The sequence below is a fragment of the Motacilla alba genome, chromosome 5 (assembly GCF_015832195.1).
Source record: "Motacilla alba alba isolate MOTALB_02 chromosome 5, Motacilla_alba_V1.0_pri, whole genome shotgun sequence".
Classification (NCBI taxonomy): Eukaryota; Metazoa; Chordata; class Aves; order Passeriformes; family Motacillidae; genus Motacilla; species Motacilla alba.
In genome coordinates, this window is record NC_052020.1 from 61,027,648 (window position 1) to 61,313,366 (window position 285,719).

General features: G+C 48.6%; 2 protein-coding genes across 3 annotated transcripts; one reads left to right on the forward strand and one right to left on the reverse strand.

Moving 5' to 3' along the window:
* The first annotated feature begins 16,502 nt into the window (after positions 1 to 16,502).
* On the forward strand, positions 16,503 to 223,958 carry MDGA2 (MAM domain containing glycosylphosphatidylinositol anchor 2). Of its 2 annotated transcripts, XR_005257063.1 has the most exons (17): positions 16,503 to 16,723; positions 83,773 to 83,912; positions 98,763 to 98,937; positions 110,711 to 110,907; positions 115,031 to 115,163; positions 129,071 to 129,340; positions 143,592 to 143,921; positions 154,731 to 155,024; positions 174,370 to 174,639; positions 188,346 to 188,494; positions 200,782 to 200,959; positions 203,987 to 204,007; positions 209,906 to 210,061; positions 212,109 to 212,250; positions 216,315 to 216,445; positions 221,262 to 221,367; positions 221,850 to 223,958. XR_005257063.1 is itself a non-coding variant. In XM_038137890.1 (16 exons), exons 4-16 carry the CDS (start codon positions 115,133 to 115,135, stop codon positions 221,936 to 221,938), a joined length of 2,184 nt encoding a protein of 727 aa, XP_037993818.1. In that variant the 5' UTR covers positions 83,783 to 83,912; positions 98,768 to 98,937; positions 110,711 to 110,907; positions 115,031 to 115,132; the 3' UTR covers positions 221,939 to 223,958. The 2 variants fall into 2 exon arrangements, 1 of the variants encoding a protein (XP_037993818.1); XM_038137890.1 differs by lacking the exon at positions 16,503 to 16,723 and having other exon boundaries at positions 83,783 to 83,912; positions 98,768 to 98,937; positions 212,109 to 212,267.
* Positions 223,959 to 224,128: 170 nt separating this feature from the next.
* On the reverse strand, positions 224,129 to 229,054 carry LOC119701334. The gene is made up of 2 exons (XM_038137891.1): positions 224,402 to 229,054; positions 224,129 to 224,358 (listed from the first exon to the last, which is right to left on the reverse strand). Exons 1-2 carry the CDS (start codon positions 225,181 to 225,183, stop codon positions 224,157 to 224,159), a joined length of 984 nt encoding a protein of 327 aa, XP_037993819.1. The 5' UTR covers positions 225,184 to 229,054; the 3' UTR covers positions 224,129 to 224,156.
* Between the last annotated feature and the right edge of the window lie 56,665 nt (positions 229,055 to 285,719).

Here is a 285,719-nt window from a genome sequence, read left to right on the forward strand (position 1 = left end):
CCTGCTGGGCCCACCCTGAGCTGCCCTGGCCCAGCCTGAGGCCGTTCCCTCTGCTCCTGTCCCTGTTCCTGGAGCAGAGCCCGACCCCACTCCTAAAAAGGAGGAAGGGGGAATTTTTATATGGACAGCCAGCACCAGGACAAGGGGGAATGTTTTAAACTGCCAGAGGGCAGGGATGGATGGGAGATTGGGAATTGGGAATTCCTGGCTGGGCTGGGATTGCCAGAGCAGCTGTGGCTGCCCCTGGATCCCTGGCAGTGCCCAAGGCCAGGCTGGACACTGGGGCTGGAGCAGCCTGGGACAGTGGGAGGTGTCCCTGACATGGCAGGGGTGACACTGGGAGGGATTTAAGCTTCCTTCCCACCCAATTCCGTGATTCCGTGGGCTGGAGTGACCCTGAGACAGTCTGGAGACGCTTCCATGCAGTCCCTCCCCACCCCAGCAGCTGCAACTCCACCTGGGTTTGATGGGAGCCTGGAAGCTGAGCCACAGCTGGATTTGCTGCTGATGGATATTCCAAACCTGCCTGTGGGGCAGAGCTCAGACCCGGCTGCTGATCCCACAAATAACAGGAATTCCCTTTTGCTGTCCCACATGGATTCATTCTGAGCGAGTTCTCCACCTGACTGACCCACGGCTGTCGGTCTGGGCTGCGGTGAGATTTGCAGCCATAAAATATTAATTTACAAGGCAGGTCTGGGGTGATGAGTGTGGGAGCTCCCTCGCCTTTCCCCTTCAGGGAATCGTTTGACACAGCCCCGTTCCCCTCTCCACTCCGTCTTTATTCCAAAGGGTACCAGCGGAGCAGAAAACCACGCAGGATTTCACAGCAGCTCCGTTTCTGGAAGGTGCCTCTGAGTTCCCTCATCCACGCAGAGAGAAGGTTTTGTAGTAGCAGCAACAATCTGTGCTCACTTCCAGGGGGGATAATCCAGGGAAAAACGTGATCCTGACAGGATTCACAGCTCCCAGAGAGAATTCCAGGCACCCGGGGAGGAAACGGGAGCCACATTTCAACCAAGGTCCTAAATCAGCCCCCCGAATTAATTTAGGAAGGTCCATGGCCTTCATCACCACAATCGCCCGAGTGCTGTCGTTAATGAGTTCATTAAGGTTGATCAGCTCTGTGTGATTTTGGCTGCTGGGGAAACTGAGGCACGAGGCAGAGGGATGGGTTTGGTGTCACACCAAGAGCGAGCCAGAAACGAAGCAAGATCAGGGCCACAACGGCACAAATTTATTTGCTTTCACCTCTGAGGACTGGTGAGCAGCACAATTAAACATCATTAATTAGGATTCTCTGCGCCAGGGTGAGGAATGCACCAAAACCCTCCACGAGCAGCGCAACTCTCAAGAATGCCCAAAAATGCCCCAAAATGTTTCATTTTCCTGTGTTTGGGGGTTTTGGGGGCAACGGGGCTGCAGAGATCTGTGGGAAGGTGGCAAAAGCTTCTCCCATTCCCGATGGAGCCAATTCCAGAGGCTCTGGGTCCAGGCTGAGCCCAGCTGCAGGGTCCTGGCAGAGGCTGGGGAATGAAGGAATGGAGAAAGGGGAGAATCCCATGGGGAATCCCAACCGGGAGCAGGTCCTGGCAGGACCATGGGCAGCGGAGCCCAGCCTGGAGCAGGGTCCTGGCAGGATTCATGGAGAGAGGAGCAGGGTCCTGGCAGGATTCATGGAGAGAGGAGCCCAGCCTGGAGCAGGGTCCTGGCAGGATTCATGGAGAAAGGAGTTCAGCATGGAGCAGGGTCCTGGCAGGACCATGGGCAGAGGAGCCCCCTCTGGAGCAGGGTCCTGGCAGGATTCATGGAGAGAGGAGCAGGGTCCTGGCAGGATTCATGGAGAAAGGAGCCCAGCCTGGAGCAGGGTCCTGGCAGGATTCACTGAGAGAGGAGTCCAGCATGGAGCAGGGTCCTGGCAGGACCATGGACAGAGGAACCCAGCATGGAGCAGGGTCTTGGCAGGATTCACTGAGAGAGGAGTCCAGCATGCAGCAGGGTCTTGGCAGGATTAATGGAGAGAGGAGCCCAGCATGGAGCAGGGTCCTGGCAGGATTCATGGAGAGGAGCAGGGTCCTGGCAGGACCATGGAGAGAGGAGCCCAGGTTTGCTGGAGGATTTGTGACCCTCCAGGGGATCCCGGCTGGTGCAGCCCATTCCTGAAGGACAGTCAGGATTTTACAGGATTTTGCAGCACCTTCACCTGTGGGGGTGGGAGGTTTTAGTCATTTTCCAGGTGTGAAAGTTCCACTATTCTGGAAATTCCCAAGACATGGAGTCCTGACTCCAGCCAAAGGAAATAATTATCAGGGCTGAACAATTTTAATTTTTGGGCCTTTTTATCTCCCAAGCCTCACCCTGCTGGAGCCAGCTCTGATCTCCCATTGCCAGTGCTTTTGGGGTTTTTATTTAAGAGGAAAATGGTTTAGAGGGTGTGAATAAAGTCCTGGCTCCCTGGGAAAATTGTGCAAACAGATGAAGTGGGAAAAGTTCCTAGAAGGAGAAATGTGTGAATTTATCCTGACTGCAAGAAGGGATCTTTATCCTTGGAGATATCCAGAAATAAACTGGCCTGAACTCTGGGTTGCCTCATTTAACTTTGCGCTGCTTTGAGAGGAATTCCATAAATCCCTTCCAGAAGAAACTAAGCTCTGATTCCAAAGAATTTAAAATCTGGTCAAAAACTGGGGATGGCCAAATCCTGATGAAGCTACTTCACGTGAGGTTTGGGCAATGTTAAATAAATCCACCAAGGATTAGTTCATCTTTCCCATGTTCCAGGGCAGATGGAAAAGTCCAAGGCTGGATGAAGTTTGGAGCAGCCTGGGATCGTGGAAGGTGTCCCTGCTCTTGGGATTTAAAGTTCCAACCCAAACAAATTAGGGATTCTCTGGAGCCGAACTCCGTGGGACAAGCACCTTACATCCCAATTTTCTGCTCTGGAGTTCTTTATCTGATTAATTCCCAAAATAAATAGGAGCTTTCCAAGGCGGAGCGTTCCCCTCTACATCCCAGGAAATTCCTGCTCAGCACTCGGGACATTCCAGAGCAGCTGCAAATCAGGGATGAATCCCAGCATCTCCCCCTTTAGGGACAATTCCCTGTGGGGAACAAACTTCAGTGTTCTCCTCAGATGAGATAACTCGGCTCTGCTCCATGTCCCTTATCGAAGAACCTGCTCTCTTATCTGACAGATAAGAAGGTGTTGTCATTTATCCCAGATAAAACCAGGATGGAAATTATCCTTTGCTTCCACAGCCTTAATTACTCTTTCCTTAGGAAAGATTTTGGAGGCTGAGCAGAATATTGAGTTATCCAATCAATCTTGGAGCTTCCCAGGCCCTTCCCAGTATTTTGTTGTTTTTTTTTTTTTTTTTTTTTAAATATATTTTAAACCCACCAAGCTCTTGAGAGTGGTGTTTTTTTTCTCTTGGGGTTTTTTTTTCAGTACCAAAGGAGTGAAAAATGCAGCAAAAATTAAAAATGCAGCTTCTCCTCATGCAGCACTTGGAGATTTTCTTGCTTCTCCTATCGTGCAGTTTTGGCTGCATCCCTTTCAATCTAGAAGGATGGAGAGTTCCCACTCCTGGATTCCTTATGGAAAACGAAGGGAAATCCATCCAAAATTTGGGTTTTCTCAATTATCTCTAATTCTCATCCTATTTAACCCTTTCAATGTGCGCACCCACATCCCTGCTTGGCCACTCTTGTTTTCCTTTTGTCCTTTCTGAGTGTAAAAATTGGGCTTTCCAGACATCCCCTGCTGGGAATTCTCTGCTCATTCCCAGCTTCCTGTGGGGTGTTTTATCCTCTGCTGTAATATTTTAGGAAGGAATTCTTGGCTGGGAAGATGGGGAGGCCTCAGCTTTCCCAGAGAATCTGTGGCTGGTCCCTGGAAGTGTCCAAGGCCAGGTTGGACAGGGCTTGGAGCAACCTGGGAGAGAGTCTAGAGTGAATCCCACATGATGGGAATGGGACGGGTTAAACTCCTCATATCCACAAATTTCTTTCACAGGAACCACCCCAGGTGAAATTCCAAGCTCTTGGGCATCGGTGATCTCTGGGATGCTCAGCCCTCTGTGGGTTTCCTGCAGGAATTCTTGGCCCAGCTGTGGCTCCAGGCTTTACCTTCCTTGGATCTATCCCAAATTCCTGCCACTGTGGATGGGGAGCAGCTCTGCCCCACAAACCACCTCGAGTGGTGCCTCCTTGACCTCACCGACGGCTGCAAAACCTGACAAGAATCCAACATTTCTGAAACGAGAGCAAAGCTGAATAATTAAATCAGGGCAGAAAATTCTGAGCCCTTTGCCTCTGAAGTCTGGCTCAAATCCTGAATTTAACCCTTTCACCCCAGCAACCGGGTGGAAACTCCCAGTTCTGAGTGAAAACGATCCAAACCATCTCTCGTGGAATGAAGAGTTGGCCCATGTGAAATGTGATCTCTAAGATTCCATAATTATCCTCAAATAATTACTGTATGGAAGAGGGTTTTTTCCTTTTTCTACTCCCACTTGTGCATTTCAGGAGGGAAATCCTCTTTGTTTTTCTGCTTTATGAATAATAGAGGAATTAGATAAATAATTGATAGATTGTTAATGAAGTGGCCAAATCTGCATTGCTCTCAAGATGCACAAATTCGGATGGAATGTCAAAAGCATTGCTAGGATAGTTGATATTTTAATTTATTGGGCATTTCCTTGCAGAAGCAGCTCCATGAGATTCCATATCCCTGACTCTCCATCACATCCACACCAATTCCTTCCCCAGTTTCTCCGGGAACACTGGTGGTTGCAAAAATCCAAAATTCCCTTCACACTCCATCACATCCACACCAATTCCTTCCCCAGTTTCTCCGGGAACACTGGTGGTTGCAAAAATCCAAAATTCCCTTCACACTCCGTCACATCCACACCAATTCCTTCCCCAGTTTCTCCGGGAACACTGGTGGTTGCAAAAATCCAAAATTCCCTTCACACTCAATCACATCCACACCAATTCCTTCCTCAGTTTCTCCAGGAACACTGGTGGTTGCAAAAATCCAAAATTCCCTTCACACTCCGTCACATCCTCACCAGTTCCTTCCCCAGTTTCTCTGGGAAGACTGGTGGTTGCAAAAATCCAAAATTCCCTTCATGCTGACCCTAAAAATGCCCATCATGGGCTGCTCCTCCCTGCTCATCCCATTGGAAAAACGGGAAAATGAGGCAAAGGATGCTCCAAACGGAGCTCGTTTTCACCCGAGCTGAACTGAAACAGGTTTCCCTTTCGAGCCCAGCTCGCACAGATGAAAAAGAGGCACTAAAAAGGAGAAGGAAAAGCCTGACTCATCTGGATCAGGAATAGAAAAACATCTTGGCTGAAAAGAGATGAAAAAGGAGCAATTAATGTCTGGAATTCACCTGCGAATCTCGACGCCGCCAGCTATTATTGTTCAAATTATTAGGCAGGTGTGTGAAGTGCCTCATAAACTGGAGAGAAATTAAAAGGCAGATTTTGCAGCAAACTCGGTGCTTATTACACAATTACAACCCCGTGTAAGAGCCAGGGGACGTTCCCGTTGATTCCACCCCCACAACGCCTCCAGACGCACCTGATCCGAAATTCCGCTCCATTTTAGACCCTTGGTGTGGATCGGGAAAAATAATTGGGGTCAGAGTGCAGGGAGGGTCACTGTCCTCGGCTGGCAAGGTGGGGGCTGTGCTCGGTGTTTGTCCCTTTGTTGTGGGACAGACAAGGCATGAGCAGAAGGTCACAGGCAGTGAAGTCACCACGGAACCCCAGGAGAGGCTGAGGGAGCTGGGAAAGGGCTGGAGAATCCCTGAGGGAGCTGGGAAGGGGCTGGAGAATTCCTGAGGGAGCTGGGAAGGGGCTCAGCCTGGAGCAAAGGAGGCTCAGGGGGGCCCTTGTGGCTCTGCACAGCTCCTGTCAGGAGGGCACAGCCGGGGGGGTCGGGCTCTGCTCCAGGGAACAGGGACAGGAGCAGAGGGAACGGCCTCAGGTTGGGCCAGGGCAGCTCAGGGTGGGCCCAGCAGGAATTTCCCCATGGAAAGGGGGCTCAGGCCTTGGCACTGCCCAGGGAGGGTTGGAGTGCCCATCCCTGCAGGTGTCCCCTGGAGGTGGCACTCAGAGCACTGGTCTGGGGACAGGGTGGGCACTGGGCACAGCTGGGACTCTGATCTTGAAGCTCTTTTCCAGCCTCAGTGATTCCGTGATGTTTAGATTGGATATCTGGGAAAATTTCTTCCCCTAAAAGGGTTCCCCAGCCCTGGCACAGGTACAGGTGGTCCCAAACCCTGGGGGAATTTAAATCCCTGTGGATGTGGCACCTGGGGACACGGGGCAGTGGTGGCCTTGGCAGTGCTGGAGAACGGTTGGATGAACTTTGAGATCTTTTCCAACTTTCATGATTCCATGAGTATCTGTTTTCTGGTTTGGAGTGCCCATCCCTGGAGGTGCCCAAGGAATTCCTGGAGGCGGCACTCGGAGCTCTGGGCTGGGGACAGGGTGGGCACTGGGCACAGCTGGGACTCAACAATCCTGGAGGACTTTTCAAACCTTAATGATTCCATGAGGTTTAGACTGGATATTTGGGAAAATTTCTTCAGCCTGGCACAGGTACAAGGTGGAGAGGGATTTAAATCCATGTGGATGTGGCACTTGGGCAGTGGTGGCCTTGGCAGCGCTGGGGACAAGGTTGGATCAGCTTTTCCAATCTTAATGCTGGCAGGGCTTTTCCAACCTCAGTGATTCCATAATTCTGTGGGAACCAATTCCAGGGCCTCACCATGCTCACACCTTACACCACCTAAATTGGGAATATTCCAAATCCTGATCCAGCTGCACAGAGTCCACCCTGCTGGAACCTCAATACCACTTTCTCCAGACACCTCGAAGCTCCCTGTCCACAGCCGGCAATCATCAGTGACACTCACAGTGCAAAAGCCCAGGGAAAATTGAATTCGTTCATCTCCAGCTTCCTGGGAAGTGTGAGACTGATCCCTCAGAGCCTTCTCAAGAGGTTCCATCCACACAATCCAGGAGGAAACTCCCAGCATCCCGCTGGCTCAGCTCAAAACAGGATCAAAATAAAGATATTCCTTTTCATCCATAATCACAGTGGGTTCTTCTGGAAGGGGAACTGGTTCCTGCACGGATTTGGGGTTGGGAAGCAAAGCAGGATCGGGTGGTGCTGGGTCTCCTGGCCCATGGCCACTCCAAAGAAATTCCATTCCTGTGGAAACATCTGCTGATAAAATCCACCCTGTGCTTGGCGTGGAGTGGCTGCAGTGAGGAGCTCCTGGAACAATTTAATTGTTTCCCCCGAGTGATGGAGAATGGAGAGGCTCCAGCGGGGTTTCCTTTTATTCAGGGAAATAAACTCCCTTGGATTGCTTTATTCCAAAGGATTCCCAAGCTCCATTTCCATATTGCAACAGGGGCAGCTTCAGCAGCACGGGTGATGTGGGTTGAGAATCTCATTTACCTTCACAAGAATTCCCTTTTTTCCTGATTTTCCTGCTGATACTCGTTATTTTTAATATAATTTAATTATATTATATATATAATTTAATTTAATATATTTAAGACTATATTAATAATATTTAATAATATATATAATATAATTTAATATAATTTAATATAATTTTAATTTTAAAACAATAAGGCACTTGTTATTTTTGGAATGTCAGCCATGCTGGAGTTATCCTTCTTCACTCCTTGTTTGTCCAACAGCCAATCCTTGGGAAGGAACACATTTTTCACGTGGTTTCTTGATGATTTCTGGGATGGAAAATTCAAATTTCGTTGCCATCGTTGTGGCCACCCAACGGATCGAGCAGCCTCGTTTGTCACTGGTTAATTAAACGTGACCCATTTCTTTCCCATCGTCCCCAGGGATTCACTGTTCCCATGCCAGGGAATGTTGGCACAGCAGGGCACGAGGTCATTTTGATTATTTGGCACCGCAGGGCTGAGTTTTGCAGCCAGAGCTGGGGGAGAACACACAAAACCAGGAGCAGGAACATCCACACCCTGCTGAGGAACAGCAGCCCCGCGGTCAGGAGCCGAATCCTGAACGATTCCATCCTTCCACGGCAGGGTTGGGAACGAGATGGGCTCCAAGGTCCCATCCAAGCCAAACTGGGATTCTGTGGTTCCATAACCCAGCTCCAGGCAGGAGGTGTTGGGGGGTGAAAGGGACTCTGAGGACATCGAGGCCTTCAAGGAGTCATAAAAATGATGGAGAGGGAATTTTCCGTGGGCATGGAGTGACAGGAAAAGATGGAACAGATTAAACTAAAAGAGAGTGGGTTAGATGGGATATTGGGAAGGAATTCCTGGCTGAGAGGGTGGGGAGGGGCTGGGCTGGAATTGCCAGAGCAGCTGGGGCTGCCCCTGGATCCCTGGCAGTGCCCAAGGCCAGGCTGGACACTGGGGCTGGAGCAGCCTGGGACAGTGGGAGGTGTCCCTGCCATGGCAGGGGCTTGATTAAATGATTTTCAAGTTCTCTTCCATCCCAATCATGGAAAGAATTCCATGATTTCAAGATCCCATGGAGCATGAACGTCCCTTGTGGTCACTCCCCACCCCGCCCCACAGGAACTCTTGGATCTGTTGCTGGTTTGCAGCTCTGGATTCAGCAAGAACCACATTTCCATGGGGAAATTCCTGCTGTGCCCACCCTGAGCTGCCCTGGCCCAGCCTGAGGCCGTTCCCTCTGCTCCTGTCCCTGTTCCTGGAGGAGAGCCCGACCCCACTCCTAAAAAGGAGGAGGAGGGAATTTTTATATGGACAGCCAGCACCAGGACAAGGGAGCTGTCAGGGCCAGAAGGTCCCCTCTGCTCCTCTCACGTGGCTCTCACTGCATGGAATTCCAGGCCCCTTCCAACCCCAGCCATTCCATGATTTTCCTGGGCACTCCCAGGGCGTTGGACTCCGAGTCCCCTTTCTCAGCCATTCCTGGAAAACCCGAATCCTGAATTCCTGCATCCACAGCCACTAAACATCCCACAGACCATTCCCTGACATTTCCCTGGGATGTTTTGATCTGGAAAAAAAGGGAAACCCCACAGGGAGAGCCAGCCTAAGGCACAGCCTAACATTAAGCTTGGCCTTAGATGCCTGTAAATCCCACCAGCAGCACAAATTGTTTCATCCATATAAATATTTGGACATCAGGAGGATTCCTCTTGATCCCAAGCAATCCTGGGGCTGAAAGGAGGTTTGATGTAATTTTTAATAATTCTGAGGTTTGAACTGCACCACCGAGGAAAACAGGTGTGGCTAACGGGTCTGCCACACTCGGTTATTTACCCCAAAACTCCAGACCTCTGAGGCTTGGCCCTAAAAATGGTTCCAGTTTCCAGGACAAACTCCAGCTCATCAGGGGAGTGGGAAAAGCACAAGGCAGAGGGTGCTGGAAGCTCTGGGGGAGCTGGGGACAGTTAAAATGGGCCTCTGGTGGTGATTTGAAATTCCAGCATCTGCCCCAAAACGGGAAAACCTCGCTGGGATGGATTGAAATCCAAGGGCTGGGAATAAAGTTAGGGAGAGCCTGTGCTGGCCTAGAGGAGAGGATTTAGTGTTGGGGCTCCTGCTTTGCTCCTCTGCTGGTTAGAAGGGGAAAATTCTGTGAGAAAAGGAAAAGTTACGTATAACGTTTCAGATCATGGAATTTTTGGAATGGTTTGGGGTGGGAGGGATCTTAAAACTCATCTTATTCACCCTCTGGGACACCTCCCACAAGCCCAGGTTGCTCCAAGCCCTCCCAGGACGCTCCCAGGAATGGGGAATTCACAATTTCCCTCTTCCAGTGCTTTCCCCACCTCATTCTGGGATCATTTGTTAATTATCTGTAATCCGTTCCCACTCTAAATGCGCCCCAAATCCATCAGAATTATGAGACCAAGTGAAATTATTGAGTTTGTCCTTAGTTTTTACTGGAAGTTGGAAAAAGGAGGGGATGGAGCGCCACAGAACTCACCCACACCACGGAATTACTCAGGATTTTAATGGCGCTTAATGGTCTCCTTCAGTCAAATCTCAATTATTTGTGGACTTGCTCCCAACAGGGAGAGAGAAAATAATTTGCTTCTGATTGGTGCTGGGTGAAATGGAAAAGCTGTCCAAGAGCTCCTGGCTGCTGGAATGTGGGAAGCGTTAAAACCCCGGAATTTTTGCAATTTGAGTAAGACTAATTCAGATTGATTTGATTTATCTGCCATTAAGTTTAAGCTTGGTTTTATCTACCTGCAATTTGTTCCCTCCCCACCTCTGCACAATCCTCTGGATCGGAGAATTCCAATGGCTCCACATTGCTGAGGGGAGGAGAGCACGGTCAGGGACAAGGCTGCCACTACATCCCATAGGGCTGAGGGTGAAATCCTTGGGATCCAAGGGGTTTTTATCCCTGTCTTAGGCTGGAATTGCAAGATTTAGCTGGGTGTGAGTTCCATCCCCACCTGTCAGAGCTGGGGCAGTTCTCCTCTGTCCATGGGGCAGTTTTCTTTATCTCTGCCACAGCCAATCCTCCCTCCAGGAGATCTCTGCTGTCCATGGCCACTGAGTGTCCCTGCAGGGCTGATCCAATTCCATCAGCCCATGGGAGATGCTCTGCCCAGGGCAGGAGCCAAGCATTCCTACCTGGATCCAATCTGAGCCTGGGAGCAGCACAGCAGCCTCTGCCCCCTGCATTCCCAGAGGAGCAGCTTTCTCCTGCCCTGCGTTCCCAGGGGAGCAGCTTTCTCCTGCCCTGCATTCCCAGAGGAGCAGCTTTCTCCTGCCCTGCATTCCCAGAGGAATTCCAGGCCCATCTCCAGCAGCCCTGGAGCTGCAGAGGAAAACTCCAGCCTTGTGCAGGATCCCTGCTCCAGCAGAAGCACAGCTGGCCCTGCAGGAGGGCTGAGCCACCATGGAATGGCACTGTGCCACCACCCTGACACACAGGGGGTCAGGTCAGGTTCTGACTCTGTCACCAGTTTTTTGTATTACTGCATTTTTATTTTTATATTTTCTTTTATTTTCTTTTCTAATAAAGAACTGTTATTCCACATCTTTTCCTGAGAGCCCCTTAATTTCAAACTTACAATAATTCAGAGGGAGGGGGTTTGCATTTTCCATTTCAGGGAGGCTCCTGCCCTCCTTAGCACACACCTGGCTGTTCAAACCCAGACAACAACCAACCCCGACATTCTGATGGACCAAACCATTCCAGCCGTGATCACCCACTGGACAGCCCTTGGAATGGGAGTGGTAGCAAAAATGAAGCATATAAAAGCAAATCCCAGTGCCTGCTACAAATGTTTTCAGTTTTTTCCTTTTATAAATCAAGAACAACCTGGTGCTTGCAGAAATGGGTCACGTTTAATTAACCAGTGACAAACGAGGCTGCTCGATTCCGTTGGGTGGCCACAAAGATGGCAACGAAATTTGAATTTTCCATCCCGGAAATCATCAAGAAATCCCATTAAAAATTGTGTTCCTTCCCAAAGATTGGCTGTTGGACAAACAAGGAGTGGAGAAGGATAACTCCAGCATGGCTGACCTTCCAAAAATAACGAGTGCCTTGAGCATTTTCAGCAGGAAAATCAGGAAAAAAGGGAATTCTTGTGAAGGTAAATGAGATCCTCAACCCACATCACCCGTGCTGCTGAAGCTGCCCCTGTTGCAATATGGAAATGGAGCTTGGGAATCCTTTGGAATAAAGCAATCCAAGGGAGTTTATTTCCCTGAATAAAAGGAAATCCCACTGGAGCCTCTCCATTCTTCCTTGTGCACGGGGGACGGCAAAAAATTCCAGTATTTTGTGAAAATCAACTTTTATTGTGGTTTTGGAGAGCTCTGTCTGTGACCAAGACACCCAAGGAGCCCCTGGCTGCATCTCTGCAAGGCACGGATGAACCCCAAATCTCCTGATTCCCTCCAAGGCGTTCCCAATCCAGGTCCAGAACTCGGGAATCCTCACCTGCTGCTCTCCCACCTCTTTTCCCCACGGATCCCATCTGAGGTGTGGGGCCCTCTGGACACACTCTGCCAGCCGTGGCTGAGTAACAGGAGAAACCTCACAGGTTTGGGAGCAGGGACAAAAGCAGGGATTTTGGGGTTAAAGAGCTGGATGACCTCGTGAGAATTCCCGGTGAAGTGCAGCCGAGGGGCTTTGCAGGTTCTGAATTTCCCATTCCTTGGGAAACGCTTTCCCACAAGTTCTGGAGATGCTGGAGCCCGATCACCAACCCTAGTGCTGCTCCTGGGGCCAGGTGAATTTCACAATTCCCAGGTAAATGATTCCAGCAGAGAGCAACTCCATATTTAACGCCACAGAAAGTTATTTTAATGCCATAGAAAGTGCTCCATAAATATGGAGCAACTCTATATTTAATGTTACGTGCTGCTCTTCCACCTCTTTTCCCCATGGATCCCATCCGAGGTGTGGGGGCCCCTGGACACACTTTGCCAGCCCTGGCTGAGTAACAGGAGAAACCTCATGGATTTGGGAGCAGGGAAAAAAGCAGGGATTTTGGGATCAAAGAGCTGGATGAGCCTCGTGGGAATTCCCGGTGAAGTGCAGCCGAGGGGCTTTGCAGGTTCTGAATTTCCCATTCTTTGGGAAACGCTTTCCCACAAGTTCTGGAGATGCTGGAGCCCGATCACCAACCCTAGTGCTGCTCCTGGGGCCAGGTGAATTTCACAATTCCCAGGTAAATGATTCCAGCAGGGAGCAACTCCATATTTAACGTCACAGAAAGTGATTTGGGACAGCAGGAAAATCGGCTCTGACTTGGGTTCTTTTAATTCCTCCTTTCTCCTCCCTGTCCAGAGAGATTTCTGGATTTGGGATCACAGCTGAACATCCTCGAGCAAATCTCAGCAGTAGCTGCAATATTTAAACTTTTAAGAACAAATACTTATATAAAAAAAACCACAAACACCTCAGATGGAAATAATTTGGGCTCTTACCCCACGGAGATTTGTGCACCTGCCTAAATTCAGACTGGGAATTGTTTTCCCTAACTCCAAGTGATTTTTTTTTTTTGGTGAGGTTTCCTCCTCTGCAGTGCCAAAGGCTGAACTTCCAAGGAATGCTGCCAGTGGTGTGCTAACAACCTGCTAACAGCATCCCTCCTCAGGGCTGTTCCAGCCTTCAGGATCCAAGAACATCTGGCTGTGCTGGGAAGATCTTGGAATTAACCACGGGAAGGCCGGAGACAGGGAGAGAAAGGCCCAGCCCTTTAAGGTGTTCTTGACGTTCCCCATACGGAGCAGCCAAAAGGGAGTGTGGCACTTTTCCCACCATTTCCATGTGAGGAATTCCAGCTTTTCCTCCCAAACCTGCCCTGGATGGAGCTTTACAGGTGAGGAAAACGCTCACACAGGTCAAAAAAGCTTTGGAGCGTGGCCACATTTGTGCTGTGGGGTGGTTGGATGGAGGAGTGAGAAAGGAAAAAGGGGGGGAAAATCCCTGGGAAGGGACCAGAGCTCTGGGTTGGGATGGGCACGGCCCAGATGTGGCCCAGATGTTGCTTTCAGGGCACAGGTGTGGCAGGGAGAGGGGGGAAAGGGGGAGAAAGGAGGGGCTGAGGGTAGAAAAAAGCCAAAAGGCAGCTGGAGGTTGAAGGTGATGAGCTGCAGGTCATGCTGGGCATGCAGCCTCTGGGGGTATCCCCAGATTCTCCTTGGAATTGAAAACCAGGGAAAAACGAGGATCAGATGGACTCAGAGAAGCCACTCAAGAGTCCCTTCAGACAGGAGACCAAGCAGTGAGGGGGACGGGGCGCAGCCAGAGGCAGGGAGAGTGTCTGGAATGGCACAGGAGTATCCCTTGAGGGGGACACGGGATTTGAGCACAACCACGGGGCCACCTCAGCGTCACCCTCAGCACCCTCTGGCCGCTGCTGGGCGCCAGCCTGAGCTCTGGGGGCAGAGGGAAGGCACGGAGAAGGGCTGCACCCATCCCTTCTCCCCCTCCCCACATCCTCACCAGGCTGGGAGTAGGGAACAGCCCCAGCTGGGATGGAATTTAGCTCCCTGCTGGAATTCCGGTGGTGGATTGGCTGCCCCGAGCCCGTTGGGGGTGGAAGCGCAGCAGAGCAGCGCGCTGGATCATCTCGTGGAAGTGATGGAAAGGCTCAGCCCCTGTCAGGGGAGCTCTGGAAGAGTCCCAGCCTCGTTAGCAGTGTCCTGTGGGGTCACAAAAGCCCTGACAGTGCAATTGTCCCTTCCAGAGCACTGTCACTGTCCTGGCCTGGAGCACGAATCCTCATTGGTGCAGGCAGAGGGAGCTGCATCAATGCCCAAGGTGCCCACGGCTTCGGGGCAATCCTTGGAGAAATCGAGGAAAGAGGACAGAGACAGCCTTTTCCACAAAAATCCTTGGTTTGTTCTGAGCAATTGGAGAGAAGAGACTTTGACCAGCACAAATCCCACGGGATCCCAAAACGGAGGGACATCGGGGCGGTGGGAAGGGGCTGGGAGCCAGTCAGGGATCTCAACTCTTTGAGATTCCTAAAGGGGGAATAACCCGATAAAAACCCAGCAGCCGAGGCGCCTCAGCTGGGTCACAGAGAGCGTCGGGTTTGTCACCTCCCTGTGCCCCTCGGTCACTCCGGGGTGGTGGCAGGCCTCAGGGACACAAGCTGGAGCAAGCACGGGGGTTTTACCCATGGGGGGTGGGGAAGCAGCGGGGTGTGAGCCCGGGGGTGCCCCAGAACCGGGCAGAGAGGGAGCAGGGTGGGACGGGGGGACACCGGGGGACAGCGGGCTCAGAGCCGGGAAGCGCAACCCGGGACGGACCCCGCGGGCCGGGAGCGCAGCGCGGGCTCAGGGCGCCGCTCACCGTCCGCACCGCACCGCGCGGCACCGCGCATCCCGGACAGAGCGGGACCGGGACAGAGCGGGACCGGGACAGAGAGGGACCGCCCGCGCATCCCGGACAGAGCGGGACCGGGACAGAGCGGGACCGGGACAGAGAGGGACCGCCCGCGCATCCCGGACAGAGCGGGACCGGGACAGAGCGGGACCGGGACAGAGAGGGACCGCCCGCGCATCCCGGACAGAGCGGGACCGGGACAGAGCGGGACTGCCCGGGCATCCCGGACAGAGCGGGATCGGGACAGAGCGGGACCGGGACAGAGAGGGACCGCCCGCGCATCCCGGACAGAGCGGGACCGCCCGAGCATCCCGGACAGAGAGGGACCCGGGACAGAGCGGGACCCGGGACAGAGCGGGACCGCCCGCGCATGCCGGGACAGAGAGGGACCCGGGACAGAGCGGGACCCGGGACAGAGAGGGACCGCCCGTGCATCCCGGGACAGAGAGGGACCCGGGACAGAGCGGGACCGCACCGGGCATCCGGGACAGAGCGGGACCCGGGACAGAGCGGGACCGCACCGGGCATCCCGGACAGAGAGGAATCCGGGACAGAGGGGGACCCGGGACAGAGCGGGACCCGGGACAAAGTGGGATCGCGCCGAGCATCCCGAGACAGAACGGGACCCGGGACAGAGCGGGATCGGCCCGCGCATCCTGGGACAGAGCAGGACCGCCCGTGCATCCCGGGACAGAGCGAGGCGCCCTGCGTATCCCGGGACAGAGCGGGATTGGCCCGAGCATCCCGGGACAGAGCAGGACCCGGGACACAGCGGGACCGCACCGCGCATCCCGGGACAGAGCGGAACGCCCACGCAGCCCTGCTCCGCGCGAGCCGCACGGCGCCGCGCATCCCGGCTCACAGCGCTCCGCGTAGCCCGGGAGAGAGCGGGCCAGACCCCCGCGCACCGGCTCCGTGCGGGTCACCGCGCTCCGCGCATCCCGCCTCGGCAGCGCCCGCGGCCATGCGCGCCCGGCGGCGGCGGCGGAGCCGCGGGGCCACGGGGGGCGGCGGCGGCGGCGGAGGAGGAGGAGGAGGAGGCGGAGGAAGGCGCTCGGCAGCAGCAGCAGCAGCAGCCACGCAGCTTTGACGTCGCCGGGCTGCGGCTGCCGGCCCCGCACGTATAGCACAACGTGACGGCCCCGCCGCCGCCACTCGCGCCCGCTCCCCCGCGCCCGCACGGCAGCGCACCGAGCGCACCCAGCGCGGCCGCGGGAGCCCCGCGCCGCCCCCGCCATGGGCCCGGCCGCCGCCCCGCAGCCGCGCTGAGAGGAGGGGGCCGCTCCCGGAGCGCCACAGCCGGAGCCTCCCCGCGGCCCCGCGCCCGCCCCCGCCGCCCCCCGCGCTCCGCTCCGCTCCGCTCCGCGCCCCGCGCACCATGCGGGGGCCGCGGCACCGCGCCGGCCTCTGATGGCCGCGGGGCGCAGGCGGCTGCGGCGGCCCCGCGCGGCGCTCGGCGGCCCCGGGAGGCGGCGGCGGCGGCGGCCGGAGCTCTGAGGGGGCCGCGGCCCGGAGGGGGAGCGGGGGCTGCCGCTGCCGGGGGCTCGCTCTGAGCGGGGCTCGCCCCGCGCCGCCCGCTGCGCAGCGGGAGGAGGAGGAGGCGGAGGAGGAAGGAGGAGGAGGAGGAGGAGGAGGAGGACCGGCGCGGTGCCCGCCGCCTGCCCCCGCCGCCCTGCCTGCGCGGGCGTGCGCGGCTCGGCCGCAGCGGAGCGCGGGGCTCCGGCGGGCGCTGCGCGGCCCCCCCCCCGCCCCGCCGGGCTGGATATGTGGATGCTCACGTGAAGATGGATGTAGCGATCGGGCTGCTGGGGCTGCTGACGGTTCTGCTGGAGGGCAGCTCCGGCCAAGGGGTGTACGGTGAGTCCGGGGCGCCGCGTGACCTTGTCGCGACTGTCGCCGGGGCGGAAGGGCGGGGGGGGGGGGGGGGTTGGGGGTGGGGGTGGGGGCGAGCGGCGTGGCCCCGCTGCGCGCCGCGGGAGCCGGCGGAGGCAGAGCGGAGGCAGCGCCGTTGCCATGAGACGCTGACATTTCACGGCGAAAACCGGGCCGGGGGTGGGGGGGGAGGCGATTCGGGGGGTCGGGGACGGGGCGCGGGGTGGTCCGCAGCTGGTCCCGGGCCGCGCAGGGCGCTGCCTCCACGGGGCTCCTCCGCGCCCGCGGAGCGCCCGCGGCGGCCACCGCACTCGTTACCGGCGGCGCTGCCGCCCGCGGCCGCGGAGCCAGGGGCGGGGGCGAAGGCGCCGCAAACTTCCCGGGGCTCCGCCGGGGGCGCGCAGACCCCGCGGGCGGGCGGCTCCGCTGCCCCGGCCCCGCTGCTTCCCGCCCGTGACTTGCGCATCACCGGCGGCATCGCCCGCTCCGCTCCCCCTCGGCGCCGGGGCCGCGGTCTTGTCGCTTCCCCCTCGACCCCGCGCTCTCGAGGTGGCCCCGGTTCGGCGCTGCCCGGAGCCGAGCGGCGGGGAGAACCGGGCGCTCCGCCGGAGCGCGGGGCTGCGCGGCCGGGATGCTGCCCCGTGCCCCGGTGCCTCGGCCGCGGTGGTGCCTCGGTGCCGGTGATGCTCCGGTTCTGGCGATGCCCTGGCCGCGGTGCGGCCGGTCCCGGTGATGCCCGAGCCGTGGTAATGCTTCGGTGCCAGCGATGCCCCGGTTCCGGCGATGTCCCAGCCCCAGTGATGTCCTGGTTCGGGAGATGCCCCGGCTGTGGTGATGCCCTGTTCGTGGTGATGCCCCGTTCCCGGTGCTGCCCCGTCCCCGGTGATGCCCCGGCTGTGGCGATGCCCTGTTCCCGGTGATGCCCTGTTCCCGGTGATGCCCCGTTCCCGGTGGTGCCCCATTCCCGGTGTTACCCCATTCCCGGTGCTACCCCATTCCCGGTGTTACCCCATTCCCGGTGCTGCCCCGCGCCCGGTGATGCCCCATTCCCGGTGATGCCCCGTTCCCGGTGATGCCCCGGCTGTGGCGATGCACGGTCCCCGGTGATGCCCCATTCCCGGTGCTGCCCCGCTCCCGGTGCTGCCCCGCTCCCGGTGATGCCCCATTCCCGGTGCTGCCCCGCTCCCGGTGCTGCCCCGCTCCCGGTGCTGCCCCATTCCCGGTGCTGCCCCGCTCCCGGTGCTGCCCCGCTCCCGGTGCTGCCCCGCTCCCGGTGCTGCCCGGCCGGGCGGGGGGGGTTATGTAAGCGGCGCGGCGGGGCTCGGCGGCGGTGCGGTGCTGCCGGCAGCTCCGGCACCCGGGGCTGAGGCAGGAGATCCATGAATCTCCCAGCAAATGCTCCGTGTGACATTGCCTCCTCCGAGCCCGTCCGCTCCCACACTTCCATATTCGCTTCCCGCCGGGAAGGGAGCCTCACTCAGAGACTCACCCCCTTTATTTTTTTGTTTTCCCCCTCCTTAATTTTGCAAAATCTGGACGTGACCACGGATGTCGGAGGGGCTCGGCTGGCGGTGGCTGCGCGGCCGGTGCGGATCTGGCAGCGGCTCCCTGCCTCCCCCGGCACACAGGCACATATTGTTGGATGCTCGGGAAGAGCAGCGGCTGCCGCGAATAGGAGAGGGCTTGTTCAGCTCAGGAAGAGCGAGGTGGGGGCTGGAGGGAGGAGATGCCGACTCAGCTCCGGGCTCTGGGCTTTGGAGCAAGACTTCGGTGCTGCTGCTTTCTCCTCCTGGTTTAGGCTGAGAGCTGAGAGCGCTGTGAACTCAGCCGCGCTTTGTGTTCGAGGGCAGCGCCCCGGGAATTTTGGGTGCCTTCATCGGCTGCTGAAGGTTGGCTCCAGAATGTGGATTAAAAAAAAAAAAATTTCCAAGCCCGGGGTGTGCCTGCAGCCCCCGGTGCAGCAGCAGGGCCATTTTGGGAAAGGAGGATGGGAAGGCTGGAGCCTGCAGATTATCCAAAGTGAGCCCCAGCCTGCGAGAGGGAGCCTGCTTGGATCTCGTTGCTTTGGAAAAATCGGTTTGTGGGATTTTAACAAGTTTTTTGGCCTTTTTAAATTTTTTTTTTTAAGATTTCCAGAGCCTGGCAGCTCTGCTTGCGAGCCTGCTGCTGCCGGGGAGGTGTCTTGCCATGTTAACACTTGTTCCTGGTTTCTGCGCTCCTCTGGGAGCGGGCACAGCTCCAGAGCCTCTCCGTGAGGAAGGTGGCGAGGGGAAGGAGCAGCCTGGAATGCGTCCCTGCTCCCTGTTGATATTCCCAGCCCTGCAGGTGGCTCAGACCCATCCCTCAGGCTCCTCCCTGGCTCCTGCCACCTGTCCTTGGCACGGCTCTCCCAGGCTGTTTTCCAGCCCTGGATGCTCCCGTGGCTCCGGAGGTGCGGGAAGGTGCTGGCGCGGAGCCTGGCACGGCACCGCCCGTGCCCACCCAGGGAGCAGCTCCGCCGCCTTTCAGTGCAAAATAAATCCCCGGCTTGCTGATCGCGAGCTCACTTAAACTCCGGATTAACGCGCCGAGCTGTCGGGCTCGGCAGCACCTCCGCAACTTCCCTCTTGTTCTGCTGGAATGCTGCAGCTGGGATGGAAAACTGGGATCCTAAAGGAAACCAGCACGGAACTGGGAGAACTGGGAGAACTGGGAGCAGGGCTGGCCCAGTCCATGTTCTGCTTCCTCAGGGCAGGGGGGAGAGCAGGGCTGCTGAAATCCTTGGGAATTCGTGCAATTCCTCAGCTCTCCCTGATTTCCTGGCCAAAGATCGGGAACAACTCAAGATCTGTGCACGTTTCCTCCCCTTTCAATGATGCATGCCTTGCACTGGGAATAAAGCAGAAAATGTAGGGATTCGGGACGCGATGGCTCTCCTTTCACCCAAATCCCAGTTTCCAGAGGAGAAAAATGGCTCAGCAAAGAGGCCGACGTGGGCACGGAGAGTTTTTAACAGCTCAGAGGCTGCTCAGCAAAAAATGGGAATTTTGAGGGAGCGGAGAAGGGATTTTTGGGTTTGTTCCTGAGCTGCCTCGGCTGGGGGGATCACCAGGGACTTGGGGTCCCATTTTGTGCCCTGTGGAGTGCGGAAGAGCCCAGGGGATTCCTGGACAGGAGCCTGGCAAGCCCGAGCTCTTCCAGCACCTCTGGGGTGGGGGCTGGAAAAATCCTGGGAATGGGGGGGGAACCTCTCTGGAGGGAGGCTCTGCTGGGGTGACAATCCTGGCAGCGCTGGCTCCAGGGGCAAAGCCAACACTCCCTGAGCCAGGGAAGCTGATTCCAGGTGGTGACAGGAATCTGGGAGCAGCTGTGGGATGCCCTGGGTGGGATCCTGCTGATCCCATGACGGGGAGTGCAGCCCTTTCTGAGATCCTGGGATTTATCCACTCCTTGCCGAGATTTTGGGATTTTTTTCCATGATTCCAGCTGGAATTAAGCAGGGCAGGGCCTCGGGATGTTTTCTGTCACACCGGGTGTGACACAGGAAGGGCGTGAGGGTGGCAGTGACCCCTCTGTGCCACCCCTGCTCTGCTCTGTCCCAGCTCCTGCAGGGAACAGGGCTCAGCCTCCCGTCTGCAGCCGTGGGGAGCCTCAGGACGGCTCGGAATTCCTCCTGGAATCACTCCTGGAATGAGTGTTGACCGTTCTCAGGAATGTCAGAGCCCTCCCGAGGCTCTGCAGCAAACCCAGGTGTGCAAAATTTTGGGAGAAGCACCCACAGGCTTGGGAAGAACGAGGCTTCCAGGGAATGGTTCAAAATGCCTGGAATTGAAGTTATGGAAGGTGTTAAATTCCAGGGAAATTGTCCCGGTGGATCCAAGCACCAAATGTCATCCAACCATCCTTTGCCAAGAAAATTGGAATTGGGCATCCCAAAGCCTGGAGCTGCTCCTTTTTCCGGGATCCATCTGGAGTGGGAGGTGCTGGAGCTCCTTGGAGCCTGGGGGAGGTTGGAGTAGGGGCAGACAGTGTCAGGAAAGACCTGGGAATGATCTGGGAAAGATCTGGGAATGATCTAGGAAAGATCTGGGAAAAAAAAAATCTGAGAAAGATCTGGGAACGATCTGGGAAAGATCTGGGAAAGATCTGCCACCCCTGTGGCCGCCTCTCTGTGAGCTGAGGTAATTCCCTGGAGCTCCAATCCTGGAGGGATAAAGGAACGCTGCCTTTGGAGCTGGGAGTGGCCTCCAGCCCTCTGACCTGGCCTTTCCTAACATTTTCACAGATCCAGGGAGTGGATTGGAAGGATGAGGGGAGGGATGGGAAAACAAAAATCACTGGGAAGGAGAGAGTTTGGCTCCTTAGAAGCGCTGGCTCCTTGTTGGGAAACCTCTGGATGAGCAGTCCCAGCTGGAGGATATTTCCGTGGATTGTACTTCCATGGGGGATATTTCCGTGGATTGTACTTCCATTGGGGTATTTCCATGGATTGTACTTCCACGGGGGATATTTCCACAGGGATATTTCCATGGATTGTACTTCCACGGGGGATATTTCCATTGGGATATTTCCGTGGATTGTACTTCCATGGGGATATTTCCATGGATTGTACTTCCATGGGGGATATTTCCATGGATTGTACTTCCACGGGGGATATTTCCATTGGGATATTTCCATGGATTGTACTCCCATGGGGGATATTTCCGTGGATTGTACTTCCATGAGGATATTTCCACAGGGATATTTCCATGGATTGTACTTCCACGGGGGATATTTCCACGGGGATATTTCCGTGGATTGTACTCCCATGGGGGATATTTCCGTGGATTGTACTTCCATGAGGATATTTCCACAGGGATATTTCCATGGGGATATTTCCTTGGATTGTACTTCCATGGGGATATTTCCACAGGGATATTTCCATGGATTGTACTTCCATGGGGGATATTTCCACGGGGATATTTCCGTGGATTGTACTTTCATGGGGGATATTTCCATGGATTGTACTTCCACGGGGGATATTTCCATTGGGATATTTCCATGGATTGTACTTCCATGGGGGATATTTCCATGGATTGTACTTCCATGGGGGATATTTGCACAGGGATATTTCCATGGATTGTACTTCCCTGGGGATATTTCCACAGGGATATTTCCGTGGATTGTACTTCCACGGGGGATATTTCCATGGATTGTACTTCCATGGGGGATATTTCCATGGATTGTACTTCCACGGGGGTATTTCCATGGGGATATTTCCGTGGATTGTACTTCCATGGGGGATATTTCCACGGGGATATTTCCATGTGCTCCCGGCCTCGCTGGGTGAATGCCGGCCTTGTCCGGGGTGCTCTAACCCCGCACAATTCCCGACTTTGTGCCAGGGAAGCGTCCCCGGGAACAGGGCAGGAATTCAGCACTGCCGCAGGGGCAGCTGCGCTCCTCCCGCGCCTGCTCCGGGACTCCTGCGGATCCTTGGGAATTTTAACTCTTCCCTGAGCCCTGGACTAGAATCTCCTCCCCATCCTCATCCTCCTCCTCCTCATGGGGATTTCTGGGATGAGCTCCAGCTCCCAGACAGGATCCATGGATAGCCGAGGGATTGGGATGACTCTGCTCCCGTGGATGGGGTTGTGGCCAGGGTAAGGAATTGGGAATTCCGGAATTCCGGGAGGGGGAGCTCTGTGGGTTCAGGTGTTGGTTGTGGCCCAGGTGGTGATTAGGGCTCAGGGTGCAAATGTTGGGGTTTTGATTGAATTTAAGCTCGGTACATGTGTGGGATTTAAGCTGAGCCTAAACTTTCCCTGTGGCTCGGTGCTCCAAGGATCCTCCTGGAATGCCGGGAGCCTCATCCCAGCTCTGCCTCCCGCGAGCTGTGGGGTCAAAACGTTACCTTTGCTTCCATGGGAGGGGAATTTGGAGGGAATCTGGCAAGGAAAAGTCTTAAACCACCCAAAAATTAAAATTCCTGGGGCTCAGAAGAGCAAAATCCAGTGAAATTCTGAGCAGTGTGAGGAAGAGGAAGGAGATGGAAAGGACTAAAGCGCAGTTCTGTCTTCCACATTCCTCAAAATTATTTGGGATTTTGGCCGGTGAAGGGCTGATTGATCCCTGCCAGTCCATACATGGATTATAAGGGATTATATCGGATTATATTGTCCATATATGGGTTATATCCAGAAGTATTCTTGTTGGGAATGGGGTCTCCTGCCTTAAATCCCCTCCTTCCAGTGGGAAAATCCCTTTGGGATTTGGGAAGCAGTCTCCCTAATCTGGCTGGGCTCAGGGACAGAATTGTTTATTTCCCATGGTTTTATACCTGGGAAGGATTTTTTTTTTTTTTGGAGAAAGGGGATTTTGGGAGCCACATGTTGGATGTTTGGGATGAAACAGAAAGGATTAAAGTTCAGTTCTTATCTTCCACATCCCTTAAAATAATTTGGGATTTCTGCCAGTGAAGGGCTGATTGATCCCTGCCAGTCCATACATGGATTATTATATGGATTATATCCAGGAATAATCTTGTAGGGAATGGGGTCTCCTGCATTAAAACCCCTCCTTCCAGTGGGAAAACCCCTTTGGGATGGGATCATCCCACTCTCCCTAACCTGGATGGGCTCAGTGACAAAATCGTTTATTTCCCATATTTTTTATAGCTGGGAAGGAACTTTTTTTTGGAGAAAGGGGATTTTGGGATCCATCACATGCTGGATATTTGGGATGCTGCTGCTCCAACACCCTTTCCTCGATTCCTGACAAATCCCACCCCATCAGCTCCTTGCTCTTTTCAGAGCCCCTCTTTCCGATTCCAAGCCCTGTCGGGATCCAGAGGAATAATTTCCAGAAATAATCTCTCCCAAAATAGCTGGGAATGGAGGGCACTGGCTCGGCTCTTCCCAGACTGATTTAGAATTTTTGGGCTCTTCTGGGATGAGGAATTTTTCCCAAGATGTGGGACCAGGCTGTCCATGAGATTCCTCCTTCCATGGAATATTGAAGCACCACTTGAAATTCCTCACAGGAATTTTTTGCTGGATCTCAGGGAAAGGTTCTTCCCCCAGAGGGTGCTGGGCTCTGAATACAGGGAATTTCACATTCCCGAGGCTGCCAGAATTCCAGGAATATTTGGAAAATATTCCAGGAATATTTGGAAAATATTTGGAAAATATTCCCAGGGATGTGCAGGGTGGGATTGTTGGGGTGTCCGGGCAGGCTCCGGATGATCCTGGGATAATCAGGTGCTTCCAGAGGGATCCTGCAGGGATCTGCCCCCCATGAGGGTGTGAGGTTTTCCTTGGAATTTCTGGCATCAGGGAGATCCTAAGGAAGGATTTTCCCAAGGATTTTCAGCTGGGAGCCCTTGGGAAGTGGTGGGAGCTGGAATGTGCCTGCAGGGAATTGGGATGGTTTGTATTCCAGTCCAACCTTTTGGGAAGGATGATCCAATCTGAGGAATTGATGAAATTCCCTCATCATGGAATGTTCAGAACACCATTTTATCCAGCCTCTCCTGCCTTTCTATCCCTTTATCCCATAAATATCACCCCTTTTCCAAGAAAATTATTTGCACTTTATGACAATCCTTGATAAAAATGGAGCTGGATGCCTGAAAAATTCCTGGATTTCCCTAGGATTAAAAAAAAAAAAAAAAAGGGATTTTTGGCATCCCAGGTCTGCCATCCACGGCTTTTTGTGCTGGGAATGGGAAAATAGGGATGAGGAGCAGGAGGAAGGAGGGAAAAGGATGGGATGGGGGTTGTTCCTTCCCATATTCCCACTTCCCTCATGGATCCCATCCCAGATATTCCATCAGCAGCCTCCAGCTTCCTCCTGAGCTGAAAACTGGGGGAGTTTGCACCTCTGGAGCATGAATTAGAAATAAAGGGAATATTCCAGGGATCGGGAATTGGGATCTCCACGGGATTGGAGACTGTTTTCCCTGGAAGTGGAAACTCTGCTCCCTGGATATCGGATTCCCGTCCCATTTTCCTGATTTTTAGCATGGTTTTGGTGGAACGTGGAGCAATCCCGAAATCAGGGAAGTGTTGCACTGCAAGGCTCCAATCCACGTGGGAATGCCGCCGCAGGAGGTTTTGGGATAGGTTTTCAGCTGAAATTTGTTCTCCTCAGGCTCAACATAATTCCCTTTTTTTCTGAGCTGTCCCTGCTGCAGGATGGGATGCAGAAAAATGGGAATTATCCCAGTTTGGTGCAGCTGGAGCATCTCGTTACCCAACCAGAGCTGCTCCCACTCCTTTTTTTTCCTAACTCCTCCCACCTGGAGCTAATCCCGACCATTACTTAAAGCTGGGAGCTTGGTTCAATTCCCAAAAAACACCTTGGAATGAGTTGGGTGTTCCTGTTGTTCTGCTTTTCCCGATGTAAGTTTTCAGTTTTGATTAAAATAATTCATTTACTGAGAGGGGAGGGAAAGGTGGGTGGGAGATCCAGGGTTTTGCTGGATGTGAAATCCTAAATAAATCAGGGAGGGAATTTCTTTGCTGTGCTCCGGGTTTTCCTGTGGGATTCGAGTTAAGGTCCTGGAGCAGCTTCTGTGGGGCTGGAGGGGAGCTCTGTTCCTAGGGCTGCCTCTGGGTTGTCCCACAGGGATTGCTGGAATTCCAGGGAGGAAAAGGAAGTTTGAAGGAATTTGGAGTCTCTGGGATGAGGCTGGTTTAGGATTTCTGAGGCTGAACCTAAGGGGAGAGCTGTGGGCCTTGGGATAAATTGTGATTTCCAAGAGTTATCCCAGGTGAGTTTTGGAGAATTCAGTGTTTTCCTAGAAAAAGAAATACAATTCCAAGTAAATTCCAACAGGGATGGGGAGAGGAGTTCCTCATTGTGCTCCATTTTTGGGGTTTTTTTTAGGGTAAAGGTCTTGGAGCAGCTTTTGTAGGGCTGGAGGGGATTCTGCTCCCAGAGTTGCTCTCCCATGTGCTTTTCCAGGGGAAATTTAGTGAATTCCAGGGAATGTGTGAGAAAAAGGAGGTTTTAAGGAATTTGGAGTCTCTGGGATGAGGCTGATTTAGGATTCCTGAGGTTGAACCTAATCGGGAAAATTGTGGGGTTTAGGATAATTTGTGACTTGCAGGAGTTATCCCAGGTGACTTTTGGAAAATCCAGTGTTTTCCTAGAAAAAGAAATTCAATTCCAAGTAAATTTCAACAGGGATAGGGAGAGGAGTTCCTCATTGTGCTCCATATTTTGGGGTTTTTTTTTAGGGTAAAGGTCTTGGAGGGGCTTTTGTAGGGCTGGAGGGGGGCTCTGCTCCCAGAGCTGCTCTCCCATGTGCTTTTCCACGTTATCCCATGTGGATTGAGTGAATTCCAGGGAATGTGGGAGAAAAAGGAGGTTTTAAGGAAGTTGGAGTCTCTGGGATGAGGCTGATTTAGGACTCCTGAGGTTGAACCTAAGGGGAAAATTGTGGGGCTTGGGATAAATTGTGATTTCCAAGAGTTATCCCAGATGATCAGAAAAATCACCTGGAAAAACAGGAATGTGCTGGGAATTCTTCTGCTTTGGGAATTGGGTGTTTTTGTTTTCCTGCCCGAGTTCTGTGTTCTAAAACAGAAGAGAACTTCCAGAACTGAGGAGTTTCGCTTCAAAGCTGTCACAACACCGAGACGTTTTCCAGTCATTCAAAAACCAGGAATTCATGGAATACGTCAGCCTTTGGAATCCATCCCTTTTCTCGCTGGAACAAAAGCTCGGTGGGAGGAGAGGGAAGGATGGAGCCACGTCTTGGGTGGGTGAGGAAGGAGCTGCTCCCCAGTCCGACGGGAGAAATCCCAGCTTTTTCCAGGAATTCCTGGTTGGTTTCAACAGGCTGTGCAGGTGCCACGGGCAGGAAGGGAGTGGGAGGTCTTTGGGATGAGCAGGGCTGGATTTGCTCCTTGTTCCTGATCCCAGCTGGGCTCTATTAAAATGAAATTTGGTGTATTTTGACACCCATTAATTGATTATCAGTTAATTAATGTCACCTGGCTGATGGAGCTGGAATTGTTGGGATTTTCCTGTGCAGGGCCAGGGGTTGGATTTGATCCCTGTGGGATCTTTGACGAGTGGTTCCTGATCCCAGCTGGGCTCTATCAAGCCTAAATTTGTTGTTTTGGAACACAAATTAATTAATTATCAGCTAATTAATATCACCTGGATGTGGGTGCTGATGGAGCTGGAATGTTGGGATTTTTATCAGCTGGGCCAGGAGTTGGATTTGATCCCCATGGGATCTTTGACCAGAGGCTCCTGATTCCAGCTGGGCTCTATTAAAATTAAATCTGTTGTATTGGGACAGCAATTAATTGATCATCAGTTAATTAATGTCACCTGGCTGTGAGTGCTGATGGAGCTGGAATTGTTGGGATTCTCCTGAGCAGGGCCAGGGGTTAGATTTGATCCTTGTGGGATCTTTGACCAGAGGCTCCTAGGCTCCATCAGCCCTTGTACTGGACACCAATTAATTGATTATCAGTTAATTAGTTGCGTCTGGCTGTGGGATGCTGATGGAGCTGGAATTCCTGGGATTTTCCTCTGCAGGTCCAGGAGCTGGATTTGATTCTTGTGGGATCTTTGACAAGTGGTTCCTGATCCCAGCTGGGCTCTATCAAACCTAAATTTGTTGTGTTGGAACACCAATTAATTGATCATCAGCTAATTAATGTCACCTGGCTGTGGGTGCTGATGGAGCTGGAATTTTTGGGATTCTCCTGAGCAGGGCCAGGGGTTGGATTTGATCCTTGTGGGAATCTGTTAGTGATCCCAGCTGGGCTCTATCAAGCCTAAATTTGTTGTTTTGGAACACCAGTTAATTGATCATCAGCTAATTAATGTCACCTGGATGTGGGTGCTGATGGAGCTGGAATGTTGGGATTTTTATCAGCTGGGCCAGGAGTTGGATTTGATCCCATGGGATCTTTGACCAGAGGCTCCTGATCCACCTGGGCTCTATTAAAATTTGTTGTATTGGGACAGCAATTAATTGATTACCAGTTAATTAATGTCACCTAGATATAGGTGCTGATGGAGTTGGAATTGTTGGGATTCTCCTGAGCAGGGCCAGGGGTTAGATTTGATCCCTGTGGGATCTTTGACTGGAGGTTCCTGGGCTCCATCAGCCCTTGTACTGGACACCAATTAATTAATTATCAGCTAATTAATGTCACCTGGCTGATGGAGCTGGAATTCTTGGGATTTTCCTGTGCAGGGCCAGGAGCTGGATTTGATCCTTGTGGGATCTGTTCCTGATCCCAGCTGGGCTCTAGCAAACCTAAATTTGTTGCATTGGGACACCAATTAACTAATCATCAGCTAATTAATGTCACCAGGCTGATGGAGCTGGAATTGTTGGGATTTTCCTCTTCAGGGCCAGGAGCTGGATTTGATCCTTGTGGGATCTTTGACCAGAGGTTCCTGATCCCAGCTGGGCTCTAATTAACAGATAATTAATTGGTGTCCCAATACGACAAATTTAATTTGAATAATGTCACCTGGCTGTGGGTGCTGTTGGAGCTGGAATTTTTGGGATTGCTAGGAGTCAGATTTGATCCTCATGGGTTCTTTGCACCTCGGGATGTTCCATGATTCCATCAATGGTTTGTGCCAGCAGAAAACGGGACTGAAATGATGAATCAGGAAGCTTTTTCCAGATTTTTGGGGTGGGATTTATCCTGGGTTGGTATCCACGGATTCCCGGGCTAGGAATCTTTTCCAAGGGCAGAATCCCACACACCAGCAGATCCCAGCAATCTGTGCTCAGCCAGGCTGAAAAGCCTTGAAAAAATAAAAAATGAGGGAAAAATCCCCTCTGGAATGGTTTGTGTTGGAAAGGACCTTAAATCCCATCCCATTCCCACCCCTGCCACAACCAGGGAAGCTTCTCCCTATCCCAGGCTGCTCCAAGCTCCACGAGCACTAATTGGATCTCGTTAGTTTAATTAAACTCCTCTTGCCTCATAGCAAAGCTTAGCTTTTCCTCAGGCACCAAAACCCCCGGAATTTTTTCCTTCTGGGATCCCAATCCCGAGAAGAAGAACATTTTTTTGCCCATGGCTACTCCGTGCTCCAAAAGAAAAATCCCTCAAAATTCCGGGTTTTTTTTGGGTTTTTTTTAGCAGTGCAGTGTCAATACCCTGGAACCAAACTCCCACCTGGGGAAATCCAGTGGGATTCCTCCTCTGGGTTTCCCCTCCTCCCCTAGGAGCCCTTTCCCACATGTGCTGAGGGCAGGCAGCTCCTGAATATTTTTTAGGGTTTGTGGGAAGTTGTAGGAATGAAGGCATTAAATGAGGGTGTTTAAGGGATAAATGGGATCCTTCCGTTCTTGTGCTTGCTGGGAAAGCTGAGGAGTTCTTCGCTGCTGGGTGGGATTTTCCAGCTGATTTTTTTTTTTTGGGAGAAATTAAATGTTCTGTGCTCTGCCTGAGCTGTTTGGGGATTTGTGGATGGGACAACTGGGACAGGATGGGATAAGCTGGTGAACCCTGGATAACCAATGAATCCTTTCCTCATCCTGACTCTGCCGTTGGAGATTTGGTCAGGAAAAATCAGGAGTGTGGGAGAATCTGTGTCTGGATAAGGCCTGGAGGGACAGGACACAGGGAATGGCTCCCAGTACCAGAGGGCAGGGATGGGTGGGAGATTGGGAATTGGGAATTCCTGGCTGGGCTGGGATTGCCAGAGCAGCTGGGGCTGCCCCTGGATCCCTGGCAGTGCCCAAGGCCAGGCTGGATGGAATTGGAGCTGGGACAGTGGGAGGTGCTCCTGGATTGGAAGGGGGATGAGACTTTCCAGGCTTATTGGATGTCCTCAAAGTCCTGATCCACAGGAATTCCAATGGAATTTGAGTGTTTTCTAAGCCTGGAAAGTCCTCACTGGACTCACACTGGGAGGCTTGAGGATGAATTGGTGATCCCTGAGCTCTGCTGGTGGATTGGGAATGGTTGGGAATTTCCTCTGCTCCAGGTCCTCACGTTGATCTTTTATTATTATGGACAATGATATCCAAGATCCTTTGAGAAAAGCGGGAATGAGGTGGTGTTTTGGACTGGCAGAATGAGGGAAAGTTTGAGAGGACTTTGGGAATTATTTCAGCTGGAACGAGGAGTTGGGAGATGGAGATTTGTGGAGCTGGGAAGGGGAATGATTCCATGGAGAGGGAATTGGGGCAGGACCCAGGGAATGGCTTCCCACAGCCAGAGGGCAGGGAGGGATGGGAGATTGGGAACTGAGAATTCCTGGCTGGGCTGGGATTGCCAGAGCAGATGGGGCTGCCCCTGGATCCCTGGCAGTGCCCAAGGCCGGGCTGGAACAGCCTGGGACAGTGGAAATGCTGGGGCTGGAATGGGATGTTGTGGATTTTCCTGCAGGAAGTTTGGTTGCTGCTCCCAATCTTTGGGAATGGTGGAGGTGTTTTACAAAGGATCCAATTGCTGGAATTGCTCAGATCCTGGTGTTAAAAGGTTTTTTACTTGGGGTTCACTTGTGATCAGCTCCTGGAAGTTTGTGACCAGCTGGGATTTGGGCTCTGCTCCAGGGAACAGGGACAGGAGCAGAGGGAAGGGCCTCAGGCTGGGCCAGGGCAGCTCAGGGTGGGCCCAGCAGGAATTTCCCCATGGAAAGGGGGCTCAGGCATTGGAGCTGCCCAGAGAGGGTTGGAATCCTCATTCCTGGAGGAATTTTTAAAATCCATGTGGATGTGGCTTTTGTCAGTGCTGGGAATGGTTGGACTTGGTCTTGGAGGGCTTTTCCCACCTCAGTGATTCCAAGTGGGAACAAAATCCTGTGTGAAATCACAATCCCCTCAGGACTGATTTCTCTCCATGAAGATTTGGATTTCCCAGCTGCTCCCCGAGAGTGGGAATTGCATTTTCCCTCGCCAGAAAATTCCTTCTTTAATTAACTCCTCCTTGTGAGGTTATTCCACATCCAAACATTCCTAAAATCCCTGACAAACTGCGCAAGCCTGGGATTTTCATGGATCAGCTGGAATCTAGGATTTTTTCTATGCATGGACCTGGATTTTCTGGATGCTCCAGAGGTGGCTGATCTTGGGCGTTCACAGCCAGGGAAACTCAGGATTCCTGGAGCATTAAAACCCTCAAATTGTGGGAAGTGAAGGGTGATTCCTGAATTTAACAGGAAGATGGGATGGGAATGTTTCTGTTAGGAGGGGAATGGGAGAAATGGAGAATTCCAAGGCACAAAGACCTTTGGCAGGGAGTGAAAATTAAAGCTGTTTTCCTTTTTCCCCCCCCTTGGATCCAGCTTTCCTTGGCCTCCAAAGCCTCTAGGGTGGGTTTGTGCATCACCTGGCCCAGTGGGATCTCAGCTCCTGGCACAGATCCCAAGGATTTCTGGCCATGGGAGTAATAACAATCATCCTAATTAGCGTGTCCTGAGGAAGCTGCCATGCTTGGATTGAGTTTAAGGGGAAAAAAAATCCCAACAAAAGGAGAGAGGTTATTAATTACTGCGAGAGGCATGGAAGGACCATTTGGATTTCATGGAAAACTCAGGAGATCTGATCCCAGGAGCTCTTCTTAGTGGGAATTCCATCGGCTCGGAGCTGCCCAGCTCCAGGGGCATTTCCAGGAGGTGCTGGGAAATAATTCCCACTTTTATTGCAAGGCAAAATGCAGAGAAATTGGGAATTCCAAGAAAACACGGCAGGGCTTTTCAGCTCAGTGCCTTTTTAAACGGGGAGGGGAAAATGAGAATTACGGAGAAACGGAGTTGGGAATCCAAGGATGGTGCTGCCCAAACTTTCCTTGGAATTCTGCTCAGTGCATCAAAGAAATCCTCCCAAACTCGAGCAGAGGGAGAGGTGGGAATTCGGGGCAGAGTCTGGGAATCTCTTGGGTCCTGGGTGATTGGTGCTGAGGAGATTTCCTAATTATCTTATGGAAAAATGTAATTTTTTTAGAATCCCAGAATTCTGGAGTGGTTTGGATTGGAAGGGAGCTCGAGGCTCATCCCTGCCCTCCCCAGGGATGCTTCCACCATCCCAGGTTGTTCCAACGCTTCCAACATTTCTTTTCCTAGGGAAAAATCTGGGTTTTTTTTCCATGATGCTGGAATTGGACAGAATGCAAATTCCATTCCAATTTTTGCCTGTGGAAGAACCTTCCTTAAATTTCCCTCCTCTGGGCACCTCTGTGGGGCTTTGGGCGTGACTGGAAAAGTTTGGGGCTTTAGAGAGCCCAAAAAATATCCAAAACTGGGGCAGGGATAGGGAAAACACCCCAGGGACATCCACGTTTAATCCTGGAGGAATTCCAGCGGCTCTAAAAGGATGAAAGAAAAAAAACCAAAACAAAAAACCTGAAACAAAGCTGGCAGAGCTGGTGTGCTGTGGATTTTTTGGGATTTCTTCCCTGATCCCTGCAAGCTGAAATAGGTCTGGGACATGTCAGGAAATAATTCCCTCTGGGATTGGCTTTTGGGGTTTCATTTTAGGCTCAATCTGGAATTTCCTCTCCTTTCCTGGCTCTGAGAGCAGGGTTTTGCTCCCCTCTGAGGGTTTTAGGGATATTTTTTGGGGATTTTGCTCCGTGGGCTGGCCTGGATTTAAATTTGGGTCCCATCCCCGACCAAAGCACCCCCAGGCCCCTCCTCCCTGTGGGAAGCAGCTCTGCCTCAGCAAAAAAGATGGGAAAATTAATCCATGATTATTTTTTAGGAAAAATAATTCCTCTAGGAATCAATCCACGTGACAATTAACAGGGACATTAAACGACCGCTGCCAGAAATTCTGCTTCCCCACCCAGCAGCTCTTCCAAAGCTCCTCCTCTCCCAAAAATCCCAGCACAGCAGGAGCTCGATGCCATTTCCAGCATCCTGCTTTTCACTCCTTCCCATAAATTCCAGTGGGGCAGTTCCTTCTCTGCCAGGATATGGAATAACCGGAGATATCTGGATGATCCTGAGAGGGGGATGATTTTCTTGGGAGTTGGAAGGGACCTTAAATCCCATCCTGATCGGCCAGGGACATCTCCCACTGTCCCAGGCTGCTCCAAGCTCTGTCCAACCTGGCCTTGGGCACTGCCAGGGATCCAGGGGCAGCCACAGCTGCTCTGGCAATCCCAGCCCAGCCAGGAATTCCCAATTCCCAATCTCCCACCCATCCCTGCCCTCTGGCACTGGGAGCCATTCCCTGGCTCCTGTCCCTGCAGGCCTTGTCCCCAGTCCCTCTGCAGCTCTCCTGGAGCCCCTTCAGGCCCTGCCAGGGGCTCTGAGCTCTGCCTGGAGCCTTCTCCTCTCCAGGTGAGCATTCCCAGCTCTTGGAGCAGCTCTGTGGCCTCCTCTGGAGTCCTTCCAGCAGCCTAAAAAAATTCTTTTTTACCCACCAAAAATCCTTATTTATTTTTTATAAATAGTTAAAAAAGTATATATAATGGAGTTTATCCATTAAAAATACATCATTCCCACATCCAAGGGCGGCAGACCAAAATAAACAGGAGAAGATTTATCCAGTTTTTTTTCCCTCTTTTGGATCTGGCCATGAGGGCTGAGTTCAGCTGTGGTTTTATTTTATTTTAAATTTAATTTATCCTGAATAATTTATTCCTGTGGAAACAGCTCTTGGATAAAACCACATCTGAGAAAAGGGCGGAAAAAGCTTGGAGAACTGTAAGGCTTCCCTATCAAAATGTCGTCGTCATCCCAATATTTTCATTTGGGGTTTTGCATATTTAATGAAGTGATTAAAGCAAAGAACAACGAGATAAATATTTTGGGTTGAGTACAAAAAAAAAAAACCACCCCGAATGTTGATATTTCAACAAAATCTGAAGCCCAGCAGTAAAAGCAAAATCACTTTGCTTCATCTTGGCTTAAATCGTTTTATTTCCCCTCTCATTTTGGCGAGTGAACAACAATAAAAAAATAATAAATCAGTGTTTGCCCAGAACTGGGTCAGAAAGAGATTAAATTAAATTATTTCTGGGCCATCCAGTGGCGGCACGAAGGGCTGAAAGTCCTCCTCCTGCGGAACTCCAGGGGTTTAATTCCTTCTACGTGGATTTAGGAGTGAGGGTGTGGGAGAGGAAGGGGAGATTTGTAGGAATTTACAGGGAAACTTCCTCCTGGGAAGGTGGGAGCTGCCCAGGGAGGGTTGGAGAGCCCATCCCTGGAGGCATCCAGGGAATTCCTGGAGGTGGCACTCAGAGCTCTGGGCTGGGGACAAGGTGGGCACTGGGCACAGCTGGGGCTCTGATCCTGGAGGGATTTTCCAAGCTCAGGGATTTTGGGATTAGAAACTCAGGCTGGGTGGGAAGTGTGGCTGTGGGGTGGAAGGACCAACCCCGGAGCTGCTGGGATTCAGCACCTTCAGCTGGAGGAACCTGGTGGTGCTTCCTCTGCATCCAGAATGTCACTCCATAAAACCATGGGATGGCTGGGATTGGGAAGAGACTTGGAAAGGTCATCCAGGGACCAAGCAGGGACAGCTGCCACCATCGCGGGTGGATCCAGGTGCTCTCCAGCCTGGCCTTGGGCACTGCCAGGGATCCAGGGGCAGCCCCAGCTGCTCTGGCAATTCCAGCCCAGCCAGGAATTCCCAGTTCCCAATCTCCCACCCATCCCTGCCCTCTGGCACTGGGAGCCATTCCCTGTGTCCTGTCCCTGCAGGCCTTGTCCCCAGTCCCTCTGCAGCTCTCCTGGAGCCCCTTCAGGCCCTGCCAGGGGCTCTGAGCTCTGCCTGGAGCCTTCTCCTCTCCAGGGGAACATTCCCAGCTCTCCCAGCCTGGCTCCAGCCCTGGAGCAGCTCCGTGGATTGCTCTGGATCTCTCCAGCAGCTCCATGCTGAGGGGGGCAGAATTCCCCCTTTCCCTTTTCCCACGCTGTGGGATCAGCCCAGGAAATGTGGGATTCTGGGCTGAGGCACTTCCAGCACCTCCAATCCTTCTCCTCGTCCCTGAGCCATTTTCCAGCTCCTCCCAATTTTAGGGAACCATCTGCTTTGCACTGGAAGGGGCTGGAAGTGCCAGCCTGGAGGAAAACCTGGATTTTTCCATGCTGGGAGTGAAGGTTTGGCCACATCCCAGCCTTGCCCCCAGCATTGATCTGCTCCAAGCTTTCCCTGTTCTTCCCATATAAGTTGGAATACAAATGGAGCTGTCGGGAAGGGTTGGGAGCTTTTTTTTGGGATGGCAGCTTGCATGTGGAGGGTTTACAAACAGCCCGTGTTCCTGAAGGAAGAACGATCCTCCCTTTCCTGGGCTGTTTAATGGGTTCATTTTGCATCCAATGGCTCTGGCTGACTTGTGACGAGAGGAAAATCCAATCAAATCCCAACTTTTGTGGATGAAGGGTGGCTCTGTGTCTCCTTGGAATGCTGCATTCCCATTTTTTCTTTCTAAAGGAGACCTTGGCACTGCTGGGCTCTTGTACAGCAGAGCCAATCCCAGGCATTTTGGGGATGAGCCCAGGAATGTTTGGAGGATCTCAGATCCTGACTGGAATGCTGAATCCAGCATTAATCCTCATCTTTCCTTATGAATATGCTCTTGTGCTCATGCTGGGAAAAGAGCAGGGATTATGGACCAGGATCATGCTTAAGAAGTGGGAAAAAATTCCCTTTTCTTCTGCCTGTGTCATCCCCCTTTGCAGCCAAGCACTTCCAATCAAATCCCAGCTTTTGTGGATGGAGGATGGATCTGTGTCTCCTTGGAAAGCTGTATTCCCAATTTTTTTCCTAAGAAATGGGCCCTGCTGGGCTCCTGTACAGCAGAACTAATCCCAGGTATTTTGGGGATGAGCCCAGGAATGTTTGGAGGGTCTCAGATCCTGACTGGAATGCTGAATCCAGCCTTAATCCTCATCTTTCCTTGGAATGTGCTCCTGCATCCGTGCTGGGAGAAGAGCAGGTTTTCCATTTTTGAGGTTGCTGGGAATTGGGAATTTGTGCTGGATCAGGAGTGTGTGCTTGTATTCCAAATTATCTTCTGCAGGGATTGTGGATCAGGATAACACTAAAAAATGGGAAAGAATTCCTGTTTTCCATGCCTATCTCATTCCCCTTTGCAACTAGGATTTCCATGCCTGGGGGAAATGGACAGAAAACAATTCCTCCCCTTTCAGTGGAGCTGGGAATGTGGGTCTGAGCTCCAGGGAATGTCTCCTGGGAATATTCAGCTCCACTAAATCCATGAATTCTCCAGGATTTCTGTTCCTGGGATTATTTAATTTCATTTTTCCGATTAAATTTGGGATTTCTCCCCCAGCCATGCGCTCTCCCAAGATCTTTCTTAGGAGCTGTTTGGCATGGATTTGCCCATCCAACCTTTTTTTATCCAAGCAGGAAAACCAGAAGGTGCAAACAGAACCTTCCCCACATTGTTCATTCCCAAATTTCCAGACAGAAAATCCAATCCAAGCCCCGGGATGCTCCAGGAGAGGGAGCTGAGGAAACGAGGTTCAACCCCAAGCGGCCGCCCAGCCTCTTCTCCTCCCTCCAAATCCGGGATGGAATGGCTCTAATCCACAGTTTTAATGGGATTTTCCCCTGGAGACCCCACTACGAGCCCCTTTTCCCTCTCGGATCGCCACCAGCAGGGCCGGGGTGCTGATGTTGCAGGAATGTTTCATTAACCGCTGAAAATTTAATCGCTCCTTAAGTGCCGGCTGCATTCCCGGAGTTCCCTGCAGCCTGGATGATCCGTGAGCTGTTCCCACCAAAATGCACCGGGGTCACTCAGAGCCGTTCGGCCTAAATTCCAGAGTGGCCCATTTGGAGCTGCATTCCCAAAAATTTTTGCTGGAGCTCCAAGTTCCCATTCCCAAATTCCAGAGTGGCCCATTTGGAGCTGCATTCCAAAATTCTGCTGGAGCTCTGACTTCCCATTCCCAAATTCCAGAGTGGCCCATTTGGAGCTGCATTCCCAAAATTCTGCTGGAGCTCTGACTTCCCATTCCCAAATTCCAGAGTGGCCCATTTGATGCTGAATTCCCAAAATTCTGCTGGAGCTCTGAGTTCCCTGGCAGCCAAATTGTTCCTCCCTGGCAGAGGGATGAGTGGCCTGGGAGTTTTAAAAGTGCAGGTTTGGATTGTTGGAATATTCCAGGGAACCAAGTCATGGGGAGATGATTAAGGAATTCTGGGAATTCAAACGGGGGTTGGAGTTTTCAGCCCTGGGTGCTGGTGGGATGAGGGTGTGCTCTGAGTGTGTGAGGCTGCTCCATCTGAAATCCTGATTTTTCTTGGCTAGAGCAGCTGGGAATGGAGCCCAGATTGATTTATTCCAGTGGCAAAAGGAGTTCATGATCCAGGTTCTTATTTTTGTTGTGGATTTAATTTGGTGGAGTGATAATCAATCCCGATTCCAAGGATTTGTGCCCTTGGAGGTGACCTGGTGTGAGTGAGCAAACAATCCTGGGAATGTTGATGAAGTCAGCTTTGATCCTGAGGTGGTGCAGTGTTCCTAACACCTGGATATCATGGAAAAATGGAATAAACTTTAGGATTTGAAGAGGCTCCTCACATGGAGCCAGGCTGGGAGAGCTGGGAATGTTCCCCTGGAGAGGAGAAGGCTCCAGGCAGAGCTCAGAGCCCCTGGCAGGGCCTGGAGGGGCTCCAGGAGAGCTGCAGAGGGACTGGGGACAAGGATGGAGGGACAGGACACAGGGAATGGCTCCCAGTGCCAGAGGGCAGGGATGGATGGGAGATTGGGAACTGGGAATTCCTGGCTGGGCTGTGATTGCCAGAGCAGCTGGGGCTGCCCCTGGATCCCTGGCAGTGCCCAAGGCCAGCTTGGACAGAGCTTGGTGCAGCCTGGGACAGTGGGAGGTGTCCCTGCCATGGAAAAGGGCTGGAATGGGATGAAATTTAAAATCCCTTCCATTCCATGTTTGGGATTATTTCCTTTTTATCCCAATTATAACCCTTTCTTCCCTAAGGCTGTAGTGACATGGGAATGAAATTCCTGCAGGATTTTTTTTTTGGGTGGATTTAAAGCCACTGCAAGTGGCTCCCATGGGATTTGTGCTTCCCAAGGATTGGAGCCTTGGGCCGGGGATGATGGAGAGAGCAGGAATAGGGAACAATCCCAGGGTGGGACATGGATGTCACCTCCTGGTGGAGGAATTTGGGATTTCCCAGAATTCTCTTTCCTGATGCTTTTAATTAAGGATTAAGTACTTGGGAAGGTCCCAAAACACAACCAGTGGCTGTCCCGTCCCTGGGGATCCATTTCCAGCTGACTCCAACAACAAAACCTCATGGAAAAGTCCCCAAGGCTGGATTTTGCCTCTGGAATTTTGTCCCAACCAGTGGGGATATGAGAAAGCTGGGATTGGCTGCAGAAGATGGGAAAACCAGCCTTTATCCAGAAAACGGGAATGGCAGGGATTATTCCAGCACCTTCTGCAGCTGTACAACAAAGGGAATGCTTCCCACAAAAAAAAAAATTGGGATTGAGGAAGGAAAAATGGGGAAGTTGTCCCTGTGTGTGATGCTGGAATCAGGGATTTGTGCTGCTGGGTCTTTTTATTCCAGCTCCACAAATGCTCCCTCCAAACCAGCTGAGTATTCCAGGCCCAGCTATTTTTAGGGCAAAGGTTTTATTTTGGATCCAGTTGATCAAAGGAAATGAGGAAAATTTTCCAAGAAACTCTGGAAAGCGGGAGAGCAGCTCCGCCAGGAATCGGCCTCGAGTGGCACTGGGAGAGGCTCAGACTGGAGATCAGGAATTGTTTATTCCCAGAAAGGCTTGGAAAAGCTTGGAATGGGCTGCCCAGGCAGTAGTGGAGTCGTTATCCATGGAAATATTCCCAAAAAAATGTGGATATGGCGTTAAAGGACATGGTGGCACTCTGATCCTAAAGGCTTTTCCCAGCTTCAATAATTTTAGGATTCCTCTGGAAGCCTGACCACTGTTGATATTCCTAGCAATTCTTGGGAATTCAGACCATTTGAGCACTGCCAAACGGTCCCAAATCCCACAAAACCCACGGAATGTGATTTTTATATCCCTCTGCTCCCAAATTTTTAGTCATGGAATTGTCATTGTCACTGGGGCTTAGAAGAAGGGGAAATCCCAATTAGTGCTGATGGTGATTATTGGGATCATTTTAATTATTCTTAATTCCCTGGATCCTCAGACATTCCAGAGATCATGATTTGGGGAGGGGGGGAATGGATTGGATAAAATACAGGAAAGTGGTTTAATTGCTGGGCTATCTTTTTGTGGGATTGATGGGAAAAAAAAATCCCATTAAAAAAAATCAGTGTCCCATAACTTCACCTTCTCCCTGAGCTGGAGTTACATTTTCATTTCCACCTTGGGTTGGTTTTTCCTGATCCTTGGGAATTCTATCCCACCCATCCCTGCCCTCTGGCACTGGGAGCCATTCCCTGGCTCCTGTCCCTCCATCCTTGTCCCCAGTCCCTCTGCAGCTCTCCTGGAGCCCCTTCAGGCCCTGCCAGGGGCTCTGAGCTCTGCCTGGATTCTCCTTTTCTCCAGGTGGACATTCCCAGCCTGGCTCCATCCCTGGAATCACCAGTGATCCCATTTTCCTAAAAGCTTTAACTAGAAACATTTAATTATTTTTTTTTTTGTGGACACTCCTTGCTTCAACCCCTGATTTCCCACACCAAGGTTTCCAGGCTCTGGTTCTCCTCATTCCCAGATTTTCCCCGTTTAGCTGCTATTTTGGGATGCTCTCCTGGCCTCGTCCCTGCCCTTCTCCAGCAGGGACACCACGTCCTCCTTTCCATTCGGGCTGAGGTTTCATGGAATGGGATCCGAGCTGGGCTGCAGCTCCCTGTGGAGCTCCAAGCCCATCCAGAGGGGGAGGTGGAACACTCCAATCAATTCCTTTGAATTATTTAGGAATCCGTCCTGAAATCCTGAGCTGCTTTGAAAAAAAAAAACCCTGAAAGGAGAAACCTTTTTTATGGATTTTTCCATTCTCCCATTCCCTAATGGGAACATTTTGACTTTGCCACTCGGACACGAGGTTTTCCTTCAGAACTTCCTATTTAGGATCCAAAAATCCAACAGAAAATCCAAGAGATTTGCAACCAAAACCTCATTTTATCCAATCTATTTTTCTTCTTCCCCCTCTGGAAAAATTATTTTCTGCCTGAGGATCTGTATTCCAGCTGATCCCTGCTCCTCCTTACTGGTGGGAATCCTGTCAGGATTCTGGGGATAATCTATTGAATTTTGGGTCTGAAGAAATTCCTGTGGTTCCCAGATTTGTTATCCATGAGAATGGAAAGGCTCCTCCCAATTCCCAGTTTGGAGCCAGAGCAATGGCAGCTGCAACTGTGGGGTTGGGATTATCCCAGTGATGGAAAATTCTCCTGAAGGCTGGAGAGGAGAGCAAATGCTCCCTGTGCTTTTTTTCCTTCCCTCTCAGCTTTTCCAACAGAGAAAAATCCAGAATTTTCCCTATTTTTGGCCTTTTTTTTCTTCACGGAATGAAGGAAAATCAGTTTCATGGATATGGATCCCCAAGGGTGGGAGGAAGGTGAGGATAAGTCATGGATTGAGGTGGGTTCATGTGGGAAAGGGTTGGAAAATCCCTGTTGAGGGTGCTGGTGGCAGTGAATTAACAGCTATGGGTAATGGAGCCAAAATATTGGGGAAAAACAGGGAATTTGGAATGTTTGGGATGAGGCTTGGGAAGCCTTTCCTTCCTGGGAGTGGAGGAGGAGCTCCAGCTCTCCTGGATGAACTCTGGAGCTGGGACAGCATCACCGGGGCAGCTTTTTGAGGGGAAAACCAGGAAAATAAACACTTGGAAAAGAAATATCCTTCTTGAAAGAAACACAGGGAATTATGGAATCCATGTCAGGATTGGTCACAGAATTCCAGAATGGTTTGGGTTGGGTTGGAACCTTTGAGGATCATCTCATTCCATTCCTCTGCCATTGGCAGGGACACTTCCCATTATCCAAGGACGCTCCAAGCCCTGTCCAACCTGACCTTGGACATTCCAGGGGACTCCACATTTTCCGTGGAGAAATTCCTCCCATTTTGGGGCAGGGCTGGGCAAATGAAGCACCAGAACAATTCCCAGAAGGAATAATCCAATCCCACTATCCCCGTTCCTATCTGCCCTGCTACAACTCTGGATAAAAAAATTCCTGCATCAGGAATATTTCTCGTTTAGGGAGCTGCTAATGAGTTTAATTGAGCTCAGCCCAAATTAGGGATTAGAAATTTGCACCTCTGAGCTGGGGAAGGTGAGAGGGCGAAGAGCAGCTCCGGACGAGGGAATTGCTGGAATTGGGGAATTTTTATCCCTCCCTTTCTCAGCCTGGATGTTTGGGAAGCATGGATTGTGGTTAAACTGGGCAAATTCATCCCATAACTCATTTTCCCCATCCCTGCTCCCGGCTGGGGCTGAGAGGATTGTCTGGAATGTTCTTCCAGGGGAGTTTTCCGTGCTGCCTGCCTGAAGATTGGCCTCCCGCTGCTCCCTATGGAAATCCAATTGGGAAAACCATGGGATGCAGCTCCTGCTCCTGGCAGGTGGCTCCTGCCTCGTTTGATGGGGATTTGTTGCCGTGTCCGAGGCCTTGGGATGGGAATTGTGACAAAAATCCTCTCAAAAGTCAGGCTTTGTCCTCCTTGGAAAATCCCAAAGGGCTGGAGGCTGTTCCAGGAGCCTGGGAATGTTCCTGGAGAAGCTCCAAGGGAAAAGTGGGAATGTCCCAGCTCCCTGGGAGTCACCCTGGGATCTGCTGGAGGAATCCCAGTTGGAATGAGCTCCATGGAGGGTTTGGAGGCTCCAAGGCCAGGTTGGACAGGGCTGGAGCAACCTGGGATAGGGAAGGTGTGGATGTGGAATGGGATTAAGGTCCTTCCCACCCAAACCTGTCTGGAATCGTGTGATCCCAGTTAGATGGGTTGATTATAGTTACCAGCCATTTGTTTTCTTGGAATTTCAGATCAAATCTTAGTCCATTCTCTTGGAATTTCATCCTTGGGATCATCCCTCGAGCTCTAAAATCCCATTTTTCTATTTCTGGATTGACTTTTGTCTGTGTGCTGAAGTTTTTTGGGAATACAATGCCAGAAATTGGTTTGTCTTGGATCTGAGATAGGAATTAAGGACACAGCACCTTGTGGCTCCATGCATGGCCTTTATTCCAGGCTGGTTTTCCAGGGATTTGGTCTGGAAGCTCTGGAAGACCGAGAGATTTTGGGCAGTGCCTGGAGGGATCTCTGCTCTCCTCTGGAGAGACTCCCTGTAGGACTCCCTCTTCCTTAGGAGTGTCAGGAATCCTTTAGGTTGGAAAACTCCTTGAAGGGGAGTCCAACCATTCCCAGCACCACCAAGGCCACTCCTGCCCCGTGTCCCCAAGTGCCACATCCAAAGGGATTTAAATCCCTCCAGGAATGGGGGACTCCACCCCTGCCCTGGGCACCCCATTCCGAAATGGATCTCATGGAGGAATTAAAACAGAGCCTGGCTTGGCTTTTGAGGAGAAAACTCCTCAAAGGAGCAGCAGGAATGACAAAATCAGCTGGATTTTCCTGCTGTGTTCTTTTTTACTGGAGAATCCACAGATTTATAAAAAATAAGGAAAGGGAAAAAAAACCCCAAAAAAACCCTGATTTAAATGAGCTGAACGGAACTTCTCTCCCTGGGGAATTACGAGTTTTAGAGCCCAAATGTTCTGTTCCTGTGTCATCTTTTCAAGTACCTTGGGGCCACCACGGAATGTCATCAGCCCTCGAGGGAAAATCAGGAATAGCGTGGATTGGAGCTGGTAGGAACAACAGACAAGTGTCCCCAAGTGCCACATCCACATGGATTTAAACCCCCCTAGGAATGGGGACTCCACCCCTGCTCTGAGCAGCTGTGCCAGGGCTGGACAAAGCTTTCCATGAAGGATTTTTCCCTAAAATCCCATCTGAACTTCTCTCCTCCACTCCCTGTTCCCTGGGAGCAGATCCTGGATGTCCCCTCCTGTCAAGGTCCCTGCTGATCATTTGGGGACATTCCCACAGGGAGCTGCTCATGGCGTGGAAGCCACAGGTGGTTCTTTCCCAGCTGCTCAGCCTGCAGCATTTCCAGAATCCCAGAAAACCCCTGGAATGGTTTTCCCTGTCTCAGGAGAAGCAACTGCAGAGGAAAGGAGGGCTCAGGTGAGGCCTGAGGGCTTTGCTGTGGGAAATGCACGGAATCATGGAATATCCTGAGTGGGAAGAGACCTCCAAGGACCATCCAGTCCAGCTCCCGGGCCTGCTCATCCTGTCCAGGCACATTCCCAGTGCTGGGAATGAGAGATGGTTCAGATCCTGGAATACTTTGGGTTGGAAGGGACCTTAAATCCCATGGAGTCCATCCCATCCCCACATTCCGCTATCCCAGGGTGCTCCAACCTGGCCTTGGCCCCTTCCAGGGATGGAGCAGCCACAGCTTCTCAGGCTGGAACTGCTGGGAAGTTCTCCTGATGTTCCTCAGCTCATCCCTCTGAGTTTGGAACCTCTGGAAATGCAGGGAATTCCTCGGGAAAAGCAGGTGTTTGGTAGAAGTTCTCCATCCCAGGTGCTGGTGAAGCTCCGAGGTCCCTGCTCGTTGTCCCTCGGGGGGTTTTGGGGCGGGACTCACTCTGGGACAACTGGAATTACCTGAGGCCACAAATCCCTGGATGTTTCTGGAATAATTCCTTCGGGAATGTCCCACTTGCAGCTCCAGCTTTTCACAGGCAGCGTGGGCTGGGTGACCCCCGGGCTCATCTGTCACCTCTCTGTCCCCTCCCCTCAGTGCCGGGCACCATCTCCGGCCCGGTTCTGCCTCGTTGAGCTTGGACTATTTGCTCTTAGACCTGGGCTTAAGTGCAAACTCGTTAGGCTGGATGTACCTTTTAGGCCCCCTTTTAGGCCCCCTTTTAGGCCCTGCATCTCAGGGATGTATGAGCAGAAGAGAAATCTGTGGTTCTGCTCCTAAAAATGTGGAAAAAAATTGGAATGTCAACCGAGGCTCAAACCCAATCCAAAACTGAGGCTCCAACTTCCTCCTCCCCAGCCGGAAAAGGGATTAAAAACCATCCCAGATTTCTGCTTTGGGAAAATGGAGATGAGTTCATTATTTTTAGCCTGTGGAGCTTTTCAAGTTAATCTGGGGCTGACACAGTTTCTATTTTCACACAATTCTGATCCGAAGGCGCCGGCGGTGACGCGCTCCAGGAGCTGCCAAGGTCGGGAGTTAATGATGACCTCTAATAACCCAACAGTTCTTATTTTAATTAATTGCTATCAAATTATTAATATCATATATAGGTTATATAGGATTAATATCATATTCATTAATAAAGTGATATTGATTGAATCAATATTGACTTAATAATATGATCTATAGTTTCTATAGAAATGATATAATATGTAATTATAAATAGTAAATTAATATTATTTAATCAACATGAAACTATTAATATAGTTTGTAGGTTCTATAGAATTAAATAATATTCATTAATATTAAAATAATATTATAATAAGTATCAAATTATTAATAAAATTTATAGTTTTTATATTTTTATAATTTATATAGCATTTATAGTATATTTAATAGTAAAATAAAATTAATATTAATTTAATAAACATAAAATTATTAATAGAGCTTATGGCTTCTATACAATTGACATATTGAATTATAAATATAAAAATAATAATAACTTAATCAATAACAAACTATATGTAGTTTATATCTTCTGTAGAATAGGCATTATCTTTAATAATAAATGTGGAAGTAATATTAATTTATTAGCAAATTATTAATATATTTTATAGTTTCTAGATAATTGATATTATATGTAATAATCAATATTAAAGTAAGATTAATCAATAGCAGATAATAAATATTGAAGTAACATTTAATCAGTGTAATAATCACATAATTTATAGGTTCTGTAGAACGGAAATTATATTTAATAATAAATATAAGTAATATTAATTAATTTAATTAATATGAAATTATGGCTGGCTTTAGCCAAACAAATATTAATAAACGTAGATTCAGAGCTCCCTGAGCTCCCCAGTCCCCTCCTAAAAATGGGATTGATTGGAAAAGCACTGGAGGAGATGAGCAGGCATTGGATGGAAAGCCCGGAATGTTGCGTTTCCACTGGAAATTGCTTTTTCTCCTGGAATAATTATCTTAAACCTCTGGATTTATCCCTTTGGACCAGGATGAGTTGGGAAATAAAGGAGTTTCCTGGAAATTGTTTTAGGAATTGGAGACATGGTGCTGGAGGAGGGGATAAAAATGGGCTTAAATGTCTAAAATTTGCTTTAAAAATGGAATTTTCTGTAGTTTTTCGTGAGGCTCTGGCCCAGATTCCCAGAGAAGCTGTGGCTGCTCCACCCCAGGAATGTCCAAGGCCAGGTTGGATGGGGCGTGGAGCGTCCTGGGATAGTGGGAAGTGTGAAAGGAAGTGTGGCATGGGATGGGATTTAAGGTCTCTTCCACCCCAAATCCTTCTGGGATTCATCACTAAGGCTGCGAGGCTGCATTTTAATAGATTGATCAATTTCTGATTAATTTGGGATTGGATGAATCCTGGCCCAGGCTGTGGGATCAGAGCTGGGAGGGTTTTTGGAAATGTTATCCTGAAGAAACCTCATGAAATCCCACCATGATTTATTCCTGTCAGCTCGGATCAGGAATTTCCTGGAACACAGGGGGAAAAACAGGTGACACAGGGAGAAAGGCACGTGGAATTCTGCCAACTCCCAAAGCTCCCAGTTTAATTCCTTCTTCATCAATTCCAGGCCTGAGCTTTGTTCTCTTTTCTCTCTGCTCCTTCTTGTTGCATCCCTTTTGCACCAAAGGATGATTCCAGCAGTGAAATTCCCTTTTCCAGGGAAAGCAGCACAATTCCAGGTGGCTCCAAGCCTCATCCAACCTGGCCTTGCATAATTCCTGGTGTGAGGCAGCCCCAGCTGCTCTGGCAATCCCAGCCCAGCCAGGAATTCCCAATTCCCAGTCTCCCATCCATCCCTGCCCTCTGGTACTGGGAGCCATTCCCTGTGTCCTGTCCCTCCATCCTTGTCCCCAGTCCCTCTGCAGCTCTCCTGGAGCCCCTTCAGGCCCTGCCAGGGGCTCTGAGCTCTGCCTGGAGCCTTCTCTTCTCCAGGGGAACATTCCCAGCTCTCCCAGCCTTGCTCCAGCCCTTGGATTCCTCTGGATTTGCTCCAACACCTCCACACCCTTCCTATATCAGGGACACCCCAGCTGCTCCTTGTAGGATTTACTCCCTGTAATCCATAGAACCATGGAATGATTTGGATTGGAGGGACCTTAAATCCCATCCCGCCCCCTGCCATGGACAAGGATCCTTCACTCTACTCCGAGTTTCTCCAATCCCCACTCTGCGCCCATCCCACGTGTCCCTAATTACTCATTCTAGCTCCTTTTCTCCTTTGCCTCTAATTACTGTTTCCACCAAGGCTTCAAGCGCCTGGACCTAAAGAATAATTACCGAGCGCTCCCTAACGAACCCCCCTGCACTGCAACGTCTGAAAGCTGCAATCAATCCTCTCCCACCTGCAGGAGCATCCAGCCTTTAATTAGCAGCTCGGGAAGACCATTCCAAATCCATTTGTTCCTCCTCTCCCCCTCTCCCTGTCGCTCCCGTTGCTCGTTTTTCATTCGCGGGGTTTTTCCTCGGCCGTGATTGAGCTGAGGGACGTTTGGGGAAGCTGGAAAAGCGGGATGGGGAGTGTGGAACCAGCCAGGCACCAAGGGGGCTCCTCCGCCTTCAGCTGGTGAGAAGGAGAAAATCAAAAATAAATCCCCCAAGCCCTGCTGCTTTCATTCCTTCCTCTATTCCTGAAGGATTTGGTGCTTTCCCTGGGTTTCCTTATTTATAATGATGCCCACCCTGGTCTGGCAAGGAGATTTTCCTCTCCCAGGGCATCACAGATTCCTTCCCCTGCATTCCCTAGGTCGCTCCTGCTTTTTTCCAGCCTGGCTGGTGCATTTTTAGGAAAACTGTTCAATGCAGGTGTGCAGATTCCAGCAGGGGTTGGATTTGTTTGGAGGAAGGTGTCCGAGTCCTTGGATGAGCTTTGTTCATGGAAAGGTGCAATCATCTCTCTCCAGGAAACACTTCCCGAAATATCAATGCCATTGATCTCCTTTCAGCTTTAATTATCCACATTTTCCTTCAGGAGAGAGCACATGGAAGGGTTTTCCTGCTTGTTGTGGACAAGGATTCCGCCCAAATCCTTCCCCACCTTGACAGTCTTGGAAGCATTTCTGGGAAGGGCATGGATTGATAGGATGAGGGGAAATGGCTTCCAACTGACCAAAATTCCGTTTAAGTTGGATATGAGGGAGAAATTCCTGGCTGGGCTGGAATTCCCAGAGCAGCTGTGGCTGCCCCTGGATCCCTGGCAGTGCCCAAGGCCAGGCTGGACACTGGGGCTGGAGCAGCCTGGGACAGTGGGAGGTGTCCCTGCCATGGAAAAGAGGTGGAACGGGATGGGATTTAAGGTCCCTCCCCACCCAAACCAGTCTGGAATTCTGGGATTGGTCTTTGGGCCGAAGCTGGAAAACTGAGTTGAACTCTGGCGACTCGCAGGGCACACGGAGTCACCTTTGTGGGAATCTGCTGGCATCTTTTGTCTTCAGCACAGAAAGGGGGAAATATTTGCAGGAGTTTTTCCGTTTTCCTGTTTGTTTGGGAGAACGTGTGGGGGCCGTTTTAACCAAGTTAGATTTTAATTAAAGATAATTATATTTATTTATTTCCAATAAGAAAATGTGGATAATTCCTGTTTTACTGGAATTCCTGTGGACAAAATCACTGCTGTCAATGGCTTGGTTTTTCCTTATCCAGTGGCATTCCTAGAGAGGGATGAAATCTTTCCCATCCCACTCTGGTTAATGGGATGATCCTTGAGGGGATGGTCCCAACCTTGTGTCCTTGGGTTTCCTGGTGCTCTGATAAAGCAAAATTTATTTCCATGATTATTTTCGCATTTCAGTAGCCTGTGATTGCCAGGTTGTTGTAAATACTCGGGAATGTTTCGTTTTTCAAGGTTTGCCCTTATTCAATTTATTAATTCCTATGTGTGAAACAACTTGACCATGGAAATAATTTGTGTGGATTTTTTTTCTGGATTGTTTTCTTCTTTATTTTTCATGGGAAAAAAAAAAATTGATAGCTTCAATTTAACCTGGAAAACTCTCAAATTGGAGTGGCTTGACTGCTTTCTTGTATTTACATTTATTTTAAGGCATAAAAGATCCTTTTCTGAGGGTGGGGAAAAAAATCCCAGAAGAAAAGCTGGAATCCTGAAGGGGAAAAAAAAAATCCAATATAAAGCAGCCCCTGAAGTAGGTCAGGTTTTAAATCCAGCAATTTGTCTGAGCCTCTGGAAAACAGGAGCTGTCAGATGTCCAGGTCCTCTGTCTGCCTCCAGGATTTCTGTCTGGCTCTGCTAAACCCAAGACAGAAATTCCCATTCCTGGACTGACCTTGGGATGCTCACGTCCTTCACCTCAGTCACCGTGTTCAGCATCCAGATCCGAATTTGCTGAGCAGCTCTGAGTGTTCCCAAATCCAGCAGGACTTCCTGGAGGTCCAGACTTTGGCTCAGGTCACCTGAGCTGGCAGAAACCTGCATCCATGGTTTTTTAGGAGATGTGTTGTTGCTTCCAAAGTCATCCCAGAGGATGGGAAGAAAAATGATTGGTGGGAAAAGCTCATCTCAGGGTGTCCAAATTTGGGATTTCTGGGCAGCCTCACCTCATGGAAGGGGTGGATGCAGCTCTGGAGAGGAAGCAGAGGGGAGATGAAGGGAAGTTTGGGTGAAAAATTATCCCAAAATAAGGAAAAATGTGGAGGAGAGAATTCATAAAGTTAAGGGCACACTGGATTTTTTAGGATCAACATCAAGACCAAGCTGGTCCCGTGGAGTTGTCCCTGCCTTCGGCAGGGCTTAGCCAAGGTGGACTCCAAAGGTCCATTCCAAGCCAGATATCCAGGGATTCTAAGGCAGCTGAGTGGGAATTCCACCCCAAAAACTGAGGGGTGGCCGAGGTTATCCAGCATTTCTGTGGGATGGTGTGTGGATCTGCTATCCCTAAAATGCTGTCGCCGTTATCCGTCGTTCATTGCAGTGATAAAAGAGACAATTAAAGCTTGGCCTAAATTAGGCAGGGTTCGCAGAGGCTTTGCGCTCCAGGGATTTACAGAGCAGCTAAAATTGGGAATCTCCACATTCCAGGTTCTATTTAAGTCAGGAAAGGCAGACAGGATGCCCACAAGGGAAGGACTTGGGGGTGGCTGAGGGGAGTGGAAGGTCCTGTGCTTGTCTGGAGAATCCCAGAATATCCCGAGCTGGAAGGGGCCCACAAGGATCGTGGAATTTGATGGATTCCCAAAAATGCAGCTCTACAAGGGGGTGGCAGGGAAGGCTCCCAGAGCTGCCCAGTAACACCAGCTGGGGTGAGGGGAACAGCCAGCATCGTTCTGTGAGCAGTGGGTTGATCCTGTGAGGTGGTGGGAATCCATCCTGATGGATTTCCTGTCCTCTGGTTGGGATGGGGAAGCTCTGGATTTATGTAAGGACAATCCTTGCACAGCTCTGGGAAAACACTTCTGCCTTTGCTTTGTCCCTCTTTAAATTTGATCCAGCTCTGGGAAAAACTGGAGTGATCTTTCCATCACTGGAGTGATGGAAAATGTTGGTGTTATTCCATGTGAATCCCTTTCTATGCTGGAATTTTCTGAGGCAGAAACCTCCATCTCGGAGCGTCATTTTCCCCCAAAAAATCTGCTTTTATCCTCCTGTTTGATATGAAAATGAAGGAATTCTACCTGCGTGTGGCTGTTGGGACATGTGGGAAGTGAAATCTGAGGGAAGATTGGGCATTCCGAGTCGGGATTGGAGGTGACACGGTCACTTCCCTGTCCTTGGAAAAGTGACAAAGGTGGAGGCTTGCACTGCAAACAGATGGGGGGGAGAAGGAAAAGCATCCGTTTGTTTTTCATGGAAAAGTTGGGGGTTTTGGGGATTTTCTTGCTGTAGAGAGATAGAATGTTGGTATTTGCTGGTGCTTCCAGGGGCAAGGAAAAGGACCCGCTCCAGGAAAAGTTTATTTGCTGTCATCAAAGTTTGGTGTGGGATCAGCCCAGGTTCCTTTTATCATGGATCTGCTGGTGGGATTCCCACTGGCATATTGGGATTGGAGCCGTTCGTTGGGATGGAGAAATGGAGATGGGGGTCAAGGTGGAGTGGCAGCTCCTGATGTGGTGGATCCCAACCTGGATCCCAAATCCAGGCAACCTGGTTCATCAGGAGCCCTGTGGCTTCCCAGTGTTCCGTGATTATTACAGACTGGTGGAAAAGTCATTCCAGTCTTCCCTTTTTTCTCCTTGAGAGTTTTGTTGGAATTTTCCCCTTGTAAATTGGTTGTGAGGAGAAAAAAATCTTGGATTAATCACAGAATCATGGGATGGTTTGGGTTGGAAGGGGCCTTAAAGCCCATCCCATTCCAACCCAACACCTTCGACTATCCCAGGCTGCTGCAAGCCCCATCCAGCCTGGCCTTGGATACTTCCAGGGATCCAGGGGCATCCTCCGTGTGAGACATTTTAAATCTAAATTATTGCTCAGGATTTGTTTTCCCAGGAAAGGGCTGCTGTGGTGATATTTGGATATTTGGATGTAAATACAATCCTGTCTGTGTCACATTCCCTCAATTTGCACTCCTATTTATTTATCAAGGTGTGACCAGGTTGTCATATTCCAAACTTTCTTTGGCATACTCTCATATTCTGCTGGAATGAAGGAAATAGAACAGGGGAAGAGGCTGTGGATGGTTTGTTTGTTTGTTTTTGTTTGTTTGTTTTTGTTTTTTAATTAATGAGAACTGGCTTGTTCTTGGGAGGAAACAATTCCCTAGGTAAACAAGGCTGAATTTCTGGAATCTACCACGCACAGCTCATGGAATCCTGACCTCCCGGAGATCTAGCTGTGCTTCCCAGTTACCTGGAGATCAGAATCCATGAGGTTCAAAATCCATCTTCTGCAATGAGCTTGAATTTCTGCTGTAGGGTGAATTTACTCCTCTTCGTAGCTTTTCCACCACCTCCTCCATCCTTGCCTGGAATTAGTCCCTAAATTAGCCTTGTTCTCCTGAAAATCAGATCTTAAAGCCAGGAGGAGGTGGGATGAGTTTAACTCACAGAATCCAGAATTACTTGGATTGGGAAGAACGTTAAAATCAATCATCTCATTCCAAGCACCATGCCATGGGCAAGGACACCTTTTCCCTGTGGGATGTTTTCCCTAAATTAATTTTCCCCATTGCTTCCTGCCTGCCTTTCCTGTACTTCCAGCACTTTCCAAGCTGCTGCTTCTCTCAGACACCATTCCAAGCTCTCCCAAGGCTCCTGCTTTCTTTGCAGGAGGTGTCACTCAGTCTCCTGGAGCTTTTGGAGGAGCTCTAATAAAGCCTCGAGGGTGGTGGACTCATTTTCCCATCTTGTTTTCCTTCTTGGAGCGGCGTTTAAGGGAATTTTGGGATCACTGTGGTGCCCACAGAGATGAAAATGAGTGGAAAGGTCAACACCAACCTTTTCATTCCCCCTCCTGCCTGGAGAGAGCTGTCTCCCATGGGAAAGGCTGTGGGCACTAATTTGTTGCTTTGGGAAAATGCTGGGAGGCTTGCTGGGAAAAGAAAAGGGAAAATGGGATTACGGAAACGCTGGGAACCTGGGAAAGGAAGGAGAGAAGGAATTTCACTGTGGCAGGGCTTGGCTGGGCATGAAGCTGAGGAGGGCCAAAGGTTTTGTGGATTTTGGAGAGGTTTATATGGAAATGTTGATGTTGGAAAAGCTCCAAGGCCACCAAGTCCCTGCTTGTGCCCACCTTGTCCCAGCCCAGAGCTCTGAGTGCCACCTCCAGGTGACACCTGCAGGGATGGGCACTGCAACCCTCCCTGGGCAGCGCCAAGGCCTGAGCCCCCTTTCCATGGGGAAATTCCTGCTGGGCCCACCCTGAGCTGCCCTGGCCCAGCCTGAGGCCGTTCCCTCTGCTCCTGTCCCTGTTCCCTGGAGCACAGCCCGACCCCCCGGCTGTCCCCTCCTGGCAGGAGCTGTGCAGAGCCACAAGGGCCCCCTGAGCCTCCTTTGCTCCAGGCTGAGCCCCTTCCCAGCTCCCTCAGGAATTCTCCAGCCCCTTCCCAGCTCCCTCAGAAATTCTCCAGCCCCTTCCCAGCTCCGTTCTTATCCCTGGACACGCTCCAGCCCCTCCAGGTCCTTCTTCTCAGGAGGTGCCACAACTGGACCCAGCCCTCAAAGGTCCCTCACCGGTGCCCAGCACAGGGGACAATCAGGACAATCCCAACTCCGGCCCTGCTCCCACACAATTCCTGATCCATCCCATGTGCCTTTGGCCTTCTTGGCCGCCTGGGCTCATAGGTCTTGTGTATCTCCTTTCCCAAAGGATTTTGGAGGAGCTGGGCATGGATGAGGGAGTGTGGAATGCTGTTTGCAGCTCCTGGGATGTCTCTGGAGGACCCGAGGTCACTGTAAAAGCTGGAAACAGAATTTTTTTGCACAGTTTGACTTTGTCTCGTGCGCGGAACACGTGCGACCCTCCCTCCTCCCCGGCTGCGCTTGGCTTGCTCTCCTGAGGAGGGTGAAAATGAGGGAATTGGTTCCCAGAGAAGCCCTGATGGGAGGCAGTGGGAGCAACTCCCATGGATTCCGTGCCTCCAATCATCTGGCTCCTCGTTCTGCTGCTCCCTCATTGAAATTTTAAATAAGCTTTAAACGTTCCAGGGTGAGCTCAGATTGCCAGTAGGATTGCAGGAAATGCCTGGAATGAGCATTCCCGTTTCCTCTGGAGATTCCTGGGTGGGTTTAGACCCATAGCCAGCAGCTGGTCCTGTAAAAGGCTCATGGAAGAGCAGGAACCTTTTTCCACCTCAGCCAGGCTCTGGTGCTCCTCTTTTCCCAGTTTGTTTCCGTGCTGATGTGAACCATTCCCCGGAGAACGTGGAATTCCAGCGCCCTGGGAGCTGTGCTTTATTCCCAATGCAGGTTCTGTGGGATGTCACCACCATCCAAAATCCTAGACCTGAGCTGGGAAAGCTGAACAAGAGCCACACATTTTCATATTTAACCTGCCTGGAAATCCCCAGCTACTGCAGGAACCTCTGGGCGATGATCCCAGCGATGAATTCTCCCCATTCCTCCACTTTTCCAGAATTTCTTAGACCAAGAGCCACTCCCTGCCTCATTTTCTGAGCTGATTTATCGTCGAGGGCGTCAGAAAGTTCCAAATGAGCTCAAATTGTCATTTTCTGGCTTTGAGGCTGCTTTGCTGGTGCTGAGAGGGCTTTAAGGTGGGAAGAGAATAAAGAACAGCCAAAACCCCTCAGCCACGCGTGGCAGGTGTTCAGCAGAAGTGAAAATTGAGTCTGAACTCAGCTGCAGGAGCCACTTCTGTGACAGAAGTGACCTCAGTGAGAGCTGTTTGGGTGACAGACACGAAAAGGTCACCATAAAAATAGAGATTATTGTGTTGTTCTGCTGCTGGGAGAAAAAAAAATCATTCCTGACAAAGTCAAGGAAAATATCAGCTGGAAATGTTGTTTGGTTGGTTTTCTCCGAGGCTTCCCAGAGCTTTGAATGGAAGCAGGAGTTGGGTTGTGTCACACAGGAAGTTCAGCTCGTGGTCGGGAGCCTGGAGGTCGGCACAATGTGGATTTTGGGCTGGGAAGATCATTTTTAGCTGGGGTGACAGGGATGGGGGAGCTTTCCGGGATCTCAGCTCCCAACGGGCTTCCCACCTCAAAGCCCAGGTGGTCCAGAGTTTGTGGAGTTTCATCCTTGGGGATCCTGTGTCCAGCTCTGGGATCAGCAGGACAGGAGGGACCTGGAGCTCCTGGGTCTGGTCCAGAGCAGGGATGTGAGGATGAGGAAGGGCTGGAGCATCTCTGTGCCCAGGAGAGGCTGAGGGAGCTGGGGCTGCTCAGGCTGGAGAGGAGCCCCAGCTGAGAGGGGCCTCAGCCCTGTGTCCCCCTGTCTGTCCCTGTGTGCAGGAGGTCAGAGCAGGCCCAGGCTCTGCTCCAGGCCCAGCAATGACCCCAGACCCACGGGCAGGGATGGATCCCAGGAATTCCCAGGCACAGGAGGCAGAGCTCCTGCCCCGGGCAGTGCCCAGCCCTGAGCAGAGCCCAGAGAGGGGCTGGAGTCTCCTCCTGGGATATTCCAGAGCCACATGGACACACTGCTGTGCCCTGAGCAGGGACTGGCACCAGCGACCCTCTGTGGCCCCTTCCAGCCTGACCATCCTGGGATTCTGTGCCCCTCCAGAGCCATCAGTGTGAAACACAATCCTATAACAGCAGGTCATCACTGGAATGCAGTTCCCAGAACCCTCCTTGGCCACCAGCACCTCGAGCAGACTGATTTGGCTTCCCAGTGAACCCATCAGCATCATCAGATCCCCCAGGAGAATTCACTGCCCACAGCACAGCTCCTTCCCTGCTGACCTGACAGGACATGGGATTCTGGTTATCCCTGGTAACTCAGCATGGTGGGAGCTGGCCTGGGACCAGTGAGGGAATTCCTGCCTGGGAGGGGCTGGGCTGGAATTGCCAGAGCAGCTGGGGCTGCCCCTGGATCCCTGGCAGTGCCCAAGGCCAGGCTGGACACTGGGGCTGGAACAGCCTGGGACAGTGGGATGTGTGGGATGGAATGGGATGGGATTCAGGTCCCACCAACCCAAACCAGTCTCTGATCCTTTAATGGATCCATGATTGCACCCAAACACTTCAGGAGAGACATTGACCGACAGACATCTCCATCTTTATCCCAAGGGATAAAGATAAGGGATAATTCCCTGGGAAGGGAATTCCAAGACCCCACCAAAAGTCTTGGAATGTTCCAGGACTCAAACAAAGCTCTCTGAACAAAGTGCCAGCTGTGCCTATCCTCTCCAAGAATTCCTTTTATCCAAAATATGACTCTTTTTGGAGCAGGACCTTGGTCAAGGTGATCCCCAGAGGTGCCTCCAGCCTCAGCCATTCTCTGGACCGAGGGATTAATCCACTCTTGAAAGTCCCCTGTATTTCCATCCACCTTCTTGGCCTTCTTCCCCCCTAGTCCCCATCCTGCCACCCAAACTGGGGAGCGCTCGGATGAGATTTTGGAACGTGTCCCACGGAGAGGGTCTGTTGGAACTGCTGCCACAACGATCTCAGCAGAAAGGAACAAAGCCCAGAGCTGCGCCAAGGGCGGTGCCAGAGCTGCAGGAACACAAAACACGAGCGGAGGAAAATAAAGGGAGAAATCAAAATCTTGGAGAGTGGCGCAAATTAAATTAGGAGGCGGAAATAAGCAGTTAATAGGGAACGAAAACATGGATTTTGTGTGCCAGAAAGTAACAGAATATTTTAAAAAAGCTGTTGTGTGAATTCCAGCCCCTTGGAAAGTATGAAGCTCTTGGGTTTTGGGCAACCGATGGTTTGATTTGCTGCGTGAAAAAGAGAATTCAAGCTGCGGCTTTCATAATTTATCACAATTTTAAAGACACTGAAAGTGCTTGGAAGGGGTTACAAGGGAAAGGTATGGATGTCCCTGGAAGTGCCCAAGGCCAGGCTGGGTGAGGCTTGGAGCAGCCTGGGACAGTGGGAGGTGTCCCTGCCATGGCAGGGGTGGAATGGGATGGGATTTAAGGTCCCTTCCATCCCAAACCATTCCATGATTTTGTGCAGGATTAATCAGTTAAAGGCTGGTTGTCTGTGCTGGATGGAACAGTCTTGGATCTGGGAGAAGAAATGGAGAACATTGTCCTCAATTTTCCTGTAGCTCCATCTCCTTTTGGTGCTCCTTTCCCTCTCTCTTTCCTCTCCTTTCCTCAGCCAAACAGCCCAAACAGATTTTGGGTTGCAGGGAACTTTTCTCCATGGTAGTTTCTGGTTTGAGGTCAGTTGTGAGCTTGGAATTTTCCTTTTTGGCGAAGCTGGCTCTCCTTTGGAGATACGGAAGTTTGGAAACGATGCTAAGATTTTGCTCAGGGTGCGAGAAATTATTTGGGAATGTTCAGCCTGGAGAAGTGTTGAGGTGACCTCGTTGTGGTCTTCCAGGACCTGAAGGAGCTGTGGGATAGGTGGAGAAAGACTTTGGACAAGGGACGGAGGGACAGAACAAAGGACATGGCTCCAAACTGGCAGAAAGGAGTTTAGATGGGATATTGGGAAGGAATTCCTGGCTGGGAGGGTGGGGACGGACTGGAACGGAATTCCCAGAGCAGCTGAGGCTGCCCCTGGATCCCTGGAAATGTCCAAGGCCAGGCTGGACAGGGTTTGGAGCAGCCTGGGACAATGGGAGGTGTCCCAGAGCATCACCTGTGAGGACCTCGCCACCTTTGCCATCGTGGGCCACTTGGTTGTCCCTAAAAACTTGGGGGTTGTCAACTCCTACCTTGCTTTTGAAGGAAACCTGGGAATGGCTGTTATCCCAGGGTATTTTCCTGGGAGATCCCACACTGGATCCCTTGCCTGTGGTCACCCCTGAGCAGGAGAAGGGGCAGATTTTGGGATCACCAGCCAGGAACAATTTGAGCCCCTCCCTTCTCTCCATAGCCATCAATTTTAAATAAATACCATTAATTACACCATGTATTAGATCACCAAATACCCCCAAAGTAAATCAACTTCCACATGGAAAACTTCCCTGGGAATTGTGTGAAAACCACTTCAGAGCAGGCAGCCCTGCGCCCCAGCAATTTTATCCCTTTCCAAGCAGGAAAATCAGGAATATTTTGGGAATTTGGGCTATAAATAGATGTTATGTAAGGTCAGGATGACGTTCCCGTCTCCATTCACCTTTTGGCTTTGCTCAGCAGCTGCTCTGGTGCATCTGTGGTGCTGCTGGGCTTTGGAGACGTCCCTCGGAATTTAAGTCAGGCCTAAACCTCCTAAAAAAAATTCCTAATGGCCAAACAGTGGAAGGAATGTGGGGAAAAAAAAAATTAACCCGGTTAAAGTAATCCAAAATAATTCCTGAAATGTGGGAGAGCTCCATGGGATCTGGTGGTTCGTGGCAGCTGTCAGCAAATCTCTGTTTTATTCCCTAAATATTTGCTCACTCTGTTCCTTCTTATCCATGAAAAATCCCTGGTTTTGTAGGAAAATCTGGATTTATTTTGGTTTTTAAGGAGCCTTTATGGTCAGGACTGCCTAAAATCAGGCTGCTAATGAGCCACCCTAATGAATCCCTTCCAGCTCCAGATATCCCATGGATTTATGACTTGGATGTGATGGATAAATATCCAGTTCTGGAGCTCTCCAGAGGGAAAGTTGCAGCCTGGGATTGAAAGAAAGCTGGAAAAGCCTTTGGAGATGCAGCTCAGCTTTGATGGCCCTTCCCAATCCATTTTCCATCTTCCTGAGTGGTTCTTCTCAGGATCATGAAGAATTCCATTCCTATTTCATTCTTTTCCTTTTTTTTGGGGGGGTTTTGTGGCCCTCAGGAATCCTTTTGGGTGAAGTGAGGGAATAATCTTATAATTCCTCATGTGGATTTTAGTATTTAAAAGGACTTAAAAAATGGGATTGTTTTTTTCCAGGGACACAGAATGACAGGAAAAGGATTCCCACTGCCAGAGGGTGGGGTTAGATGGGATTTTGGGAAGGAATTCCTGGCTGTGAGGGTGGGGGGGCCCTGGAATAGAATTCCTAGAAAAGAGCCAGGAAAGGATCTGTTTTTCTCTGGAATTCTCCTCCTCTCAGATCAGGGAAAGGACCTGTTTTCCTCTGGAGTTTTTCCTCAGTTTGGAGCCAGGGAAGGACCTGTTTTTCTCTGGAATTCTCAGAGCCAGGAAAAAAACTTTTTTCTTCTGGAATTCTCCTCAGCTCAGAGCCAGGGAAGGACCTGTTTTCCTCTGGAATTCTCAGAGCCAGGGAAGGACCTGTTTTCCTCTGGAATTCTCAGAACCAGGAAAAAACCCATTTTCTTCTGGAATTCTCCTCAGTTCAGAGCCAGGAAAGGACCTGTTTTCCTCTGGAATTCTCAGAGCCAGGGAAGGACCTGTTTTCCTCTGGAATTCTCAGAATCAGGAAAAAACCCATTTTCTTCTGGAATTCTCCTCAGTTCAGAGCCAGGAAAGGACCTGTTTTCCTCTGGAATTCTCCTCAGTTCAGAGCCAGAAAAAGATCTGTTTTCCTCTGGAATTCTCAGAGCTAGGAAAGGACTCATTTTCCTCTGGAATTCTCCTCAGTTCAGAGCCAGGAAAGGACTTGTTTTCCTCTGGAATTCTCCTCATCCAAAGGGAAATAACAACTCCTGAGCTCAGCGCCCTGCAGCCCCTTTGGGATGTCAGGGTTCATAAGTGTCCCTGGAATCCGTACCTGCGGAGCTGAGCTAAAAATAGGGAATGTCGTGTGCTGCCTCTCGGGCTCGGAGACCAGGCTGCAAAACAGGCTGGGAATTTTCCTCCTTGGTGGAAAAAAAACCTCCTGAATTTTTTTTTATCCAGGGCTGAGCAGCTCTGCTTGTGTTTAGGGAAAGCTGGAAAGGAAAATCATGGATATGGAAGTTTTTATGTTTGGAGAAAGGCGGGGTAAAGGAGAGGAAGGGGAATGTGAGGAAATTCAGGAATGTTGGGGGGAGGGTAAGAAAAGAAGCCTTGGGGTGTTATCCATGAGGAGCTGTAGGAATAAACGGGGAGCTGATCATGGAATGGGTTGGGCTGGAAGGGACCTTAAATCCCATCTCATTCCACCTGGAAAACCTTCCGTTATCCCAGGCTGCTCCAGGCCCTGTCCGTGGTCACTTCCAGGGATGGGGCAGCCACTTTTATCCATATTTACATAAATTTTTCATGAATGTATCAGTCTCTGTCCCTCCATGCTCTTTTCCACTTGCTGAATTCCCAGGAAAAAGTGACCCTTGGCATTGTTTCCTGGGTTTTCCTCTCGTTAGGAGTGGATTCATGGAGTTCCCATGGACGGGAATGTTGCTCTGGGGATTATTTTGTGAGATTTCGAGGGAGGAAAGATTCCCTCATCCTTTCTTTTTAGCTGGGAAGTTTTCCAAGAGCCTTTCTTGACGCTGTCCAAGAGAAGAGAAGTATGAAATATATTGAAATAATCTGTAGATTAAGATAAATCCTAATTAGGTACCTAATTAATAGCAGGGGGCAGGGAAACCTTGGAATGTGGTGGCTGCCAAGGCTGGGTCAGGAGCACCACAAAAAAACCCTGGGAATTTGCTCAGGGTGCTCATCATCTCCTATTTATCAGGAAAATCTCTGGAATTCTGGATAACACCAGGTGAGGGATGCTCCAGGGATGTCTCACTCCGTTGGAGTGCTGATGGATTGGGAGAAACCTCTGGTAATTAATTGTTGAGGGATGTGGGGTGTTTAATTAGCACGGAATTACATAATTTATGATTTCAGTGTGCACCTAATCGTGCACATCCTGTTGGTCCAGTGGCTCTGGTGGACTCAGAGGATTTGGGGAATTGAGATATCCCAGATTTGATTGGAAAAGGTGATGAATTCCAGCAGCATTGAATGGTTTTCTCTCTCCTGAGCAGGAATCTGAATCTCAATATTTACCAAGCTGTGAAAAAAAAAACTCTTTTCCCTCTCCAAGGCTTTGGGATCATCCCAAATACCAGCTGCTAATTTTCTACGATTCCAAATCTCCTGGAAATGACCCTTAACAGCTCAAATCTCCCAATGTTTTGTTTCCCACTGACTCCCTCACAAATGCTGATTGGAAAAGATGGGGTTTTTTAGGGTTTACTGGCACAAAATTCCTTTTCTGGCACTGATATTTAATCCAGAGCTTAAATCTTCCCCGGTTCTGGCAGAGTTATTATTTCACCTCAGGTATTCCCAATCCAAAGTACTCCCTCCATTGTCCTGGGCTCCAAATCCTGGGAGGATTTTGTGTAATTATGGGAAAAATGCAGGGATGGGAACAAGAAAAAATGCCTGCACTTCTTTTTGGGAGCTGCTGAGGAGTTTGTTCTTCTCAGGAGGAATTTTTTAATGGATTTGTCAGGGATTGGAAAGGGTGGGTCCCCATCCTGTTGGTGTCCAAGGAATGATTGGATGTGGTTGGATGACCAGGTGGGGATTGGGCGCAGCTTGGACTCCGTGGTCGTGGACGGCTTTTCCAACCTCAGTAATCCTGGAATTCTCTCGTTAAAGGACATGAGGAGGTTCCTTGGTCTGGCTCCAGGATCGTGGAGTTTTCAGGCATGGGAAACCTGGACTTTACAGGGTTTGTGTGGGCTGTGAGTTATGGACAATGCCAAGGGAATTATGGAATTGTTGAGGTTGGGAAAACCCTCTGAGATCATTAAGTCCAGCCATTCCCAGCACCGCCAAGGCCACTCCTGCCCTGTGTCCCCAAGTGCCGCATCCACAGGGATTTAAATCCCTCCAGGAATGGGGGACTCCACCCCTGCCCACTCCAAAATGGATCCTGGACCTCATGGAGGAATTAAAACAGAGCCTGGCTTGGCTTTTAAGGAGAAAACTCCTCAAAGGAGCAGCAGGAATGACAAAATCAGCTGGATTTTCCTGCTGTGTTATTTTTGCTGGAGAATCCACAGATTTATAAAAAATAAGGAAAGGAAAAAAAGCCCAAAAAACCCCTGATTTATATGAGCTGAATGGAACTTCTCTCCCTGGGGAATTACAAGTTTTAGAGCCCAAATGTTCTGTTCCTGTGTTATCTTTTCAAGGGCCTTGGAGCCACCACGGAATGTCATCAGCCCTCGAGGGAAAATCAGGAATAGCGTGGATCGGAGCTGGTAGGAACAACAGACAAGTGATAATCTCATAAATCCTGATAAAGCTGTTTTTCCCCTGGAAACTCCAGGGTGTTTTTGTCTGTAGAGTTCAACCTCAGGAATATTAAAAAGATATTTGATATTAAAGTAATTTAAATAATAACGGGAAGGTGCCCATAGGTATTTTTTTTTTCCTTTGGGATAAATGGTTGCAATATTTTTTTTTTTTTTAGGGATATGAGGAATTTCAGAAAATAGGGATATGCGATTTAAGGTATCATTCCAAGTCATTCCCTGTGGAGCAACTTAAAGTGGTCAATATTTAGGTTTTGTTAGGTCTAAACCGGCTCAGAGCGTTCAGTGGGAACGGGGGTGGCTTTAAAATCCCATTTTCTGATGGTGCAGAACCATTACAATTCCCGAATTTCTTGGCTGTGAGGGATTCTATAAATATCCAGGGATTATTTATCCATAAAAAAACCCTGAGCTCGGATCTGTGCACAAATACAGGAATATTTCTGCGTTTGAACCACTGAGGTTTTTATCCAGTCTCCAAAGAGGGTGGAGAAGGTTTTTCAGTGGGAATGGAGTTGCTTCCAAGCTATCCAAGGTCAAACCTACTGCTCAGAGTGCTGGTGGAAAATAGAGATCAGCTTTTATTCCTCAGAGAGGGATCTGCTCTCCTGGATTTCCGGCCTGGAAGGGAGGTGAACCCTCCTACAGAGCTGCCTCCAGCTCTGGATCCAGCATCCAGGAGCATCTGGAGAGATCCAGAGAAATCCATGGAGCTGCTCTGGAGCCAGGCTGGGAGAGCTGGGAATGTTCCCCTGGAGAGGAGAAGCTCCAGGCAGAGCTCAGAGCCCCTGGCAGGGCCTGAAGGGGCTCCAGGAGAGCTGCAGAGGGACTGGGGACAAGGCCTGCAGGGACAGGAGCCAGGGAATGGCTCCCAGTGCCAGAGGGCAGGGATGGGTGGGAGATTGGGAATTGGGAATTCCTGGCTGGGCTGGGATTGCCAGAGCAGCTGGGGCTGCCCCTGGATCCCTGGCAGTGCCCAAGGCCAGGCTGGACACTGGGACACCCTGGGACAGTGGGAGGTTGTCCTTGTCCATGGCTGGGGGTGGGATGATCCCTAAAGCCCCTTCCAACCCCAACCATTCCAGAATTCCGTGATTCTCAGCCACTGGGTGGAAGTTGTCACACCTGAGTCTCCCTTGCTCATGCTGAGCCCTTTCTCAGCTTGTCTGGATCTTGGGAATTGTGTTGTTGTATTTATTGATATTTTATCCATTATAAGCAATTATTGTTGCTCCCAAATCTATTCTCCAGATGCTCCAGCCAAATCCAATTCCATGTGCACAACTTGTTGCCCTGGGAAGAGTAAATAATTCATTAAAAATTGAGAGTTTAAGTCTTTATCCTGTCCCTGTGTGGTAAAAGGGAGATCGTTTGTCACACCACTGGAATTATTCCTGATTTATGCCGGGAGCGCCCTGCTCAGTAATTCCTACAGATAAATTAATTGTGTGTGATATTCCCAAGCATCCAAACAAACATCTCGGTGATTAATTGGGATTTATGCCTCAGTAAAACAATGGGAAGATTCTGCTGTCTTTGCAGCACCGGGATAAATCACCTCCAGGGTTTCGGGATGTGTTTTGTGTGGATCGTGTGGAAGCAGGATTGAACTCTGGCACAGCAGGGCTGGAATTTGGGATTGGGGTGGAAGCTGCTCTTTTAAAATGGAAGTTTGATATGTGTGTGAGGGGGAAAAGAATCAGGAATGCCAGTTTATAAAAGTCAGGGGATGTTTTCCCTCTCCCCTGCCAACTGAGCGTGATCAGAGATGCTTTTCCATTATCCCCTGACTTTAAAGGGATGTAAATTTTCCTGTGGAATAACAATTACCTTTGGAAGGGCGACAAAACGCCTCGCCACGGCCGTGATGGATAATGGGAGCATTGGAGCAACAAGAGGAGAGGTGATTTAGGGTCACCTGGAGGCACAGTGGGAGAGGCTCCAAGGAGCGCGAGCCAAGCCCCGCCGCCGGTGCCAGGTCGGAGATGAATCCTTCAGGAAAACTGGCAGGTCCTGGCAGGTTGAGTGTCTGGAGAGGGAGCAGCCTGGGAGGCTCCTTGCAGGACTCCAGTGATGGAGAGGTTGGGGAGAAATGGAACCACGGTGGTGGTTCTGGATTGCCGTGGTTTCCGTTGCAGGCGGCTGTCTCGGGTAGTTAATTTTGTTAATTGACTAAATTCCATCCTGGAGGTTGTTATCCTTCTCTCTCGTGCCTGTTCCTATTATTGCCATGATATTTCAGGAGCTTGGATGATGAGTAGATACATTACCGCTTTAATCCTGAGGTAATTTCATGGAATCCTGGAATGGTTTGGGATGGAAGGGACCTTAAATTCCATCCCATTCCAGCCCTTTTCCATGGCAGGGACACCTCCCACTGTCCCAGGGTGTCCCAGTGTCCAGCCTGGCCTTGGGCACTGCCAGGGATCCAGGGGCAGCCCCAGCTGCTCTGGCAATCCCAGCCCAGCAAGGAATTCCCACTTCCCAATCTCTCATCCATCCCTGCCCTCTGGCACTGGGAGCCATTCCCTGGGTCCTACCAGTTGGTTATAACTGGGATAAAGCACAGGGAATTCCTTTTGGGATGCATCTCCTGCATTGATTGGAGGCAGAAATCCTACTCCTGTTTTACTTTTGCTTTGGGAGCTCTACCAACATGGAGCATTTTTGGGAATTATTAATAATATTATGTAACTTTTAAATGTTGTTTGGAAGAGTTTTGCCCTGTGCAAATCGGTGAAAAATAAGTTCCTGATTCTGGAAAAAATATTTTATTTTTAGTCTCGATGTCTCTATTTGATTAAAAAGAAATTTCCTAATTTTTAGAAACATCATATTTGTATAACTTCCTCTGTCAATTTTCTTTTCTGGAAGCATCCCAGCATTTATTTTCATGTTGGGACTGATGGGTTTGTCTGAAGAGAATGAGTTTTCCAAGATTTTTGGTGGTGAGCTTATGATAGAGGATTTTCAGGCATTGTGTAAAAGCATGGATGCCGTGGGGTGAGGAATTAACTTTTGTCCTGGTGAGGTCACACCCCAAGGGCTGGGTCCAGTTCTGGGTCCTCATAACAGGGAGGGGCTGGAGAGTGTCCAGGGAAGGGCACGGAGCTGGGAAAGGGCTGGAGAATTCCTGAGGGAGCTGGGAAGGGGCTGGAGAATTCCTGAGGGAGCTGGGAAGGGGCTCAGCCTGGAGCAAAGGAGGCTCAGGGGGCCCTTGTGGCTCTGCACAGCTCCTGCCAGGAGGGCACAGCCGGAGGGGTCGGGCTCTGCTCCAGGGAACAGGGACAGGAGCAGAGGGAACGGCCTCAGGCTGGGCCAGGGCAGCTCAGGGTGGGCCCAGCAGGAATTTCCCCATGGAAAAGGGGGCTCAGGCCTTGGTGCTGCCCAGGGAGGGTTGCAGTGCCCATCCCTGCAGGTGTCCCCTGGAGGTGGCACTGAGAGCTCTGGGCTGGGAACAAGGTGTGGATCAGGCACAGGTAGATCCTGGAGCTCTTCTCCAACCTAAATGTTCCTGGGATTCTGGGATTCAGTTAACTTTGGAATTCCCAACTCATTCTCCAGTCTGGAGCCTGTTGAAGTTAATGAGATGTTCTGCTTGCTTTTATTTTTCTTTTTTTCCTGATTGCTCATTAATTGTGTGTAAACAGCTTGGGGTCAGCACAAGTTTGTTTATTGGGATTTATTTAAAGATTCATTTTGGTGATTCATTTCTCCTTGAGCATTTGGAGGAGATGATTCCAACCACTCCCATTTGTGCTCCCGCTCCTGGATCCTGACAGAATGGAGCCAGGCGCTCTCTCATTCGCTTATCCAAGAGCTGCTTTTCCATGAGTTCATGGACAGGTTCCCAGGAATGCGTGCCCTGCTGTGCTGAGTGTGGGCAGTGCTCAGCCATGCCCTGTGTGCCAGTAATTGTTGTGTTATGGCTGCTTCGTTAATTAGCCCTCGTTAGGGTTTGTATCCCTAACGAACTGTGTGATATTATTATTGACTCATAATTACCTTCCTCGGAACTTGACTCCATGAGCAGAGCAGCAGAGTGGGAAGCTCCCAGGCTCTGGAATGTGAGTTTGGAAGTTCAAGGCTTCCCTTTTTCCCTGTCTAAATAATTTAAATAGTTATTGATCTGCAGCCCTGCATTTTTTTTTATTTTTTTGACGTCCATCTGCTCTAGTTCAAGGCATCCCTACCCACGGAGCTGTTGGAATGACACGATCCTCAAAGCCCTTTCCAAGCCAAACCATTCTGGGATGGATTGGTGGCTTTTAAGGGAAGTTCTGCCACTGAGTGTAGGCCAAGCTGGTGGAAGCAACAATCACTTGGCAGACGCAGAAAGTTGTTCCCTTGAAAAACTTGCTGAAGTCATTCTCAAAAACATTAACAGGCTGATGTCGTGCAGCTCCAAAAGGGTTTTGTGCCATTTGGCTCCAGCCCACACCAAAGGATCCGGGCAGGAAACCTTCTGGAGTGATCTTCCACCCAAAATGATGGATATCCTAATGCATCCTCTGATAAAATATGGATTTGCTGGCGCTTTTAGCATTCAGCTCTTTGGATCTGTGTTTTTAAGGGGGATAAGTTCAGGAGATTTCAATGTGAGGGTGAGCATTCAGGTGTCTGAGCTGGAAGAGAATTCCAGAATGGTTTGGGCTGGAAGGGACCTTAAATCCCACCCAGTGCCACCCCTGCCATGGGCAGGGACACCTCCCACTGTCCCAGGCTGCTCCAAATCCAATCCAGCCTGGCCTTGGGCACTGCCAGGGATCCAGGGGCAGCTTCTGTGGACAAGAGAAAAATGGGACAGAAGAAGGTTCCGGAACAATTGGGTCAGGAATAGCTCTTCCCGTGTTTAGATGGGAGAGAAACCTTCAATATCCAACATTCCAGTGACTGGGAAATGCTCCTGGGAAGCAGGAAAGTTTGGACCTGGATGAATGTGGAATGGAATTGTTGGAAAGCAGGGTCAGGTGAAGTGCAGGCTCCCCAAGCAGCGGGGCAGGGTGAGGGATGAGAGGATGGAAAACACCCTTGGGTTGGTTATTTGGAAGGAAAAAGAGAGTCTGGATTTCTGCGAGCAGTGATAGACATGGACACACTGGATTTGCCAAGGATTTTCTTCACTAGCTCCTGATATTTGTGATTCTAATCCTGAAGGGCTCTAGGCTTGGGTCTCATGTATTGTACATGGAATTTGGTTTCCGTTGGTTTCCATTGGATTTCCCCTCCTGGAGAGGTTTGAAATCCATGGATGTGGCACTTGGGGACATGGGGCAGTGGTGGCTTTGGCAGTGCTGGAGAATGGTTGGACTCAATGATCGCAGAGCGTTTTCCAACTTAAATGATTCCATTTGGCCTTGATACATCCAGAGGCAGGAAAAGCAGGAGTGGGAGAACATCCCAGGCTGGAGGCTGGCACTGGATTTGCGCATTCCATGGGAACTAAACTGTGCCGTGGAAATCTGGGTCTAGCTCTGGCTGAAATCCTGAGGCACATTCCCAGAAAAGCAGAATCCACCCCCGAACAGGCTGTGGTGCTGGAAAGTGACCCTCAGCCTCTCCCATGGAGGTCTGGATTCTTCTGAGAAGCTTTGATCCCACTGGCAGATTGGAAGGAATCTTTTGCCTCTCAGCTGTCCCAAATCCTTCTCCCTCAGGGGGCATGGGGAGGTGTGGGTGAGCAGAGGCTGCAGCATCCTTTGGGAAGATCCTGTCCTGGATGTGTGGATGGATGCCCATGGAATGTGGGCACCTGCCCCTGCCAGCAGAAGAGGTGTGCAAATCTCCTGTCCTGGGATATCATCCCTGCATCCCCTCATCTGTTCAAGAAGAGAGTTATGGAATCCAGAATGTCCTGAGTGGGAATGGATCCGCAGGGATCATCCCAGCTGCTGTCCCTGCCCAGACCCCAACAACCCCACCCTGGGCATCCCTGGCAGCGCTGTCCAAAGGCTCCTGGAGCTCTGGCAGCCTCGGGGCCGTGCCCATTCCCTGGGCAGCCTGGGCAGTGCCAGCACCCTCTGGAATAGTGGAACCTTTCCCTGAGATCCAACCTGACCCTCCCTGCCTCAGCTTTGTCCTTCGTGGATCTCTTTTTGGAGAGCTTTCCCATCAACATCTCTACTGTAAATGTCAGGCAGCTTTTCCTTCTGAGAAGAAACCCAGGCAAACACGTGTTGGGATCGCATTTCTCCATCACCCAAACTTGTTCAGCCTTGTCTGGAAAATCAATGTTGTCTTCAAACACCCACAACCCAGGGCAAAATGCCTCAGGTGAAAGTCCCTGGAAAGGAAATTCCTTTGGAAGGATGGATGCAGAGGGGAGCAAACCCTGGCTGTCTGCAGGAGCTGCTGTCAGATGTGACAGGAGCAGAGGAGGCTCAGGAGGGCCCTTGTGGCTCTGCACAGCTCCTGCCAGGAGGGCACAGCCGGGGGGGTCGGGCTCTGCTCCAGGGAACAGGGACAGGAGCAGAGGGAACGGCCTCAGGCTGGGCCAGGGCAGCTCAGGGTGGGCCCAGCAGGAATTTCCCCATGGAAAGGGGGCTCAGGCCTTGGCGCTGCCCAGGGAGGGTTGCAGTGCCCGTGCCTGCAGGTGTCCCAGGAATTCCTGGAGGTGGCACTCAGTAGTGTCCATTCTCCCGGCCAGCACAGGGAGGGGTTGGACTGGCCCAGGCTGGACTCATGGACCCTGCAAAGCTCCAGAGCCAACTCCCACAGTCCCTTGGGTGGGGGTTGTTCCACCCTCTGAGCCTCCCAGGAATTTCTGGCACAGGGTGCCCAGAGCAGCTGTGGCTGCCCCTGGATCCCTGGCAGTGCCCAAAGCCAGGCTGGACACTGGGACACCCTGGGACAGTGGGAGGTGTCCCTGCCATGGCAGGGGTGGCTCTGGGTGGGATTTAAGGTCCCTTCTGACCCAAACCATTCCATCACTCTATTTTCAATGCATCCCATTCCCTTATTTTGCATCCGGAACCCATCCCAGCCCATTTGTCCTCAGAGGAATCCTTGGCGTTGCTCCAGAGGGAACAAAACCCGGGATAAGCCCTGCCATGGTGCTGTTTCTGCTCTGGCTGACTTCTCCCACACAGGGAGCAACCCAGCCCATGGAATCTGCAATCCTGGGCTGATTCCAGCCTTAGAGAATCCCAGAATTTGGTTTGGTTGGGAAGAGACCTTAAATCCCATCCAGTGCCGCCCCTCCCATGGACAGGGACAATCTATCCCAGATTGCTCCAAGCCCCAGCGTCCAACCTTGGCCCAGCCTGGTGGTGCAGCTGAAGCTGGGGGGTCCTGGGATGTCCCCAAGTGCCACCACTCTCACAGAGGGGAATTAACGCTGCCTTTGATGTCTGATGTTTTGCCTGCAGTTTAATATGGCTTGATCAAAGCTTTGAGCAAGAGCTTAAACCTTGATTTTTCGCCCACATCCCGCTCGGAGTGGATGGATTCTCCCATGGATGTGTGGAGAGATGTTAAACCTTTTGGATCTTGTTTTTAATATTTAACAGAGACTTCTGAAATCGGCTCTAATTTAAAACTATCAAACACTTTGGGGCCCAGATAATGAGGGGGATATTAGGTAGCAATATTTTATTTTTTTCTGAGCTTGCACGAAGGATTTATGCAATCATTATTTTGATTAAGGACGTTTGAAAGCATCTGTGAGTATTTTTCATTCTTTGTCGCTATCTTTAGCCCTTCCAATTAATTTCCAATTCCAGGAGTCCATGGAATCTGACAGAGTTTGCTGTGCTGAGGGATGTATTAAGGACAGCTTATGATCCATTAATTAGGAATGTGTTTAAAGCCATGATCTCTAATTTTGAAGGCATCTTCTTTCCACCCTTCCCATTTTTATCTGGTTTTCCTCAAGTATTCTTTTCTTTGCTGAGATCAGTAGAAGGATTGGCAGCTCCTTGGATGCTGCTGGACTCCTCCAGTGGAGGATCCTGTCCCAAAGCTCAGCCTTAAACATTTAATCCTCTGCAGCTTCATCTTCCTTACATGAAGTTCTTCCCTTGCCTGGGCCTTGAAGTCGGATCTGTACCAGGAATTTGTTGCTTTGCCTGGGGAAAAATGCAAAAGAAAACCCCATTAAACTCATCAAGCCAAGGCCTTGTGCACATGGAAAAACATTTTGGGATGGATTTAAAGAAGGAAATGGGATTAGGAATACCCTGAGGGCCACCAGAATCTGCTCTACGTGGAAGTGACTCCACAAATTATTTCCTGGTGGTGATACCTGTGTTGATAGGAAAATACAAAGGGATTTCCGTTTTATTTGGTGGAAAAATCGGTGATCAGGATGGAGATCTGGAAAAGGCAGGAATCTAATTCAGGATGGAGATCTGGAAAGGGCTGGAATCTAATTCTGTTGTCCTCTGAGGGGACTTGCTGTATCCCTGTTCCTCAGTGAGAATTCCAGGCAGGCAGATGCCACTTCCTCATTACTCATCTGCTGGAAGTGTTTTCAGTTCCAATTAAAAAATGAAAAACATTTTGAGCTCATTCCCAAAGCTGATTTAAAACAAATCAGCAATCTGACAAATCTGAAGGTTAATCACCATGTTTGAGATTTTTTAAAATTAAGTTCAGAACTTGTGGTTTTTAGAAGAGAACGGAGCTGGGAATGGGCTGGAGCCTCAGGAGAGGCTGAGGGAGCTGGGGAGGGGCTGGAGAATTCCTGAGGGAGCTGGGAAGGGGCTCAGCCTGGAGCAAAGGAGGCTCAGGGGGCCCTTGTGGCTCTGCACAGCTCCTGCCAGGAGGGCACAGCCGGGGGGGTCGGGCTCTGCTCCAGGAACAGGGACAGGAGCAGAGCCCGACCTCAGGCTGGGCCAGGGCAGCTCAGGGTGGGCCCAGCAGGAATTTCCCCATGGAATGGGGGCTCAGGCCTTGGCGCTGCCCAGGGAGGGTTGCAGTGCCCATCCCTGGAAGTGTTAAAAACCTGAGGATGTGGCAGTTGAGAGCATGGATGAGTGGTGACCCCAGTGGTGGTGCTGGACTCTTCTGGTCTTCTCCTGCTTTAATGATTCTGGGATTTTATGATGAAAAAGAAAATTTTTGCAACACTGTTTTTTGGGTTTTTTTCTTCTTTCTGTCATTTTTTTTCCCCTTCCTGTTTTTGAATGGATTGGCTGCCACATGGAAGTTTGGGGTCTGGAATGACCAAATGACAGAAGCTCTGGAGAAGAGCGGAGCTGCTGGGAGGTCCAAAGGCAGCCAGACGTGAAGGAGAATCCTCCTTTGTGCCTTCATCCACTGCCTTGACCCATTGTTAGGAGTTGAGGAATTCCGTAATGGAAAGTGAGGATGTGGCGATCCTTGTTGGAAACTGAGGATTAGAAAATCCCATCCAGCAAATCCATGTATTCTCCATGCCATGGGTGGTGATGATAACAGGGAAAGCTGGAAGGAATACACTCTTTTTTCCCCTTATCTCCCTCTTTATACTCCCAAATCTTGGTCCCGATGTTTTACGAACGTGCCGAGCTGGTGGTTCCAGCAGAGCAGAGATTTTTTCTGGAAAAGCTGATTGTGGATAACATTTCCCTTGCATCCATGAGTGTATCCATGAGGAGCTGGCAGCTCCTCTCCACCATTCCCAGCCCTTGGGAAGCCACTGCTGGTGGACAGGGATCAGGTGTGGGATTGCTGCTGTGCGGAGCCGGGGCGATGAATTTTGGCTGGTAAATGTGAGATCCTTTTCCCACTCCCACAAATTTTGCACGGAAGGAGCGACTCCCTAATGGAAGTTAATGACTAATTGCCCTCTGTTAACAGGATTGGAGCTTTCCTTAGCCTTTGGAAAAGGGCTGGAACATCATATAAACAATAACACCTGACCTGGCAGTGTCTGGGTACCCAGGTGGGAGTTTATTAATTCTCCTCATTAATTTTTATTGATTTGTTGATCGCTCATTGATGCCTGTCCAAATAAATCATGGAATGCTGAGGGGTGACTGTGCTCTGGAGTTGTTCACATCAATATCGAGCTGTTAGTTTGGATTCCCAAGGAATCAGATCCAGAGGGAGGTGATTTCTGCGTCCGCTGGACTCGATCCAATTCCTAATCAACATTGATATTCTCCAGTGATGGAGGAGCCTCAATAATCGCTCAGCCCCACAAATCTCAGGGAATTGTTTCCATTTCCAATGGCTGGACACAAAGGAGCGTCCTAACAGTGATCCAGCAGAAATATTGCCGTGGGAGCTGGTATCCATCAAAGAACTGGGAAAGGGAGAGAGCAGGGATGGACTGAGGGATGTTATGAATTCCCAGTGCCAGGAGAGCTTGGATCGTCTGCAGCAGCTCCCTGGAAACGGGGCTAAACCTCTCCATAATTCCTGGTGGAATTCTTCCAAGCAGCCTGGGGGGGTTGGTCCAATGATCTTGGTTGTGTGGGAAGTTGGCACAGAAATAAATCATGGAAGCAGCAAGGATCACTCAGGATCTCTGTCCCCTCAGCTCCTCTGCTGCTCTTTCCAGGCCCAGCACGGCCTGGGATTTACTAAGATGAAGGGAAACCTCTGGTTCTCTCCCCTGACTCGGCCAAAATTTGGGAATGGGGTGATTTATGCGATGAAAATGTGGAATTTCCCTGAGAAAGCTCTCAAGCATTCCAAGCTTGGTGCTCCAGAATTTCTCCACAGGAGGAAAAGAGCCCCCAGTTCTTTTCCCAATGCCAGGGCCTGAAGGAAATGGGAGTTTTTAAGGCAAATCAGATTTTCCAGTGGTTGGAATATCTTGGAATGACATTTTAAGCACCAGATGTGGCGCTTAAAGCACTTTGTGGTTGCCCTGATGGAGCGCCTTTGGAACTGAAGAGGAGGAGAGGTGGAAGGAAGGGTTAGATGGGATTTTGGGAAGGAATTCCTGGCTGGAAGAGTGGTAAAACTCTGGGATGGAATTCCCAGGGAAGCTGTGGCTGCCCCTGGATCCCTGGAAGTGTCCGAGGCCAGGCTGGAGAGGCTTGGAGCAGCCTGGGACAGTGGGAAGTGTCACTGCAAGTGGAATGGGATGAGCTTTAAGGTCCACTCCCATCCAAACCATTCCAGGAATCCAAAAGATCCGTTCCCGTAAATAAATTTTGATGGAGCCTGGAAAACACAAAATCCATGTAATGAATTCCCAGCTTTAGAAAGGGAACGCGTTCCAGTCATTCAGCTGCTCCTGCTCCTCCCGGTGTTTGACAACAAAGACGTGAGAACGAGGTGTGAGACACTGAAGCACGGGGAACACGGCTTTAATTCAAGAAATCATTTCATTCCCTGAAAAGAGATTTGTTTTCCTTGTTTTCCTCGGGACAGATCTGTGCTAGCTCCCAAGAACTGCAAATTGTTGTTTAAAAAGCTGTTTATTTTCCGCTTAACATTCCAAAGTGGCGTTTCCTTCTTGATTTGCCTTCGTGGAACGTTCAGTATTTTAAATTTCCTCTTTAATATTAAACTGTCCTTTCTTCAGGCAGCAGACTAAGCTGAGATACATTCCATAGTCAGTGGAATTTTTGTTCCGGAGCCGAACCAGGACAGGTTTTTCTGAGGCTGATGTTATCCCTGCTCCTGGAATTTGCACGGGGGGGTTTGTAGCACCTGCAGCGCTTCCTCCTGCTTTGGGACACGCTCCGAAATTTTATTTTTAAGGCTTTTCCTGCACTGCTGAGGGTGAAACATGGGAGGAGAGGCTGAGGGAGCTGGGAAGGGTCTGGGGGATTCCTGAGGGAGCTGGGAAGGGGCTGGAGAATTCCTGAGGGAGCTGGGGAGGGGCTGGAGAATTCCTGAGGGAGCTGGGAAGGGCTCAGCCTGGAGCAAAGGAGGCTCAGGGGGGCCCTTGTGGCTCTGCACAGCTCCTGCCAGGAGGGCACAGCCGGAGGGGTCGGGCTCTGCTCCAGGGAACAGGGACAGGAGCAGAGGGAACGGCCTCAGGCTGGGCCAGGGCAGCTCAGGGTGGGCCCAGCAGGAATTTCCCCATGGAAAGGGGGCTCAGGCCTTGGCACTGCCCAGGGAGGTTTGCAGTGCCCATCCCTGCAGGTGTCCCCTGGAGGTGGCACTCAGAGCTCTGGGCTGGGGACAGGGTGGGCACTGGGCACAGCTGGGACTCTGCTCTTGGAGCTTTTCCAGCCTCAGGGATTCTGTGGTGTTTTGATTGGATATTTGGGAAAATTTCTTCCCTAACTTCATTGTTCAGCCCTGGCACAGGTACAGGATGGAATCCCCATGCCTGGAAGGATTTAAATCCATGGGGATGTGGCACTTGGGGACATGGGGCAGTGGTGGCCTTGGCAGTGCTGGAGACAAAATTGGATGAACTTTTCCAACCTTCATGCTTCCATGATTCCACGAATACCTGTCCTGAACTCATGCTGTGTGCAGAAATGGTTGGATTTAGAGGATAATCCCAGAGAACTTTCCAACCTCCGACTGTCCCTGGCTGCTCCCAGCCCCAGTGTCCAACCTGGCCTTGGACACTTCCAGGGATCCAGGGGCAGCCACAGCTGCTCTGGGAATTCCATCCCAGCCCCTCCCAGGCAGGAATTCTTTCCCAGTATCCCATCTAAATCTCCTCTGGCACATCTTGAGAACGTTTCCTCTCATCCTGATTTTATGTACGTGCTTTTTCATTCAGGATGAGTCCATGTCCTCACTGCTGCCTGTCAGGAACTGCTCTACCAGCACTTCCTGCAGAGGAAAAAAAAATAAATCACTTAAAAATTAAATTAAAATTAAAAAAAATAAATGCGTTAAAAATGCATTTCTAAAAGAAATTTTACCAACCTGTGTAAATCATTTAGAATTCAGGAGTTGTTTTGACGAGGTGATTTTTAACGCGCTTGATTTTCACCCCTCTCTGTCTTTTCCAGTGGGGGGAAATTCCACATTTTTTGTGCGCTCCCAAATAAGTGAGATGTGTTTGCTGCCAGCCTGTGATGGTGCTGAAAAGGGTCTGGCACTGTTGTCAGTTTTGTGATGCCAGGAACAACAAAGTGTTGCTTCAATTAAGGCCTCCCTTGTTGACAATTCCTTATTTTAGCAGATTCCTTGATCCCACTGCCGGCAATCTGTGGGATGCAAACGGCTCCAGGAGCACTTCAGGGAGGGAGTGGAGTGTGGGAAGGGTTCCCTCTGTGCTCATCTCCGTAATTCCCGCTTAATCAGTGGGGAAAAAATGGAAAATGCCCATTTTGTTGGGTGTAAGGGACAGATCAGCCTGGAGCGTTGTGAGTTAACCGAGTGTCATTCTCTGGAAATGCTGGAATAAGGGGCTGGGAAATTCAGAAGCACCAATTTCCCGGTTGTTATTTAAGTACAAAAAGGTGAAAAAAAAATGACAGTTTCAGGCTTTCAAGCAGAAATAAGAATTGCAAGGCAGCGTCTCTCAGTGACTTTATTCTCACTTAAAACCAAAACCCAGCTTAAAAACAGCACAGAAATCCTAAAATTCTTCTGAAACCCTGCCCGGAATTCCCAGACCTAAGGGATATTTTCTCAGTGCTGATGCTCCAGGGAATTCACTTTTTAATTCCAAGGTTATTGGCCATGAGTGTCCCACACATGGTGCTGCTGGAAGTGAGGATACCCACATTATCCCTGGATTTCTTTGGGGTGAAAACCGTGGCACCCAAAATCCATAAATCCACTCGCGGCACCAGGCATGGAGAAGAGCAGCTCCTCTCCCGGAGCTGAAATAGCTGAACTCTGGATGGGAGAAAGAAAGAGCAGGAGTTGAATCAGGAAATAAATCCCTGCAGGAGCACGGAGGGGAATTATCCCTAATTGTCTGTCTGGGCAGGGACACACGGATCTTCGGGAGACCTTTGCTCCCGTGGAAATGGCAGGAATTGGCCTTGCAGGGACGTGTCTGGGGCTCAGCTGAAGGAAAAAGAGGCAGCATTCCCACAGGGCATAAGTGTGGAGCAGGAAAAGGGATTCCCGATGTTTTATTTACTCCCACAACTTCCTAAAATGGGATTTTATCCAGGTGTGGGGGTTGGTGGCTTCTTCCAAGGAACAAGTGGTAGGACAAGAGGAAGCGGCCTCAGGCTGTGCCAGGGGAGGTTTAATTTGGATATTTGTAGGAATTCTTTCATGGAAAGGCTGTCCAGCCCTGGCACAGCTGCCCAGGGCAGGGGTGGACCCCTCATTCCTGGAGGGATTTAAAATCCCTGTGGATGTGGCACCTGGGGCCATGGGGCAGTGGTGGCCTCGGCAGTGCTGGGTTTGATGGGCTCAGAGGGTTTTTCCATCCTGGAGAATTCCAGGACACAGAGACTGGAATGTCAGCCGGGTAACTTTGGGCTGCAGGATAAATTATTAGGGACAAATTAAAGCTGATGAAAGGCGAGTAGGGAGGTGTTGAATTGTTAAAGCAAGCTAGAAACCAAATTCCTGTGTTTTTTAGGAAGTATTTCCTTCTCTGACTTTCCTAAAAACTTGTTTTTCAGAGGATATTCTGTGTTTGTGCTCCTGCAAGGAACTGAGGGCCAGACAGTTGGAGTGGGACACTCGTGGGTTCCCAGGCACAGAGGATTTCAGTATCCCAGTGCTTCCAAAGGAAATGAGCTGGAGAGGGACTGGGGACAAGGCCTGGAGGGACAGGAGCCAGGGAATGGCTCCCAGTGCCAGAGGGCAGGGATGGGTGGGAGATTGGGAATGGGAATTCCTGGCTGGGCTGGGATTGCCAGAGCAGCTGTGGCTGCCCCTGGATCCCTGGCAGTGCCCAAGGCCAGGCTGGACACTGGGACACCCTGGGACAGTGGGAGGTGTCCCTGGCCATGGAAAAGGGGTGGGATGGGATAATCTTCAAGTTTCCCTCCAGAACCATTCCATGATTTTATGTTCTCAGCCCAAAGCTGCGTCTGAGGAGCTCTCCTGGCCTTTTCCTGATCCCTCCCTGAACTCCAGCAGTTTTTACACCTGCCCAGCAGCAGGAACAGTAACCAGCAGTGAGAGGAGTTGTAAAGGGTGGGAAAAAAGCCATAAATCCATCTGTTCCTGGAAAAACAGCATTAGGGCAGCCCAAACTCAATATACCCAGCCCTGCTAAGCTTTGTAGTGTCAAAATTAGGTCAGGCCTAATTTTGTGGCAGCAGTGTTGGGAAGCCGCAGTGGGATTTGATTATCTGGGAGCCTTGGGATGGCAGTGCCATCAATCACGGAGCCTTCCCGAGCTCCACAAACACCAGGATAGGTGGGAATATTGAGCAACACAGAAAAATCAGCCCCGGAGGGATAAAAGGTGACTTTGTCCTGTTTGATGGGAAAGTTTGGTTCGGGATCGGCTCAGAGGAAGGTGGCCAATAAATATTCCCATCAGGTGAAAGCAGGTGGGAAATGTTTAGGAGTGCTATGGAGTGATCCAGGAATGGCACAACTGGTTTGGAATCTGGTCAGCATCACACCTGAAAGTTTCCTCTCTTAGGCAGCTGGAATTCAGCTCAGCTTGGAGCCAAAGTGAAAGATTTCTCCATAAATGGAATATTTGTTTAATTGAAGGTACTTGTGTAGCATTTGAATTTCCCCAAAGAAAAACTCACTTAGAGAAGAAATAATAAAAAAAAACCGGTTTCAATAATCCATTTATTTGTGGACTGGGCCTCACCTCCAGCTGGAAAAATAGCCCCAAGTCCCAAATTAGCTGCAGTAAAACGCTCCAAATTCTGCATTGATGAGGGCAGTGCATTCCCATGGCAATACCTCAGAGATTCCTGGTCATTCCATTTGCAGTTTAGGAGAATTAAGAGCTGGGATAATATGGGGAAAAGTGAATTCTGAGAGTAGCAAGTGCCTGCAATTACTTTAAATCTCCCCTTTCTTCAGAAAATCCCATTATTTCCTCCTTGTTCTGCTGCAGAACTGCACTAAATTCATGGGGGGCTTCACTCCTGCTAATCAGTTTCCAGGGGGAAAGCTCATGGCTGCAGGAGGGGAGCAGGATTTGATTCGTGGCAAATCCATCCTGCATTTTCTAGCAGGTCCATCGTGGATCTCCTATTTCCGAAAAAAAGTCTAATTTTAATTCAGTTTTAAGGAATCCTACACATTCCATGAATCAGGAAGATCTTGGAGCTGCTCAGGTTAAGGGAATCCATTCCAGGATCCGAGTTCTGGTGTTGGTCAGAGTTTAATTCCCTGTTTTCCAGCAAGGACCAAACCTCAGTGTGTGGGAAACTTTTAACCAGGTAAGAGCTGTGCCAAGGGATCCTGGAACTGAATCCTGGAATGTTTTGGGATGGAAGGAACCTTAAAGCCCATCCAGTTCCACCCCTGGAATCTATACCTTCCCTATCCCAGTCTGCTCCAACCAGGCCTTGGACACTTCCAGAGATCCAGGAGCAGCCACAGCTTCTCTGGGAAATCCATTTCACCCTCCCGGACAGGAATTCCTTCCCAATCTCCCACCCACCCCTGCCCTCTGGCACTGGGAGCCATTCCCTGGGTCCTGCCCCAATTCCCTCTCCATAGAATCATTCCCCTTCCCAGCTCCACAAATCTCCATCTCCCAACTCCTCGTTCCAGCTGAAATAAATCCCAAAGTCCTCTCAAACTTTCCCTCATTCTGCCAGTCCAAAACACCACCTCATTCCCACTTTTTTCAAAGGATCCTGATATCATTTTCCATTAAAAAAAGGTCAATATGAGGACCTGGAGCAGAGGAAATTCCCAACCATTCCCAATCCACCAGCACAGCTCAGGGATCACCAATTCACCCTCAAGCCTCCAATATTTTCCCAGTGTGAGTCCAGTGAGGACTTTCCAGGCTGAGGAAATTCCCAAATTCCTTTGGAATTCCTTTGGATCAGGACTTTGGATCACAGCTTCTCTGGGAAATCCATTCCAGGGCCTCCCCACCCTCCCAGCCAGGAATTCCTTCCCAGTATCCCACCTAAACTTGTAACTGGTGGAAAAGAGCAGCCAAGAAAGGGGGCACGGAAAGGAGAATCTTTCCATTTTTCATGGAAAGAGGGAATCTTGTGGGACACACAACTCCTGCAGCAGAACGAGGGGGTTGTGCTCGGATTTGTTTTACCTTTTCTGTGGAGAACCTTTCCTGGCTTCAGGTTGTGCCTTGCCAGGAATGGCGCTGGGAAGGATCCACGCAGCGTTTTCCACGTGCAATCACCAGCCAGATTCTCCTGAAATGTCACAAACAAAATCAATGCTAAGCTGGTATTATTTTAATGGATGAAATCCCTGGAGGCAGCTTTCAGAAGGAGCTGGGATGAATATTCCTGCAGGAAGGAGGGAGGTGACATTTCATAATTATGGGATGTCTCCTGAACCATAAGATTTTTCACTTACTGGGAGAAGAATATTTGTTATTTCCCCTGATTGGTTTGATCTCCTCTCAAAGCAGTGTTTTCCGTGGTGATAACAGCACCCAGGGGGGCGTTTTTCCTTTCCTGCTCCTTCCCAAATTTAATGGATTCAGGAGAGTGGCGCAGCCACTAAAATGAAGGACACTTCAGCTGTGATTTGGAGCTAGATGAATATAACATGAATAAAAATGGAATATTAATGGAATATGGATTTAAAAGGATGTTGGAATAATGTTGCTGCCTGCTCTAATTTGATCCCAAGTTTGATGAGCCGTGCTGAACCCTCGTTTTTACCTTTCTGCTCCGTGGCTCTGCTTCAGCATTCCCGTATTTTGGAGCTTGTGGTGTGGGAGATGATGGAAGTCCTGGTGGTGACTCAGTGCCCAGGAAATGGCAAAACAAAGAGCACATTCCATGTCCTTGGGATGCTGGACTCCTGAGGAGTGTGGAGGGGGATCAGCATTCCTGGGAATTCCAAAAATCAGTGCACCAAGTGTTGGTGCTGCTGTTCTACTCGGGAAAAATAATCATGGTCGGGAATTCATGGATTCTTTCCGGGTTAGAGCGTGACACATGGCCCTGATTCCTAACCAAGGACATTCCTGTCCTTCCTGTCCTTGGGATGCTGGACTCCTGAGGAGTGTGGAGGGGGATTAGCATTCCTGGGAATTCCAAAAATCAGTGCACCAAGTGTTGGTGCTGCTGTTCTACTCGGGAAAAATAATCATGGTCGGGAATTCATGGATTCTTTCCGGGTTAGAGCGTGACACATGGCCCTGATTCCTAACCAAGGACATTCCTGTCCTTCCAGGAGCTTCATGGGAAGATCCACCTGCATCTCTGGGACAAGGGAATCATGGAATCCCAGAAGGGTTTGGATGGATCTTAAACCCAGTTCCAGCCCTGCCATGGGCTGGGACACCTTCCAGTATCCCAGGTTGTTCCAAGGACATTTATTCCATCATTGTGTTGGACTTGGAGTAATTGGGAGCACTTTTGGCTGGAGCAGGGGTGTGTTGGTCTTTGTTAAACCTTCTGGAAAAGTGAGGAGGGAAAGTTCCTTGGGCTTTGGAACTCAGGATGTGGTGGCTGGAAGAGCAGAGCTTGCTGGAGGCTTTGCTGGAATGATGGCTTCAAACTGATGGGATATCGGGAAGGAATTCCTGGCTGGGAGGGTGGGGAGACTCTGGAATAGAATTCCCAGAGAAGCTGTGGCTGCTCCTGGATCTCTGGAAGTGTCCAAGGCCAGTTTTGGGTGGGGCTTGGAGCAGCCAGGGACAGTGGAATGTGCTGGGTTGGAATGAGATGGGATTTAAGGTCCTTCCAACCCAAGCCATTCCGTGTTTCTATGGAGGAAGCATCCATTCCCCGCTCCTCCTCTGCCTCTTCTGCCTCCTTGGCTTGAGCCTCCTTTTCTCCAGGCTGTGGAGAGCCAGGCTCAGAAACTGGAATTCTTGGTGGGTTTGGGTCAATCCCAGGCCTGCAGGTCAGGATTCCACGATGGGCTGTGTCCACAGGGAGCTGTGTGTGGGCTGGACCAGGAATGCCATGGTGGGGGGGGGGGGGGGTCTGAAGGGATGCCAGAGCCCTGCATCCTGGGAATTCCATGCAGAGGAATTGCAGAATGATCGGAGAAGCAGGGTTGGTGTGAGTGCAGCACAGAGACCTGGCAAAGCAGCCTTGGGAAGGGGATCCAGCTGATGCAAAGGGCCTGGGGAGAAGCTTTGAGGCTCTTCCATGGGGAACGGGGCTGGGAGCTCAATGGCATCACACGGATGAACAGAAAGGATGGAATTCCAGGTGTTTAAATCCCACAGAATTCCATTTTATCCTTTGTGCTCTTTAGTTTCTGTGCTTTTATTCGGGTCTGTAAATCAGTTTCCTTCTCCTATCGATCCACTCCCTGGAAATTGTCATAGCTGTGAATTTCACGGTTCAGAAGCGAAATCGTGGAGCCGGGAATGTCCTTTGGAGACTCGTGGAAGCAGAGCTGGGATTTATGCAGGTGTAATAAGAGGAATGTCGTGGTTTCCTTACACTTACGACGTGTAAATCTGAGTAATTCCTGTACTACAGGTTGTACCAACAAGGAAATTAAAGTAAGGTTCTGCCTGAACTTAACTCCTGCTCCAAATCCTGATCCTGCTGACAGGATTTGGAAAGGAAGCAGCAGCATCAGTGCCACTGTTTCCCCTGCTTAATTTTCCTGCTTTAATTAAGTCTTTTCATTTGCATAACGAGTGTGATAATGCATTTAGGAAGATATAGAATAAAAACAATAATGCCAAGTTCATTTTGGAAATGGAAACAAAAAAATTGGAATGCAGGCGGGGGGTGCTGAAGGTTTCATCCGGGGGATTGCCAGGGATTAATAAAAACCATGGAAATCTCTTGTGCTGCTGAGTTTGTGCTGAGTAAACAAAGAGTAACTGTGTGTGGGAGATGCTCAGTGCTGGTTCCAGGGCTGGGGTGGCCTGGGATGGGCTTGGTTGGTTGGATCATGGAGTTGAGAATGCCAAGGTCACATTTGATTTCTTTGAAGGCTGGACTTGATCCTTGTGGATTTTTTCCAGCCCAGAACATCTGATAATCTCATGATCCACATGATTCTCATCCCGTTTTTCTCCCGGCCTTGCAGCCCCCCAGCCCATGGCCAGGCCCAGTGGTCTGGTATGGCTCGGTTGGTTGGATCTTGGAATTGAGAATGCCACGGCTGGGTTTGATTCCCTTAAGAGGTGGACTTGATCCTTGTGGGATTCTTCCAATTTGGAACATCCTGTAATTTGGTGATCCGTGTGGGTCTGATCCCGTGTCTCTGCTGGCCTTGCAGCCCTGCAGCTCATGGCCAGCCTCAGGAGTGGGGTTGTTTGGAGTGGGTTCGGCTGATTGGATCTTTGAGCTGAGAACTCCTTGGTCGGGTTTGATTCCCTTAGGAGTTGGACTTGATCCTTGTGGGATTCTTGCAATTTGGAATATCCCGTAATTTGGTGATCCATGTGGTTCTGATCCCGTTTCTCTGCTGGCCTTGCAGCCCCCCAGCCCATGGCCAGGCCCAGTGGTCTGGGATGGCTCGTTGGATCTTGGAATTGAGAATGCCGAGGTCGCGTTTGATTCCCTTAAGAGCTGGACTTGATCCTTCTGGGATTCTCCCAACTTGGAACACCCCATAATTTGGTGATCCGCGTGGTTCTGACCCCGTTTCTCTGCTGGCCTTGCAGGCCCCTCAGCCCCAGGGGTGGAGTGCTCTGCCATGGGCTGCGATGTTGGTTGGATCTTGGAGCTGAGAATGCCAAGGTCACATTGGATCTCCTTAAGAGCTGGAATTCATCCTTGTGGATTTTTTCCAGCCCAGAACATCCAATAATCTCATGATCCACATGATTCTCATCCCATTTCTCTGCTGGTCTTGCAGCCCCCTAGCCCACGGCCAGGCCCAGTGGTCTGGGATGGCTTGGTTGGTTGGATCTTGGAGTTGAGAATGCCAAGGTCGATTTTGATTCCCTTAAGAGCTGGACTTGATCCCTGTGGGGTTGTTCTAACATCCCGTAATTTGGTGATCTGTGTGGGTCTGATCCCGTGTCTCTGCTGGCCTTGCAGCCCTGCAGCTCATGGCCAGCCTCAGGAGTGGGGTTGTTTGGGGTGGGCTCGGCTGGTTGGATCGTTGAGCTGAGAACTCCTTGGTCGGGTTTGATTCCCTTAGGAGTTGGACTTGATCCTTGTGGGATCCTTCCTATTTGGAATATCCCATAATTTGGTGATCCATGTGGTTCTGATCCCGTGTCTCTGCTGGCCTTGCAGCCCCCCAGCCCATGGCCAGGCCCAGTGGTCTGGGATGGCTCAGTTGGTTGGATCTTGGAATTGAGAATGCCACAGCTGGGTTTGATTCCCTTAAGAGGTGGACTTGATCCTTGTGGGATTCTTCCAGCTTGGAACACCCCGTAGTCTGGTGATCCGTGTGGTTCTGACCCCGTTTCTCTGCTGGCCTTGCAGCCCTGCAGCTCATGGCCAGCCTCAGGAGTGGGGTTGTTTGGAGTGGGTTCGGCGGATTGGATCATTGAACTGAAAACTCCTTGGTCGGGTTTGATTCCCTTAGGAGTTGGACTTGATCCTTGTGGGATTCTTCCAATTTGGAATCTCCTGTAATTTGGTGATCCATGTGGTTCTGATCCCGTGTCTCTGCTGGCCTTGCAGCCCTGCAGTCCATGGCCAGGCCCAGTAGTCTGGGATGGCTCGGTTGGTTGGAGCTTGGAGTTGAGAATGCCGAGGTCGCGTTTGATTCCCTTAAGAGGTGGACTTGATCCTTGTGGGATTCTTCCAGCTTGGAACACCCCGTAATTTGGTGATCCGTGTGGGTCTGATCCCGTGTCTCTGCTGGCCTTGCAGCCCTGCAGCTCATGGCCAGCCTCAGGAGTGGGGTTGTTTGGAGTGGGTTCGGCTGATTGGATCTTTGAGCTGAGAACTCCTTGGTCGGGTTTGATTCCCTTAGGAGTTGGACTTGATCCTTGTGAGATTCTTGCAATTTGGAATATCCCATAATTTGGTGATCCATGTGGTTCTGATCCCGTTTCTCTGCTGGCCTTGCAGCCCCCCAGCCCATGGCCAGGCCCAGTGGTCTGGGATGGCTCGTTGGATCTTGGAATTGAGAATGCCGAGGTCGCGTTTGATTCCCTTAAGAGCTGGACTTGATCCTTCTGGGATTCTCCCAACTTGGAACACCCCATAATTTGGTGATCCGCGTGGTTCTGACCCCGTTTCTCTGCTGGCCTTGCAGGCCCCTCAGCCCCAGGGGTGGAGTGCTCTGCCATGGGCTGCGATGTTGGTTGGATCTTGGAGCTGAGAATGCCAAGGTCACATTGGATCTCCTTAAGAGCTGGAATTCATCCTTGTGGATTTTTTCCAGCCCAGAACATCCAATAATCTCATGATCCACATGATTCTCATCCCATTTCTCTGCTGGTCTTGCAGCCCCCTAGCCCACGGCCAGGCCCAGTGGTCTGGGATGGCTTGGTTGGTTGGATCTTGGAGTTGAGAATGCCAAGGTCGATTTTGATTCCCTTAAGAGCTGGACTTGATCCCTGTGGGGTTGTTCTAACATCCCGTAATTTGGTGATCTGTGTGGGTCTGATCCCGTGTCTCTGCTGGCCTTGCAGCCCTGCAGCTCATGGCCAGCCTCAGGAGTGGGGTTGTTTGGGGTGGGCTCGGCTGGTTGGATCGTTGAGCTGAGAACTCCTTGGTCGGGTTTGATTCCCTTAGGAGTTGGACTTGATCCTTGTGGGATCCTTCCTATTTGGAATATCCCATAATTTGGTGATCCATGTGGTTCTGATCCCGTGTCTCTGCTGGCCTTGCAGCCCCCCAGCCCATGGCCAGGCCCAGTGGTCTGGGATGGCTCAGTTGGTTGGATCTTGGAATTGAGAATGCCACAGCTGGGTTTGATTCCCTTAAGAGGTGGACTTGATCCTTGTGGGATTCTTCCAGCTTGGAACACCCCGTAGTCTGGTGATCCGTGTGGTTCTGACCCCGTTTCTCTGCTGGCCTTGCAGCCCTGCAGCTCATGGCCAGCCTCAGGAGTGGGGTTGTTTGGAGTGGGTTCGGCGGATTGGATCATTGAACTGAAAACTCCTTGGTCGGGTTTGATTCCCTTAGGAGTTGGACTTGATCCTTGTGGGATTCTTCCAATTTGGAATATCCTGTAATTTGGTGATCCATGTGGTTCTGATCCCGTGTCTCTGCTGGCCTTGCAGCCCTGCAGTCCATGGCCAGGCCCAGTAGTCTGGGATGGCTCGGTTGGTTGGAGCTTGGAGTTGAGAATGCCGAGGTCGCGTTTGATTCCCTTAAGAGGTGGACTTGATCCTTGTGGGATTCTTCCAGCTTGGAACACCCTGTAGTCTGGTGATCCGTGTGGTTCTGACCCTGTTTCTCTGCTGGCCTTGCAGCCCCCCCCACGGTGCGGATCGTGCACTCGGGCCTGGCCTGCAACATCGAGGAGGAGCGCTACTCCGAGCGGGTCTACACCATCCGCGAGGGAGAGACCCTGGAGCTCACCTGCCTGGTCACCGGCCACCCCCGCCCACAGGTGAGTCCCTGCCCCCCACACCTGTCCCCTCCACCCTTTGGCCCTCCGTGAGTTGGGTTCACCTTCAGCGTCTTCACGGTGAGCAAGATCCAAGGGGATCCAGGTGGGGGATCCATCCCGGCTGTTGGGTGTTCCAGAGGAACATCAACAGCAGGAATGCTGCTGAGTTGGTTTTTTTTTGGAAAATCTGGTGTTAAAACCTGCAATAATGTGCTTTAAATTCCTGGTGGGTTTGATTTCCATGGAGGTTGGTAAAAGAGGGGGAAAACAATTTAAAGGTGACAATTGTTGGGTGAAATTCCCTAAAGTTGTCCTGTTGTCTGGGATCCTCACACCCCAGTCCTCAGAAATCCAGCTGGAACTCTGGGAGAGGGAACAGCTGGAGCAGGGAACCCAAGAGCTTCGGAAAGTCTCCCTGTTGACCTGGATCAGCAATGTCATGGAACCCCTAGTGCTGCAGCTGTGTAAACCAGAATTACCTGGGAATAAATCTTTTTGGGATTTCCCAATAAATCTTGGGAATAAAGCTTTTTCCAGGCCTAACCTTATTTTATCAAGCTCAAGATTGTTGGCAACTCCTGCTGCACCTCCCTGGTGTGACCCCCTTGGGCCAGGACACCGTGTTAATCAGTTATTTTTAATTAGGATAATCACCAGGGATTTTCTTTCCGAGGTGATAAATTACACCCTTTGCTCTTGGAATTGCAAGGGACAGGCAGGAACTGGGAGCAAGGAATTCTCCAGGAGACCTTCAGTGTGAGCTCCTCCAGGAGGGAGGGGTTTGCTGTTTCTCTGCTGTTCATTCCACGATTGTCCCCAATTTAAGGGGAAGATTTAAAGCTAAAGTAGTGGAAGTTTATTCTGTGCTGGGTTTAGGATGGTGTTTCCAGTATTCCAATTTTTTCCTGATCTTTCCACAGGATGCTCTCAGATTTGGGTTGCAAATTGCATGGAAATTGTTTTCCAGCTGCTGTTTGATCAGATGCTGGGGAATGAGGTTATAAAATATGGAATTGTGCATTCCAAGGATGCTTTCACACTTCCACGTTTACTCAAATTTTCCAATTGTTCTTGGCACGGAAACTCCTTTTGGTTCGAACACTGGAAGAATTAAACAGCCTGGATTGGGAATTTGTAAAATCACAGAATTGTGGAATGGTTTGGGTTGGAAAGGAGATAAAAATGAACCAGTGCCAATTCCTCCTGTGGGCAGGGATATTTTCCACTCCAAGCCTTCAACATTCCCAGGGATTTCTATTCTGTAGGATTTGAGGCTGCCCATGATGGGTCTGGGAGGAGAAATGAATTAATGAGAAAAAATTCTATTTTTTTTCCTTTTCTCTCCTGTCACTCCTCCTTCCTGCTTTACCAAAGCACGCATTTATCCCTTTTTTGTCTTTCCAACATTTGTTCTTTTAACTTTGGGATCAATGGACGTCGTTCTTTGGGATCTGATGACTCAAGGATGTCTCTGATCTGCTCCGAGTCATCCTTGCAGTGATTTCACTCTGGGGGGGCTCCCTTTGAACACAGATCTTCAGATTTATCAAATATTCCCGTTTTTCAGCTCTCTTTGCTGCCTTTCCCACCACGTGCCCCAAAATTTTTCCCTGGGGTGATTTCCAGGCAGGGAAATTCCTGTGTGTAGAGTGGTGGTTGCACTTTCCAATTGCTGGGAATTTTCTGGAATTTCTCCTCTAAGTTTTCATGGAGTCTTCTCAGCATCAATGAGTTTTTTTGGGAGGAATAATGTAAGGATGTGGGAATTATTAGAAAGAAGGAGAATTAAAAATAATTGCTCTGTTAATCCCAAAAATTCACCTCACTCCTAATTAAATATAAGACTCTGAGCACCCCAACATACCCTTGAATGTCTGCTTGTTATCCATGGAGGGATTTTGAGATGTTCCATGTGATTAATATTTGTTATTCCCGATTTCCCGCCTTCTCACACCCAGCTTTGGAACGCACCATTAGTTGCCATAGAAATCATTTTCCTGGCTGGAATTTTTAAAACCCTTTATCCCCGCTCAGGTGAGGTGAATGCAGCCCTTTTTTTTTTCCCATAAATTGCAGATGTCAGGAGAGGCTGGTTTGATTTTTGGATAAAATCCTGCAAAGTTTGGAGCAGGATCACCCTGTGGGGACCTGTCCTTTTTCCAGATTTTATCCAGGATCCAGGGGCTGGGCTGTCCCTGCTCTCCAGCTGCAAAGGGATGTGCCTGGATATCCAAAGGCCACTCATCCCTGGACACAAACGAGGGATTTCCTGGACTGAGTAGCTAAGAGGTGTCACTTTATCCCCACTGGTGACAATTTCCTGCCCAGCCTTGAGGAATGTGCTTTTTCCTGATTTTCCTTGGGAATTCTCACCCGTGCTGGCAGGTCCAGTCCTTGGAAATGAAACCTGTGGCTTTCCAAAGTGAGGAATGACATTTGGATCATGGGGAGCAGAGGAAGAAGCGCCTGATGAGCAGGGCTTGGCTGGGATTTTGTACTCCTGGCTTTCTACTGAAGGATGAACGGGAAATCCCTGACAGGAGGGTGTTTCCAGGCTTTTTTTTTCCCAAGTAACAATGGGAAATGACCTCAAGTTGTGCCAGGAGAGTTTTACATTGGAGATGAAGAAGAATTTAATGGAAAAGGTTGCCCTAGGACAGTGGTGGAGTCGCCATCCCTGAAGGGATTTAAAATCCCTGTGGATGTGGCACCTGGGGACATGGATCAGTGATGCTCTTGGAAGTGCTGGGATTTGATCTTGGATGGTTTTTCCAATCTCAGTGATTCCAGGAGTTCATAAGGACCTTGTTTGTCAATCCAACCTCCTTGGGGTTTGCTTTCCCTGTGATTTTTCCAGTGGTTCCTCCAAGTGCTGTCCCACCTCGGGTGACATTATCCCGGTGGGAATGGCACATTCCAAGCAGCAGAACGTGGGAGCTGATAGGAGACAGTGTCCAAGTCCTCCCCCAGTCCCTCCTGGTGCTGCAGGGTGACCTCTGGCCCTGCCACCATGTCCCTCCCTCTCCCAGGCGCTGCCTCCCCTCTCTTGTCCCCTTGCCATTCCCGAGGCTGGGGAAGGAGCAGCTGCCAGTGCCACACGTCATTCCAACCATCTGGAAGCTGCACACTCCGGGATTTTTTTTCCTGTTTTGAGGTTGCAACACATCTTAACGAGATCCCACCTCCTCCTCACATCCTCCTGCCACCCTTCTTCCAGGCAGTGCCATCGGAGCACATCCCTTTCTCCCGGAAAAATCCAGGAGTGCTCGCGGTGCCGGTGGGGTGTGAAGAACGTGGCGGATCCGTGGCTTTCCCGGGAAGCAAAGCAGGGGAGGATCTGCTTTTAGGAGCTTTGGAATTTCTCCCTGCCTCTGTTTGGTTGTGTTTTCTTCCCACTTGTAGGAGTTGGGTGCTGTGCTGATGCCACTGAGGCAGCAGGAGCTGCTCCCCTTGGAGCTGCCAGGAGATCCCGGGCAGCTTCCCGGGAATGTGAGCCCGGAGCAGAGCCGGGGAAATGCTGCTCCAGAGGGGTGTGGGCCTGGAAAAACACATCCTGCCTGCTGGGAATTGGGGTGGCCGAAGGGGGGGACCCAAGTGACACAGAGCAGGGAACGGTTAGTTTGGAAGGGGCCTTGAAGCTCATATTAATATATAAATATAAATATAAATATAAATATAAATATATAAATATATAAATATATAAATAAATAAATAAATAAATAAATATATATATATATATATATATATATATATATATATATAAAATATGGATTTCATGGAGTCATGGAATGGTTTGGATGGGAAGGAACTTAAAGCCCACCCAGTGCTGCCCCCTGCCATGGACAGGGACACCTCCCACTGTCCCAGGCTGCTCCCAGGCTGGCCTTGGACATTTCCAGGGATCCAGGAGCAGCCACAGCTTCTCTGGGAATTCCATCCCAGCTTCTCACGTCCCTCCCAGCCATGAATTCCTTCCCAATATCCCATCTAAACATATTCCCTGCCAGTTTAAAGCCATTCCCCATTATCCTGTCACTCATAAACTCCTTGGAAAGCACCGAGCTCTCTCCATGAACAGACCCAGGTAACTGTGGCACATTATAAAAACCCTTTAATTATCTCAAATGCATCCCCCTAATTGCTCCCTGTGATTAGTGGAGCCTCCTCCGACACTGCAGAACAGGATCCTGCCTTCTCCTAATTCCTGCCTGGAAAGGAAACATTCCCATTCCCTGGCACTCCATCCATTAGAGCAGAAAAAGCAGCATTCCCAAAAACCCCCAACGAAACCCCCACTTTCTGTTCTCCTTGATCAGCTGCGAGTGAGACATGAAAGGCTCCTCTGAGGCAAAGTGGGCGCCGCGTTTTTGATTTTAATTGATAAGAATCCTTATCAAGTGCTGATGCAGTGAGGGAAGGGGGGATGGGGGGTCCCTCGCACGGGAGCAGCTGTTTTCCCACCCCACTCCGCAGCTCCTTGGAGCAGTAATTGGAGCCTTGTTAGGAAAATTGATGCTGATTCCATCTGACACTCCTCAGTTCACGGGAAGACTTTACAAATGTTCACTGAGCACCTGACAAAACCCAGCCTGACTCATGACTAAATTAGCCTGGATTTTATGCTGGAAAAAAAAAACCCTTTCCTGAATGTTTGACTGGATGAAGCTCCCGTTTAGCAAGGAAAAATGTTTCCATCCTGCTCTGGCATGAAAAGCAATCTGTGGTGAGGCTTCACATGACGTTTGTGCTGCTCGAAGGAGTTTATTTGATGTCTTCTCCCCCGAGCACAGCACCTGAATCCACACCTCTGCAGAGCTCTGCAGGGCTCCGAGCCTGCCCTGCTCTGTCTGCCAGGAGGGAGGAGGAGGAATTGTGCCAAAAATCCAGGGCGGGAATCGCAGCGTCCACAGCACGGAGTAAGGGACTCCTGGAGCTGCACCAGGAATTTGGGAATGAGCCGCTGGTGCCTCTGAGCTGATCCTGAGCTCTGGATAATCTTTAATGTCCCTTCCATCCCAAACCATTCCAATGGTTTGCAAGCTGATGAAAGGAATTAACTCCTCAGTTGTTTTATCCTGAATAATTTGAGCAGTTCCTGCCGCTTTTTCCGTTTCCAGGTGGCCGTTGTCTCTCCACAGGGAATGTGTTTGCAGGTTCCTAAAAAGGGCTTGGAAGTGCTGAGAGAAAGAGGTCAAATCCAGATAAAAAGAGGTTCAATCCAAAGAAGTTAAATCCAGAAAAAAAGCAGCATCAGGGAAGGGAAGTTTGGGTTTCAATCCTATTCCCTCTATTGGGAATATCGAGCCCAGACTTGTTACAGCTTCAGCAATCACTGGGATGAGCCTGGAGGGAATCTCATGGAGCTGGGAATGACATCAGGGCTGGGGAGTGGCACCAGAGCAGTTTCATTTTGACACTTGAGCAGCTTAAACGTGCCAGAAATCCCATACGGAAAATTCCCGCTGCCCACAGAGCAGGACTCTCCGATTATTTTAAGGGAAACAGGAAAAAAATTCCACTTTTCCTGAAATATGGACACTTGTCCTCCGAATATTTTCCATCTGTTTTCTCCCCTCCCAAAGCTCTGCAGTGTTTTGCTTTCCCTTTGTGCTGTCAGTTTTATTCCAGGCTCAGGAAAGGCCGGAGCAGTGGCTCTGGGATAAAGCACCAGGAGCTGGTTTTCCATGGGCAGATGGGAGAACATTCCGGTCTCCCGGTGCAGGGAGGGGGTGGCTCTGGAATAAAGGCTGGAGCTGGGAGGTCTGGCTGGAAAGGCATGGATTTGATGAGTACATGGATAATTTGGTAACCAGGGAAACCAGCAGCTGATGCAGATCAGCCGGTGCCGGTGGCTTTGGAGGGAGATCTCCCGAGGAAACGCTTGGGAGGCTTTTTCTGGAGGATAATCAGGAATTGTCACCATTGCTGTGGAAGGAATGTTGTCCATGAAATCCCACCTGCAGAGCTGCTTCCAGCTCTGGGTTCAGCATCAGGAGGGCCTGGAGCTGCTGGAGAGATCCAGAGGAATCAACACAGCTGCTCCAAGGGCTGGAGCCCCTCTGGAGCCAGGCTGGGAGAGCTGGGGATGTTCCCCTGGAGAGGAGAAGGCTCCAGGCAGAGCTCAGAGCCCCTGGCAGGGCCTGAAGGGGCTCCAGGAGAGCTGAGAGGGACTGGGGACAAGGCCTGGAGGGACAGGAGCCAGGGAATGGCTCCCAGTGCCAGAGGGCAGGGCTGGATGGGAGATTGGGAACTGGGAATTCCTGGCTGGGCTGGGATTGCCAGAGCAGCTGGGGCTGCCCCTGGATCCCTGGCAGTGCCCAAGGCCAGGCTGGACACTGGGACAGCCTGGGACAGTGGGAGGTGTCCCTGCCATGGCAGATATGGAATGGGATGATCCTTAAAATCCCTCCCAACCCAAACCATTCCAGGATTCTGTGATCCCATGAACTCCTAAAGCTCTGGAATGTGTTGCTTTTATATTTTAAGGGAAAAAATTCTGCTCCCAAAATCTTGCCCAGCTGAGGTGTCTGGTGGGGAGAATTGGAAGAAATTGGGATTTTCCTGCTGGAATGGGATTACAACCCCTTGGGATCCTTCTGAGATATTTTAATCTCCATGCTGACATTTCCATGGATAACATTTTCTCCGGGATTGAGCTCTCCTCCTTCCTCTGGCAGCTGGGAATTATTTGGGAAGCTCCAGGTAGATTTTGCTGCCTCTCACCTGAACACTTGGATGCTGCAATGGAGTTTTCAGGCTGGAAAATCTTTATCCAGGAATATTTATATTTCCAACTGAGATTTAATCCCAAATATTGCTTTTTAAGGCTTCCCCTCTACTCCTCCCAAATTTTTGGGCAGCTCAGACACTTGATTTTTAATTTATTTTGGTTTTTTTTAGCTTTTAAAAATGAACATCTAAAAAGCCCAAGAGCCCTGAACTAGAAGAGCTGAACTTGAAATAAATTCAAATATTTAATCGGGGTCAATATTGAAAATCAATATTTAAAAGTAAAGGGACAATACATAAAAATAATTTTTAAAAAATCCCAATTTTTGCTGTCCCAGTTGAATTATTCCATGCCAGGTGTTTATTCTAGTGCGGTCCTGCAGGCCCCCAGCACAGATGATAAAACAAAACAAACTGAACCTAAATATTGAGTTTTCAGACCGATCTGGTTTCCTCAGAGGGGCTAAAAATCCAAGGAGTTTTAAAATCCTTATTTAAGATGTGACAGCATCTCCATAGAACAATTTCTGTAGGGTTTTTCTCTTTTTCTGTATTATTTTTCTTCCTAAATTCCACTGATATTAGAATTAAAAATTAAATACTTCCAGATAATTCCAAATTTCTTTATAGAAAAATCTCACTGCTGTTCTTTGTTTTCTCTGTTCCTGTGTTATTTTTCTTCCCCAAATCAAGTGAATTTTAGAGTTAAAAATCAAATATTTCAAGATAATTCCTAATTTCTTTTTCCAGAAACATCTTGCTGTGATTGGTCCCTCTTTCCTGAATTTTCCTCCTTATTTTTGATAATTCTTAATTCCTTTTTCCAGAAAAATCTTGCTGTATTCGGGGACTCTTTCCTTAATTTTCATATTAAAATATTGGACATGAAAAATTCCAAATATTTCAAAATAATTCCTAATTCCTTTTTCAGAAAAATCTTGCTGCATATGGGGACTCTTTCCTTAATTTTCATATTAAAATATTAGACATAAAAAATTCCAAATATTTCAAAATAATTCCTAATTTCTTTTCCCAGAAAAATCTAGCTGCATATGGGGACTCTTTCCTGAATTTTCACATTTGGATATTAGACATGAAAAATTCCAAATATTTCAAAATAATTCCTAATTCCTTTTTCCAGAAAAATCTTGCTGCATTCGGGGACTCTTTCCTGAATTTTCACATTCGGATCTTAGACGTGAAAAATTCCAAATATTTCAAAATAATCCCTAATTTCTCTTTCCATAAAAACCTTGCTGTACTTTCATGAACTTTCCTTATTTTCGAGTAGTTTTTCTCCTCCTCTTCCAACGGAATAACCTCGATATAATTCTGATCAATAATATCAGATTTTTAAATAATTCCAGTGCCATTCTGGGCTGAATCCTGGATCCTCCTGCGGATTTCGTGATTCGAGGAGATAAAAATAACGAGCGGGATTTTTTCCTTCCCCCCCCTTCCCATATGCCTGTCAATCAAAACGATAAAGATATTTCTGACTCGCAGGCTTTAATGGTGTAATTAGGGCTAATTACATGTTCCAATGATTACACATATGAACGCTAATTACATAATTGCAGACAATTATGCTAATTAGGTAAATACATCGTTAAGGAGAATGCGCTGGCAAAATCCAGGGGATTTGCACCGTGGCCAAAGAAAGTGGAATTCCAACAAAGGAGAAGTCGTCCTGCGAGTTTGGGGAATCCAGGAGACATTCCCAGGTGTGGAATTGGAGTGGTTTGGGTTGGAATGGTGGCGCTGGGAAAGGTCTTCAGCCGTTGTGGAATCGTGGAATGGTGTAGTGGGAGGAGCCTTCAACTTCTACAGAGTCATGGAATGGTTTGGGCTGGAATGATGGTGTTGGGAAAAGCCTTCAGCCGTTGTGGAATCATGGAATGCTGTAGTGGGAGGAGCCTTCAACTTCTACAGAGTCGTGGAACGGTTTGGGTTGGAATGATGGTGCTGGGAAAAGCCTTCAGTTGTTGAGGGATCTTGGAATGGTGTAGTTGGGAAGAGCCTTTGAGTGCTATGGAATCTTGGAATGGTGTTGTTGGGAAGAGCCTTCAACTGCTGTGGGACTGTGGAATGATTTGGATTGGAGCGGTGTGTTGGGAAGAGCCTTTGAGTGCTGTTGGATCATGGAATGTTTCACGTTGGAATGGTGTTGCTGGGAAGAGCCTTCAAGTGCTGTGGAATCATGGAATGGATGGGTTGGGTTCCCAACAACACCATTTCATGAATGGTTTGGGTTGTAGAGGTGTTGTTGGGAGCCTTATGGAATCTTGGAATGTTTTGGGTTGGAATGGTGTTGTTGGGAAGAGCCTTAGAGTGCTGTGGAAAAGAAATCCAGGGAATTTGCACCAGAGCCAAAGAGAGATGAATTATAACAAAAGAGAAAAAAATCCTTCAAATCTGGAAAATCCAGGAGCCATTCCCATGTAGGGAATTGAAATGGTTTGGATTTGAACGGTGTGGTTGGGTAGAGCCTTTGAGTGCTATGGAATCTTGGAATCGTTTGGGTTGGAATGGTGTTGCTGGGAAGAGCCTTGGAGTGCAGTGGAATCATGGAATGGATGGGTTGGGTTCCCAGCAGCACCATTCCATGAATGGATGGGCTGGAATGGTGTTGTTGGGAAGAGCCATCAGCTGTTGTGGAATCTTGGAATGGTTTGGGTTGGGAGAACCTCAAATCCCACCCAGTGCCACCCCTGCCATGGCAGGGACACCTCCCACTGGTGTCCCAGTGTCCAGCCTGGCCTGGGGCACTGCCAGGGATCCAGGGGCAGCCCCAGCTGCTCTGGCAATCCCAGCCCAGCCAGGAATTCCTGATTCCCAATCTCCCACCCATCCCTGCCCTCTGGCACTGGGAGCCATTCCCTGGCTCCTGTCCCTCCTGCCCCTCAGGCAGTTATGGGTTAGTGACTGTCACCTTTTCCCGGTGCTGTTTTTTCCAGTTTTAAACATTCCCTGATTTTTAGCTCCCTTCCCTTCCCTTTGGAAATTCCCGTCGTGGCTTCTCATTGTGCAGATTCCCTTAACCCTCCCTTTCCAAACTCTTAATCCCAGCCCTTAGTCCTGGTTTTATTCCTAGCTGCAAGCTGATCCAGGCTTTTTTTAAATTTTATTTCTTTTTTCTTTACATCTCCTTGCAATTCTCCTGAAATGTGGGAAGCGTTCCCAGATTCCGTTCCTTGGCACTCGTGGGAGTCGTTGGAAGGTGTGCCAGGAGCGCTCCACAAGACATGAATGATGCTATTTGGGATTACTGGAGTTTGCTGAGTTTTTCTTCTCCTGGAATTGGAAATGAGCTGGAATCTCAGCCAGTGGGATGCCAACACCTTTCCAATTCCTTTTCCCAGAACAAAGGAATTGCTGAGATCTTTTTAAGGCATGCCAGGTTTGGGGAAGGAGAGATTTGATCATTTTCCAGCCTTTTTTAACATTGTTTGAGGTGTTTTCCTGCCTGGAGGAGATTTTGCCAGTTTATCCTCAGGAAGAAAGGGAAAATCGGTGCTCCCAGAGCAAAAAGAATGGAAACATTGAGTCAAAATCTTTGGAATTTCCATCCTGGCTGGTTCCACATATCCCTTGTCCTGTCTCCCACACCTGGAGTGTGCAGGCAGGACGTGCTCAGGCTGATATTTTGGAATTGCCTGATGGAAAAGTTGCATTCAATGACTGGGATAAGAAGGTATGGATGGATTAAATTGCCACCAAGGAATAATCTCCTTTTTGGAATGTGTTTAGATCCCAGAATTTTGTGTCATCACATTTTTTAGTACTTTGTGACCATCAGGACCTTGTCATTTGTAAGGTCCTAAAAAGGGATGTTTTTAGGAAAAATCCCAAACAAATAACCCTTGTTCAGCCAGTTACTCTGATTCCTGATTTTCTAAGGAATATTTTATATGGAATATCTGATTTTTTAAGGAATCAGGGAATTTTTGCAGGATCCGTGACTCGTTCTCAGCAGCTGCTGCTCCTGCCTGGCCTTTGCTGTCGATGCCTTTCCTTCCAAGCTGCACTGCCAAATCCCTCTTATCAAGATTCCCACCCTTTTCCCATTTTTCTCTGCTCCCCCTCCCCAGTTCTCTCACTTTTCCAGAAAAATCAAATGTCAGCTCCTTTCCTTGTCACCACAGCTGAACCCAGCTCAGACTCTCACTCACATTTTGGGATCAGCCAGAGCAGTGGGAGGAATTGGGATCCTATGGGAGGAGAATATGGCACAGCTGATTGGGATCACTGGGAGATTTAGGGTTTGGATCTTTGAGGTTTAAGGTTTGGATCACTGGGGATTTAAGACTTGGATCACTGGGAGATTTAGGGTTTGGATCTTTAAGATTTAGTATCTAGATCTTTGGGAGATTTAAGATTTGGATCTTTGAGGTTTAGGGTTTGGATCACTGGGAAATTTAGGGTTTGGATCACTGGGGATTTAAGGCTTGGATTACTGGGAGATTTAGGGTTTGGATCTTTAAGATTTAGCATCTAGATCTTTGGGAGATTTAAGATTTGGATCTTTGAGGTTTAGGGTTTGCATCACTGGGAAATTTAGGGTTTGGATCTTTGAGATTTAGGGTTTGGATCACTGGGAGATTTAGGGTTTGGATCACTGGGGATTTAAGGCTTGGATCACTGGGAGATTGAATGTTTGGATCTTTAAGATTTAGGATCTAGATCTCTGGGAGTTTTAAGATTTGGATCTTTGAGGTTTAGGGTTTGCATCACTGGGAGGTTTAGTGTTTGGATCACTCGGAGATTTAGGGTTTGGATCTCTTTGAGATTTAGGGTTTGGATCTCTGGGAGATTTAGGGTTTGGATCTCTAGGGGATTAGGGTTTGGATCTTTGAGATTTAGGTTTGGATCACTGGGAGATTGAATGTTTGGATCTTTAAGATTTAGGGTCTAGATCTCTGGGAGTTTTAAGATTTGGATCTTTGAGGTTTAGGGTTTGCATCACTGGGAGGTTTAGTGTTTGGATCACTTGGAGATTTAGGGTTTGGATCTCTTTGAGATTTAGGGTTTGGATCTCTGGGAGATTTAGGGTTTGGATCTCTAGGGGATTAGGGTTTGGATCTTTGAGATTTAGGTTTGGATCACTGGGAGACTGAATGTTTGGATCTTTAAGATTTAGGATCTAGATCTCTGGGAGATTTAAAGTTTGGATCTTTGAGGTTTAGGGTTTGCATCACTGGGAGATTTAAGGTTTGATGTGGATGTGACACTTGGGGAGATGGGGCAGTGGTGGTCTTGGCAGTGCCATGTTGGACTTCATGATCTTGGAGGACTTTTCCAACCTTCGTGATTCGATGAAATTATGAGGGACAGGAATCTCCTGGAAACCAATCCGGAGTTTTTGAAGGAGGGCTTGGTTGGTTTTGTTTCACCTTTTTGTTTGTTTGGGGGTTTTGTTTTGGGTTCCTTTATTTATGACACTTCCCAGCCCCAAATCTTCGTGTCAGCCCCAAAATCCCTCCCCTAATGACTGTGACAGGTCATGGAGTCAAGATTTTTACTGCTGAAAGATTAGAGAAGAAACATTTCCTCGTGTGGGGTTCAGCTGAGTCGTTGTCATCTGTGACAGCATTTTGGGAACGCTCTGTGAAGCTGCTTCCCTGTTTTTTACTCCTTCAAGGGGAGTAAAATGAGTGGAGATGGGGAGAAGGAAAAGCAGAAACAACACCTGAAATTGTTGTTTTAGGAGGAAAAAAAGCCTCAATTTGAACTGCCTGGGTTCCACCGTGGCTTTGTCACTCTGAACCACGATTCTGCTCTGAGGAGTGAATTTGAAGTGGAAAAAAAAAACCATTTTAGGCATTTTTCCCTCTCTGTTTAGACTCCAGTGCTTGAATTTAATGACACAAACACATTTTGATGCCTTTTTACTCTTGAGGGAAACAAATCCCTCTGGGAACAGGGAACTGCTGGCTCCTGGTTTCCCAGTCCTGCTTGGGGTGGGAGGGAGCAGCTCCAAAGATCTCCATCCTCCAAAGATCCCATTTCCAAAGTGGGTGAAGGCATCGCCTCTGGGTCGGGGTAACAGCTTGGGGTAAACTTGGATCCCAGAGATTGTCCAGGGAGGCAAATTCCTGGGAAAACTTGGAATGCTCAGTGATTTTGAGGGAAAAATTGGGATTTGCCCCTTTGGGCACTGAGGGTGGTGCATTGGTGGCAGTTGGGTGGAAATCCCGAACCTGGGAATGGTTTAATGGAGCTGACCCTGGTGCTGAGGAGGAGATTTCCAGTCCCTGGGTCCCTCCTGAAACTTCCAGCATTCCCAGAAAAATCCTTTGGAAGTTCTGGCTCTGATTTAATGGAGCAACATGGGTTGAAAATGTTTTGCCTGAACAGCTGGGGCTGAGCAAATGGGAAGTGATTCCTGATCCATTTTGCTACTTCCTTAACTTTGCCTTTTACATTGGGAATTGATCCACGATCGATTTCTGCTCCCCCCTGGGTGTTTTAAATCTGTTGATGGTTATTCCCTGATTTTTCCTGGGATACTACGCCATTGCTGAACTTATCCCTTGCTTTCCTGAGGAAGTTTTTGTTATTTAATGAGTTCTGTGGGTTTTTTTCACTGCTAGACCTTTGCTTGATATTCCACACTTTCCTGAGGTTACACCCCTTGGAGAGGGGCCCTTTCCTTGGATTTTAATCCAAGGGAATTGTAGAAGCTTTAGATGGAGGGAATGGGAAATTCCTACTCTGATTATTTTCTGGTTTATGGAACAAAAATTAATTTTTTTAGTTCACTGGGAATTCAGAGCAGTGCTGGGGCATGGAGCAGCAGAGCTCGCCATGGAGCACTGGTGAGCACTGGGATCACCTCCCCATTCCCAGTTCTTTCCATGGAATCCTGGAATGGGTTGGAAGGGATGTTAAAAACTATCTTATTCCAAGCCACCCCTGCCATGGCAGGGACACCTCCCACTGTCCCAGGGTGTCCCAGTGTCCAGCCTGGCCTTGGGCACTGCCAGGGATCCAGGGGCAGCCACAGCTGCTCTGGCAATTCCATCCCAGCCCCTCCCCACCCTCCCAGCCAGGAATTTCTTCCCAATATCCCACCTAAATCTCCTCTTTTCCAACGTGAAGCCATTCCCTGTGTCCTGTCCCTCCATCCCTTGTCCCCAGTCCCTCTCCAGCTCTCTTGGAGAACTGGGGCTTGGAGCACCCTGGCATGGTGGGAGGTGTCCATGGGTTGGAATTGGATGGGATTTAAGGTCCCTTCCCACCGAGACTATTCCATTATTCTGGATTACAAAAATAAGAAAACCATCAGGAAGAAAAAAAAAGGAAATATTAATTCATTTCTCCTCCCAGACACATCTCAGGTCAGCCTCAAATCCCACAGATTGGAAATCTCTGGGAATGTTCAAGGCTTGGAGCAACCTGGGATAGTGGGAGGTGTCCCTGCCCATGGCAGGGCCCGGAACAGGATCTTTAAACTCCTCCAACCCAAGCCATTCCATGATCCCATGGAATGCAGCTCCTCAGGGACTCCTGGATGAAGTGTTTGATCCTGTGAGCTGTTGAGTTTCTTGGGAATTTCCCTGAGTCATCCAAGGTGAAATCCCGGTGCCACCCACACAAATCCCGTGGTTTGATGATGAGTTTTAGACTGTGCCCATCTTCCAGACCTAAAGTAATCCTGGGTTTTGGTGCCAATTTTTAGACTCTGCCCATTTTCCAGACCTGAAGTAATCCTGGGTTTTGGAGCCGAGTTTTAGACTCTGCCCATTTTCCAGACCTGAAGTAATCCTGGGTTTTGGAGCCGAGTTTTAGATTCTGACCCTTTCAAAGACCTAAAGGTAATCCTGGATTTCACTGTGGAGTTTTAGACTGTACCCATTTTCCAGATCTAAAATAATCTGGGTTTTGGAGCTGAGTTTTAGTCTGTGCCCATTTTCCAGACCTAAAGGTAATCCTGGATTTTGGTACTGAGTTTCAGACTCTGCCCATTTTCCAGATCTAAAATAATCCTGCGTTTTGGAACAGAGTTTTAGATTCTGCCCCTTTTCAAGACCTAAAGTTATCCTGGATTTCAGTGCTGAGTTTTAGACTCTGCCCATTTTCCAGACCTAAAGGTAATCCTGATTTTTGGTGCTTGCTCAGATCAGGTGGACCAAAACAGCAGGAAGTGCCTCAGACAGATTCCAAGATTCCAGTGTCTTCAACGAAACCCTGAGGATTTCCAACATCCAGAGACACCAGGGAGGCCGCTACTACTGCAAGGCTGAGAACGGCCTGGGCTCCCCGGCCATCAAATCCATCCGAGTGGATGTGTACTGTGAGTAAATCCTTGGAATTCTGCCTTTGCTCCTTAAGAAATGCATTAAAATATCTGTTGTTCCCGAGAAACGTTTGGCTCCTTGGGAATCCCGGTTTTAATGGTGGATGCTGCGGGTTCGCGGAGTTTTTACGGTCGGAAGAATGTGAAGGGTTGGGATTGAGGGGGAAAATGTGGATGATTTGGATTGTGGTGAGGGATGTGAAGGACTGGAACTGCAGGGAAAACTGTGAGGGATTGGGACGGCAGGAAAAAAATGTGAAGCATTTGGATTGGAGTGAAAATATGAAGGTTGGGATCACGGTGAAAAATGTGAAGGACTGAGATTGTGGTGAAAAATGTGAAGGATTGGGATTGGAGGGAAAAACAGGAAAGATTGGGATTGTTGTGAGAAATGTGGGGGATTTGGATTTTGGTGAAAAATGTGAAGGTTTGGGATTATGGCAAAAATATGAAGGATTAGGATTGTGGTGAGGGATGAGAAGGACTGGAATTGCAGGGAAAACTGAGGGATTGGTATGGCGGGAAAAAATGTGAAGGATTTGGATTGGAGTGAAAATATGAAGGTTGGGATGGCGGTAAAAATTTGAAAGACTGGAATTATGGTGAAAAATGTGATGGATTTGGATTGGAGGGAAAATATGAAGGTTGGGATTGGAGTGAAAAATGTGAAGGTTTGGGTTTGGAGTGAAAAATACGGATTGGGATTGTGGTGAAGAATGTTAAAGATTGGGATGTAAGTGAAAATATGGATTGGGATTACAATGAAAAATGTGGGGGATTGGGATTGCAGGGAAATGTGAAGGTTTGGGATTTTAGTGAAAAATAGAGAATTGGGATTGGAGAGAAAAATGTGAAGGGTTGGGACTGCAGGGAAAAATAGGAAAGATTGGGTCTGTAGTGAGAAATGTAAAGGAATGGGATTGCAGTGAAAAATGTGGAGGATTTGGATTGGAGTGAAAAATGTGAAGGATTTGAATTTCAGTGAAAAACGTGAAGGGTTGGGATTATGGGAAAAAATGTGAAGGATTAGGATTGTGGTGAAGGATGTGAAGGATTGGGACTGTGGTACAAAATGTGAAGGATTTGGATTGCAGTGAAAAATCTGAAGGATGTAGATTGCAAGGAAAATTCTGAAGGATTGGAATGAAGGAAAAATGTGATGGATGTGGATTGTGGTGAAAAATAAGAAATATTGGGATTTCGGTGAAAAATGTAAAGGATTGGGATAGCAGTGAAAAATAGGAAAGATTGGGATTGCCATGAGAAACACAAAGGACTGGAATTGCAGAAGAAAATGTGAAGGATTTGGATAGCAGGGAAAAGATGTGAAAGATTTGGATTGCGGTGAAGAATGTAAAGGATTGGGATGGTAGGGGAAAATGTGAAAGATTTGAATTATGGCGAAAAATGTGAAGGACGCATTGGAGTGAAAATGTAAAGAATGTGGATTGCAGGGAAAAGTCTGAAGGATGTGGATTGCAAGGAAAAATGTGAAGGATTGGGAATGCAGGGAAATGTGTGAAGGATTCGGATTGCAGGGAAAAATGGGAAGGGTTGGGATTGTGGTGATAAGTAAGAAATATTCAAATTTCAGTGAAAATGTGAAGGATTGGGATTGCAGGAAAAAATAAGAAAGATTGGGATTATGGTGAGGAATACAAAGGTTTGGGATTGCTTTAGGCCCTGGAAGGAGCTCTGGGGTCTCCTTGGAGCCTTCTCCTCTCCTGGGGAACATTCCCAGCTCTCCCAGCAGAGCTGTTCCATCCCTTGGATCATCCTGGGGCCTCCTCTGGACTCTGGACTGTGAAATTTGCTTTGGGTGAACTCCCAGAATCCCAAAATGGTTTGGATCCTTAAATCCCATCCCATTCCAGACCCTTCCATGGGCAGGGACACCTCCCACTGTCCCAGGGTGTCCCAGTGTCCAGCCTGGCCTTGGGCACTGCCAGGGATCCAGGGGCAGCCCCAGCTGCTCTGGCAATTCTCCAGCCCAGCCAGGAATTCCCAATTCCCAATCTCCCAGCCATCCCTGCCCTCTGGCACTGGGAGCCATTCCCTGGCTCCTGTCCCTGCAGGCCTTGTCCCCAGTCCCTCTCCAGTTCTCCTGGAGCCCCTTCAGGCCCTGCCAGGGGCTCTGAGCTCTGCCTGGAGCCTTTTCCATGTGAACAATCCCAATTCTCCCAAGCTTTCCTCACAGGATAAGTGCTTGAACCCTTGCATCATCTCCACCACCCGCCCTGCACTCCCTCGTTTATTATAAATGAAGAAATAATCAACTGTTTCTTATTTTCTCTATTCAAATATGTTTATTCTCCTTTTAGACCATTTAAAATCCAGAGTAAGGCAGGGAGAGAGCAGTGGGGTCTCTCCAGGAGCCCCTCCTCATTATTTACACCCAATTAATTCCGAATTTCCCTTTTAACAGGGATTTATTTAAACCTTTTAAGGAGCCTCTGGAAAAATTTCTCTAAGTAGAGATGGATGTGCTCTAAAACCAGGCTTTCCTAACCCATTTTGTTGTTCATTAATTCCACAAAATTAAGTTTCTGTCATTTAAGAAGTGGAGGAACAAGCATTAATTAGGTTTGGGATTATGAAACCAATAATTACTGACTTAAGATGTTAATACTCCCAATTTGTAACAATTATTCCACGTCGAGCACGTCAGGTGGCCTTTGGCATCAACGCCTGTTTTTCCTGCCTTGGGAAATCCATTTTTCCTGCTTTATTTATGGAAAAGTGATGCAGGTACAGAGGGAACTAATAACCCAAAATTACTGTTAAAAAACCTCAGTCCCTGCAGTGTCAGAGTGGGATTAAATCTTGTTTATTCCGCATTTTTCCGGTGGGTGCTCCTGGTCCCTCTGGATTTTCCAGCACGGTGGGGATCCAGAGTGAACTCTGGAACAGCCCGATGGGAGTGGGATTCAAAATGCTTTCACTGACTCCATGTCTTGATTCGAGTGTACTTGATTTAATGATAATGATCTGGAATTTTTTAATCAACTCTGATTGCATTTTTCCACGGAATTTCATCTTGGAATTGACCCCACCACAGGTTCAGTTTGACCTCTTTTATCTCACAGCTCCCGTCTGCTTTTTAGGGTTGATTTTTTTTTTCCTTTGCTGCCCAATTAAAAATCAATTTAGTGACTTCTTTTTTTTTCTTCCTAAAAACCATCTGATCATGGAGCTTTGAGGAATCCTCTCTCTGCCCAAGTTTTTCTGCTCAGCTGCTTCATTTTCTAAAAAAAAAAAAAAAAAAAAAAAAAAAATCATTCTGGTTCTTCCCCAAACTGAATTGGGTTTCCTTCCATTTCTAGCTATTTTTATTCCTTATATTTATATTCCCTGGAGCCAAAAGAGCTCTTCTGTACTGACTTCCCTCATGCGGTGCTTACAGCCAATAAAAATCTATATATTATAAATACAATTTATTTATTATTAGGTTTTACTTTTATTTTAAATTTACTTTTAAATAAATGTATTTAATTTTAAATAAATTTAAACTTTTTTATTGTTTAAAATTTATTTACTTCTTTATTTTAATGGTTTTTCTATTTTTTTGGAATTATAATTTTTAAATGTTCTTTTTGGAGAAATTTAATGTTTTGTGGTTGTTACATCTTGTCCTGGAAACTCAGATCCTGAGTTAATTTTCTACTGTGGAAGAGTTTCCTGGTGGACTTTTCTTTGCCCTTTAATTAATTCTTTTTCTTTGCCATTAATTAATTAATTTCTGTTGCCTTTTAATTATTTAATGTTGCTTAAAAACACAAGACCGGGTTAAGATCCTGTACTCCGTTCACTGATTCTGAGCGTGGGAGTAAATTAAACCCTTCCTGCGCAGAGATGCCAGAAATTCCCATTATTCCAGGATTTTTCCAGTGTTTCAGGCCATGCCTGGGGCAATTTCAGGCCATTCCCTGGAGCTGGGAACCTCTGCTGGGAATTCATGGACGTGCCTCGTTCTGTGGGAGTTTCTGGCTCCTGGTGATTGGGAGAATCCATTGGTTGGGAGAATCCACTGATCCTTTTCCATCTGTGCATATGCCCAAAGAATCATGGAATGCTTTGAGCTGGAATGAGACTTAAATCCCACCCAGAGCCAGCCCTGCCATGGCAGGGACACCTCCCACTGTCCCAGGGTGTCCCAGTGTCCAGCCTGGCCTGGGGCACTGCCAGGGATCCAGGGGCAGCCCCAGCTGCTCTGGCAATCCCAGCCCAGGCAGGAATTCCCAATTCCCAATCTCCCATCCATCCCTGCCCTCTGGCACTGGGAGCCATTCCCTGGCTCCCGTCCCTCCAGGCCTTGTCCCCAGTCCCTCTGCAGCTCTCCTGGAGCCCCTTTAGGTACCCTCAGCTCTGCCTGGGCTCTTCTCCTCTCCAGGGGAACACTCCCAGCTCTCCCAGCCTGGCTCCAGGGGGGCTCCAGCTGTTGGAGCAGCTCCATGGATTCCTCTGAATCTCTCCAGCAGCTCCAGGTCCTCCTGCTGTTGGATCCTGGAGCAGCTCTGCCGGTGGGGTCTCACCTGAGCGGGGCAGAGGGGCAGAATCCCACGCTGAGGGATCAGCTCAGGGCACAATTCCAGGTCGTGTCCAGCCTCTGATCCCCCAGCATTCCCAATCCTCCCCCTCAGGGCTGCTCCCATCCCTGTGGAAGTCCAGCATTGTCGTGGATGTTGTTTGTTCTGTTAGTGCTAAAAACCTGCCGGCTCCCTGGGGATTCCCGTGCTAATCCAGCCTCAGAAACGATGGGAACTGGCTCTCTTTGGTGTCCTTGGGGCAGGAAAACCCTCCTGGAGTGCTGCCCCCCCTGTGCCATCCCCCTGGTGTCACCAGGACATGCTCATAGTTCCAACCGGGTGTATTTATAACCTCATTAAAAGAAGGGAGAAAACGTTTTCTCCGTAAAATCCCGTCACCGAGAGCTCATTATATTTTTCCTTTTGGAATTCTGTCGCAGCCTGAACCCTCGGGAAAGCATCACAGGCTGGAGCTGTGTGGGGATTGTTGATACTGGAGTCATTTGCTTTGTCCTTTTGTGTTGGAGTGTGTTAACAGCCTCCTGGCAGGGCTCTGATCCTCCCCAAATTCCATTGGAAATCGATGGAAGCTCCTCAGGGGGCTCCCAGGGTCACGCTCTCCGTGGGAACAAGGAGGGAACATTTGCTTCCTTCCAGCAGCTGGAAATGCTGCTTGTTTTCACTGCCGGGGCTGTTCTGCACATGCAGCACTGCAGATGCAGAATAAATCTCATTGAAAGGCTTGGAGAGGGGAAAATAGCTCACATGGAGCTGGGAATAACTCGATTCCCGTCCTTCCAGCTTGGTTGGAGCTGTTGTGTGCCCACACTGGACGCGTGAAGGGGTGGAGAGGGGGAGAGCTCGTTTTCCTTTCTGTGGGATGCAAGAAATGGAGAAATTAATTGGATTTTTGAGGTTTATATCCCACACAAAGCATTTCAAAGCTGCCTTGATGGAGGGGCTGCGACTGCTTCATCCCTGGAAGTGCTCCAGGCCAGCCTGGATGGAGTTTGGAGCACCCTGGCACAGTGGAAAGTGTCCCTGCCCCATGGCAGGGGTGGCACTGGGTGGGCTTTCAGTTCCTTCCTTCTAACCCAAAACCTTCTGGAATTCTGTGAATTATTGAGAATAATTCTTATGAGGCGCATCTGGGGCAGCTGGGAAGGGTCTGGAGCACCAGGAGAGGCTGAGGGAGCTGGGAAGGGGCTGGAGAATTCCTGAGGGAGCTGGGAAGGGGCTGGAGAATTCCTGAGGGAGCTGGGAAGGGGCTCAGCCTGGAGCAAAGGAGGCTCAGGGGGCCCTTGTGGCTCTGCACAGCTCCTGCCAGGAGGGCACAGCTGGGGGGGTCGGGCTCTGCTCCAGGGAACAGGGACAGGAGCAGAGGGAACGGCCTCAGGCTGGGCCAGGGCAGCTCAGGGTGGGCCCAGCAGGAATTTCCCCATGGAAAGGGGGCTCAGGCCTTGGCACTGCCCAGGGAGGGTTGGAGTGCCCATCCCTGCAGGTGTCCCCTGGAGGTGGCACTCAGAGCTCTGGGCTGGGGACAGGGTGGGCACTGGGCACAGCTGGGACTCTGCTCTTGGAGCGTTTTCCTACCTCAGGGATTCCGTGATGTTTAGATTGGATATTTGGGAAAATTTCTTCCCTAAATTTGTTGCCCAGCCCTGGCACAGGTACAGGGTGGAGTCCCCAAGCCTGGAGGGATTTTAAATCCATGTGGATGTGGCACCTGGGGACACGGGGCAGTGGTGGCCCTGGCACTCAGAGCTGTGGGCTGGGGACAAGGTGGGCATCAGGCACAGCTTGGACCCGATGATCCTGAACTCTTTTCCAACATCAATGATTCCATGGTTGAAAGCTTGTGCTGGATCAAGGAAGGAAAATAGTGTGGAAAACACGGGACTTTCACATTTAAGGATAGTTTAGGAGCTGAATAACTCCCAGAGGAAAAATGACATGGAAAAACCAGGACTTTCACATTCAGGGATAACTCAGGAGCTGAGCAGCTCCAGCTCAGCGATGCGTCACCGCTGTCTCCGCTCTGCCCGCCGGGATGAAGCCGTTCCCATCCCTTTCCCAGATGTATTTTATTCTCATCCCGCCTGCTCCCAACATCTGAAGACAAAGGCAGCTAATTAACAAATGAAATCAGCAAACTGCAGGCCCAGCAGCTGGGAGGAGATGATCCAGCAAATCCAGCCTGGGTCCTGCCAAGCTCTTGGTCTTTGTGACTCTCCCGGGGCTCAGGTCGGGGCTGTGGGGATCGTGATCCCTGTTTCCCTCTCCCAGACAGCTCAATGCCTTTGGAATTCCGCACAAGGAGGATTTGAACAGCGTCTGCCACACTTCCGTGCACCTCCACTCCACCATGATGATGCAATTCCCAGGGAGTTTGGATTAGACCCATTTTGATCAGCTTAGGTTGAGTTTTCCATTTGTTCAAGAGCTCAGGGATGTGTGAGGGGAATTCTTCCGATCCAGTGTTTACCATGCCTGGCCCATCTGGGTTTTGGGGAGTGCTTGGTTCAATTCAGAGTTTAAAGACTGAGAAATTGAACCTGATGGTGGCACAAACCTCGGTGGGAAACATCTTTCTGTAATTATTTTCAGGTTGATTAAGAGACTTTAACCATGGAGCAGCACCCATGAATTCAGTTTGATTTAAAGGCTGATTTAATCTGGTGACTCCTCATAATTTCATCAACCCAAAATGAAAATTTTGGGATATTTTTTTCCTTTTCTTGTGAAACAGTGAAGAGATTCATCTTGCTGAGATTCCCAATGGTAAATCTTATTAGGTTTGTTTTTGTGTGGTAATTGAAATTATTGTGTCTGGAATGGTTTGGGATGGAAGGGACTTAAAATCCCATCCCATTCCACCCCTGCCATGGGCAGGGACACCTTCTACTCTCCCAGGCTGCTCCAAATCTCATCCAGCCTGGCCTTGGACACTTCCAGGGATCCAGGGGCTTCTCTGGGCGACCATTCCAAGCCCTTCCCTTCCCTCCCAGCCTTCCAAGCCCTTGGATTCCCGTGCTGCTGGGAAAGAACCACCACCAGCAGCTCCCCAGAGCTTCAAAAAGGGGGGGTTTAAAATCTGTTTAGAAAATTGAATATCAAATAGTCCCGATTCAATCAGAATTGAAGCTGGAATTCTGGAGAACTTCCATGAGCACCAGGAGGTGGCTTTAAACTACCTGGCTAAAAACAGGGAATTTTGGAGTTTCCCTGCAATACCCCTGCAGAATCCTCTGTCCAAGCACCATATTTTTCCTGATTTTTCTCTTTTCCAGCCCTCACATGGCCTGAGCGAAGCACAGCCTTATGTAACCACCCAGTCACACATTCCCAACACTGGGAATGTTCAAGGAAATCTCCCAAAAATTGGGGACATTCTTCACTCTCCTGGTACTGCTTCTGCTTTGGCTTTGCTGCAGCTGTCGGGATCTTTCCAGCACTGCCGTTGGAAAAAAAAATCCATCAGGTTCTGCAGTGGGAATTTTCCATTAATTGACCATTATGAAATGCTTTGGCAGAGCCTTTGCTGCAGTTCCATTCCCAACGTGGATTTCTTGGAGCTTTCCCGATATTCCTATCAAATTCCATCCCTTGCCATAGTTCAGTGCTTGCTTGGAAGGGATTAGTGGAGAGGGACTGGGGACAAGGCCTGGAGGGACAGGACACAGGGAATGGCTCCCAGTGCCAGAGGGCAGGGATGGGTGGGAGATTGGGAATTGGGAATTCCTGGCTGGGCTGGGATTGCCAGAGCAGCTGGGGCTGCCCCTGGATCCCTGGCAGTGCCCAAGGCCAGGCTGGACACTGGGACATCCTGGGACAGTGGGAGGTGTCCCTGCCCATGGATGGGTCTGGAATGGGATGGGATTTAAGATCCCTTCCAGCCCAAACTATTCCCTGTTTCCAAGATCCAGCATGGATCTGTTCCAAGAGAGCAGACTGGACACGCAGTGACATCACAGCTCCTGGAATCATGGAGTGATTTGGAATAATTTATCTGAAATGACCTCTTGTCCAACCCCCTGCTCAAACCAGGGCCACCTTCAAGGTCAGATTCCTCAGGACTCTGTCCAGCCAAGCTTTGGATGTCTCCAAGTATCCCATGGCCCCTCTGGGCACTTGGCTGATTGCACAGGGAATTTGTTTTCCCTAAATCTAGGAGAAATTTCTCTTGGTGCAGCCCAGACCTCATGGTCCTTTCCTCTGCACCTCCAAGAAGAGTTTTTCACCTTCTCTAGAACTTTCTGGTAGCAAGCTGAAGACAGAAATTCCATCTGCTCTTCATCCCGGCTTCTCCTTTGTCCTCGTCTTCTCCAGGAGTCCCTGGTTGGCTTCTGAAGACAGAAATTGGATTTTCCCTTTATCCAAACTATCTCCAGGTTGGCCAAACCCAGCTCCCTCAGGATCTGGATGGCCTCCAGTCACCTTGGTGGCCTTCCCTGCATTGTTCCAGTTTATCCATGTCTGGAGCTGGACAGGGCGCTCAGGAATTTGTGTCACAGGGGTGGGTTGGATGAGAAGGAATTTCTCCCTGGAAACAGCTCTGCTGCTCTTGCAGCCAGGGACAGACGTGGTTTCAGTCCTGGTTTCTGTCCTGGTTCCGGGTTTTAAGGGATTTCCTCTGCCTTGTCTTGAGTAACTCCATGAAAAGGAAGCCGAGCCCAGATTTGGACCTCTCAGGTCTTTTATCCAAGGATTCATCCACGGGTCAGAGATTGGAAGAGCATCCCTGGTCTCGGTGATGGAGCTCGTGGCTCCTTGTTTGCCATCCAGGGATGTGCTTCAATAGGGATAACCTGGGAATCAATGTGGGGAGCGTTCTGTGCTCCATCAAAACTCAGGAGTTTGACCCTAAAAACTGCAGCGAGGGAATTTTCTCCCTTTTATTTCAACCTCATGAGGAGAAGCCAGAACTTCTGAGCACTCTCAACCCTTTTCAAGCGCTGCCGTGATTTCAAATAACCTTTTGAACAAAACTGAAATCTCATTAGGAAATGCCATCCCAATTTGGAGCAGCAGATCCATAATTTTCTTCTGTGATCTTAAATTAAATGTTTTAGAGGTGGGGACGAAGGTAACATTTATTTAAAACCTGTGCCCCATTATTATTGCTGGAATTGTTGGGAATTTTGGAAGAGTTTTTGTTTCCAATTAGTCAAGAGACTCTCCAGCTTCAGTCTCCTTATGCAAATAGAAATGGAGCAGCTCGAGATGAATTTTTAGTCTTTAGACTTGCCCTTTTTTTCTGGAAATTGCTTTTCAACGTGGAATTTTTATGTTTTCTAATCTATTTATTTTATTAACAAAGTTCTTCCTTAAGAATTCCATGGTTTTTCAAGCTTTGGAAGAGGCTACTCAGGGAAGGGGTGGAGTCACCACCACTGCAAAAGCTCAACCAGTTGTGGATGTGGCTCACGAGGCTGTGGTTTAGTGGTGGACGTGATGGTGCTTGATGGTTGGATTTGGTGACCTCGTGGGGCTTTCCCAACCTCAGTAATTCCAGGGCTCTCCACCTTTGCCGATGGATTTGAGGGTGCCTTTGACGGGTTCCTTTTGGTGAAGATTTGAGAACCTCGTTCTCCATTGCACTGAAATTTGACCTCAAATAAACCTGATGAACCAACATTTTGGTAATTATTCACACCAGACTTTGCAAAAATAGGGTTAAATTTGGGGATAAAGGAATAATTAACCCCTACCCAAAGGGGTTTAAGGAATTGTTTAGGAACAGGCAGTACTGAGAATGTTCTTGAATGGCTGCAGCCAAGGCTGAGTTGCACATGGAATGTTGTATTCCTGTGTGCTTGGAGGGTGCACCTGGAATGCTGAGTCCAGGATTCCAGCACAAGAAAAACATGGAATTGTTGGAGAGGAGATCACAGAGATGCTCTGAGGGCTGGAGCAGCTCTGGAGCCAGGCTGGGAGAGCTGGGAATGTTCCCCTGGAGAGAAGAACCCAGGGAGAGCTGAGGGTACCTGAAGGGGCTCCAGGAGAGCTGCAGAGGGACTGGGGACAAGGCCTGCAGGGACAGGAGCCAGGGAATGGCTCCCAGTGCCAGAGGGCAGGGATGGATGAGAGATTGGGAACTGGGAATTCCTGGCTGGGCTGGGATTGCCAGAGCAGCTGGGGCTGCCCCTGGATCCCTGGCAGTGCCCAAGGCCAGGCTGGACACTGGGGCTGGAGCAGCCTGGGACAGTGGAAGTGTCCCTGCCATGGCAGGGCTGGGATGGGTTGGGATTTAAGGTTCTTCCCACTGAAACTGTTGGTTTCCAGGGATGGGAGGACAGGAGAAGGGGGAATAACTTCCCACTGCCATAGAGCCAGGATTGATGGGATATTGGGAAGGAATTCCCAGCTGTGAGAGTGGTCATTTGGAATTTGTGTGTTTTTAACCAGTACTGAGGAAAAAACATCTCTTACTTTCCTTGTTTTTCTTTGTTCCATTTCTTTCCTTCCTCAATAAAATTGTCCCTCCAGACCAAGCTCAGAAAAACCCCAGACCAGGAATCTTTTTTTTTTTTCCTGGTGGGATAAAGCCCAAATTAATTACTTTGGTATCCTCATATTCCAAAGGCTATTGTGTTTTTATTCCTTGCGGAAGCCAATTCCTCGTTGTGGGCATCTCATTTTCTTGGAGCTGCTGCAGTGGGAGTAATTATCCGATATCTGTATTTTAATCAAGAGAAATGTGTTCCAAAGCCCGGGATGAATTTACCTGCTGGAAGTTAAATGCCTGTAACTAAAAGCAGGGAATCTGCATTAAATTGCTGCCTTAAATTGCAGCTTTAAAAGCAAACAGCTGCGTGCACATGATCCATGGACTCCTGGATCCTGCCATTTGGATGCAAATCAGGCTGTCTATTTATTGCCAAAGCTTTATAATTTTGTGGAAAAGAGTTAGAAGAAACAAGGAGTAAAGCTGCGAACCAGACGAAACCGCGGTAATCATCGCACTATAATAGAAATATGATTGACATTTGCATGAGATTGGCTGTGTTGTTCTGCCTAAAAATGTGAGTTTTGAAGGAGATCCAGTTGGGGAGAAGGAAATAAATCCTAAACCTGACTTTTGCTGCAAAATTCCTAAAATCTGGGGCTTTTCAAGCTGTTTTGTCTCTGTTTTACCCTTGACTAGTTATGAGGCGTCGCGGGAAATTCCCGGCGCCGCGCTGTCATTGAGTCGCCTAAAGCCTGCCTTAAACTTGCTTTTCCCTGCCTGGTTTCCCCCCCAGATTTGGATGATCCCATAGTCACGGTCCACCAGAGCATCGGGGAAGCCAAGGAGCAGTTTTATTATGAGAAGACCGTGTTCCTCAGGTGCGTGGCCAACTCCAACCCGCCCGTGCGCTACAGCTGGCGCCGCGGCCAGGAGGTGCTGCTGCAGGGCTCCGACAAGGGAGTGGAGATCTACGAGCCCTTCTTTACCCAGGTGGGCCTAAAAACAGGATTTTTTTTTTCCATCTTGAGGCTTCGTAATGGAATCTGCCCGCTGGGTTTGTGGGGCGGGGATTGGGGATGGCCTCCAGACGATGATGCCCCACCCCAAGCGCTCCTGGGTGTTGTTAATCGATTTGCTGGCATGAAATACATTTAGGTTTTGTGGAAATATGAATTATTAAATGATGGGGGAGTGATATCTACAGGAGGCCTTTTAAAGTGATTTTTTTTGGATCCTGCAAGCCCAAACTTCTGATTCCCATTTCCTCATCGTTCCTGATCAAACTCAGTGATTCTGCACTCAGCCTAAATTGCGGCCTTAAAAATCTTTTCATGCAGGTTAAATTGTAGGAAAAATTTCTTTATGGAAGAGCTACAGCTGCCCATAAGAGGGGTGGAATCTCCATCCCTGGAAGCGTTCAAAAACCAAGTGTGGATGTGGCACTTGAGGACATGGATTCATGGAGAACATGGTGGTGGTTGATGGTTGGAGTTAATGATCTTGGAGGGCTTTTCCAACCTTAAAATTCCATGATTCCTGACTCCATGGGAGCTCCCCGTGTTGGTTTTTATACTCCTTTTTCTCCTGCCTCTTTTATCTTTAAATATAAGGTTTCATTTCACAATTCCCCCACTTAAAAATGAGGTGTCAAAAAAAGGAAATAAAACCTTTTCCAAAGTGTTCCTGCTCCCATTCCCAGCCCCGAAGGAATCCTGGCTCTGTCAGATAAGCTGAGATTAATTTATCATGTACACATTTACACCGAGGCAGGATGAAAAAAGGTGGCAAATCCCATTGTCTGTGGCCAAAAGTGTGGGATGGTGTTTGAAGAAAAAAAACAATAAAAAAGAAAGGAGAAAAAAAATGGGAAAAATTGGTTTGGGAAATCTGAAGGAATAACAAGGAAAGGCAGAGGTGAAAACTGCCTGGTAATTTGGTGTTCAGAGCAGAAAGCAACTGCGACTTTCATAAATAATTTTCAGTTAATGATTTGAGAGCACCTTCATTTGTGGCTTTTTATTGTACTTGACAGCTTTATATTGCTCCAACAGCTCCGCGTTTTCTGGAGAAATGTGGAGCCCGGAACCTTGCAGAGATGGGAATTAAATCACAGAGCCAAGTTATTGGTGTCCTAAATGTAATGAGATTATTTTTAATTTAACATGAGCGGACCCAGTTCGGCAAATCTGGGGCTTTGCTTGGACTCGAGTGTAAACTGGAGTTTTGAAATGTATTAATTAAAAAGGGAAAGTGTTTTTTTTTTTTATATATATTTTATATTTCATTATGGAAATGCTGAGGATTGCCTTCCCTAAAATCTACGGATTCATCCACTAAAATGTGTCGCATGAAATTATATTCTTTTTTTTAGGTTATTGAGATCACCCTTCCTAAAATCTCGGCATGGGTTTAATTAATGAATAAATCAGATTGTCCTGGTGATATTCCAGTCTTATCCATAACCTTTCTCCAGTTATTGGAGGGCAGCTGGAATTAGCATGGCCTGGATCCGTGCAGGCAGGATCTGCTCTGTGTTTATGAGAGGAAAAGATGTAATTAAAGGTTCAAGAGTCATCAACATCTTCTGCTTAATTAGTTCATTTCATGGTAGGGATGCAAACAGGGAGAGCTGATGGCAAGCGGGACAGAGGGGATTTGGCTTCAGAGGATCCAGACTTGGGAATTTTGAGAGGGAATTTTTTTCTTGAGGGTTCTGAAGGTGGATTTTAATCTGGAAGTGAAATGGAATGGAAAGGGAAACGAAATTTCTTGGGGTTTTTACCCCCAAAAAGAGTTTTCATTATGATGCTTTTATTATTCTGGTGAACACAGAATCCTGGAATGCTTTGGCTGGGAAGGGACCATAAAGCTCATCCCATTCCAACCCAGGAATCCCAGGCTGCTCCAGCCCCATCCAGCCTGGCCTGGGGCACTGCCAGGGATCCGGGGCAGCCCCAGCTGCTCTGGGAATCCCAGCCCAGCCAGGAATTCCCAATCTCCCATCCATCCCTACCCTCTGGCAGTGGCAGCCATTCCCTGGCTCCTGTCCCTGCAGGCCTTGTCCCCAGTCCCTCTGCAGCTCTCCTGGAGCCCCTTCAGGCCCTGCCAGGGGCTCTGAGCTCTGCCTGGAGCCTTCTCCTCTCCAGGGCAACATTCCCAGCTCTCCCAGCCTGGCTCCAGAGGGGCTCCAGCCCTTGGAGCAGCTGTGTTGATTCCTCTGGATCTCTCCAGCAGCTCCACATCCTGCTCTGTCCCCAGAGCTAGGGCAGCTCTGCAGGTGGGGTCTCACCTGAGCAGGGCAGAGAGGTAGAATCTCCCCCCTTTCCCTTTTTGCCCATACTCTGGGATGGTCCCAAAATCCCATCAGCAATTAAATCACGGGAGACACTTGGAGAACTGGGCAAATCCAAACAAATCCCTCAAATATGATCAGATTTTTCCAGTCACTCAGGAAACATCAGCCACTTGTTCCAGCACCCAGAGCAAACCTGCCCATCCTCATCCACAAAAAATGTTGGAAAAATGAACTTCCCAAATCCCAAATCTCAATAGAGATTTTTTCCCTGGGAGTTCTTATCCTCCTCGTCACTCATTGGAATTGCTCAGCCTGAGCACGAGATTAAATTTGCTGTATTTACGATAATTATGCAATTAGAGATAATTAGACTAATTATCCCGACCAATGAGGAAAATATATGCATTTTTTATAAATCTCTGAGAGCTGGGGACAGGATCCAGAATTCCATTGGGGGTTCAGCCCAAGTTCAACCTGGAGCTAAGGAGGGAATGCTGGGGTGAAGCTGCTCCGAGCTTCCAGAACTCAGTGCCTTTGGAGCCTGGATCAGGCCATTCCCTATTCCAGAAAAACCTCCTAAAGCAGAACGGTGATCCTGAGGAGCAACCCTTCCAAGGCTTCATTTTAATCCCATCATTTCCATGAGGTTGGTTCTACAAAGAAACAGTCTAGATCCCAGTATTCCCAAAATCTCTCCAAGATTTCAAGGACTGTTTATTTTCTTTCCTGCTCAGCTGTATCTTTTTGATGGATTTATTTTTTCCCAGTTCTGTACATTCATTTTCTCAAATTTTCCTATTTTTCCTAGACATTCCTGGGCAGTTTATCCACGTCTATGTCTTCCTAAGGCTGTGCCTTCCCAGGCCCTTCCCAGAGAAAGCTCCTAAAGCACGAATTTGATCTTTAGGAGCAGCTTTTCCCAGGCTTGGCCTTACAATGGTCTTAATTTTAATCCCATCATATCCATGAGATTGGTTCTACACAGAAACAACTGAAATCCCAATATTCCCAAAGTCTCTCCAAGACTTCAAGGGCTGATTCTTTTCTCCCCTGCTCAGCTGTATTTTTTTATATGGATTTATTTTTTTTGCCAGGTTTGTCCATTCATCTTCTCAAACTTCCATATTTTTCCTAGACATTCCTGAGCAGTTCACCCACTGATATTATTAAAAATAGTTCCATGTCTTCCTAAGGCTGTGCCAGTATTAAAGTTGTTGGATTTATCTGGACACCGGATAATAAACATTTCCAACATTTTTCTTTTGGAACTTCGCAGGGGGAATCTCAGATTTCCCATTTCCCAGTTTTCTGCTGTCCGTGTTTGAAGGAATTTGACATTCCATGTCCCGTTCATCTCCCTGCTCCATCCCTGCTCCCTGGCTAAAAATAGAACCCATCAGCTCCTCATTTTTAAAGGAAAACAGGAGGAATTTTGTACCTGGGGATTTTTTTCTTCATGGAAATTGCACCTTATAATAAATTATCCTGAACAATTTGCGACATGAAGGACTCCATCAAACCAATTTCTCTCTGGCTTTCCAGTGTTGATATTCCCTGTATCATTTGGAAATCCTTTGGGGGAGGATCTCGAAGCCTTTAGGTAGAACCCCTGGAAAAGTTTGCATTTTGTGGAATTTCTTGTGAATTTACTCCTTTCTTTTAGAGTCATCCCAATCCTTCTGGATCAGTCGGGTCGTGTCTTTCTTGTGGATGTAACATCAGGGGTCAATCCCAAGAAACTTGGAGGAGGATGGAAATCCCAGATCTGTATCCATTTTTTCCTCTGTCCCTTCCTGATGTTCTCTCCTCCTTTTCCAGGGAGAAACCAAGATCCTGAAGCTGAAGAATCTGCGACCTCAGGACTACGCCAACTACAGCTGCATCGCCTCGGTGCGGAATGTCTGCAGCATCCCGGATAAAATGGTGTCCTTCCGCCTCTCCAACAAAACTGGTGAGCTCCAGCAGCACCTCCTGCACTCAGCTCCGGAATCTGGGGCTCTTTCAGCGAGTCCGGGAATGGTTTGGGTGGGAAGAGCCTTGAAGTCCATCTCATTCCGGCCACTGCCATGGGCAGGGATGGCTTCCATTATCCCAGGGTGATCCAAGCTCCAAAGTCCAACCTGGCCTTGGGCACTGCCAGGGATCCAGGGGCAGCCCCAGCTGCTCTGGCAATCCCAGCCCAGCCCCTCACCTCCCTCCCAGCCAGGAATTCCTTCCCAATATCCCATCTAAATCTCCCCTCTTCCAGCTTAAAGCCATTCTCCCTTGTCCTGGTCACTCCAGCCAGGAATTCCTTTCCAATATCCTACCCAAATCCCCCCTTTTCCAGCTAAAAGCCATTCCCTGTGTCCCGTCCCTCCATGTCTTGTCCCCAGTCCCTTTCCAGCTCTTCTGGAGTCCCTTTAGGGCCTGGAAGGGCTCTGAGCTCTCCCTGGAGCCTTCCCTTTTCCAGGGGAACATTCCCAGCTCTCCCAGCCTGGCCCCAGAGCAGAGGGGCTCCATGGAGCAGCTCCATGACCTCTGGAATCCCTCCAGTAGTTCCTTGTCTTCTCTGTGCTGTTGAAACTTTGGAATTGTTTATTCCACAAAATATTTCATGGGAAAAACCCAACCTGTCTCCACTCCGGCATTGATCTCGGGGATTGATTTGACCTTTCCTTACATCGACCTGAACATCAATTCCTTCATTGATTCCAACCAAAATGTTTCCTTTCAGATTTAATTGTTCCAAATGGAAATATCCGAGGGGTTGTGTTGAAATCCTTTTGCGGGAAGGTCTCCAAGCGTTTAGGTAGAATTCCTGGAAAAGTTGTTTCTGTTTTGTGGAATTTGTTGTGAATTCATTCTGGTTTTTGGGCTCATCCCTCATGGATCAGTCAGTCGTGTCTCTCCTTCCCGTCGTGGCTGTAACACCAGGGGTCAATCCCAGGAAATGCACCTGGGAATGCTGGGGAGGGATGCAAATCCCAGATTTTACCTCTCCTAAAGTCTCTGTGTCCAGGATAAACACAGGATGTGTCTGAAATGGTTTCCAAACCTCCCACCAAATCCAGACTGGGCTTGGATTTCTGACTAATCAGGAATTTCAGGGGAATATGCTTTGGACAACAATTCCACAGGAAGTGTTGGAACATTTGGAGACTTCAGGTTGGATTAGGATGGGTTAGCCTTAATAATCTGTGTCTGAAATCAGAGAGAAAATGCACACAAAATTAAAATGCTGAGCGTGGCTGGGATCAACAAGGAATTTTATTTGCTCTCCCGTATTTCCCGTCATTCCCATCCTCAGAGCTTTATTCCAAGGAGTTGCCTCCAGCTTTTTTTGGAATTGCTGATTGGACAGCAGACCTGTGGTTTCCCACTGCTGTCCACAACCCCTGAAAGCAGCTCCACCAGGAATTATGGTCTGCTCAGAAGATATCTGGGAAAATGACTTGGAAGGCCTTAATTTACACTCCCATTAATTTTTCCAGGGAAAAAAAAAAAATCCGGAAGTGAGGTTTGTCCCTCATGAGCAGCTCTGGTTTCATGGCAGGAGAAACCTTTCCATGGGAGGTTGGGAGTTGGGAGCAACTCCTGACCCTCACCCACCTTCATCCATGGCAAGAGAGCGTGGGAATTGATCCCACTCCCTTGGGATTGGGATTTTTTTTCCTTGGAATAGCTTTGCTGTTGGAGCCAGCACATTCTCGGTTCGTGTTGAGCCTCATCTTCAAAAAAATTGATGTTCCAGCCCTTGGGGAGCAGCAAACTCTCATTTCCTGAGCCCAGGATGGGTGATCCTGGAGCAATTTTGCCAAAAGAAGGAATTATTCCCACCTTACACGTGCCATGGTTATTTGGGGAGAAAATTGTCTTTTCTGGAGTAATTTCCCAAATATACAAGCCTGGAAAATAACAAGGATTCCCTATTTTCCATGAGGAATTCGATCACAAGCGTCAAGCGTGGGATTAGATGTGAAAAGGGATTAATGCAGGAGCTCATTAAGGACAGGGACTGAGGTGGGGGGAGCCCCAAACCGAAAACTTTGCTCATTTAATAAAACTTCACCACACAGTTCTTCACTTGAACTTCACCTGGTGTAACTCGGGAGAAATTAGAGGAATTGCAAATCCAGAGGAATCCAGGATAAATCCAAAGTAATGAAAATCAGAGCCTGAAGCTGAAGCTGTTTCAGTCCTGTCCTGTCCATCGGTTTAATTGGAAGCGGGAGGGATGGGATGGAGAGCCAGGAATATCTGAGAGGTGCAAAGATGTCCCAGATTTATTGTCACTGCTGTGGTTCTGAGTGTGTTTAATGCAGCTGCAGTTTGTGGCATCAGAATGGGGGGATTTGGCTCTTCTGCGTTTGATGGAATCATGGAATGGTTTGGAGTGGATCTCAAACCCCACCCTGTGCCACCCCTGCCATGGCAGGGACACCTCCCAGTGTCCCAGGGTGTCCCAGTGTCCAGCCTGGCCTTGGGCACTGCCAGGGATCCAGGGGCAGCCCCAGCTGCTCTGGCAATTCCAGCCCAGCCAGGAATTCCCGATTCCCAATTTCCCACCCATCCCTGCCCTCTGGCACTGGCAGCCATTCCCTGGCTCCTGTCCCTCCAGGCCTTGTCCCCAGTCCCTCTCCAGCTCTCCTGGAGCCCCTTCAGGCCCTGCCAGGGGCTCTGAGCTCTGCCTGGAGCCTTCTCCTCTCCAGGGGAGCATTCCCAGCTCTCCCAGCCTGGCTCCAGAGGGGCTCCAGCTGTTGGAGCAGCTCTGTGGCCTTCTCTGGATCACTCCAGGAAATCCACAACATTCTTGTGCTGAGAATTCCAGAGCTGGAATTTCCCAGGTGGAGTCTCCCAAGGACAGGACAGAGGGGGACAATCTCCTCTCTCCAGCTGTTCCATGAGACCCTGGACCCTCGGCCCCCTCCTCCAACGCTGTGACCTCACTTTCCTGACAAAAACATTTCTTTGTTCCAGCACAGACCAGTTTAAAACGCAAAACCAGCCCCAAAACCCAAAGTGGCTGCTGGAAATGGGGCAGCTGAGGTCACCCCAGAGGTGTCACCGTGCACAGGCCAGAGCCCAAGGTGACAATTAAGAACAATAATTTGAAGCAGAAGGTAGAGGGGCTTGTTGAGGCTGATTTTGTGCCTGAAGGCAGCGATTAATCTGCAAATTTCCTATCTCAACAGATAAGAAATTGGAAGGGAAGCAGCCCCATGGCAGGGGTGGGATGGGATGGGGTTTAAGGCCCTGTCCATCCCAAAGTATTCCATGATTTTGGGATTCTCTCCCCATCTCTCTGCCTTCACCTGCACCATGCTTTGCTCAGGTTTCTGTGAGCAGCCACAAATTCCTCCTCGAGCAGAAATCCCTGGATCTGTTGTTCCAAGCCCAGCTCAGCTGAGTGTCACAGAGGAATTACTGACAGCTGGTGGTGTCACCAGTTTTCATGGGAGGCACTAAAAAAAGGGAATTTTAGCCCCAGCTCCTGCTGAATGGCACATGGAACACTCCGAGCTAAGAATAACCTGAATGGAGCTTTTCAAGAGCGTTCATTGTTTCAGAATGCCAGAGAAAAAGCAGGATATTTACCCAGAAAACCACGGGAATTCTGGGCTCCTCAGAATAGCTCCTGTAATATGATTGAGGAAAGGCAAATCAGGCTTTTATCTCGCTCCACAAAGCAGCTTGGGTGGCACTGATTCATTTGGAAATGATATTACTTTGTCTATTAGCAGGCAGTTTAGTGCAGGTGATCATTATTCCATAAATTAAAGCTGAGTTTTGGCAGCTTCCAGGAGAAAATAAACCAGCCCAGGAACTTTTCCCGAGCAGGATGAGCCTTTCAATCCGTGATTTTTCAGCTGCCTGCCACAGCTCATTGAAATCACAGCTGAAGCTGCTGCTCTGTCTGGGGCATGTGGTGGGAGACAAATTAAAAAAGGCTTAATTCACTTTTAATCCCTCGATTAGGCTGAAGCCTGTCATGATAAACTTGCTTTGTTTCCCGTCAGTCAGACAATGCTCTGCAAAGGGAATTATGGAAGGTGGAAAAGATATTTCTCTTCACATTTCCTGGCATTCCTGGGGGGAGGTGACTGGGATCTGCATGAAAGGGGCTGGAAATCCTGAGGGTGCTCCGAGCTGAGCACCGCAGGCGGATGATTTTATGGAATCCCAGAATGGTTTGGGATGGAAGGACCTTAAATCCCATCCAGTGCCACCCTTCCATGGGCAGGGACGCCTCCCACTGTCCCAGGGTGTTCCAAACCCCATCCAACCTGGCCTTGGGCACTTCCAGGGATCCAGGGGCAGCCCCAGCTTTTCCAGGATAATTCTTTAGCAAAAAGGAATAATAGGAAATAAAGCTGGAAAGGATCCCAAGGGATCCCCCAGTCCTGTTCTTTATTAGGTCTAAACCTTGCCCCACCAATCCCGTTGTCCTGGCAGGTTTTGGCTCCCTGCAGGGCTGACAGGGAATCTGCTCCTGGAACGGAATGAGGAATTGTCCTCTTTCCCTTTGCAGTTGGAATATGGGTGTTTTGTTTCAGGAATTCCTGAGGGAGCTGGGAAGGGGCTCAGCCTGGAGCAAAGGAGGCTCAGGGGGCCCTTGTGGCTCTGCACAGCTCCTGCCAGGAGGGCACAGCCGGGGGGGTTGGGTTCCTGTTTTCCACGTAAAAACCTCCAGGATCAGAGGAAATGACCTCAAATGTAACCTGGGGAGGCTCAGGTTGGATACTGGGAAAATTCCTTCATGGAAAGGGTGCCCAGCCCTGGCACAGCTGCCCAGGGAGGTTTGGAGCGCCCATCCCTGGAGGGATTTAAATCCCTGTGGATGTGGCACCTGGGGACAGGGGTCAGTGGTGGCCTTGCAGGGCTGGGAATGGCTGGACTTGATGTCCTAGAGGTGTTTTCCAACCCTAACAATTCCATGAGTGTCTAAAGAACATTCCTTTATTCCCTGGGGGTCACATCACCCCAGCGTCCCCAGGTCCTGCTGATCTCCTTGGAGAAGCTCAGCCCTGTGGGAATGCAGAGCTCTCCACATTCCCAGCCCCACAAACACCGGGTCCAACCAGAGCTGCTTCCCTGCATTCCCAAAAAATTCCCTTTTCATCTCTGCATCCCAGCTCCCTTTTCCCGAGCACGTTGCTGATGTTTGTTCCTGTGTCCTCCAGAAGCCTGAGGGTCCCTCCTTGGCAGCTCCTCGTTAGCCAGCCATCCCTAATCCACTAATTAGGATGTTGCTGCTGCATCAGGGCTGGGCTGAGGTGTCTGGAGCTGTTCAGGCAGAGCTGCACTCGGGGAATTGAGGAACAACTCATCCCTTCTATTTTTGGAAAGTGGGAATTGTGCTCCAGGGGCTCTTAGATCCGCGGCCTCACCTTGCAGGCCTGACTTTGGCGTGGCTGGGATGGATTTAATCCTGCGTGGATTAAATCCAGCAGGGAAGGGACAATTCCATGACGGGTTTAAGCTGCCGAAGGGAGGATCCGCCTCTGGATCAAATCCCCACGGAATGAACCCCTCCAGTGTGGGAGCAGGGAGCTTTTGAGGCCTCTCCCGAGCAGAACCAGCGAGGGAAGTGCCTTGAAAAGCCGAGATCCACCTCCCTTCCTCCCGCTGGAATCCTCAATGCCACTTCTGTGCGTGAACGGCGGCACGAGCCCACCGAGGCACCAAAGTGCTGGAGAGGGAGAGGGAAAGCACCCAGGGAAAAAGGAGCATAAAGATGCGAGTCACCAGAGCTGCGGCCCCACGGCTGGACAAGCGGAGGGATTCTGGAAAAGTTGGAGGATGGGGGGGAAAAGGGAAATTCCATTGAGGAATGGGATAGGGATACCTGGATTGGCGTGTGTGGATATGTGGGAATGTATAAACACTGAGCTCAGCTGAAAAACCTTCATAAATGTGATTTATGGCTATATTTGTTTATGGTTTTTGATTTTAAGGAAAGGTTCTTCCCCCAGAGGGTGCTGGCACTGCCCAGGCTGCCCAGGGAATGGCCCCGAGGCTGCCAGAGCTCCAGGAGCTGCCAGGGATGCCCAGGGTGGGATTGTTGGGGGGCTGGGCAGGGACAGGGGCTGGGCTCTGTGATCCTTGTGGATCTTTCCCACTCAGGGTATTCCAATTTACAATTCTCTGATAATTCCATTCTGTATTTCTATCCTGTAACTCCCCGCTCTGCCCCCTGAACCTCAGAATTTTCCATTTTTGACAGGGTGCCCAGACAAAATGATCTTGCTCTTGCCTCAACTTTAAGTCTCTTTATTTCAGGGACAGGCTCAGGGCAGACTGAAAATCAGGATTTTTTTTTTCCTTTTTAATCCCTGACAGGAGCAGTGACTGCTCAGGGACCCCAGTGGCAGGTTCAGGGGCAGACAAGGGTGGCTCTGGCCTTCAAGGGACACCTGCCCTGGGTGGGGGGAGCCACCCCTTTATCCCAGAACAGATCCAGGTGTTTTACCAGCTGGAAATCTCTCCTGTGTGCCAGGGAAAACCCTAAATCCTACCTGTGACATGAGGGGCTGGAATTAGATCATCTCCGAGGTTTGTTCCACCCCAAACCATTCCATGAGGAACCATTCCATGATGATCCTGAAGCACTTGCAATGCTTAAAGCTGCTCTGGGAGTATTTTACCTCAGTTATTCCATGTATCAAGTAAAAAAAAGGACACAAACCTGAAAGATCTGGGATTTGAGAAGCTTCTCTTTATTTCTTCTTGACCTGGAAGTGCTGGAAATTTAAAGGCAGTGAAAAGGAAATAGGAGAAAAGAGAGAGTAAGTAAAAAAAAAAAAAAAAAGATTATGACATGTAAGATAAATGTGTTTTCTTTGCCTAAACACAAAGTTTTAGAACTAGAACTGTTCTAGAACTCTAAAACTGTTTAGCTGAAGAATTTTCTCATTTTCTCCTCTTTTCACGATGTGTGCAGCTTCCGCTGGGATCTCTCTGTAGCAGCAGAGGATAAACACAGAAAAAATATAAAAGAGATTTTCATCGCTTGTTCAGTTTTAGGATTTTTCTCTTTTATTTTTCCCTGGGTTTATATTTTTTAGGGGTAATTTGAGTTTTTTGACGGCCTGAGGATGAAAAGAAAGGCCCTGCCCTATTGCAGGGTAGGCAATAAAAAGTTGATTTTCCCCCTGTAAAATAACAGTAAAAAAAAAAAAAAGAAAAGATAATGGGGAATGGAGCTGAAGGAGGGGAGATTTAGGTTGGATTTATGGAAGGAATTCCTGGCTGGGAGGGTGGGGAGGGGCTGGGCTGGAATTCCTGGAGAAGCTGTGGCCAAGTTGGACACTGGGGCTTGGAGCAGCCTGGGACAGTGGGAGGTGTCCCTGCCAAGGCAGGGGGTGGAACGAGATGAGTTTTAAGCTCCCTCCCATTCCCATTCTGTGTTTTTCTGATTCTAACTCAGAATCTGGGAATTCCAACTCGCTCTTGTTTGAGCTTTCTGGAGTAAATAGTTCCAGGAATGCTGCTTGCAGCCTGGCAGGCAGCTCAAACCCTTCTTCTCTGAGCCCTGCGTGTCTCGTTAGGAATATTGGCTTTGTGTTCCTGCAAGAAATGCTGGCTGTAAATGAAATGGATGCACACACAGCAATGGATATAAAAATATAATTCAATTATGTTCTATTACTTCGGTTCTGCCTTTCAAATAATGCCCCAAACTGGAGGAAATAATGTCCTTTCATTTCCATTCATCACAGCTGAGAGCCTTGTCAAGGACACGACTTGCTGCCTGTACTTTGATATTGCTATTAAATTATTGGGTTTCTTCTGCATTTCCAGTAATCCCTAAAGCCAATTGTGACATTTCCTCAATTCCATACATCCAGCCTAAATACCTCTATTTGTCTCACTGTAATTATGACACGTTGGCAGTGGATTTTTTCGGGCTGCTCCAAGAATGACAGATGGATTTTCCTCCTCGTGCGATCCCAGCCTCAGCTCCCCATCCCAGGCAGCAGCAGAGATTCCACCCCTTCAAATTCCCTCAACATCTTCATCTCATCCTTGAATAAATCCCAAAATGGTTTGGGTGGGATGGGACCTTCAGGATTATCCCATTCCAGCTCCCTGCAGGGCAGGGACGCCTTCCACTGGGTCAGGTTGCTCCAAACCCCATCCAGCCTGGAACATTCCAAGGATGGAGCAACCACAATTTTCTGGTCCAGAGTGCTTGGCCTTTATTAGCCTGGTCTAATTAAGAGTGTTAAGGATGACTTAATGAGTGTTTGCTTCGTGCTCAGTCTGAGAAAGTCTTGCCCCAGTCATTAATCAAGCCCAGGGTGTGTTTGCTGCTGGTTTAGGATTATCCCATTCCAACTCCCTGCAGGGCAGGGACACCTTCCACTGGGTCAGGTTGCTCCAAACCCCATCCAGCCTGGAACATTCCAAGGATGGAGCAGCCACAGCTTCTCTGGTCCAAGTGCTTGGCAGCCTGGTCTAATTAAGCGTGTTAACGATGACTTAAGAGTGCTTGGTTTGTGCTCAGTCTGAGAAAGCCTTGCCCCAGTCATTAATCAAGCCCAGGGTGTGTGTAGCACCTTGGAAGGACTGGGCTATGTTGGAGCCATTAATTATTAATTTCCTAATCAATCTCCATCGATCTGCCACCGGTGCCTGCCTTGCCTTTAACACGGGGCCACAAAAATGGATGTAATTCCCATTTAATTCCTGGTAGTGCCTGGAGCAGCAGGGCTGGGCTTTGTGACCCGCTGTAATTCCAAGAGCACTTTGTCACCGGTGCCGTTGGCTCCCCAGGCAGCTCTGAAGTCCCAGGATGTGATGCTGAGGTAGATGAAACAGGAAAACCTTATAAATATGATTGCCTGGCAAAAGATTTTGAGAATATGGAAACTATAGGCGAGATTGAAATGAAAGCAAGCTTTGAGGTACCTCAGTTCCTGAACAACAGGAAAACAATGGCATGGCCGGCTGAAGGTAATCCCCTTTAATGAAACAACACCCTCTGCCTGCAGACAGGTCCCAGGGTCAGAGCAGACCCTGCCAGCTTGGCAGAAGGGGCCCAAAGAGCAGTTTTTAGGGTTTAAAATGTAACACAGTGTGGTAATGTAATGATTCCTATAGGCTGTATGTAAATGCTGTAGGATTTGTATCTTGTATTAGATTGGTTAGTGAGCATTAGAATATTCAGCACAGAAGAAGATTTATGGTATTGTAACGGGAACTTCGCTCTCTTTTTACTCGTCCTTGCTCTCTCATCCTCTGTACCTCGCTCTTGCCTTCTCTCTCTTTACCCCTCTCCCTCTTTGGGGCTGCTCCTGCTGCCGGCAGCTCCAGCAGGGCCCCTGCCCCCAGGCCCTTTGCAACAAACCCAAGTTCCAAGACCAGAAGAAGATTTATTGTATTGTAACGGGAACCTCGCCCTCTGATCCTCTTTTTTGCTCTCTCATTCCCTCTTTGCCACTCTCTTTACCCCTCTCTCCCTCTTTGAGGCCTGCTCTGAGCTGAGGCTGGCAGCTCCCAGCAGGGCCCCTGCACCCAGGCCCTTTGCAATGAACCCCAAGTTCCAAGACCAGAAGAAGATTTATTGTATTGTAATGGGAACCTCGCCCTCAGATCCTCTCTTTTACTCTCTCATTCTCTCTTTACCACTCTCTTTACGTCTCTTTATCACTCTCTCTCTTTACCTCTCTCCCTCTTTGGGGCTTCTCCTGCTGCTGGCAGCTCCCAGCAGGGCCCCTGCGCCCAGGCCCTTTGCAACAAACCCCAAGTTCCAAGACCAGAAGATTTATTGTATTTGTAACAGGAACCTTGCCCTCAGATCCTCTCTTTTGCTCTCTCATTCCCTCTTTACCCCTCTCTTTACCCCTCTCTCCCTCTCTCGGGCCTGCTCCGAGCTGTGGCTGGCAGCTCCAGCAGGGCCCCTGCACCCAGGCCCTTTGCAATAAACCCCAAGCTCCGAGACCTGGCTTCAAAAACCTCTCATCTCCGTCCACCCCAACCGTCCCAGCCCCGTGGCTCCTGCAACGCGGCAGCACCGCTCCCGCACGGAAGCCTCTGAATGGGAGCCCCTTTCCCAAGGCTGCAGCTGCGGCGTGAATGGGAGCGGGGCGGATTCCCTCGCATCAGTAGGGCCTTGTTCTGCCAGGGGAGGAGCTCCCAGGGGCTCTGCCGCTCTCTTTGTCCCCTGCCAAGCCGAGCCTGATTCCCGAATGTGGGATTGGCGCTCGGAAACCCCGACTTCCAAAGGGCAGGGGGGACGCGGAGCCCTCAGGACACGGAGGCATTCTAGTGGTGTGCAAATGGGATGTCTGGAAAGAGTGCTCCAGGAAAGTTTTGGGAGTATTTCCCAGAGCTTGCTATTGTTCGATGATGATTTTTATTATTCCTAATGGGGTCCAAGGAAGGTTTGGACCGGGAATGTTGGCTGGCTGAGGCTCTGCTGGGTTGGAGGTTGTGGTTGGGAGAAGCTTTGCTGGCCAAAGCTCCATGGCCCAGTGTTCCCCTCCTCAATCCTGGAAGTAATTTAGGACAGACTTCGGCTTGGGAAGAGGCTTTGAGAGTGATAACAGACCCCATTTAGTCCTGACTCCTTCTGGCAGGGATGGTTTCATTGCATTTGGAATTCTTGGAATTTATGGGATTTCATTCATGAACCTCTATGGTGTTCCCGTGGCTGCCCCTGGATCCCTGGCAGTGCCCAAGGCCAGGTTGGACACTGGGGCTTGGAGCAGCCTGGGACAGTGGGAGATGTCCCTGCCATGCCAGGGGTGGCACTGGATGGGCTTTAAGGTCCTTCCAACCCAAACCATTCCAGGATTCTATGATTCCCTGACTATAACTCCCCATTCTTTTCTCCTTTAGCAGAGAAATATCAATTTAAAGGCTCATTCATGAATACTGGGAATATTGGAAATATTCCCTTCATCAGAGGGGCTTGACCCTATTTGCTGAAAACCTCAACAACCTTCCTGAATTTCTTAATACTTTTCGGATTAAATCCAGCTTGCCGTGTCTGTGGCTGCAGAAATCCAGGGATTTCTGTTTGCTTTTTTGGGATTGGAGCTGAAAGTGAAACTTGCGGTGTAAATAAAGGGAAACTGCCATATCCAAACCCTCATTTCCATGTACTTTCTGTCTGGATTACTGGGATGAAAGGGATGTGTCCCAGCCTTTTTATCCCATCCCACTTTGTTCCTGAAGGATGGCAAGGGCTCCCTTTCATCTGCAGGATTATGGAAGTGGCCCCACCAGCTTGGGTTGACGTCGGTGCTTTTATCTTTTGCTTCAAGTTGTGAAGGATTATCCGTGGTTCCCTTGTTCCCTGTCTCAAGATTTGATGGGAAGTGGGAGCAAAGAGCAGCTCCTTGCTGGAATTGTTCAGGAAAAATGATGAAACCCAGGAGAGAGGAAGGGAGAGGGAAATAGGTGCCAGCTGGGTGTTGGTGATGACCCCACAGGTTCTGGGTGTCACCTGGTTTTGTCACCTTCTTCCAAAACAAAACCTCCTTAAGCAGAAAACATGGCATAATTCCCAGTTTCCCAGCTGGAATTCCAAACCAGGGATCCATCAGCTGATGGAAGAAGAGCTCAGAGTTTGTGAGCAAAGAGACCCTGGCACAGCTGCCAGTGCTGGCTGGTTTGGGATCTGGATTTTTAGCCATGAGCCCAATTCCTTTGGTTTTAAATCACCTGAACCAGGAATTCATGCTGGGGAGGATTTGAGGAGTCCAAAAATGGGAGGAACTGGAGGAGAGAGCTTGGATTGTGAATCCCTGCCCTCCTAAGGGGCTTCCTTCTGCTGACCAAGGACTGGACTGAGGGAGTGGCTGGGGCTGTGTCCAGGAGGGATAGGGTGGACAACAGGGAAAGGTTCCACTGTTCCAGGGGGTGCTGGCACTGCCCAGGCTGTCCAGGGAATGGGCATGGCCCCGAGGCTGCCAGAGCTCCAGGAGCCTTTGGACAGCACTGCCAGGGATGCCCAGGGTGGGATTGTTGGGGGTCTGGGCAGGGCCAGGAGCTGGATCCATAATCCTTGTGAGTCCCCCCCACTCAGGACATTCCATGAATATGATGTTCCCAGTTCTCCCAGTGCCAGGACGGGTACAAAGGAAGCTCTTCCCATTGTTTTTTGTTCCCACTTCCAAATGCAGACAAAGCAAATTCCTCCTGGGTGAAGCCCGAATGAAGCAAACTCTGATTTTACGGCTGATTCTTGTATTTGCCTCTAGTGCTTGGTTTGTATTCCTTTAATATTGAAATAAGATTCCCATCTAAAGCAGAACACCCGGGAATATGTCCCTGTAATAACAAGGATGGGGATGTGATTTTGGAATGTAACATTTTTATTGCCTTTACCCTTTATTACCGCTTTTGCTGGCATTCTTGGCCCAGATTGTCGATCCTTCACCTTCATTCCAGGGGTTTTTTTTGGAGTTGCTGCTTTTCCTGGCCTAGCAATGGATATTTGTACATTGGTTCATCATTTAGGCAGCTTAAAGAATGCCTTGGAGCAAAGCCTGCATCCAGCAAGGGTGGATCTCTCTCCACAGGGGACACAGGATGTCACAGCTCAGAGTGTGATTTTATATTTATATTTATATTTATATTTATATTTATATTTATATTTATATTTATATTTATATTTGTTATCTTTATACCATATATATTAATATTATTTATATGTATATTATAAATATATATATTATTTATATTATTTATATTTTATTTATATCCATATTCTCCAACTAATTGCTGCCCTGTCCCTTGTTATTGAGCAATTGCTCCTCTTCCATTACATGGAAATATTTCATGGAAAAGGAGAGACAAGAAAAGAGAATTAAATTTAATCACGTCTTTCCAAGGTCAGCAGCATCTCCCCATCAGCCTGTGCTGACTGCTCCCACGCCTGGTCATAGGATATTATGGGAATTTTATGGGAATTATGGGAATTAGGTGTGAGCTGAAGGTTGCACATACCAGAGAGGGAAAAACGCCTCTGCCCGGGATGGTTCAGTCTCTCCCTGTGCAATGAGATGATGTCCCAAGGGAGATTCCTCTCTGGATTCCAACTACAGGGATTCATCCCAGTTGGCAGCCAGTTCCCAGGAGTTCACTGGGGAGAAGGTGGATGGAGAGGGATGGGTGAGTGGCAGGATCTGACGTGAGGAGAACAGGCTTCCCATGCCAAACAAGTTCTTAACTAATTCCTTTTTCCAAGGTTTCCAAACCAGTGTGCTGGCACTAGTTCCACACACAGGCATGTCCCATCCCAAATGTGGCTGCAGGGCTGTCCATCCATCCATCCATCCATCCATCCATCCATCCATCCATCCCTACCTGCCTCTGCATGCCCAGGGAATGTGGCTGCCCCTGGATCCCTGGCAGTGCCCAAAGCCAGGTTGGATGGGGCTGGGAGCAGCCTGGGACAGTGGGAGGTGTCCCTGCCATGGCAGGGGTGGCACTGGGTAGGATTTAAGGTCCCTCCCAACCCAAACCATTCCATGATTTTGTGATTCCATGGCTTTAACTATGCCTGCTTTTCTTTATCTCCTTCTCCTTTCCTTACTGCAACAACCAGTCAGAGCTGGAACAAGAAACCAGCGGGTGCCAGGACACAGGGAATGGCTTCCTGCTGCCAGAGGGCAGCGAGAGATGGGATATTGGGAATTAGGAATTCCTGGCTGGGAGGGCGGTGAGGCCCTGGCACAGGGTGCCCAGAGCAGCTGTGGCTGCCCCTGGATCCCTGGCAGTGCCCAAAGCCAGGTTGGATGGGGCTGGGAGCAGCCTGGGACAGTGGGAGGTGTCCCTGCCCATGGCAGGGGTGGGATGCGATGATCTTTAAGATCCCTTCCATCCCAACCATTCCCTGATTCTGTGATCCCTGTTGTTCTGCAGCATCCCCTTCCATCAAGCTCCTCGTGGACGACCCCATCGTGGTGAACCCTGGAGAAGCCATCACCTTGGTGTGTGTGACCACCGGGGGGGAGCCGGCGCCCAGCCTGACGTGGGTGAGGTCTGCGGGGGTCCTGCCCAACAAGACTGTCCTGAACGGGGGCACCCTGACCATCCCCGCCATCACCTCCGAGGATTCCGGCACCTACAGTTGTATCGCCAACAACAACGTCGGCAATCCCGCGAAGAAGTCCACCAACATCATCGTAAGAGGTAAGTTCAGCTGGAAAGCCATGGACTTTTCTCCTGGAAGATTATTCCAGTTCTAATCTAGTGGGACAGCAACATTCAAGGTTCAGTCTTTGGTGTTCAACATTCACTATTCAACGTTCAACATTCCTTGTTCAGCAGTCAGTGTTCAATGTTCAACATTCAATGTTAAACGTTCAACGTTCAATGATCATCGTTCAATGATCAACATTTTGAATGCTGAATGTTGAAAAACATTCAACATTCAAAATTCAATGTTCAGTGTTCAACATTCAATGTTAAGTGTTCAACGTTCAATGTTCAACGTTCAAAATTCAATATTCAATGTTAGACGTTCAACGTTCAGTGTTCAACGTTCGATATTCAACGTTCAACATTCAACATTCAAAATTCAATGTTCAATGTTCATGGTTTAACATTCAGCGTTCAATGTTCAACATTAAATATCTAACGTTCAACACTCAATGTTCAACGTTCAGCATTCAACATTCATTGTTCAACATTCAGTGTTCAAATTCAACATTTGTTGTTCAAGGTTCACTATTCAGCATTCAATGTTCAACATTCAAAATTCCATGTTCAACATTCAAAATTCAATGTTCAATGTTCAACATTCAAAATTCCATGTTCAACATTCAAAATTCCATGTTCAACATTCAAAATTCCGTGTTCAATGCTCAACATTCAAGGTTTAATGTTCAGCATTCAGTGTTCAGTGTTCAACATTAAATATCTAACATTCAACATTCAATGTTCAACAGTGGGGGTTCCCTCTGTTTCCAAGTGGTCCTGGTTGGACTAAATCATGAAGGTCTCTTTCAGCCTTGATGATTCTCTCATTCCGGGATTTCTGGTCATTTCTAATCAGTTGTGGGATGAAGTAGTGGTTTGGTTTCCAAGACTTCCGGAGTTCTTGTGCTGGGATCAAAGCCCTGAGGTGGTTTGGTGCCTTTTTGTGTTGGGGTGATGCAGCAGCTTTTCCATGCAAGGTGCAGAGAAATTGGTTTGTTCAGCCTGGAGGGGACTGAGGGGAGACTTCAGCGTCCCCTTCAACATCCTCCTGAGGAGCAGCTCTGATTGATGGTCCCTGTGACAATGACAGGAGCCAGGGAATGGCTGGAGCTGGGCCAGGGCAGGCTCAGGTTGGATATCAGGGAAAGGCTCTTGCCCAGAGGGTGCTGGCATTGCCCAGGCTGCCCAGGGAATGGGCACGGCCCCAAGGCTGCCAGAGCTCCAGGAGGGTTTGGGCAGCACTCCAGGGATGCCCAGGGTGGGGTTGTTGGGGGTCTGGGCAGGGAAGGATTTGGACTCCATGATCCTTGTGGGATCCTTTCATCTCAGGGTGTTCCATGGTTCTATGAGATGGTCACCAAAGGCCTTGGATGCATCCCAAGCTCCCGGAGTTCTCATTGCCTCCTTCATCTCCTCCTTCCTCCTTATCTGAAGCTGTTCCTGAAATCAAGGCTGGGAATGTCCTCCCTGGTGGGGAGCTTTAGATTGTTCCCTGTGCTTTAATTCCAGGAATTATCAGGAAAAGTGTTTGTCTGAGGTGAAAATAAAAGAGGAGGGCTTGCACAACAACTGCTCCCAGCTGGGGGGAATCTTTCCCTGCTCGTTCATTCCCTTCTGGAAAACCCCTGGGACACAGGCAGTTGGTTTGGATACAGAGCTGGACTGGCGTCATCAGAGAGGATTCACCTCCCTGAACCAAACACTTCATCTGAACCTCATTTTCCACTGTTTAATCTGGGAATGGAGGTGGAACACAAACTCCAAGCTATAGGAATTTGAAAGAATAACCTGGGAGTAATCAGACTCAGGAAAAACTGACGGATAAAGAGCCAATGTGGGAATATTTCACGGAAACCACAACCCCTGCTCACTTCTTATTGCCCAACATCTCCTGCTCTCCAGCAGGATGAGGAATTTGGAGTTAGTTCTGTCCTGGGGGTCAGGGAGGGAGCATTGGATCAGCCTGGATTGGATCAGGAGATGGGCGTGGATGGAGCATTGGATCAGCCTGGTTGGATCAGGAGATGGGCGTGGATGGAGCATTGGATCAGCCTGGTTGGATCAGGAGATGGGCGTGGATGGAGCATTGGATCAGCCTGGTTGGATCAGGAGATGGGCGTGGATGGAGCATTGGATCAGCCTGGTTGGATCAGGAGATGGGCGTGGATGGAGCATTGGATCAGCCTGGATTGGATCAGGAGATGGGCGTGGATGGAGCATTGGATCAGCCTGGTTGGATCAGGAGATGGGCGTGGATGGAGCATTGGATCAGCCTGGTTGGATCAGGAGATGGGCGTGGATGGAGCATTGGATCAGCCTGGTTGGATCAGGAGATGGGCGTGGATGGAGCATTGGATCAGCCTGGTTGGATCAGGAGATGGGCGTGGATTGATTTGGAATATTGTGTTCAAATTTGAATTTCTGACATTTGGCTCTGAGGTTCTGTTGTCATTCCTTGGCTCAGGAATATTCATTTGCTGGGATTTACTTGGGGATGAGGTGGGGAAGGGGAATTGGGAGTGGAAAACAGCTCGGAATAAGGAAAAGGAGAGGAAGAACTTGGTGTGAAAAGAAACCTCAGTGTTTTCATTGACCCAGCAGACAGTGCCAGCCAGCCCTGAGGAAAAGCCACATCCCTAAATCCCTGCAGACACCAATTCCATGAGTCACGGCATCATAATAAAAATAATAATAATAATAATAATATCCCCTCCCATTTTTATTTATAGAAGACGATGCCTGGGAGCTGCAAGATGTTGAACAAAGTCTCATTAAAACACTCTAGGTGTTTTTTTTGTGTTTTCCCTCTCTGCTCTGTGGCCCTGTTAATGCTGAGATGGGACCACAAAGAGAAGAACCCATTAAATAAAAGATGCTCAGCTCCTTCCCAGCCCCAGTTTTATTATTTCCCCCTCATTATTTCTGTTAAAAGGGAAAAACTCTTCTTTAGAAGGAAAAAAAAAATCTCCATTCCAGTCTTGGCTTTATCTTTGCAGCGAGTGATGCTGAGTTGAGGAGTGAAATGTGAGAGAAAAGCAGAGTTTGGGTTGACTTTGTCTGTTTATTTCTCAGCGTTTTGCCTCATTTCTCTCTCACTTTGGCTCATTTTGCTGTTGTGGGTCAGGATTTTCACACAGCAGCTGAGGAGAGAAGAGAATGTGCTGGAAATAGAAACTGCCATGCCAGGCAGGAGAAGCATTTGGTAAATGGAGTTCCCATCTTGTGCCAGGTGCACCCCGAATCCCAGGATTCAACAATAATCCCCCAATCTGACCCAGAAATAAATCTTCCCTCAAAGCACCAGCAGGGCTCCAAGGATATTTTTTTCCCTTAAATTTCTCTAAATTTCAGAGTCTTTATCCGAGCGTGCCTTTGCTGTCTGTGCTTCATTCCAGCAATGAAGCATCTCCGTGAATTTTTTCTGGATGTTTTCCGGTTTTTGTGGCTGCTGGCCACCGACACCTGACTCCAAAGGTGGAGAGGGACTTGGGACAAGAAAGGTGTGGATGTGTTGGAGGAGGCCACAGAGCTGCTCCCAGGGCTGGAGCCAGGCTGGGAGAGCTGGGAATGTTCCCCGGGAGAGGAGAAGGCTCCAGGCAGAGCTCAGAGCCCCTGGCAGGGCCTGAAGGGGCTCCAGGAGAGCTGGAGAGGGACTGGGGACAAGGCCTGGAGGGACAGGACACAGGGAATGGCTGCCAGTGCCAGAGGGCAGGGATGGATGGGAGATTGGGAATTGGGAATTCCTGGCTGGGCTGGGATTGCCAGAGCAGCTGGGGCTGCCCCTGGATCCCTGGCAGTGCCCAAGGCCAGGCTGGACACTGGGACACCCTGGGACAGTGGGAGGTGTCCCTGGCCATGGAAAGGATGGGAATGGGATGGGATTTAAGGTCCCTTCCACCGCAACCGTTCCAGGATTCTCTGATTCCAAGGTGGCTCCTCCATCGAGCAAGAGAGGAAAATGCTGGATAACATCCTTGACGGACACCTGCACATCAGATTGGGACACAGGGAGAGCCTCAGAGCGTTTTCCAGGGCTCAAAGTCAAGAGCACTGACAGGGTTGGGACGGGTGTCAGGCTGCATGAGAATCATGGAACCATGGAATTGCTGAGCTTGGAAAAGTCCTCCAAGACCATCGAGTCCAGCCCTCCCCCAGCACTGCCAGGGCCACCATGTCCCCAAGTGCCACATCCACAGGGCTTTAAATCCCTGCAGGAATGGGGACTCCATCCCACTCCTGGACATCCCGTTCCATTGATTCCCTCCTGAGGGCCTTCTCCCATTCTCATCTTTTATCGGATCCCTCCTTCTTTGCCACTGTAACAGCAGCACATTTTTAATTCCATCTGGCTCTGCCTGTGTGGCCTTCACCTTCTGGGAAGAGGAAGCCTCATTCTCGGAGTTAATTTTTCCGAGGGGTGGGATTCCCTGTCAGTTGAACTAGAAAATAATGACTGTGCTCAACAGCAGCACAAAAGCTCCTCCTGGACAAAAAGCACTCCAGGGAAATCCCTTTTTAAGGCCAGGATTGCTGGGAGTACCTCTGGATTATCCCTTTAAGAACTGTGCGTGAACTGTAGGCGTGGCTGCTAAAAAAAAATTATGGAATAAAAATAGAAGGAGGAGGCTCAGATTGGGGAATTAATGAACTTTTGTTGCTTTTTTAATTAAATAAAAATCCTGGGATTTTTTTTTTCTCTACACCTGCCTTCCTTCTGCTTTCCTCTTCTTTATCCCAAAGCTATTTTTAGGAATTTCCCTTGGGAAAATTTAGAGGAGTAAAGGATAAAATTAATTCTGGTTGGACATCAGCACCTCTGGAATGTCCCCAGATTCCATCAACTGAAATTGAGCAGGGCCCCCATGAGCTGCTGAGCGCCAGAGCCTGGGAAAGGCTCTGGAATTTTATCCCAGAGGTGGAATTGGGGTTTGGTGGCAGCAGTGATAGTTGTCACCCAGCAGGTCACTCCTAGCAGGAGGGTGAGCCATGGCACATCTGGACTTGTGGTCACTGCCTGGAATCTTCTGGGATTGGTTGGGAATTCTAATATCCTGAAGTGCTGGATTTTCCATGAAAGTGGCACAATAATGTTTTTTCGTTCTTTCTCTCTTTCCTCTCCGTATCCTGGGAAGGGCTCCCAGGAAACAGAATTGAATAAATTTCGGGATATGGGTCTGGCACATGTGGTGTCTGCCTGGAATCATCTGGGGCTGCTTGGGAATGCTAAAATCCTAAAATTTTCATTTTTCCGTGGAATTGGCAGAAGGGGCTTTTTTTTCCATCCTTTTTTTTCCCCGCTTTGTATTCTGGGAAAAGCTCCCAGCAAGTCAGAAAATGGAATAAATTTAGGGATGGGGGTCTGGCACGTGTGGTCACTGCGTGGAATCATCTGGGGTTGGTTGGGAATTCTAAAATCAAAAAATGTTGGATTTTCCATTAAACTGGCACAAGGAGCTTTTTCCCATCCTTCTTTTCCTCTCTGTATCCTGGGAAAAGCTCACAGGAAGCAGAAAGGAATAAATTTCAGGATGTGGGTCTGGCACGTGTGGTCACTGCGTGGAATCATCTGGGGTTGGTTGGGAATTCTGAAATCCTAAAATGTTGGATCTTCCATTATATTGGAGAAGGAGGGTTTTTTTCCATCTGTTTTTTCCTCTCTGTATCCTGGAAAAAGCTCCCAGCAAGTGGGAGAAGGGAATAAATTTTGGGATATGGGTCTGTGGTGGCCTTGGCAGTGCTGGGATAACACCTTGGCTCGATGATCTCCAAGGGCTTTTCCAGCCTTAATAATTCTGATTTTCCATCTTTTTTCCTGGCTGAAGAATTCCAAAGGCCCTGGCAAATATCCTCAGGCATCTCCTCCATGGATGAATGCCCTCTGTGATGGGATTTCGAAAGGTTTTAACCAAGCAAACCTGATCTCCTCATCCAGGGTATTCCATCAATTCCCAGTGTGCTCCTTGAAAGTTTACAGGTCTGGGAATGAATGTGGGGAAAAGGGGAGCTTTGGAGTTGAATAAATCCATTTATTTTTATTATCTGCCACAGGCTCAGGCCTGTGAGCTCTTCCCAGGCTGGAGGGTCAGGGATGAGTTCATAAAAGGCTCTCCCATAAAAATGGAGATGGTTTATTGATCCTTCTGCCCTTTCATTAGGACTTCCCGGAATTTTTGTGAGCAGGAATTTGATTTTGAAGGGAGTTTGCTGCTCTGGAGGACATCGTGAGGAGCCTGTTGGGCACCACGTGTCTGGAAGGATTTATCAGAAGGCATTTCAGGAGATGGGATTCATCTGATCCCTCTCCTTGTCTTCGGGTGGACACATTTTTTTCCCTGTTTTGTCATGGGGGTGCGGGGGACAGTGGCTGGACATGAGCCCAGGTGTGGCCAGGTGGGAAAGAGGCCAAAGGCACCTGGATTGGATCAGGAACCGTGTGGAAGCAGGGGCAGGGAAGGGAATGTCCTGATTGTCCCCTGTGCTGGAACTGCTGGAGCACCTTGAGGGCCGGGTCCAGTTCTGGACCCCTCAGCCTGGAGGGGCTGGAGCGTGTCCAGGGATAAGAACGGAGCTGGGAAGGGGCTGGAGAATCCCTGAGGGAGCTGGGAAGGGGCTCAGCCTGGAGCAAAGGAGGCTCAGGGGGGCCCGTGTGGCTCTGCACAGCTCCTGCCAGGAGGGCACAGCCGGGGGGGTCGGGCTCTGCTCCAGGGAACAGGGACAGGAGCAGAGGGAACGGCCTCAGGCTGGGCCAGGGCAGCTCAGGGTGGGCCCAGCAGGAATTTCCCCATGGAAAGGGGGCTCAGGCCTCGGCACTGCCCAGGGAGGGTTGCAGTGCCCATCCCTGCAGGTGTCCCCTGGAGGTGGCACTCAGAGCTCTGGGCTGGGGACAAGGTGGGGATCAGGCACAGCTGGGACTTGGTGACCTTGGAGCTCTTTTCCAACCTCAGTGATTCCGTGGTGTTTAGATTGGATATTTGGGAAAATTTCTTCCCTAAAAGGGTTGCCCAGCCCTGGCACAGGTACAGAGTGGAGTCCCCAATCCTGGAGGGATCTAAATCCACGTGGATTTGGCATCTGGGGACACAGGGCAGTGGTGGCCTTGGCAGGGCTGAGGAATGGTTGGATGAACTCCGAGGTCTTTTCCAACCTTCATGATTCCATGATTCCATGAGTATCTGTTTTCTGGTTTGGAGTGCCCATCCCTGGAGGTGTCCAAGGAATTCCTGGAGGTGGCACTCAGAGCTCTGGGCTGGGGACAGGGTGAGCACTGGGCACAGCTGGGACTTGGTGACTTTGGAGCTCTTTTCCCATCCTCAATGATCCTGGGATTCCACTGGAGACAAGGATAAAGGTTATTCTTACTCTTGATTGGCAGAAGTTATTAATTACTGAAGCTGATAATTGTTTTGGCAGGGTTTGTGCTGTTCTTTAAATATTGTTTTAGATCCTGGCTGATAACACATGACAAGGTCTGGGTACTTCTACCAATATTTTCTTTTTGGCAGAGAAAAAGTTGAATTTTTCCAAGTTTTTTCTCCTCTTGGAGGGGGAGGAAACCAAGAGGAGAAGGATGAGCTCACAGTGGTTTCTTCTGGTGTTCCCAAGGTGCTTTCCTGTCCTTGAAACGTGTTTTAAGACACTTTTCCTGCAGCATCAAGCAACTGGGACTGGATTTTTAGATCTCTGTCCAGTCTGACAAATAATTTTGGGAATTTTTATAGGATCCTGACATCGTTTTGAGGTATTTAAGAGTGGGAGAAAAAAGTGTTGGTGGGAAATGCGTCCCATATTGGAAGAAATCCAGGCTCTAGGGAAATCCTGAGCTCCAACAAAGCTTCTGAGCCACCCCAAAAGCAGGAATGGGGATAATCCAGTGTGGAAACCTTGGGAATGGGGGGTTTGGGATTGGGAGAATGGCTGAGTTTCTTGTACAAAGAGGGAAGATTTCCAATGGAACACTTTGGGGCAGGAAAACTCAGCAAGGCTTTTTTTTTTTTGAGGACAGCTTTGGCACAAGAATTAAACTTTTTAAAGGCCCTGGAAAACATCCAGCTGCAACATTCCAAGGATGTAAAATTTGTTTGGCGAGTGCAGAGCCCACTGGGGCTTGTGGCACCTTCTCTGAAGGGTTTCATTTATATCCCAATCCTTGTCTGGCTTGTGGCAAGACCCCTGAATTCCCATTTTCTTATGGGATGGGGCAGCCCCAATCCACTGCTCCGGCCACGTATCCATGCCTTGGCAAGCTGGGATTTTGGAGCTGAGGAAATATTTTAGCTTTTTTTCCCCTCTTTTTCTTCTGCTTGGGGTTTTAGAAGTGACAAAATTCCAGCTGCTAAGTTGTCTCTGTTTCTTCTCGGCCAAATTCCTGCAGTTTTTGGAATTTCCCCCTCACTTGAATGCGCTGGGATCTCATCCATGACCCATCATCTATATCCCCTAAAAATCAGGGAGGAAGCACCTTTCCATCAGGAAAAACGGAAGCACACAGCGATTCCTGTCTCCAAACCCAGCGACGCCACTGGCACAGCTCCTGGTTTTTCCTGGGAGCTGAGGGTGTGAGGCTGTGAAATTTCCATCCCTGGAGATCATCTGTCCTTGGAAAACCCGGTGTGAGCTGGAGATCAGAGAAGGAACCTCCTGAGCTCAATCCCACCTGGATATTTCTTGGAATTACAGAATGGTTTGTGCTGGAAGAGATCTTAGAGATCATCTGTTCCCAACCCCCAATGCCCTTCCTCCCGGTGCTGCCGATTTCCGTAGAATCTTTCCTTCTGAAAGCCGTTAAAAGAGGAACCACGCTGAGTTTCTCCCCCTTTGATCTCCCCTTCATCTCTTGAACGGATCAGATTTGGAGCAAGTTGTAAACTGAAATTTTCATCATTCAAAGGGATCCAAACCTCCCCCTCCTTCAAAAGAGCAGCTCCGAAGGAGCCGGGAGCTAATTAAGCCGAGCACACGGAAAAACAGGAATGAAAAATCCTTTTCTTTGCAAAATTAGCAGCAGTTTCTAAAAGTAGAGACAAAACCCGAAGTCTCTCCGTGGGATTTGCATTTAAATTGGAAGTGGGAATGCATCTGGCCCTGGAAGCGCCAAATAATTACTTGATATTAAAAAGTTTGGAGATGCTTTAGGAGGAGACGTTTGACATCTTAATTGTTCAAGAGCTGCTGGAAGTTCAGGATTTTAAAAACTCCCAGCTCAAACCGTGTTGACAGGAGCAGAATGAGCTGGTGCTGAAGTGTTGGGAATGTGGAGCTTTTTTTAGCAGGAATTTGCTTCCAGCCTGTCTTGGGATGTGGAGGGAACACTGGGGAAGCAGCATTTTCTCAGCTATCTCAGAGCCTTTTCCTCATGGACTGGGAAGTGCTGGAAGAGGCTGCTCAGGATGGGATGGAGTCACAATCCCTGGAATTGTGCCCAGAGTGTGTGGATCAGGACAAGGTTTAGTGGTGACCGCAGGGGTGGTACTGGGTGGTGGTTGGACTCGGTGATCTCAGAGGACTTCTCCAACCTGAACAATTCCATGATTCTAAATGCCCAGTTTAAGGAATTTGAATTTTGCGAGTGGTCCAAGTTGGAGTGTCGTCCCTAAAAACTCAGACTATTTATTGCATTACTCTATTCTTTTATTTTTGGATTTTTTTTTTTGTTTCCTTCCAACCCAGACTGGTCCTTATGACTGGAATTGCATCCAGGTCTGGGCTTCTCAGGACAAGGAAGGTGTGGATGTGTTGGGGGAGGCCACGGAGCAGCTCCCAGGGCTGGAGCTGCTCCAAGAGCTGGGAATGCTCCCCTGGAGAGGAGAAGGCTCCAGGCAGAGCTCAGAGCCCCTGGCAGGGCCTGAAGGGGCTCCAGGAGAGCTGCAGAGGGACTGGGGACAAGGCCTGCAGGGACAGGACACAGGGAATGGCTCCCAGTGCCAGAGGGCAGGGATGGGTGGGAGACTGGGAATCAGGAATTCCTGGCTGGGCTGGGATTGCCAGAGCAGCTGGGGCTGCCCCTGGATCCCTGGCAGTGCCCAAGGCCAGGCTGGACACTGGGACACCCTGGGACAGTGGGAGGTGTCCCTGGCCATGGAAAGGATGGGAATGGGATGGGATTTAAGGTCCCTTCCAACCCAAATCCTTCTGGAATTCTGTGCCACACTTTGATTATGCTGAGCTGATATCCACAAACTCTGTTATTTGGGGTGTGGTTTTGCTCTTCTATTCATAATTAAGTTTTACAATTAAACCAGAGATCTGTAATTTCCTCTCCATTATTTTCCTCTCCAATATTTTCCTGGTCCATGACAGCAAATGTGAATTTTTGGCAACCACAAGTTCGAGGTTTTCCCATTTTTTATCCACAGAACAACGCCAAAATGTATTTTCATGTAAAGAATGAAGTTTAATGACCGCACTGGGATAATCAGCAGTGAAAAGCATCTTTTGGACAGTTGTTAAAGTGTTTGGATAAGGGAATTTAGGGGAATCCTGGAGAATGTTAAAGACAGACCCAACTTTACTGCCCACAGCCAAAATAAACAAAAATTTGGTGTCTCTTCAGCGCTTGGGATAAAAACTTGGATTTTCCTTCTCTCCGCTTGATAGCAGCGGACAAGTTACTGCCAAGACAGCAGGGAAGGGTTTTTATTCAGTGGGAATGAGGGTTTTGGGCAGCAAATGGATAAATTTAGGCTGGAATTTCAGATAAAAATAAGCATGGACTGCAGGGCTCTTCCCATGTTGGGGTACTGGAGCAGATTTTGTTGTTCCATCCATTATCACATCATTCCAGGGTGGTTTGGCCAGGTTGGATGGGGCTTGGAGCAACCTGGGATAGTGGAAGATGTCCCTGATCATGGGGCTGGAACTGGACAGTCCCTAAATTCATTTCCAACCCAGTCCATCCTGGAATTCCGGGATCTTTGGCCATTTCCTTGCTGTGTCTCTGTAGTCCATTGTCCTTAAAAAATAAGTGAAGAATCTTTCCCAGGATCACAAACTCCTTTTCCCACTCGTGAGAAGGAAACAGGAAAGGATCAGGAACACCTGGACACCAGGAAAGGTTTCCTGGCTTCTCTGACCCAGCCCACAGTGAGATCCAGGAGATCACAGAATTCCCAGTGATTTTGGAGGGTCCTGGAAGTGAGGTGTAGCTGGGCATGAAATTATTGGAATATGGGAAATTTCCCGCTCTCAGGAAAAGGGCCAGGCTGGATTCTGAGCACTCCAAACCTCCAACATCTGCTCTGAGTCCGTGCAGGGCTCCACATCTGCTTGGGTGAAGTTCTCCTCTTGTTCACTGCGAAGGGGTCAAATCGAAATTGCTGACAAAAAGTGACGGGAAAACAACCCAAATGACTCCAAGCCTCCTCTGGAGAGGGCACGGAAGGTGCCTCGAGGGGCCTCTGGCTGCTCGAAGAAGGTTAAAACCAGAAATTTGGAGTTTTGCTGCTCCATGGCCCTGTTGTCACGCATTAAACACGGACAGAACCATCAGCATCCACAAATCTGAGCATTCCCTGTGTCCTGCATCCACCTGGGAAGCAGCCAGGGGTCCACAATTCTCGTGTCAAAGCCTAGAAATGGTGCAGAAAACGGTGCAGAACTTGATGTATTTGAGCCATTAGAAACTGGGGAGGCAGGGACATTCTGAGGCATTAAAGGAAAATTTGGGGTTGATCAGGGAGGGGGTGGGGAAAAAACCAACTGAACCTGATGAATGCAAATAGGCCTTGCTTGAGATCCTGCACTGCATTTTATTACTTTGAAAATATAATTAATGAGGGAGGGCAGGGACTGTTTGTGAGGAGTTTGAGGACAAAAGTTGTTTCATCTCGGGTTGTTTGATCACATCCTCGTTCTTTTGGGGCCTTTGGAGTGAGGCTGGCACTTTGCTGAGTCTCAAAGAACAGTTTCAGATTTATTTGCACATTTGCTGCTCCTTTGGAGCTCTGTGGGCCGGTGATGTTCCCAAAAATCCGTCCCCAAAAATCTGCAGCAGCATCTCCCAGGTTTTTCTGGTTAATCAGGGAATCCTGGAATGGTTTGGGAGGGAAGTGACTTTAAAGATGATTCCATCCACCCCTGGCATGGCAGGGACACCTCCCACTGTCCCAGGCTGCTCCAGCCCCAGTGTCCAGCCTGGCCTTGGGCACTGCCAGGGATCCAGGGGCAGCCCCAGCTGCTCTGGGAATTCCATCCCAGCCCCATCCCACCTTTCCAGCCAGGAATTCCCAATTCCTAATATCCCATTAAATTTCTTTAAGCTTATAACCATTCCCCCTTGTCTCTGCCTGTGTAAAAACCCCTTAACCTTTAATTTCTCTTTAATTTCTGTGTCTCGCCCCATGCAAACTTCTCAGAGCGTAGCTGATGCCACAGAGACAAAACCCATGGCATGGCTCAATTCTCTTGGCATTTTGGAACGCCCTCCTGGAAATTTCCCCCAGGAAACTGAGGTCCAGGAATCTACAGCTGAGGAAAACCCAAGCCGCTGTTTTATGGGATTGCTGGACAGAGGAAATGCTACAAAACCCCCTTTTTCCTTTACCTGGTGGGTTTGTGTCAAGCTCAGCTCAGGCGTTCCCAACGTGGTGGAAATCAGGAAGCTCTGAAGGGATTTTGGAGACGTCGTCCAGAGTCATGGAATGGTTTGGGTTGGAAGAACCTTTAAGACCAACCACTTCCAACCCCCTTCTGCTTGCAAGAAACAGCTTTGACCCGAATTTTGAGGTTCTGCCCCCTTTTCTTACCTTGGAACTTGTGCTTTTCCACAAGGGAAAGTTACCCTGACTTCCCTGCTAGACTTTGTTCAGTTCTAGGCAGGAGAAACTGCTGAAAATTCAGAAATAAAAATAGTTTATTGAGGTTATGAGCAACTAATTCGGGCTGAAACGTCGCACTGGTCGTGCCCATTGAGTTCTTTTTTGGTTTTTCCCCTGCCTGAAAAGGATCTGCATAAAATATTGAGGGGTTTTTGTGTGTGTAAGCATTGTTTGTGCTGTTATTTGCACACACACATGCACAAAAAAAGCTCAGCTCGTGCCTCAGAGTTTAATTCTGTGGCAGTTTCCAACTGGTTCATCCTCGTGATTCCAACTTGGTAGTGCTGATTCCTGGGAATCAACTGAGAAATTCCCAAGGGAAGGAGAACTGCTCGATAAAGAGAAGTGCAAAAAGTTCCATCTTGATTAAAGCCGTGGAAATCCCTTAAATAAATACAAGTAAATGAATAATGTAAATAAATTAAATAATTAATGAATAAATAAAATCGACCGGTTGGGTACTTTTAAGATGTGGTTAGAACTGAGGAGCAGCATCCGAAATTACGCTTTTCCTAGAAAAATACCAAATTTTCCATTCTCTCCTTAAAAATGTGACCTTCCTCGAAGGAAGAAGCCCCTCCTACCCTGTGGGACTGAGGGTAAAGAGCTCAAATTTGGGCTTTTTCCCCCAACCTTGAAAAGACAACCCAATAAATAAATAAATAAATACATAAATGTGAATTATTTTCCGAGCTCTGGAAGTGTTGATTCCTTTCCAGGCGGTCAGAGTGCTCCTTCAGCGTGGAATTTGCAAGTCCTTGTTCAAGGAGCTCCTGAATTGCCAAAATTGAATTGGAATTAGCAAAGCTGAGTTGGAATTAGCAAAGCTGAGTTGGAATTAGCAAAACTGAGTTGGAATTAGCAAAACTGAATCCAAACTCACATTTTCACCACTTGTGGATGGAGCAAACAGGTTTTTTAGTATGTCCAAAGTATGGAATCTCTAGAACCTTCCAGGGCCTGAAGGGGCTCCAGGAGAGCTGCAGAGGGACTGGGGACAAGGCCTGCAGGGACAGGAGCCAGGGAATGGCTGCCAGTGCCAGAGGGCAGGGATGGATGGGAGACTGGGAATTGGGAATTCCTGGCTGGGCTGGAGAATGCTTCAGGATCAGGCATTTAACCTTTCAAGGACAGAGATTTTTTGATGAACTGACTATAAAACGCTCCTGACACAGCCCCAAAATCCCTTTTTTTTCCCTATAGAGATGTGCCAAAGGATGTTTATGGGTTCATCCAAGTGGTTTTTTTCCACCTGGATGGTCCCAAACCAAAAATATTGCTTAGAAATTGTACAAAACCCCAGGCCGGGTACTAAAGATAAATATTGGGGAGTTGCGTGTCCACATCGTTTTATTTCGTGTCCTACAACAACACCAGCGGAGCCAAATTTCTACTCTATTCTATAAAATTACTCTTTTTTTGTGTTTCAGCCTTAAAAAAAGGACGCTTTTGGATCACCCCCGACCCGTACCACAAGGACGACAACATCCAGATCGGGCGGGAGGTGAAGATCTCGTGCCAGGTGGAAGCCATCCCCTCGGAGGAGCTCACCTTCAGCTGGTTCAAGAACGGGCGGCCCCTGCGCAGCTCGGAGAGGATGGTGATCACCCAGACCGACCCCGACGTGTCCCCCGGCACCACCAACCTGGACATCATCGACCTCAAGTTCACGGATTTCGGGACCTACACCTGCGTGGCGTCCCTCAAGGGAGGCGGCATCTCGGACATCAGCATCGACGTCAACATCTCCAGCAGCACGGGTGAGGAGGAGCTCGCCGGGATGAGGGGCTGGGTTGGTGGGGAGGAAGGCACCCCATGGTGGAGGAGGCGGTGGGTGGGGCTCCCAGCACGTTCCAGGGAGCTGGAGAGGGAATGTTCATTGGGAGGTGGTGGCGGGAAACAGGGAAGGGGTTCGCACTGAAAGAGGGGAATATTAGGTGGGATGTTGGGAATTGGGAATTCCTGGCTGGGCTGGAATTGCCAGAGCAGCTGTGGCTGTCCCTGGATCCCTGCCAGTGCCCGAGGCCAGGTTGGACACTGGGGCTGGAGCAGCCCGGGACAGTGGGAGGTGTCCCTGCCATGGCAGGGGTTGGAATGAGATCAGTTTTAATCCCAAACCTCTCTGGGATTCCCTGAGCCTCAACCAGGGGCTGAGTTGCTTCGATCAAACAACAGAAACCTAAGGAAGTTCACTGTTGGATCATTTTTGGTCATGGAGGTGCTCTGGGGCTGGAGCTGCTCTGGAGCCAGGCAGGGAGAGCTGGGAATGTTCCCCTGGAGAGGAGAAGGCTCCAGGCAGAGCTCAGAGCCCCTGGCAGGGCCTGAAGGGGCTCCAGGAGAGCTGCAGAGGGACTGGGGACAAGGCATGGAGGGACAGGAGCCAGGGAATGGCTCCCAGTGCCAGAGGGCAGGGATGGGTGGGAGATTGGGAACTGGGAATTCCTGGCTGGGCTGGAATTGCCAGATTTGCTGTGGCTGCCCCTGGATCCCTGGCAGTGCCCAAGGCCAGGCTGGACACTGGGGCTGGAGCAGCCTGGGACCGTGGGAGGTGTCCCTGCCATGGCAGGGGTGGGATGGGATGGGATTTAGTGTCTCTTACACCCAAAACCATTCCACAATTCCATGATTTTACTCTCAGGAAAAGAACTGGGAGGATTCTTAGAGGAGAAGAGCCAACTTTGGAATGATGGATAAGCATTCCATGCAGACTTTGTCCCCTGCCTGCCCAGGTGGAGCAAACAGTGTTGTGTCATGCATCCAATAACTACTGAATTCCCTGGGCTTCCTTGGGAATCCTTGGGAAAACTGATGAGATTTCCTGGAGATATCCATTAGTTGGCCATTCCTATCAGCTCACCACAATCCCTGCAGGAAATGATGAATTCTGTCACCCCTTACACTTCCTGTCCTGGAACACTCCAGAAAATCAGGAAAGGGGGAAGAAAAGGTGGAATTTGGGCTCAGCCTTTTGCAGCATCCTAAAAGGAATTCTGCTCTTGGAATGACTTCATTACCCAGCCAAGTGGAAGCTGAAATAGTTGCAGTGCTTTGAAGGTCATTACTGATTCATCAAGATTCATTACTGCTCTGCTAATTAGGAACAGAAGGCCCAGGCACAAACACATTTCCCAAATGCCACGACTTGCAGGGGTTTATTAACATCCCTCTGGATGTCTGGGATGGGGGGGAATTTCCTCTTCCTGATGTTTGTGTGGCTCCTCCCGGAGTGGGGCAGCAGGGCCTGCATCAAATCCCAAGGAAGGAGGAAATCCATGAATTCTCCAGGAGGTTGGGAGGGGACGTGTGGCTCTGGAATTGCCCTTGTTTAGCAGGAATATTTTTTTTTCCCTTGACATTTTCAGCAGGAAAACCACGGATTTATGTCCTGAGTATCTTACATAAATGGACCTGAAGTAATCCCCTCGCTGCTCCCCCCATATCCCAATAAAATAGGTCAGTGGAGAGTGGGAATCGACACTCAAACGTGGAATATCTGCCCTAGAAAAGCCCTGTCATCCATAAAACCCACCCTGGGCAAATGTTACCGAGAGCCAGGCTGGGTTTTTCGGGATATGTGGGATCATGTCATGGAAACCTGGAGGCAGAAGATGCTAAAAAAGCAACAAGATGTTAAAAAAGCAGCAAAAACCTCAATAAAGTGGGTTTGTGGTAAGGAAAAAAAAAAAAGGAGGCGGATTGGAGGGTGTCAGCCTGCGCAAGGGATTTTTTCTCTGTCTCAAATATTGGATTTTAGCAGGAAGAATCAGCTTTGTGATTGGGATGGTTTGCTCTGTTCAGGACACTGGTTTTATTCCCAAAAATTCATTCCTTCTGGCTCATTCCCTTTCCACCTTTTCCCTGGAGACATCACTGAGCAGGGAAAAGATTTGTTATTTTTGGGGTATTTTCTTTTATTTTCTGCTTTTGCTGCTCTGAACTGCCACGGGAAGGTCTGGAGGAAGTGCTGATCCCTCTTTTCCTAAGGGAGTTCTTCCTGTGGCCCATTCCCACCCTGTAAGGGCACAGCCAGATGTCCCACATGGAAAAAAACATCAGACAAATTCCTGCCCCTGGGATGAGCCTGAGGATGTGCTGAGCTTGTACCACCTCAGGATGGGAGCATCCCAGAGCAGGACACGGATTTTGGGTGAGCACAGGGCAGCCTGGAGGCCTCCAGATCTCAGGGAATCATGGAATCATGGAATCATGGAGCTGTTTGTGTTGGAATGGATCTTTGAGTTGGAAGGGCCACCTTCCGCTATCCCAGGTTGCTCCAACACTTCCAGGGGTAAATTTGGCTTTCCAGAAGTTCTGCTGCATCCAGGCAGAGAAAATTCTTGGAGACCTGCTCCGTGCGAGGCTCTGCAATATGAAAAGGGCTTCCCTGTCAAGCTAATCAGCTCTCCATTAAATAATGAATTAATTAAAGCTCCAGGCTGCTGTTCCAGGACCTGCAGCCTTGATCCGGTGGTGCCACAGGAGTCCTCTGGTCATCCTGTTCCTGCTTTGATGAGACATAAAAGAGACCTTGATTCCAGCCCGAAATGTTTATTGGAATCACAGCCGTGGCATAACGAGGATGTGGGGTTTGGGAGGTAATTAGTGGCTAATTAAGATATTTGTAAACCTTAAGCACCATCCAGAGCGGTCGTTGATGGCAGAGGCCTTTGGTTATTGCAGCAAATGGATGGGTTTGGTGAGCTGTTATCCTTGGAATTTATCTTGGGAAGGAGCAGGGAGCAGAAGGGACAGAAAAACACTGGATTTAGTTACAAATCTCTGTCTTTTATAGTTCTGGTTTCGTGCGGAGTTTAACGTGCAGAGTTTTTCTTGTTGATTCCGTCTTTGCGAGCCTTTCCTGTCCTGCTCACAATCCCTTGGGGAATCTGATTTCTCTGGGATAAATCCACCCTCCACAGACTGATTCCAGCAGGATTTCTGGGAGCTGACACCCTGTGAGTGGCAGAGTCCCTTTGTGCTTCTCCAGAGGGCTCTGGAGGGACTCCTCATCCCATGGTTCTCATCATCCATGGATGCTCCTCAGCACGGCTCCTGCAAAAGCGCTGGAATTCATTTCCCTAATTTCCCGCTGGCTCTGCATGTTCTGGGTTTTAAATGTTCCTCTTTCCTCTGGCTGCAGAGCAAGGTAGTGGTTTAGGGCTTTGTGCTGTGTTCCAAGCGCTGATCTTGGAATTATTTCCCTGCCTGAGCAGAACTTTCATCCAAAAATCAGGATCATCCCAACCCTCAGGATCGGACCCTTTGTCCAAGGCCTCACTGTCACTTCAGGGTGAGAGGAAATGGCTTCAGAGGTGGTTTAAATTGGATCTTAGGGAAAATTCCTTCTCAGAAACGATGGGAAAGGCTGTCCAGGGGAGTTCCCTTCCTTGGAAATGTTCAAAAAACGTGTGGATGTGGCACTTGGGGCCACGGGTTGGAGGTGACGATGGTGCTGGCTGATGGTTAGACTTGGTGATCTTGGAGGGCTTTTCCAGTCTAAAGGATTCTGTGATTCCATAAAATCCATGGTGGATATGGTGTCCTCGTGCGCAGTTAGGAGTGGTTTGTGCCCCAGAAAACATGGAATTTCCCCTTTGGAACTGAGACCTTGCCTGTGGGGTCACAGGAACTGGAACGATGGGAAAGCACCTGTGAAATCCAGCCAGGAATTCCTGACAGGCTGCTCCATTTCCCTTCCACACCAGGGCCTTGATGGACCCTCTTCCAAGGGTAAAGGAAATTCTCCTAAGTTTTCTTGGCTTCAGCTGCTTTTCCAATCATTTTCCTGGATCAGCAAATCTCCCCTTGGTCTCTTCTCTTACCTCTGGGTCCCTTCCAGCAGCAGCTCCTCGGTGTTCCCCAACATTCCTCCCAAAAAGCCAGAGCAGCTGAGCAGTTCCAGCCTGTGTTTACAGACAGAAGCAGCATAATTATCCCTCAGGAATAATTATCCCTCGCTGCCCTTCCCGGGCGGAATGATCTTGCTCAGATCCATTTTGTGCCCCGGCTCAGCCCTGTCTTAACTCCGGCATCACGTCAGGGCATGAATCATGAGCTGGGCCCAAACTGCAGCTCTCAGGCAGAGGATGATTAATCCCGGCCACTCAGCCCTTCAAATTCATAAATATTGCAGAAGTAGGACACACAAATAACTTTGTTCTCCCTTCCAGCCGGCACGGCGTGGATTCCTCAATATTCCTGAGCCAGGCTGGGTTTGAATTCCTTGGATGATGTGAATTCCAACAGCTCCTTGGGGAGATTCTCTCTGGGTGATCTCCAGTTTGGATGGTTTCATGATGTGCTGCTCAAACACTCCTTTGCTGTGCTCCATCCTAATTATTAGGATGAATCCGTGTGCAGCAGACTGGCCACATTATCCCAGGATTTTTCCCTGTCGCTGACAGGGATCGCTCCAAGGAAATGTTTTCCCGGAGGCTCCTAAGGACACAGAAGTGACAGCAGCCCCCAAAATCCCCATGGAAGAGCTCAGCAGTTGCAAGGCCACCACTTGTGGGGGCTCCTTGTCCACCTCTGATTGTCCTGGAATCATGGAATTCTTTGGGAAGGGATGTTAGAGCCCGTCCAGCCTCCAAGGGCTGGGAGGTTTTAATGGGATCAGAGCGCCTCTGAAGGATTTCTCTGTCTGCAGCTTCTTGCCTCTGCCAACGGCTCTCTGGCATTTAATTAATCTGTCTGATCCGTTAATTAAGCTGGAATTTGATCCGTCAGGACTTCAGAGAGCTCGAGTAGAACTAACAACACCCAGAATACACAAGGAATAAACACACAAGGCTCAGGAATTTTGGGTTTTTTCCCTCGGAAATAGCTGTCTTGTCCTGTCCCGGCTCTCCTCTGGACCATGCTGGATCACAGATCCTCTGGAATTACAGGGGAACTGCCACGGGAGAGCAGCTGGGAGAGCTCCTGTCTGGTTTTACTCTCTCCAGCAGCAGGAATGTCTGTCTGGGGAGCAGAACAAAACACCAGAGGGCAGGAGAGCAGTGGCCTCCTGCCACCTCACCTCGTGCTGGCTCAGCAGCCCAGGGAGGCCGCGTCGTCTCAGATATTTTATTTAAAACCAGGGTTGGACACAGATCAGCAGAACCTGCTCACCACGGGCCACTGCCCACTCACAGGGTGACAGCGTGGCTTTAGATCGGTGCTGCTGGCGTGTCACCCAGGCTGTTTGTTCTCCAGGTGTCACCAAAGCTTTTTGCTCTTCAAGTTTTGTTCTCCAAGTGTCAACAAAGCTTTTTGTCCTCTGAGTGTCACCAAAGCTTTTTGTTCTCCAAGTTTTGATCTCCAAGTGTCACCAAAGCTTTTTTTTTCCTTGGAGTGTCACCAAAGCCTTTTGTTCTCCAGGTGTCACCAAAGCTTTTTGTCCTCTGTCACCAAAGCCTTTTTTTCTCCAGGTGTCTCTTTTCCAAGTGTCACCAAAGCCTTTTGTTCTCCAGGTGTCACCAAAGCTTTTTGTCCTCTGTCACCAAAGCCTTTTGTTCTCCAGGTGTCACTTTCCCAAGTGTCACCAAAGCTTTTTTTCTCCCAGTGTCACCCTCCACTTCAGGAAACTGCTGAGAGTGTGAATTTATTTTAAAGCCCCTTGGTGCAGGAATATGGGAACATTTGTTGTTTCCAGTTAGGATCAGGAAAAAGCATGGATTTGTCCTTTTCCAGCCTGGCCAGTGGACTGCAGGATTGAGGGAACATTTCTTGTTTCCACCTAGGATTTAGGTACCTTTTCATTCTGCAAAGCAGGGGCAGAGCTGCCCTTTCCTGGGAGCAGCCTCTGGAGCTGCTGGAGCCCTCGGGAAGAGGCTGAGCCCTCCAGGGCTCTCCTGGTGCCACAGCAGCACCTGCTGGGAGACAGCAGCTGGCACAGCTGGTGACAGCCTGGCACAGCTGGTGACACCCTCCCCACCTGCCTGGCACCCCTCCCTGCCCATCCCACTGGCAGCATCTTGGCTGGCACACTCTTGGCTCATCCCTGCTCCTTTCCTGATGGATTTGAGCCCCTGGACCCACCTTTGCCCGCTCACCTTTGCACAAGTGGTGGAAAGAGAGGAAACGGCCTCAAGTTGTGCCAGGAGGGGTTTAGTTGGATATCAGGGAGAATTCCTGCCTGGAAAAGGTTCTCCAACTCTAGGTAGGGGTGGAGTCCCCATCCCTGGTGGGATCTAAAATCCCTCAGGATGTGGCACTTGCGGCAGCGGTGGCCGTGGAACAGCTGGACTCAATGATCTCAGAGGGTTTTCCAACCTGAACAATTCCATGGTTCCCCGTTTCTAACCTTGCTCACCCAGACTCATCATTCCCTGCTCTGGGGTCTCCTGAAATCTTTGCGGGGGGAAAAAAATCCATCCAGTTTTTATTTTCTCCTCCATCCTTTTGAGGTGGATTGCTCATGGAGACAAATCCCACGTGCCTAAGGCTGCCAGCGCCTGCTGTGTCACCCTTCCCCAAAAAAGGGGATTCATTTTTTCAGCCTGTTGCTAATTCCAGCGACATTTGCCAGTGGAACAGACAGCTCGGAGATAATTAAATACCTGTGAGGTTGTGACAACAAACAGCTGGGCTGGAAAGGGGAAACCCTGCCAAAAACCTTCCCTGTGCAAAGGTCTGGGGCTTTTTCTCCCCCTAATTAGAGAGTGGAGAATCCCCCTAATTAGAGAAATTAGAGGGCCTAAATTTGGGGGTGCTGGAGCCATAAATGGGATGGGGACAGAGCATTTCTTAGTGGGACCTCATTGTTTAAGTCTCTGTCCCTCGAATGTGCCCCAGAGGTGCAGCCAGGTTTTGGATTGATGGCAATGCCCCTGGAATTCTTCATTCCTGAGCAAAGATTTGGGGCTTTTTCTCCCCATAATTAGAGAGTGGAGAATCAGGATCTAAATTTAGGGGGATCTGGAGCCATAAATGGGGTGGAGACAAAACAATTCTTGGTAGGACCTCATTGTTTTAGTCACTTTTCCACAAAAGTGACCCAGAGGTGCAGCTGGCTTTGGATTGATGGCAATAACCCCGGAATTCTTCATTCCTGAGCAAAGATTTGGGGCTTTTTCTCCCCATAATTAGAGAGTGGAGATTCCACCTAATTAGAGAAATTAGGATCTAAATTTAGGGAGATCTGGAGTCATAAATGGGGAGGGGACAGAAATTCTTGGTGAGACCTCGTTGTTACTCAAATGTGCCCCAGAGGTGCAGCCAGGCTTTGGATTGATGGCATTGCTCCTGGAATTGTTCATCCCTGAGCAAAGATTTGGGGCTTCTTCTCCCCCTAACTAGAGAGTGGAGAATCAGGATCTAAATTTAGGATGATCTGGAGCCATAAATGGGGTGGGGACAAAACAATTCTTGGTGAGACCTCATTGTTTAGGTCTCTGTTCCTCAAATTTGACCCAGAGGTCCAGCCAGGCTTTGGATTTATGGAATTCTTCATCTTTGAGCAAAGATTTGGGGCATTTTCTCCCCCTAATTAGAGAGTGGAGATTCCCCCTAATTAGAGGGTCTAAATTTAGGGTGTGCTGGAGCCATACATGGGGTGGGGCACAGAGAAATTCTTGGCAGGACCTCGCTATTACTCAAATGTGCCCCAGAGGTGCAGCCAGGCTTTGGATTGATGGCACTGCCCCTGGAATTCTTCATCTTAATGGATGGCCTTGTCCCTCCTGTCCCCTCTGCTGTTTCCAGGAACAACAGGAATAAATCCTGGGAACCGTAACGAGCTATCAGCTGCCTCGCAGTGACAGGCACTGCGAAATGCCACGGGAGACGAGGAGGCAGGGATTTGAGGGGATCTTTCCATCTGGGACACTGACAGAGCCTTTCTTATCAGCTGTCACCACCCTCGTGGTGGTGCTCCTTATCTCAGCGAGGTGCAGCTTGTTTTGCTGTGCTGCTATCTCCACTTTTTCGGGAAAAACTGGTGGGAAAAGAGGGGGAATTATTGCACTAGCACAGGGGATTTTTGTTGTGGATCTGCTTTTTATCCCCTCCAAAAATTAATGTGCTTCCTGTGTTTTCCCCAAGTTCCCTGACTTGTCCCAGATGGAATGGCTGATTCCCAGGCTGGGATTGGAAAACTCAGACTGGGATTGGATAGCTCAGACTGGGATTGGATTCCGAGGTTGGGATTGGATAGCTCAGACTGGGATTTCATTCCCAGGTTGGGATTGGATAGCTCAGACTGGGATTTCATTCCCGGGTTGGGATTGGATAGCTCAGGCTGGGATTGGATTCCTGGGTTGGGGTTGGATAGCTCAGACTGGGATTGGATTCCCGGGTTGGGATTGGATAGCTCAGACTGGGATTGGATTCTGAGGTTGGGATTGGATAGCTCGGACCCTTTGCTGTCACACATCCTGGAAATGCTGGGATCTGGAAGAAGCTGCCAGCACCGCGTGTCCAGGGATAGCTCCACAGGGACAATGCCCAGAGGGAGATCTCCCATCCTGGCCCCAGCTGGGGCTGCAGCAGAGCTGTGTGGGCTGGCACAGGGCTTTTCCCTCAGGATATTGGGATCACAGGGATTTCAGGATATCAGGGATCTCATCCCAGGGCCGTAACCCCTCGGCTATCGCAAGCAGTGAATCCCTGAGCCAGGGCAGGCTGTGATTCCCAGGGAAGCCTGAGTGTCTTGGTTTGGACAATCCAGGCCACTGAGGAGCCTCCAGCATCCATCCAGCTGGGAGAGGCTTGGATCCCAACAGTCCCAGCCAGGAGCAGATCCACTGCACAGGCTGGGAAAGGACAAATCCAGGATTTTTCCTGATCCACAGAGTTCTGTCACATCTGCCCTCAGCTGAGAAGCCACAAGTCGGGTGAGCTGGAAAATCCAGGAGGAGGCTCTTTCCCTATAAACTGTATTTTCCTTCTTGGAACAACACCTTTCTCCCACTTTGCTCCATGATTTCACAGTGCTCCAGCTCCCCTGGGAATTTTCCTGTGCTCAGAACCTGCTGTGGCACAAAACGCCATAACTGAGAATTAATAATGATTTATTCATATTGGGAATGTTTTATTAAGCAGTTGCTGTTTATTTCTTTTTAATTTTTCCTGATTTTTTTTTTAAGTATAAAATAATTTTTCCTTCCATTCCCTGTGGAAAAAGCTCTTCCCATGTCAGCCTGTCCCACCTGACAGGAGCTATTAAAGCCTTCAAAACAGCTGAAGGCAGCACTTTGGTTCCTGTGAAAGCCCTAGATTTCAACTCCGATTCCTACCAGGCTTGTCAGGGCTGGAGACAGGGAGCAGATCCCAGGGGAAAGCTGGAATTGCTTCTCACTGGGACGAGTTTGTTGTTTCTGTCCCTTGGGGGTTGAAAATTGCTTTGGAATATTTTTCCTGCAGACAGCAGGGAGGTGCAGGCTGGGTTTTGCCAGCCCTGGCGTTCCAGGAAAGGAGCTGAGGGAAGGACAGGGAGGAGAGGAAAAGCTCCTGGAGGGACTGTGTTCCCACAGGGAATGTCTCTCCTTGCTTCAGGACAGGAGATTCATGAGGAAAGATGAGTTTTCAGGAGGCACCAAAGGAAAAGGAGGGTGGGCAGTGTTTAAATCTGGATTTTCCATTTCTCCACCCACACCACAGCATTCCAAGCGTTTTCCAAGCAAGGCTGAACACTTCCCACTGTCCCAGGCTGCTCCAGCCCCAGTGTCCAGCCTGGCCTTGGGCACTGCCAGGGATCCAGGGGCAGCCCCAGCTGCTCTGGCAATCCCAGCCCAGCCAGGAATTCCCAATTCCCAATCTCCCATCCATCCCTGCCCTCTGGCACTGGGAGCCATTCCCTGGCTCCTGTCCCTCCAGACCTTGTCCCCAGTCCCTCTGCAGCTCTCCTGGAGCCCCTTCAGGCCCTGCCAGGGGCTCTGAGCTCTGCCTGGAGCCTTCTCCTCTCCAGGGGAACATTCCCAGCTCTCCCAGCCTAGCTCCAGAGCAGCTCCAGCCCTTGGAGCAGCTCCATGGGTTCCTCTGGATTTGCTCCCACACATCCACATCCTTATCCCGTGTCCTTGGCCATCACCTGCTCACTGTGAGGTGCTCCTGCTCCTCGGGGCTGCTGGGAATAATCCCAGTGTCCTTTTGGGAATTGTTAATGCCTGTCCCCATGGAATAAACACCACTTTGATGAACCCCCTGTGACAGACCCCAGCAGCATTTTGGGGTCAGGCGTCCAGTTCTGAGGTGATGATTTCTCAGTTGCCACAACCCTTCCGCATCCACAGCCATTTCTCCATGGGCTGGATAAAAAATCAGCAGCCAGGCTGTTCTAAAAAAATGGGATTTAGTACCAAATAATCCTTTTTAAAAGAAAGCAGAGCTGGCAGTGGGGAAGTGAGTGACGGTGGGAGGGGAGCACCGGGACGCTGGCAGGGACACGCAGGGAGGGCACGAGTGTCACAGCAGGCCTGGCAAATCTTCTCTGAGGCTCTCCGGGCTGCTGAGAAATAAACGTGGGAGCTTCCAAAGAGCGCAACCCACGTGTTGCTGCGGATAAATCGCTTTTCCGTGGATGATCCTGAGCAGGAAATCCACGCCTGGTGCCTGACTGTTGACCCCTCTCCTCTCCTGCTTCCCAGTGCCCCCCAACCTGACGGTGCCTCAGGAGAAGTCCCCGCTGGTGACGCGGGAAGGGGACACCATCGAGCTGCAGTGCCAGGTGACAGGGAAGCCCAAGCCCATCATCCTGTGGTCACGGGCGGACAAGGAGGTGGCCATGCCCGACGGGGCCCTGCAGACCGAGAGCTACGACGGGATCCTGCGGATCGTCAACGTTTCCCGGGAAATGACCGGGACCTACCGCTGCCAGACCAGCCAGTACAACGGGTTTAATGTCAAACCCAGAGAGGCCTTGGTGCAGCTCATCGTGCAGTGTGAGTAAAACCTGGTTTCCCTTGATTTTCTCTTTGTTGTGCCGGGAAAAAGCTGATTTATTCCTCACCTAAACAAACAGCAGCAAGAGTCTTATGGCTGTTACATATTTGATGTGGGGTTGTTTGTCTCTGTAGTTCCCTGAGTCCATGAATTCCATGTAAATGTGGAAGTAAAAATGACATAGGAGTCTCATTTCTAGTAAAAAACCAAAAAAAAAAGCAAAACAAAACAAAAAAAACCCAACCAAGTGTGAGGCAATCATTATTTTCCCCACAGCTTTGAATTCCTTGACACACGAACAAGCAGATGAGATGGGAGGACATATTTCTGTAAATGCTGAGCTGATCCTGAGCTCATTTGTTGCTGCTGTGTAAAACAAGGAGGGAAAAAGGAGGGCAAGAGCTGTTCCCTGGGAGCTGATCCGCATCCAGATCCAGCCTGCTCCGCTCTGCCAGCCAGCCTCGGGAATGGGGAGGGAAAAGGGGGGGAATCAGTTATTTTTTATTTTGGAAATGTGCAGCATTTGTTGTCAGAACACGGAAAGCCTGGTTTGAGGTGGCTTCTGGGGAATAACGGGGGGGATAAGGAGCCATTCTTTGTGCTGAGTGACTTCCCTGCCTCTGCTGCTCTGTCAGGACCTAATTTGGGTGTTTTACGAAGTGCAGCCCTCATTTATTCCACTTTCAGATGCCTCAGTCTTCTGTCACTTGGCTTTTTAGCAGCGCTCTGTGCTCAGCACAAGTGACCTCTTTCGGGGCCTCCAGGGAAGGGCTGCTCCTCACGCGTCCCCAGTGCTGATAAGCAGCTGATTTGTTTTTCCTGGCTCTGCTTTGTAACAGATTAGGGATGCATTGATTACATGGCTGGGATCTGCAGGACTTCCACTCCAGCTTTTTCCCGCTGCTCCAGCTTTAAATCCCAAAGTCGAGGCTGAAGGGAGGATGGAGTCTTCTCCCACGTGGGGGTTTCTCTGAGTTGTGGGGTCGGCCGTGTTAGGAGCGGGTTCATCCTGCTGGAACTTGGGAATGAGGGATCTGCGCCTCCTGTCCTTGGCTCAGTCATTTTTTCCTGGAGCAAAGGAGGCTCAGGGGGCCCTTGTGGCTCTGCACAGCTCCTGCCAGGAGGGCACAGCCGGGGGGTCGGGCTCTGCTCCAGGGAACAGGGACAGGAGCAGAGGGAACGGCCTCAGGCTGGGCCAGGGCAGCTCAGGGTGGGCCCAGCAGGAATTTCCCCATGGAAAGGGGGCTCAGGCCTTGGCGCTGCCCAGGGAGGGTTGGAGTGCCCATCCCTGCAGGGATTCAAAGCCCTGTGGATGTGGCACTCGGGGACACGGTCAGAGTGGCCTTGGCAGGGCTGGGGAAGGGCTGGGCTCGATCTCAGAGGGCTTTTCCAGCCTAAAGGGTTCCATGATTCCATGGCAGGGTACCTGCCTGCTGTGCCCAAGGACCCAGGGGAGAAATGCCCAAGCACAGCATTGCTTGGATTCACTGAACCCACGGCAGCAGGAATTCCCCCATGGAAAGGGGGCTCAGGCCTTGGCACTGCCCAGGGAGGGTTGGAGTTCCCATCCCTGGAGGTGCCCAAGGAATTCCTGGAGGTGGCACTCAGAGCTCTGGGCTGGGGACAAGGTGGGCACTGGGCACAGCTGGGACTCTGATCTTGGAGCTCATTCCCAACCTCAGTGATCCTGGAATTCTCTGAATCTGGGAATGAGAACCACCACAGAAACAGTGGAGTGTTGATCCTTCTAAATAAGGAGGGGGGAAGTAGCTTCTGTCCCCCTTTTCTGGCATGAATTTGCTGTGAAAGGTAGAAAATATTTTGTGGGTGAGGAATTCCAGCAGCTTCCCACTTCCTCAGGACCTGAGGCAGTTCCTGGTGCATCCCATGGGATGGCTCTGCTGACTCTCAGATTCTGGGGACGCATTGCTGGGGTCGCTGTTATTCCCCCACTTTTTCCTGCTGCCAAACCCCTTCTTTTGATGCATTTTTGTTCTGCTTGAGATGCAGAATTTTCCTAATTCTGAGAGAAGAGGCACAACCTGAAAATGCTTCCAAGAAGTAGGAGTGCAACAGGTATTTCCAGGCGCTTTTCCTTTCATCTCTCCGTGTTTAGAATTCCACTGCCTTTGTTCGCATCCTGGCAAGTGACAAATTGGAGATGAATGGAGAAAAATTATGGAAAGCTTTGATTATTTTTCCTGTGGGAGGAAAGTTTTTGTTCCCAACGACTTGAGCAGCGTTTCTGTACCAACGGTGGCATTTAACCAATTGTCATAAAAACCAGTTCTTTTCAGAATTTGGGAATATTTATCCTAGATGCTTCCAGCAGTGATGAGCAGGGAAAGATTTTTAATGGAACGCTTTTATTTAGAGAATAACTCATGGATTTCACTGTGGATGTGCTGAGGGAGAATATTCCCATTCTTGGGGAAGGTTCTCCTTGTGACAGAAGGATTTTGTCTCACTAAAAGTGGTTAATTAATCTGTTTTCAAGGAATTATGGAATATCCTGAGTGGGAAGAGACCCACAAGGATCACAAATCCAACCCCTGGCCCTGCATGAACACCCCAACAATCTCATCCTCTGCAGCCTTGGGAATGTGCTCATTCCCTGGGAATCTGTTCCACAGGACAAATCCCTCTGTGGAATTACTGCTCCAGGTCACATCTGTTGGGTCAAGCTAAAGAGAAATGAAAAGTAAATTCAAATATAAAGGATTTTTTAAAATATAATTTGACCTCCTCATCCAATGAGGTTTTTATTTTCCTCACCTCTCTTCTCTGCTGCCATCCCTTTATCCCATCTCAGTGATGTCAGGATCCCAGCCTGGGAGTTCTCTAGGAAAATTGAGGATTTTTGGTCTTGGTCACAGTTTGTCCTTGAGCTGTGGTTTAGGGGTTTTCTTGTGTGTGTGTTTACTGTAAATCCTAAAGCTTCTCTAGAAAACTGAAAATCCTGGAGTCACAGAATGGTTTGGGTTGGAAGGGAATTTCAAACCCATCCCATTCCAACCCCTCCATGGGCAGGGACCCCTCCCACTGTCCCAGGCTGCTCTGAGATGAGGCTTCCCATCATGGGCTGGATGGGAGATTGGGAATTGGGAATTCCTGGCTGGGCTGGGATTGCCAGAGCAGCTGGGGCTGCCCCTGGATCCCTGGCAGTGCCCAAGGCCAGGCTGGACACTGGGACACCCTGGGACAGTGGGAGGGGTCCCTGCCATGGCAGGGCTGGCACTGGGTGGATTTTAAGGTCCCTTCCCACCCAAACCACTCTGGAATTCTATTTTATGATCTTCCAGCCACAATTGTGGATAAATTAATTTTTAAGGAATAAATAAAACCCTGCTGGTGGCAGACAGGGCCCAATCCAGGGACAATTTGCCATCTCCACTTTTCCAGCTGCAGGAGAGGGTGGGGACATAAAAGTGCCACCAGGTGCCACCTTAGGCAGCATTTCCATCGTGTCCCTTCCCAAGTGATTGGAGCAGTGAGGACAGGATGGTTTTCCCCAGTTCCCTTTTCCTTCTGCTCTCCATAAAATCCTGTTTACAGCACAAACCCCTTCCCAAACTCATCCATCTCCAAACCCTTGGAAAGCCTCTTAAAACATCCAAGATACTTCATGGAATCCTGGCTGGCAGAGCTTTGGTGGCCGCATTGGGATGCTCCAGAACTTCCTGTTCTGTTGGAGCTCGGCTTTATTTGTGTCGTTCTTCCTTGGTGATAAATTCCGAATAACTCTGGAAAAGAGGGGCTCATCCTGCAGGGATTGGATTGGGAATGGAACAGAGCTAATTAAGGAGAAAGATGAGGCTGAGGGATGATCTCGGGCACTGAGGGGAGCAGCAGAAATGCATTATTCCCATTTTCCATCAGCTGGAGAATCCAGTCCTGAGTCCTCTTTCATTGGTTTTCGATTTCTTTGCAGCTGGGAATGGGAAAAGGAATTTTTCTGCCTTGAAAAGGCAATTTGGCAGCTCGGGAATGTGATGGGTCTACTCTGGGTATATCTGCCTGATGAAATATTTATATGCAAATATTGTATTAATAATGAAATTAAAATTGTTGAGAGAGAAGGAAGCACTTCCCATCCCAAGTGGGACTGGGATTAATGAGCTAAAAACTCTTGGAATTTTAGGAAAGTCATTAGGAGAAGGTGTTTGAACAGGTAGGGTGGCCAGTCCCTGTGGCAATTTACCAACTTCATGGAATTGTCATGTGAATGCAGATCAGGAGTGAGGTAAAAGTCCCAAAGAGTGAAATCTTCCAGATTATAAAATTTTAATTATGAAACCTCATTAAAAAGGGATAACCAAGGAATCTGAGAAATCAAGTGGGGCAAATATCTGGATTTTTAAACAAATCTCTCATAAATCTGTGCTTAGGCAGGCCAGAATGATGAAGGAAAGCAGAATTTGCATTTAATATTAATATTATTTACATCTTTATTTTTCTCCTTGTGATTGAAGATTTGAGTGGGAAAAGCTGATTAATATTCAGGACAAATATTACATAACCCAGTCCATTCCCAGGCTGGTGCATTTATCACTTTCTGAATGAATTCTTTCTCTGGAGATAAAAGTTGGGTTTAATTTGGGCTGCTTGTGGTGGGAGAAAGAGCAGCCTAAAAACAAGATTAGAACAGGCTCAATTTTTTTCATTCTGAGCCATTTTTTCCCTTCTCTTCCAATGACGTAATGACCTTAACAGCTTGAAAATATCAAAATAATGGTGCTCCCATTGCTTTATAATTTTGATTTGCTTTCCAAAGTGTTTTTTTTCCACCCCGGTGGTTGTATCCAAAGAATTCTACATTCCTGCCCAAAGGGATTTTCCCAGGATATGGCAGAGGTTGATGCTGCTAAGCTGAGCTTAAAGCTTGGACCTTCCTGTGGAGATATTTATTGCTACATTTATTTTATGTATAAACACAGAGAGATTGAGGCACTCCAGATGGATAATTCCCATGCTGTGGTTTTTAACCTATGGATCATTCCCTGCTCCTGAATTCCTAGTCCAGAAACTTCCCAGAAAACTGTAAACCAGCAAAATCTATTCCCTAAAAAAAATCTGTTCTCTAAGATGTTCATCTGATCGAGGCTGATTTCAGAACGACCCAGAGGCAAGGATGGCTTTGGGTGTAATTTATCCACATGGAGCAAGGCGAGGAAAAAAATAGGGAAATCACGGATGGCTGGACCAGGAAAGAGAAATCCCAGGAGCTTTTTGACATTTAGCAAGGTCGAGGGCAGCGTGAGTTTGGTGACCCAGGGAGGTGAGGAATATGCAAACCCTGGCACCATGGAAAATGTAGGTGAGAACCAGATAATTTGAATTTTTTCATATTTTTTACTAAAATTATGATCACAGACAGGCCTTCCTGTCAGAAATTCCAAAAAAAACCCCCAAAAAACTAGAACACTCCAGATCCTGAATAAACAGAGATGTTATTGAGGGAGGCAAAATGGAATTATTTATGTTGGGGTTGTTTTGGGAATTGGTCTTGGAGAGGATAATCCTGCACTGTCTGAGGGCAGGAGCAAAGAGCCTTCCAAACAAAAATTGTTTTGGAAGAAGAAAAAAATGAGTGGGAAGAGCTGTAAACATTCCACATCCATATTTAAAATAGGAAGGATCAGAGCTTTGGTTGCTCCAAACCCCATCCAACCTTGAACACTTCCAGGGATGGAGCAGCCACAGCTTCTTCTTCTATTCCCAATTAATAACAGGTTAAGAGGTTGGATTGGAAGGGAAAATGGGAATTACAGACCCAAAGGGCTGAGGAAAAACCCATGAGATTATTCTCTAAACCCTGTGGAATTCAGGGATATCCATCCCCACGGTTATGGGAAGGAGGAGAGCAGCAGGATGAGAGGGAATGTTGTGGTTGGAATATAAAGGAGTCCCAAAAATCAGGGACAACTCAACACCAGCCAGGGAAAGGTAAATTGGAATAATGAACTTGTCTGTGGAGTTAATTTTTAACAGCAGAAGATGCTGAGTAAATATAATTCCTTTGTTGTCCTGTAATACTTAGGAGATTAATTCCCATAATTACGCAAAATATGGATTTTGACAGAACTCTGGTTGCAAAGTGCAGCATTAAAAATTAAGATTATTTGGATTGACACAGGACACAAATAACGCTGTCCATGGATGCTGCTGGAATTCATCCCAGCTGATTTTTTAGCTCCATAAATCCCTCTCCTCCTGTCTCGCTTTCCAATATTCAACTTTGTACCTGTAATTGCCTCATAAAGCAGAGTTTGGAAGGCAGTCCACAGATTTAAAGACAAGCCGCTGCTTTCCCCGCGCTCCCTCCCAAATCCTTTGGATTTTATTCCCAGTTCTAGCGTTTTTATTCAGGCCTGTCTGCTGCTGTTAATAGGGAGGTTTGTAAATTGTTTTGCCTGTGGAGCTGGGAACAGTGTCAGCAGGAAGATTCCTTCCAGCAGGAATGAAATTAGAGCTCTTTGTGTCCCACAAAATCAGGTTTTCCAGCGGAGATGGGCCAGAGGATGTTGGATTCACTATTGGAGGCGCTGGATGCAAGGAATGCTGGGAGGGTCTGTGGGAATGATGATTTTTTGGAGAGATTTCCTTTGGGTTCCACCAGGCTTTGAGGAACCACATCAGGAGTGAAATCACTGAAGGCAAAAGGAGTCTTGAGTGGAATCCGTGAGGTTGGAAAATCCCTTTGGGATCATCAAATCCAACTGCTCCCAGCACTTCCAAGGCCACCACTGTGCCTGTCCCCAGGTGCCACAGGGCTTGGAAATCCCTCCAACTCTCCCTGGGCAGTGCCAAGGCCTGAGCCCCCTTTCCATGGGGAAATTCCTGCTGGGCCCACCCTGAGCTGCCCTGGCCCGGCCTGAGGCCGTTCCCTCTGCTCCTGTCCCTGTTCCCTGGAGCAGAGCCTGACCCCCCGGCTGTGCCCTCCTGGCAGGAGCTGTGCAGAGCCACAAGGGCCCCCTGAGCCTCCTTTGCTCCAGGCTGAGCCCCTTCCCAGCTCCCTCAGGAATTCTCCAACCCCTCCCCAGCTCCCTCAGGAATTCTCCAGACCCTCCCCAGCTCCCTCAGGAATTCTCCAGCCCCTCCCCAGCTCTGTTCCCCTCCCTGGACACACTCTCCAGCCCCTCCAGGTCTCCCCACAATTTCCCCCAGGACAGGAGGTGCTCCAGCACAAGGGAACGGAGCAGATGAAGGTTCTGATTTTGTGTCCTTAGCTTGGTAGGACATGGATCTCCCCCTGGGTGTTGTCCAGCTCCTCCACCTGCCTGGGGGAGCTTCCATGGATCATCATTCCCTTGGAAATCACTCCAGTCATTATCCATCATCCATGGAATTGCTGGTGTCACCACAACTCCTCTCTGTGGAGACCCCACTCATCTCCCAGGCAGGGTCTCCGTGGCTCCATGAGCAGCTTCCCTGCTGGAAATTCCTGGTAGGAAATTCCTTGTAACAGTATTTCTCACACTTTCCTTGCATTCAGAAGCTCTGCACCGAATAAAGGGAACTTTCACACCTTCCACTTGTTATTGGTTTGGCACACCAAAGCAGGGACATTCCAATTCTTTTTAGAGGAATTGTTATCTCCAGGTAGTTCTGAGCCTTGATAATAAATTCAAACCATTTAAAACTGATGCAGAGTCCTCACAATTGATCCATAGTCCTCACAATTGATCCATATCCCTCACAGCTGATACAAATCCCTCATTTTTCCGGGCTCCATTGCAGTTCCAGTGCCCATTAATAGATATTTTTATCATAAGCCACTTTTCTCCCTGCTTTCATTGACTGTTTCCCTCCAGACGGGGCAGTTTATTTGGATTTATTCGATCATTCCGATGGATTATTGGCACATTTTATTCTCTATCAAGGAACAGACTGATCCTACCCTCATTTTCTAATCTGTGGCAGGGCTGGCTTGCAGAGAGGGACAGAGACGCAAAGAAATGGATGGGAATTCCCATTCCATAGGATGACAGGACTTGGGACTGATTTTCCCAACAAAGGATGGTGATTTTTCCTTTTGGGAAGGTCCTGGCCGGCAGTGGAGAGGCTGCAGATTCACACTCTGCTGCAATTTGTTTTTATCAGGATAATGATGATTTGTCTGGGCAATGTAAAATCATTCCAAGGAGTTTCACGGAGCCTGGTAATTTCTGGAATGATCCATTGGATGTTGGGTTTGGTACCCTCAAGACATTGGGGAGCCACGAAGGAGAAACAGCAACATCTCCACATCACCTCTACTGAAATAATCTTGGAATCTTGGAATATCCTGAGCTGGAAGGGATCCCAAGGATCCTCCAGTCCAGCTCCTGGCACTGCCCAGACACCCCAACAATCCCACCCTGTCCCTCAGAGCGTTGTCCAAACGCTCCTGGAGCTCTGGCAGCCTCGGGGATGCGCCCATTCCCTGAGGATTCTGTTCCTGCTGGGTTTTGTTATCCTTTGAGAGCTGAAATCTGTGACTTGGAACCTGGCAGACCAAATGTGAGCCCATGGAATGGCTGAGGTTGGAAAGGTCATCGAGCCCAGCAGGATATCCAGCACAGCCAAGGCTCCCACACCTCTGTTGGAATTGGAAAAATCATAAAATCCCAGGATTGTTTGGGTCAGAAGGGACCTTAAAGCTCCTCCAGTCCCATCCCTGCCGTGGGCACGGTTGCTGTCGACCTTCAGGGTTCTCCAGACTGCATGGATCCACTTCAAGGCCAGGCTGGAGGAGGCTTGGAGCCACCCAGACCCCTGCTCCAGGAATAAATCATGGATCGTAGCTCATTTCTGCCCCATGGACTGGGGCTTTGGCTGATGTGGGAAAGAATCCCAGAATCCCAGGATGGTTTGGTGGGAAGGGACCTGAAACCCACCCAGCTCCAGCCCTGTCAGGGCAGGGACACCTTCCACTGTCCCGGAGGATTGGGAATGGTGGGAAAGCAAGGAAAACAGGGAACCCAGAGTGTTCCAGGGTATTTTTCATGGCAATCCCACTGACTATGCAGAGCTCCCAAATATATCCAAGGTGAGCCCTGATGGAGTTTGTGGAGGAAATGAAAAGAGAGAAAAAGATATTCCTTCAATAACCCTGGAAATTCAATTTTGGTGATAAAACAGGGCTTGATAAAATTGGTTGAGGGGGAAGATGAACTCCAACAGGAGAGGAAGCAGCAGGGAGAAGGAGGGGAGCAATATCTGGATTTACTGGAAACAGAAAGGCAATTCTGTGTAAAACATTGGGGGGGAAAAGCAGACTTTGAAGCAATAATACAGAATTTTAGAGACTCCTGTGGGAGGAGGAAAACAAGAAAATGCTGGAGTTTATTCCATTCAGCATGAAATTGTTGGACACAGAAGACAAATCCATCTGCCCTAAGAGCAGCCCCATAAACAGAGGTGGAACCCCTTATTTAGGCATTTATTTATTTACTTGTGAGGTTTTTTATTTAGTTGGAGTAGAACCTAAATACAAATCCAGGCTCAAAGATGATGAGCAAGGCCTGGCTCCTTGGAATCTTCCAAATGGGATTCAATTACTCCCAGCACCCAGGACCAGGAAAATCCAAATGAACTCGAACCCTGTTTCTCTGAGGGTTTTTTACATCAGATCTACTCAGGGCAGTTTCATTTCAGAGCAAGGCTCTGCTTTAGTGCTGGGCACTGGGACACATCTGAAATGGGGAATATCATGGGATGGTTTTATTTTAGGAGTGGTAATTCCTCCTTTTCCTGTGGCCACGCACAAGAGTGAACTTTGGGGCACTTTGGGGTTGGTTGGAGGGACCTTAAACCCCACCCAGTGCCACCCCTGCCATGGCAGGGACACCTCCCACTGTCCCAGGGTGTCCCAGTGTCCAGCCTGGCCTTGGGCACTGCCAGGGATCCAGGGGCAGCCCCAGCTGCTCTGGCAATCCCAGCCCAGCCAGGAATTCCCAGTTCCCAATCTCCCACCCATCCCTGCCCTCTGGCACTGGGAGCCATTCCCTGGCTCCTGTCCCTCTGTCCTTGTCCCCAGTCCCTCTGCAGCTCTCCTGGAGCCCCTTCAGGCCCTGCCAGGGGCTCTGAGCTCTGCCTGGAGCCTTCTCCTCTCCAGGGGAACATTCCCAGCTCTCCCAGCCTGGCTCCAGAGGAAAGGTTTTATCCCATCACTGTTTCAGCATCATTTGGTGCCTCCACCATTGCTCAGTTTCAATGTTCCTCCCTTTCAAATAATTCGATCCCTTGTGAACGCTGGCAAGTGAGGAAGGGAAGGAAGCGGGGTTTGTATTCCCAAACTGGTCGTTCTGCCTCAGCTGAGGGCTCCTTGTCCTGCATGTCCTTCTCAGGAGACACCAGGGATGAGCAGGGAGAAATTCTGGGCTGAGAAGTTGCTCCAACAAATTCCCATTTTGCCCCTGTCCTGCTGCTCTGAGCTCTTCTCTTCTAGCCCTAATTTTTTTTTTTTTAATTTTCTTTAAACCTGCCCAAAGCTTCTTTTTATTTTGGAACCTGAGGACAGTTTGCCCTCTGGCTCTGAGCTGAGTCCCTCTCATTTTCCACGGATCCCAGGCTGAGCCATCCCCAGGGTTTCAATCCTTGACCCCAGGTTTTCAAGCCCTGACCTTGGCTTGAAAATAGGGGCAGTTCAATGAATTCCAGTCGCTGGGGTTTGTTCCAAGTCCCAGGTTCTGAAGGAGATGAAAGCCTCACCCAGCCCAAAGGTAAATGCATAATTTAACCTAAAGCCACGACTTCTGCACATAAAACAGGCCCCAAATCTCCCAAGCACAGAGAAAGAAAGAATTTTGTGGGGTTTATTGGTAATTCTCTGCTCAACAAAAGCAAACCCCTTTTGGGTCTAAAGTGACCTTGTCCCCAGGAGAAATAAAATACAGAGGTGAGAACTGATCTCTGTTTCAAGGCAAATAAAATTTGTAGCAAGTACTGTCCAGAGGAGCAGTAAAAATGGGATTTTGGCGCTGTTTGAAGTCCATACATTTGTTTTATGTGCACATTTCTGTGTTTTCTGCTCTCCCCACAACATCTCTTTGCCTCCCCTGTCCGAGTAAAAAACACTTTTTATTTCAAGCCATCGTGCTGGGATCTCCCCCAGGTGTTTCCAGCTCCTCTGCTCCTCTCCCTGCCTGGTTTTTCCGTGTTTATCCCTGGTTTATTTGGCACTGGAGGCTGTGACATCCTTTTCCATCACTTTTTGGGAGCGTGGGCGCGGTTGGGATGTGGTGACCCCAGCTCTGGGCGGGATGGTCACCTGGGCTGGCTGAGCTCTGCTGGGGGTGGCTGGCACTGGTGGCATCTACAGGAAGGTACAGCCAGGTGGCATCAGGCTCTTATCCCAGGATACCAGGGACAGGATAAATGGGAACAGTCCCAAGTTGCACCAGGAGAAGTTCAGGCTGGATACTGGGGAGAATTTCTCCATGGAAAAGCTGTCCTGCCATGGGAAGTGGTGGAATCCCCATCCCTGGAGGGATTTAAATCCACGTGGATGTGGCACCTGGGGACATGGGACAGTGGTGGCCGTGGCAGTGGTGGGAATGGTTTGGCTTGATGATCTTTGAGGGTTTTTCCGGTCTAAACTTCTCTGGGATTCTCTCTGGAATCACGAGGCTGCTCCAGGGGCTGCAGCTCCCGTGTTTTACTGTGGAAAAGTGAAAAACTCGGAGCAGGGAGCTCTGGCAGAGGTTCCGGGAGTGGGGTGAGAGTTTAAAATGCCCCATTAATCATTAAAGGGGTTGTGTGCAGATCTGAGCAGGTGTCACCGCCTGGCTCGGTGTCACCTGGATCAGTGTCACCTGTCGGTGACAGCCTGAGGGGAACCAGGAGCAGAATCCAGCCCTTCCCTTGTGCTGATAGGAGCCTTATCTCGAATTTCCCCTGTGCTCTTCTCGCCTTGCTTCCCTGTTTTGTCCTCCCTTCCTGGGTATTTGAGTGTCCTTGGAGGATCCTGGGAGGGTAGGGATGGGACCGGGGTGGATTCCCAGAGCAGCTGGGGCTGCCCCTGGATCCCTGGCAGTGCCCAAGGCCAGGCTGGACACTGGGACACCCTGGGACAGTGGGAGGTGTCCCTGCCATGGCAGGGGTGGAGTGGGATGATCCCTAATATCCCTTCCATCCCAACCCAGTCTCCAGCCTCTCCCCTGCTCTGTTCACGTCCAGTGGAGTTCAGCCCCACAAATAATGGAATTTTTATTGCAAGAATGAGTAAAAAAAAATTTTCCTGCTGACTATTCCAAAGGAATTGGTGTGAGTTGCTCCAGGAATGAGCCAGGATGTTGCACCCCAGGCTGGATCCCCAAGGGAGGAGAGTTGGTTCAAATCCCAAATGGGATCCCAGATGGATTAGGTTGGAAAGGACCTTAAAGCCCATCCCATCCCACCCCTGCCATGGCAGGGACACCTCCCACTGTCCCAGGCTGCTCCAGCCTCAGTGTCCAGCCTGGCCTTGGGCACTGCCAGGGATCCAGGGGCAGCCCCAGCTGCTCTGGCAATTCCAGCCCAGCCAGGAATTCCCAGTTCCCAATCTCCCACCCATCCCTGCCCTCTGGCACTGGGAGCCATTCCCTGGCTCCTGTCCCTGCAGGCCTTGTCCCCAGTCCCTCTGCAGCTCTCCTGGAGCCCCTTCAGGCCCTGGGAGGATCTCCTTGGATTCTTCCCTTCTCCAGGTGAGCACCCCCAGCATTCCTAAATTGGTTCAATGTTTTTTTTTTAGCTGGAAAATGCTTTAAAATGAGTGCAGAGGGTTTTTTCCCAGGTCACCAGTGGGTCCGTGCTCCTCCAGAGACATTCCTGAATCCTGGATATGGAAGAGATAAATTTGGGACCCAGGATCTGCCCATAGCGAAGGACCCTGAACCCAGAGCTCAGCCACGGCTCCCCTCGTGAGCTCTGAAGGATTAAAATATTGTTCACTGCTGTTCGTTGATTTATATTCCAGCCAGGACAGTTTCAATTCCATAAAATCCAAGGAACAGCAGCGGCAGAGCCCATAAAAGACACTCAGAAGAGCAGACACTTTTAAAAACCCACAGATTACTCCCATGTCATGGTTTTTCAAGGAAGCTCCTCATTATTCACCCATCCCCTTCTGGCCCCAGCTGGGCAAATCAAGCAAATCAAGATTTGCAGATACGGAGGGAAATGAACGGTGCAGCTTTGCCCCAAAGGTTTCGTTTTATCCGTTTGTTTTTACTCATCTGAATATTTATCACTTGCAAACGTTGCACGTGCTCCGGCACAAACGTTGAAGCTCAGGAACCTGGGAGTTGCTGGGTGAGGCTGGATCTGGATTTCCAGAGAGTTTAATGCCCTGTCAAGGAGCCAAGCCAGGACAGAGGCACCAGCCCGGAAAATCCCAGCAAATTCCGCAGACAGGGGAGACAACTCGAAGCACAAAATCCAAGTGAGCAAATTCCTGAGAGTGGGGACTGGGATTTTCCATCGTAAATCCTTCTGCAAAGCAGGCACGGACACAGAATGCAGAAGAAAATGAAATTAATAATAATTTTACGCTGGAAGTTGCCATCAAAATCCCTCTAACTTAAAATTAGGACCTTGCTAGGGACAAGATGAAAAAATTAGGAGTCCATGACAAGAATCTTCAGAGTTCTGACAAGGGATGGAGGGACAGGAATGGCTCCCAGTGCCAGAGGGCAGGGATGGGTGGGAGATTGGGAACTGGGGATTCCTGGCTGGGCTGGAATTGCCAGAGGAGCTGGGGCTGCCCCTGGATCCCTGGCAGTGCCCAAGGCCAGGCTGGACACTGGGACACCCTGGGACAGTGGGAGGTGTCCCTGCCCATGGCACTGGATGGTCTTTAAGGTCCCTTCCACCCCAAAACATTCCTGGATTCCACAAAACAGGGATTTTCCTCGTTGTTCCATGGATACATCTGTGCAGGGCAGGGTTTGGAATGCACAATTCCAGGATGGATTTTCACACTTATTTTGATTTACTCCCAGATGTGCAAATGGCTTTTTCCTATTTCAGGCCACGGTGGCTTTATTTCACTGGAATAAATCCTTTATCCAAGGTGTAATATCCCTATTCCAAGCTTTGGATGGAAACTTGTTGTTGTCATTTCACAGGGATCCCAATCCCTGTGCACTGGAGCTTCCCAAAGCTCCTAAATCCCATCTTGTCTGGGTTTCTCTGTGTCCTGGGCTCCAGGCTCCATTCAGGCACCTCCAGACCCTCCTCAGGAGCTAAAACACCTGGAAATGAGGTTGCAGTGGGGAGTCTGGGAACGGATGGATTCGGAAGTGCTGGATAACCTTCCTGTGGTGGGAATCCAACAAAAACGAGTGGCCACAAACCCAATGGAAAGCGAGCAGAGGCACCACTTTTTATTGTTATTTATTTATTATTCCCCTTGCTGGAGCTGGGAGAGAAAAACTCATTGTTTGTTTAGCTTGAAATGCAAATTGGAGAGGCCAAACCGGTCGGTCAAGCCTCTGCTTGGGGCATAACAGTGGAAATAAATTCCCGGAATTTTCTCCTTAACAAATCCCACTATAAAAACCAGGATTTGACCCTCACCGTGAGGAGCAGCTGTGTGGCTCAAACCAAACAAGCATCTCGCTGTCATTTCTCTGGATAGCTCCAGAATTTTCCTTTTTCTGTTTCCTAATCCTTAAAACATGAATGTACTTAGGCTAAAAAACTTCATTAAACATTAATAGAGAGCCTGATTTAACTCCAGCCCCGTTTGCTTCCCAAAGATAATTGTGGAAGAGAATGAACCGTGCTCCCTTGGCAGCTTTGCTGGAGATTTTTCCAAAACTAATAGTGGAATTATGAAAGGGATAAGGAAGGAAAAAGTAAATTAAATCAAATTGCCAAAGCCTTGGGGAAGAGCTGATGCAAATGAGTTCAACGCAGAGAAGTCACAAACAACTCCAGCTTTTCTCCTGCTCATCTGGGAAGTCGCAATCCTATAAAAACAATGGGAAAAAATGATGGAAAAACGAGCTGTTAACTCGGGCTGGGGCTTTTATCAGCCCTTCCCTTTCCCATTAAAGTTATTACCTGCAAAAGTGGGATTCGGGAATGAGCAGACCGAGTTAATTTCCTCTTCCTGTCACTGGGGATCATCAGCCCCTGGATAAATGGGAATTGTGGGGTTTAAAGACTTTTTTGACCTTAAAGGCAGGGGAAAGTTTCATTTAAAAGCTGTTTATAAGGCTAAAGTGGCTTGATAAGTAAATAAAGCAGGGGGAGAGGAGAGAAGGGCCTGAATACAAATTCCCGTTAAAATCGTTAAACTGAGGCGCCACGGGGAGCTGAAATCATTCCCGGGTTTGGAGCATTCCGGGGAAGCAGCAAGGAAAACAAAGGGGAGAATGGTATTCCACAGCAGAGATGAGTTTTGGATGTTCAAACATTCCAAGGATTTATGAGCAAGGGGAGAAAATTATGGAAAAAGCATCCACTTTTTTTAACACCTCAAACAGAGAGATTCTGTAATATTCCTGTCCCAAGATTCCTGTGCTCATCCTCAGGGATTCAGGATCAGGACACTGGATCAGGAGGGTCCAAATCATTCCCTGAAATCATTCCCTGGGTTTGGAGCATTCAGTGGAAGCAGCAAGGAAAACGAAGGAGGGAACGTTATTCCAAACTAGAGTTGAGTTTTGGATGTTCAAACATTCCAAGGATTTATGAGCAAGGGCAGAAAATGATGGGAAAATCATCAATTAAAGACTTGTTAACACTTCAAACATGGAGCTTCCCTGATATTCCTCTTCCAAAATTCCTGTGCTCTCCCTCGGGGATTCAGGATCAGGAGGGTCCTCAGCTGATGCTGCTTGAGCATCTTGTTGTTGTTATTTTAGAGATTCTTCTATGGCTGGCTCCAAGTTTAGGCAGAATTTTCCCAGGATTTTCGGGTGTATTTTGGTGTGGCTGGAAAGGCTGGAGAGGTGATGGATATGGAATTATCCTGGCTGGAATAGGGAAAAAAATAGAGAATTTCCAATTTAAAATAAAATATTTATTTCGGATAAAATGGGCTTTGTCATAAAGATCAAATTATACCAGGAACAGCAGCGGGTGCCGTGTTGTGATCATGATCCATAAAAATATGGAGAATTCATGAAATCTTGGGATGCTTTAGATTGGGAAAGCCCTCTGAGATCAAATCCAACCATTCCCAGAACTTCCAAGGCCACCACTGATCATGTCCCCAAGTGCCACCTCCACAGGGCTTTAAATCCCTGCCAGGATGGGGGCTCCACTGCCCTTTTCCAATATTTTCCAGCTGTTCCATGGAGAACTTTCCCCTTGGACAACTCACATCTCAAGGTGGGAAACTGCCTGGAAAATAGTGAATATCAGTAAATTTGATTAATAATTCTTTTGATATCCATTACGTAGGAGGATCTAGGAGTTTTTTGGGAAGTACAAATAACTTAAGGCAATGTGGTGAGAGGAAAACAGGAGATTTGGGAGAGGCAATTCCCAGCTCTCCCTGAGAAGGCAGCGGGGATCTGGAATATTTTCTTTCCCAAGGATAATTCCTGTCTTTAGGCCAACAGTTCCCTGCAAAGCTGCTGCCTTGGGAAGCTTAGGGAAGCAGGAACATTTTAGTATTTTACATAAAACACCTCGTAAGGATACAAAACCTCCCCGTGCCACCCTGGAACGGGAGGATTTCAGGAATTCTTCCTTCTCAGGGGTTAAAAAATGAGCTGAGTTCTTTAGAGAGCCAGAATTCCCTGGTTTGCATTCCTTCGGGAACACATTTTCCATGCATGTTCCTGGGTCTGAAGAGCTGTGCTGACGTGAGCTGAGCACGAACCATTGCTCGGCCAGATATTTTCCAGCCATGACGAAGTTTTCCAGAGGCAAATGGCAGCAGGAAGTTGGGTCTGTGCACACACTGGATGTTGGTTATATTTAATTTATTTGGTGTTTCGCTGGAATCAAAATTTTGGAGTTTGAAGACGTGATTGTGAATTATTTAAAATCAGTTTTATTCGAGTTAGGGCAGAACAGGCCGTTCTGGGTGTGGGGAACTGGGACAGTAAAACCTCCACCAGAATGGAGAAAAAGGATCCAGAGGTGATGGTTTTTGGTGAAGCCAGACAGCAGCTCCTGGGGTGGGGGGGTTCATGGAATCTTGGAATACCAGGATCCCAAAGGGATCATCCAGCCCAGCTCCCAGCTCTGCACAGACACCCCAACAACCCCAGCCTGTGCATCCCTGGTGCCCAAACATTCCCAGAGCTCTGGCAGCCTCAGGAATGTGCCCACACGTGAGGTCCCTGTTGAGCACAGATTTATTATTCCCCAGATATTTTTTTAAATTATCCCCCAGATTTATTATTCCAGATTTATTCTTCTGAGTACAGTCACCAGCTCAGCTCTGTGCTCGAGGTGTTGCTGCCTTGTGCGCTTTATCCAGAGAAAGTCCCAGGATTCCAGACTGGTTTGGGATGGAAGAGACCTCCCAGCCCACCTCATTCCACCCCTGCTTGGGCTGGGACACCTTCCATAGGTCGCTCCAAGCTCTGTCCGAGTTAAGACAAGCTTATTGGCTTTATTCAGTGTCGTTCCAAGGGATCTCCTAACAAGAATTTGGGAAAGTCTTGTCTCTTAGGACAGGCCCTAAATGCCAGCCTGGGTTGGCCGACCCTCCTGGGATGGGCCCTAAACCAGAACCTGGGTTTAACAAGTAAAGTTTTTAGGTTGTGCAAAGAAGAACCCAGCCGACCTCCTGCAACCGGAGTGGACCCGGTTAGTCCTGTCTCCTGGGAGACGTCCTAAAGAAGAATCTGGGTTAGTCTTGATTCCTAGGATGGGTCCTAAAGAAGAACCTGGGTTAGTCTTGATTCCTAGGATGGGTCCTAAAGAAGAACCTGGGTTAGTCTTGATTCCTAGGATGGGTCCTAAAGAAGAACCTGGGTTAGTCTTGATTCCTAGGATGGGTCCTAAAGAAGAACCTGGGTTAGTCTTGATTCCTAGGATGGGTCCTAAAGAAGAACCTGGGTTAGTCCCGTCTCCCACAATGGGTCTCAAACAAGAACCTGAATTAGTCTGTATTCCTAGGACAGGTCCTAAACAGGAACCTGGGTTAGTCTTGATTCCTATGACAAGAAATCCATCTTGTTTATGGGTCCTGAACAAGAACCTGGGTTATTTTGGATGCCTAGGATGGTTCCTAACCTGGATCGATCCTGTCTCTTGGAGAGGTCCTAAACAAGAACCTGGATCAATCCTGTTCCTAGGACAGGTCCTAAACAGGAACCTGGATCAATACTATCTCTAGGAGAGGTCCTAAACAGGAACCTGGATCAATCCTGTCTCTAGGAGAGGTCCTAAACAAGAACCTTGGTAAATCCTGTCTCTAGAGAGATCCCACACAAGAACCTTGGTTAATGCTGTCTCTAGCAGAGGTCCTAAACAGGAACCTGGGTCAGTCTTGTCCCTAGGACAGGACCCACACAAGAGCCTGGATAAATCCTGTCTCTAGGACAGTCTCACACAAGAACCTGGATAAATCCTGTCTCTAGGACAGGTCCCACACAAGAACCTGGATCAATCTTGTCTCTAGGATGGGTCCCACACAAGAAGCTCAGTTAATCCTGTCTCTAGGATAGGCCCTACACAAGAACCTGGATTAATCCTGTCTCTAGGACAGGTCCCACACAAAAGCCTGGATAAATCCTGTCTCTAGGACAGTCTCACACAAGAACCTGGATAAATCCTGTCTCTAGGACAGGTCCCACACAAGAGCCTGGATAAATCCTGTCTCTAGGATAGGTCTCACACAGGAGCCTGGATCAATCCTATCTCTAGGACAGGTCCCACACAAGAGCCTGGATAAATCCTGTCTCTAGGATAGGTCTCACACAGGAGCCTGGATCAATCCTATCTCTAGGACAGGTCCCACACAAGAGCCTGGATAAATCCTGTCTCTAGGATAGGTCTCACACAGGAGCCTGGATCAATCCTATCTCTAGGACAGGTCCCACACAAGAGCCTGGATAAATCCTGTCTCTAGGACAGGTCTCACACAAGAGCCTGGATAAATCCTGTCTCTAGGACACGTCCCACACAGGAGCCTTGGTCAATCCTGTCTCTAGAACAGGACCCACACAAGAACCTGGATAAAAATCCTATCTCTAGGACAGGTTTCACATAAGAGCCTGGATCAATCCTGTCTCCAGGATGGGTCCGACACAAGAAGCTCAGTTAATCCTGTCTCTAGGACAGGTCCCACACAGGAACCTTGGTCAATCCTGTCTCTAGGGCAGGCCCCACCCAAGAACCTCAGTTAATCCCATCCCTAGGCCTGCCTCCCCCCTCTAACTCCCCGCTGCCCCGGCTGTGTCTCCGCAGACCCCCCGGCGGTGGAGCCGGCGTTCCTGGAGCTGCGGCAGGGCCAGGGCCGCGGCGTCACCATGAGCTGCCGCGTGCTGCGCGCGTACCCCACGCGGGTGCTGAGCTACGAGTGGCGCCTGGGCGGGCGCGTGCTGCGCACGGGGCAGTTCGACCTGCAGGACTCCACCGAGTACACCGTCAGCAGCCTGTCCCGTGACTCCTACGGCGTCTACAACTGCAACATCATCAACGAGGCGGGCGCCGGCCGCTGCAGCTTCCTCGTCACAGGTAGGAGGAGTGGGGCTGGGAATTAAACAGCTTCTTAGTTTGTGGTTTTTAAATGGTTTTTGGAGGTGTTGTAGTCAGTTTGCTCAGGTTTTCCCGGGGTGTTTTGTTTAGGTGTTTCGAGCCAGGTCTAATAAGCTCTCAACACCAACATAATACACCCAAGATAGCTCAGCTTCACTTGGAGGCATAAAATGAGCAGGAGGCTTCTGCTGCAGTGTTGGAAACAAAAATGTTTAATAAAAGGCAAAATAACAAACAGAAAAAACCGAGCCAGGTGCACAGGTCTGTGCTCCTGGTAAAACACCTCACAAAAGCGATTGGCTTCTTTGTTCTCTTCTTTTTCTACTAAATGGCCCAGGTGGGACATTTTGGCTCCTATCCTTAAACTTGAGGTGAAGTCCCCGAGGTCCTATGAGGTGGCTTTTCACCTAATCGAGGTAGAGAAACTTCTGGGCTCTTCCCTTTTTGGGGGACAGAGGATAGTTCTGTCACTCTGTCCATCAGGGGCACATTCCTACACCAGGGGGTTGAAGGTTTTCTTCAAAAGTGTGTTCATGGAGTGTTTGGGTTCTGTTGGGTTGTCGCCCTGATTTTTTAAGGTTTTCTAAGCTTTCTGATGTTTACATTCTTGCAACAAACTTTCTCACACACTTTCTGTAAACAACTCGTTGTTTTGCATTCTTTTATGGAGGAGGAGACATTTGATGGGCTGTTGGTTTGTCCAGTGTCGTTGGAGAGGTGGCACTGTCACCCTCCAATCCACGGTCACTTTTGGAAATCTATAAATGCTGGAGTCAGAAATTAAACATCCCATTTTCTCACCTTGAGGACAGCGGTGTGCTGTAGTTGTAATATTTTATGAAAATCCCTTTGCTAGGATTTTCTTCTCCTGAGAAGCCGAAGGGCCTCAGCTTCAAGTGTGAACAATTTGTGATCTGCTGCTGTGGGATGCAGCAGGTGCTTCCTCCATTGCTCAGTGTGGGATGTTTCTGCTTGGTGGCCAATCCAGGGGGCAGCAGCTCTGGGACTCTCTGGAGTCACAGAACTTTGTTATCCATTCCTTTCTATTCCTGTCTCGCCTTCTGATGATTCTCTCTCTCTGCTCTTTGTAGTACAGTTATAGTGTGGTCTTTTTAATGTAATATATATCATAATATAATAAACCAGCCTTCTGAAATGGAGTCAAGATCTCTCCTTCGCTTCACCAAGTCCTGACTGCCCTGAAGACCCACAGTAATAAATGGTGACCCCAGACGTGGCAATAGTGTGCGCGTCCCGTTGTTCCGTGTCCTGTAGCGACATTGTGATGCGGTGCTCTTCAGGGCAGTCAGGACTTGGTGAAGCGAAGGAGAGATCCTGACTCCATTTCAGAAGGCTGGTTTATTATATTATGATATATATTACATTAAAAAGACCACACTATAACTATACTACAAAGAACAGAGAGAAAGAATCATCAGAAGGCGAGACAGGAATAGAAAGGAATGAATAACAAAGTTCTGTGACTCCAGAGAGTCCGAGAGCTGCTGCCCCCTGGATTGGCCACCAAGCAGAAACATCCCACACTGAGCAATGGAGGAAGCACCTGCTGCATCCCACAGCAGCAGATCACAAATTGTTCACACTTGAAGCTGAGGCCCTTCAGCTTCTCAGGAGAAGAAAATCCTAGCAAAGGGATTTTCATAAAATATCATAACTACATTGGGTGAGGCTTGATGGAGCTCAAGCAGCAAAAGGGAGATTCCCAGATTTTGGGGTTGGAATCTCCGGGTTGGAAGCAGCCAGGGGATAAATCAACGTGATGGGAATGGCATCCCCTTAGCAAGAATTTCTCAGCACAAATGTGGTGGGAACACAGCGAATCCCACAGTTCCAGATGGTTCTGCTCCTTCTAGATGGGATCCAGCCTTTGGCTGACGCCATTCAGAGCCTGCTGGAGGGGTTTTCACAGCCACCAACTTCTCCAAATCTTGGGATTTTAATCCCAAATGCGGCTCTGAAGGAAACCAGAAAAATTGTTTGGTCTCAAATGAGTAAATTTGGTTCAAACTATTCATCAGATTTGGATCCCAGACTGTGGAAATTTATTCCAAGGCAATTATTTTGCCAGGATTGGGGCAGTTGGAGTGGTTTTAGCAAACCACAAAACTGAGAATGAGTGCTAAAATTATTTTATGATGTTTTCCATTTCCCACCCCTCCCTGGGCTCACTTAGGGTTCATCTCACCCTGCTAATTTATGGTGGATTAAGGATGCTGGAAGTAACACTTTGACTTTTCTTAGCCTTTTATAGTTAAAACCGACTTTATTTAGCAAATAAATTATTTTCCACTGCTCTCAGAGCAGCGTCTGTGTTGTGCTCCTGAATCTCAGCAGCACAGATGGAGTCAAAGCCCCAGGGAGCTGAAAACGCTGAAAAAAATGATGAAATGGTTAAAAAGGAGGCTTGGATTTCACTGGGAATGTGAATAGAGACAAGAAATTGGGCACGTCTCAGGCATGATTGGAAAAAAAAGCCCAATAAATAACTGCAAGGCAGGAATGTGGCGGTTGTGTGGAGCTTTTGTTTTGGGGGGAATAATGGGTTGTTGTAACCCATTTTTAGCTGGTTTATTTCTGGTTTTTCATGCAGGAAAATAGAAATGTGCTGGACTGGGGCTGCAGAAAACCATTGGTATGCTCAGAGAAAGCTTTTCAGTACGGCATTTCATGCAGCCTGGCTTGAAAGATTTATTCTGACCCCCGAGCCTGCAGAATCTCCTTTCTTTTTTTTTTTTTTTTTCCCTGTATATTTTGAGCCAGATTGGAGGAGATGAAAGCCAAATAAATCACACATGGAAAAGGGGTTAATTTATAGCATCTGGGCCAACACGAGGCAGATGTAACCTGCCAGTCTCTTCAAAATAAATAAGAAGTGACAAGGCAAATTGTGTTTGTGGGGAAGCAGAGCTGAGTTCATGCTCCTCACAGCTTCACCACCTCGAGATTTTATTCAGGGCCAGATCGTATCCAGAGAGCAACAAGAAGTCCATTCCAGGCTGTGGCTTCGGAAAACCCTGCCAGGGCTGGGAGCAAATAAATCAAACCAGATCCGTGAATGGCGGAGGCTGAGGAGCCTCCCTGAGGGAGGGTTTGGTGCTGGAGAAGGAGGGGGATGAGCACAGGGAGCTTCTCCCTCCCTGGAGCGGCTGCTGAGGCGCCAGAGGTTCCTCCAGGACACACCTGAGCCCTGCTGGGTCATGGCCTGGCCTGGCCTGGCCAGCTGGGGACACCCCAGGAGCAGCTTATTCCCTGTGGCATGGGCTTCTCAAGGCAGGGGGGCTGGTCTCTGTTTTGCAGGTCCCCAGTTTGCAAAGGAGGGATGAAGAATTCCTCCTCTTCTTCTTCTTCTTCTTCTTCTTCTTCTTCTTCTTCTTCTTCTTCTTCTTCTTCTTCTTCTTCTTCTACTTCTTCTTCTTCTTCTTCTTCTTCTCTTTTTTCTTTTTCTTTTTCTTTTTCTTTTTCTTTTTCTTTTTCTTTTTCTTTTTCTTTTTCTTTTTCTTTTTCTTTTTCTTTTTCTTTTTCTTTTTCATCTCCTCCTTCTTCTTCTCCTTCTTATTCTTCTCCTTCTTCTTCTTCCTCCTCTTCTTTTCCTCCTCCTGCTCCTCCTCCTCTTCTCTCTCCTCCTTCTCCTCCTCTTCCTCATCCTCCTCCTCCTCCCCCCTTCTTCTATCTTCTTCCTCCTCTTCCTCTTTTCCTCCTCCTCCTCTTCCTTCTCTTCCCATTTCATCCTCTTCATTGTTATTTTTCTGCATCATCAACAAGCGTCAGGGCAAGAGGGAACGGCCTCAGGCTGTCCCAGGGGAGGTCAAAGTTGGATATCAGGGGGAGATTCCTCCTGGAAAAGGCTGTCACACGCTGCCGGGGCAGCACTGGAGTCACAACCCCTGGAACTGTCCAAAAACCGTGGATGTGGCTCTTGAGGCCATGGGATAGTGGTGACTGTGGGGGAGGACTGACAGCCAGACTCGATGGTCCTAAAGGTCTTTTCCAACCTGAACCATTCCATGATTCTCGGCACCCCTGGGGAGCCATTCAGGATTAGGATTACCTAGAACTGAGTTTACCTGACAAGTCCTGGTTTAAAATTTCTTCTCGCTTTGGGAAGTTTGACCCCCTTGAGCTGGAATTTTCTCTGCTGGGGCTGAATATGTCCCCAGAGTTGTGTCCAAAGAGCGATTTTTACCTTTTTTAGAAAATATTTTGTTCCCTCTCCATTAAATTCTCTAATCAGGGCTGGATACCCATCCGTGTGGGATTCCTTCCTGAATTCCCACCAGGAATCTCTGTCCGTAGCGGATGGGGCTGGCTTGGCAGGGCTGCAGATTTAATATTAAAATTCAACATTTCAATTATTCATCACAGCCCTGGGTAGGACTGAACAAAGCTCTAATGTCATTCCATGGACTTAATTCCTTTTATCAACCAACTCCTGATCCCACCAGCGAGGGAAGGCAGTTTGGAATATTAATTCCGTGTTGTTCTGGCCTGTGGAAGTTTTTTTTGCCGTGGGATATTGCGTTAATTAACGCGCTCATCTTTAATTATTTACTTTGTCTTACATCACCGCGTCGGTGCTTCCAGCCAAGTGCAACATCAAGCCAATCAAAGGCTAATTGGGGAGGGTTTAATTGTTAGCTCGTGATCAGAGCTTTCCCTTTCCTTGGAGCTCTTGGAAGCTCTTTGGAGAACGGAGAGCTGACAAACCTGGCAATCCAAACATTCCTTCCCTGCCGACACCTCTGGAAGGGATTATCCCCATCCATGGCAGCCTTCCGGTGGTGCCAGGAATAATTCAGGCTGGAAAAGACCTCGGAGATGATCCAGTCCAACCTTCCACCACTAATCCATGGGACACTCAGGTACCTCACATCTCCCGCCTTCCCTTCTCCCAGAAAACTGGGATTTGAGGAGATGGACTCTGGATTATCCCTTCTGATGATCCCAGAATCCACCTCTGGAACGAGCTCTTTGGAAACTCATTTTTTCTCTAGTGAAAAGCATCTTTTGGACCTTTCCAGGAGAAGAGCACACGGAAATATTTTGGTTTTCCAGGTTTTCCCTGATTTTTTGGATATTTAAAGTGGCAAAATGGAGCACAGCAACCCCTGGACTGGGTTTGCCCCCATCGTGTTCCTTCTGGATGGGGCAAGGATGGACCTGTTCCATGAAAGATCTTGGAATTATGGAATGGTTTGGGTTGAAAAGGGCCACAGGAAGGAACATTTTTAATGAAATCTGGTTGCTCCAAGCCCCATCCAACCTGGCCTTGGACAATTTCAGGGATAGAGTATCCACCCCACCCCTTGGCAAACTCTCTCCATGGATTTAAGTCAAAGTGAACTCAGATTTAGAGGATTTAGGAATGTTTTGTCCTCTCTTTTGGAAATCATCCTTAAATTTTGCCCCGTTTATGAAGGATGAAGGCTCGGATGTGATCCTCTCATTTTTCCCAATTCCCTGGGAGATTCCCTTTTCAAGATCAGGCCCCTTTCCAGCTGCTTGGTTCAGGAATTTCTGCCTCAGTGTTTGTTCTGTGCCCCTGCCACCATCCCTGGTAGCACCGTGGTCCTCAGCATGGAGCTGGAACCATTTCCAAATTCCCACTGGAACGGGAATCCCAGAGAAGCCGTGGTTGCCACTTGCGTGACTTTTAAAATCCCATCTGGAGCAGCAGCACCAGTGCAAAAATCCTTTTCCATTCATCTGCCAGGAAAAGGGGTTTTTTATTTTAATTAAAAACTGTGGAGATTCCCAGAGAGCCTCTCCTAAAAATGTCCAGCAGGAAAGATCCATTCCAAGGCGCTCAGAGCATGGGTGTTGTTTTGTTTCCTGCTGAATTCCCACCTGGTTTTGGAGGATTGGGATGAGGAGAAGCTTTGCCAAGCCCTTGGCAGCAAATTCTTTTCTGCCCTAAAAACTTGACCAGGGCAACTTAAACCACACGTGGGAAAGTGGGAACAGCAATTCCCACTGGGAAGCAGGAATTTTTCATGGATCTTCTGGTCCAACACCCAGCAAAGGCAGTGGACTCTGAGCCAGCAAACTCCTGCTTGGGAATTATCCCAGAGTCTGGAAATTTGGGATATTTACTTCATCAGGGGAGCAGGCAATGCCAAATTTTTGGGAAGGGGACAATGTGGGATTGCTGGATCTCAATCCTGCTTTTCCTGTCAGCGGTGAGGAGAGGAAAAGGAAGTTAATTCCTTCCATCCCGAGGCTGGAGGATCGAATCCCAGGATGAAGGGAGAGGGTGGCTGAGGTTTTCCCTCTGCTCCAGATTTATGAATCCTTCCTGCTAATCTGCCCTTGTGGCAGATAAAGGGATTTCACCCCAAAAAGTCATTGCTGGGTGTGATCCAGAGTGCCAGACAGGTCTGGGTGGGAAGAGACCTGACATCCCATTTTGTTCCGCCCCTTTCCATGGGCAGGGACACCTCCCACCATCCCAGGGCTCCCCAGGCCCCGTCCAGCCTGGCTTTGGACACTTCCAGGGATCCAGGGGCAGCCACCGGGATGGGGCATTCCTTGGGAATCTGCATTTCAGTCCATTCCTGGCTGCAGTTTTGTTTGGTTTCTCCCTCTAAAACGATTCTTTGTGGGATGTGAGGGAACTGTGGGCTGGCTCAGGAGTGGTTGAGCAGCCTGTTGGATTTGTCAGAAATTTGGGAGCCCACAGCTGGGAAGGGACAGGGATAGGGAGGCTGAATGCCAAGAGGGGAGAGCTGCAGCTTCCCGGGGAACCCTGAGAAATTTGGGAAGCCCTGGGGAGCCTGGCTGGAGCTGGGATCCATGGATGGAGCCTGGATGGGCATGGACGGCTCCAGATGGGGAGGCAGAGCTGTGGGAATGCTCAGGAATGCTGGGATTCCCATGGGCTGGGGGAGTGGAGTGCTTCTGGTTTGTTAATTTGAGATTTCACTAATTTGGGGATTTTTTTTGGCTGATGTGCTGAATGAGTGTGGTGGGTTTAGTGCTGGCTAATCACTGATGTACTCACTTCTTGCTGTGAGGTGGGATTGGGAAAAAGGTAAAGCAGGTTCAAAACTTTAAAAGGGTATAAAGAAAAATTTATTAGTTTCATTCTTATTGATTTATTATTTAATTAAAATTTATTAAATAAATTTTAAATTTGACTGAGGATTAAATAAATTTTAAATATTATTTATCAATTAAATTATTTAATTATCACGTGTTAACTAAAAGAAAGAGTAATAAAAGAGTAATGTATAACCCTCTATTTTAATTTTTCATTCTTACGGAATTTAGGGGTTTTTCCCCATTTCTGAGGTTCTTGGGAAGTTCTGACTTCCTGATACTGAAGATCTCCCTCTAACGTATAACCCTCCATTTTAATTTTTCATTCTTATGGAATTTAGGGGTTTTTCCCCATTTATGAGGTTCTTGGGAAGTTCTGGTTTCCCGATACACCTGATACCGAAGATCTCCCTCTAATGTACAACCCTCCCTTTTAATTTTGAATTCCTATGGAAATTAGGGGGTTTTCCCCATTTCTGAGGTACTTGGGAGGTTCAGCCTTCCCAAAACACCTGATACCGAAGATCTCCCTCTAATGTATAACCCTCCCTTTTAATTTTTCATTCTTATGTAATTTAGGGGTTTTTCTTCCCCATTGTTTCTTTCATCTTTCAATGTCCGGTTTCGTTTGTCAGCAAACCTACAGTTTATTTGTAAAAGCAAATCTCTTTTCCCATTCATCAGCCGGTGGAATCCTTCCCATTGTTTCTCTTCTCTCCCAGTTTTACCGAGCAGCAGACCCAGAGCTTGTTCGGAAAGACACATCTGCTATTCCTCTCAGAATGCTGGATATCTGGGAATGGGAGCTTCCCAAATCTCACCTATCCCAGTGTGGGAAGCAGGAACCTCCAGATCCTACTAAAACTGGATTTGTTTCTCCCTCAAGGCAGCCCCACAGAGCTCACAGCCCCGGAGTGACGGAAACGGAGCTGAGGAACTCCTCGAGTTCAGCTCCTGGGGATTGGGGGGGTCGGGAATCCCGAGCAGGAGCAGCAGGAATTGCAGGAAGGGGAACGGCAGCTCTTGCAGGGCTCAGCCAGCAGATGTCACGTTTGGGTACGGCTGGGGAGGAGTTGGATCCTCGGGAAAACCCCAGGGAAAGGGAGGAAGCCGGGAAGGGCACCTGGAGGAGGAATCTCATGGATGGCACTGGAGCATTCCATGCTTTCCTTACTTTGGGATGTTGGGTTTCTGTGGCTGGAATGGGAACCTCTAAACCCATTGGAGGTGGACAGACCTCGGATAAATTGAAAATTATTCCCCAATTAGGCATTAGAGAGTTAATTTCATTCCCTAATCATCCCTTCCCCGCAAGTTACAATTCATAATTCGTGCATATAATAATTCATAACAATGCAATTCGTAATTCTGCAAATATTTTGGGAAGAGATTTTTCTGGGAAGGGTGGGAAAGCCTCATCCCCAAATTCCCACTGGGAGCAGCAGGTGTGGGGTTGTCTGTCCCTGGAATTCCCTGGAGCAGCTGCCTCCCCATCTGTTGGGGGATTATTTATCATTACTATTTTATTATTAATAGACTTTATTACCCTTAACCCTGCCCAAGTGTCTTCAGCTGCTCAGCCCAAACAATCCAGACCTTGGAATTCATTCCTGGAGGACAGGGAAGGCCCTGGAATTCATTCCTGGAGGACAGGGAAGGCCACAAATGAAAAAAAAACATTTTTAAGGTCCCTTCCAAGCCACATAATTCCCTGGTTTTCAGCTTCCATGGTTGTGGGGAGGCAGGAGGTGACTGGGATGATCCAGCTGCAGGATTGGGATGAGGAGCAGATCCAGGAGGAGACAGACGCTGCCTTTCCCAAGTGCAAATAAAGAACAAAACTTCTTCTCTTTCTTCCTGCAACCCTTCCATAAAGCAGAGATCCTGGAATAAAGCAGAGCACGGGAAGGGGCAGCATTTTCCATAAATTCAGTGTCTCCCACTGTTTCACAGAGTTAAATGCAGGGGTTTATTTGGGATTTATGCTCTCCCAGCACAGTAAAAATGGAAAGGGCTGGAACGGAGGTTGCCACAAAGGGAAGCATTTATAAATCTCCGATTTTATTTCCTTTCCCTGAACGTGATTGAGCAGGAGCTGCTCTGCTCAGAGCTCCTGTCACCAGCAGTGCCACAAACATGGCACAGAGCTGCTGCCCGCAATTCCCAAAAACTCCAAGGAATTGGCAGAACTTGATGGGAAAATAAGGAGGAAGCAGACAAGGAAATCATTCCTTGAATGCTCCGTGTCCACACAATTCCCACTGTTTGTTCCTGCTGGACAGGGAGCCAACACCAATCCCACCCTCTGGGATCGGGGACATTTGGGGACACAGGGTTTGGGGCACCTGTGGCATTGCTGAGACCCCTGCGCTGCTCTGCTCTCATCCCAGTTGGAATTTGCAGTGCCCACTCCAGCCACAATTCCTTTAAGGGATTCTTTTCCTCAGGGATGAATGGCTGAGTGATCCCAATGGACCACAGGATGAGGAACCCTAGCAAATCGTCTCCTCTAAAAAGGACCAGCTGAACCTCTTTTCTTTTATTTTAAAATTTATTAAAATTTATTTTACTTTAAAAACTAAAAATCCCCCCTGGGGGATTTTATAACCATATAAATAAAAAATTTATAACTATTTTTAATAATTCTTTTATTAAAAAATAAGGAATGTGGAATCCCAGGAGGCAGAAAGTTTTAGATGCAGATTTTAGGGACTACAAATTGACAGCTGAGAAATCCAGGTGTCAGAAACAGCTGGTCCTGCGCCAGATTTATCGTCTGAGATCTGAAGATGAAAGGGATGGGAACACTTCAGGGAAAGTTGAAAAGTTGAGGAAGCCACGGAGCCAACAATGAAATCCTCTGGAAAGGTGGAAAACAGCTCCGGGTTTGGAGGCAGGGTGGGAAATGGTCACCGAGAGAGGGATCCTTTTCATCAGAGTGAAACCAAACTGCAGCACCAAGGTCTGCTGAAATCTGGAGAACTGGGAGAGAAACCACTCCACCTCCCGGATTCCCATCCCAAGGGATGGTAATAAATGATCTTGGAAGTTCTGCATTAGGATATTCCAGTCCATTTGGTAAATAAATGGGAATCTGGGGGATTGCAGAGCTGGGAGGGGGATGGTGTTTCCTCGCTTTGAACAACGTCAAACCCAGGGACAGGGAGAGGGACTTTGGATAACGGCCTGGAATGCCAGGACACGGGGAATGCCTCAATCCACTTCTGTTCAGGACAATTCTGCAGCTTTTAGGTCCCTGTGGAGCTTGGGATGGAGCAGCTGAGGAGACTTTTTCCCTTTGCTTGGTTTCTCTAATTCAATGCCACAGGGATTTCATCCCGTTTTTGACCTTACACTGGTACAGGGCTGGTGGAAAATGTTTGGATGTTTGGATGTTTGGATGCACTGCCTGGAGGGATTGAATGCTGCACAACAAATGCTCATGATTGAAAATGTTCCCCTGGAGAGGAGAAGGCTCCAGGCAGAGCTCAGAGCCCCTGGCAGGGCCTGAAGGGGCTCCAGGAGAGCTGCAGAGGGACTGGGGACAAGGCCTGCAGGGACAGGACACAGGGAATGGCTTTAGGCTGGAAAAGGGAAGATTTAGATGAGATATTGGGAAGGAATTCCTGGCTGGGAGGGTGGGGAGGGGCTGGGATGGAATTCTAGAGCAGCTGTGGCTGCCCCTGGATCCCTGGCAGTGCCCAAGGCCATGCACCCAGGGACAGACAGGGGGACACAGGGACAGACAGGGACAGCCAGGGCTGAGGCCCCTCTCAGCTGGGGCTCCTCTCCAGCCTGAGCAGCCCCAGCTCCCTCAGCCTCTCCTGGGCACGGAGATGCTCCAGCCCTTCCTCATCCTCACATCCCTGCTCTGGACCAGACCCAGGAGCTCCAGGTCCCTCCTGTCCTGCTGATCCCAGAGCTGGACACAGGATCCCCAAGGATGAAACTCCACAAACTCTGGACCACCTGGGCTTTGAGGTGGGAAGCCCGTTGAGAGCTGAGATCCCAGAAAGTTCCCCCATCCCTGTCATCCCAGCTAAAATGATCTTCCCAGCCCAAAATCCACATTGTGCCGACCTCCAGGCTCCCGACCACGAGCTGAACTTCCTGTGTGACACAACCCAACTCCTGCTTCCATTCAAAGCTCTGGGAAGCCTCGGAGAAAACCAGCAAACCAACACACTCACATCCCTCCCTGGATCATATCCAGGAGCTCCAGGTCCCCCCTCTCCCAAAATCCAGAGCCAAGGGTTTTGGGGACAAGGGACATTTCCAGGTTCCCCATAACTCCCTCACTTCCAGAAGCCACCTCTGCTTTCCCCGCACTCCAAACCACATCCCCGCTTCCCGAAGTTTACGAGGGAAGCTCTCAGTGTCGTGCTGTTGAATTTCCAGCCTCTCCATTCCCGGTGTTGTTTTCACAGGGATTTGGGATAATGCAGCTCTTCACGGCGCCTCATTATTCCCCCAAAGGTGCCGGTGCTGTTCAAGTGCCCCTCCTGTGACAAGTGGCTCATTATGGCTCCTCTCGGTCCCCCCCAGAGATCCCATTATATCCAACAGCACTGGGAGTGGGAAGAGGATAATTTGCATCCAGCATGAGCTTTTCCCATTATTCCCACTTCTCAGAAACAAGGAAAACAAATCGTCTCCACCGCTGCTCCCTTTTTATTCCGGCTGCATTCCCTTTTTTCCAGCAGCGATTTTGCTTTGCTCCCTCTCCTTGGAATATTGTTGTTTGCTCCTCCACTCCGGGCTAATTGAAGGTCCTCCTTCCCCGGGCAATTGGGAAAAATATCTTGGCTAAAAGGGCTTTTTATCCTTGGAAAAGAAAAGCGTGGTTGGAGAGAAAAGCTGGATCAATAGGTGCCGTGTGCTGTTTATTCCCAGGATTTTGCCTTTGTTCCTTTGCATGTTGGGGGGCTTTTAAGGCATTTTTTTCCTCCTCTTCTCACAGCTTTTCTGCTGATGGAAATTGTCCCATTTGGAATTTGAAATGCCTCTCATCCCTCTCTATTTCCACCTGGGTCAGGGATGGTTTTGAGGAGAAAATCCCTAAGTTCAGGGTTTGTTTTGTCACAAACTCCTGAAACTTCCTGAAGTTAAGGAAGGGAATAATGAATCCATGCCCCTCTCATATTCCATGTGACAGGCAAGACATGTTTTTTGAGGTTTTTCCAGCCCTTTCCTGATTGTTCCCACGGCCAAATCCATGCAGAAGTACAGTTGGAAGTAGAAAGATCTCAAGGCCTTGGATCCCAGGAATGAGGGGCTGGATCTCAACCCTTGGATCCCAGGAATGAGGGGCTGGATCTCAACCCTTGGATCCCAGGAATGAGGGGCTGGATCTCATCCCTTGGATCCCAGGAATGAGGGGCTGGACCTCATCCATTGGATCCTGGGAATGAGGGGCTGGATCTGATCCCTTGGATCCCAGGAATGAAGGGATGGCTGCAGTTGGACCTCAGCCCTTGGATCCCAGGAATGAAGGGATGGCTGCAGTTGGATCTCATCCCTTGGATCCCAGGAATGAGGGGTGGCTCCAGCTGAAACCCTTGGATCTGGGAATGCCCACGTGAAGTTATTTCCTAATGATTTCCCTGTGTTTTCCCTCCTTTTCCTGATGGATGGGTGAATTCTTGGCTGGCTGAGTTATTCCCTGGCTGCCTGCCCATTCCGTGATTTCTGGTGATGCCTTGGGGAGGCTGCCCTGGAGCAGAGGCTGGGTGGAGTCACAGAATAAAGCAGGGATTTATTCAAAGCATCTCCTCCATGGATCCACCTTGGGCAGCACCAGAGCCCAGCCAGGGCTGCCCCCAAGAGGAACCCAAATGGTCCCAAAATGCACGAGCGCTCCCGGGGTCTCTGCCTTGGCTCAGCTCTGCTCCATTTGCACCTTGCAGTTCATTGTCCCGTTCCAGCTTTAGCCCAGGCACTCCCACCCTGCTTGTTTGTCTCTCTGCAGCCCGCGCTGTTTATGTAGCCACATTTATCCTCACAGAGAAAAGCAAGGCACAGTTCTTCCCAAAAATATTTCTGGGTTTCACATTCTCTGAACCTCAGAGAAAGGAAAAACAATTCTTATTATCTGCTGTGCCCGTGTTTCTGCCACAGCAGGATGCAAGGTGGGGATTGTTCACCCACAGTGATGGGGTTTGGTTTCCTTGGCCTGTCAGGGGTGTGTGTGTTTGTGTGTGTCTGTGTGTCTGTGTGTCTGTGTGTCGGGACTGTCGGGACAGCCACGAGATTCTGGGCAGTGTGAGCAGAGTTGAGTGCTGGGCAGGTTCAGTTCAGATGTAATGCAACATAGTGTAATGTAGTATAGAATAATATAGTCTAATAAAGTCATTAATTAGCCTTCTGATAAGATGGAGTCAGATACATCATTTTCTCCCTGTCACGGGGGTCATCCTGTTTCGATATGTTTGTGCTCCTGGGCTGAGGTTTGGATCATTTGTCCTTGGTCCCAGCTGGAGCAGGAATTGTTTTGTCTCCCTGCTCTGTGCAGAGCTCAGCATCCCCTGATGTGAACCCAGCCCCACACACCAGAGCAGCTCAGAGTGTGAATAACGTGAAAGCTGAACGCGAGGCGCCAGTGCTGTCCCTAACTCCATCCTTCTCCCCAGGGAAAGCCTACGCCCCGGAGTTCTACTACGACACGTACAACCCGCTGTGGCAGAACCGGCCGCGGGTCTACTCCTACAGCCTGCAGTGGACGCAGATGAACCCCAGCGCCGTGGATCGGATCCTGGCCTATCGCCTGGGCATCCGCCAGGTGAGGCCACACGCCGCGGGGCGGGGCGCGCCTCCGGAGCCTCCTGGCTCCGGGACAACTGCGGGGCTGGAAGGGAATGCTGCTTTATTTTACTCATTTTATTTTACTTTATTTTCTTTACTTTATTTTACTTTATTTTATTTTATTTTATTTTACTTTACTTTATTTTATTTTATGTTATTTTATTTTATTTTATTTTATTTTATTTTATTTTATTTTATGTTATTATATTTTATTTTAGTCTATTTCATTCCATTCCATTCCATTCCATTCCATGTTATTTGACATGATTTATTTTTATTTCATTTTATTTTATATTATTTTATTTTACTTCAATTTATTTTATTTTTTAATTTAATTTATTTTACTTTTGAAACTCCATTTTATTTCATTTTAGTTTTTTGGGGTTTTTTATTTTTTGTTTTATTTTATTTTATTCTACCTTTATTTTATTTTATCTTTTATTATTTTACTACTATTTTTATTTATTTTATTATTTCATTTTATTTCACTTTATTTTTATTTTATTTTACTTTTTTGCTTTATTTTATTTTTATCTTATTTACTTTATTTTATTTTATTTTGTTTCATTCAGTTTTCTTTTTTATTCATTTTATTTTATTATATTTTACTCCATTTCATTTCATGTTATTTTACATTATTTATTTTCTTTTCATTTCATTTTATATTATTTTATTTTACTTCAATTTATATTATTTTACTTTTGAAACTTCATTTTATTTCATCTTAGCGAATTTTATTCTCACCTTATTTTATTTTGTTGGTTTATTTTACTTTTTAAACTTCATTTTATTTCATTTTACATTTTTTATTTTTGTATTCTATTTTATTCTACCTTTATTTTATTTTTGTTTTGTTTTATTTTATCTTCTATTATTTTGCTACACTTTTTATTTTATTATTTCATTTCACTTTATTTTTATTTTATTTTACTTCTTTGCTTTATTCTATTTTTATTTTTTTAATTTTACTTTAAGTTAGTTTAAATTTTTTTTTTTTTTTTTTTTTTATTATTTTTCCCGTCCATTCCCACAATCCATCCACATCCAAGTCATTCTTGACCACCACATCCTCTTCCAACTCATCCTTCTCCATTTGCCTCTTTCCTTGGGAGCTTCGAGCTGATAATATTTGGGAATTCTGCCATCCTCCCACTGAGCTTTCCCTCCAAATAATCCCCCGACAGATTGATCCCAAAAATCTGTCTTTGGACATTCAGCACCTGGAATAATAATTTGGGTGGGACATTGAGTGGAAGGATTCAAATGGATTTTGCAGAGGGATCTTTGGGAATATACAAGGAAAAAATAAGGAAGAAAATTTGTTATCCCACAGCTTTGCCACTGGGATGAGCTGTGGAAAACAAATCCTCAATTTTAGCACTTTATTTATTGGGATTTGGGCTTGGGTGACTTCCCTGGAAGTTGTGGAGTTCCTGGGACACGCCCAGGGAAGGGTTGTGGTGCCAGGAGGGGCTGGAGTTGAGATCTTCCCGAATCCGAGGAGTTGGGATCTTCCTGAATCCGAGGAATTGGGATCTTCCCGAATCCAGGGAGTTGGGATCTTCCTGAATCCAGAGCTGGCATCTTCCTGAATCCCGGGAGTTGGGATCTTCCTGGATCCAGAGCTGGATCTTCCTGAATTCAGGGAGTTGGGATCTTCCTGAATCCGAGGAATTGGGATCTTCCTGGATCCAGAGTTAGGATCTTCCTGAATCCGAGGAGTTGGGGTCTTCCTGAATCCAGGGAGTTGGGGTCTTCCTGAATCCAGAGTTGGGATCTTCCCGAATCTGAGGAGTTGGGATCTTCCTGAATCCAAGGAGTTGGGATCTTCCTGAATCCAGACTTAGGATCTTCCTGGATCCAGAGTTGGGATCTTCCCGAATCTGAGGAGTTGGGATCTTTCTGAATCCAAGGAGTTGGGATCTTCCTGAATCCAGAGCTAGGATCTTCCCGAATCCGAGGAGTTGGGATCTTCCTGAATCCAGAGCTGGGATCTTCCTGAATCCAAGGAATTGGGATCTTCCTGAATCCAGAGTTGGGATCTTCCTGAATCCGAGGAGTTGGGATCTTCCTGAATTCAAGGACTTGGGATCTTCCTGAATCCGAGGCACTGGAGATGAAATCAGGGATGTTGAATCCGTGTTTGTGCACCTCCTGGGCACGAATCCATCCCGGGTTCCCAGGCCCTGGGAGGAATCAGGAGACTCTGGAAGGAACTCGCTGAAGGAAAGGAATTTCTGATGGATTTAATTGTGTTGGGAATTTTAGCTCCTTTTCCCATTTAAATTTCATTTCATTTTAATTATCTGTTTATGTAATTAATGCAGTTACTCTCTGTCAGCCTAATCCAAATATTCCCATTTTTCCTCCCCAAAGCCCCATCTCTTTGGGAATTCTATCCCAGCCTCTCCTCACCCTCCCAGTCAGGAATTCCTTCCCCATATCCCAGTAAGCCTGGCTGAGTCACAGAACCATGTGACACATTCCTGTCACATCCTGCCTCTCTGCTGTCACTGGAATTGAGAGGAATTCCTGTCCCCGAGAGGGATTCAGTGCTGGGAAAGCAGGAGACAGGGAAAACCTCTGGCATTCCAAGCATTGCTTAAGGAGAATTCCAAAAAAAAAATCACAGATAATGTTATGAATATTGTTTGATAAAATAATGAAGCTTGGCTTAATGACAAATCAGGGAAGCCAGGAAGGGAGGGAAGAGGAGTCACAAAAACAGGGAATTGTCACTTTTCTGCCTGTGGAGCGAGAATGGAAAGATGGGGAAATGGGAACTGAGGTCCCCTGGGAGAAATGAATTTATTTGTTATTTATTTTACTTCAGACCCTGCCTGAAGAGCAGGAATTCTGCAGATTCCTTCTCTCAGGATCACGGGAATCACACCTGCTCCAAAGGGGAAGATGTCGGAAAGCTGGGAATTTCCAGCAAATCCATTGGATTTGCTCTGGGACATGAAAAATATTGAAAGTTTTCTTCAGAACCGGTCACAAAAATTACATTTGTAGCAATTAATTCAGTGAGGGAACAGAGAGACTTGGAACTCCGTATTTTTATTGGAATATTCCTCCTGATGTTCCATAAAGGATTTTAATCTGTCTCCTCCAAGGGAATATTTTATGTCCCAAAGATTTCCCTGCACGCATTGATTTTGGAAATCTAAAGAGGCTTTGTTTTTGTTTTTCTTTTTTTTTTTTTTGTGGAACGAGGGAGGAAAAGTTTGGCCAAAAAAACAAAGAGATTGTGACATGCAGGGACACGTTTTGCATCGATGTTCCTGGCATTGGGAAATTAAATTAGAGCAGGAATGGTTGTGATTCCCAATTTCCACTTTTCAGGGCTGATTCCTCCTGTGCTGCTTCTTCACAGCTCTGAGGCTGCGTTTGCAAACAGCAAGGTGAGGTTTGGGCCAGGTCTGCTCCTGCCAACTCAAAGCTGGTTCCAAGCTTCAGATGGATCAGGGGAATATTTATGGACCATGCTGAAAATTAAATTTTTGCTGATTTTGACTTAATGAGTTCAGAGCTGGGAGTAGGAGCTTCTGTGGGAAAGGCTGGGAGAGCTGGGAATGTTCCCCTGGAGAGGAGAAGGCTCCAGGCAGAGCTCAGAGCCCCTGGCAGGGCCTGGAGGGGCTCCAGGAGAGCTGGAGAGGGACTGGGGACAAGGCCTGCAGGGACAGGAGCCAGGGAATGGCTGCCAGTGCCAGAGGCAGGGATGGGTGGGAGATTGGGAACTGGGAATTCCTGGCTGGGCTGGGATTGCCAGAGCAGCTGGGGCTGCCCCTGGATCCCTGGCAGTGCCCAAGGCCAGGCTGGACACTGGGACACCCTGGGACAGTGGGAGGTGTCCCTGCCCATCCAGGATGGGATTTAAGGTCTCCTCAAGCGTCCGTAGGGAATATGCCATAAAATTCACATATGACACCATCAGAACCCCATGTCTGGATCCTGGAGCAGCTCAGGAGGTTCTAAATCCTCCTGCATGGAGCATTTATGGAGAAGGAGTTGGAAGGGGTCAGCCAGGATCATCGAGTCCGAGTCCTGGACTTGTCTTTGAGAGCTTTTGGGCTCTGTGAGTTTCCTGGTGGGACCTCCCTTCACCTGCCAGTGGCACACTGGGATTTGCTTTGGGATTTATTTGGTGGCCAAAGGAATCAGCCATAAAACTGGGACATGTGGCACCGTCAGGACACCTGGTCTAGATCCTAGAGCCACTCAGGAGGTTCCAAATCCTCCTTTATGGAAAAGGCAGTGCGGAGCACAGGGAATTTCCATTCCTCGGGGCACTGCTGAGCACAGCCCTTCATTTGGAGCTGAAGGATGGGGACAACCTTGGTGTCCCGTCTGGGAACTGCCTGGATTGGGTCACTGTCAGCTTCCTTGGGAATGTGCCAAGGTCTGCCAAGACATTCCTGCACAGAAGGGACATTTTTCCATCTCCTTAAGAGCCCTCTGAAGAATATTCCAACAGTAATGCATTTCATGGACGCATTTTTGCATTTCATGGATGCATTCTTTGATATGGCTTCGGCATCAGTGACCCAGATTCTTCCAGCTTTTTTTCCTTTTCCAAGCCTCCCTGTGTGTCTTCCCCAGCCAGCCTTTGACACCCCAGAAGTTGATTTTATTAAGTGTCCAATCGTGGAATATTTAGGTTGGAAAAGCCCTCTCAGACCAGCAAATCCAATCCATGTCCCCAAGCGCCACATCCACACTTCTAGGATGGCAACTCCAGCACTTCCCTGGGCAGCTTGTTCCAAGGAAATGTTTTCCAAGCTTGTAAAAAACGGTCCCAAATGCCCCTCAGAGGGTTTCTCTACTCCTGGAAGTTTATCCACCCAGGCAAAACCACTTCTGGACCTCCCCTTCCAGCTCCTGCCTCACGGAGCTCAGTTTGGAACAGCCATGAATATCCTTGTGTTATTCCAGGAGCTTCACCAGGAGATCCCGGAGCAGCTCCATTCCTGCAGCTGCTCCAACCACCTCTGGCTCCCTCTGGCACCGCGTGGAGATGTTCCCTTCCCACACTCTGCCTGTCCCCAAAGCCAGATTCCCATTTCTTCCCAAGAAATGACAACGTTTAGCGCCTCCCAGCATCTGAGCAGCACCAGGCGGGCGCCTCCAGCTCTCTGATGTTTCCTGTCAGCAGGATGAAAGCAAATTGAACCTGGGAGACTTTTCCAGAGCAGCCAGGAAGGGCGTGCAACTCTGATCTCGGCGGTGGCTGCTCTCAGCAGGTGACAGCGGGTGACAGCCGCGTCCCCGCAGCCGCGGTGACCTAGAAAAGGAGCAGTTCCGCTGTGAAGGAGCCATAAAAATTCAGCTGGTCCCTGTAAACCAGAGAGCAGCTTGTTCCAGCTTGTTACATAAAAGATTCAAGCTCCCACCTTTCCTTTATTCCCAGCCCCGAGAGCCTGCGGTGTCCACGGGTTGGGAATGAGAATCTCTTCAAACAGCCCCAAGCAGGGCACGTGTCTGGCGCTTCCTCCCGGTCTCCTTTGGATTTGAGTGGATTTTTGACTTCTGCTGTCGCTCAGCGCTGAGCAGGGGCAAGCGGATTCAAATATCCTGGGAAAGGGTTCCTGGGAAAGGCTGAGCAGTCACTGGCTGAAAGTGGAAATGGGAATTTTCTGTCAGCGCCACGGCACAGATCCCACAGCCCTGGATAAATGGCTACGGATAAACAGAGTGAGGGTACATTTATTGCCTTTCTGATTAAAGAATCCCAGAATCCCAAAATGCTGTGGCTTGGGAGGCCAAATCCCATCCCATCCCACCCCTGCCATGGCAGGGACACCTCCCACTGTCCCAGGCTGCTCCAAGCCCCAGTGTCCAACCTGGCCTGGGACACTGCCAGGGATCCAGGGGCAGCCCCAGCTGCTCTGGCAATTCCAGCCCAGCTCCTCTCCACTCTCCCAGCCAGGAATTCCTTCCCAATCTCCCATCCATCCCTACTTTCTCACAGTATGAAGCCATTCCCCCTGGCATTCCAGGCCGTTATCCAAAGTCCCTCTTTCTGTCCCTGGGTTTGGCGTTGTTCTAAGCAAGGAAACACCATCCCCCTCCCAGCTCTGCAATCCCCCAGATTCCCATTTATTTACCAAATGGACTGGAATATCCTAATGCAGAACTTCCAAGATCATTTATTACCATCCCTTGGGATGGGAATCCGGGAGGCAGAGTGGTTTCTCTCCCAGTTCTCCAGATTTCAGCAGACCTTGGTGCTGCAGTTTGGTTTCACTCTGATGAAAAGGATCCCTCTCTCGGTGACCATTTCCCACCCTGCCTCCAAACCCGGAGCTGTTTTCCACTTTTCCAGAGGATTTCATTGTTGGCTCCGTGGCTTCCTCAACTTTTCAACTTTCCCTGAAGTGTTCCCATCCCTTTCATCTTCAGATCTCAGACAATAAATCTGGCTCAGGACCAGCTGTTTCTGACACCTGGATTTCTCAGCTGTCAATTTGTAGCCCCTAAAATCTGCATCTAAAACTTTCTGCCTCCTGGGATTCCACATTCCTTATTCCTAAAGACTTGGGAATTTTAGTTTCTAAAAAAGGGGAGAAAAGAGATTTTTTTAAATGTATCACACAAAGCCAATTACATACATGATAAATGTTATGAAGTAATGAAATAATAAAAATGAATGGGAGGAGCAAGTCCAGGAGGATTCTTGCTATAATCCTGCAAGAAGAAAGTCGATTACATGCCCAGGATTGTTCTCCTGGATTAGGAATGGTTCAATTGGGAAAGGCTTTGCCCACTGTTGAATGGGTTTTAGAGCAGAAAAGGCAGGGAAAGAGGTTTATCACGCAACTGGAATATCATCATGGAATATCCTGAGTGGGAGGCATCCCAAGGACCATCCAGCCCAACTCCTTCCCTGCCCAGACCCCCAACAATCCCACCCTGGGCATCCCTGAGGGTGTTGTGCTCCCTCCTGGGGCTCTGGCAGCCTCTGGCCGTGCCCATTCCCTGGGGAGCTGTTCCAGTGCTGATCCACCCTCTGGGGGAGGAACCTTTCCCTAAAATCCATCCCAAACCTGCCTTGGCACACCTGAATTTCCTCCTGTCCTGTTGCTGTTCCCTGGCAGCAGAGCCTGACTCCCACTCCAGACACTTTGGATCAGTTTGTCCCAGGCTCAAGCCAAGCCTCACCTGCCCAGTCTGGGCTGGGTTTTAGCTGTTGGTCCCAGTTGGATCCACAGGAGCTAGGAACTTTGGGAGCAGCTGCTATCAGGACGAGATTGTGTTAAAAAATTGTTTTTTTTAATTTGGTTGTTGAAGAAGGAGTTGGAAGTCTTTGGTTGTTGTTTTTAAAGTTGTTTATTAATTTTTATTTAAAACGTTTTTTCTTGGTTTGTTGTGATTTGTTTAGTAGGTTAGTTAAAGGCACATTTTTTTAATGAGGTTGGTGTTATTTTTATAATAAAAATTATGTGTATTATATTTATAATTTTTTAATATTTATTGTTTATGTTAGATAGTGATTTTTATTTTAAATTAATTTGAAAGTGCTAATATTATTTAAATTATAGAGGTTAGGAAAAAGAAGGAAGAAAGACAAGGTACACTTTGATTTTTTTTATTTTGGAGTTTTACACTTCCACGTATAAAGTTTTAAATTTTCACGTATAAAATTTAAAAAATTTTTCTTTTACTTTGTGATTATTCCTATTGTGTTATTTAAACTTTTGTGATTGGTAATTTTTTTTATACAGAGTTGGTAGCTTGTTCCACGGGCTAAGATGAAAACCCCAGGTGTCCTTGGCTGCACGCCAGGGTCTCAGAGCCCCCTGCCCAGGGCTGGGGCCATCCAGGGCACCCAGAGGGGGTCCTGGGTTCTGACAGGAATCAGAGCAGGGAGGCAGAACCAGCTCCACACGGAAACACACGCCAGGGTTTGGGGTTATGGTTTAACAAGGCAACGCCCTCAATGAGGGGAGAGAAAGATGACGCGGCATGTGACTCCAGAAGGCTGAGGAAGCGCTTTATTCCATAAATCTACAATGGAATCTGCCACGCGCTCACAAGCTCAACTGCACTCATCCCAGGCTCTCGCTGACTGTCCCGAGATTGCCAGCAGACAATCTGGACACACACACACTCTTGGCCTTGATAGGCCAAGGGAAGAAAACATCCTCACTTTGGGTAAACAATCCCCACATTCCATTCTGCTTTGGCACAACACCGGCACAGCAAGTGATGAGAACGGTGTTTCTCTTTCTCTGATGTTCAGAGAGCGTGAGTCCCAGCTATATTCCTGGGAAAAGCTGTGCCTTGCTTTTCTCCATGAGGAGAAATGTGCTCACATGGGGTTCTGCTGGTTTTGAAAACACTAATTAAAGAGAGAATGAGGGGAAATGGGGGGAACTGTGTGAGGAGCAGCTGAGGGCACTGGGATGGTGCAGCTGGAGAGGAGGAGGCTGAGGGGAGACCTCGCTGTGGTCTGTAACATCCTCCTGAGGGCAGCTCTGATTTCAGTTCCCTGGGACAGGGACAGAAGCCAGGCAACGGCCAGGGAATGTTTAGGGCGGATTTCAGGAAAGGTTCCTCCCCCGGAGGGTGGATCAGCACTGGAACAGCTCCCCAGGGAATGGGCACAGCCCCGAGGCTGCCAGAGCCCCAGGAGGGAGCACAACACCCTCAGGGATGCCCAGGGTGGGATTGCTGGGGGTCTGGGCAGGGAAGGAGTTGGGCTGGGTGGTCCTTGGGATGCCTCCCACACAGGATATTCCACGATTCCATGATTGATGCCAGCAAGAACAGGCCATCCTTTACAGCTTGCCGCAGAAAGAGTGGTCAAATACTGGAATCATCTGCCCAGGGAGGTGGTGGAGTCACCATCCCTGGATGTGTTTAAAAAAGCCTGGATGTGGCACTTGGTGCCATGATCTGGTTGAGGTGTTAGAACATGGGTTGGACTCAATGATCTTAGTCTCTTCCCACCTAGAAATTCTGTGATTCTGTGAATCCCAGATATTTGTCACCGAGGCATTCCAAATCCATCCTCAGGAATGAAGGTGACACAGGAGCCACTCACCAATTTTACGTTCTCACCTGGATAACTCTGATTATATTCCAGTCAGAATTATGAAAGAAAAGCAGGAATAACACAAACACTCCCTAGGAATTCTCCCTCTGTGATGTGCAAATGGAATATTTGTCCATGAACTGAACAGCCCAATTTTAGATACAAAACTTCCAAAGAAATCTCTTATTTTTTTAAGGAAAATCAATCCGTGTGGTTATAAATGGCAAAGAAATGACTTTAAACACTGCCACAATTTTTTGTGGAGTATCCAGTGGATTAATTGACTATGTCATTAATTTTTTTGTCATCAATTAACATTGTCATTAATTAAAGAGATTCTTGTCCAGCCACTGGAGTCAGTGAAGGAATTTCTGCTGGGAATCAATAGGCCATGAACAATGGAGTGAGGAGCTGTTTATTTTTTACGAACATACCTGAGCACACAAGGAATCAATCTTTGATCATTCCAGAGGATCGACTCCTCAGGAAATCCAGAATTCCAAGGTTTTAAGAGAACAGAGTTTTCCAGCAAAAGACACGGAATAAACCTCCTTTTATTGGCAGAAATAAAATAAAAAAGCACCACATAAACAAAATAAAAAAACATCAGGGTGGTTCCAACCTTCTGGAATAAAAATCTGCCCCATTTATGCCCCCTTTTGCTTTGCTGTCTCCTTTGGGAACAAAGATTCCTAAATATTCCAAGGAAAAAAGGAGTCCTGTCCCAGACAAACTTTCAGCGCTCCAAGTTGCCAGAGCGTGGATATTCTCTGCTTAATTAATTACAGGATGATGCAAATAAACACTCCAGGAACTGCTCCCATTTTTTCCTCAGGGCTACACAAACATTCCCAAACCACTGGAAAATTGTTATCCCAACTTGGCTAAAGTCAATTTCTCACTGTTGGAAAACTGTAATTCCAAAGGTTATTCCCCACCCGAGTTTCATCCTTATCTTTGTGAGGAAAGGGGCTTTGATTATGAGACTTTTTTCCTTTTAAAAATTCCTTTTCCAACCAAATCCTGGTTCTAATGGATATTCCAGCTCTCGACACAGGGATTGAGGTGCAGGGTTGTGTTTCATGGCTTTTCTTGTGGATTTTCTCTTGGAAGCCGCAATCTTGGGTTTTTCATGGAAAAAGCACAGGCTCAATGTCAGGGATGGGCTGCAAAGGGAATTTTGGGAAGTGGTGATGAGGATTTGGCTCTTTCCCATCCAGAGGAGTCAAGGGGATTCCAAGGGAAACAGTTTTGGATGCTTCCAGCTTGGAATCAGAGCATCTCCAGCTCGGTGCTGGGAGTTTCCAGCACCCCAAGGCGTTGTAGGAATTAAATCCTATTTTCAGGGTGTCCTGTGCTCCGTTTATTTTCAATTATTTTCATATTTTTCAGCCCAAGTTTTTGGTGTTTCCAAAGTTTGGGAAGCAGCTTCTGCGATTATGGCTCCATTTCCAACGCTGGTTTGGTTTTCCAAGTGGGAAAACCAAAGCTGGGTGTGGCAGATTGTGAATTTCTTTATTTTTATCAATATATTTTTATATTTATTATGTATATATTTACTATTTATATATTTGTATGTTGATATATGGATACAGTTATTGTATATTTTTATATTTGTTTTATAATTTTTGTGTATTTTTATGCATTTATAATTTACTTATTTGTAGCTTTATTTATTTATTTATTTGTATATATATATATTTATTTATTCCACAGCAGAGCTGGAAAATCAGGGTTATTTTCCATCCAACACAGCGACAATTTTCTGTTGTTTTGGATTTTTTTTCCCTCTGGTTTCCATGGTGAAAAATAAGGATTAGACCAGAGCTGGTGTTGATTGGGAGGGAAAACAAAAGTCAAAATCTTTGTTGTTTCCTATGGAGAAATATCAATATCCAACCCTGGTTTTGGAGGGATAATCCTGACAGGAAAAATCCAATTGTTTTCCTTTCCGAAAGGAGAAAATAATGGAGATTTTATTGCTCTGGAAAGAAGGGCAAGAATTCAAAGCAGAGGCTGAATTTGATAGAAATTCATGTCTGGTTTGAGTAATTGCAGATTTTCCTCGTTAATTATTGAAATTCTTTGGGAAATCTCTGTTTCTGTGGTTCCTTATCCAAAGATGAGGTGGAATACAGAATATTTTTAATTTTTGTCCTACAGTGTTCACGGATATCATTGACCTAATGACATAAAACTTGGCTTTAAAAGATTAATTCTGTTTATTTTTTAAAACTTAATCACCACAAACTGGCCCTTGCTCCTTGGCTGTAATTCCTGCCTGATGAGCGCCCAAAATCCTCAGAAATTGGGGTAATGCCCCACCTTTCCTGTCCCAAAACACACCCAAGTGGGCCACTGGACCTCTGGGAGAAATATTCTTGATTTTTGGTGTACAGAAATTCTCCACAGTGGGATAACTCAGGAAATTCACTCCTTGTTGCATCTCTAATTCTTCTGGAATTTTGAAGGTTGCCCAGGTCTATCCTGCTTTTAAGACAAATCCCAAAATCTCTGACCTTTGAATCCTTTGGATTCCAGGCCGGACAACAATTCTGAGAGGAAAAATTCCTTCCAAAAGGAAAGCTCTTTCAGATTTTGACAAGCCAGTTTTAAGTGTAAAACGCTGATTTTTTCCTAAAAAATGAGGATTTTAAATTTTAAAAATGCCACAAGACCCTCTGGATATTTCTGGGTCACCACAAACTGGCCCTCGGTGCTTGGCTGTAATCCCTGCTTGCTGAGTATCCCAAATCCTCAGGAACTGGGGGGACTCCTGCCCCAAAACACATCCAAGGGCCATCGGACCTCTGGGAGAAATATTCCCGATTTTTGGTGTGGTTTGTTACAGAAATTGTCCACGGTGGGATAACTCAGGAAGTTCTTTCCTCGTTGTATCTCCAATTCTTCTGGAATTTGGAAGGTTGTCCCGAGTCTGCTCCCACACACGTTTCCTGCCCCAAAACCCATCCAAGTGCCGATAGATTTCTGTGGGGAGAGGATGGGCAGCTGGCAGGGAACGAGTGGCCTCTGGAAGAAATATTCCCGATTTTTGGTGTGGTTTGTTGCAGAAACATTCCATGGTGGGACAGTTCAAGAACTGTTGAATCCCTTGTTGTATTCTTTGTTGATTCTTCCGGAATTTTGAAGGTTTCCCAGCTCTGCTCTGCTTTTTAAGGTGAAGCCAAATCCCAAAATGTCTGACCTTTGGATTTTTTGGATTGCAGGCCGGCCAGCAGCGGTGGTGGGAGCAGGAGATCACGGTGAACGGGAACATCCAGAAGGGGGAATTGATCACCTACAACCTGACGGAGCTCATCAAGCCTGAGGCCTACGAGGTCCGCCTGACACCCATCACCCGATTTGGGGAGGGCGACTCCACCATCCGGGTCATCAAATACAGCGGTGAGCGCCCCAGATCCAGGGAAAAGGGGCTTGGGAATGTCCTGGGTCACCCGGAATGGCGTGGCTGTTCCCAGTCTTGGGATAGTGTCATGAGCGTGGTCATGAGCGTGGTCATCCAAATGAAGGGGAGAAATGGAGACAGGGGGAAATCTTCACCTCTTGGATGATCCATAAAAACAAAAACATCCAACTAATAAAATCCTGGACAGCCAAACCCCAAAATCCCATCCAATTCTTTTTGGTGGGAAATAAGGAAAAGTTGGAATAAAGAATGCCAGCTTCACAAAATTGGAGATTTCAGGTGGATTCTTGATGAGTTTTGAAGGAAAATCTACAAAAGTTTTTTTCCCCCAGACTGAGGAGAATTAATTTTATTTTAATGTGAATTATGTCTTTAAAATGTCTTTAAAAAAAACAGTGACTGTTTGTGCTCCTATGCAAGATTATAAAATCTATATTTTTATATTAAAAATAATGGAAGGGCTTTGTAAATTTCCCACGTCGTGAGTGTGGTCATCCCAAAAGGAAGGGGAGAAATGGAGACAGGGGAAAATCTTCACCTCTTGGATGATTCATAAAAACAAAAACATCCAACTAATAAAATCCTGGACAGCCAAGCCCCAAAATCCCATCCAATTTTTTTTGTGGGAAATAAGGAAAAGTTGGAATAAATGAATGCCAGCTTCACAAAATTGGAGATTTCAGGTGGATTCTTGATGAGTTTTGAAGGAAAATCTACAAAGGTTGTTATTCCCCCCAGAACAAGCAGTTTTTATTTTAATGTGAATTATTATCTTAAAAAATAATTAAAAAAACCCCCAGTGACTGTGCGTCTATGCAAGATTATAAAATCTATATTTTTATATTAAAATAATGGAAGGGCTTTGTAAATTTCCCTCGTCATGAGTGTGGTCATCAAAAGGAAGGGGAGAAATGGAGACAGAGGGAAATCTTCACCTCTTGGATGATTCATAACACCAGAAATGCCCAACCAATAAAATTCTGAACCCCAAAATGCCATCCAATTTTTTTGTGGGAAATAAGGAAATGTTGGAATAAATTAATGCCAACTTCATGAAATAGGAGATTTCAAGTAGATTTTCAGTGATTTTGGAAGAAAAATCTACAAGGGCTTTTATCTCCCAGAATGAGCAGTTTTTATTTTAATGTGAATCATTATCGTAAAAAAAAACCAGTGACTGTTTGTGCTCCTATGCAAGATTATAAAATTGATAAATTTATATTAAAAATAATGGAAGGTCTTTGTAAATTTCCCATGTCATGAGCGTGGTCATCCCAAAAGGAAGGGGAGGAATGGGGAGAGAGGAAAATCTTCACCTCTCATTACAACAAAAATGCCCAACCAAAATAATTCTGAACAGCCAAACCCCAAAATCCCGTCCAATTTTTTGTGGGAAATAAGGAAAAGTTGGAATAAATGACTGCCAACTTCATCAAACAGCAGATTTCCAGTTGATTCTTGTTTTGAAGGACAAGTTTTTAAAGAAAAATCTGCAAACAAAGTTGGTTTTTTCCCCCCAGAATGAGCAGTTTTTATTTTAATGTGAATTATTGTACTTAAAAAAACAGCGACTGTTTGTTGTCCTTTGCAAGATTATATAATCTATAAATTTATATAAGGAATAATGGAAGTGCTTTATAAATTTCCCTCTGAAAGGTCACACTGACAAAGATTAATCCCCTGAAATTTAAAAAGAAAACCACAATATCCATACATCCTCTTTCCCGTATTCCCAGAAATTCAATCCTCTGTTAAATCCATCCAAATACCTATTTTTGGGTGTTTATTTCCTGAATAATTGAATTTTTGTTTGTTTGTTTGTTTTTCTGCTGTAAAAATTGCAATGAATGAGCAAGAAGGACCTTAAAGAGGAGGCTGAATGATCCCTAAATGTGACACTTCCATAATTCCTTGCCTATCACCACCTTCCTGCCACAAAATTCCCACCAAAATGATAAAAAACTTCCCCTAAACCCATCCCATTCCCATCCCAAACTGCTCCAGGATCCTCCAACCTCCTTTACACGTTGTCCTGCGGCTGTGCTGCTCCAGAAGTCGGATTTCTGTGTTTTCTTCTGGTTGTTTTGGAGAGTTTTTTCCCCCCAGGTTTATGATGCTGAATAAATTCAGCTCAACCACCTTCATTTTCTTGTCTCCTTTTGTGCCTGGGTGTGACACAGAGCGTTGGTTTTGCTCTGCTGGGAGCAATCCGAAGCGTGTGACTCCAGGTGACACCTGATGAGATTTTCCATCCAAACCCCTGCATTTAGTAACAAATCAAACCTCAGTCAATGCAGCTGCCAGCAAGTGCAGCTAATTCCAGGTTCAATCACTCAGGGATCCTGCAAAATTGAGGTTCTTTGGAGAATCAGAGGCAATTTGTGGGTAAAAGATGCAAAAATTTGGTTTCTCGGGGAGATGACACTGGAGCAGGTCGCTGCTCGTGTTTCAGATGAAGCGGTGCTAATTTAGAGCTGCTGTGGAAACTCCAGATTGGATTTAGGATTTTGCTGAATCCTAGGCTGGGATTAAAGCAAGGGATGGCAGCAAGAAAACCTGGAGTGATGCTCTGGCACTGTCAAATGCCCCCATTAATTGGAGATAAAATTTAATTTTGGATTTTCTGTGAATAAAAATCAATTCCAGCCCTGAGCTCAGCCTCCTTCTGCTTCCCACATCTGTGGGGCTGTGGCAGAAGGGCCTTTTCCTAAATCATCTGTCCTCAAATTTCTCCTTCTGCAGACAGAGCCACAGAACAATCCCTCCTTTGATCCCATTTCCAGGTTTTAGCATTGCACAGATTCCTCTGGATTAACCTGGGAAGCCATTCCCGTGCTTAGGATATTATGGACAGTGTGGAAGTTTGGATTTCATTCTCTTCCAGCCTCTTAAGGTGTGAAGTAGATGGATTTCAATATTCAGCAAGGGAAAATTTAGGATAATCTGAATATTGATGAATTAGAATTTTTTTCTTTGCATTAATTTTATTTTCCCTCTGTTTTCAGCTCCGGTGAATCCACATCTCCGTAAGTATTTAAATTATTTATTATTTTATCTTCCATGCCATGAAGAACAGTCCTTGCATTGGTTGTACCTCACAGTTCAAAAGTAAATTTGAAGTATTTTACTCCCAGTTGAAAATTAAATTTGAAGTCTTTTACTTCCAGTTGAACATTAAATTTGAAGTATTTTACTCCCAGTTGAAAATTAAATTTGAAGTATTTTACTCCCAGTTGCAGCCCGTGGGTAGGAGCAACCAACTGATGATGTCATTTGGGATTCCTCTTGCTCCAACAAGGATAAAGGAAGGAAGATCACAGCTCCAGCTCATCTTCCCATTGCCCCAGAGAGTTCATCCAAAGGAAAATATTCATGGGCTAAAGTTCAGATCCGGCTGTGTTGGAGCAGCTCAGGAGCTGTTGGGGCTGCCATGGGAAATGATGGAAGGGCAGGGACACCTCCCACTGTCCCAGGCTGCTCCAAGCCCCATTCCTGGCCTTGGGCACTGCCAGGGATCCAGGGACAGCCCCAGCTGCTCTGGCAATCCCAGCCCAGCCCCTCCCAGCCAGGAATTCCCAATAACCCACCTAAATCCACCCACCTTCATCTTCAAACCATTCCCTGGGTCCTGTCCCTTCATCCCTCGTCCCCAGTCCCTCTCCAGCTCTCCTGGTGCCCCTTCAGGCTCTGGAAGGTTCTCTAAGGTCTCCCCAGAGCCTTCCTTGTGGTTCTTGAGTTATTTCCATGCCTTTTAGGGCAGATTGACACTGAGAAGAAGGAAGTTCTTTCCCACAGAGATCCAGGAATCACGGATTCATTTCACAGAGAAATGGGGAGACCCCAAGTGGATCCTGGTTCTCCCCAAATTCTCAGGACACAGCTCCTCAGGCATGACTGGAAATGCAAACTCTGACATGATCAGGATGTTCCAGGCTGGAAATGTCAGTCACCCTTGTTCTTCCACTTTTCCATGGGCACCAAATCCCTGCAAACATCCAGGCAGGAGACTGGGATGGGGCTTTGGCACACGCCAGTAAAACCACCCTGTTCCCACAGTCCCACATCTCCCTGCTCCATCACGTTCTCCCAAGCCCCAACAAATCCATTTTTTCTGTGACAACATGTTCTTGTTTTTAATAACACGTCCAGAAATTATTCCTGCCCAAGGAATGAGGCCCAGTCTCACATTTTTCCTGCTGCAGGGCGGAGCCATCCGGCAAGGAGCAGGCTCTGCTCCATTCCTCAGACTCAACTTTAAGTCTCTGTGTAAATTTTAAACTTATTTGCAGAAGATCTTGTCCAACACGTTAATAATTAAGCAGGGCTTAGCTCAAAGCTGCCGGGAGCTGCAGGAACCTCTCCCATGGAGTCTAACGAGCTGGGAATGAAACTCTTGCTAATTAATATATTAAATCTAGGCTCTGATGGGAGGAAAAAATACAATCCCAAGTGCTTCACGCTCCTCTAGGATTTTAAGATTTCAAACTAATTTTCCAAGAGTCTTGTAGGATCATGATGGAATGTGGGTGGCATCCGAAAGAGAATAAGGAATGTGTCGGCTCAAGGGAGGGACTCGAAATTTTTCCACCAAAGCTGCAGTGTCCCCAGGGCCACTCCTTTCAGGTGGCCAAAGCCATGGTAGAATTCTGCTTTGTTTGCTTTCCCTGAAGATTTTTTGAGTGGAATCCGTTGGCAGGAAAGAAATCCCAGTCTGCATCCCATCTCCATTCCCCAAGGCCACCCCTGCCCCATGGCCCCAAGTGCTGCCTCCACATGGCTTGAAATCCCCCAGGGATGGGCACTGCAACCCTCCCTGGGCAGCCCCTGCCAAGGCCTGAGCCCCCTTTCCATGGGGAAATTCCTGCTGGGCCCACCCTGAGCTGCCCTGGCCCAGCCTGAGGCCGTTCCCTCTGCTCCTGTCCCTGTTCCCTGGAGCAGAGCCCGACCCCCCGGCTGTGCCCTCCTGGCAGGAGCTGTGCAGAGCCACAAGGGCCCCCCTGAACCTCCTTTGCTCCAGGCTGAGCCCTTCCCAGCTCCCTCAGGAATTCTCCAGCCCCTTCCCAGCTCCCTCAGGAATTCTCCAGCCCCTTCCCAGCTCCCTCAGGAATTCTCCTGGGGCTCCAGACCCTTCCCCAGTTCCCTTGTCTGTGCTTCCTATAAAATCCCTGTTGTTCCTGAACCTGTTGGGCTGACTTCTGGTTTTATTTATGCTGTGTGAACAAAGAGGAGGAGCTGTATCCAACCAGGACAAGATTCCGGACTGGAAACTGAAGTCATGCTCTTCCTGCTTCACTTCTGGAATAATCCCATTCCCGAAATCCTGCCTTTTGTTGCAATCTCTGCGATACCCAAGCAAAAAGCCCCAAAAGCTTCAACTCTGGGGTGGAGCCTCACTTCTCCACTTCATTTTTTACCACCTAACAGAAACCATTTAATGTAAACCAGAAGGATTTTAGATCAATTTGTACAATTAGAGGTCACCCCTGAACAATAGAAGAGATGTTCGGGAGTCTCATCCAACTTGGATTTTATGGGAATAGACGACACAAATCCATGCTACAAAGAAGGGTTTCACCTCCAGAAGAGCTTCAGCTTTTGCTCTAATTGGCAAGGAAATTATTAATGACCTGAATCCACTTCCAGAGCTGCCGTGTGCCCTGACAAAAACCACCACTCTCATTAATGTTAATTAGCACCATCGTTAGGGCCGTGGCTGGAGCACCTGTGGAAGAGCTGCTTGTTCCTCCTGCCCTCCTGCTCAGCAATTAACAGCTCCAGACCATCCAGACCTATTTAAATGCTCCTACTGAAGCATGGAGCAAAGCCTGAGGAGCTTTTTCCCATTTTTCTCCTCCTGTCATTTTTTAAGGAGTGTTTAGTGCCAAGAACATTTAGCACTAACCTTTTCCAAGGTATTCCACATGAAATCAATGTTTCACTATTAAATAAATGGCAAACTTTGACTCTTCTTTTTTTTTTTTCCCATCTGGATTGAATATTTATTTTATTTTTTTTCTTCACCTCAGGAAAAAATCTTTTGTTCTGCTGATGTGGAATTTCTTAATGAAGCTCTGAGGGCACAAGGCATTTATGCAGCTTTTAAGGCGCTGGAGGGGCAGTGCAGAAAGTGCTGAATGGCTGAAAATTCTTTCTTTTGTTCACTTTGCTCCAGGACTGGATCTGGGAATCAAAACTTTCCTCCTTCACTTAAATTTTACCTTTTAACTTCATCCCTTTGTGTAGAAGTAGCAACTTGTGTGTTGCAGGAAGATGCAAAAGTGGAGGTGGAAGCAAAATCCACAAAATGTGGGGCAAATCAAGAGAATTTGGAGCTCAGGTGGTGTAAAAAGAATTCCTGCAGAGGCACAGCTGGCACTTTGTTCAGAGAGCTTTGTTTGAGTCCTGGAACATTCCAAGAGCCTTGGTGGGGTCTTGGATTTCCCATCCCAGTCTTGGGATAAAGATGGAGATGTCTGTTGGTCAATGTCTCTCCTGAAGGGTTTGGGTGCAATCATGGATCCATCAAAGGATCAGAGACTGGTTTGGGTTGGTGGGACCTGAATCCCATCCCATTCCATCCCACACGTCCCACTGTCCCAGGCTGCTCCAGCCCCAGTGTCCAGCCTGGCCTTGGGCACTCCAGGGATCCAGGGGCAGCCCCAGCTGCTCTGGCAATCCCAGCCCAGCCCCTCCCAGGCAGGAATTCCCTCACTGGTCCCAGGCCAGCTCCCACCATGCTGAGTTACCAGGGATAACCAGAATCCCACGTCCTGTCAGGTCAGCAGGGAAGGAGCTGTGCTGTGGGCAGTGAATTCTCCTGGGGGATCTGATGATGCCGATGGGTTCACTGGGAAGCCAAATCAGTCTGCTCGAGGTGCTGGTGGCCAAGGAGGGTTCTGGGAACTGCATTCCAGTGATGACCTGCTGTTATAGGATTGCGTTTCACACTGATGGCTCTGGAGGGGCACAGAATCCCAGGATGGGTCAGGCTGGAAGGGGCCACAGAGGGTCACTGGTGCCAGTCCCTGCTCAGGGCACAGCAGTGTGTCCATGTGGCTCTGGAATATCCCAGGAGGAGACTCCAGCCCCTCTCTGGGCTCTGCTCAGGGCTGGGCACTGCCCAGAGCAGGAGCTCTGCCTCCTGTGCCTGGGAATTCCTGGGATCAATCCCTGCCCGTGGGTCTGGGGTCATTGCTGGGCCTGGAGCAGAGCCTGGGCCTGCTCTGACCTCCTGCACACAGGGACAGACAGGGGGACACAGGGACAGACAGGGGGACACAGGGACACACAGGGACAGACAGGGACACACAGGGACACCCGGGACTGAGGCCCCTCTCAGCTGGGGCTCCTCTCCAGCCTGAGCAGCCCCAGCTCCCTCAGCCTCTCCTGGGCACGGAGATGCTCCAGCCCTTCCTCATCCTCACATCCCTGCTCTGGACCAGACCCAGGAGCTCCAGGTCCCTCCTGTCCTGCTGATCCCAGAGGTGGACACAGCTCCAGATGTGCCCAGGGCTGAGCAGAGGGGCAGGATCCCCCCAGTCTCCTCCCTGATCCCCTCTGGACCCCTTTGGCCTCGTGTTGTTCTTTGAAAAGGTGGGAGGAGAACCAGGAATCTTTGGAAATCACTCCAATGCAGCCTGTGGTTTGAAGTGTATTTTCCAAGCTTATTCCTGAGCCTGCAGCATCACCTGAGTATTGCAGCACTAAGCTCCAGGTCCCTCTCTCCTCACTGATTAACAGGGAAGCTCCAGTGGCTTAAGTGGATTTAGAGCTCCCCAAAAGCCCAAACCTGCAAACATTTATCCACCTTCTCAGTTTAACAGGGAAGAACAATCCCCCGGCACCGGGGGTTTGAGTTTCTCCTACCAATGAATATAAATTGCACCCCTCCAAGCTGACACCGTGTGCAGGCAGCTGCCTTCTCCCTGGAGAAGGGAGATTTCCTTCTTTTCTCAGATAAATCAATGGACTTTGCAGGAAGAGTAAACTCAGCAGGAATTGTTCATGCAGTGAAATTCAGCTTTTGCACGTTCTACTCCACGGGGCCTTGTAGTGCTGTGAGTGAGAGCTGAACCTCCAAGCTGGGCTTTGTTTTGGTTCTTAAATTACAGGAGGAAATTCTCATCCCATCATCACCCAGCAGGGCAGATCACTGGGATCACTGGGCTCTCCCAGTTCCATGCAGGAGAGGATCCCAGGAATCCTCCTTGGGGTTCTTGGCAATTTTTTGTTCTTTAGACCTGCGTGTTCACCACCTTCTTCAAATACATCACAGAAATCTCAGTGAAAATCCAGGAGGTGTGTCCAGGACATGACAGTCACCTCTCCTTCCCATATGGACTCAGATATTCCTCCCAGGAATTTGTTATGATAATCTGGTGATTTTCCTCGGGGTATCCCTTCATGTGCTGCAATGTCCTGATTTTTCGAGATTTCCTTCATGTCCATCCCAAAGCTCCTTTTCTTCATTTTAGCCACTTCCTCCTTTTCCATCCCTATTGAAATGAAGGATAATTTAGGAGATTCCACTTGGAGATAATGTGAAAAACTGCTGCAATTTGAAAAACTGCTGTCTCTTATTCCTAAACCACATTAACTCACTTCCCACATTTTCCCCCCATATTTAATGTTTTATGGGAATTCTGTTTAATGTTTTATGGGATTCTGTTCTCCCTGGCTTTTTAGAAATGTAAAAAAGATACAACACCTCTAAAAACCACTGTATAAATCTGAATATATGAGGAGGAGCTCTACAAAAAGATAAAAATATAATTTCAATTTCACCAGCACCAATCAATGACCCTGATTTATTTTTTTGTTGAGCTTGCTGCTAAAGAAAACTGTGGATAATTGACAAGAAATTTGAAAAATAAGAATCGGGTGGAAAACCTTGGCCAGTAAATTCCTGTTGTTTGTTTTGGCAGGAGAGTTCCACTGTGGCTTTGAGGATGGGAACATTTGCCTTTTCACTCAAGATGACACTGACAACTTTGACTGGACAAAACAAAGCACTGCCACGAGGGACACGAAATACACCCCGAACACGGGGCCCAACGCCGACCGCACCGGCTCCAAGGAGGGTAAGATCCATCAGGGAGGAATTCGGGATAAGGGAGCTGTCCAGGACAGGCACTTCAGCCATTTCCTGGTCATGGAATCCCAGACTGATTGGCATAGGAAAGGATTTAAGTTCATCTTGTCCCACCCCTGCCATGGCAGGGCCACCTCCCACTGTCCCAGGGTGTCCCAGTGTCCAGCCTGGCCTTGGGCACTGCCAGGGATCCAGGGGCAGCCCCAGCTGCTTTGACAATCCCAGCCCAGCCAGGAATTCCCAATTCCCAATCTCCCATCCATCCCTGCCCTCTGGCACTGGCAGCCATTCCCTGGCTCCTGTCCCTCCTTGTCCCCAGTCCCTCTGCAGCTCTCCTGGAGCCCCTTCAGGCCCTGCAAGGTTCTCTAAGTTCAGACAAAGATTCTTCAAGGACTTCCAGAAGGAATTACCAGTGCTGAGGAGTGACAGGTCCCAAAGCACAACCCCTGACGGTGCCGTTCCCACCTTGCCTCATTTTTATTGTGCCATTTTCAAAGTGATTCCCTTCACATTAAACTCCAGTGGGGCAATCTGGCTCATCTTAAAATATTCTCCTGCTTTATGTCATTTAAATTCTCCCTTGGGCTCTCTCAGCCCATCACAACGAGGAGGTTTTTTGCCCCATTTTTGCTCCAGCTGTTGTTCAAATGTGCAATTTTCAATCTGCTGCCCCTGTTAACGTGTGCTCCTGACTGCAGTGGGGATTTGCATTTGAAAAGTCCAACACATCAAGCTGATTTTACCCAGTGCTATTTTATTGTGTGCACTTCCAAAGGGGAAAAATTCATCCTGCACCACACTCATTTGGTTGGATTAATTCAATAATATCTCTGTAGCTGGCGCTTCCAGGAATGGAATAAATGGATATTGTCTTCTTCGGGATTGACATGGCAAGTTGAAAATATTCCTTGAAAGGTTTCCATCATGATGTTTTCCCTTTATTTTACGAGTCATGTTTCCAGGGACAAATCCCTCCCTTGGGACTGAAGGCTGAATGCCCTCAGGCTTTGTGCAAAGGTTCATCAGTTTGGAGATGTTTTCCAGCACTGGCCTGCTTCCTGGATCTTAGTTTTCATGGAAAACACGGCTTTGGAGCAGCTGTTGGAAACGCAGGGGCTTCATGTAGGAAAAGATGGGTCCCAGCAATGACATGGTGGGAGATGGAAGTGAGAACTTTTTCAGGATGCTTGATAATTCCAAGGTCTTCCTGCATTTATCTGTGTTGGATGTTGAAGGCCTCATCCCAAGGGTTTCCCTTTGGATTTTTCCAGGGTTTTCCATGTCCATCAAGACATCCCGGGTGTTGAGGGTCTCATGCTAAAGATTTCCATCTGTGTTGAATGTTGAGGGCCTCATCCCAGTCATTTCCCTTTGGATTTTTCCAGGTTTTCACATGAACATCGAGAAGTCCTGAGTGTTGAGGGCCTCATGCTAAGGATTTCCATCTGTCTTGAGGGTTGAGGTCCTCATCCCATTGAATTCCCTTTGGATTTTTCCAGGTTTTTTACATGTACGTCGAGATGTCCCAGGTGCTACATCCTAAGGATTTTCTTCAGTGTTGGGTGCTATGGCCTCATCCTAAGGGTTTCCCTTTGGATTTTTCCAGGTTTTAACACGTACATCAAGAAGTCCTGAGTGTTGAGGGCCTCATGCTAAGGATTTCCATCTGCATTGGGTGTTGAGGGCCTCATCCCTATAATTTCCCTTTGGATTTTTCCAGGTTTTCACATGCATGCAGGTGTTGAGGGCCTCATCCCAAGGATTTCCCTTTGTATTTTTCCAGGTTTCCACATGTACACCAGTGTTGAGGGCCTCATCCCAATGATTTCCCTTTGGATTTTCCCAGGTTTTCACATGCACGCAGGTGTTGAGGGCCTCATCCCAAGGATTTCCCTTTGGATTTTTCCAGGTTTTCACACATACACAGGTGTTGGAGGCCTCATCCTAAGGGTTTCCCTTTGGATTTTTCCAGGTTTTCACACGTACATAAGGTGTTGAGGGCCTCATCCTAAGGGTTTCCCTTTGGATTTTCCCAGGTTTTTACATGTACATCGAGACGTCCCGGCCCAGGCTGGAGGGGGAGAAGGCCCGACTCGTCAGTCCCGTTTTCAGCGTCGCTCCCAAAAATCCCTACGGAGCCACCAACACGGCCTATTGCTTCAGCTTCTACTATCACATGTATGGACAGCACATAGGTGAGAGAAAGCCAATTCCTTTGGGAAAAATAGCTGGAAAAACTCCTCTTGCTTGAAGGAAAAGCATGGGAAGAGTGCCAGCTCCTCTGAGAGCCTGGCATAGCTCAGGGAGGTGCTTGAGGGCATCCAAGTTGTGGCAACATTCTGTTTTCCACTAATCAGGGATTTGTAGGAAGGAGGAATTTCCTTCTTACAGCTGGGAAGCGTTTCCTGCATGAGTGAGGTTTTGGGCAGGGAATTGCATGGGAATCCCATTGATCTGAATGGGAATTTTAGAGGCTGGCAAGGGAAAAGTTGATTTTAGCAGGGGTTTTTCCTGATTCTCATGGGATGTTTTAGGCATTCCTGAGTAGAATCAGGATCAGGTTGGGAGCAGCTGCATTTCTCAGGTGTTTCCTGTGGAAAAGTCATGGAAAATTTGCTCAAACACTGCAGGAATGTGGATTTTCAAGGAGTATCTTAGAGTGCTTTAGGCATTCCTGACTGGGTTAAGGATCAGGCAGGGAGCAGCAGCGTTCCTCATGTATTTCCCATGCAAAAGTAATGGAAAATTTGTTCCAAAACTGCAGGAATGTAGATTTTCAAAGGATATCTGTGAGTGTTTTAGGTATTCCTGACTAAATGCAGGATCAGGCAGGGAGCAGCTGCATTCCTCTGGTGTTTCTTGTGGAAAAGTCATGGAGAAATTGCTCAAAAGCCACAGGTATTTGGATTTTCAAGGAATACCTGTGAGTGTTTTAGGCATTCCTGATGGATTCAGGATCAAGCAGGCATCAACAGCACTCCTCATGTATTTCTTATGGAAAAGCCATGGAAAAATAGCTGTAAAGCCACAGGTATTTGGATTTTCAAGGAATACCTGTGAATGTTTTCAGCATTTCTGACTGGGTTCAGTATCAGGCAGGCAGCAGCAGCATTCCTCATGTATTTCTTGTGGAAAAGCCATGGAGAATTTGCTCACAGACTGCAGGAAGACAGATTTTCAAGGAGTGAGTTTGAGTGATTTTGGCATTCCTGACTGGGTTCGGGATCAGGCAGGGAGCAGCTGCATTCCTTTGGTGTCTCCTGTGGAAAAGTCATGGAGAGAATTTGCTCAAAAACTGCAGGAATGCGGATTTCCAAAGGATATCTGTGTGAGTGTTTTAAGCATTCCTGACTAAATTCAGGATCAGGCAGGCAGCAGCAGCATTCCTCATGCATTTCCCATGGAAAAGACATGGAAAAATTGCTGTAAAGGCACAGGAATTTGGATTTTCAAGGAGAATCCGTGAGTGTTGTAGGCATTCCTGATGGATTCGGGATCAGCAGCTGCATTCCTCATGTGTTTCTTGTGGAAAAGTCATGAAAAATTTGCTCACACACTGCAGGAATATGGATTTTCAAAGGGTACCTGCCAGTCTATTTTTAGTCCTGGCTCTTCCAACACCCACATTTAATTTTGTGGCATGAGAAAAAAAAAAAAAAAGTGGGAAAATATAAAAGCCCAAACAACAAAAATCCAATATTTGGAAGTCCTTTGCGGGTTTCTTGGTGCTCCCAGTGTGCCAAGAGTTTTTCCAATGTCAAAGTGACCTGGTTTGATGTATTTTTATCTCTATTTCAAGGGCAAACTCATCCTCCCAGAGAGTTCTGGTGCTTGCTTTGTCCGAGCTCCCCCTGCCCCCAGGCAGAGCTCTGATTTTAAGCAGAGCAGACAAGAGCACTCAGGTTGGTTGTTTTTTTTTTGTCTCTGTGCTGCAGGAAGGTGGATGCAGCTCCAGGTTGGAATTCTCCTGGCTCTGTGCTGGGTTTTTTACTGGAAGGAAGGGATTCAGCCACTCCATGCTGAGAGAAAATATTGAAATTGCAATATCTGGTCATATTCTGGTCGTTTATTTAATGGTGTATTGCAAAGAACAAATTTCAAACATCAAGGGTCAAAGAGTGTTTCTGTATTCTAAAAGTTAGAAAGTATTCTAAAAGTTTTATTCTACTTCCTATTACTCTTCCTTTTAATTACTATTAATAAATTTTTCTTTATACCTTTTTAAAGTTTTAAACCTACTTTACCTCTCTCCCAGTCCTAACTCACAGCAAAAGTAAGTAAATTAGGAATTAACTAACACTACTCGTTAATACATTAACTAAAAAATCTCAAATTAACAAACCAAAATCAGTACACATATAAATACAGAAATGAGTATAAATAAATAAAAATAAATAAAAATAAAAATAAATAAATGTAGAATAAATATAAATATTTGTATGAGGGATGAGGCCGAGCAGCATTCCCAGCCCTGCTCCAAACACTTGGCTGGGCTAAAGGAATCCCTTTGCAATCCCTTTCTGGTTCAGGTTTTTCCCTGCTTTGTGTGGAGGCAGAGCCAGACTTTCCTCTCCAGATCCCATTTCCTCTGTGCCCATTCCCTGCATTCCAGGGGGGATCATGGAGCTGCTCCTCATTCTCCCTTCCCAGCTCCTTCAGGGAAGATGGATGATCCCATTCCAGTCTCATTCCAGGCCCATTCCAGTCCCATTCCAGGCCCATTCCAGTCCCATTCCAGTCCCATTCCAGGCCCATTCCAGGCCCATTCCAGTCCCATTCCAATCCCATTCCAGTCCCATTCCAGTCACATTCCAGTCCCATTCCAGTCACATTCCAGGCCCATTCCAGGCCCATTCCAATCCCATTCCAGGCCCATTCCAGTCCCATGCCAGTCCCAAGCCAGTCCCATTCCAGGCCCATTCCAGGCCCATTCCCGGCCCATTCCAGTCACATTCCAGTCCCATTCCAATCCCATTCCAGTCACATTCCAATCCCATTCCAGTCCCATTCCAGTCCCATTCCAGGCCCATTTCAGTCACATTCCAGGCCCATTCCAGGCCCATTCCAGTCACATTCCAGGCCCATTCCAGTCACATTCCAATCCCATTCCAGGCCCATTCCAGTCCCATTCCAGTCCCATTCCAGGCCCATTCCAGTCCCATTCCAGGCCCATTCCAGTCACATCCCAGTCCCATTCCAATCCCATTACAGGCCCATTCCAGGCCCATTCCAGTCCCATTCCAGTCCCACTCTCTCACCCTGGTGAAAAAAACAAAGGCCAGCAGGGGAATGTTTCCTCCATGAAATCTCCAGCCTGATGTTTTCCAAGGCTCCAAGTTTGGCTTTTGCTGGAAATAAGAGCTGTTCCAGAGCAGGTGCAGCTGCCTCAGATCTGGGAGCTTTCCTTGGAATTTGTGGGATCGGCTGTGCCAGGCATCTCAAAAAAACGCTGCTCCCGTGGGAATTTGGCTGTCTGAAAGTCTAAGATTAAGAGAAATACGCTGAATTTACAGAGCGCAAAGAGGCCCCACTGCCCCACACACCTGCAGGCAACCCCGGTGGCCAATCGGACCAAAACCATTAATTCCCAAATCCTGTGAATTCATGAACCCAGGGAAGTGAAATTTGTTATTTTTTGGTGCACCAAGAGAATCTGGTTCTGTTCATGCCTGCAGGTGAGCCTGGTGTCAAAAATGTCTGTGCTGGCACCAGTTACTTGCAGGTGGGCAAAGGTGCAGCTCTGGGGGGGTTTTCCTCTGCAGGGAGGGATTTTGGAGGTTTCTTGAATTCAGAGGGTGTTGTTGTCCTCCAGGAAGATTCCCAAGGGCATCAGGTCTCTCCCTGAGATGGATCTGCCAGGTTCCGGGAAGCTCCAGGAGTTCAGCAATGGGCAGAGGAAAGCCGGGCAGTTTTAACAAGCAAGAATTCAGCACAAAACAACCAAACTGCTGATTTTGCCCTGGATAAGGAGGTCTAATGCCAAATTCTTGCTCTAAACCACAGAAAATTCATTTTTGCCTGTTTTCCCTGGAATTCTCATGCCTTGCCTGAGCTGCAGGATGGGCGCTCGGTTCCCCTCTGCTGGGGGTTCCCATCACCACTTCCCAGCATTCCCGAATTCAAAAGGTTTTGAATTTACAGCAGGAAACTTCCACACCTCAAATGTGTGGAAAACAGGTGAGGAGGGTGCTGCGCCATCCAGGCAGAGCCTTCCCAACTGCAGTTCTCCTGCTGTTTTCCAGGAAGTTTGAACGTTTACCTGCGGCTCAAAGGCCAGACTGCCATAGAAAACCCCCTGTGGTCCTCGAGTGGGAATAAGGGACAGCACTGGAACCAAGCCCGGGTGAACATCAACCCCCCCACCTCATTCCAGGTAAGGCTGGCACCTCCAGGAACTGGGAATTCAGGGTTGGGAGGGAGACTGGGAATACTGAGCCTTTTTTGGGGGATTTCCCAGCTCTGGAGGCTGCTCATGGACAGGAAATTGCTTTCCCTGAGCACCACGGAGCTTAATAATGCTAGAACTCAAAACACTTTCCAGCTTCCCAAAGATGCTGGGAGTGACTCCAGCAGGTTTTGATTTCAGATTAACAAGTGGAATATAAAATTATTCGCTGGGAGAAATTACTTAGGGCCCCTGTGTTAGAGGTTTTTGGAAATACGTGGATTTTCTGTGGGAAAGGGATGATCTGGGAGCTTGACACACAGGGGGTTGTGACAGGTTTTTCTCACATTTCCTGCTGGGATTGACAGGGAGGTGCTGATGGACCTTTAGGGGCAGTTCCAGGCACACTGGGAGCTGCTTGGAACTGGAACACTCCCAAAAAAGCAGCTGCTGCCAGCAGGTCCTGCTGTGGGCGAGGCTGGCAATGTCCTCAGGGAATGTGGGAGTCACGAGCTGTGCCCCGAGTGCAGGGCTCTGCTCTGAGCCCTCTCTGCCACTGCCAGCTCTCCTAGGGGAGAAAATGTATTTTTGGGAAAAAGTCACAGGCTCGTTTGGGTTTGAAGTGACCTTGAATCCCATCCCATTAAATGCCATCTCGCTCAATCCCATTCCATTCAATCCCATCCCATTCAATCCCATTCAATCCCATTCCATTCAATCCCATCCCATTCAATCCCATCCCATTAAATGCCAACTCACTCAATCCCATCCCATCCCATCCCATTAAATGCCATCTCACTCAATTCCATTTCATTCAATCCCATCCCATTAAATGCCATCTCACTCAATCCCATTCCATTCAATCCCATCCCATTAAATGCCATCTCACTCAATCCCATTCCATTCAATCCCATCCCATTAAATGCCATCTCACTCAATCCCATTCCATTCAATCCCATCTCATTCAATCCCATTCCATCCCATCCCATCCCATTAAATGCCATCTCACTCAATCCCATTCCATTCAATCCCATCCCATCCCATTCAATCCCATCCCATCCCATTCAATGCCATCTCACTCAATCCCATCCCATTCAATCCCATTCCATTCAATCCCATCTCATTCAATCCCATCTCATTAAATGCCATCTCACTCAATCCCATTCCATTCAATCCCATCTCATTCAATCCCATCTCATTAAATGCCATCTCACTCAATCCCATTCCATTCAATCCCATCCCATTCAATCCCATTCCATTCAATCCCATCTCATTCAATCCCATTCCATTCAATCCCATCTCATTAAATGCCATCTCACTCAATCCCATTCCATTCAATCCCATCTCACTCAATCCCATTCCATTCAATCCCATCCCATCCCATTCCATTCAATCCCATTCCATTCAATCCCATCCCATCCCACTAAATGCCATCTCACTCAATCCTGTTCCATTCAATCCCACCCCATCCCATCCCATCCCATCCCATCCCATCCCATCCCATCCCATCCCATCCCATCCCATCCCATCCCATTCAATCCCATCCCATTAAATGCCATCTCACTCAATCCCATCCCATTCCACCCCTATCCTATTCCACACCTCCCACTATCCCAGGGTGCCCCAAGCCCCAGTGTCCAGCCTGGCCTTGGAAGATTCCTCCAGTGCAAATCCAAACCGCTCTTCTAAAAATTTCCCTTAGGTCCCTCTTCCTTCATTTTCAGGGAATTCCTGATCCTGACCCTTTGTTTTTATTTCCACGCATGAGAGGCGTTGGCAGGAGAGAAATGGTTTGGTCGGTGGGATTGCAGAGCAATTCCAAGGATGGGAATTATAGGGAAAATTGAGGGAGAGGGAGATGTGAAGTACAGTGGGACATGAGAGAGCTGGGAATGTTCCCCTGGAGAGGAGAAGGCTCCAGGCAGAGCTCAGAGCCCCTGGCAGGGCCTGAAAGGGCTCCAGGAGAGCTGCAGAGGGACTGGGGACAAGGCCTGGAGGGACAGGAGCCAGGGAATGGCTGCCAGTGCCAGAGGGCAGGGATGGGTGGGAGATTGGGAACTGGGAATTCCTGGCTGGGCTGGGATTGCCAGAGCAGCTGGGGCTGCCCCTGGATCCCTGGCAGTGCCCCAGGCCAGGCTGGACACTGGGACACCCTGGGACAGTGGGAGGTGTTCCAGGCAGGGAGTCTGGGAGGTTTGATGGGAACAAAGCATCAGGAATGGGGAGAAGAGGAATTGCAGAGCTCAGGAGCACTCGGAGCCCAGGCCAGGCACAGAAAATCAGAATGGTCGAGTTTTTCATTGGTGAAGTCGGGATAAATCCCAGAATTCTGAAGAGTGAAGGAGAGAGAAGTGATTTAATACCTGAACATAATAAATGCCCTGGGAAAGGGAAGGAAGAGTTGAATTTGAGGGGGTTTTGGAGACCTGGGAAGGGCTTTAGAAAATCAGGGAAGACTCAGACTCTTGGGCAGGGAAATGCTAAGGATTTGGCAGCAGCAATCCAGAGGAGTGGAGGAGGGAGATTCCAGAGGGAAGCTTCTCTCCTTGGCTGCTTTTCACCTTTTACATTGTTGTGTTTAAAGGTTTCAGCATAAAATAAATGTAAAGCTCTGACCAAATATAACAAATAAATGTCAGAGCTCTTGGAGCCTTAAATTATCTTTTTTTTAGCATCTCTTGCATCACAGCAAATTTTATTTTCCATTTAGGAGCGTAAGTAGGAAGGAATATAAAGCTCCAAGTTAAATTTAAGGAGAGGGAATTGAAGTGAATCTTCGCAGTAAAACACTGCAGTGACATGGAAATTAAAACTTTTTATAGGGTAATTTATAGGGGTAAAAGATTTTATACCTTGTCAGTCCCTGTGATATAGAACAAAGCTTTTGTCATGAGGATCTGGAGGGCTGCAGTGCTTTAAATCTCAAAAGAGTGCATAAATCCAGCTCAGATATTCAATATTTTTAAAGATTGAACACCCCAAAAATAGAGAACCCCAAAAAGAGAGGGACACGTTGGTTCTGTCATCCAGAAAATGCCAATTTTAATTCAAGTTTGAGCAGCAGGACATGCTGATGGTATGGATGATTTGGATTGGATTTATTGCTAATTTAGGATCTAAATATTGCAGTATCCTGGAATAAAAATTCCAGGATTTATCACACAGTGTTGGCATCAGCAGGTCCTGGCCCCTCCTCGTTGTGGGGCTCAGCCCACCCAGACTTGGTCACTTTGTATCCAAAGAATTCCAGCATCAGCAGGATGGGCTGGGAACATCCAGGTTTGCAGCCCTTGGCCCTGCAGGATTCCCAATCCCACATCACAAAAGTCTTGTGGAGCTACTTTGGGATTTATCTCCGTGTTTGAACGCTCTCAGCGCTTTCACTCCCCCATCCAAAAGGGAATATTCCCAGTTTTCACGCTGGAGGTGACCCTGACAGGGGGGATATCAGGAGACCAGTTTGTCCCAGTTTGTCCCAGTTTGTCCCAGTCGGCCCAGTCTCCAGCAGCCTTTTAGCCCCTTTTTCAGGTCGATGTGCACCAAACTGAAACCTCTCAGCTCCCCACTTTTGGGGTGTTAATGACACCCTGAAACCCCTCCTGCACCCCCCACCTGGTGGGATTGTCCTGGGACACCCCAGGTGCCCAGCAGGGAAAGGGAGAAGGGTGAGGGGGGCACGCGGGGGAGGGTGAAAATCTGCCTGAGATTCTGTGGAAAAATCAGAGAACCCCTGGTTTGGGATGGAAGGGATTAAAAATCAACTCATTCCATCCCTGCCATGGGCATGGACACCTTCCATATCCCAGGCATGTCCCAGCCCTGTCCAACCTGGCCTTGGACACTTCCAGGGATGAGGCAGAAGCTGAATCCCCCCAAAACACTCATGATTGTCTTTTTAGGATCACAATTCCATTCCATTAAGAGCAGAGTGACCTTTCCTGTACCCCCCATTCTCAGGTTTGATGCAGTATTTTTAACAACAGCTGTCCAAAAGCATCATGGGTTTTTTGGTTGGTTTTTTTTTTTTTGGGATACTGATAGGGAAATTGGCACCTCCTGCCCATCCCCTGCTCAATTGGCACCTCCTGCCCGTCCCTGGGAGCTGCGGGCTGGGCTCTGCTCTGTGCCCTGCCAGCTCCTGGGCTGTGATTTATTCTGAGTGTGGAGCAACCCCTCTCTGAGGGCCACCGAAATCACTGCCAAATGCAGCTTTTAATTAAATGCTGCCTGTTGTGTTTGGACAGAGCCCTTTAGGCTGGAAATTGTTTTCCATTGTCAGGAAAAATTGGGCTTTCAACTCCACTGATTGGTGTTGTTCCTGCTGCCAAGGAGCAGGGGCTGGATTTTGGGGGAGGAGACGTTTTCCTCTCAAGATCCAGGCACGATTTCCTCTTCCAGCAGTTTGGTTTCAGACAAGGAATATTGGAGAGAAAAGCACCAACAGGACTTTAAAATCCCAGTCATCCACTCAGCAGAGGTTGAAGTTCATCTTAAATTGCAATAAAATCTCTACTGCATCCCTCACTGTGACAAAACTCACCCCAATTCCTCTGAAAAACCACTCCTAGATGGAATCAAAGCTTCCAAACCTGATGAGGACACACACGTTGGGAAAAACAGATCCTAGCATGGAATTTACTTCTGCAATCTGAAATTAGATACTTGCATGTCTTAATTTTAAAAAGCTCCATTCTTTCCGCGCTGGTTTCGATTTTAAGATCTGACCTTCTGGACATTTTTATTTATCCCCCTCTGCTCCGCTGGATGTTTTTTATTTACCACCCTCTGATCTTCTTTATCCCAGCTCATCTTTGAAGGGATCCGTGGCCCTGGAATCGAAGGGGACATTGCTATTGACGATGTGTCCATTGTGGAAGGAGAGTGTATGAAATCAGACCAACCGGCCAACAGTAAGTTGGCCAGAATTCCTTCCTGTCTTTCTCCTTCCCAAATGGGTCTTTTCCAGCAGAACAATCCCTGCTTTGGTTCAGTTGGAAGGTTGAAAGCGGGATGTTGTCCTAGGGAGTGCTTTGCTCAGATGCTGGGTGGGTGTGAGGCAGAGGTGAGAGTGGTGGATGACGTTGGGCTGGATTTGAGACACTCAAGCAGATAAAACAACATCAAAGCAATGCTCAGGGGGCCCAAAAAAAGTGGAATCCATGGAAATCTCTGCTGTGATTCCCTGAGGGCTCTGCCTCACCCCTCCACCCTGTGTGTGCGTTAAAACAGAGGTAACTACACAGCCAGGTGGATTCTCATCCCAGTTCCTGCTCTGTCCCTTTGGTGAGGGTTGTCCTTGTCCCCTCGTGGTGGGAGGTGGCTTTGGAACACTGCAGCAATGCTGAGGGGGTCTGGGCACCTCTTTAATCCTATTTTTCTCCCCTTTTTGTAGATCTACGATCAGGGGCTGTTGGGCCATTAGCACATATACGACTTCTCCCACTCCTCATCCTCATGTCTGTCTTAAGTCATCAGAGGTGACCTTACCCTGGCAGAGGCTACAAAAGATTCACCAGGCACTGGCATGAAGAAAGAGTCTTTGTAAAATGGACATTTCCAAACAAACTACCAAAGATTCCTCCACTGACTGACTCGAAAGTTAAATAAATACGTAAATAAATAATTTAAAAATTAAAAAAAAAAAAAAAGCGGATTAAGAAAGCACTGGGGACTTGAAAAGGCATCACGGGAGTGGAACTCACTAAGAACCAAGCTTGAGACCGAGATCTGGCCTAAGTAAGGAAGAGACCTTCAGGTGCTTTTGTGGTCACTGATGAATTCAGCATCATCTGGTTGAACTCTCGGCAAAGAGCTCTAGAAACCCTTGTCAAAGCACAAAGTCATGGCTGGTTTTGTTTCAAATGAATCGTTTGCTTGTTACCATGGAAACCGAATGGCCTGCCAAAAAAAAAAAAAAAAAGAGGAAGGAGAGAGAGAGAGAGAGAGAGGAAATACAAACACACAGAGAGAGAGAAACACCTCACTGTAAACAGGGTACGTGAAGAGCTGGCGTTCATTTTCCCTTCCCGAAGGTTTTTAGCGTAGAGTTAAACAAATGTCGGCCCTTTCTACTTCGGCTGTCACCTCCCCTCGAGGATAACCCGGAATCGGAGCTGTTTGCAGACGTTCCCGTTTCATTCCTCACGGCTCTGCTTGGTGACTGTGTGCTGTCTCCTTTTGCATGCATTCCCACCCAGGATGTGCCACCTGGGCTTACATTTGTCACAGGCTTCACTGGGAGTTTGCTCGCGGCCGCTGGAAGATCCCTCTCCCCTCCCCACCGGAGTCATCAGCTCTACGGAAGTGAAGAAACCAAACCACCGTCTTTTATAAATTGCCATGGAAACCAAGTGCCTTCAATGAAACAAGCCTGATTTCAGAAAAAAATAAAACAAAAACAAAAAAACGAACAAAATATATATATATATATATATATATAAATATATATATATAAAAATAAAATTAAAAAATTATAATAAATGTAATAACGATGATTTCAACGCGGAAGCTTTGCACCGCTGAAAACGTGGGTTGTGCAAAGCCTTTTCTAAACGAACTCTGGAGCCTGGGTGTGCAGGCAAGGAGATGGAGCCGCTTCTGGAGAAGGATGGATGGACCCAAGCTGCTGTGGAAAGCCTTTGGGATGAGATCCGTGTCCAGACAGCCATGGCCTTTCAGCTTCTTATCCATTCGAAACAGCTCCCGCTGGTGCTGCCGATGGGAGCAGCACTTTTCGTTGTCGTTGTCGTCGTCGTTTCAGGTTCTCCAGTGGGTCAACCAGAGGAACAAAGGTGGTTCAGACACACACTTGGTGCAGAAGGTGGTGAAACACAGGATGATTTTCTTACTCTCCCCCTCCGTTGGGATGGCTCCCGACATCTGGAGCTCCGGACGCTCCGAGGGGGCTCTGCCTCTGCCCCGGAGCCAGACTCGGTGCAGAGGGCGAAAGATTATTTTGTTATTGTAGCGAAATTCAAAAAACAAACAAACAAAAAAGTTAAAAAAAATAAAAATAATCCACTTTTACAAGGAAAAAAAAAATAAAAGCTGTACAAAATGGGTTCGAGCTACCCGAACACGTGCCGGTTTTCCACTGCATTGTAAAGTTCCCTTCCAGTTGGTTATGAAATTTGAAGACCTTTTTCCTTAAATTAGCTCAGCTTTTAACTTCATTTAAAAAAAAAAAAAAAGGACTTTTGTCTAAAGAAGAGTATTATTATTATTATAATTATAATAATTATTATTATTATTCTGTGTTCTCTCGACACCCTAGGATTAAAAGCAAAACCTGATATGCAAACAATTGGAGTACAAACGTGAAAACAAACAAAAGATGAGTATAATAATTGCAAATATGAGTATAAAAAGCACAACGAGATGCAGTAAAACAATGACAAGGCTTGATTTTTTTTATTCTGTAGAGAAATGTTTGTGCAAATTCAGTAATTCCACTGAAGAGATAATTTTCCAGCTCTGTTCAATAAAGCCTCTTTCCAGGTAAGGCAGCCCCGTGGTGCGTGTGTTTGTTGGGACGCTGGCAGGGCTTCCCTTGGTCAGCTGGTGTCCGCTGGAGTTCCACTGGTCCATACTGGTGGCACTCGGGGGCTGGAGCGTTCCCAGGACGCTCGTGGCTCCCTGGTTTTTAGGCATTTTTGGTGTCTTTAAGTTCCTGTGCTTGGAAAATGGTGGGAGCTCCAAGTCAGGGCATTTTCAGAGAATCCCAGGATGGTTTGGGTTGGAAGGGACCCTCAAGCTCATCCCTGGAATCACGGAATATTCTGGGCTGGAAGGGAGCTGCAAGGATCATCAAGTCCAAATCTGAACTGAACGGTCCCTGTGGGGATCGAGCCCACAACCTTGGGGTTATCAGCACCTTGCTCTGTTTGGAAGAAAGCGGGAACCCCAAGTATGGATGGACCGTGGGGTTTGAAAGACGGTGGGAACCCCAAGTCTGGATGGACCGTGGGGTTTGGAAGACGGTGGGAACCCCAAGTCTGGATGGACCGTGGGGTTTGGAAGACGGTGGGAACCCCAACTCTGGATGGACCATGGGGTTCGGAGAACAATGGGAATTCTGAGTGTGGATGGACCATGGGGTTTGGGAAACAGTGGCTCTGAGTCTGACAGACCATGGGATTTGGAATATGGTGGAAACTCTGAGCCTGGTGGCCTGTTGGGTTTGGAAGACTGTGGAAGCTCCAAATTGGAATGGACTCTGTGGTTTGGAAGACAGTGGAAATTCTGAGTCTGATGAACTGGGGGATTTGGAAGAAAGTGGGAACTCTGAGTCTGATGGACTGGGGGATTTGGAAGAAAGTGGGATCTCCAAGTCTGGATGGTCTGTGGGGTTTGTAAGGAATTGGGAACTCCAAGCCTGGATGGTCTGTGAGGTTTAGACGACAATGGGAATGCAGAATCTGATGAACTGCAGGGTCTGGAAAGTGGTGGGAACTCTGAGTCTGGATGGACCACAGGGTTTGGAAGAAAGCGAAAGCTCCAAATCTGGATGGACCATGGGATTTGGGAGAAAGCGGGACCTCTGAGTCTGGATGAACTGTGGGGTTTGACACCCTTAAAAAATACAAATCACTGAATTTCCCACTGGGAGCTCTGGGTTTCAGTTGTGGATGGATGGGGGAGCAGGTCAAGCATGGTGAGACCCCGAGGCAGATTTTTTTTGGAGGTTGGCATGTCTTGGAACTCAGGATCCAAACCTTGCCGTGCATCTTGCCGTGGATGTCTCCTGAGGGGTGATCCAAGAGGCTTCTCCATGGGTGATTTTGGCAGGACTCTCTTTGGAAGGGCTGGATCTGCTGGGAGCCAGAGTGACTGTCAGTCGTTTCCACAGAATCCCAGAAGGTTTTGGTTGGAAGTGACCTTAAATCTCATCCCACTCCAATCCGTCGGGCAGGAACACCTTCCACAGAGCAGGAGGGAAAGGAAAACAGGAAGCATTCTGTTGCCTTTAAAATGCTTCCCTGCTTTTCCCTCGAATTTCCCTCAAAAATCCAAACTGAACCTTAGATGCCCGTTGGAGATGAACTTCCTGGGCAGAGCTCTGGCTGCTGGGCTGGTGGTGGTGGCATGATGGGAACTCTGTGGGAAGTTAGGATTTGGGAAGTGCCCTGTGATTCCTCTTTGATAAAGGAGTTGGGTGATAAGGAACAGGAGATCCTGCTCCGTTGTTTAGATCCCAAACAAAAACTGCAGGCTGAAGTCCATCTTTCCCCTTTCCATTTGGATTCCCCTTTTCCTTGCTCCCATGGAATCTTAGATAAAGAATTTCGATTGACAAAGACCACAGATGCCCTTTTTTCAGGGCAGAATAATCTGCGTGTCCTGAAAATCCCAGGTTTTTGTGGGAAAGGAAATGTATTCCCATGCCTGTTCCTGTTTTACTGCGTGGCGCAGGAGGTGCTAAGAAAAGCAGGATTTCTATTCCAAATGTTGATTGTAGGAGTAGTTCTATCTTCTTTTCCATTCCCAAAATAAAGCACTGAAAAGGAAATGGGATTTTACTCCAGGCCATGAATAAGAAGAACAAATTGAGATGTGAATTTCCTACTCTTGGTTTTGTATTTTATGTTATATTTTGGACTGAAAATGGATGTGAAAACGATGGATCAGCCATCAAAGGCAGTTGGAACTGGCAGTTCCCTGGAATTGGAAACCCCTCTGATTTAGTTCTGGGGTATCCAGCCTTGAAATTCCTGGATGGATTTTTAAACTGGACGTCAAATATTGAATTGTGCAGCAACGGAAGTCCTGGGATGCTGGGAGAAGTGGCTGGGCTTGGTGGGATGGCTGCAGGAGTTATCTGGCTGTTCCCAAAGCAGAGGAGGGTGGAGCACAGGACAAGTTTTCCAGGTTTTTTCACTTCTTTCTCAGGCTGATCTGGGAGCATAAGGATGGCACTGGAGAACTTCCCTTTTTCTTTCACAAAGCACACTGAATGTGAAACCATGGAATCGTGGAATGTTTGGGTGAAAGGGACCTTAAATCGCCCCCAGTGCCACCCCTGGATGGGCAGGGACACCTCCCACTGTCCCAGGCTGCTCCAAGCCCCAGTGTCCAGCCTGGCCTTGGAAACTTCCAGGGATCCAGGGGCAGCTTCTCTGGACACCCTGAATCCCATGTAAAATCATGAAACACTCGGATCTCACTGTGCTACCAACCCACCCCTTCTCCAGCCTGGCCTGTACCCTGGATGGGACACAAGGAGGGATAAAAACATGGATTAGGAGAGAGTAAACCCATTCCAATGACACCATGGATGCACAATCGGGATTTGAAGGCCAGAAATGCCTGGGAAAGTGAAATTTCCTTTTAATTTGGGACAGGAACTGCTGGTTCCTCCTGAAGTGATGGAGCTGCATCTTCCAGCCTCTGCAAGCCCCAGCCTCCACCGACCCTAGAGCTTTCCTTGACATCCAGCACTGGGATTCCTGCTGCATCCACCATGGAGATGGAATAGTCAGTTTTGGGGCAATTGGGATCCCTAAATTTTAAAACAAAATCAATCTTCAGCTTCTTGTTAATTTTCTCTTTTCCTGCCTAGACAGGGCACTGAATTCCCTTTGTAGGGAGCAGTTCAGGCAGAAGGATCTGATTTTTTATCTATGCTGAGTGGAAGAGGCTTTCCTGGTTTTATTTTGGGAGAGTTTACCTGCTGGGAATGTTTATTTCATATATTGAAGGGTAATTGAAACTCTCTTCTTCCCCCAGAGTATGTGATCTGTCAGGAAAATGGCTCTTTGGAGCATTTCCATAAAAAAAAAAAAAGGCTCCAGTTTGGAGTCACAAGCACTCCCTGCCTCTCCCATGCTAATAAAGAGATTGGGAGCCATCTGGAATAATTCTTGGGTTTTACCATAAAACTATCAAAAGCTATAAAAAAAGGTTATTTTTACATTTCAAATTATTTTTTTACATTTTTATGGAAATTAGGCCGCACTGCAGGAATGTTCTCCCCTTTTTACCTGCTGCACCACAATTCCAGTGTCAGTCAGCACAGAGGGAATGAAACCGTTGGATTATCCCTTGTGCAAAGGAATTTAGGGACCTGCAGCTCCTGCAATCCCACATTCTTGGGATTTACGTTGTGTGCAGAAGTTTTCTGCCATCTTTTCCTAAACCCGACTCTGTCACCTGCAGATCCCATGGGAATGTTGGTGTAGGCAGGGAACTGTGCTCTGGATGATAAAAGATAGGAATGATCATTAACCCAAGCACGGGGAAATTGGGATTGTACATCCTGCTCTTCCCTGTTAAAATATTTCATTTTCCTTTGGATCTGTCAGATTGGGGAGCTTGTATTCAACACATCCCAGAATCCCACGATGGTTTGGGTTGGAAGGGACCTTAAATCCCATCCAGTCCCACCCTTCCATGGGCAGGGACCTTTCCATTATTCCGGTTTCTCCAAGCCCGTCCAGCCCAGCCTTGGATATTTTGTGTGTCATTAAAACTCAAGTGAGAACAGACTGAGGGAGTCACCAGAGAGCTCGATGAACTCCGTAGGTGTGAGGAGAAATTCCCTCTTCCCTGAGCACCCCTCCTCAAATTCCCCAAGACATCCCAGTTCAGCCATGATCCAGAAGTCATTTCCCACTGGGAGCCCCATAATGGAATCATGGAATCATTTAGGTTGGGAATTAGCTCCAAGAACATCGAGTCCAACCATGCCCCAGCACAGCCAAGGCCACCACTGATCCATGTCCCCAAGTGTCACATCCGCAGGGCTCTGAAATCCCTCCAGGAACGGGAATTCCCTGCTGCCCTGAGCAACACCTGACAATGATAAAATCCATCTCAGATTCCTGATAAGAAACTGACACCGGAATAGGACCATTTGTGCTCCCTCTGGATGGGTCTGGATGGATGGGATGGATGGATCTGTGCCTCTCCTGCCTGGTTCCTCTGTGACACGTTCCGGTTGGATGTCACCTTAGGGGACCTGTGATTTACAACTGATTTCCTTCCTTTTCCAGTCTCTGTAAGATGTTTTTTCCCCATTGAGAAGGAGACTGGAATGCTGAGTGCTTGGATGAGTGAATCTTGAGCTTTGCTCACCGCCAAGGTCACGGCTAGAACTGGAGAAACATTCCCGCCGATCCCTCGGGATCCAGGATTTGTGCAGGCAACTTTCACCTCCCACAGATGGGAGGGAAAAACCGGGATCACTGCAACAACCACGCCTGAGGAATTTTTGGATGGATACGACCACAGAAGGGATTGGAGAAACACAAATTCTTGAGAGTAAGGACGAAGAGCCTCAGCACCTTCTCAGGAACGCTCGGACCTGCTGCACACTCCAGCCGCAAAGGGGACAAACGTGGTATTTGTGTGTGTAAATACCCTATAAATACCTGTAATTGGATGTATTTAATGTAAATAGATAACGAGGACGTTTTAACGATCTCCGCTGTTGTACAGAACCCAAACTTGCTCTCTTATTTTCCTACGCCCCCGCTGTAGATTGATTTTGGGTCACTGTTTGGTCTGTATCTGGTTGAGTTCCAAACTGCTCTCACTTTTACCTCAAGGGTTCCATGTTCTTTGTGTACATTTTATAAAGAAAAAAGAAACCACTCTGAGTTTTTGGGTACCTTTTCCATTGCCAGCAGTATTTTCTGTCTCTTCCAGTTTTTTCTGCTCCCGGATCCACCGGGATGAAGGGGAGGGATGGGGTTTGGTGGGGGATATTCCTCGTTCCATGTGTCCCTGCCTTGCTGGGAGGTGTGAAAATGTGGGAATGTGCTTCCCTATCCCTCCACTTCTTGTTAAGTACGGACAGGTCTTCACTGGAGCAGGAAGAGGCTGGGCCACCCTCTTCCCTGTTGGGGACAGTCCTTCCCTTGACTGCTCCCAGCAGAGTTTTTCCAGCTTCATGGACAGTTGAGGGTCGAAATCCATTTCTTTGGCTTTCCATAATTCCCATTTAATCCCTGGGAAGTGACCAAAAATGAAGATGTGTGTGCCCTGCCAGAGCAGGATGATCCCCAGAATTCCTGCTGTGCCATGTGGGAATGGAGGGATGGGCACACGGAGCTCTCACAGCACCCCCAGGTCCAACCTGGATCACAGCATGATGATCCCAAGTTTCTCCTGGCGGTTGGATATGTGCTCCTGGATGGAGGGTGCCCGTCAGGACTTTTAGGGTTGACATCCATTCTCTGCTGCAGGAGTGGCCTGGATATTCCTGGTCTTGTCCACCTCTTCTACTGGGACTAAACCCTCGAATCATGGAATTGTTTATGTTGGAAAAGCCCTCTGGATCATCAAATCCAACCATTCCCCGGCGCTGCCAAGGCCACCCCTGCCCCATGTCCCCAAGCGCCACATCCACATGGCTTTAAATCCCTCCAGGGATGGGGACTCCACCCCTGCCCTGGGGTTCCACTGCCTGTCCATGAGGAAATTTTCCATAACAGCCAAATTAAACTTCCCTGGCCCAGCCTGGGGCCGTTCCCTCTGCTCATGTCCCTGTTCCCTGGAGCAGAGCCCGACCCCCCCGGCTGTCCCCTCCTGGCAGGAGCTGTGCAGAGCCACAAGGGCCCCCCTGAGCCTCCTTTGCTCCAGGCTGAGCCCCGTCCCAGCTCCCTCAGGAATTCTCCAGCCCCTCCCCAGCTCCCTCAGGAATTCTCCAACCCCTTCCCAGCTCCCTCAGGAACTCTCCAGCCCCTTCCCAGCTCCCTCAGGAATTCTCCAGCCCCTCCCCAGCTCCCTCAGGAATTCTCCAGCCCCTTCCCAGCTCCCTCAGCCTCTCCTGGGGCTCCAGCCCCTTCCCAGCTCCTTAGACATGCTCCAGCCCCTCTGTGTCCTGTACCTGGGGATCCCAAATCTGCCCCCAGCACGGGAGGTGCCCCAGCAGTGCCACCTCAGGGGACAATCACCAGCCCTGCTGCCACCCCAGTGCTGGCACAGCCCAGATGCCGCTGTCCCTGTTGGTCTGTGTGGGGACAAACCCTCCCAGAACCCTTCAGGACTTTTCCTGTGGGTGAAATGAGACCATGGAAAGGAAAACACACTTTGTTCCTTGTGCTGTTTTCCTGTGTTCCCTTGTTTCCTGTTTTCCCTGCCCTTTTCCACCACGGAAACGGCCTCCATGATTTCCCACCATGGAAAATGCCCCCATTATTTTGCTGATTGGATTGGTGGTATCCTGTGGAAAATCATGGAGGCCTTTTCTGTGATGAAAAAAGGCAGGGAAAACTGGAAACAAGGAAAGATGGGAAAGCACCTGTCAGTGTGACCACATATCCAAATGGATTCCTGAGGGAAAACTCAGAGTTCCCAGATGAGTCTTGCTCTCCACAGCTGGAATTTACACCTTAAAAAAGAGGAATTTTTCCATCTCCTGTTTTTCAGCCTGAAATATCCCATTGTCCCATTGGATCTCACAGCCTGAAGTCATTCCACAGGCCATTATCCCATCATCCCTGGGATATTCAGGGGTGGAGAACTTTCCTCATCCCATTGATCTGCTCCTCCTTCCCTCATGGAAATTGGGTTTTGGCTCCACACTGGACCTGGAAGAGACCCCCCGGGCACGTCCCATGGATATGAGCACAGCCTGTGTTATCCACATTTCTGCTGGAATCACAGAATCCCTGAGGGTTTGGGTTGGAAAAGACCTTAAAGCTCAGTTTGGGGGACGCCTTCCACTGTCCCAGGTTGCTCCAAGCCCCGTCCAATTATAACAAATAATTTTTTTCCCATCCCTTGGAATTATAACAAATAAATTGGATTTACACCCCAGGACTTGAACCTCTCTGTTCCCACCCCACCCAGTTCCATAAAGATTTGTGGAAGTTGGGTCACACAAACATCTCAGAAAAAAACATTTTATTTTGGCCTTGCTTTCCTAAAAAAATTCCAAGCCAAACTAGAATTATCCAATCTGTCTTTGGGATAGATTTTAACAGATCTTTGGAAACTTTATGCGCAGAACCAGGACCAATTTGGGATAAAATGAGCTGGGATCGAGCCTGGCCTGAAAAACGCATGGATGAATCAATTCCTGCTCCTAATCCATTGGTTATTTTTGTGGAGTTAAAATACTCCTGCTCTCTGGGTGCTGCACTGCCAGGACTGTCAGATTTGTCTCCTTAGGGAATGTTTTTTATTCCTGTTGGAGGTTTTCTTGGCACATTGCTTAATTTATTTTTTTTATTTTTATTTTTTTTTGCTGCCAGGAGGCCAGGGGTGTATTTGCAAGGATTAAAGTATTACTGGAGTGGCTCCAGGCCTTTCCTAATCCCCATTATTCCCTCTAATCCCACCACAACACAATGCTTCTCTCTCATTGCTTAATTATGCGGTGAAAATTAATAAAAAATAGCTGTAAAATGACATTTGGAGGAGGGATCTAAATCCCAGTTTCTTCGGGATGCAGCAAAAATTTGTACTTTCGCTGTGTTCAGTAATCCTTGACATTTCCAGCCTAATTCCTCAGGGAACGAGGATTACAGAAGCTCCTGGGAATCGATTTTTGCAGGATCTCAGGCCTTTCATTTCAACAAATCTTGGCATGCGTGTCCCATTTCCAAGGGGCTTGAAGGGCAGTTGGGATCACAAGAACAATTTGGAGGCGGGGTGGTTTTTTTTGGGAATGAGGCACTGGATAAGGGATTTTTTTTTTCCTGCTTCCTAGGGAATGTGAGTTTGTAGGGAATATTTCCTGAGTGGGGAGGATTTTTAGTGGTCGCCAAAAATCCAGCCAGGAAAAAATGCTTGGAGAGGGGCTTCATGGCTTAGGATTTGCCCCTGGATCTCTGGAAGTGTCCCAGGCCAGGCTGGACAGGGCTTGGGACAGTGGAAGGTGGGATTTCAGGGATGGGATGGGATGGGATGGGATGGGATGGGATGGGATGGGATGGGATGGGATGGGATTCAAGATCCTTTTGAACCCAAACCAGGCTGGAATTCTATGGAATGCCCTGAAAATGCCAAAAGCTCCAATCCTGCCATACCTGAATTGAGGGATATTAAGGAACAGCAGCCATGGAAAGGTGAGAATCCCTTGGAATTTTATTATCATTTTTTCCCCCTTTTTTTTTCTCTCCTGCAATCAGCGCCCGGCATCCATCGCGTGCTGAGGATCGGGCACTGCTAATTACACTGCTAATGAGGTGCTAATCAGGCACCCTAATGACTCCAGCACCGGCCCCATGCTCTGGAATCCTGTCTGGGCTCCTGCTCCAGGGATTTTCTGCCTTTGGCATCTGCACGGAGAGGGGGAAAGGGACGCGGGGGGGATTCAAAGAGATTTTGCAAAGTTAGGGCTGCAGAAGAGGAACTGAGAGGGGTCTGGGAAATCTGGGAGGGTCTGGAACAGGTGTGGCAATGATTGTCCATGTTTCCCAAATCCAGAAGGAATCCCTCAACTGTAGAATATCTTCTGTTCCCAAGTTTGCCTCAACGGACAGCACAAACCGTGGCCCTCTGCACGGCCTGGCTGCTTTTCCTGACTTATTTCCTAGAAAATCCCCTAGGCAGACAGCTTCTTGTATAAAATATGGAATGGACTGGAATAGGATAGAATTATGGAATTGTTTGTGCTGGAAGGACACTAAATCCCATCCAGCTCCATGGCAGGGACACCTCCCACTGTCCCAGGGTGTCCCAGTGTCCAGCCTGGCCCTGGGCACTGCCAGGGATCCAGGGGCAGCCCCAGCTGCTCTGGCAATCCCAGCCCAGCCAGGAATTCCCAATTCCCAATCTCCCACCCATCCCTGCCCTCTGGCACTGGGAGCCATTCCCTGGCTCCTGTCCCAAATCCCTCTGCAGCTCTCCCGGAGCCCCTCCAGGCCACACTGAGGTCACTCAAAGCTTCTCCTCTCCAGGCTGAACATTCCCAGCTCTTCCTGCTCTCCCACAGCAGAGCTGCTCCATCCCTCACATCATCCCAGTGCCTCTGCATTGGCTCCAGATGGGAATTTTAAGCTCTGGGATGCAGCCATGGCACCACTCAAACCCTTTCAAGGTTAACACCTGCAGGAACAAGAGCTCCTTGAGCATCCAAAGCCCTTTTTGCTGGGAATGCTGCTTCCACAAGCAGTCCCTGGCAGCTTTCCCACCTGGCTTTGGGACACCTGGAGTCCTGCAGCCCACAGGAACAACCCCACTTCGGAGGAGAAAGGTAAAAATCCCAGAATCCTCCCCTTTCCCTGTATTTTCTGGAAGATTTTGTCATCCAGAGTGGAAGATCCCGCTGGGAGCTGCTGCCTCCCCTCGGGCAGCCCTGTGTCCCACCGAGCTCTGCCGTGGTTCTCACAGCACTGTCGTTCCCAAATTTGCATCCTGAGCTCCTCTCAGGCAGCCTCATTATTCCCAGTATTGAGCAAACTCCCCAGGATCCCGGTCTCCCACACGCTGCTGTCCCAGATGTTCCCCAGACTGAATCCAATGGGAAATGCCAGCCCCGCTCTTTCCATCAGGTGTCCTGATAAATAAATCTTTTTAATTAAAGCCGCCCCTTGATTTCTTTTTCAATCAAATCAGAGACTTTCTTATCTCTCGAGTGGTCAATCCCGCAGCTTTAGCTCCATATCAGTATTCCTGTGTGTTCCAAGCCAGCAGGGAATGGGATCAGCGGGGAGAAAACCCTTGCTGGGTGAGCAGCAGGACCCATAATTCCAATTAGGAAGAGCTTTAGAGGCTGTTTAGGCCCCAGCTGGGCTCTCTCTGTGCCTGCAATCATCACCCATTAGCAAGGAGGATGATTTAGGAGCAAGTTTTGGAATATTTTCTCCATTGTAGCGAAAAAAAAAAAAGTATTTGGGTTTGTCTCGTTCTCCATTTTCTGTGAGGAGAAAGAAGGCTCAGGGCATTATTGTCCCCTTGGAAAGGACATTATTGACCCCTGGAGGGGACATTTTTACCCTCTCAGAGGGGACATTATTGACCCCTGGAGGGGACATTTTTACCCTCTCAGAGGGGACATTATTGACCCCTGGAAGGGACATTTTTACCCTCTCAGAGGGGACATTATTGACCCTTGGAGGGGACATTTTTAACCCCTGGAAAGGATGTTAGGAACCCCTTGGAAGGGACATTTTTAACCCATTGAAAGAGACATTTTTAACCCCTTGGAAAGGACATTGACCCTCGGAAGGGACATTTTTAACCCTTGGAGGTGACATTATTAACCCTTGGAAGGGACATTTTTAACCCTTGGAGGTGACATTATTAACCCTCGGAAGGGACATTTTAAAACCTGGAAAGGGACATTCTCAGTCCTTGGAAAGGACACTATCAGCCCCTTGGAAGGGTCTGTCCAAGGCTGACAAAATGAGGGGAAGGTGCAGAGGACCATCAGTGACAATTCCCAAGGGAATGGGAAGACCAGCCTGGAAGGAATGTTGACAGTATCCAGAGGAACAGGGACATGCAGGGTACAACCCCCGCTGCCACCAGAAGTGACAGCCTGAGGGGGCTCTTGAGAGTGAATGTCCCAGTCCATGTCCTGGTGTGGAACCTGGGACAGCTCCTGGGATCAACCCAGGCTGGGATGAGTGGCTGGAGCAGCCCTGGGAAAGGATTTGGGGGTGCTGGGGGAGAGCTGGGGCTGCCCCAGCCCAGAGCCCCCGAGCCTGGGCTGAGCCCAGCGTGGGCAGCAGGGAGGGATTGGGATTCTGCTCCTCTGCCCCCTCAGGTGAGATCCCACCTGGAATCCTGGCTCCAGCACAGGGAGCACCTGGAGCTGCTGGGGAGAGCCCAGAGGAGGCTCCAGGATGAGCAGAGGGATGGAGCAGCTCTGCTGGGAGAGCTGGGAATGTTCCCCTGGAGAGGAGAAGCTTTGGGGTCACCCAGGTGTGGCCTTGCAGGGCCTGAAGGAGCTGCAGGAAAGAGGCAGAGAGGATTTCCAAGGGATGGAGGGACAGAGCACAGGGAATGTGTGGGGGCAGGGATGGATGGGACATTGAGAATTCCTACTGGGAGGTTGAGCAGGCCCTGGCACAGGTGCCCAGAGCAGCTGTGGCTGCCCCTGGATCCCTGGCAGTGCCCAAGGCCAGGCTGGATGGGGCTGGAGCAGCCTGGGACAGTGGGAGGTGTCCCTGCTCATCCAGGGGATGGAACTTTAGGGTCCCTTCCATCGAAAACATTCCATGGCCCTATGATGTTTAAGGTTCCTGGTGTAGCTGTCGCATCCCAAATCCAACCCAAATCCTGCTGTGATTCTGCTGAAATCCATGCCACTCCATGATCCTCCTACCCTTGGGATTTGTCCTCTGCATGACCTCCCTTCCTGGACAGGACAGGAGACCACAGCCTTCCTTTCCCTAAACATCTCTGAACACGTGGAATCTGTGATTAGAACCCAATCTCCTGGCTCCAGGGAATTGCTTGCAGGTGCCAGGAAGGAATTCCCCTCCAGACACAGCTGCCTCAACCCCTCCTGCCTGGATTTGCCTGGGAATAGCTGAAGCAGCAGGAATTTCCCTCCGGATGGGGCGGCTGTGCGGGCTGTCCTTGCTGCTGCTCCTCTGGGATCCCTGCCAGGTTCTCTTGTTCCCATTTTCCGGGTGCTTTGGCGGATTTGCAGGTCAGGCAGGAATTTCTTGCCAGGTGGAACTAATCGGGATTGTCGGGGCCGGGCTGGCACGGGGCAGCTCCTCAATCCTGCCCAGGCAGCCACGGCCTCTTGGTGTCCCGTGGCACGGAACAGCTCCTCCTCCAGCAAAGAATGAAAGATTTCCGTGTCCTTCCAGCCGGGAGATTGGGATTTCCAACGGGGTTTAATGGGCTGTGGCATTCCCGTTCTGATCCAGGTGGTGGGAGAGTTTAATCTGCACTCCAAAGTGGGAATTTCTCCTCGGAGCAGTCGCCCTCCAGCAGAAGTTTATTTTTCACGTGAGTAACCAGGCAGGGATTTTTATTTGTGGTGGGTAAAGGCAGGGATGTTGTCAGGGAACGTGGGATGCATTCCCAATGGGAATCTGGCTTTTATAAACCTCTGACACGAGGCCCTGCCCAGGGAGGACTTTTCTGGGTGGATGTTTTAGACAGGAAAAGAGGGAATGGCCTCAATCTGTGCCAGGGGAGCTCCAGGTTGGACACCAGGAGGAATTTCTTCATGGGGAGGTCATTAAACATTGGAATAGGCTTTTTTCCTGACCTGATTTTTCCCCATGGATTAGATTTTTCCCCATGGACAGGATTCTCCTCCATGGATGGTATTATTCCCCATGGATAGAATTTTTTCCCATGGATAGGATTTTTCCTCACGGATGGGATTTTCCTCCACAGATGGGATTTTTCCTCATGGATTGGATTTTCCCCCATGGATGGGATTTTTCCCCACAGATGGGATTTTCCCCCATGGATGGGATTTTCCCCCACAGATGGGATTTTCCCCCACAGATGGGATTTTCCCCCACGGATGGGATTTTCCCCCACGGATGGGATTTTTCCCCACAGATGGGATTTTCCCACACGGATGGGATTTTCCCGCACGGATGGGATTTTTCCCCACAGATGGGATTTTTCCCCATGGATGGCCCAGACTTGGGGACCAGTGGGGTCACCCTGTGCCCAGAGAGTTCCATGAAGGAGCTCTCCAGCTCATGTCTGTGTGTGTAGCTCTGCCTCCATCATTCCATGCCTGAGTTTCCTGGGAAATCTGTCTGTCGGCAGCTTCATCCAGGTTTTCCTCACCCCTTCTGAACAGATTGAGAAGGATAAGGTGGAAAACCTCATTCCCAACCTGCTCTTGTGGGTGAGATGGATCTTCCTGGGAGAAGAGGTGAAGTGAGGGATCCTGGTGGCAGGAGGTGGAATCATGGCAGGAGAATTCATGGAATGGCTGGGTTTGGGAGGGATCCCAGTGGATGATCCGGTCCCAGCCCCCTGCTCCAGCAGGGCCATCCCAGAGCACACAGCACAGGCCATTCCCTGCATTTTTCCGACGTGTCTTTTCCAATGATGCCTTGGGATGACTCTGGATTGTGATGGAAAATATTTTCTTTTCAGGCCAAGTTATTTTCAGGCTATTCCAGCACAGGAAGGACCTGGAGCTGTTGGAGAGTGTCCAGAGGAGGCACCAGGATGATTCAAGGGATGGAGCAGCTCTGCTGCGAGGAAAGGCTGGAAAAGCTGGGAATGCTCCCCTGGAGAGGAGAAGGCTCCAGGCAGAGCTCAGAGCCCCTGGCAGGGCCTGAAGGGGCTCCAGGAGAGCTGCAGAGGGACTGGGGACAAGGCCTGCAGGGACAGGACACAGGGAATGGCTCCCAGTGACAGAGGGCAGGGATGGGTGGGAGATTGGGAATTGGGAATTCCTGGCTGGGCTGGAATTGCCAGAGCAGCTGGGGCTGCCCCTGGATCCCTGGCAGTGCCCAAGGCCAGGCTGGACACTGGGACACCCTGGGACAGTGGGAGGTGTCCCTGCCTGGTCTTTTCCAGCTTTAATGATTCCATGATTTTAAAACAGAATTATTCCATTGGAAAGGGGTATGGAAAAGGTGTATTGGGAAGAGCTTGCACAGGTCAGTTATTAGAATTATTAGAATTCTACATCTACTTACTATAATATTATTTTAACTATTACAATACTATTCTATTACTTTAGTTATTAGAGTTCTTTACAATTATTAGCAACATTAATATTAGTGTTATTGATATTTATTAGATAAAATAATTCAATTTGCATTAATTATGATTAATTAAACCACATAATTATATGACTAAATATTTATTCTTAATTTGATTTTTATTATGAAATAATAAAAAGTATGACTAAAATAATAAATAAGAAAATATTTATAAATACATTAATATAAATAAATAATAGAAATAATAGAAATAATAGAAATAAATAGAAATAAATATAAATAAATTAAATAAATAAATTATAAATAATAAAATTAAAGATTTTATCATTAAATAATTAATAATTACTGAGATTAATTGCAATGACCCTGCAGTCTGGAAGAGGGACAATTTGTTGGCTCTAAGGGACGGTCACAGCTTAGGAATCTGAACTCCTTGAGAGCTCTCTGTGTATTCCCAGAAAAACCCAACTGAAAATCCTGGGAAATTTCCACCACAGCCCCACCCCAGGCAGTGATGCTGATCCAATGCCCCAGCCAGGGTTTGACATTCCAGGCTTTTCCTGGGGGGTTGGTGACAGATTCCTCGCTGTTCCTTGTTCCTTGCGTGCTTGTTCCTTCACAGATTCCTTGCACAGCTCTGAGGCGTTTCAGAGGATGGTGGCAGGCTGGAAAATTGGGAATTCTGTCATGGAATGCTGCTCCTGGGATGGTATCCATGAGTCCTGGATTTGGGAATATTCCCTGCTCAGTGCTCCCCACAAAGTTCTCTTCACTTAAAGGTGGGACTCCAAAGAGGGACGCCCCAAACTGCTCCAGTTTGGATCTTCCAGAGGGGAAGAGAGCCCAAGAATCCATGGGATTGCAGGAAGGCCATGAATCCTGGCTCCCGTTCCATCCGCTTGGGAACGGGCACATCTCCCAGAGCCCAGCAGAGCCAGAGAGGGAATTTTAGTGGATGGAAAGAGGAAATTCATCCCTCCCTCCTCCCAGAGCATCACGGGGAATGTCCAGAGCTTCCCATCCCTCACCCAGCGAATCCACGGAGCGACCGCCGGCACCTGGATCAGGCAGGGAAGGTTCACGTTCCAAAGGTTTTGTTGGATTGTGTGCTTGAGGCATTTCAGCACTTCCCTTGCCTGTGCTAATTCCCAAAGGAAAATCCCTGCCAGGGAAAGATTTTCCAGCCAACTTTCAGCGGGACTCAGCAAAACATTTTAATGACAGATTCCTGCTTTTATTTCTGCTGAGGAGGCTGGGGCTGGAGACAGGCCCATGGATCAGCAGGAATTGCAGGGCTCATCAATAAACCAGGACTGAATGGCATTTTTATTAAAAAATAGATTTTTCCCTCCTTTTTTTTACTTGCTGGAGATTTAATTTTTAAATCGAAAAGAAAGGGATAAAAGCATCCGTTAATTCAGCCCCGCGATGACTTCAGCAGAGGGAGTTAAAAGGAGAAACGGGAAGACAAAATGTGATTTTTCCTCCAAATATTTGTGAAATTCCTAGAGTTTTTTAGGATTCCTAAGGCCAGGATGGTGTGATCGGAATTCCTGGCTTTTCCTTATCACTCCAGATTAGACTTGGAACAAAATAATAGAAAATTATGGATAATTCCTGCTATTTCCTGGTGCTGCCTGGAGCAACACAAATTTCTCCACTCCACAGCATCCCATAAATTCCCATAAATAAAGGACCAAGTCTTCCCTCAGAATGCCACAATTCCCAATATTTCTGCCTTCCTGTGGAATTCAAATCCCCTCCTCAGCACAAAAACATCCAAGGGATGATTTTGTCACAGCCCAGGACAAGCTCTGAGTCTGAAGCTTCTCAGAAAAGGAAATTAAAGGATCAGAAGAAAAGAATTTAAGGGATAATTGGGAGGTTAAAGGCTGGTGCTTGTTCCTGGGAGAACAATTCCCACATGGATCCAACTTCCTGTCAGGAATTGCAGGGAGCAAGATTGAATTCCTTTCTCTGACAGTGCAAATGATGGGGAAGAGGAAAAATCATCTCAGATTTTGATTTTCCAAGGTTTTGGATCCTAAATTCCAAGATAATTGTGTAAGAAAATTGGAGGAATACATTCCGGGGAAAATATGGAAACAATATTGGCAAAATTTGGCTTCTCAGGGGTTCATTTCAAGCTGGGAAAAATGGTTTCTTGTGGGATTTTGCCCAGTGGCACAAAGAAAACAGAACCATGAAACAGCCAAGTCAATCCTAACAAAAATTCCTGGGAATGGCCCTTTCCAGGGCCCAGGACGTCAGGCCAGGTCTCCTACAGAATCCATCAGGGACTGTTTAATGTAAAATGAGATTATGACGTCACTGTGATGTCATCACTGCTCAAAATTGAGTCTCTGGAGGTTTAGTGAGGAAAAACAGATGGAAAAAAATCAGGAAGTGGAATTAAGATTAAAAATATCCTGGTGGATTCTGTTCTGGGAAAATCAGAGTGACTTCTGTCCTAAATTAGGGATAAAAAGGGGCGAGATTCCCAAAGTTCCAGTTTAATGTCAGGGCCCCAGGGGAGCTGGAGAGGGATTTGGGATAAGGGATGGAGGGACAGGACCCAGGGAATGGCTCCCACTGCCAGAGGGCAGGGATGGATGGGAGATTGGGAATTGGGAATTCTTGGACGGGAGGGTGGGGAGGAGCTTTCCAAGGGAGAAGTCTCAGCCAGCCATGAAATATTTGCCTTGAAACAGCAAATATAAAATAAATCCAGAATTTCCAGACAAGCACTGGCAGCAGGAATGTCATTCCCACTCTCCACGACGTCCCGATGCCTTCCAGGACCTCAAAATGAGCTGGAAGTCACTCCACTTTCCACAGGACAGAATCCACCAGGATATTTTAATCTTATTTCCACTTCCTGATTTTTTTTCCATTTTTTCCTTTTCTCTCCCACTGGTGGGAGTTTCTCCACAGCAGCGTTATCCAGCCTGGTTGCACAATTCCAGTTCTTTTCCGGGGTGGACGCTGCCTCGGAACACGGTGGGATTCATTGGGAGCAGTGTGAGGGAGCTGGGGAATGGGACGTGGGAATGAGGAGGCTGGAGCTGGGGGCATTTCAATGGAGGAATTAAAGAACTCCAGGGATTCTGGTGAGATCCCACCTGGAATTCTGCATCCAGCCCTGGGGCCCTATTGTAAATGGAGGCAACCCTAACGAGAGGAGAGATGATGAATGTGACTCCATCTTATCAGAGGGCTAATTTATTATTTTATGATCTATATTATATTAAAGAATGCTATACTAAACTGCACTAAAGAATACAGCAAGGACACAGACAGAAGGGTAAAAGATAATAATGAAACTCGTGACTCTCTCCAGAGCCTGACACAGCTTGGCCCTGACTGGCCAAAGAGTGAAAACAACTCCCAGAAACCAATGGAACAATCACCTGTGGGTGAACAATCCCCAAACACATTCCAGACCAGCAAAACACAGGAGAAGCAAATGAGACAAGAATTGTTTCCCTTTTCTCTGAGGCTTCTCAGCTTCCCAGGAGAAGAATCCTGGGCGAAGGGATTTTTTTCAGAGGATGTGAATGCCACAGGGCCCAGCACAGGGAGGACCTGGAGCTGCTGGGAAGAGTCCAGAGGAGGTTCCAGGATGATCCGAGGGATGGATCTCTCTGCTGGGAGAGCTGGGAATGTTCCCCTGGAGAGGAGAAGCTTTGGGGTGACAGTGCCTGAAGGATCCCACAGGAAAGATGCAGAGAGATATTTTCCAAGGGCAAGGAGCTAAAAACCAGGAACACTTAAGGATGTAAGAGGCTGGATGGATGCAGAATTCCAGGTGGGATGTCACCAGGATGATCAGAGGGATGGAGCAGCTCTGCTGGGAGGAAAGGCTGGGAGAGCTGGGAATGTTCCCCTGGAGAGGAGAAGCTTTGGGATGAACTCAGTGCAGGAGCTGAAGGATCCTGCAGGAAACATGGGAAAGGACAATTTCCAAGGGCAAGGCAGGTAAAACCAGGATGTAAAGACAAAATGGGATTTTTTTATAAAAAGATAAAGATAAAACGGGATGGAGGAGGGAAAGCCACAGTTGAGGAATCTGGGTGTCTCAACTCTGTGTAAACATTTCCAACATCCTGTTAAATGGAGCCATTCCAATTTTCCATGGGCACAAACACCTGGCTGAGGGTTCATTAAGGTCTGGTTAAAATATTTGTGGATTATTTTCCCTGCCTTTCTCACCTGAAAAGCCATTTCCAGGGAATGAACAGCAATCCCGCATTCCGCGAGCGCTCTGACTCCCAGTATTTATTGTCTCCCATTGTGTATTTTCCCACCTCAAACATTTACATGGACATTTAGCACAATTATTTATTCCAGAGAAAATGCTGCTCTATTTATCCACACGTTATTATGTGCAGGGAAAGAAAAAATAAAAATCATTTTCCCAGCTGAGGCTGTGGTTTCGTCCCAGAAAATTGGGCTTTTTATTTATTCCATTTTCCCTCTCAGCAGCTCCCAGGAATGTAAAATGACAAAACAATTCTGAGTACAATGGAGCCACTCTTGGGCTGCTGGAATAACTCCTGGCAGTGGGTAGTTTATGGAAATATCTCCTTTGGAGGTGGTTTCAGGAAAGGCAGAACATCAAAAACGAGTCGGAATTTTGCCTCCGATATTGCCTGAAATCCCCTGGAAGGATCCATGGATTTTCTCCCTGAAGAGCATGAAAATTCTAATTAAAATTCAATAGTTTGTTTATTGCCTCCCCAAATGCAAATGGTGATCTCCAAACACTCGGAAATAAATGTTCTTGATCCTTGGGAGCTGCCAGGACTGTCCCCCAGCTCATGGATTAACTGTATTCCCTCAGATCCCTGGGAGTGGCCCAACCTCCAACCTTCCAGCCTGAGCAGGGAATTTTTCCACAAAGCTAAGGCTGGGAATATTTCACTAAAAAAGGTGTGGTTTAATTTTTTTTTTTTATTTGTATTTATGGTATTGATTTAGAAAGGAGGCAGGTCCTGGAAAAGCAGATGGACTCAGCCGAAGCAGCTCAGGGCAGGAGCTGTGCTTCCCAAGAAAATCTTGGAATTTAAAAACTGCCTGCTCTGGAATAAAGCACAGGCAAAGCTGTTAAAGGGAATCCATCATAAATCTGTTTCAACTGACACAAAATTACATTTCAATAAACATAAGTCCTTCAGTTATTTGTTTTCCTGTTTAACTGCATGTCATGGAATTCCAGACTGGACTGGATTGGAAAAACTTTAAAGTTCATCCCATCCCACCCCTGCCATGGCAGGGACACCTCCAGCTATCCCAGGGTGCTCCAAGCCCTGTCCAGTCTGGCCTTGGACACTTCCAGGGATGGGAGAACACCTGGGAAGCCACAAAATGTTGGGAAAAGACCAAACTGAGACTTTTGTAGCTGCAGGAAAAATCTCAGGAAGTCTGGGGGGGAAAAATCCCAAAGAATAAAGAAAACAGAGCTTTGAAAGTTGGGCACTTTTGATATAAATATTAAAAAAGTCTCAAATGTGGAAATACTTATTTGAAAAACCTGATGTATGCTCTGCTTTAATTGAGTGGAGAATTCCCGATTCCTGGTGGATCTCCGGGATATTTTCACCACATTGTGCCACACTGGAGATGTCACTAAACCCAAACCCAAGATTTCCCTCTCAGAGTTTCAAAACTCAGCTGATGCCCCAGGCATCCAAACCCAATATTTTTATTTTAATTAAAAAGTGTTCTGCCACTGGAAATGGCTTCCCTGGGCGTTTCCATCTTGGAAACAGCAGGAGCATGGGAACAAGCTGAAGATTATTTTAATTTCAGTGTAATTCCCACTGCTGGGGGAAAGTCAGGAATTATTCCAGTGCTGCTGCGCTGGGACACACAGACCTTGGGAAAATGGGGAGAGGTTTCATTGGAATTAAACCCCAAAGATACCCCAGTCCACCCCCAGCTTAATTCTGGGTACAGTGGACTAAACTTTCTTGTTCCACCTCAGACCGAGCCTAAAATTAAATCAGAAAAAATGGAATGAGGGAAATAACGCAGGAATCATTCCGAACAGTTCCCTCTGAACCACCCCAAGAACGAATGGATGTGGCACCTCCCAATGCGGATTAGAAGTGGGATTGGTCCAAGGTTGGATTTGTTGATCCTGGAGAACTTTTCCAACCTCGATGATTCTCTGATCGCTCAGCACCAAGCTGGAAAAGCACCTTTGGAGGCTTCTCCCTCCCTGCACTTTTTTTTTTGGCTGTTTTTCCTTGGAAGTGGAGCTCTGGGGCTGTGCTGGTGATCCCACAACCAAAGCACGTGTGGAGCAGATCCCTCTCCCTTCCCTCAGCAGATTCACGGGATTTATAGTTTGGGATTTAAAGTTCATTTTTCACAGGGATTCAACACACAGGAGCCAATCCTGGGAATTCCCAGCCAGGGATCCATCAAGCTCCAGGGATAAGAGGCTCGGCGTGAGAGCTGGGGAGCACCACGGGGTCTCTCTGTGGAGGTCAGGAGATCCTGAGAAAAGCCTCAACAAAGCACAAATTCCCAAGGAATCCCAAGCCAGCTCTTGGCTCCAACCCTGGTTGCTGTCCATCTGTCTCCCTCACCCAGTCCCAGGTAGATCCCTGGAAAAATCCCTTCAGCTGGAGCACCAGGAGCTGGAGGATGAGGATGAGTGGTTGAGTGGCCCCTAGGCAGAGCTTGGATAAAACCGACCTGGAATTTAGGGAGTCTCCAGGCTGGATTCCAGGCTTGGAGTCACTACAAGGAGCCACAGGGCTTTGGCTGCTCCAGAGGTGACAACCCAGAGCTTTTCTGCCCTAAAACTTCCCAAATTTCCTTAATTTCAGTTATTTATGCCTGGAGTTTTCCCAAGGAACCTCAGCCAAGCCAGGAGTTGGCCCCACATTCTGCTCGCTCATCTCAAATGCCAAGAAAAGGGTTTGGTGGAGCTGACTTCAAAAATCAACATTTTTTGTGCATAAATCAACCCTCGTGTTCTGCTCGCTCATCTCAGGTGCAGAGCGAAGGGCTTTGGTGGAACTGACTTCAGAAATTTGAGGGTTTTTTGTACATAAATGAGGTGCCACATTCTGCTCACTCATCTGAGGTGCACAGGGGTTTGGTGGAGCTGACTTCAAAAATCAACATTTTTTGTAAATAAATCAAACCCCACATTCTGCTCACTCATCTCAGGCGCAGAGTGAGGGGTTTTGATGGAGTTGTCTTTAAAATTGATATTTTTTGTACATAAATCAACCCTCGTGTTCTGCTCACTCATCTCAGGCGCAGAGCAAGGGGTTTTGGTGGAACTGACTTCAGAAATTTGAGGTTTTTTTGTACATAAATGAGGTGCCACATTCTGCTCACTCATCTCAGGTGCACAGGGGTTTGGTGGAGCTGACTTCAGAAATTTGATATTTTTTGTACATAAATGAAACCCCACATTCTGCTCGCTCATGTCAAGTGCCAAGAAAAGGGTTTGGTGGAGCTGACTTCAAAAATCAACATTTTTTTGTACATAAATCAACCCTCGTGTTCTGCTCACTCATCTCAGGCGCAGAGCGAGGGGTTTTGGTGGAGTTGACTTTAAAATTGACATTTTTTTGTAGATAAATCAACACCCATGAGGATGGGATCAGCATTCCAGGCAGGCAGGATTCCCTCCCCAGCTGCCTCCAGCAGGGCTGGGGACTGGCAGGAGAAAACGGGTTCTGCTGCAGGGAAACCAGGGGAAAGATATGCCTGGGAATTTGGTGGGAATTTGGGAATCGCGTGGAGCAGAAATGGGGCAGAGCCCATGACTGGGCTGAAAAATCAATATCAAAATCTTCCATTTCAGCTCTCAATGACCTGAAAATAACTACCTGGATAAGCTCATCTTTGATATTTGGAGAAGGGTGAAATTCCCAGAGATAATTTCAGTGCTGGAGAAACAATTTTTCATTCAGCTGGAATGAAATGCCTGGGGGAAAAAAAACTCCACAAAACATAACCTCAAAAGCTGATCCTTTGTAGCTGCCACAAGCAGGGGATCAGGAGGCAGCTGAATTTTAGGAGTGGATCAAATGTCCAGCGGGGTCTCAGGGTCGGCCTAATTTTAATATTCCTCTTTTTTTGTAGTTCCCTCTGCATTTTTTCCAAGTATTTTCAAAGGAAGAAGGTTGCAGGAGTGAAAAGGGAAATTTTCCTTTTGCTTGGTGGCTTTTACCCCACTGCAGCTCACATTTTGCTCAACAAAGCTGATTTCAAAGCAATTTTCAATGGCTTTTCAGGTGTTAAGAAGGAGAACAAACTAATTAGGGCTGGTGACAAATGACCCTGTGGATCCTTCTTCTCAATCCCACTTTTCCTTTCACCTTTAAAGCTGGGAATGGAAAAAACAGGGAAGAGTTCTGTAATAATGGAGGTGCAGGCTGTGGTGGTTGTGGCTCGGATTTTTTTATGGAAATGAAAGATTTAATTACGAGATGGGGAAATTAAAGAGATAAAAAATGAAATAAGATATTAAAATATTTAATTAAGAGATGGGGAAGGGAAAGAGATAACAAAAAAATATTTTTATAATATATAAAAATAAAATAAATAAGAGATACGAAAATAATTTCCGTGATTTTTCTGGGCTCAGTGGAGAGGGCACTGGCTGAAATGGAAAGGTCCATAAAGCAGAGATGTGGCCATGGATGGGATCCATAAAAACCCCTGGGAGAAAAAAATCCTGACAAAGAAATTTTTCAAAAAATATCATAACAACAGGGAGGGGCTGGGCTGGGATTGCCAGAGCAGCTGGGGCTGCCCCTGGATCCCTGGGATGCCCAAGGCCAGGCTGGACACTGGGACACCCTGGGACAGTGGGAGGTGTCCCTGCCATTCAGGGCTGGCACTGGCTGGGATTTAGGGTCCCTCCCAACCCAAGCCATTCTGGGATTCAGTATTTTTGGAGTGTTTTTCCTTTCCTACTTAGCGGGAGTTTTCACTGGTGTGGTTTGTACAGGAAATAATCTCCTTTCGGGGTGTTAATGAAGCTTTCCTGCCCGTAGGTCGTGAGGGAGCTGAGCAAATTCACCAATCAATTCCGGGTGCTGGCCCTGAGCGCCACCCCAGGCAGCGACACCAAGGTGAGCCGAAGCTGCTGGGGTGCTTCCAGTAATCAAGGGGCAGTGGAAGCTCTAATAATCAATAATAATAATAATAATAATAATAATAATAATAATAATAATAATAATAATAATAATCAAGGGACAGTGGAAGCTCTAATAATCAATAATAATAATAATAATCAAGGGGTAATGGAAGCTCTGTTCTTTGCCTGAAGCCTCGGCAGGCTCCTGAGGAATTCCACATCAAGACTGAATCCCTTTTCAATCCGTTATTTGATGAGGTTTGGTGTTCCTCATGCTATAAATAAAATATTTTATTTATTTGTGAGGGTGGGCAGCCCTGGCACAGGTGCCCAGAGCAGCCCCTGGATCCCTGGCAGTGCCCGAGGCCAGGCTGGACACTGGGGCAGGAGCAGAGGGAGGTTGGGGTGGCACTGGGTGGGATTTAAGGCCCCTCCACCCCACCCCAATTCCACAATTCCATGATTTACCTGCTGGACACCACAGCAGCAGAACCAGAAGATTCCCCGGACGTGCTCTGGGAAGCAATGGGAGAATTCCACAACTGCAGAACGTGGCGAGGAATCCATGGGAATCAATTCCACGGGGCGCTGGGGACTCCATGAATATCTCAGCACCTGCATAAATCTCCTGCTCTTTATTAAGTCCCGCGGAGATTTATTAAATTCCGTGAGGCTTAAGAAATACAAAAGAACTGCAATAAAAAGAGAGAGGGGGTTGCTTGTAATTCACATTTTAATAATGGTCAAATGAGTTGATTTTATCTTTTCTGCTGTGATGGATGTTTTATAAACTCATATTTGGGGGAAATTTATGCAACTCAAACTCATGGCTCAGCTGTAAATAATGAAAAGGAATCGTTTTGCAACCTAAAATATCTTTGGCATCAAGGTTTCTACTTAAAGTCTATTATTTCGATCTGAATAATTTCTTCTTTTTTTTTTTTTGCATAAATTTAATTTAGATGAATTTGCTGTTGTGAAGAGTGGAAAGTTTTGATTTCTGATGTACTGGACCTGCAAAAATTAACGCCAAAATGATAATTTAGAAGTGTAAGGAAAAATGACTCCTTGGAAAAAATGTGCCATGAAATTAAAATAGGGAAGAAATCAAGGTGGTTTTCCTGTTTCTTAATTTGTTAATCCAAAAAAAATTGGGAAGAGCCAGATTTTACCCTCAAAGTCAATGAACAAAAGGTCTCAGCTGGTCCCTTCCGGGCAATTTAGGGAGTGGGACCTTTCCAAGATCCATGCCAGGATATTTGAGAGGTGGGAATGCTCCTCTCACCCCAAATCCCTAAAAATTCCAAGCTTTCACTTGCATCACCAACAGATTTTTTGCCAAATTAAAGTTATTAAAAATTCCTAGCAATTAAAAATTCCTGGATTTCTTTGGGACCTCTTGATAAAGAGGAGGAAATGAACCAATCGAAGAGTGAGGAAGGAGTTAGGAAGTGAAACAATGAATTTTTTATTTGCCTTTCCAGTTAAAATCCCAAATTCCTTTATCCAAGAGAACTTGTCAGTGGAGCTCAGGATGAGGCTTCGGCAGAGAGCAGAGTCTCTGTGGAAGCTGGGAAAAAAATCCACAAGAAATCCAAGAACAATGAACCCTCAGGAGGAAAAAATCAGAGGTTTTGAAAAGAAATCAAGTGTAAAGTAAGAGGAGCTAAAGTCCCATTTCTTCTCTCAGTGATAGGATTCCCAGGAGGATCCAAGGCTGGATTCTTTAAAGGGAAGTCTGAAATATGGATATTTGCATATTTGATTGATTTAATTGCCTGTGGATTGCAGAATTCCCTCTGTCCAGCACTGATAATTCAGCATCCTTTTGGTGTTCAAATATTTGAGGGAAGAGCTGAAGGTCGTTCCTGTTCCTTTCTTCATCCAAAAATAATGGAAAAGTAAAAATCCACGAGAGTCACAGCTTGCCCGCCATTCCGACAGAGATATTCCAGATGTTGGAGAGGAGAAGGCTCCAGGCAGAGCTCAGAGCCCCTGGCAGGGCCTGAAGGGGCTCCAGGAGAGCTGCAGAGGGACTGGGGACAAGGCCTGCAGGGACAGGAGCCAGGGAATGGCTCCCAGTGCCAGAGGGCAGGGATGGATGGGAGATTGGGAACTGGGAATTCCTGGCTGGGCTGGGATTGCCAGAGCAGCTGGGGCTGCCCCTGGATCCCTGGCAGTGCCCAAGGCCAGGCAGGACACTGGGGCACCCTGGGACAGTGGGAGGTGTCCCTGCTGTGGCAGGGGTGGCTCTGGATGGGATTTAGGGTCCCTTTAACCCAAACCAGTCTGGGATTCTCCGCCGTTGTCGTGGCAGAGCTGCTCCTTTGGATTTATGGCACCTTCAGGTCTCCAGAAAACACCAAGAGACTCAAAATCAAGGAACCCTCAGATCATGGAAAGACTTTCTGGAGCTCCTGGATGCCTGAGTCTCATTAAAACCAACTGTTAATGAAACTCAGGGGAGACAGAATTCCATCCTGCTCTCGGTGCTTATTCCAGAATCTTGGAAGCTGCTTTGGCTCTCCTGTCCCCTGCTTTGGCACCTTTGAGTTTCAGGATTGCTGACCTCAGTGTTCTCCTGAAATCCCTGGCCTTTCCCAGGGGACATCATTTGGAGTCTGCCACAAATCCCAAGTATTTTAGTTTATGGTTTACCCTGCCTAACTTCTGGATTCAAATTTTGATTTAAAGGCTTTATCCCTAAAAAGAGCCGGGAAAAGTGGCCGATTCCCTGCTGTCAACCCCACACTGGATGCTTGGCTTTGGAATGACAGGCAGAAGGAACAGGGCTGGAGGGACAGCAGGGAGTCCTGAAATCCCAGAACAGATTGGAAAGGGCCTTAGAGCCCGGCCAGTTCCAATCCTGCCATGATCAGGGACACATTCCCAGCCAGGAGAAATCTGATCCTATAAAACTTCTTTGAGATAAGAAACCATTTTAGCCTCGGGCTCCTCCTCGGCTTCTTTTCACTCCATCAAATGACAATAATAACAAAATTAAGCATTGAAAAGTGCAGTGGCGAAAGGAAAATACTTCTCTTCGTGGTCATGTCCAGGTTTATGTTTTCCTTTGGGAGATTTTGGAAGCTGATACCGGGTGAATGTTATGAGAACTCAGCCTTTAAACGAAGATCTGATCAGCAGCTATTTTTCTCCTCGTGAAAAATTCCTCTTGGATTCATGCGCAGGAACCTGAGCCGAGTTTTCCAGACGAGAATTTTCTCATTTATTACCTGTCATGCATTTTTCTGTTGTTATCTCTGCTGATTGCAGAGCTTTTGAATGTTTCTCTTTTTTTTTTTTTGTCATCGGTGCTCTTTCCACCTTATTTATTCATTAATGCCACAGCCCAGGTGTGGGATCTCAAAGCTGTTCCCATGGTGACAAATGGGGCACAAAAACTGGATTGTAATGGAACTGCATGGACAGGGAATTCTGGGAAGCAGAGAATGGAAAAGCTGCTGGTTCCCCACAAAAATCCTAATAATCACTAATTCAGAGGAAATACTGATAATTTAATGGGTGCCTGAGCTAATGAATTTTAATTTTTAATGTTTCACGGTGGAAATGTTGTTCTTCATGGAGAGAAATGGGGGGTGCCGTGGAAGTTCTGGGGTAAAAATGCTCCTGTGGCGCTGTGAGATGCAGAAATTCCCGTCCATCCTGCATTTCTTGGTGGCAACATGAGCCAAGAGCAATAAATCCTCATCTGATGAAGCTTTGGGAGCTTTTTGGGTGCAGACTTAAATTTCAGGGCACCTCTGGGGGCTGCTGCTCAGGGTGAATTTAGAGCAACCAAAGCCTCACCTTCGGCTGCAGCTTCTCCCCAAGAAAATCTCTGGGATTCTGGTTTGGACTTGGAACCCAGAATTTATCACAGTTTTCTACTTTGAGATGCCACAAAGTCCCAGAATTCAGCCTGAGCAGCTCCTGGGGTGGGGCCAATCCATGACAGGAAGCCCCAGATCCCACCTGCACCCCTGCATGGCCTCTCTTGCATCCCCAAAATCCCTAATTTCCACTCAAAATCCCAGAATCAGCTGAGCTGGAAGGGACCCTCAGGGATCCTCAAGCCCAACTCCTGGCCCTGCACAAAACCATCCCCAAAAAGGAGCAGCACGGAAAAGATTCAATCTATCATTCCTGAAATCTTCCCATTCAGTAAAAAAATATTGAATTTCCAGTTTAAAAGGGACGATCAGGAGCTGCTGCTCTGATCCTGGGTTTTGATCATAAAACCCTGGCATGGTTTGGGTTGGGAAGGACCTTAAATCCCACCCCTGGCATGCCAGGGACACCTCCCACTGTCCAAACCCCAGTGTCCAGCCTGGCCTTGGACATCCCTGGGATCCAGGGGCAGCCACAGCTGCTCTGGGAATTCCATCCCAGCCCCTCTGAGTAAAGAGATTTCTTTCTCCTCTGATATTTAAATCCACGCTCCAAGCCCAGCCAACGCTTGGTACTTTCCTGCAGAAGGATCTGGGCCACATCCTGCACAAAGATGGATATTTGTCCCAAAAATTCCTGGTTTATGGACACCCCAGCATCAAAACACAACCAAATTCCTCCTTTTTCACCTCTCACCACCCACGAGCCTCTTCAGAGGAATCAGGAACAGGCTCCACCTTGGAGGGTTTGAGTTTTCACAGATCCCTCTGCCCACCTGAAACAGAAGCTCCAAGGTGAGCAGGAGCCACTTAAACCCCATCGATCCCCGATTAAACTTCTGTGGATGGAAACTGCAAAAATTGAAATGAAAATTGATTTGATGTTTGTTTATTTCTATTTTAAAGAGGATTTTTAGGCAGCTTTGTGTTTTTAAGCCCTTTTGGGAAGATCTTTGCGTTCAGAGCAGCTGAAAAACACAAGCAGCACATCAGAATTTTTTTAATTCATGACTTTCCTTGCTCAGGAGTTTTTTTGCGAGCTCCTGACAAATTCCATGTGGGAAACTACTGAAGATAATCAAATTCTGTCTTCATTTTCATTCCTAATTGGCTTTTTAGCTCTTGACTGATACGAACACACAGGGAAAAACACGGAAAGAAGTGCAGAAGCAACAACAGAGCAAACCTGATATGGCAGAGATGACAAGAAGCTGGTCCTGATCCCACCCTGCTCTTGTCCCATTTCCCAACCCATCCTGCTTGGCCTTTATGAGGAATTTATGTGGGATTTGGAAGGGAACGAGCTAAAAGCCAAACCAAATTGCCAAATCAGAGCCAGCTGAGGCCATGACCAGCACAGGGTGAAGCTCCAGGTGGAAGCTCGGAGGCCACCAAACATTGGCATCACCTGGAGGAGGTTTTTCCCCACATTTGTGCTTCACCTCAGGTCCTTTCTTCCCTCTCCTCATTAAAATAACTTAAATTAACAGCTCAGTGCAGCTGGGGCTCATTCTTGGCGTGCTCTACACAAATGAGCCAAGTCCTGCATTGTCCAGATTTTGTTTTATGTCCAGCTCCTGAATCCCTTCACATCGCTGCTGACAGCGGGAAATAATTGAGCAGCTGTTCTGCCATCGGATGCAACAGCCCAGGCTGCAAAATAAAACATTTCGGGAGATAAAAATGGCACTCAGCAGAGAGAGAGGAGACGTTTTCCATGATGAAAGGCAGCCTGGTGTTTGCACCAGGCTAAAAGCACTCACAGAACAGCACTATTGGTTCTAGAAGGTCTTGGAGATCATAAAAGGATCTGTTTGAGAAACAGGGAGGTTGGGAAAATGGGAATGAGAAATGCTCCAGCTCCTGCCAGGAGGAGACAACCGGGGGGGTCGGGCTCTGCTCCCAGGGAACAGGGACAGGAGCAGAGGGAACGGCCTCAGGCTGGGCCAGGAGAGGTTTAATTCGGATATTATGAAGAATTCCTTCATGGAAAGGCTGTCCAGCCCTGGCACAGCTGCCCAAGGCAGGGGTGGAGTCCTCATCCCTGGGGGGATTTAAATCCCTGTGGAGGTGGTACTTGGGGACACGGGGCAGTGCTGGGGAAGGGCTGGACTCGATCATGGAGGGCTTTTCCAGCCTTGATAATTCCATGATTCTCCAACATCTTTATTCTCCCATCATTCTGTGCTTCATGTGCAGCTTGGGGAGGAGGCAGTGCCGGAAACTCAATCTAGTGAGGAATTCCTGAAAATCCAGGGGTACTCGTCATCTGTGGAACTCTGCTTTCTTCACCCTTCATTCTTCTGCTGATCCTAAAATCCTGGTATCTGCGGAAGAAATAAAATGAGCAAAGCCACGGTTTAAAATTGTTTATTCATATTTTTGCATAGGGAAGTTTCAAAACTCAGCAGCGTTTTGGGTTTATGCTTGGGGAGGGGTTTAGGAACGTTGCTTGTCTCCAAATGGGGCCTGGAGCAACCTGGGATAGAGGAAGGTGTCCCTGCCCATGGAAAAGGGTGGGATGAGATAAATTTAAGGTCCCTTCCACCCCAAAGCATTCCATAATTCCATGATTTGTCCAAGACCTGCCACCACCAGGGACCTCCTCACTCGGAACAGGGGAGACAGAGAAGCCGTTGCAACCTTCAAGGGTGAAAGAATTCCATAAAAAGGGTTTTGTGCTCCAGGTCCCCATGGAAAGTGAGGAATCAAATGCTCAACACCAACCTGTGGAATAATTCCAATTCACAGGCAGTGATCTGGACACAACCCCAATATCCTGGGAGATTCCAGCATTCCCTTTGCCAGCTCCCTTCTGGGAAGTCTCCTCTTCCATTCCCTCATCCTGGCAGACAGCCCTGATACCATTTTTTGGGAATCACCTGCAGCAATCCTCCCCAAGCAGCTCCACTTCCCTTGACCTCAGATTGTACAGCTGGGCTGGAGTAAATTCTGGAATAAATCTCCTTCCCTATCAGCAGTAATTGCATTGCCACCCCAATGAACAGGTTGATCCATGCTCTAATTCCAGGGGATTTATCCCAGAGAGATTCCCAACAGAACCTCTGTATCCCAGGGAGATCTGTGTGGTGCTGGCAGCAAGACAAGGTCATTTCTGTCACCCTAAAATGATTCCACAGGCAAGGACAAAACGAACCTGACAATTATTTATCACCTGAGACAAGGAATTTCTCCACGTGCCCAGTACAAGGAAAAAAGGAAAACCATTTATTGCTGCGCTGAAATCCTGTCAAGCCCAATGGATAGCACAGAATCTGGGAGAAAAAGAGAATTATTCCACCCATTTTTCCCTTTGAGAGCTGGGGGTTAAATGGAGTCAATAACGTGCCAGGGAGTCAGCAATAAAGTGCAAAACTCTGTCATTCAGAGGCTGCCAGGACCCTCCTCTGATCCCAGCCTCTTCCCACAGGCTGGAACTTGGGATGAGGTTTGGATCATTTGTCCTTGGTCCCCAGCTGGAGCAGGAATTGTTTTGTGTCCCTGCTCTGTGCAGAGCTCAGCATCCCCTGATGTGAACCCAGCCCCACACACTAAAGCAGCACAGAATGTGAAAATAGAAAAGCCAAACCTGAGGTATCAGGTTCTGGGTCAGCCTTGATAAGGCATCATTCCCACTCCGGATATTCCATGATTCTTCAAAACCCCCTCCCCTCTCTCTCCAAAGCCCTCCTGGAGCTCCTGCCTTGCAGAGAGCTGGACTTTTCCAGCTGCCTCTGAATGCCCTCATGGTGGGGTTTATTCCACTTATTCCAACCCAGATCCCAGCAAACTCCTGGCAGCGCTCCCAGCTCAGCTCAGCACACGGATCCAGCCCCAGAGCTCGGGAATCACTCATTTTTCCAAGCTGGAAGCAAAGCACGCGGTGAGGAACGTGCAAACCCTCCGCAGGCCCCCAGGCAATGAACCTGGAGCAATGAACCTGAAGTCCTGCAAATGCTGCAAGAAAAGCTGGAATTTGCTGCTGCCTCAGCTGAAAACTGGGATTGCAGCATCTCCCGGGAGAGGGGTTGGATGAGAGACCTTTAGGGAAGGCAAGGAAAGAGCAGAGCTCCCAAGAAAGCTTTCAGAGGAGGTGGAACGTGTTTATCAGAGGTGGGGAGGGACCTTTGCTGTGCCTCGGAGCAGCAGAGGCCTCATGAATAAAACATCCCCCAAGCACAGCTCCGGATGCATTTTCCACTTGGATCAAGCCCTGACAAACCTGCTGGAATTCAGCCCAAAATGCAACGTTTATCTTGCACGGCTGTGGCGCTGCACCCACAGCCTGCCCCACGGAAAACACCGGGTTAGAGGGAATTCGGGAAAGATTTAAAGTGTTCCTGAAGTGCACGTAGAAAAACAAGGACAGATGTGACAGATTTGCAATCTCTGAGTTTTAATAAAGGTGTTCTGGGTTTGCCCTAAACCAGGACAAAAGGTTATTCATAATTTGGACTATTTTAGTGTGTCCAGGCCTCAGTCACGTTTGCTTTGTGCTGGGCTCGTCCACACCCAGGTGAAGGCAGAGATGACCTGAAAAACTTATGGTGTAAAAAAGAGAAATAATAGAAAAAAAATGAAGCAAAGGAAACCCAGGTGATCCTCCAGAAACTCTTTCCATTATCTGAGGGTTCCTTGATTTTGAGTCTCTTTCTCTGTCTTTTCTGGAGACCTGAAGGTGCCATAAATCCAAAGGAGCAGCTCTGCCATGGTGACAGCACAGATCAGCAGGGAATCCCAGAATAATTTGGATTAAAGGCATCTTAAATCCCATCCCACCCACTGTCCCAGGCTGCTCCAGCCCCAGTGTCCAGCCTGGCCTTGGGCACTGCCAGGGATCCAGGGGCAGCCCCAGCTGCTCTGGCAATCCCAGCCCAGCCAGGAATTCCCAATCCAACCCTACTTTCAGTTTGCAGCTCCTTCCTCGTCTCACACCCATCTACCTGGAACCTCCATGAATTAGCCAGGAGGGAATCACTGTGGAGATAGCCTGTTTGTGGAAAAAATCCTATTTCTTCCAGGCTTTTTGGCCAAAAAATCCTCCTGTGCCTACTTTGCCATGTAGAATATTTGTAGAAAAAAGAGATTTTTTTTCAACCAATCCTCCAGCAACAATCCCACACTGACCAGTGCTAACTGCTGGATAACAAGGCATCACTGGTGAAATCCCAATTTTTCAAAGAAATATCCACTTGGGAGGGAAACATTCCATTTTCCCAGCTGCTGCTTTGTTCCTGTGTCAGTAAGACAAGCCTTAGAAAACAAGGTGACACATTTACAAGCCTCGGAGGCAGCTGATGATTCCACACTTCTCTCTGAGCCATTTCCCAAAGGAATTTCACTGCAGACAGTTATAAACTCAGCATATTCCTAACTCGGAGACACCTCAGCAAGCCTGGGGAATATATAAATATACTCTTTTGTTTTACCAGGAATGACAGGTCTGGGAATATATATTCATACATAAAATTAACCGGTATTTAAAACATGTAATTATAGTGGAAATACTGGGAACTAATTGGTACAAACTGATTAAGTGCTGTGGTCAAACCACAAATTAGTGATTTTTTCCTTGCTGAACATAATTAAGATTGTCTAAATCCATAGAATTGCAGTAGGAACTCAATGGAAGTCACTTATTAAACTGGAATTAGGGAGGGAAATCCCCACCTCTGGTGCAGCCGTGGATTTTGGATGGATGACACGGATTTGGACAAGGACAGAGCTCAGGTGTTCCTTTAATGAACTGGAAGGAAACATGGACAAGGTGCAGGCTGCGGATGCCAGGAGAAAAGATGATCCCAGACGTGTGCAGTGGCCAAGTCCCATCGTGTTTTCTGCTCCACTTTCAGCTGCAGTCACTTCCCAGTGACATTGCCTCAGGCAGCTCCTAAAATCCCGCTGTTCCCACCCCCACCGGCTCCCAAACTCCCGCAGAGCTGCTGCTCAGCTCAGGTGTGCACTGAAGGGAATAATTCACCTTCTATGCACGGTGACACCCAAAAAATGGGGTTTCCAGGCCATCCCAGAGCTGGGAATTCCCAAAGTTAGCATGCCAGTCTTGGGGGACTGGATAATTCATGGATATGTTTGTCCCAGCTCCAGTCGCAGGCGGCGGGGCGATGCTGGGTCCCATTTTAGGTGTTTTAGCTGCAGAGAAACCCCTAAAAGATTCCCACGGCAAATCCCAGCTTTCTGTTCCTGCCTGGAAGGCAGAAGGGGAATGCAGAGTGGGCTGGAGGCCAGCAGAGAGAGGGGACAGGTGAAAATAGAGAGGAAATAAAATATTTCCTATTGGAGGTGCATGAACCAGGGGACCAGGAAGAGGGAAGGAAAATATGGGAGCTAAAGGGAGAGGGGAAAGAGCCAGGAATGGGGCAGTGACAGCACCCGGAGGTATCCAGGGCATGGAAATTGTCCAGAGAAAAAAATATGGACAACTCAAAGGAGAGAAGTGAGGAAAACCCAAAGGATCGAGAAGGAATGGCTTCCCACTGCCACAGGGCAGGGATGGATGGGAGATTGGGAACTGGGAATTCCTGGCTGGGCTGGGATTGCCAGAGCAGCTGGGGCTGCCCCTGGATCCCTGGCAGTGCCCAAGGCCAGGCTGGACACTGGGACACCCTGGGACAGTGGGAGGTGTCCCTGCCATGGCCGGGGTGGGATTGGATGATCCTTAAAATCCCTTCCAACCCTTCCAAGCATTCCATGATTCCATGGTTCCAGGATTCCAGGACTCCATGGTTCCATAATTCCATGGTTTCAGGATTCCAGGATTCCATGAGTCCAGGATTCCATGGTTCCCTGATTCCAGGATTCCAGATTCCATGGTTTCAGGATTCCAGATTCCACAGTTCCAGGATTTCATGGTTCCCTGATTCCAGGATTCCAGATTCCATGGTTCCAGGATTCCATGGTTCCCTGATGCCAGGATTCCATGGTTCCCTGATGCCAGGATTCCAGATTCCATGGTTCCAGGGTTCCAGGATTCCATGGTTCCAGGATTCCAGGATTCCATGGTTCCATGGTTCCAGGATTCCATGGTTCCAAGATTCCAGGATTCCATGGTTCCATGACCAGCCCATTCACTCCCTCAGAGAACAGCTGGGATTCCTGGGAAGGTTCCATCTTCACCCAGAGCATCCCTGGGGCAGCTGGAGATCCTGGACAAGGAGTGAAATCCAGGGAATGTCTGAACGGAGACAATCCTGGGGGATGGCTGAAATCCGAGCGGAGCTTATAGAGCTGTAAAAAAGGACAATATTGGGCTATTAAAATACAAATTACTGTTAAATCCCAGGGGGAAAGGGATAAAGGCAGGGACACCAGAACTGGTTCTAATCAGCAGGATCTAATTAAATCTCTTATTTGAGGTTTCAATGGGCATTAGCAAATGATTGGAATTCAGTCTGGTGCTCAGCAGCTTTCATCAGGCGTCCTTGGGAGATACCTGGGGATAAAAAGTTACCGGATGTGCTCAGTCCAGAGAGAAAAAATGGTGTTAAATAATTCGGATTATTTAGATTAGCTCAGGCAAATGGAGCTTTTGTATCATCTCAGCTCAATGAGATCCGTGTGGGAAAGGGGGAGGTTGGATTCCTGGCTAAAGGGATGCTCAGAGAGGAATTCCCGGGATTAAAAAGTTTTGGGATCACTCAAATGATGGCCCCATGGTGGGAGGGTGACAAAGGAACAGCTCCATCGGGCTGCTTTGGACTGGGAGTCTCTCAGAATCTCCTCTTCCTGCTTTGCTGGCATTAATTTTATAATTAATTAAATTTCAAATTTCCAGAGAGTCACTTTGTTCTGAACAAAACTCCTGTCGTGGTTTAGCATTGAAATCTGGGAATTCTCAAAGCTGGTGTCACATTTTTGTCCTGGAGCTGGCACTGAGGGAGGGGAAGGGAGATAAATCAGGGCCAGAGCATCCCAAAAACAGCACCCAAAATCTGGGAATGCTTTTCCTGGGATTTCTTTGAGTCTCCATTTCTTCAAGTGCAAAGGAGGGAAAAAAAATTTTTGCTTTTCTCCCTTCAGAGTTCACTCATTTACGAGTGACTTCCACCCTGCAGCCAGTGCTCCTTTGAGTTCCAGGAAATTGTGTCCTGTTTTCCACCCAGAGCCAGGATGGAATTCTCATGAACACTGAGGCCATGGGCTGTGTAAACAGCATAAAATAATCAGAATATGGGGTTTTTAAACTCTGGAAGAAAGGGCAGGTAAGTCAGGAGGACAAGGATGTCAGGAGGTGAAGCAGGGGGAAATCAGAAGGGAATTTTATGTGGATAGTCCAGAAAGGACCTTAAAAATATTCCTGTAAAGATTTCAGCAACAAAGGGAGGGATGAGGAGAACCTCCAGCCCTTGTTGGATGTGGCAAAGGTGAGGAACAGGCTCAGGTACATCAAGGTTCTTTGCCTCGCAAGGCAAGGAGGACATGGAGAGGCTGGAGCATGTCCAGGGATAAGAACAGAGCTGGGAAGGGGTTGGGGAATTCCTGAGGGAGCTGGGAAGGGGCTGGAGAATTCCCGAGGGAGCTGGGAAGGGGCTCAGCCTGGAGCAGAGGAGGCTCAGGGGGCCCTTGTGGCTCTGCACAGCTCCTGCCAGGAGGGGACAGCCGGGGGGGTCGGGCTCTGCTCCAGGGAACAGGGACAGGAGCAGAGGGAACGGCCCCAGGCTGGGCCAGGGGAGGTTTAATTTGGATATTATGAAGAATTCCTTCATGGAAAGGCTGTCCAGCCCTGGCACAGCTGCCCAAGGCAGGGGTGGAACCCCCGTCGCTGGGGGAATTTAAAATCCCTGTGGATGTGGCACCTGGGGACATGGGGCAGTGATGCTTTGGCAGCGCCGGGGAATGGTTGGACTTGATGATCCAGAGGGCTTTTCCAGCCCAAACAATTCCCTGATTCTGTGCTGAGTGTGCCCTGCTGCCTCTGTTCCCTTCCAGGGCCCTCAGTGAGGAGGGAGGTGCAGTGACCTCTCCCGCTGTGCCACAATTCCCGTCCCTCAGGAGGAGCAGCTGAAATCCATTAATCTGCCCCTTGCTTCCCGCGGGATTGTCCCTGTCACCTCCAGCAGCAGCTTTTCCAGCAGCTCCGGGTGTAAACAGAGACTCCTTGAACCTCCTCTGGCTTTTGCAAAATTAACATTACCTTTGTTTTCCACGCCCGCCAAGGCGCTTGATCCAGCTTCCCCAAATCCCTGGACAGCCCCTGCTTTGTTTTCCCGAGGAACAAAACTCCAGCTGGGAGAGCTGCAGCCATCAGCTGCTTCTCCACAAAATCCTTGGAGCTCCCAGTCCTATTGATTGCAGCCAGAGCCTTGAAACAACAATTAACCTTTCTAACGACGCCGCTCCCTCCGATGCGCGGCTCAGTTGCTGCGCAAAGTTTGCTTTTAAAAAATGAACGAATCGATGCGATTTTGCATCTATTGACCCCTCTCAAATGCCAAGGTTGTGGTGAGGAGAAGCTCCGAGGAGAGGCAAACCTTGTTCTGGGCTTTGTGGGCACTCAGCTCTCAGCCTTGTTCGCCGCCTTTTCATCTCCTTTAATTCTCTAACGGACGCAGCGGCTGAAATCGGCGTTGTTAACGCCTTGGAAAACATCCTGGGCTTGTTTTAGAGGACTCTGAGCTCACGGGATGTGCATTTCCAGATTTTGGCAGCATTTCTGATTTGAGTGGGGCTTGGCACTCGGCCTTCACTCACAGGGATGGGTTCAGCTCAGGGCTGAGCTCTACGAGCTCCTCAGCGAATTCCAAGTCCTGCTAGGAGGCATTTCTTCCTTGGATCTTCCCTTAAAGCAGGTTTTTATTCCCTGACCACTCATTAACAGCGTGCCAGGGATTTCTTGCACCTTTAGTGGCTACGGGGCTTTCCAGAGAGAAAATAAAACACTTCTCACCCCAAAACCTCTCCATGTCAGAGCAAAACACAAAGAAAGGGCCCAACCCAGCCTGTCCATGACTATTTCATCCATTTGGGGTTTTTTTCCTCCATACAAACAGGGAATTTCTGCCCCCAGGAATCCCTTTTGCTGCCAAAGAGCAGGTGCAATTATCTGCTGATTAACACGGGGTAACAAATCAGTTTAATTTGCAGCCACCTGGGCGGAATAGCACAACCAAAATTCCTTTGGCAGAACAAGGGCAAAATTCCAAGGGGAAAAAAATTCCAAAATTCCAAGGGCAGAAGCACCAACCCAGGAAGATTTGATACCAGGTTTGAAGCCTTCAAATCAGTGTTCAGTGTTAATTTGCTTGATTGAAAGTACAGCTTGAAATTCTCACTAAAACCCAGATTTCTCAGGGTCTCGGGATTGTTGAACTGTGCTGGCTCCTGGTTAAAGTGGGCAAGGCAAGGGGAGAAGGAAAATCAAGACCCTAAAATCCTCTTTTTATTGCAAGGAACAATATCCTCGTGTGTGGTGATGAAATAATCCCTTCATGCATCCACAGGCTTTGAGCTGCTATTAAATAATGAATAATCAGCGTCCAGTCGAATTCCCAGCAAACTGGGAATTTCCAATCATTAGGAGTTTGTCCGGAGGCTGATCTGGATGCTTTGCTTTGACCTGCACTCCCTGAATGTGATGACATCACATGATGTGAAGGGATGTCCTTAGCTTCAGAGGGATGCAGGTCAAGGCAAAGCCGCTTCCAAGGGGATTCCATGCTGGGAAGAGCCTCCAGCCAACTCCCTCCCTCTGATCTCCAGATCTTTCCTGGGGAGATTTGCTCCCACAATCCCACAACCTTTGGATCATCCCAAGTTCCCCCTTTTACCCCCTGCACAGGAGCCACAGGGACATCTCTGTCCCATGTCACCCCTGCCTGGTGGCCTGGGGAGCCTCGGGAGGGGGCATCACAGAATTCCAGGATGGTTTGAGTTGGAAGGGATCTTAAATCCCATCCAGTGCCACCCCTGCCATGGCAGGGACACCTCCCACTGTCACAGAGGCAGCCCCAGTGTCCAGCCTGGCCTTGGGCACTGCCAGGGATCCAGGGGCAGCCCCAGCTGCTCTGGCAATCCCAGCCCAGCCAGGAATTCCCAATTCCCACTATCCCATCCATCCCTGATCCTCCAGTCCTGAAGATCAGAACCACAGAATTCACAGAATGACCGGGTTGGAAGAGACCTTCAAGACCATCGAGTCCAGCCCAGCCCCAACAGCTCAGCTCAGCCCTGGCCCCCAGTGCCACATCCAGGCTTTGTGAACACCCCCAGGGATGGGGACTGCACCACCTCCCCGGGCATTCCAGAGCTTTATCACCCTTCCTGTAAAAAACTTTCTCCTGATATCCAACCTGAATTTCCCTTGACGCATGTGAGATGGTGATTTCGAATCCCATTTCCCCTCCAAATAAGCTGCACTTTGGTTTTAATAACACAGAAATAGAACATTTCCTGCGAGGCTCTTTCCCAATCCCAGACAAACCAGTGGGATGTCCGGCCAGCAGCAGCAGCAGCATTGGCCAGAGTCCCTCAGCTCCCACCCAGTTGTTTCCCCAAAGTGTGAGGACGCAGAAGAGAGGATTCGGCCTCCACATCATTCCATGTTTCCTAAAGAAACCACTCCCTGCCTTAAAATTGAAGGAAATAAAACAAAAATTTCTATTGTTTTTAAACTTAATTTTGAGGAAATTTGCTTAAAATGTTCAGAAGTTCAGGATGGGGGTAAAAGGTCTTTGTGCATTAGTACCAGACTGAAGTGGTTTCTAATTAGCTCACAGTGATGAAGGGAAAACCTTAAAGAAAAGTGAATTTTAAATGAGTTAAGGCGCTAGGAATGATCAGCGTTTCCTTGTCCTACAGATTAACTTGCTGACTATTTTATTTTCCTTTTCCTTGAGGGCCTTTTAATTATGCAGAGAAATCTCATCAAACCCAGCTGAAGAAGGGCAGGACAATTAGGAGCAAACAAACACTTCAGCAGAAAGCCCCACCTGGATTATTTTTGCAACAATCACTCAGCGAGTTCCAGGAACTTTTGCTGCATTTCCAGCCAAATCCTGATCAGAATTTCCCAATAATCCAAACAATTCCGCAAATCCCAGGCTGGGCTCCCTGGGGAAGGCCACAGGCTCTGAATTCGTTGTTGCTGGGGTGTAAAATTTATTCGCACTGGGCTCAATAAAGAAGTTGTAACTTGGAATAAACCACACTTGGAAAGGAAATAAACAAGGATAAAGGAAATTTGTCGCAAATTATTGATTTTGTTCACTATTGCAAATTATTGATTTTGTTTACTATTGCTGCTTACTCTCCAAACGTTATGAGCCACTTCAAATCGCAAAAATTCCTATTTTCATGGTTTTGTCACATTACGGCTGCTCGCACACACCTGGCACGGCAAAGCCCTGATCCCAGAAGTCCAGGATGATTTGGGTTGGAAGGGATTTTAAGGATCATCCGTTTCCAGCAGGGACACCTTCCCCTGTCCCAGGCTGCTCCAGACCTGGCCTTGGACACCTCCAGGGATGCAGGGCAGCCACAGCTGCTCTGGGAAACCTCACGTTTGCAGGGATGGATGAAATGTTTACAAAAAATCAGGAAGGAAATTACAGGAGCTGTTCCATGGAGAGTCATTCCAAAGCCATGCCTGGAGATGGAATGTGCTCCCTGGAAGAATTTTCCAGAGAAAGTCCCCAGGCTGATGATCTCTGGATCAGGTTATTTTCTTTCATTCCTGGCATGGTTTCTGTCTCCACTCTCTCCTGTTCTTTCTGGGAGCCAAAACGAGGAGATGAAGAGAAGGTGAGAGCAGAGGGCAGCACCAAGCACCGCGCTGGGCACGGAGGAAGGAGAGATCCGCGTTTGGAGCACGCCATTCCCAGCCAGCACAAGGAGAGCCTTTGTTCTGCTGCTCCTTCCAGCACCATCCCTGTGCCAGGAGATGGATCTGTTGCCAAAGGATTGAGGATCCAACACCATTCCTGTGCCAGGAGATGGATCTGTTCCCAAAGGATCGAGGATCCAACACCATTCCTGTGCCAGGAGATGGATCTGTTCCCAAGGGATCCAGTGCCATCCCCGTGCCAGGAGATGGATCTGTTCCCAAGGGATCCAACACCATCCCTGTGCCAGGAGATGGATCTGTTCCCAAGGGATCCAACACCATCCTTGTGCCAGGAGATGGATCTGCTCCCAAGGGATCCAACACCATCCCTGTGCCAGGAGATGGATCTGCTCCCAAGGGATCACGGATCCAACACCATCCCTGTGCCAGGAGATGGATCTGCTCCCAAAGGATCAAGGATCCAGCACCATCCCTGTGCCAGGAGATGGATCTGTTCCCAAGGGATCCAATGCCTTCCCTGTGCCAGGAGATGGATCTGTTCCCAAGAACCCCTTCTCATCTCCATCTCCTCAATCAAACATGACACCCAGGCAGCTTCTGCCCGTTTGTTTTTATTTCAATTTGTTACTTATCAAATCCAGCTCCACAACCAAAGCCATAAATCTTCCCGAGGGCCACCAGGAGTGACCTGGAATGCTCCTGGTTTTTTGGCCGAGGAATGTCCGGATAAAGGGCTCTGGAGCAGTCATGGAGTGGTGCATCCCCTTTGGACGGAGGGGAAGGGTTCAGGTTCTGCAGAGACAGCCAGGGTGGGATGGAATTTGATGGTCTGGGTGCACAGGACCCTCAAAAATGTTGGCACGGGAAGGACCTGGAGCTGGTGGAGCAAGTCCAGAGGCACCAGGATGAGCAGAGGGATGAAGCAGATCTGATGGGAGGAAGGGCTGGGAGAGCTGGGAATGTTTACCGGGAGAGGAGAAATTTTGGGGTGACCCCAGTGTGGCCTTGCAGAAGGAGCCACAGGAAAGATGGAGTGAGAGGATTTCCAAGGGATGGAGGGACAGGACACAGGGAATGGCTTCAAACTGACAGAGTGGGTTTAGACTGGGAATTGGGAATTGGGAATTCCTGGCTGGGAGAGTGGACAGACTCTGGCAAAGGTGCCCAGAGCAGCTGTGGCTGCCCCTGGATCCCTGGCAGTGCCCAAGGCCAGGCTGGACACTGGGGCTGGAGCAGCCTGGGACAGTGGGAGGTGTCCCTGCCCACCCAGAGGTGGCACTGGGTGGGGTTTAAGGTCCCTTCCAGCCCAACCTATTCCATGATTCCATGATTATCCCTGGTGAGGCATCTCCTGCCTTTTCCATGCTCCACTTTGAGCTTCTCCCAAACCCTTCCCGCCTTCCTGCTCCTTTTCCAAACACAGATTGGGATCTAAGATGAGGTTTTTACGGGAAATCCATGGCTCAGACAACATTTAACTCTCCTGCTCCGTGGGTGACAGTGCAGCCAAGACTTATTTTCCACCAAACCAGGTTTTTGAGGCAGTCTCCTTCCACACCTGAAATAATTGAGATATTTTCATTCTTAAGCAGCTCAGCGAAGCATTGACAGGAGAATTTATCCAAAGGATACCTTGCTATCCAACTTGATTGTTCTTCCAATAGATTTATCAAAGCAAACTCAAGGAATCTGAATTATTTCAGAGGGAAGTGGCAGAAGTGTCTCAGGGAATGTCTACCCTGAAAACCAATTAAATGGGCTTAGACAGAATCACTTTCATGTGGGCTGGAGATTAATTGCAAGGCAGAATGCAAAAGGTAATGATGAATATTAATGAGCTGAGTTGGTGGCAATATCTGAGGGGGACATTTTCATCTGCTGTGGACAGGGGAATGTGACACAGAGACTTAAAACCCCAGGTGACTGCAATTCAAAAAATCAGGTTTATAGACACACAGAGGCTTGGAAGGAAATGTGCTCAGCAAGGTGTGAACTCTTGGAGTGAGCGGGAGTTCATTCCTTCACCTTCCCTTTCAGAGGATGGGCCTGATTTTCCATCTCATAAATTATTGGTAGACACATAAATACCTGTTCTTCATGATAGAAGCTGCTGTCAATTATCTTCCTTTTTATTTCAGAAGATCTGGAAGAAAGACCTAAGATTTAAACTGTTTCTGTTTCACCCAAGTGGGTTCTTTTCCCTCTCATTTCCTCGTGACCACATTCATTTTCCATTAAACAAATTCCAGGACACTTGAGAATGATGGTGGTAGAAGGAGAAGTTTCATTTTACTGTTTTGATAAAAAACTTGGGAGTTTATTGCACACTTAGGGTTTATTGAGTGGAGAAACCACCATCCCTCCAAGATAACAATTGCAAGGAACTGGGAATTTTCTCCTGGGATGTCTGGAAACACCTGGAGGGGCAGGGGTTGAGACAGGTAATGACAGCCTCAGGAAAGAATTTATTTTTCTACAAAGCCAAGGCAACAAACTCAATAAACTCACAGATCTGCTCCTGTCATTTTAGGCTCGGTTTAGCAGGGGGATTGGCACAGGAGTCTCAGGGTTGGGCTCAGCAGCTCATTCCCTGTATTTTTCCATCTCTTATCCCTGGGATGGGCTCTGTCTGTGCCTTTGACAGGTGCCTGACCCCAGTCCCAGCTTTGCTGAGAGGAAAACCTTCCCAGAGTTCTCCAGGTGTTCCTCAGGGTTGGCAGCTCCATCCACTCTGAACTGATCCTACAAAAATGAGCAAACAGGGATCTCCACTCATTTTAGAGTGGGAGCTCAGGGAAATGAAGATGGAAAACCAAAATTAGCATCCCTGCTGTAAGGAGGGCTGAGCATGAATATGGATGATCCATTGGGGAACTGACTGATGGAAGACCCCTTCCAAGGCCTGACCACCCCTTCCAGGAAGAAATTGCTCCTGATGGCCAACCTGAGCCTCCCCTGGCTTGAGAGATGAAACAACAACCTGACCTCGGGGCAGGAAATGAAAGGGGAAAATTAGGAAACTCTTCATTTCCTTTTCCTATTCTACAACACGTCTGTGGTACACCTGCAGGCGGTCAGAAGATTCTGCTGGGATCAGATGCATTTTGAGTGGAAATACACCTCAAACTGGAAGTTCCCATCTCTTATCTCTGGGATGGGCTCTGCCAGTGCCCTTGGCAACTGCCCAACCCCAATCTCAGATTTGCTGAGAGGGAAAACCTCCCCAGAGCCCCCTGGATGTTCCCGAGGGTTGGCAGCTCCATGCACTCTGAACTGATCCTATGAAAATGAACAAACAGGAATCTCCACTCACTTCAGAGCGGGAGCTCAGGCAAATGAAGACGGAAAACAAGTCAAGGAAAGCAAAATTAACATCCCTGCTGTAAGGAGGGCCAGGCATGAATATGGATGATCCATTATGGAATTGACTGATGGATGACCCGTAACTCATCCCAAGTAATGGCTCACACTGAGTAATGGAGTTTCTCTTTCCAGATGAAACATTTGTCACTTAAATGCCTTCCACGTCCACCAAGAAAACCTCTGGGCAATTTAACTTAAGCACTGTTTGCTTTAGGATTTTCCAAAAAAAAAAAAAAAATCCTCTTCCAGGTTTTAATGTGGTGCCCCATTAATCAAAATCAACCCTGCACCCTCAATTTTTGTGGAAACCCAGGGCACCGGGAATATTTCTCTGCCTGCTCTGGGGTGCCCTGACCCCCAGGGCAGCACTGACTCTGACCCTCATCCATGGAGAAAGTTTCCCAGACTTCGAGACAGACTGGAATCCACAAGAGTGTGGAATGGATTACAGAGAGCAGTGTGGGTGTGTCACTTGGGGAGAAATTGAGGGTTTGGGATTTTCAGTGTGCTGTGGGTGGCAGCAAGATGGAGGGCACAGGGTGTTGTCCTGGGTTTCTTCCTCCTCCTTCTCCATGGGTGTGGGTGGCATTTTGTACTTGGGCAGGACAGTCTGCACTGGGGCTCTGTGGGATCAGTTATTGGGTCAAAAGGGGAAATAATCCAGGTGTCAGCTCTTCATTGGGTGGTTTAGTCTGAAAAGCCCTTGGAACAAGAGATTGTTGGCCATTCTGTGCCTCCTGATGCAAAGCTGCTGGACTCACAGCAGTGAGACTGTTCCACTGATAAATGATCAACACCTGAGTCTGAACAGGAATCACTGTCCCGAGTGCCTCCAGTCCAGACTCAAAAAAACTGATAAATTTCCTTGGCTCACCTTTGGCTTTGCTGTCACAGCTCTGTCAGTGCCCAGCAGAAATTCTCCCAAAGTGGGAGTAGGAATCCCATTCTCTTAACCAGGAGAAAGGTTGGAAATCAAGCAGGATCCCCTCAGAGGGGTGAAGATGGAGAATGGGCTCAGCCACAGGAGCTGGGATGTTGGAAGAGGATTTTTTTTAACAATTCAACATTGCTCTGGTGAGCTGGATGCTCTGGGACCTTGTGGATCCAGAAAGGAGGAAGGAATAATGGGATTGAGCCTCCCGCTCTGGGATCCCAAGCTAGAAGGATGTGGAGCTGATGGAGCAAGTCCAGAGGAGAACAGGAAGGGTTACTCTGGAGCCCCTCTGCTCTGGAGCCAGGCTGGGAGAGCTGGGAATGTTCCCCTGGAGAGGAGAAGGCTCCAGGCAGAGCTCAGAGCCCCTGGCAGGGCCTGAAGGGGCTCCAGGAGAGCTGCAGAGGGACTGGGGACAAGGATGGAGGGACAGGAGCCAGGGAATGGCTCCCAGTGCCAGAGGGCAGGGATGGATGGGAGATTGGGAATTGGGAATTCCTGGCTGGGCTGGAATTGCCAGAGCAGCTGTGGCTGCCCCTGGATCCCTGGCAGTGCCCAAGGCCAGGCTGGACACTGGGGCACCCTGGGACAGTGGGAGGTGTCCCTGCCCACCCAGAGGTGGCACTGGGGGGGATTTAAGGTCCCTTTAACCCAAACCATTCCATGATTCCATGACTATCCCTGGTGAGGTCTCTCCTGCCTTTTCCATGCTCCACTTTGAGCTTCTCCCAAATCTATCCCCTCTAAACTCTTACCCCAACCCCGGAAGAGATAAAACAGCCTCAATATTGTCAGTCCCCTTAATTAAGTGAAAAAACTTGGAGAAGGAAATTTTCCTTCTTAATTCACCAAAAATTTCAGGAAGTGTCATCTGAGGTCAGTTTTCCTGCTCAGGATTCCAAAGAAAACCAAGCACAGGAGGCTTTGGGCTGCATTGGATTGCATTTGCTGTTTGATGGTCTGGTAACACTTTAATAGTCTTCAATGAGCATTTAATTTAGATTTAATAGGGCAGCTTCTCTGTTGTAATTAAATATCAATTGATTGTTCCAAGAGCACTTGCTTGATTTAATATCGAAGAGATAAACCTGCTTTGCTGTATAATTAACTCCGAACACAACAATAAAAGTGCAATTAAATTTCTGGAACACAGAACTTGTAAAAAAAGTTGCTCGAGCTGCTGGACACGAGGGAATGAAAGAAAAATTATGTTAAAATTGTGCTCTAGCAGTGATCCTAAGAGCTAATTAATTACTTTGCTTAACTATTGATGATTTTGACCTTTGATGTAGGGATTCCTTTGAGGTGGAAATCAAAACCATGGAAGTGCTGTTCCCACTGGGAATGGCATCAGGAGAGAGTTTTCTTCAAACAGGTATAGGAAAAATGTCATTTTAATGGATTTTTTCCCCCTGCATTAATAGTCGGTGTTTATTGTATCTGCACTTAAATATTCAGCCTTTGAAATAGTTCATCTTATTTTTCAAAGAGATAATTAATTCCCATTGTAGGTTTTTCCTGTTTGTTTTTCCCCTTGTTCCTGCAGATTTCTTTAATGGAGTCAATGACTTAAAAATGGAGAAAACAAAGAAAAAAAAAAAAACAGGCCTGGGAATGGTTTTAGTGCTGACCAGGAGAATTCATCCATGGGCAGAGCATAAATCCCACGTTTTCACAAGGGCAGCACAAGAGGGAACGGCCTGAAGCTGAAGGAGGGCAGGGATGGATGGGATATTGGGAATTGGGAATTCCTGGCTGGGCTGGGATTGCCAGAGCAGCTGGGGCTGGCCCTGGATCCCTGGCAGTGCCCCAGGCCAGGTTGGACACTGGGGCTTGGAGCAGCCTGGGACAGTGGAAGCCCATCCATCCAGGGGTGGAATGGGATTTAAGGTCCTTTCCAAACCAGTCTGGGATTCTGGGATTCTATAAAATCCTCAGGAGCAAAGGGGTTTTGGACCTCCTGGTGCAAAGCTGGCAAAAGCAATCCTGTATCTTTATTCCCTGTGAAATCTGTGCTCATCCAACTGATCCCTAAAGCTGGGTCCTTCCTCCCGTGCATCCTTAGGGCAGGGAGTGACTCCCTGGGGCGTCACACATTTCCCACCACCCTGCAGCCCTAAATTGGATAAAAACCCCCAAACCCCACCCTAATGTTGTGTTGCATATGTTGCGTCATGTGGTTTGTTATTCCCTTCTCCCATCACAAGGTCTCTCCGCCACGTCTTTCCACCCTAACACAATCACTGAGTAAATAAAACAAATGTCTTCATTAAAGGCAAAAAATCCCAGAATCCCAGGATCCCTGAGGCTGGAAAAACCCTCCCAGCCCAGAGAGTCCCAGCTGTGCCCAGTGCTGGGACTCCCTGTCCCCAGCCCAGAGCTCTGAGTGCCAGCTCCAGGAATTCCTGGGGCACCTCCAGGGATGGGCACTCCAACCCTCCCTGGGCAGCCACTTCCATTTTTTTTCCTTGAAACAATTCCTCCTGCAAATGTGGTTATGATATTTTATGAAAATCCCTTTGCTAGGATTTTCTCCTCCTGAGAAGCTGAAGGGCCTCAGCTTCAAGTGTGAACAATTTGTGATCTGCTGCTGTGGGATGCAGCAGGTGCTTCCTCCATTGCTCAGTGTGGGATGTTTCTGCTTGGTGGCCAATCCAGGAGGCAGCAGCTCTCGGACTCTCTGGAGTCACAGAACTTTGTTATCCATTCCTTTCTATTCCTGTCTCGCCTTCTAATAATTTTCTTTCTCTCTGTTCTTTGTAGTATAGTTATAGTGAGGTCTTTTTTAATGTAATATATATCATAATATAATAAACCAGCCTTCTGAAATGGAGTCAAGATCTCTCCTTCCCTTCACCAAGTCCTGACTGCCCAGAAGAGCACCACATCAAATGGTGACCCTGGACGTGTCATCATGCAAATATCCTATAACCCCTCAGCACAGACAGGCAGAACTCAGATCCATCCTTCTCTCCTGGATGGAAAAATCCAACAATTCATTCCCAAAATTCGGGAATGGCAGCCACTAAACAACACAGGACAGCTGCTGGGGAGACAATTCCTGCTTCCAGAGAGGGACTTTTAGTCCTCAATCACATCCCAGCATCAACAATGCAATGGGAAAACTGGACTGAAACCCAAGCTGGCATTACTGAGGCATGTTCAGATGAGATTGGATATTCCATCAAAATCAGCCAAAAATCTTATCAAAATCTGATCAAACTGAGCCCCGAGCTGTAACTCCCAGGTACAATTTTCCGATATTTAAATCTTATTTTGGCACATCTCGAAAATAACAAACTCAAAGGCTTTGCAGCTGAGTCCCAAACAGTGATCCAGCTCTCTGGAGAGTTCTGGAAAATCTCCCGTTCACTTTTCCAGGCCTTTTTTAAAGGCTGATTTTTTAAGCTACAAAGGAAAAATAATTGAGATTTCCACAAAATTGGCTGAGGGTTTTTTTAACACTCCCAGGGTTTCAGCTTGGAAGAGCTCGGCGTGTTTTCATCCCAATCTTTAAAATTGTTCCCATAAAAATTCTTTGTTAAGGTGTTCCTTGGAGAAGTTCCCATCCTGGAGGAATTTGCTCCGGACATCTCAGGAGTGACTTTTATTTGCCACCACTTCCTTTCCAGGTGCTGATTGCTCCTATCAGCCCTTCCAGAATAGGCAGGAATTTTATTCCTCCTTCCCTTCCTCCTGCCAGAATTCTTCCCACTTTTTCAGAGCTGCTTTTCTTCCTTCTCCACCTTTTATTACAGCAAGGAAGGAATTAAATCCCAAACGTTTCCAGCATTACACCAGGAAGGACATAGAGGGAAATTTCAGCATCTAGAGTTCGAAAATTCGGGATTTTCATGGAATTTACTGAATGCTCCTTTTCCTCGGAAGCTTCATCCCTCTCCTTGTGTGATTCCAGCTCAGCTGTGGGGAATTTTCAAGGCTTTTAGGTTGAATTTCAAGGAAAAGTTCTTCCCCCAGAGGGGGCTGGGCACAGATCCCCAGGGAACTCCCAAGTTTTCCACATCTCCAGGAGCATTTGGACTGGGTGGGATTGGTCTCCTCCAAGCCAAAGCCTGGAATTCTCTGATTTATTTAAGAGGGAAACACCAGAAGAACTCTGGCTGAGTAAATTCCTGGGAAATCCTCTCTCCCCACCATTTCAGAGTTCATGAGGAGCTGGAGATTTCTCTTTGCTTTTTTTATTTTTAAGAAAACCAACATTCAATCAAAAAATCCAAATGGATTTTCTACTCAGATGAAAATTTTGGAGCTCTCATCAGGAGGATCTTCCTGAATTTCCAGGAGTTTTGGTGCCTAAACACCCAACCACTCATTTTTTTAAAATGTTTTGTTTTGCACAGAAGAGTGGGAATTCCTGATGTCCAAATTAATTTGTTAATTATGAAACAATCACCCTCAACATCTTTTTCAATCGTGGGAGACCGATCAGGGTTATCCAGCTATTTCCATCTCCAGGTCAGCTGCTGGCAAATCCCAGGAAATGTTCTATAAAAGGGATTAAATTATGAGAAGCTGGTGAAAACCCCTAGGAAATATTAATCTAATATTAATATTTTAATATTAAAATTTCTATGAAAACATAAAAATGACAATACTGGGTCAGACGAAAGGTTCATCCAGGATAAATTCCCATCCCTGAGCATTCCCAGGCTTCCAACTTGGAGATCTGAGCAGGCAGTGAGACAAAATCTGCTGGATACACCACAAATCCTGTGTAAAGGCCAGCAGCTTCCCTTTGGAGATGAGAGTTATAATTTCCCACAAAAGGATCCTCAAACCTTTCAAGGGGGGTCCAATAAACACAAAATTCCCACTGGGAAGCCTGGAGATGGATTTTGCTTCCAGAAGGATTCCATTCATTGGGCTGGCTGCTAATTAAAGGCTTTTTTTTTTTTTTTCTCCTGCTGGATTTACAAACATCTCCTCCTGCTGCTGCTGCTGCTCTCCAAGATGTGTTTTCCAGAGTATTTAGAAATTCCTTACAGCTCTGAGATTCCAGGGAAATGCAGATGGGGTTGTAGGGATGGGAATGCTGCAGGGGGGCTGCTCCAGGTGCCCCTGGCTGGAGGATCCCGGGAGCTGAGCATGGATCTGCTGCTCTCCTAAATATGTTTTCCATAGTCTTTAACAATTCCTTACAGCTCTGAGATTCCAGGGAAATGCAGGTGGGGTGGGAGGGATGGGAATACTGCAGGGGGGCTGCTCCAGGTGCCCCTGGCTGGAGGATCCCGGGAGCTGAGCATGGATCTGCTGCTCTCCTAAATATGTTTTCCATAGTCTTTAACAATTCCTTACAGCTCTGAGATTCCAGGGAAATGCAGGTGGGGTTGGAGGGATGGGAATGCTACAGGGGGCTGCTCCAGGTGCCCCTGGCTGGAGGATCCCGGGAGCTGAGCATGGATCTGCTGCTCTCCCTCGTCAGAGCCCTGCAACTGCACTCACCTCCGGGATTCCTGGAATTTCCCTCCCATCCCCTCCAAAAATGGGCTGGAAAACGACAATAAATGCACGTTGGGAGATCTGCGGGCATTAACCCTTTAAGCGCTGCCCCAGTAGGGGGACATGCCAGGGTTTGGTAGGGAGAAAATCTGCTTTTCCTGCCTTGGGGGCTGGTGGGGTTTTCTTCCCAAGGATACACTGCGGGAGGAGTCACAGCTTTGGGAAACCGAGGGGAAAATGAAATGGCCAATTTCCACCCTTTTGGGATGATATGACTGCTCCTCTTCCCCACAGAATCCCAGAATGGGTTGGGTTGGAAGGGGTTTAAATCCCATCCCATGGGCAGGGACACCTCCCACTGTCCCAGGGTGTCCCAGTGTCCAGCCTGGCCTTGGGCGCTGCCAGGAATCCAGGGGCAGCCCCAGCTGCTCTGGCAATCCCAGCCCAGCCAGGAATTCCCAATTCCCAATCTCCCATCCATCCCTGCCCTCTGGCACTGGGAGCCATTCCCTGGCTCCTGTCCCTCCATCCTTGTCCCCAGTCCCTCTCCAGCTCTCCTGGAGCCCCTCCAGGCCCTGGAAGAGGCTTCAGAAGGAGGCAAAGCCATTTTCTATCTAAACCGCAGATACTTTAAACCTATAAATAAACACTTCTGGATGGGGAAGGAGAGAGGAGAAAGCAAAACCCTGGACCAGGATCCATCCCAACAACCACATCGAACACATCCCTGTCCTCCCAACCCCTCTGCCAGCCTGGCACTAATTTAGGGAAAACCTGGCCCTTGGCAGCAATGCCCAAGTGCCTGACTGACCCTGAAATCCCAGGAATTTCTTGCAGCTTCTAAGGGAGGTTTCAATTTTCGCTGATTTTTTAATGCCGTGGTGCAAAGCAGGGCCTGTCAGCAACGTGATGTAATTATCATCCAGCCTCAGTAAAGGATTTTAAATTAAAGCCAACTCGCTCTGTAAATACTTTGTGTCTCCATTATTGTTCTCTCCTCCTAATGGCTTTTGGCACGGGCCTTGTCAGGGGTTTATTGTACAACCCCCTCGGCTGTGCCAGAGCCTGCTATGAATAAATCACACCCTTCACTGAGCACCAGACGATGGCAAAATGCAACAGCAGATGAAAAAAGCAATAAAGAACCATAACAGCTGCCTGTTCTCCTCGGCAGGTTTACATCACCCCCTGATTTAATTTCCTATTTGTAACGGCGCAGCTCCCTGCCACAGCAGCGGGAAATAAAATCAGGAATGTTCACACAGGGCCGCTTTTCCCGAAGAAAAGCGAGGAACTGCGTGGTTCACTGGGGTTTCCTCCTCGGAGCTGCTCGGCATCTTCTTGGGGCAGCAAGAGGAGGATTTTCTGAGGAGAAAATCATCGGGGGTGTTGCTGCTACAGCTGGAAAATGCTGGGCTTGGATGCTGGTATCAAATAAAGGGAACTGGAATGGGAGGGAATAAATATCAGGGAAAGGTTCTTCCCAAAAATGTGCTGGCACTGCCCAGGCTGCCCAGGGAATCGGCACGGCCCCGAGGCTGCCAGAGCTCCAGGAGCCTTTGGGCAGCGCTCCAGGGATGCCCAGGGTGGGGTTGTTGGGGGTCTGGGCAGGGATGGGGCTGGGATGATCCTGTGGGTCCCTCCAGCTCAGGACATCCTGTGATTCCATGGAAATGGGCTGCACGTGAATTCCTGCTCTGGACTGAGCTACTCCAGGAGCTGGGAACCAGGAGATCCAACCAGTTCTTCAAACCCTCCACCAGGGATGTGACCTGCTCTGAGACACCAAGGACCAGAAGGGCAACGTTCAGGGAGGACTCAGCCCCTGTTTGCTCCCCCCTGCCTCTCCCAGCTCCACATCTCCCTGGAATGCCAGGAACTCCCCATCCCTGGGGATTTCAAAGCCCTGTGCATGTGGCACTTGGGGACATGGGGCAGTGGTGGCCTGGGCAGTGCTTGGCAACTCAGTGACCTCAGAGGGCTTTCCCAGCCTCAAGGATTCTGTGATTCCATCAAACCACCCAAAGGTTTTAACCCATTAGAACCTTTCCCTCTTTGTGTTGCTGTTTCCAGCAGGGAGGGAAGCACTGGAGCCATCCCTGAAGGATCAGCTGGGAGTCCCCTCTGCACTCACCCAGGGGTGACTCAGAGCTTTCCTGGGTCCCTCTTACACCTGGGGGTCTTCTCCTTGACCCCTCCTGCTTTTCCTTTCCTGCCTTTACCTTCCTGCTTTCCCCTTCCTGCTTTTCCTTTCCTGCTTTTCCCTTCCTGCTTTTCTCTTCCTGCTTTCCCCTTCCTGCTTTTCTCTTCCTGCTTTCCCCTTCCTGCTTTCCCCTTCCTGCTTTTTCTTTCCTGCTTTTCCTTTCCTGCTTTCCCCTTCCTGCTTTTCCTTTCCTGCTTTTCCTTTCCTGCTTTTCCCTTCCTGCTTTTCCCTTCCTGCTTTTCCCCTCCTGCTTTTCCCTTCCTGCTTTTCCCCTCCTGCTTTTCCCTTCCTGCTTTTCCTTTCCTGCTTTTCCCTTCCTGCTTTTCCCATCCTGCTTTTCCCTTCCTGCTTTCCCCTGTCCCTCACCATCTCCCAGCCTCTGCTTCCCATCCACCTGAGCCACTTCTTGCTCCCTGGGCAATTCCTTCTGCTCCAAGCCAAGGGAGAGCCCTGGATTGAGGTGCTGTGATCCTTCCCCACCCTTCCTGCAGCTCCTCAGCACGGGGATGGATTTTTTCTGTGCTTTTTTAAGGAGCTGCCAACTTCCCTGAACTCCATTTTTTTTTTTTTTTTTCATTTGGGCTCATTTCCCAAAGGATCTTCCCTCCCAGTTCTGCCTTTATTGGATTTGGCCTTATTGAAGGTCATGGCTGTGTTATTCCCTTGGTTTTTAAGGATTGTTCTTGGGGTTTGTTTTTTTGGTTTTTGGTTTGTTTTTTTTTTTTTCCATTTTCTGCACTTTTTATTCCTCCATAACCTTCCTCCAGCTTGTGACCTCTGTATTCCACAGCCAGGCTTGGAATTTACCTTCTGCCATCCTCTTCCCAGCCAGCTTGTCCTGGGGCTCAGGATCCAAGCTGGGAACCTCCTCTTTCCTCTCCAAAACCCAATATTTGAATTTTACCTCCGACACCTCTTCCTGGGTGGCTCGAGAGCCTTTTCACTCCATTCCCTGGACTGGAAATTTCCATAGGATTTCCAGTTCCATGCAAACCACCAGGTGGGATCTGGGATTTGTGGAGCAGCTCTTTGTTTCCAGTGAGAAAACAAAGGCCAAGGTATTGACAGAGCCACAGAGCCTGGAGAAAGGCAGCTCCAGGAATCCTCTTCCTCCTCCACATCCCTGGCAGATCTTGGTTTGGAGCTTGGAAAGAAATGAGAAATTCCCAGAGTTTTCCTGCCCCAGCAAAGGATTATGATTGTGAAGATCTCTGCAAGCCCGGGAATTCCAAAGCATGGATTTATTGCCACCCTGCAGATTTGGGATATTGGGATAGTGGGATATAAACCCACTGCAGGGATGGGTGGGAGATTGGGAACTGGGAATTCCTGGCTGGGCTGGGATTGCCAGAGCAGCTGAGGCTGCCCCTGGATCTCTGGCAGTGCCCAAGACCAGGCTGGACACTGGGACACCCTGGGACAGTGGGAGGAGGCCCTGCCATGGGATGGGATGAGCTTTAAGATCCTTTCCACCCCAAACCATTCTGGGATTCTGTGACTCCCTGAACCTTTTCCACTCCTGTTTCTGGCTGCTGAACAATTTTTTAATTCTGTTATTCTTTTCTTTTAGATTAAATATACTCAAATTAAGTTTCATTAGCACCTCAGGGGAGCAGAATTCTGTTGGATTCTTAGAAAACAAAAATCCCCTCCAGGGATGGGCACTCCATCAGGCTGGACAACACTTCCATGAAGGAATTTTCCCAATTTCCACCCTGAGCTGCCCTGGCCCAGCCTGAGGCCGTTCCCTCTGCTCCTGTCCCTGTTCCCTGGAGCAGAGCCCGACCCCCCCGGCTGTGCCCTCCTGGCAGGAGCTGTGCAGAGCCACAAGGGCCCCCTGAGCCTCCTTTGCTCCAGGCTGAGCCCCTTCCCTGCTCCCTCAGGGATTCTCCAGCCCCTTCCCAGCTCCCTCAGGAACTCTCCAGCCCCTCCCCAGCTCCCTCAGGAATTCTCCAGCCCCTCCCCAGCTCCGTTCCCTTCCCTGGACACGCTCCAGCCCCTCCACATCCTTGTCTGGACGTGTCCCAGCTCCTGGGGACAGCAGAGGGAGTGACAGCTGCAGGAGCAGCAGCCAAGCCTGGGCATTGTGGATGCACCAACCCAAAGCTGGGGCTGGCTCCTTTGTGCCACCAACTCACCCCAAATCACCCCAAAACCCCCCAGGCTGATGGAGCTCTCCCAGGAGCTGACGCTGATTTTGGGATCACTCCCACTCTTCCTCATTCCTGAGCTGCAGGGAGCAGGTCCCACCTACAGCGAAATTCCACCGTGGCGCTCCCAGGGACGTTTGGATGCTCCCACTTGGTTATTGGAAGATCCCAAGCCCAGTTAATTAGGAACGGTCCAAATTAACAAAAACGTCACGCACTTCCCTTAATTCCAACTTCCACCAGCAATAAAGGCATCCCATAATTTGCATTATTGGGAACACACAGGATTTGGAGGCATGTTTGGATATGAATCTGACATGATAGCTTTAGGAAGTTAATTAGGTAATTGCCAAACATGCTAATTGATTTTTAATTACTGAGTGAGGCTCGCAGCAGAGCCCAGCCTGGCAGAGTCCTCTGTCATTACAGAACAAAAGGAACTTCAGCAGCGCTTCAGCATTCCCGGGCTCCCACATGTCCATGGTTTCTGCACCTCCTCCTAGAAATCCACCAGGATATGCCCATCCCTCCATTTCCTTCCTGGTTTTGGGATCTTCAGTCAGGAGTGGAGAAGATGAGCAGCATCCCAGGAGAGGGAGATTTCCTTAAACTCAGGCTCTTGGAATTGGATGATCTTTAAGGGCCCTTCCAACCCCAGCCATCCCATAAATACAAATCCAGGTCCTAACCCAGCCAATTCCATAGGTCTGGCATGGGGATTCATTTACAGTTTCTGTTTTGATTTAGGCTGCCCCAGCTGTTGTGAGATCCCACACATCCATCCCCTGGGAATGGCCTCCATTCCCTGAGCACGAGGGGAGTTCTGGAGAAGGAATCCTGGAATCTCCTGGATTGGTGGAAAGCCGCAGTGCCTGATTTCCACAGGTGGAATTCCTGGTTTGGCTGGGAAGGGACCTTAAATCCCACCCAGTGCCACCCCTGCCATGGCAGGGACACCTCCCACTGTCCCAGGCTGCTCCAACCCCAGTGTCCAGCCTGGCCTTGGGCACTGCCAGAGATCCAGGGGCAGCCCCAGCTGCTCTGGCAATTCCAGCCCAGCCAGGAATTCCCAGTTCCCAATCTCTCACCCATCCCTGCCCTCTGGCACTGGGAGCCATTCCCTGTGTCCTGTCCCTCCAGGCCTTGTCCCCAGTCCCTCTGCAGCTCTCCTGGAGCCCCTTCAGGTTCTCTCTCCGTCCCTTGCTCACCTCTCCAGCCCCACATCTTTCCCAAGCCTCTCCCAGCCCTGCCCATGAGGCAGCATCCTGGGAAATGGGAAAGGACAGGAGCACCCACTGGAAAAGTGGAAAATCCGAAGTGTGGCCTCTGCCCCCAGCCCAGGGACACCAAATCCCCTCCTATCCTTGGCAATTCCCTTTTTTATTCCTAAAATACCAGCTGAAGTGACAGCCCAGTGGATGCCTGGGGGCTGGAAAACCCTTGGAAAAGCCGTGGTGACTCCAGGGATGTTCAGCATCTCTGGATGTGCAGGGGGGAACGTTTCCTGCAGCCCCTCCATCCTGCTCAGCTCCAGCTCTGCAGGGGAAGGAGGACAGGGGACGCAAGGGGACAGCAGTGACAGGGCCCCACCTGGCACTGAATTCCTGAGTCAAGGCTTTGGGAAAACGGGAGCTGTTCCAGGAGGCTCCAACACCAATGTTAGTGCTGCCTCCAGGGAAATCCTGTGTTGCAGGAAGGGAGTAAAATCACAAAGAAAGGCTTCATAAAATTAAGCCCACTCTCCTAAAATCAGTGGCTGGCCTTGCCAAGCCAGCCCTTTGCACGTTCCCGTGTGGAAGCGATCCTGGTGGGAGCAGTTTGTTGACATAACAATCTATTCCTGGGTAAAAACATCCAGCACCTGGATAAACTGGTTTTTATACTGTTAGATAGAAAAATGAAAACTGTCTCTCACATATCTCACGAACAAATTTTCCTGCACATACACTGAGAGTCTGATGACCAATCAATGCAGAATGACAATTTGTTAGTAACCAATAAAGTGATCGGCAAGAAAGCTCCTGACCAGTTGGAGTCCCACACGAGGCCGGTAAAACTGTATAAAAAGGAGTTTTGTGAATAAAGAATGGCCTTTCCACCATGAAGGAAATGGATTCCCGTGTGATTTATTCCCATAATCCTGTCATTTTCCTTTCTGGAACACCGTTATCCAACACCTGCCTTTATAAATAGGAATGGGGGTCTTTGCAGGGATTTTCGTGTTATGGTTTTGTTTGCTTTTTCCCAGCTTTTTGTTCTTCCTTTTCCTCCAGGACAGCTTTGGGGAGCTTTAGGAGTGCCTGGATTGCGTGGGGTGAGCCCCATCACTCACCGCGGGAGCGGCGCCTCAGGAAATCCTGGCAGTTCTGAGCAGCCACCAGCACCACAGGGAAAACTTTCCCATTTTTCCTTTGAGATTCCATCCTGTTTGTCCACGGGAGCTTTGGGCACTGGTTTCAATGAGAACGGGATTCCAGCTGCAGGGCTTAAAAGGTGGAATTGGGAATATTCGCGCTCCTGTGCCGCACGTGTGGATTTTAACACTCTTCAAGCAAGGCTGCTTTTGCTGCCTTTCCTGCCTTTCCTGATGAATGAACTGCACCAGGATTTATGGAGCCGAGGTGTGGAACTCTGGCTGCTTGGCTGAACTGCCTGGAATGAGTTCCCCCGTGGCAGCATCCCTGTCAGGCCGCTGCCAAATGCCAAAAGGTCAGGGATTAATCTGGGATTGCACTGACAGGGCTGCTGGGAAAGGCCTCCTTGGGATGCTCTGAGGTGTTTCCATGGAATTCTGAGGGCAGGAATGTCCTACAGCACAGAGATCTCCTCTGGGAGAAGGTGGGATATCCCAGGGAATTTCCTGGCTGGGAGCGATTTCCTCTCTTTTTTTTTTTTTTTGGAAAAATAAATTAGAAAATACTTTGGCTTTGTAATTTTGTTCCAGGAATAGCCCGTGGATTTCATTCTGCAGCTTCCAGTGAAATTCCTGAAATGACCATGAAAGGGAAAGGCTCCCAGTGGCCACCAGTTTGCCATGGATACCCAGCAGGGTCAATGGGAGAGCCCAGTGCCCTGCGAGGTCACAAGGAACCCCTTCCTTGTCCCTTCCCCATGGGAAATCCAGGATGTGAGCATGGAGCACCCAAAGCTTAGAGCCTGGGGAATAAAAGAGGAGAGGACAAAGAAACCTTGGGAACTCTGGGATTTGGGCCATGGAGATCCCTGGATGTGCCCAAAGAAGTGAGGAAAAATTGTTCTCCCCGTAGACCTGGCAGTGGTGAAGCTGAGAATCCAACAGTGAGCACAGACCTTGTGCTGTCATTCCCGAAAGGAGGCTGGAAAACGGCTGTGGAAAAGGATGAAAAGAGTTACTCAAGGACTGGGAAAAAAACGCCCCGGGCTGAGTTTGATTGGAAAGGAAATGGGATTCCATTGGAAAAGAACATCCATGGGGAGGAAAAGGCAAGGAGGAGGACTGGCTGCCATCCCAAGGAAGGCAGGACAGGAAAACTACAATGGGAAACCAGCCTGGATGTCTTGGAAGAGGTGGGAACTGAGCCCAGGCTTCCCCAGGAGCTCCATCCAGGGATAACTCCCAGATAGAGACCGCCAGGAGATCCCGCAGACCCCTGGGTGAGGCTCCAAAGTCCAGGACACCAGGAGGGGGATCAGACACTCTGGTTCCTTCCTGAATCCTTCCATGGGGAGAGGTTTTCCACAGGGAATTGCTGCACCGGAGCAGGTGTGACACGAGGCCAGGCTGGGACAGTGCTGGAGGCTGAGCTGAGTTATGGAATTGTATTTGGATCTTCACCTTCCAGCCCATATCCCTGGCAAATTCAGGAATCCAACCTCTCCATGAGGGAGGAAAAGCACTGGGAATTGATGGAACAGCTCAAGGAACAAGCTGAGAAACCAACCCTGAGAGAAACATCAGCTCCTGCTGTTCCAGAGGGGACAAAACACTCCTTGATGGAATCGCTCTATCCTGGGATGGGTTGGGTTGGGAGCAGCCTTAAATCCCATCTCATTCCCACTTTCTGCCATAGGTGAATCTCCAAAATCCAGGACACCAGGAGGGGGATCAGGCACTCTGGTTCCTTCCTGAATCCCTACATGGGAAGAGGTTTTCCACAGGGAAATGCTGCACTGGAGCAGCTGTGACACAAGGCGAGGCTGGGACAGCCGGGATCATGGATCCTGGAGAGGAGAATCTGCAGCTGCCAGAGGCTGAGCCGAGTTATTCCTGTAGGGAATTGTATTTGGATCTTCCAGCCCATATCCCTGGTAAATTCAGGAATCCAACCTCTCCATGAGGGAGGAAAAGCACTGGGAATTGATGGAACAGCTCAAGGAACAAGCTGAGAAACCAACAGGGGACAAACCACTGGGGGGCTCAGGTTGGATACTGGGAATATTTCATGGGAACGGTGGTCCAGGGGTGGAGTGCCCATCCCTGGAGGGATTTAAAGCCCTGTGGAAGTGGCACTTGGGGACACGGGACACTGGTGGCCTTGGCAGCGCTGGGGAAGGGTTGGACTCGATCTCAGAGGGCTTTTCCAGCCTAAAGGATTCCATAATTCCACCTTCTCCCAGAGGACACCAGCACCGAGCAGAAAACCCCCTCACACATCCCAACCTGCTCCACAGACCCCACAATTCCATCTGGGATTGGGGTCAGCCAAAGGCTGCCAGACCAAGGCTCCTCCAACTCACCCTAAATGGGGTGGAAAAACAAAAAATTCCTGATGGGACCCAGCTATTCCAGCTGGAGGAGGAACACAAAGCAGGAGCCAAGAAGAGCAGCATTCCCAGAAAAAAACAAAGCTGGAATTCTGCAGTGTCAGGCTCGGATTTTGAAGCTGATGAAGACGTAGGAAAACAGAAACTTCCTTCTCTTTATTCCATTCAAAGTTTGGTTTCATCAGCCTTGGAACACTCTTCCCAGTCCCCTCTCACAGCCACCCAAATGTCACACCCGAAATTAGATGAATTTCTCATCCTTCTGCTCCTGCAATGCCAATTTTTTTGCGATTGTCTGGAATATCCTTCTCCTCCTCCTCTTTCTAAAACACTCCATGGGAAATATTTCCATTGTGACAGTGGAGTTTTGATGGCTGAGCCTCAGGGTTCATTTTTAATTGGAGCAATTTTTTCCATTTGCTAACGACGCCTGCTCAAAATCCATTGTAACATCCATTAATTTGTCAAGGGAAAAATAATGCCCTAATCCATCTCTCTCATTAATTTCCTATTATGTGACTCGTGCTTCTCTGGAATGGACAAAACTTTAACACAGAAATTGCACTTCACTTCCAGTATTTTATGCTAAAAAAAAATCAATGTAAAGGAAGTAGTTGGATTCCCACACTGGATTTCTCCATAATTTTGTGGTTTTGATGAGAGATCTTTGGGCAAAGCTTTGAAACACAGAATCTTGCACAAAATCCTGCAAAGTACTTGGATTCCCACGCTGGATTTCTCCATAATTTTGTGGTTTTGATGACAAGTCTTTGGGAAAAGCTTTGAAACACAGAATCCCGCACCAAATGTGCCCATCCAAGCCACTTGAAGTAAAAATCAGGGTGCTTGAGAAAGGAATTCTTCGGTCAGCCCTGATAAATAACTTCCATTGAGGACCAGTTTCCTTCTAATCCCAATATTTAACTGCTGGCTGTTCAGTGGGGTTAATAAACCTCCAGGAAACGGGGTTGAACATCAGCATGGCTTTTAAACTTGCTGAATTCCCAACCTCCTGCAGCAGCACTGCTTCTAATCCGGGCTGGTTCTCTGTGCAGCCCTGAGCAAACACCTCTAATTCCTCTTTTTTTAACCACTTTTCCGCTTTTCGCACAAGGTTGAGACTCCAAGACTGTTGGCATTGGATCATAAAATCAGGGAATTATGGAATGGTTTGGGCCAAAGGGACCATAAAACTCATCTTGTTTCAATGCCCAAGGGAAGGGACACCTTCCTCTATCCCAGGTTGCTCCAAGCCCCACCCAGCCTGGCCTTGGACACTTCAAGGGGTGGGAATTCCACAACCTCTCCACAACTAAAAACATCAATTTCTACATCCTGAAAGTGAGAAAGAAAGGATTCACATCAAACCTTGGTCAGTCTCTGAAAATTTATTTACAAACAGTATTTATTTACTGATTCTGTTGGTTGACCAGGGAATGATGGAATGGTTTGGATGGGAAAGGATCTTAAAATTCATCTCATCCCACCCCTGCCACAGCAGGGACACCCTCGACTATCCCAGTTCATCCTGTGTCAGTCCCCAGCTGGATTTGGGAGACCCAGGAGACATTAACGTGGTTGTTTTCCCCTATTTTTTTTTTAAAAAAAAGCTTTAAAATTCTTCATTTATTTAGTTTTACTGATTTAATTATTCAATGGGTTGAAGTACAGAGAATTTGAGGAGGGTTCTAATTTAAATTCAATTTTATGTTGTGCAGTTTGTATAAAATCAGCTGAATTCCAAAGGAAACCAATTAGAGAATTATCACAGAATCGTGGAATGGTTTGGGATTTTAGGGATCATCCAGTGCCACTCCTTTTCCATGGCAGGGACACCTCCCACTGTCCCAGGCTCCTCCAAGCCCCAGTGTCCAACCTGGCCTTGGGCACTTCCAGGGATCTGAGAATTCCAGCCCAGCCAGGAATTCCCAATTCCCAATATCCCATTAAACCTCTCCTCTTTTAGGTTATTCAGCCTGGCCTCACCCTACATCCTCACTCAGCATCCTGAAATATCTGGACATAAAAACATCCACGAAAGGATTTCCCAGCAAGGGCTCTGATTGTCACCATCCTCCCCCCGGCACATCCGAGATTATTCCCCACACTGAGCCTTAAAGCCAGGAACGATCAGCAAAGAAACACCTCTCCTCCAAAGAAACATCCCAATCCTTCCTCCCGGGGTGGGGAACAGAGACATTAAAAGCCTGAGAAGGTTTCTAAAACTCCTTCCAGCCCCTCGGTGCTCCTTCCCATCTATTTGTTCCAGGGGCCTCGGGGCCACAGAGTTCTGACTGTAACTCAAGGAAGCAAATGTTGATTTATTTGAAATATCTCCCGTGGCTCCCTCCCCTCCAGCAAAGGCTCCGTGTTATTTATTCTGGGAAGTAAAACAAAGTTATCCAAAGGTAAAAGCAGGGAATTTACACTCTTTTCTTATCCGTTGCTCTCTTTCCCCTGGTGCTCCACAGCTCCTGAACTTTCTGCCTGCTCAGAGCACGTTTACTCCCCCAGGCTCCACGCTGGGGCTCTTCTGTCCCATTCCTTGTGGGAATTGCTGCTCAGCCAGGGCTTTTCCCTGCTGCAAACATTCCCTGGACAAGTGTCACCCAAAACTGCAGGAATACACAATTCTTTTAGAATTTTCACGGTGGAAATGAAATTCATGGAATCGTTAAGTTTGGAAAGCCCTCGAGTCAATCCCCCAACCCGTGTCCCCAAGTGCCACATCCATGTGGTTTTTGAGCACTTCCAGGGATTTAACTCCACCGCTTCCATGGGAAATCTGTTCCGCAGCCTGAGAAACCTTTCCAAGGAGAAATTTTCTCTAATATCCAACCTAAACTTCCCCTGGTGCAGCTTGAGGCCGTTTCCTCTAATCCACGTGCTTCAGAAGGATTGATTTCCTGAACTTTCAAAAATAATCCGGCGCTGTTCCCGTGATCCAAGGGGTTTTGGGGAATGTGGTGGAGTGCCTGCGTTTCTCCATAATTTTGTGGTTTTGATGACAGATCTTTGGGCAAAGCTTTGAAACACAGAATCCCTCACCAAATGTGC

Excerpts from the sequence above, each read along its gene's own strand:
- MDGA2 (XM_038137890.1), top strand. The coding sequence starts at position 115,133 with ATGGTGTCCTTCCGCCTCTCCAACAAAACTG. Across the intron at positions 129,341-143,591 it reads CACCAACATCATCGTAAGAG|CCTTAAAAAAAGGACGCTTT; the intron begins GTAAGTTCAGCT and ends TTTGTGTTTCAG. Across the intron at positions 221,368-221,849 it reads ATCAGACCAACCGGCCAACA|ATCTACGATCAGGGGCTGTT; the intron begins GTAAGTTGGCCA and ends CCCTTTTTGTAG.
- LOC119701334 (XM_038137891.1), bottom strand. The coding sequence starts at position 225,183 with ATGCACGGCAAGGTTTGGATCCTGAGTTCCAAGACATGCCAACCTCCA. Across the intron at positions 224,359-224,401 it reads ACGGTCCATCCAGACTTGGG|GTTCCCGCTTTCTTCCAAAC; the intron begins GTTCCCACCGTC and ends TCCATACTTGGG.